Source organism: Oreochromis niloticus, linkage group LG20, assembly GCF_001858045.2.
Source record: "Oreochromis niloticus isolate F11D_XX linkage group LG20, O_niloticus_UMD_NMBU, whole genome shotgun sequence".
NCBI classification, from domain to species: domain Eukaryota; kingdom Metazoa; phylum Chordata; class Actinopteri; order Cichliformes; family Cichlidae; genus Oreochromis; species Oreochromis niloticus.
Window position 1 is genome coordinate 21,661,909 of NC_031984.2, and position 241,762 is coordinate 21,903,670.

Here is a 241,762-nt window from a genome sequence, read left to right on the forward strand (position 1 = left end):
CTCTATTGTCTTGAGTTTTATTTCAAGGGAGCAGCCTGTAGCCAAAGTCGTAGGAACTCTTTGTTCAATAAAGCGTGCCAGGTTCGGGTCCTTGTTGGCAGGAGAGAGACAATGTTAAGCTCACACGCTAGACTTCCAGGCTCCTCTTTATTGTGTTGTCATAAAACATGCAGCTGGCACAGACTTAACGTTCAGTGGGACTCGGGGCTGCTGCAGCGCACCGAGCCCCGGGTATTGCCCTTCCAGCCGTCCCCGTGCATGTTTCTTACTGTGGCATCTGCACACTGTCAGAGTCGCAGAGACATGACATTTCAGCTCCTTCAGAGCAAAGCATTACACTTCGCCATTCACCCAGTGGAAAACCTGGGAAAATAAGAGCACTGCCGAGACTGCAGTCTACCAAAAAACGTCCTCTGCTGTCATCTCAGACTAGTGGGACAGTGCAGGGGATATTGGTTCTTCTGGCAGTGCACTCTGTCAAATTTATTTTTCAGATGAAAATAAAGACTTCAGGCTGTGATCTGATTTACTTCTCCTCTGCTTAAAGGGCACAGAAACCCAGAGTGAATTTAAGACACAGCCTGCATACTGCCATGTGGCTAACCCGAACCCTTTTAATGGGTTTCAAACCCCAGAGCAACTGATTCGTTTTAGTGCAGCATTTGTAAATAAATTCTTTTAGTCCTTAAACCAGAAAGTGCATAATAAACCCTGAACTGCTTTGATTCTGTGCAGGAGCAGCAGGTTATTACATCAGTGCTTCTTTATGAACTGATTCTGCTGTTTTTGCCAGTCACAGGGTTTGTAACACGTCACTGCAGCCTCATCTTCGACATAAATACAGCAGTGTACTGTTACTATTCATAACACATTATTCACACAGTCTTTAATCTGAATGCACAACTACAGAAGTGTGAATGCCACATGGCAGACACACATTTATGCTACTAAGCAACAAACACAGAGAACAGCTGGGGGAGGACGACAAAGCTATCTTATATTCTTAGAGCACTGTGCAAAACTCATGAGCCACCCATTATTTTTTTATATTTCACTAGAAAAATTGGACATGCACTCATTTTTCGTACTGTTACTATGGAAGAACAGCAAATAAGGCAAAAACAAAGTCTTGACAATCCTAACTTTCTTGCACCGTCTCAATAATGTTGATGTCTGGGCTCTGGGGAGGCCAGTCTATGACTGATAATGTGATGTTGTGGATTTTTCTATCCAGGTATGCTTTTACGCATTTTGCTTGGGATCATTCTCATGCTAAAAAATGAAGCTGTTGCCGATCGTACTTTTCTGTGTTTAAAATTTCATCAAGTTGAACAAAATCCCCAACACCTCTGTCTGAAATGCATCCCCAAACCACAACAGAGCCTCCACTGTGTTTTATCGATGGCTGTAGAAGACATTTACACTTTAATAATGGCTTCTTGACTGCCACCCTTCCACTGAGATCATCTCTGATGAGGCTTCAGTGAACAGTAGATGGTCAACTGAAGGGTCAGATACATCTCTCAGGTCCTGTGTCAGGACTTTGATGGATTTTTTTCCCTCTTTCTTCCTCTCCCTTTCAGATACAGCTCATCTGCGGTTAAGCCTGCCACCTCTGCTTTTGTCCTCCATTTGTCCAGTTTCCTCAAATGTTTTTAACAACACATTATCTTTGATAACACACTGTGTTATCTTTGGCTTTGGCTTGTTACTTTGGAACAAAGTAACAAAGATACAGTTTAAAAGTTGTCTGCTATGTGCAGACACAGCACTGGTTCATCCCTTGAGTCAGGTGCCTTGTTATGCTTGAATGACTCATAGGTCAGTGTTGAGTAGTCCACAGGACTGGACTGAACATGAGTGAAAAAGCAGCCAGTGTCCAGAGAAAACCTTTGAAAGCCTGAAGAACTGTTGCTCAAGGCCACTTTAAAAATGACAACAAAGCGTGATTCTGTAAAAGCAAAACACAAAAAAATGAGGGGTGGTTTGAGATGTTTGCACAATACTGCACTGTATATCATCCATATCAGAGTAAAATCAGAGTTTGTAAATCAGAATTAACACCAGAATAAATCTCATAATCAGAAACAGGAAGCTAACAGCATGGTCAGATTGGGGTCACATTCAATCCTCTTTATCAGGTTTATTGACTCGATTCAACTTCCTGCCATCAGAGCGGATGTAGCCCAGAGAGTCAAAGTTTGTTAAACCTGATAACAAACTTTTTTTTAACCCAGTTTTCATGAGCACAGCCTTTACAGACATATCGCACTGTCCCATGAACTTCCTGTTTTTTTACATGGTGAACAACAGCCTGTCTCATATCTCAGGCAGCCAGCTACTGGTGAACTGTTTACATAACATCCAAATGTCCGTCTACAGCTAACATACCCTCGGATCTGTGGTACATATAATGTTTGGAAATACACAGATGTGAAACAAATTAAAGGAGAATGCAAGTCCAGCGACAAACAGTCCGGGGTGTACGCTACCTACCCTATGGCAGCTGGGATAAGCTTCAGCCCCCAGCAGCTCTGGACTGGATATGGATGGACCGACAGATGAATGGACTGATGGATGGAACGCCCAAACCAAAATGCTGAGGTTTGATTTTGTGTTTGGTGACTGTAGTTAAAATCTGGGAACTGTGAAGGCCATTATACTCGTTAGACCAATCAGTGCCTTGCGCTGTTCATCGTGAAAAGGACTACTCCTGTAAGGATGGAAATATTCCATCATAGGATACCGGTGACCACAAAGAACGACGCTGAATTTTCCTTTTTCCACACCTTTGAGGTGATGGTTGGACCCAAACCATGTCCCCCACATATCCCTGACAATCTGCCTCCATCTTTACACTCGAGCTCTTTGAATAATGTGTGAAGTAAAACTTCAAGCGTTCTCTGCCTTTGTCTTATTTCCGTGTTTTGCAGTCCATTAAAATTTAACACAGTGGTACATTAACCTCAAACCTTTACAGTCGTGCCCACTCTTTTACTCTAAATTTGTTGCCTTGACCTTCAAATGATAGCTTAACTGTACTAATAGGCAATCTTACCTCCTTCCTGCCCAGGGTTCAGCAGAGCTTTCCTTTGCACAGACTTAAGATGATGAAGGTCACAGCATCGCTTTACCAAGATGAGCTAAATGTCTTCTTTTTATATATAGATGCTGTAGTCTCGCTATCATTGAACATATAAAACAGAGAAGCTGCTTACAGGCAAACTGTGGATGGTGCTCCAGGAATGTGGCCAGCCCTGGGACTACAGTGGTAAATTAGCAGTTTTGCTATAATCTGGCTTGTTTGCATGTTATATTTTTCATATACTGATGTCTAAAGAAAGACATAATCTGAAAACAGAACAAAAACAGTAAAATTCATAGAAACAATCTGGTTTGCTGTGCATCTTTTCTAGACAATAATAGTCATACAAAAGCAGATTAGCTGCTCAAATGCACGAGATCATGATTGTGAGTTTAAGATAAATTAACAGTGTTTCCTGAAGGTGGATTCCTGCATTTGGACTTGCACATTTCTGTTAAGCAGCTACTGAAATATCTTCTCTGCAATATGAAGGTGCTTTACTAGCCAACACAGCCACAAAGCTTGTGCCTGTCTACATAAAAGGTGCTTATTGACAGCATTTTCTCCCTGTAGTCTGAGCAGGGGAACAGCACCACGCTCCCCTAAAGGAATGCTTATTATTGTCGTTACTGTCTGCTGTGCTGAGCTTGCTATATGATCCTCTCAGTCTAGATACATACTCCCTACTCCCATTAGGGCTGTAACCAACAATTATTATTAGCTTTTTTTTCTCTTCTAAGAATAAAAACTGTAAAATTTCAGTTTAGAGTGAAATAAGGAGCAAAGCTGCAAATCCTCACACAGACACTTTTCCAGATAAATCAAACCATAAATGTGTTTTATTTTGCACAACAGATGTGACTCGGGGGGGAATCAGGTGCCGCTATCATTAACCGACTGGCCTAACATGCTATAGAGCAGCTTCACAGAGTCTCCCATTATGCAGACAGCGCGTGTTCGACCCTGGCCTGTCATGCTTGCTGTGGTGGCTTTATAAAAGCCTCCCTGTCTATGGGTAGCAACAGTACCAAAGCTAAATAAATCACAGGCAGTAAATGGCTTCTACTCCTTAGCAATTTCCTCAGCTATCATCAGTCTGTGGGCCAGGACTGATAGTATGCTGTCAGTTGCCTGCTACCACGGAGAAGCCCGCTACTGGTTTTCCCTGTGGTGTGGCAACTGGTTAGCTTCACCTACTGCTGTGCTAAGGACTATAGCTAGAAGAAGAAGGGGGCCTTGGGGCCAAATAAGGGCTCTGGGGTGCAAGTGGGGCTACCACACTGCTGCTTGGGGACAAGGAGCACCCTGACCTTGTGTTTGTGCTGTAGCCGACCCCGTGATAGATGGCATTGCCAGTGCTTTCACCCGCTGCGCCGTGGGGCTGTCCACTTGCCCTGACACAGATGGATTGGCCTTTGTTTTTTCCCCTCACCTCTGCTGTGTAATTAATCTTCAGTTGGAGTCCATGGAAGAGTGCTCAGCCACTGTGCTGGCAGATAAACTCACCGGCGGGCGGGCAGCAGCAGCCTTCAAGGCCCCGAGGACAAGCACCACCTCGGAGATGGAGAAAGAAGAAAAAAAAAAGAAGATGTTTAAATGCATGCTGCCCCAGGCCTCCTCGCTCACCTTGGTTATCAAAAGAAGAGGAGGCGAGCACAATATTTGTCCCTGCTCCAGAATACAATTTATTCTGGATGAAAATAGCATCTCTGGGAAGATTCAGCAGTAATAGACCATCTCCAGCACCACTGTCATCATATATTTTACACCGAGGCCTGGTTTCTCTCTGCCTATTGCCTTACCCGCACCACACGTTTTCTGCTTCATTTCACAAGATAATAAGACTGTGGGCTGAAATGTCTTAAAGCAAATGGACATATCTGTGCTACTATTTTTTCACGCTCTGTTTGAATGTGTAAGTCAAGAGGCTGCAAAGAATCCACATTACACTGGTAAGGGTTTGTTTAATGAAGGCTGCGAGCATAAAGCGGCATTTTATGCCCAATTATAAAGGAAAGAAAATGTAAATCATCCATTTTTCTCCCTTACTGTTACATGAAGCATCTCCTAAAAGTGCAGTATTATAGATTTACTTATATATTTACAATATAGCTTAGTCCCTTGTTTGCTCTTACCACAGATTACTAGAGTTTAATATTTGATCTGATAACACTATAATAAGTATAACTGCGTGTAAATATTTATGCCATCAGTGTAATGGCAGAAACGGTTGATATCTCTATAATGACACGAATGAAAACGGCATCTTTTAAGCGTTGTGATCCAGGCGGTGTTTGTGATTTGAGTGTAAAATCCTCCTTTGGGTGAAGTAGTGGGCTGCTAATCACAGGATGTGGTTAATCCCTTGGCTGTGGAGCTTTTCACCAGCTGAGAGCAGCGAGGTTATGGACAAGCTGAAGCCCCCTCGAGATGGAGGTGTGAAGCAAATCCAGGCAAATCACTGAGCCTCGAAATGAGCCATACAGAGACAAAATAGAAGAGCTATACTGTCCCCCCCTTTTTATTTGTGCGCGCGTGAAAGGAAAGTCTTCATAAAGCCATTTTTAATACTGTGCAGAGGGACAGGTCAATTTAATGGGGTGATGTGAAGCCTGGAAATGAATAGTGTTGTGATATCCTGCAGCACAGCAAATAGAGGCACTGGGAGCCATTGAGCTCCGGAGCCTGAGGCACAGAACTGCAGAGCAAACAGGCAGTGTTAGTTCACTAAATGATGCGGAATGGATGCCGGATAATCACCACACTGCTCATAAATTCTCCTTTAAAGGCACCTCGTAGAGCAGCCTGAGTGCATCTTCTTTATATAGCTTTACTTTAGGTCACATGATCCAAGCATATGACAGCGACGATGCCGTAATAATCGGGATTAAAGTGAATCTAATGAACAGATATAGCACGTCAACGTGCAGCGCTCATCCCGATTATGTGTTCTCGTGTTGAACATTTCTGCGGAGCAGCCCCTGGGGTTACGGAGGAACAGTGCACGGCTTAGTCGAGCCCTCCTCCCTCCTTCCCTCCCTGCACGCCCTCCACTCCTGTGGCTGGCTGCAGATTTAATGGGCTTAGCAGCTGTTGAGGAAAAGCAGTGAGGGCTTGTGGCATATGCTCTGGTTAGAACAAAGAGCAGCGAGCTCGCCACATGAGCTGCAACTGCCTGAGCTGAACGCAGCGCTGGCACAGGGGCTGCAGTCGACCATTAAACCGTTTTACAGCTTGTGCTCGTTCGGTTTATTTGATTGACCTTTTTGTTTTTGTTTTGTTAAAGCACTGCTGTGAATATTTTTGATCATTTCTCCCCCATATGACAAAAATAGCTGGTTTTTAGATTTTTTCTCTTTTTTGTTAGGTGTTTGTGCGCGAGGCAGCGGTTAACCTTCTCTTTGCAGTGGGTGTGTAAGCCTGTTAATTCATGAAACGAGCAGAGCATGGTGTATTTCAAAGGTTCTTTAAAAGGCACTTGACAAGGCCGCCCTCTTCAGGGAGCGCTGTAACCCGTCCAGCACATCTGCTTTCAATGTGCATCATGATGTCATTCGGAGGGAAGGCGGTGCAGAGAGTCCTCTAGTGGAAATGCACATGTATGCCTCTGTGTGGAAAAGTTTTTCTCTTATTTAAAGTGTGGCTTTCTCCAGATGGCATGTGCACCAATTAATGGAAGATTATTAAAGTTTCACTTTGATTTTTCTTCTTTTTAAAGCAGGGAAAGTCATTATTTTTCCTTTTTCAGGCAGATGAACACTGAGCTAATTTTTTGCTCGGAGTCTTCTTTTTTTTTTTCATTTGATCTGGCAACATGTTCTACTGCTGGCTGCAAATATGGTCAGATTATTAGCTGAAAACTAATTAATTCTGGCAAACATGTGATCCTCAGCACTCACACACTGATTCTGTTGAGTGTTGAGCTGCAAAAAAAGGGGGAGAAACCAACTGCCTTGTATCTGTATTCAGATTCACATTCAGCATGCTCTGCACATGCAGATGGCATGAAGTGGCTTCTCTTCACACACACACACACGCACACACACACACACCCTGCCCATGCAGTTTGATTACTCACACAGCTAGCAGATGTAGTGGAAACAGGCCGATGTAAGTTTTATTGCAGCATGCACGCTGTGCATACACGAGCTTCAGCAGACAATATGTGTAAACACTGATAAGGTTGTGTTTGTGTAGTGTGTGTGTGTGTGCATTTTGCTGGGTTTCCTAACTGTTAGCAAACACGCTGCGGTGCCACGTTCTCCCACTCGCTGCTGACAGAAACAGCTCAGCGACTTTTGCGTGGGAGGGAAATGTGGCAGGTTCACTAACTGTCTGTGCTCATAACAGTACAGTGTAAGGTGTCTAAATCAAGAAGTCGCTTGCCGTGTGTTTGTGTGTGTCTCTAGGTGTGTATGAATAAAAGCAGGCAGTGAAAGATGTCTCTTGCATTGCCTGCTTGCCCTCATTAAAGAAAATATGTCCCTGCGCAAGCAGCGCTCCAGGGAGGCAGAAATGTTTGAACATACCAAATGGCTTTCAGTGAAGCAAACTAAAACGGTAAACACTTGACATTGTGGCAGAGAGATATGAGAAGGCTGGCTGTGAAGGGGAAGGGAGGGGAAAATGAGAGCGAGCGAAGAGGCCACTGGGCGAGCGGAGGCTTATCATGTGTAATCTCCACCAGTGCTGCTCGTCAGTCTCATCGCGGCTGACCTTGTCTCGAGCGCTGCTGTAGGCGTGACCCTCTATCCCGGCTCGGCTGAGCGGACCTGTCACACTCTGTTTGTCCGCGAGCCTCTCCGCCCGCCGCGCACACATAGGGACCACACCATGAAAAGGAGCTGAAGATAAAAAGGTTGCACAGAAAGAAAAAAAACCCTACAAGATCACATACACTGTTCTTTTTATTGTACTGCAATATTGCTTAAATCCAAAAAAGGCAGCTTAGATTTTAAGAGTACACAGAGTTGAGTGCACTGTGTGCTGTTTTTATGTGTGGGCGGGTTGGTGAGACAAGGTGGAACAACAGGAATTAAAAGCTAAATAAAATATAATGCATTCCCCTCACTAATTGTCCTTTTTATGACTCCAGATGGCTTGTGGTCATTTTTGTACACTATCTAAACCAAGTTCTTATTTGCCGCTAGCTTAAAGGTAAAAATTTTAAACCTTTTTAATGTCAATAAATTCTGCAAAGTCTGCCTTTCATTACTTTCTGATACCCTGTTTAAGCTACTCAACCCCAAGCCAGTTAATCCCCACCGAAGATGTAAATCTTAAAAAATGTTTAACTGTTTGTCTCTAAGCTGCACATGCACGTGTTGGGATGTATTCATAATCTCCAGGATTTATGGACAATAAGAAAAATATACTCCGCTGACTCATACTTGAAAAGATTAAAAGGTAGCAGGTGGTAAAAGGTTAATTAGGCATAAAGACATATATTTTATTTAATAAAAATAATATTTTGCACACCCCGTCGGTCATTATTAAGTGTAATATCGTGGATGTGTGCTGTGATCCCCTAACATTAATCTGTTGGAAGTTTATCCAGATCACAGTATGAGTTAATATTCACATTTTATAGCCTTAGTTTGGTTGTAACAAAAATAGTTGAAATGGCGACAAAACCTTTAGTCATGAAGTTGCATTCGGTTCATTCAGATCAGTCTTTTCTTTAAAAAAAACAAACATAATTATGATCAAAAACTTTGATACTTCGCAGCCTTACGGACTTATTTGTGTCACACAGTTCTGATAAACAAAAAAATTCAAACAATTTGCTTCACAAATTAGTTGCAGTCACCTTTTCTGGTGAGCCCCACTTTAAGAGGAACGTTTGTACCCGACAACCCACAATTCCTTTTAATCCTTAACAATAACCAATTCAAATGTAATTTTACCCAATCATATTCATTCAAAGTAGATTGATGTTTTTGCCGGATTTGTATGTGCCCCACCTGCAGTTGTTCTGTCATCACGGGAAGAGCAGTTATGCAAATAGTGGCTCTGCGGTGTAGTGGTTCACATATTTGCCTAACAAGTGAAAGATCTCCTGGGAGGAGACACCAGTCCCTGTGGAACAGCATTAGGAAGGACATCCAATGTAAAAATCTGCCGACTCAACCATGCAGAAACCTGCTGGCGACCCCTCGTGAATAAGTGAAAATCCAAAAATAGATTATGTATGTAAAAACATAGTGTTTGTGCTGTTACATGGGGATATGTCGGTATAGGTTCTCAATCTTCCAGGTCATAGCAGTCTTGAGCGCTTGAAAAGAAGGTGATTGGACTTCGCCTCTCATCCAAGAGACTTCTTCACTTCTAAAACGACTGGTGGAAAGTACCAGGTATTTAACCCTTAGAGAGGGCTGTCACCTTGGAGGTGGACCAGAAGGTCACTGACTCAATATTAAGTCATCACATGAGTCAAGATGTGAAAAGTTACAAACAAAATATTTATTTGTTCTTTTAAATAAAAAGTCTTCATGCCAAATTAATCTTTTTTTTCCCAAACACAAATTTTGGTAGTGGTTTTAAAGCTTTCAACTTCTGGTATTTTAGGATCATTTCAGTGTTCAGCAAAGATTCTTCCAAACTCCAAAACAATATTTAATTTTATAAACAATGGTTTACAACCAGTTTTAATGTTATTGTTGTCATTTTTATCGGTGGCTGACCAGAAGAGGGAGACAGAGTGCCAAGGTTGATTATATAAAACACATTTCAAAATATTTCACCTGGACAGAAATTCTAAAGAGGATTCATCTGTCTTTTGTCAAGCTTTTTTGTGGACTGTGGTTGATTTTAATGGGGGGCCTCTAAGGACTCTGGCAAAACTTTGGCTCCTCCGAGTAACATTTATCTGCAAAACCAGTTTGAACATGAAGACTCAATATGCAAAGACTATCTACAACATAAGTGTGCAATTGATGCAAGTCAGAGAATAATGACTCTGTTGAAACAAGGAATACCATTACTTTTAGGAGTTCTGCTGAATTTAAAAGACATTTAAGGATTTACTGTGTGCTATAATTTACTGATCTCATAAGGCCTTTTCTCTAACCCCCCCAGCCCAAAATCCACTAAATGCACTTCATCTAGCAATTTTACTACATAATTTGCTAAGAATCAACTTACCTAATAGTAGTACGTGGAGTTGCCAGTAGCATTGTTCACGCAGTTTTGTGCTTTTGTGATCAGAGAGTGTCCAAGGAAGTGAACTGTGCTGCAGTCAAAGGTGATGAGGAGGGGGCTTACAGGCTACCTATTAATAAGAAATAAGACATGCAGAGGAGGATTCTCTCGATTCCCTCAATTATTTTGTTGAAGCTGTTTCTGATCCAGATTTTGATTTGTGCATACACAGTCAACCTGATTCAAGAAAGATCTAAATATAAGAAGGTATTTATTTTGTCAGACGTCAACACTGGAGGTGGGCCAATTATTTGATTTCAGCCCAATTTACAGTTTTTTAGATTCTGACTAGACCTAGTTTTAAAATTGTTTTTGGATTGTGTTAGTGGACTTTTTAACGTAATTAGCGCTATGCTGTAAAATACTCTCTTTTTTCACAATAAAAGCCTGTAGTTTGCATATTTGATTTGTAGAAGAGGTAAGGTTCTTGCTTAACATATATTTTCTAGTGCAAAAAGCATTAGTTGAGTTTGTAATTCAATAATTTCCCCCCTAATTAAGCATACATATATCCCAAATAAGTATTTTACACTGAAAGTAACCGGATGTTGTTAAATTTGGTAGTAGGAAGTCAGCTGTTTTCCTGGCAGCATCCAATGAAAAACATAGTACCAAAGACAGCTCCCACTTTCTTTTATATACAGTCTCTATTTTAAACGGAAAAAACAGTGACCCGGTAAGTAATGATGACAGTCGCAGGCATTTAACGTAAAGTTAGTAATTATAATGTCCTCGTTAAAGAGAACTAATCTAGAAAGTATAAAATAACGTTAGTTAGTCACCAAATGCCAAAATGGCTTCTAGCAATTAAATATTGGATAGCTCTTAGCTAATGTTGCTAACAGTTAGCTGTCTAAAACGCAGCTGTTTTAATGTCTTTAGTATGACACTTTTTAGTTGGGTAATTTAATGCAGCTATGGTGTTTTCCCCTGTTAGTTAAACCATAAAATTATTGACATTACAACACATAAAATTAGCTTTTTAATTACTAATTGATACTTAAGTACCTAAATGTGAAGATTGCTTAACATGTTTTCAAGATTACAAAAAACATGTAATTTAAAATAATTCTTACCCTTTAATGAAGAGCTTTTATCTAGTTTTGTGCTTTCATATTATGATGCAGAGGTGATGTGCCCCCCCCCCTAAAGTCATACAAACACTGTGAAGGCTGCACACATACTCAAAGAGCTACACCCAGTTACTGTTTTCTCACTGATTGCTGTTTATTTATTTATTTTTTATTTATTTTTTTTCTCCCTGAAACAAAAACAGTTTCAATGGTGATCTATTGATCTTTACCAACAAGTAACGTACATAAAATAAAATGTAATTCATAAAGCTTTTTTTTTTTTTTTAGCTTAGAGCTATATTGGAGATATGCTTGCAAACGTAAAAGAGAGTAACCAAATGAATAGTAGTATTTTGCATAATGCGACTTTAAAGAAAAGAAAAGGGAGACATCATTGGGTTTCTGTGAGACCACAATAAAAGCTCTGGTCTGGTCATGCTTATGAAAGAACACAAATCACTCACTCCCAAGATGGTAATTGTGAGGCTTGCAGAAATGTGGTGAATTAAAGGAAATGATGGATTGTCTCAGATAAGACAGATACTACATGTTTTTGTTTGTTTTTTGTTGTTTTTTTTGCAGGGGATTAACTCTTGTATCCATTCCTCTGAACCTTAAAGTATTGATATTTTTTAGGTCAACTCTAATCCTGCTCTGGAATTTGTCACACAAGCCAAGGAATATCAGGTGGGACAGACTAAACATTATTGAAATTTGCAAATCTGATCTCTTTGCAATTAAAATTCAATGCAAAGCTGCCCTCAGTCATGAGAGCTGCACAGATAACAGGATTAATCAGGGTAGATCTCACAGGTCAGTAATACTAGGGTGTAAGAGTCTTGCAGCCCAAAACCAACCTGCACAACAATACAACAAAAGCTTTGACCTCTACAAATTATGATGTGCTGGCATGATTTGGATAACTATTCAGATTTTTGTATAATCACTATTTTAAGTTTTATTCTAGTTATTTTTCTGACAGTCAGCAACACTTGAATGCTAACGTCCACTCCATTTTGTGCTTGACCTAATCCAGGTCTGTATTCAGTGATGGATTAGCCATCTAGTAGCTAGAAAACATGAAAATCAACACAAAACCCCCCATGAAATTAAAGCTATTGATTAATCTCGTTTGGTTGTTTTCTTCTAGTATCGAGTATCAATCCAGGATTTCATGGATTTCATATTAGAATAATACTAGTTCACATAAGGTATGCTAATATGTATTACCATCTCCCATTATGTGTTATATCTAATATATTTATCATTGTAAAACTAGTGTAGATTTCCGTGTTTCAGTCCTCTGTAAATGTGGCCATACAAATATTGCAGTCAAAGAAAAGCTACATATTCTGTATCTGCCTGCTGGGAGTTGAGTTTTCTGCTTGTCTCCATAAGATGGCGCAGTAGGCACATATTTTGCAGTTGGGGTCTAGTTTGTGTCTCCGTTTTAGGTAGGGAGTGGACAGTAGATGGTGCTGGTGATTTAATATATTGGGGGGGAAAATGTCTAAATGAAGGATTAATAATTAAATGTCTGAAATGTTTGTGTTAATTGATCACAAATTGTCAGTTTAAATAGTTTTCATTATCAACTTTATCACTACTACTGAACAAAACCACTACAGAGCTCTAAATAGAAGTTTAGACATACTCTGATTTGACTTAACAGGCTTAATCTCAAACCTGGGCGCAGTCTGCACCCTAATCACCTTCAGCATTTTAACTCAGACAAGAGAATTCTGAAATCTTCATACATTGAAAAAAATAAAATGTGTTAAAAGTAAATAATCAAATGTACCTCGGTCACTTACCAACTGTAACAGACCTGCAATAGCTTGCTGAGGACAGCTTCAGCGTGGCCACAGAGAGAAGAACCACTATGCCCAAGGGAGGATTATAGTAATTTCAGCAAAGATTGGACTGTAGGAGAAGAGCTGGGTGGAATATATGCATGTGTGCATTTGCATGTGCATGTGCATGTGTGATGTGTGAATATGGGAGATTGGGGTCATCGCTGACATTCATTATAATGAAGTCTTCACCCTGTCACCTCTCCCACAGTTGCTAAAAGCATCACACCCAATCTGCACTGGTTTCGTGGGAGGAAAGACCATGCAGAAGTGCATCACACATGGCCTGAGAGATAAAGGGCTGTTATAAGGTACTGTTTGACACAGACAGTAGGTTGTGTTACCACTAACAGTTTTTTTTTTTTTTAACCGCTTTGACATTTGATAGATGGCCCTGATTATCCCAGTGCCTGTGTGTTTTACAAGAAAACTAAATGGATAATCCAGGTTTATTCTTAGTAAGCCTGATTATGTTAAGCTAGCTTGCAATGATCCCAGGTAAGATGGCTCAAACAGGTATTTCAGAGCTTAAAGAAAGAAACATTGTCTTAATTTTGTCTCCCTAAATGTGAATTGTAACTCTTTACCCCTTGAAAGCCTACTAGGAGAAACCACTGAAGCACTTTTGTGAACTTGGTTCTTACAGTCATATTTCAGGCCTGCTTATAGAACAAAATGAGTGACGTTAGTGAGGGTGGTCTCTGCATATGCAGCTACTGAGGTGGCAACACTGAGCATGAAGGAGAGGAGAGGGGATGCCGTCAAATTTCATCTTTATGGTGGAAAGGGTGAAGAAGAAGAAGGGGAAAGCTCAAGCTAATAGAAATGAGGTAATCGGTATCTACATTTGTTCAGATCAGCTCTCATTTTATATTTTATATTTATATTACATATAGACCTTTTTTTTCCATTACCACTAATTTTATCTCCCCAATTAATTAATTAAAACAAAAACAAAAAAAAACACAAGTGTTGATGCTAATCTTCATTTAGATCTGTCTCCTCAAGGCCTCTGAACTCTGAACGGTAATCTTGTATAAGAAATTAAGAAAGTTTGAGCCGTTGTTTTGTTGTCTTTGGCTCAGAAAATATCTGGAAATGCTTTCCTTTGCTCTAGTTGTGCGCTTGAGTAGAACTAAGTTTGCTTCTTTGTTGGGGACTACTGCCAAGCTCTTCCCTCACCTCTCCTGAGTGTAATTTTATTGGATGCCCACTGCTTCTCTGCCCTTTCCCAGACAACTTTGTCCATGAATTGCTTTAGACTTGAATGAGCTCAGTGTCTCCCTATACAAGACCTCACTAGCAACTAAAAAGTTTGAGGAAAAAGTACCACAAACTTGTACTAAGTCATGGTGGAATATACTCAAAAATTAGATCTGACTCCTGGTCCTTTTTTTTTCCTAGTAAATTGTATACAGTGCTTGTGATTGGGTCTACTTTAAACCATTGCTAAAAAGAGAAATGTTGCCTTCAGCCACCCAATATTCGAATTAACACCAGCAGAATAATAAACCTGGCAATAATATTGATCTCTTGTATTCTATCTTATTGTTACAGAGGGCTATTTTCTTTTACCTCGGGTTATCTGATGACTATTATTGTGTTGTAGCATTTCCCCAATTAGCCGTGTGGGGCTGAGGATAGGATGAGTAATTCCAACAAACGTTTTTATTTTTGTTTATATTTTCATCTGTGGAAATATTGGGTGTTTTTGTGTGTGTGGGTGTCTGTGTATGGGTGCAGCCATACATTGCAGAGAGCACTCTTCTGTGTGAGCAAGTGTGTACTTGTGTGTTGCGGGTGATGTTGACTTCCTGAGGCTGATCACCACCTTCTTTTCCAGCGTCTTGTTTTTGCCCATCTCTCCGCCTTTGTGGAAGTTGTGTGGGCACCCTCTGGATTGCCTCACCGCCGAAGCATGCCGGACCCTGTTATCCAGCTATCCATCTGTGTTATTGATTTTTTTTCTTTTCTTTTTTTCCCCCTCTTTGTAGAGTTTCATCTTTCCTCCACTTTTCTGTAGAGCGATGGAGAGGGAGGGAGTGTGAGAAAGGAGGGGCGAGCGAGGGGCAGAGCACAGATCTGAGAGCTTGGAGGGGGGGGGTGAGGTGGAGGGGTTGAGGGATGGAGCGTTGGAGGAGCGGAGCAGCGGTGGGGCTTCTGAGCATAGGGGTGTAAGAGGTTGGGGTGGGGGGCACTCAGCCTGGACTATGGATGAGCAGAGATGGAGAGAGAGAGAGCCTCTTGAAGTGTTGAAGCTTCTCCCTCTCTTTCTCTTTCTCTCCTCTTCGTTTCTCTCCATTCTCATGGGAGCACCCCCCCCCTCATCCTTCTCCTTCCTCCCTCCTCCATCCTGCTCCAAGGCGCCTCTGGTACACACGCTCCACTTGCCACCCCCCTCCTCCTCCTCCTCCTCCTCTTCTTCCTCCTGCCTCTCGCTCCGTCCGCCTGCCTGCCGTCTCTCCATCCCGGGGGGCTCGGGCAGTGCTGGCGGCGCAGCCGTGATTTGCAGGAGATTTGTCTAAGTGAGAAGCAATTAGTGCGCCTAAGCACCGCTAATGTATGCATGCTGGGGCCGCCCCTCCCGCTTGGCACTGCCAGGGCCAGGCCGAGCTAGGGCACGGTTTACCTTCTTTTTCATAGTCTGCACTTCTTCCTTTCATCTGGAGCCGTCTTCTTGCTCCAGCCATAACCCGGTGCTTGGTGATCTATGACCATAATGTGACTTAGCAGGCCACTTAGCTGTGCTACTGTTTACCACATCACTTTATAGCAAGTATTCAGAACTATGTATTCTCCGAAAGGTGGCAGTTTAGAGTGGGGTTGTGAACCTTCTCTCTTCTAATCTTCAGCGAGGTGCATGGAAGTCACTTCTGTCCTTCATCTTCTCCCACACAAGTTTCCACTGCAGGCTCGGCGGAGGCTTCAGTAAACCTGGAAAGTTAGGTCTGTGAATGATGGTGAGTGGTAGCATAATTTGAGTGTGGTTATCCATCCACACATTAGTGTACACACTCAAATGAACACACACACACATTATAAACACTTGCACAACAAAGTGGAACAGTGGTGGGTGGTAGGATTCCCTTTGAAACCTGCGGTGTAGAAAGGCTTGTTTGCGATCGAGCATGCATGAGGGACGTTTCTGCATGGTGTGACTCTCCAACTACTTGAAAATGAACTTTGCCCTTTTCTACATGTTCATGCTCTCTTACTCAGACAAAAACAAGATTAAGTCTGCTCATCCTTGCGCCGGCGCTGACTGCCTTCCAAGTGGGAGCCTACATGGACTGTGGGTGGTTTTGAAGCAAAGTGCTTGTTAATTAAAGATAGGCTAATTACTGGCGCTTCTTAGCCTGGCTTTTGCGGCGCTGATAAGAGGATAATCCCGGAGAGAAAGGCGTAGATCGAAGTGGTCCCGGGTAGACCAGGCCTCCTGCTCGACTGGGCCGGAAGAAAATAAACCCCCCATCCTTCCAACCCCCTCCTGTCCTCTCTCTTCTTCTTTAAAGAGCAGGCCTTGCAACCAGAGTATAGAATATTCAAGCAAGCTGCACTTCAGCTGGAGGAAGCCTACATAAAAGGCTCGGGGATATTAACCATTGCTTGTTAGGCTGAGGGTTTCCGAGTCTCATTTTTTACATCCACAAGTTTAGCGTTGGGATGTGTTTTAAAATGATCGACTGACTTTTATTAATTCCTGTGTGGAAATTCGTTTGTTGACTTTTCCCCATGTGAGAAAGTCGCATTAGCTTCAGAGTTACATGGGCTACACATGGTGTGATTTACTGGCTCTCTCACAGTCACATGAACAAGTTAGATGTCTGTAATTTGGTTGCTTGTTTGTGGTCAAATAACTATATCCATCCTCATTCCACATACATGAACACACAAGCGCGCGCGCGCACACACACACACACACACACACACACACACACACACACACAGTCATGTAAATAATCACATTTATAATCCACCTCACATTCACATGACTGAAAGGTTGCATGACCCAACTATCATTCACGTGCCTCTAACCCATATTTTGTCATGGTGAGCTAGCCATTAGCACTTGCTGGGCTGTTCCCATATGCTGGGCCTCCACAGATCTATAATTCAGAGGTGGCAGATGTCCCCATGCAATATTCATGAGTGCCGTTCCAAGCCGGGCTAGCAAGCGAGCTTGTGGTAGAACCGTCACAAGGTCCCTGAATATAGATGGCGTGTTCGATGTTGACCCGCGAGTGCACCTTTCCCGCGACTCCTTCATGCAAATGTGCCACAATGAGATTCTCATAGACGGGGTTTTAGCAAGTCACTCTCTCAGAGCACAGATAGCATCATGGGGTTTGGAAGGGACATAGGTGTTGTGGTGATGGTCTTTGGTTATGTATGAATAATTGTAGGAGTCACGAAACAGAGAGTCTTTTCTTAAAGGGGCACGCCATTGCTTTTACGTGTCATTTCAGTTGTGAAGAAGTTGTGCTGGGTTTTGAAACCAGTCCCATATAAGGTGTTGAGTCAGTCAACATATCAGTATTTTCTCTTAGCTCTTGTAGTGTCCACCCTATAGCTGCAGATAGTTTTGGTTTTATTCATCATGGTTTTGGAGCAACTTTTACTGAGACTTCTGATCTCACTCATTATCCAGAAAGTCATCAGAATTTTTCTTCAGTGTCACTTTGTTGTCGACTTGGTTCATGTATAGAAGCAAGAGTTAGAGACCATCTAAAGATGAAAATTGAAATCCCATTGCTTTAAAATGAATTAGTAAAAATTGAAGGTGCTTCTACAAAGGCAAAAGCAAAATCAGATATGAACATCTTCAAATATGACTCAAAGAAGCCTCCTTCTAAGTGAGAAAATGTAGCGCTTTATACTTTTGTTCCTCATTTATTCTTATTGCATGTGGGAATATAGAATACAGGTGCTGAGAAGGAGGCCGCATTTTGTGTGTACGTGCATGAGCACGAAGGGTCTATGTAAATCACACCTACATACCTGAAGAGACAGCAGCGCTGTGTGCTGATATCCTCAAAGAGTGGGAGATAAAACACACAGGCACCCAAGATCACAAGCCGCCGCCAGCTCCAAGCCTGGCCGGCGCTGAACCGGCAACTCGATACCTCCTCCGGAGCCCTGCGGAGGGGGAGTGGGTGTGGGAGAGAGGCTTCCATAAAGTCTGGTCGGCCGTAACCTGAGCTCCCAGCAGACAGCCACGGTGCCTCGCAGTCAGGCACGGAGGAGTGTGTGTGTGTGTGTGTGTGGGAGAGAGTGCGTGTGTTTTGAGATGGGATGGGTGACATGCTGCCACACGCTTATTACCACAGTTGGGATCAGGCCTGTGTGCGTTTGTACATTACAAATACTCCTAAACCACTCTGAAATTCCTGTTTCTGTGTCAATACATCGATTTCTTTTTAAAAATGTATTCATTTTCTTACAGCGACCCCTCTTCTCTCTGAAACTGATACAGACCACGAGATGACGGGACCTTTGTCACCGAGTCACTGAGCTTTTCTTTCCTTCAGGCTTCAGGCTTTTCTCCAATATCCTCCCTCTTTACCCTCAGTGAGCTTCCAACGTGACTGTCATCCAAAAGCATCTGAGATGTCAGTGAGCAGAAAACTACCGTCAGCTGCCATCTTGCTTGCTTTTGCTGCCAGAGTGCTGCCCTTTACAGATGTGAGCTCAGTGTTTGTGGTGCAGGAGCGTATTTGAGGTGAAGGAGAAGTAGTGCTTGGGGTGGGGGGAATAGAATGTGCTTGTCTCTGGGCTGGCAGAGGGACAGGAGCCTCTTGTGCTGTAGCGGTGGGTGAGGAGGTTAACTGAGCCACAGCAGAGCCAAGATGCTGCCTGGGATATTGACAGGTTGGAACCTGAGGGCTCCTGCAGGATAGGAACACACTGCCAGAGGCTTGGTTACCACCACTGCCTGCCTGCCTCGGAGGGAAGGAGGGGTGTTAGAAGGAGAGTGGGCTAAAAGGAGGAGCAGGAGGAGGGTAATTTGGAAACGTAGATATAAGACAAGAGTCTGAGATTTCTTCCTTCTACATGGATACAAAAAATTGGATTATAAGAAGGGTATGACTGGGTGATATTTTTGCAGTCATCATTGTATTGATGAGAATTTTGCGTTTGTAGAGTAAAAAATCACAAAAGCAAATGATAAACTGCATGTAAAACCATTAAATTGATGTTCCTTTAAGGGTTTAATGATTCATACAGGCAAAAGCCCTCATTTGTTACTTTTCAATTACATTTCAATTGGAATTATATGAATTTTAATACATCGTTTTGTGAATCAATAGCACAACCAGATCACATCTCTGCTGAAGTAGCACTATTTTTTTGAATACTCGCCAAGCCCCGGAGATCGGAAAACAGAGTAAAATCTGTATTAAAGATTTGTTGTGGTTCCACCATCTTTGCGTAGCTCCGCTTTGCTGCTTTCACTCGGTAAGGAGCCGAGTTTATGGTCTGTGTGGTTCAGGGTCATTTGCCATGGTAACAGTGGACCAGGTCAGAAGGTGATTGGCTTAGCTGAGAAGGGTGCTGGCGGCTGTTTGTTGATTCTCTGATAGGGGTGACCTACCCCTGACCTCCACACAAATCAATACTGCCTCCTTAAACTTTCATTTGTCCTCATTTGGTCATGCTCACCCGCGCTTGGGAGCAATTAAAGTGTGGCTTTTTAAATCTAGAAGAAGCACGGCTTTACCGCAAACTGAATTTAGATGGAGACATCTTTATGCGCTATTATTCATATATTGAAAGTTGCAATGTTATCGTACTCTTAAGAAGCTCTAAGAAAATATTGGTTTGCTTAGATTTGCTGTATGTCCGGGTTTTTACATCTGTAGTGTAATCTAAAATTGAAATGGAAACTGGCCTGGCTCTTTTTTTTTAAAGAGTAGGCGAACACGAGGTTAGTAAATTTCCAGTCACATGGTGATTTCACAGAATGATTTTGTGTTCTGTTTATAGAGAATTTGCGTGGTACAGGGAGTCCCTCCAACGCAGGAAAGCCTTTGAGAAGCTCCTTCCTGTTTCTTTACCTCCTCTTCATTGCACTTTTGTTTCTTTCTCTCCTCTCACCCCCTCATTCTCACTTTCACCACCCGTAATCCCCGGTGTAGCCCACGAGGTTACAATGTTCCTCTGCACAGCAGCAGGGCTGTGTGGGCTCCTTGTTGTTTTTTTTTTCTTTCTTTTGTTTTTTGTTTTTTTCTACCTCTCACATGTATTTCTCCATTCTGGGTTCACCCTTTTCCACTCCCCCACAAAGGGAATCACCTCACTGGAAGGCGTTTTTGTTAATTATGTGGGCAGTTACACTGAAACATTATAGTCATACACAGAGTGAGTGACATAACATGGTGTCATGACAGGTCAAAAATACAATCTGTGCCTCTGAGCTTGTTTGTGACCGTGTATCAGACTCAAAGCTTCGATACTTTATTGCTGCATCAGTGTAACTGGCAGGAAACTGCCTCGGTTCAGCTTAAGGTACGAAACATAAACAGCATTAGATGTTTGCTTTAGAGTGACGCACGCACCACTACTGCTGAGCAAATTCTCACTGTGGATTGGTTTCAAGAAAGTATTACTATGAGTTTCATATTGGGAACAAAAGGCTAAATAATTTCTTTTGTAAAGTCACTGTCCTGTTCTTCTAGCTCTTACTTCCATCATATTTGCTGTTTTAATATAGAACTGGCTGCTATTATTCATAGAGAAAGATACAGTGTTAGGTTTCATGAGATGAGTAATGTTTGCTTGTTATATAAATGTGTGATGGCATCAAAACATTTATTTGGAAATGCCACAGATTATTAATGTAACTCTTGCTATGATGTCATTACCCCTTCATTTCTGTAACAGACTGAAGCCAGAGTACAGCCTCAAGCACTCTTGGCTCGTTTGAACATAGAGTAGATGTATGTGTATGACCTACAGTGTATCATCTCAAGAGAGTTTTGCTGTCATGATTGTTGGGAGGGGTGTGTGCGTCGTGGCCGTGGCTGCGTGGAGCAGCAGCAACAGCAGCAGCACAGGAAACGCGTCAAAGCACTGAGAGCTAACTGGAACCAGATGTTTGAGGCTACCGACCGGGGGATTCTTGCTGTGGAACAAGAGCGTCAGCGGGGGAAGTTCACTTCCCCTTCACTGCCTCGCTATCTTCTCTGTCTTGTATCTGAAGCTTTTCTTTTGTAGTCGTTTCCTTATTTATCAAAATTGCTCTGTGTTTCTGCAGTTTGTGGTTGAAACAGCTAAAAGAGCGTAAGAGATGAGCAAGATGACCAAGAAATTGACTTTCTGAGTACCCCACATTTCGAGGGCAGCCACGTCTTCCAAAATTATGTGTAAACCTAAAATGAGATAAGGTTCAGAGAGGATAGAAACTAGGGTTTGCATCAACAGATACTTAATTTATTCACATATTTGTATCTGAGCTAGAGTATGTTGCAGTTATTGGGTTTGAACTGTAGATATCGCAGAACTCTACTGATGCAACCCAGTGCACTTTACTCGTTTTCTCTATGCTGCCCTGCCTTACAGTAGTGGAAGATAGAGCTGGCCTACTCTCTATGCCTGGGAGCATTGCCTGCTCTCCTCTGCTTCAGACTTTCACACATACGGTCCACCTGTGCATTTAACCACACATCCATAAAAACTTAGAAATATAAACTTTGTATTTACTCGAGTATAACAATCATACATAGTACTCAATGATGACCCATGCACTGCTGGTGCTTTACGAGCATGACTCCAGCTTCTTTCCTGGTGTTGGTGGATTCCCTGATCCAGGCCACTGGATAACAATGACAAACCAAATACACCCAAATACTGTCCTGTGGTGACAAGTGTTTGGTAATATTAACTGCCTATTGATAGAAGCCATAGCAATAACAGGCAAGATGCTGAAGCAGTCGCAGAAGATAAGGTAAGATGACTACTCTATCAGTTTTTGGTCAGAGTGATTTTCTTTGTTGGTCGCAGGTGAATGGGCCCAGCCTGAAGGTCCCATAGTTGTGGAGCGGCTTTCGGGAGGCTGTTAGTCTTATCATCACACACGTGCGCCCGCACACACACACACACACACACTCTCAGCGTCCCCTCTGACCCCGGCCGTTTCCTGCCCTTGGCTGATCTATTGGCTGATGCCTGCCCTGTGACTGTAGAGAAAAAGAGGAGGGGAGAGAAAGTGTGTGTGTGTGTATGTGTGTGCTCGTGGCCTGTCCCGGCGAATCGATATCCGTCTCGTATCCGTGAGCTGTGCCTGACCCCTGGCCGACCTTGCTCAGCATTGGCAGTTGGAGTTCGTGTTTTTTTTTTTTCTTTTTTCTTTTTTTCGGTGGGGTCTGAAAATGCGGGAGGCACATTGACTTTTACCCCGTCGCTAATAAAGGTCTGGGGCTGCACAAGAGTGTGAAAAGTCCTGAATTAAATGTGCTGGCCTGACGAGGCAGCAACGGCGTGCCTGAAAAACACTGAAATAACAGGAAATATTTGGTGTGGCTGCTGTTAATTTCACATTTGGTCAGCTTTTTATATTTTTATATGACCTTTCTTTAACTAGGAAATCCCTGCATTGTTAAAAGTAACATCCTAGGGATTAGTGAGATGTGATTATTACATGGAGACAATGAATAATATCTCATTTTCATGCATGACGTGGATGTTAAGGCTAGCCACTGAATCGTCCTTACCTGCATGCCATGGTCTCAGGAATAAAAGCAAAAAATGTAGTAAAAAGTTTTCAGTTTTTATTTAAAATTTTATGTGGATGACTCTGTGGTGCTCCTGGCTGAGATACTAAAAGCCTCTCGGATTGTACGATTGTGTGTGCGTACGTGTGCATGCCTATATGTGCGAGACCCACACAAAACTTGTCTTGACGTTAGTTTGCTCGTTGGACTCAGCCTTGCGTGCTGTTGGTGTGTGCTGATAGAGGCTCCAGCTCCCGGGCTAAGCGGGGCTGTGGGTGCTAGCCGCCGTCGGCACTAATTGAACCCTGCCGCTAAGGTAAGGGGGAGGAGGCTGTCAGTGAGAGAGAGGGAGAGAGAAAGAGAGAGCGAGAAAAGAAAAAAGAAGGCAGAAAAAAATAGCGAGGGCGAAGTGCCCCTGGGGGGTTGGGTCCCTGCCTGCCTGCCTGCCTGGCTGCCTTTCGTTCTCCAGCTCCTTCCCCCCTCCCCGTCTAAATAGCCGTGCCGGCGCTCCAGGGCTTCCTGTGCCTTATCTGCTGATAATTGGGCACTGGAGCTCCACAGCTCGCTTATGAAATATAGATTCCTGACGGAGGGGAAGGATTGGGGGGGTAGAGGAGGAGGTAAGGTGGTGGAGAGAGTGTGCAGGCAGAGAAAAGCCCCTGGACGTATCAGAGTGTGGAGCCTTGTGGGCTCCGCTGTGTTGCTCTGGCTCATTTAGCAAACACAGCCCCAATAGTTAGGGCGAAGGCCTCTGTGCTGAGCAGCCCACACTGTCACAGACAATTGAAAGACAATGCTTTGTTCCTATTGTTCGTTGCACCCGCAGGGTTCAAAGAGCTATAAATTGCGGGGGTGAATTTCATTTTTTTTTATTTTTTTTTTTGGTGTGTGTAGTTTGTCGCAGAGCATGTGAAATCTTCTAAGCAATTTCAAACATGTTGCAGAGAATTGCCCGATACGTAGCGCAGTGCTTGGTGTTTCACTCAATGTCTGCTGGAAATGGTTTGAATGAGTAGCCTGCCCAACTGCAGTTGCCATTTAACCATGTCCTGATGAGGGTATGTTATGAAACGCTATGTGTGCGAATGGGAAAGGATGTTATTTTCCTGCAGTGTAATCGGGATGCTATCTGCAGTCTCATGGGGGAATGTTATTAGATCACAACATGGAGATCAAATCCCAGAGAGAGAGAGAAAGGAGGGAATACTCTGCTGGGTGCTCGGCACAACATCCCATTTATCCAAGGCTGGTTTTGCTTTTGGCTTTGAGCAAGGTTGTTCATTTGGAGTTTCATTTTCTATGTGTTATCTAATCTTTTTTTTTTTTTTTTTTTGTGAAATATTTTGCTACCTCAATAGAAAAACAAATTATTCTTCTAATAAAAAGGCATTTTAATGCAGCAGATGAGGTGAGTAGTAGTGTTTTTACATTTCATTAGTGTAGTGGTTGACACATTAGCCTAACATGTGAAAAATCCCTAGTTTGAGATTGGTAGGAAACACAAATGCCTGGGAGGGTTGCGTCAGAAAGAACATCCAGCATAAAAGTCTGCCAAATCAAATGTGGGGATCCAGCTGCTGTGACAACTCTTTGTGAATAAGCTGAAAGACGCTTGGTTGTGAACTTCCAGAAATGTCCAGAAAGGGCTCATGAATACACGATCCCTGTGGACATCTTTAAGCATCAGCACAACACTGGTGTCTTCTCTTTATGTTGTTATTCATCTTCAGGTTCATTTAAAAGACACTCACACGCTGGCAGGTGTATGTTTGTCCCACTTAGATGATGTGCAGTTGGATTAATAAATAAAGGACGACGTGCCCTTTTCTGGAAGTGGACCAGAGTTTGGCATTTAAACATTTTCTGCATGAGTTTTGAAGCTTTGTGGCAAAATACAATCTTTATAACAACAAATACGTGAAGTTTTCTTGTACTCAGAGCTCTGAGTACAAGAAAACTTCGCAGTGACACGGACATTTTTGAAACAAGTTCTGTACCACTGTGAATATGAATGTATTATTACTTTAAAAACGGCCTCACTTCTGAACTGTGGCCCAGAGGCGGAGAACCCAGTAGGCTGAGTTAAGGCCTCCATCATCACATTGACCAAAGTTACCATGGGAACCAACACAGTGACTCACCTGTTACATGTTTTAGTCCCAAATCACCTTTATTTACGGGACACAAATATCCGCGCTGGGTTATGCATCGATCTTGGCATGGACATGCCCCGCTCCTTGTTCATTTCCCTTAGACCACTGGGGCCCTATTGGTCAATAGTAAATGCAACTCCCTACACTATGGGCCAGACAAATTCATTTCAATTACAATTAGCATGGAGGCCCAGCGGCTGATTTATAGCCTTGTTTTCCTTCCCGTGCATTCCCTCGCGCATTAATCACCCTCGCGCTGGCCCATGTGATCCTCACTTCATCTACCTGCCAAGGCAGCCGCCTTGCCGCGCATTCCTGGATCTCTTTCCCTCCTCCTTCCATCTTGATCTCTTGTCCTCCTTTGCTCTGACTGCAGGGAACAGTAGTTGTCCTTAACTTTCACCTGACACAGACCAAAGAGCGAACCAACGCTTAACTTAGACCCAGGATTTCTGATTGGCGATCATTTATCATGCACTATGGTTGTAAGGCAAAAGCAATTTAAAGTTGTGGTCTCCTTCATATTTAAAAAAAATAAAAAATTACAACAGAACACCGAAAAGAGTGTGGTGTACAGTACTGTGCAAAAGTCTTGAACCTCATTTCTTTATATTTTGCTAGCAAAATGGGAAATGTGCAAACATGCATACAAAAAGTTTTTTTTTTTACAATTCTAACAAGCTTGAAAGTCAATATTTTAATATTTGCCATGACCACCTTTAACCTTGAACATAACTCTTTTAGATGAGCTTTCTTGTAATTTCTTTTAATAGTTAAGGCATAATTCTCTAGGCTTATTAAAGGAAATCCAAAGCTGCTCTTGAATTTTGGCTGTACCAATGGTACTTTTCTGTGTTTATAATTCCATAACTTTTGATAAGATCCCAACACCACTGTCTGAAATGCAGCCACAAACCATGACAGGCTCTGCACCGTGTTTTAAAGATGGCTGTAGACACTCACTGTTGTACCTCTCTTCTGACCTCCTTGCATAACAATGACTAATTTGAAACCAAAATTTTAAATTTGGAGTCATCACTCCATAAGGCCTTTTTTTTAATCATCAATTTCAAGCCCAGTTCTTGTGTAATTTTTTTATACCTCAACCTTTTCTCTCAGTTTCCCTTCCTTAAGAATGGCTTGTTGACAGCCATCGCTCCACTGACACCATTTCTGATGAGGCTTCTGTGAACAATAGATGGGTCAACTACACTGTAAAATGTAATATTGTGTTTAATTAAAAATATTAAATAGGCTGAACTCAATTTTTATCAATTTGTTTTTAGAACTCAATTTAAATAAGTTACCAGTACTTTTTATGCAAAAACGCTGATAAACTCCATTTATTTGAGTTGTCTTAACTTAGAAAAACTAAGTAAGCTGGAAGTTTTGCTTCTCAGTGCGGAAGGATGAAAGATGTGTTTTGAAAATGCCACGTGACTACCGTCCTCCTCCCTCTCGGATCAGTCCACATGTTCACGGTGCATTTTTTATGGAATATGTTGAGCAAACCTGGAGAAGCGTCAGCTCAAGATATTATTGTTGTCATTGCTGTGGATCTTTACCTGATACACTGACTTGGTGAGTAAATGTTTACTCTTATTTAAACTGATTTGTGGCTTCTCTTAGTTTAGCACCAGGTTTAAAATCTTGCTAGCTAGTTAGTGTTAGCCTAGCGTTGCTGCTGCCGCTGGGCTCATGTTACTTAAAAATTAACACCACAGCCTTAAAACCCTTATATAAAACTATGTCTGTGAAATTTTCTGTTGATTGTTTGAAATAAATAAGTGAGATAAGAGCCCAGACAAAATTCTTCGGGAGGTGCAGCCGTTAGGGGTGGGGTAGGTGTGGGATGTGGGGGGTGGATAACAGAGCTCTCCGAAAACGTGGAAGCAGTTTTGCAAATATGTGATATTTTGATAAATTAAGTAGATATTTGAGCATTACACAGCTACATTGTCGCCTGAAAATATCTTAAAAGGTTTTTTTGTGACCCAGAAAAGGTAGTCTGGGGAAAAGGAGGATCGCATTTGTCGGCCACGGTTGTCGGAGCCTGTACGTACTTGTAAGCGCGGCAATGGCGGAGGAGCGCCGCTGAAAAACTTATTACTTTTTCTGGGTCACAAAATAAACTTTTAAGATATTTTCAGGCGAGAATGTAGCTGTGTAAATTTCAAATATCTGCTCGATTTATCAAGACATCACATATTTGCAAAAATGCTCCGACGTTTTCAGAGACGTCCATTTTTTTCATGCTTTGTGGCAGCTTTAGAACATCTGTGGCATCTATTAATGTCAAATCTAGCCTTTATTTAACAACATAAGCAAACTCTATGTTACAATGATTGCACAGCCATTAAGGATCAAATCAGTTTCTGAAAAATGTTCTGTTTTTTCTCCCTCTGCTTGCTTCTTACTGTCTTTGAGGCTCGGGACCAGCACTCCTGCTGTTGGACAGAAAGACATCAGTAAGTATTTTGGTTTTCCAATATATTAGCAACTGTCAGTGACATTTATATTAATCAGGCTGAACTTTAATCATACTTTAGATCAGCCTGTTTTACTTATTGTTTTATTTGTGCTTTGGTTTGGGGAAGTTGTTTCTTTACTGATCTTTTCCTGTCTTCTGTTATTAGACTTGAGATATGACTGCACTGTGCTGTTGCTGGTGACTCCAGTTAATTCTACAAGACATGCTGTGTAAGTAAACAAACAACAACAGTTTGGTCTGCATTTCTTGAAAGATCACATCCCCCAAACTTAGTTTAGAGGGTCTACACTATATATAGTGAAGTCTGCAAGTTTTCTAACAGCAAAATCTGTTTTGTGCCCAAAATCATTTTGCACATCATTAGAATGAAAGTTATTTGCCATGTTTGCATAGCCCTTTTTTAAAATGATGCTTTCATGACATTATTGTGTGTTGGGTGGTGGTCACAGCTATCCAGACTGACAATTGGGACATTGAATGTCACCTCTCCGGTGGGGGGGGGCTGAGATTGTCTAAATTGGAGTCTGTTCTATACCAAATGCAGAAAAAAATGTTTTAAGAAAGTTCATGTTCCAAAAATATGATTGTTTGCTTGCAGGACAACAGGAGAGATGAGTCCTCCGTCACAGATGGTGTGGTCAGTGAAGATGGTCGCCTGCAGGTTCAAGCTCATTGCATCTCCAACCCACATCCACTGCCACTGTACTTAAGGGAAGTTAAAGACTTTCTTCTGCACCTACATTTGGATCACCTCGATCCATGACAGTCATTCAGGCAGTAATGCCTGGACTGGAAACAAGCATCCTTAAAATAATACAACATTCCAGCTCATGTGTTGGAATGGAAAACAAATGTGTTGTTTAAATTAGAGACTGCACTTCTGACAGAACAATAAATATTTTATTTTGATTATATAAGTAATGTAAGTACAAAACAAACTGTGGTAGGCCTAAACTTATTTTCAGAATAATTACATCTGAGACTTTGTTTCATTGTAAGATTATAACAGTGATGGCAATATAATTGTTTGTTGTTCAGCAGAACAGTGTCCAGTATGTTGGCTGTTATACTTTGTTGTGTTTGAAAATAAAAGTTGGGGTCATTTTAACATCATTACAAAAAGTGTTGTTAATTATTTTTAATCATATTCAGGTTACCACAAATTGTTTTTTCATTTAGTTGAACTTAACATGTTTGTCAGTAGATAAACAATTAGTATTGTACAGTCAGAAATATCAAGTTATTGTTAATACTGCAGACTTGCAATGTATAAGTTGTCCTAACAGTCGTCTTAAGTAAGCTTTACTTAGTTTTTTTGCGGCAACGAGTTTCCATAATGTTTTTGAGTTCTGGGAACTAACACGGCTGTACAGTGTACTCAAAATGAGTAAGTTGCCCTAACTTGGTCATCTTACGTAAACTTGATCCAATTTTTTTGAGTTCTGGGAACAAATGAGCTTGTACAGAGTACTCAAAATAAATAAGTTGTCCTAACTTAGTCATTTTTAGCTAAGCTTTACTCAATTTTTTTGAGGCAACGAGTTTCCATAATTTTTTTGAGTTCTGGGAACTAATTAGATTTTACAGTGTAAAAGCATAGATTCTCTCTCTCTCTCTCTCTCTCTCTCTCTCTCTCTCTCTCCCCCCCCCTTTTTAGTTTTTACACCTGGCACTTCTTCTTCTGTCCTCCACTTGTCCAGTTACCCAGATTTTTTTTAAAGGATACACTGCACACTATGCTGTGACATGCCAACACTGGTTCATCCCTTGAGTTAGGTGGCTTAACAAATAACAACCAAAACAACATTCCCCTGAAAATGGCCAGCTAATGCCCAAATAAGTACTTTGGAGGATGTTCAGAAAGCCTGGAGAACCGTCACATAAGATAATTTTACATAATTATATAATATTAATAATAACAATTTGAAAGTCTGGGTTCTTGGTACCATGTTATAGAAAAATATAATATTTAAAAATCTCCAAACATGCAAACAGGATACACACCCAGCTAGATCAAATCCCAGGTATTTACCCAACCTGTGCTTAGAATGAACATGCCTATTACATATTTATGGCATACGAGTACTTCCTGCAGGCCAGAATCCAGGTTTGGAAGTTATCTGTCTTGACTGCGAAATGACGTGATAACCACAAAGCTCTCTCATCCTTCACTTGGCATTTGGTTACCATCAGGCTGGGATTAACAGGCCTGTTTTGAATAGTCTGGAAACTGTTTGGGACAGAGCAGCATTTCTCCAGTCTTTTTGTGCTGTGTGGAGGCTGAGTCATCCTTGCACAGACGTTTCCACTGGGATAATGTACCAATCCCTGGTGGCCATGCTCAGTTTTGTTTATACTGCACTGTCCGTGGCCCTGCGGATCTGGCCTCAGCTCGCTTGCTCCTAACCTGCGTCGCCTTCTCGCTTCCTAACTCTATGACATTGTACCTCATAGACTCGGCATATGTTTGTGTGGGTCAGGTTGGGGGTAGTGCTAGTGACCAAAGCTGTGGTTCCTCTGTGGAAAGCCAGCCTCAAAGTGCCAATAAAAACAGAAGATGGTGTGCTGTTCTGGGCAGACTAAACATCTGCTGGGACAACATCCTGTGTTGAGCTTCTGTGAAAGGTGGGTGGTGTTGTTTGAATTTGCGTGTACCTAGATAAAAATGGCTTCCACCTTCTCCAACAAAGTGGAAGTAAATGAAAAAAAAAAACACAAACCCCTCTGGATATTTGTTATGTTTGATTCTGTTCTTTGGTCTAGACTGGACAGCAAACACTGGGCATTGTTGAGGACAATATGGGACTTTTATTTACATTTTTAGTTTTTAGTTTTTTGCACCTTTTTCATGTAAATTGGATTAATTTAAAAAAAAAAAGGACTGCCTTTGTTTAAACTTGCAAGTTTGACCATATTAGTCTAAATCTTTAGCCTGTTAAGTTTAAAAAAAAGTTTCCATCACCTCAGATAAATGGAAATTGAGCCAAACTAGCATTTTGCTATTAATCCTGTATTAAGAATTACATTTTTGGTTTTTATAGTTTAAAAACTTTCCAAAGCTTTATTGAATACTTGGAAGCCGATGACTATCCCTGTTTAAAATATATGAGCAAAATAAAACAGAGTGGACTGAGTGAGAAACTTAAATGCGTGTACTCAGTGGGCCAAGCAATGCAGAAGCACACTATGAAGATAGAAGACTTTTTTGTTTTATTTATTTTATTTTTTTTGATAATTCATGTGACAGGATGACATCTGGGAATCTGTTGTGAAGTTCATAGATCAAACTAACACTTCCATCAATGTTCTTGATGTCGTAATACTAATTATTGCCCATAACAATGTCATTTTAAAGTAATCATGAATACTTGATGGCTTCATAGCAACTGATCACACTGTCTAAGAACAGTTACACTGTATAAATCTAAATCTTGATTTTTTTGGGGGGGGGCAGCTTTGAGTCCCTAAGCTGTAACCCTTCTACAAGATGACTGCAGAGGAACCAGACTAGGAACCTAAATGAGAGACTTGCATCCATTGTTTTGCTTGATGATTGTATTTTAGATTTTTTTACTCTACAGGAAACCATTGAGTAGTTAATATTTGTGTGATTTGCTCACTTTACAACAATCTACTGTGAACGCTACTCAGCATTAAAAAATTATTGTTGAACCAAATCCTCTGTGGAGTTCAGCAAAGGGTAGTGGGAGGGTTTTTCCTGTTTTTAAAATGTCACGCTAAAACTTCTTTGTGCCTTTTTGTTTTTTTCTAAATTTAAATATACAAGGCCATTTAAAGTGGGTAGCAATATACTGTGAGGTGAGGAACTTAAAAGCTAAGTGTCACTGGCACAGACTCACAAGCTCACAGGACACTTCATTAGTTACACCTTGCTAGTACCGAGTACACACAAAATTCTTTGTGGCATTTATTCAACATTCTCACAGATTTTGGTCCATATTGACACAGTGGCATCACACAGTTGCTGGAGAGCTGTCTGCAGTGCATCTATGATGTTGGATTGAGCTGCTGACTGTGGAAGTCATTTGAGTACACTGAACTCATGTTCAAAAAACCAGTTTGAGATGATCTGAGTTTTGTCACATGGTGCACTGTCCTGTTGGAAGCAGAAGATGTCGTGGATGTATATAGTCATAAAAGGGCGAATGTGGTCAGCAACAATATTTTGCTGAGTCTTCACATCCTGTGTCCCCAGTTTCCTGTTCTTATCTGACTGGAGTAGTACCCAATGTGGTCTTCTGCTGATGTAACCCGTCTGCTTCAAGACTGTGCATGTTGTGTGTTCAGAGATGCTCTTATGCTTAGGCAACAGTTACTCAGATAACCACTTGCTATCAACCAAAAGGAGTCTGGCCATTCTCTTTTGACACTGGACCATCCTCTGTAAACCCTATAGATAGCTGTGTGAAGGAACTCTCAATAGATCTGTAGCTTCTGAAAAACTCAGACCAACCTCTCTGGCACCAACAACCATGCTGCGTTCATTCTTCTTCATTCTAAACTTCATATCTTTATGCCTAAATGCATTGATTTTCTGCATTGTGATTGGCTTATTTGCATTAATAAGCAGTTGAATGTGGTTGATCAAGAACTCGTTTCACGTTTTCAACCAGAAACGCTTCGTTCTGTGTGAATATCTTTATGTTTGTTAGTAACACAAGTACATGGGTTTGTTAGGAACAAATACATTCCTTCATACAAAATGGTACACTTCTGAATGTGAATCCTTGGACTGAGTTCTTGCAGTATTATATGCATTCATGCCACACATAATGAAAATGCCTACAGACAGTTATTTTTGTTGATGTGAGCTATTCCCATGAAAGTTAGTTTTTAACGTTATTTTGTTACATATTGTGCAGTCTGTCCGCACAGTAATATAATGTTGGGGTTTAGAGTGGGGATCTTATTTTATAAAATAAATAGAAATGAATTTTATGAATATGACTGGTTACAAGACAAGTAAATTTTTCCTTTTGTTTAATTTGTATGAGTATGGTGACAATAACAGAGTGGAATAAGGATGGAGTTGAACTCACTGTTCAACTAAACATCATTTTCTTGTTTTCTCACATTCAGTTAAAAATGTGAAAGAAAAATCAGGTTCTTCAAGTTGCAGCTTATTTCTCAAATATCTGTCTTTGACTTTTTAATCTCCATTCAGGTTGGATACAGGTTTAGAGACTTTAAAATTCTAAACCCGTTACAGTTTGCTAGCCAATCACATGTGGTGTGTTTTTGTCCCCGGAGGTGGTGTTTTCACCTGACCTCTGTGTGACCTCGGCAGCTTCCCTTGTTTAACACATTGAAGTTGATTGAAGAGGTTCAGTCTTTCGCTGATTCACGCGGGAAGTTAGGCTTCACTGTCTATAAACAGGACCAGAATTTGTAGGATAAGCAGTGAAGAGAGCGGGGACAGCTGAGCGTCACAGTCTTTAAACAACACAGGTAGCTGCTGGATAAGCGGAGGAGAAGTTGGGGGAGGAATGAGTGCGCTTCTCGTGCTTTTGAAGTATTTATGAGTATCTTCCACTAAAATTGAACTTTTCTCTCAGAAATCTGAGTGTCAGCTCAGGTAGAAATAATTTCACCCAGGGAAGTTTGAAGGTATTCATACTTTAATAACATTAAGGTTAGCAAGAAACTGACCTATAAAAAGAGCATTGAGGATTTTCTCTGAGACAGGACACGCCATTCAAAAAGGGAAGAGCAAGTTTCATGTTGCACTGATCAGATGTTTTATTTGTTCCACTGGTGTGTAACATCTACTACAAATCTGTTTATGTGTTTTAGTCACGGGTCTTTCATACACTCAAACACCCTGTTATTATGGTCATCTTTTAGCTGATTTATCACATCGCTGGCCACTGCGCACAAAACCTTTCCTTCTCTGCTCCTACACCCACACATTCTCATTCACAAACACATGAACATTTAGACAACCATACATGAGCACGCACGCACACACACATACACACACACACACACACACTTTTACACACAGAGAGAATAAGCTACCCTGAGAAGGGAATGCTGTATTGGGTTTTCTTCAGGAAGCACAGCTCCTCCAAAGCTCTGGTCAGATGAAAGGCGAAGAGCTGTATCGATCGGCCCCGAGCGGGGGGTGGTGAAGCGAGCGGTGTGTGTGTGTGTGTGTGTGTGTGTGTGTGTGTGTGTTCTGGCAGGGGTTGGTGGGGGGCAGAGCCTGTGCCTGTGTCTGTGTGTGTCTGCCTGATGCAGGGCTGCCAGCCAGGCGAGGAGCAAAAGGCCAGAGGGGTACGGGGGACTGTGAGGGAGGGGGGCAGTGAGATGTCGCGGTGGCCCTGTGGCTCCAGCGTAACCCCCTGGCCCCTCAGTGGAGAATGTACAGCACGTACACACGCACAAACACGTATGCACACAAATACACACACACAATGCCAGCGCCAGTCTGCTGCTGTTGATGGGAGCTGTCAGAGAATGAAACAACATGGCTATGAGCGAGAGAGAGCAGGCTGCCAAACATACACAAAACATTTTTTTTCTTCCAGTTATCTAGTCTTACTTTTAGGAGTATTATTAAAAAAAAAAAAAATTTGTGTCATAGCAGATACTGACACCTTACTTTGAAAGGAAAAATGCATTCTTTTTTCTTTCTTGTACAAAAAATAAATAAAAAATTAACAAGTGTTGAATATCATAAATGTAATTTTTTTAGTTAAATCTGGAGCTATCTGGAGCAGAGATATGGCAAAAAATTATTAACTCGCTTAACAATTGTGAAAGTGGACCCCGTGTCAGTTTTCAGCATTCTTTACAGTCAGGAATATAAAGCACTGAGTCAGTCTGATGATAATAACTTTAGAACAGCTGAGGCATTGACTTTAATACAATGATCTGGCATCCCTCCCCTTACCCCAAACTTGGGGCAACAGATGGCTGCCCCTCCCTGAGCCTGGTTCTGCTGGAGGTTTCTTCCTGTTAAAAGGGAGTTTTTCATTACCACTGTCACCAAGTGCTTACTCATATGGGGTGATCTGATTGTTGGTGTTTTCTCTGTATTATTTTAGGGTATTTAGCTTACAGTATAAAGTGCCTTAAAGTCACTGTTGTTGTTGTGTGGCACCAAATAAATAAACCTAAATTGAATTGGCATTCATGTATTACTTTTCTAGTCTTGACTTGTTGTTGTTGATTTTCTCAGTGCTAAAAAAACAAACAATGAAATTGTCTCTTTTTCTGTCACTGTCTATTAAGAGTGAAGCTTGTTGGATATTCTAGTAAAGATAAATAGCTTTTTGACAGAATTCTTGTCTTTCTCTTAGCCCGTTTAGCAAAAAACAATTAAAGGTGCTACGTGTAAGCATTTTATTGTGAAATTTAATCTAAACCCAGCCTAAATCCTCATTTCCCAAGTGCAGGTTGGCCTCCTGACTTATGTGGCGGTCCTCTGTTATTCAGTGGACAGACTCCTACTTTGCTTTGGACTGCCGTTGCTAATGGTGGTCTCTGTCTCGCTAAATGATACAAAGGAGCAGTGTCCTCAACTCAAAATTTTAAATGCCATGTTGGGTTCTTGGTCTTGACAAATAGAAAACGATACAGAATATCGACACAGTCCAAGAGTTCGAGTCAGGACAAGACAGGAGACTTGCAGGAGAGGCAGCCCTGGATGACATTGAGGACTACCACTGCTGATAGGGAATCTTGAGACAGGACAGGCTGAGACTTTCAAAATAAAACACCCACATATACAGTAGCCCCTTTAAACTTGCCCAACACTTTTAATTTAAAAGAAACAACTGAACTGTGTTTGCATGGAGGAAAATTAAATTCAGTACTGCAAATGTGAAATCTACTTATACTCTTGTTTTTCCTAACACTATTCAAGGAGAAACAAAACTACAGCCTGAGATAAGTAGCTTACGCCGAAATCCGTACGGAAGATTAAGTTGTAAATCATCCTCTGGGTGTTAGGTACTGCTGCCACGGGCTCATTATTAATGAAAACAGGTTTTCTAGATAGGTAAATTAAAAGTTAAACACTGATGGGCTATAATTTCACTTCTTAAAATTATGTCATGTGAGCTGCTACCAGCTCACATTACATTGGCTGAATTCTTATCCCTGCATGCATCTTTTGACCGGAAGCCACCCGTGTCAAACAACCCAGACTCTTTAAAGGCCTTCAGAGACTGTAGTTGCTTTTAATTGCAGATGCATGCAGTTGTTTTTTGTTTTTTTTAGCTTACAATTTGCACCTAGTATTAGACAAATAGCTGTGGCATACATAAATTCCCGCTCACTGTCTTATCAGATTCGTTTAAGCCAATGCAGGACCATATGTTGACTTGGGCCCTCTGTGCTTTGTGCCCCAGGGGAGAGATCGGCCAGGGCGGCTCACTAATTGAAATGTGTTGGCGACTCATTGACGTCTCGGCTCCAGTTTCAGGGCTATTTTGAACCGCAGTGCTGATTGCTGGTTTCACATCACACACAGGAAAAAAATCAATAGTAGCTGGGAGAGCTAGGGTTTATTCTTTGCAAGCAGACATTAATGCTCTGCAGAGGAGGGTTTGATATTTATCATTTGTCATTTTCTCTCAGCAGATCAGGCTGAACTGTAAAACACGTCTAAACTGCTGAGACTGATAACCAGCACTGCTTGTGAAGAGTTTCCAGAAAATGTTCTGATTCAGAGCTGCGTTCACACAGCTGACCAGGTCAAGTCACTGCTCGACTTTTTCCACTTTCCCTTAAAACTTTTCTTGTGTTTCTTTTTGCATGATTTCATCCGAGAGAGAAACTCTTGACCCCAGAAGGGGCCTTGTTATGGAAAACAGGCTCCTGAGCCTTAAAAGTATTTCTCTTTTCAGAAGGTTGAATCTTTTGGTGTCTTCCAAAGGCATCAGCGTGATTATATACTGTCTTTTCAGTTTTATTTGGCAGCTCACCGGATAGAAGACGACTATTTCAACATATCTAATCGAGAGAATTTATTTACCCAACATTGTCCAATTTCCACCAGCAAAAAAAGCTATAATTTAGAAATTCTTTAAATCACTAGTTTGGACAAAGAGTCCATTTTTGGTCCACTGTTAAATCTTGTAGAAAATCTAGAAATGTTTATCATTCAAGGGCTTACCTCTTAGATCCACAGTTGCATTGCCATTCATTTAACTTAATAATCTCACAGTGCCTGCCTTTGTAGTGGTGGTAATGGTGACCGTTGTTTTGATCTTTTGTTGGAATCCAGAGGCCTAATTTGGTATTAAATTATGTTCATATATGGTACTGCCCATATCAATGAGTTCTGTTTTTATTGCATTGTTTGAAATCACGAAGTCGGATCTCTTGAAGGCTAATGTAGCCGACTATCTGGGCTTTGGCTGCCGGCGCTGCTACCCTTCAAACACAGAGTGAGCCCTTTGAAAAATGGATTGCGGAAGAGATAAGAAATAATTTATGTTCCTATCACTGCCTCGCACAAATATGGTGGGGAATACTGTGCCAATAACTCCCACAAACTCAGAGAGGCATGCTATCTTTTACTGCACGAATTATTAACGGCGCTTGGGAGGAAGGGGAGACGCTGTGCATTTTTTTTTTTTTTTCATTTTTTTTTTTTTTGCTAGATAGACCTGGCTCATTGCTCGTTGAGGCTTTCAGTTGAGTTCACCACACAGCATTACAATCAAAGATAAGGACTCCTGCTAAACTGCAAAAAAATGGCTTTAAATGCAAAACTGAATAAACAGTAATGCTGAATTTTTTTACATTTTATAATTTCAAACCACATCATAACGTAAGTGGAGGTTTTATTTAGACAAAACGAGAGGCTGTGAAATCATTATTGTGTGTGTGTGTGTGTGTGTGTGTGTGTGCATGCTCGGTGTCCGTGTGCTTTTTCTGTGTGTGAACAGGGAATAGAAGGAGGAGGAGGGGAGAGAGTCCAAAGGGGAGTGTTGAGGGAGGATACTCGGGGTCGGGTGTCCGCTCGCCTCTGTCGGCTGGCGTTGACAGCTACAGACGCTGGTCTAAAATGAGAATCCTCTTGGGCCGCCTGCCTGCCCATCCAGCAAGAAAATAAATCCCATGTGGAAGAGCCGCTGTGTGGGATCACAGACAGCCGCCTGACCCCCCAGATCCACTGGGGGAGGCCAAGGGCGCCGGCACGACAGCATAACCCCCCTCCCCTCCACTCCCCAGCCCTCCCCTCCCCCTGGGTTTAATGTTTCTCCGCCTGCTTGCCAACTCTGAAATTCTGGAGTTACAAGACTGTGTGTTGATCTCACACTAGTGCAGTTTTCAAACTTATTTTAGGCTAGTTTTTTGGACGACTGTTTGGTTAAAGATTTAGCTTTAGGCCCAGGTTACACCACAAAAATAGCAGAGTGGTCTCTTTGTGTTTACAGGCCAATGCAGTGTTAAAAATGTTTTAAAAAGCAAAATGAAGGGAAAACTTGACTTAGACAGCTTTGAAGAAGCTGCTGGTTTTCGTTGCGGGTGTTTAGCGACTGCAAACAGGGGCCAGAAAAGCTGCCGTTGTAGCACTCTGCACATATTGAAAATGCTGTAGATGAATTTTTAATTCGATGTGTTGTTTAGTAGACTGTAATCACAAGAATGCTTTGAATTGACAAATGTTGTGCTTTCCTTTCCAAAGACTTGTAAGTAGCTGGCACTTTTGATCTATAATTTTTTTTTTCCTCCCCCACCTTGTGATTTTTGATCATTTTCTGTGTCTGCTAACAGAGGTAGAGTCAAGGCCTCGGAGACTGTATCCTCTCTAAACGTTTGTGATATTAAATTCCGCAAATTCCAATTTAGAAGAGCCAAACTCCCTGCGGTCCCTTGAGAAGTTTCAGGTCTAGATAAAATGAAAATGAATCAGCAAAGGTAGCATCCTTTTACCGGAGCAAATAACACTGAACAGGAACAACTACAACAGAAGTTTGACCTGAACCAAGAGGTGCCATACTCTGTGAATGCCAAAAGAACCAAAGTGAGTCTGAAACGTGGAGAAAGATGAAATCGGTATCAAGTGCAGGTTAGGATTTTTAATTTTTATAATGGCCCAGATTTGTTTATAATTTGGTTTAGTCACCTCTTTTGTTTAAAAAACAAACAAACAAACTGATATACTTTGTGGAGATGGTAATCTCCATCTTGCTGATACTAGGGATTGTGTGTCCTTATGCAAGGGCTGTTTACCATTGTTACTCATTTTATTATATCACAGCTGTACAATGTTAAAAATGTGTTGAAATATAGAATAGAAATTTTAACACCAATGTGTTGTTGCTGTTTTGTGTTAATTTGGATAACCCAAAAGCCTTGTGTGCATCATTAATGAAACACCAAAGTGAGCTCCTGCTAACCTGTGCGTGGTGTGCTCTGAGGATTATGATGGAAGAATCATCAACTCTGTTTCATTAGTTCTGTTCCAGAAATCTGATTCATCCACAATGAGACAGGTTTATTATAAATGCACCTTTTCCCTCTAGCCTTTAGCTTGCACTTTAGCTGAGCAGCAGCAGCTCAAATCCATTTGCATCTGCCCTGAAAGTGTCCCGGCACAGTGTAGGGCTGTAGGTCATCTGTGAAAGTGTCCTATGTCCAGTGTGTGATTCCAGCACACATTTAATAGAGTTGGGTAGGTTAGGTTTGTACGCACTGTGTTGTTTCAGTAAGTGTATATCTGCCATGATCGGGACCCAAGAAGCTGACTTTGTTAAGCAGTGATGGATTGTTGGTGAACAGGAGACAAGGAATTGTAAGCAGGATCAACGTGGAATGGATTGCCGGAGCTCTAAATTGACATTGAGACAGAGCGTGGGTGGGTTTCTGGGTCGGCAGGTGAGTTTCCAGAGAAGAGAATGGGTGTAGAGGGGAAAAGCAGGCTGAGTGCAGGTAAGCAGCTCCTCTGGTTGCTGAGGTGGTGCCAAAAGGAAGCAGAATTGTTGGAGCTATCACCAGACTGCAGGTCAGTGGGTTCCCAAATAGACAGGGTTCAGATGAGGTTTCCAGGTAGGTTACTTTGGAGAGCACTGAGATATAAGGTAAGTACACTAGTCTTTATTTGAAAACGGGTTTAATACAAAGGCGGTCTAAGTGTCACCATGTTGATGGGGACAGTGCTGAGGAACTGTAGATTTACCTGCCGACTGATGACTCCATTACAAACAGGTGCGGGAGGAATGGCTCACAACAAGAGGTTCAAGCCCAGGACAGAAACCACCAACAGCCACAGTAGAACAATGAATATAGGAAGGAGGAAAAAAGGCAGAAAAACAAAACAAAACCTGCAGAATTATAACAATATTGTAGCATCTACAGACGGGTGGATTGATTAAAACAGTAGCTGTTGTGTCACACGACTCAAATGAAACTGCTTCTATGAAGACTGATTAAAATACAGTTTTTTCTCCTTTTAAAATGGAGCTTGTTGAGAAGAATGTGTAGGTCTACAGAGCAGAGGTGAGATGAGCTGTGTGACAGTAAAGTGAAGTACCAAAGAAATCTTAGTCTTCATGTGCTCTATCCTAGCCCATGCCAAAACAGTCACAGCCTATTATCTAATACAGGTCTGACATCTCTGGATACTGAAAGTCTTAATATTTCTCCATGTTTTGCTTAAAAGAGCCAAGACCAGCTGTGTGATCACGGTTACGCTAATACAGATTGTTTGGTTCTTCAAAGCCACAGAAGAACCAAACTAAATTCACTAATCTGGAAATTTGTACTCCGACTAGCATCACCAACTAGGGAAGAACATTGATACTAGTAATGATGACCATCAAGTATGTGATGAGAGGAATGATGAGTTGTAAGATGCAAAGTATTCACTGTAACAAGAGCTTCTGCTTGAATGTTAGTGGGAATTTACCGAGATGCAGTAAAAAAAAAAATCACTGTACAGAAAGCAACTGAGAAATGTACTCATTTTAGTTTAGTTATTAACTTATGTTTCCATCCTCTGACTTGATTATATCAGTTATGTTATTATCATTTAGTTATTCACATTTTGACTATCACAGAAAGAAGCTGAGGACAAAAAAAGAATAAATACAAAAAGTATTTTTCAAATATGGATGAGGACTTTTTCTTTCTACTAAGGTGCAACTTCACAGGTCGCGGAACATTTAACGTTAGCTGTCCTGTTAAAGCAATTATACAAAAGGCACAATTTGGGGGGGAAAAAAAACTTGAACCCAGCAAATGAGCCAAAATACTAATTCCCTTGTTTTTTTTTTTCAGAACAACTCATAGGATGTGGCAACAGCTTCTATTCGGGTAGTGTAAGCTCACTGAACCTGCTGTTTGCATCCTATCACGGGCCTTGCGTTATAACATCTTTATTTAGCTCACAACTGTTTAGGGGTGATGACGGGAATTCCCTTGTTTGACTCATATGTAAATGATCTCCTCCTGATTGAAGTGATGCATCTCTAAGACTAATGAGTCAGTGTACGCTAAAGGATCCTGATTATAATACCATATTCTCTATACTTAAAATGCTCGTGTTATTATCAGTGCACTACTCACAGCTGGTTCCTCTTGCAGGAAGGGGCAGAGCATCGTGGTTGGGTGATGGCCTATGAGTCAGACGTTTAGTCTTGTTTACGTTGAATAAACCTCCTTGTGGCTGTGACAACTGGTCCAACAGTTGCTTCTAATAACTGAAAAATCTGTGGTCCCCAATTTGTCACTACTTTGATCCATCTAAAACAGTCCATGTATACACAAATGGGGCGTAGTGCTACATCACATGTTTAGGTTAGGCCTATCCAATTGGTTGATGGCACCAACTGGAAATCTGAACTAAGTGACTTCACTCCATGTGGTATTTGTGCTCTTGCATGATATTACAGGCTACAGTTAAATAACTATTAATACTAATTTAGCTGGGCAGCATAATAGTGTGGTGGTTAACACAGCAAGAAGGTCCTGAGTTTGACTCCAACTGATTCCTTTCTGTGTGGAGTTTGTCAGATATTTGCACTTTAGGTTGATTGGTGATTTTAAACCATGTATGAGACTCCTTTAGGGTACACTGACTCATGCCAGCGTGAATGTGTTTTGTCACTGTGTTAGCTGTGCCATAGACTGGCAACCTGTCTAGGGTGTAGCCAACCTCTTGCACTGGGTCAACAGGGATAGGTTCCACCCCAAACCTGAATTGGATAAAAAGGAGACGATTGATTGATATATGTGTCAAGAGAACCCCCATAAACTACAGAATGAAATGGCTAAGGCTTAAAACCACAACTTTGGTTAGTTATCTGTCTGCAAAGTTTTTCATTTCACCTTAATGTTTTTAGCTGCTGACTAACAGTTTGCATATTGTTGATGCTGTGGTCTCGACAAAAAACTAGCAAAAGTAGAAACATTTTTAAAAGGGTGTTCTGAAATTTCTTCACTCCTTTCCACACGTACATGGGTGTTTTAGAAAATGTAGGTTTATCTATGTGTTTTGGCCTTTCGTACATACTTGCATGGCATTTTGGGTCACTGAAAACTGAGCTTTTGGAAACTTGATTTTAAGAAATTCATTTTCTCTGTTTACATGTGAGCAAGGAAAACAAAGATTTTTGTATTGCAACATCAAAAGTAGGCGTCTTTATCATCTTTTATGATGCAAGACTGTGATTCTTGTTATTGTTTGCACGAGGCTTGTGACTGGGACAACATTTCTGTAGAGTTAGGGTCATATCGCCACCTGGTACTTGAGTATGCTCTTCGTGGTGCTGGACGTTATTTTTTAGTGTATGTGTATTGGTATTGTTCAAAACACTGCTCATCTGGATGGCATAATTATTTCTGTTATTATTATTTTTTTTAGGATTTTAGGAACCTATTAAAGTAAACAAATGGTTGTGCATGGGTGGTGCATAGCTGTGCAGGAGTCTACATGATGTAGCTTTCTACTGTCACTCTGTAAAAAGTCGTGGGGTCAACAACTGGGCCGTGGGGTCCTCTTGATTTTTCTGTTGTTGGTCCTGCAGTCAGCTGTGTATAAAACCAAAGTTGTATAACATAAGAAGAGCTGAAGTGAAACCAAATGAAAGGTTCCACTGGGGCACTTTTTGAGCTGCTTGTGTTATTTTTAAAATCTTTGGTCTGTACTTGGTAAATTGCACTATTTCTCTCTTTCCTGTTCAGGCACAATTTTTAACAAATCAGCATTTAACCTAGAAAACCACATCAGTCTGATTGGGCTTTGCTGTTGGCATAGACGCTATAAAAGATGGGCGTAGCTGCTGTTTCTGAAGTCCTGTTTTGAAACCTTGAGATGAGCTTTTCTGGTTGCCAAAAAAAATGGATGTGGTAGAGATGGGTGGGTCTCTTTGTAAAGCTACACGCTTATTGGCAACAGTTTGTCAATCACAAAGCGTTAGCTAATGATTATATGGTTTCATGATCACAGATTATCCTTCATTTAGAGTTGTTTTTTAATCGCTATGACTCAAAATGACTGACTGAGCTCAAACTCAACATGAAAGTGTTGAGAGGTCAACACAGGAAGCTGTTTTCCCGTAAACTTCTAATGGACAGGAAATGTGTTTGAAACCACAGCTGTTGCTCTCTGGTGGTTTTCAGATGAAATGCAAGTTGAGCACACTTCAACATGGGCTTAATTTTTCCAGCTGGGAAGCTACCTGAGTGTTTTATACGGTCTGTGGCTGGTTTTCTGTTTTTAGAGGACTGCACAAATGCATGTCTGTAGGTTGCATGTCCATAATCCTTCACAGTACTGTTGCAATGCAATCGCACACAAAGGCGTTATCATAAAAACTAATGGGATAATATTGAAGGTTTGGGGTATAGGCACGAAAATATGCTCATTTTTAATCAAGGACATTCTTGAGATTGTGACTCTAAGGTCACCAATTAAAGTTAGCAAACAAGGCAGAACATTAGTGAACCTGTGGGTTAAATTCAGGCTAATTGAGTCATTTCCATGTCAAGCAAAACTTAAAATAGTTTAATCTTCCTGTAACTTCCTCTGACTTGTTTGTCGTCTCCTATTTTGCCGTAGTGGATTTGGACAGGGCGTACTTTGATGCTTTCAGAAAGAACTTTAAATAGTTAATTACTCTCGCCGTGTCTCCGGCGGTGTCTGGATGTGAATGCGGGGGGGAGAGACGGAGACGCTTCTGTCTTCTTCCTCTCCTTGTTTTTTCCAGTAGGGGCAGGCCTATATATTTTGCAGCTCATGTCTGAAAGGCTGGCTCCAAGCGCTAGGGGTGGGCTCTCGCTCTCTGATGGTTTTCCAGTGAGTATTTGTCAGGTCAGACTGTGCACCGCCCGGCGGTCTCCGCTCCTCTCCCCGGGTTATTTATTACCTCTCTCCCCCGCCGGCAGCGCTGCGGCTCCGGGCCGCTGCCAACAACGGCGCAGAGGCGGAGGCCGCTTTAGGGGGTTCCCGCCGGACGACACGGAGAGAGAATGGCTGTAAAATACGCTTTGAAGACTGACAAAAGTTGTGCTTCATTAGCCCACACGGCCAAATAAGCCGACCCCAACAGTTTGTGTAAACATCCTTTATGGTTTACAGGGGGAGGACTGATCTCTGACTGCGTTTTTGAAGTTTTGTAGACAGCTGTAGACGCTTATCCTCTGCATAATGTAGCGCTCATAGACAGAATTTTCAGAAAGCAACAGTGGAATTTATCAATATGAATGTTTAATTTATCATTTAAAAATCTTACAGTGATGAAATGTCAAAAGAAAATACACAAACAGTGCAGTGAAGTGGTGTCTGTATTACGTTCAGTGACCAACCTGAAGAGAAAAGAGGTCATCCTGAAATTCAGTAGTGTTAAAGTCTCTCTTGTTCCTTAGTGGGCGATTGGTTTCCTTTCTATGTATATTTTGGGGTTGTTAAATCAGCCAGTATCTCATTTCTAATCTAAGGGTTTGTACTGTAGGCTCAGCAGTTTACTCACATGTGAACAGGCGTTTAGCATGAGACTGAGAAACTCTAAGATGAGGCGATGCTAATATCTCCACCAGTGTTTTGCTGTGCAAGTGCAAGGCTTGACTCATGATCGCTTGACTAGAGTAAGTCATAGCTGAAAGATGCACAAGTGTGCGTCTGTGTAGGCTGCTCAGAGACATCTCAGGAAACACGGAAAGTCACAGAGTGAAGAAGTAGTTGGCAACAAAAAGTTAATTATATCAAAAGAACAAATGTTTATATCATCTTTGTGGGAGGTACTTTTTTTGTAGAATCTACCACACATTTTATTAAAGCTCCTACACAATTACAGCAAAACAGCCTGACTTTATGCCCTGTGGGTTATTTCTACTCTAAATAGGTTTCAAATGTAACAGAATTAACTTTTTTTTTCAGCTCAAAAGCAACACAAGCAGAGGTAATGCTCTGTTAACTAAAATAAGATACCATTTTACTGTAATATAGCCATTATACATTGATGCTGGGATTTTCTGTTTCACTGTAAATTTATGAGATGTACGAGCAGGTGTGGGTTTTTCTTTGGTATTTTCTTTTCTGTTGTACACGAGACTCTTCCACACTGCAAACTGCAAAAAGGAAGTAAAAAGGTTAGAGGTAGAAAGGTTGAGCAAGGTTTCCCCATCAAATCAAGAGTTTTTTAATTTTTTTTTTTATGTAAGACACACAGGATGCTGATGGAAAGTTGTACTCATTTAACACCAAACCAATTTTTTGAAGATGTGAAAGTTGAGGTGTCGTCACTGAAGTTCTGGGGAACCCCTTGAATGAGTCACATTCAAGGATGGGCAGTGGGTGTAAGTATTGGGTGTCCCCTTTATGACTAGTTTCATCAGGGCTCTCCCGATGGTGCAGCCTCTAGCGCCAACGCACTTATCAACAAGGTTTCCATCGAGACATTTTGCTGCGGTGAGGCCCGCTTTGATAAAGTATCAGAGCTTCTAATCTGAAATGCAGCGTTCCACTTCCTAGAAACGACTTTTTAAACATATGCCATAAATGTCAGCAGTTCATAATTAATGTCAGTGCTGCTTTTCGGCGAGCTCGCCGTCACATGGAAAGATATGTCGAAAAATGTTTGATTTTATTTATTTTTTTTTTTCTGTTTCAGACGAGGCTTTTCGGAGAAGTGATCTCGGGTCACTTTTTTCTTCCTTAGCTGTGAGTGTAACATCTGTTTTGGTCTCTTCCTAATCCACAAACCCACTAATTCCATTACTTTTCCCTTCAGACATCACAGCTTCACATATCCAAAGGGAAAAATGTCAATCTACAGCCTGTCATCATCTTCAGTGAGGTAGCTGGCATCTGTTTTTATACATGTCTGCTGTGTGTTTGCCTGCCTGGCCGTGGCTGGAGGCTTTTATACCAGTTTTGGCCCGGGCTGTGGACTCCGGCCTTCCCGTGCAGCGCTTCCGCCTGTGGTGTGGCGTGCCTCTTTCCTGTGTGTGTCAGAGGCAGTTTGGCCTGATTTATAAGCTCTTGACACACAGCGCTTTAGACCCCACCTCTGCTGCTGGAATGGCTATTCCATGTGTTGGTGGTGGTGGATCCACCTGGGTGGTTCTTCACTGATGGGGGTCAGATGTGGTCTTGCTCATAAGCTCCAGGAGCTCAGGGGAGCCTACCCTGCAGACAGCGTGGAGAGAAAGTGCTTTCAGAAAGTATGGTTCCAGGTTTTGGGTTATACTCCAGTTAAAGAAACAAAAGTCTGCAGCAGTGGTTACATATAAGACCAATTCCTTTTTAAATGTGCTATATGATGATTGAGTTTAGTTCCATTTTAACACTTTTACTCAAACAAACCGCCATTACTTATGACTGTGTTGAGGACAAAATAGTCTGTTAGACCGCAAAGATATATTTTTGGTCCATAGTTTGACTTTTGTTGCATGCCACACCAGTGTCTGTCTTTGTATTTCCTGTCTACATCATGACAGAAGCTATATAAAGGACAAAATAATAAAAGTTATTAAGCACACGTCTAATAGCTCACTATTTTGCTGTTTGAAATGGTACGGCCTGCCAAATTTTGTAATACCTGAAAATGATATCAATCTTGTTTTGCTTTGTTTTTTATTATAATAAATAGAAACACAAGGTTAACACCATCTGTAATGGTTAACACCAAAAATAGAACACACAGAGAGCTTAACAGGTGAAAATGTGTTCAGCTCTGAAAGCGGTGGCTCACATAAAGACACTGCAGCAGGTGTGGCGGGAGAGGGCAGAACGGGGTCATAGTAGGTGAAGTATAACAAATAAGATGGTTGAATTTAGACACCAAAACGGAACACAGCAGTGGCCATGTGTGGATCTGGTGGTCTCTGACGTCCGTCCAGCAGTCCATTTCTTTTGTATAGGCTAGGTTAATAGTAAAGGACTACTTTAGAGCTGTGAAATTATATGATGATGAAGTGATTACAAGTTGAACATGTGAATAAAACTGGCTTTTTTTTTGTTGTTGTTGGCTAAAAAAAAAATGGCCAAAGCAAAATTTGGAGCAGTTCTTCTAATAGTGAAGTTTAAAATGACACAACAAGCATATTTTAGGGTTGAATTTTTTTTCAGTTGTTAAATTGTATGAGTGCAATTTTGTGTCAGTGTTCCACTTAGTAATTATACGATTGTGAGCTTTTGGCTAAACAGAAGGAAAGAGCTGAAAAGAAGTTTAAGACTTAGTTAAATAGGTGGAGATAGTTTACTTCCTCGCGCTTCCTCGTGGTGGTTCCTCCATTTTACGCACTGAAGTGCCGTCCCTCGCAGTACCCCCCTCCCTCTGTGTGGGTCTCGCCTAGCCTCCGCTGTTTAAATGGGCCAAGTTGAGAAGCGGCGGAGAGTGCAAATCTTGTTTGGTCTGGGTCTGTGAACTTCAGCGTGACTTCAGCGACATACACAGGGGTTAAAAACTAACAACTCTTACCAAACTTTAAACCGCACCAACGTTTGCGCAGACACTCAGGATTATTAAGTCTTGTATTTTATTATTATTATTACTATTATTATTAATAATATTGGGGCGCGTTTCTGATCAATGGCACATATAACTGTGGTTTAATTGAAATAAAAACGCACTCTTATCGGCTTCTTATTATTGGCTGTAACATTTGGGCTCGTTACATCTCCCCCAAGTTTCCACAACAGAATCGCTTTTTTTTTTTTTTTTTTTTTTTTTTTTTGAAGATTGCACTGGCGATTGGTTTGCCTCTACTCGGTGGATATTAAAAAAAAAAGAAAGAAAGAAAAACTCCCACTTTTAAAATTCTCAAACGCTAAGAAGTGCGAGGTAAAACGTGGCCGCTACTGATTAGAGCAGGTAGGAGAGTGTGAGGGGCTCAGGGTTGCCCAGCATGTCAGGTATTAACAGAGCGAGTGTGATTAAATGTGGGAGGTAGGAGCTGTGAGGCTGGCGGAGAGCGCTGCTGCCGCTGCGAGCTGGAAACTACTGAATGGGAATCTATCCGGCAACTTCATCAGACCGCTGTCTCTCGGCGACACGGGACTGCGTAAAACCAAGCGGCGCGTCTCCAAGTCTGGGTCAGCCCAACTCGCAGACGAAGAGGACGCTCAAGTTGGATCGGGCGAGCAGCAGCTTTTCACTTGTTACCGGCGCTCGGCTCCCACTAACATGCCTGCCATCAAGAAGGAGAGGCTGGATGGAGACGACATGGCATTGACTGCGTTCAACCCCTCTGAATACTTGGCCCCTTTAAATGCCACCGCTATCCCCGTGGTGACCCCGCATCCGCCGCCCTACGACCACATTTTCGCCCATCATCGCGCGTACTTGGGGCTCCACGACTCGGCGCTGCATCACCAGCACCTCCACCATCACACGGACGACTTAATGGTAGAGAGGTTCTCCTCCATCCCCGACTTTCAGCCCTTCTTCGACAACGGGGAGCCTTGCATCGAGGTGGAGTGCGGGGAAAACAAGGCTTTGCTTTATATCAATAAACTGTGTCAAGGCAGTAAGGGACCCTCAATTAAATACAGGGGCGAGTGGCTCACCCCCAACGAGTTCCAGTTTGTCAGTGGACGTGAGACTGCCAAAGATTGGAAACGGAGTATCAGACACAAAGGTAAGAACTGTATCTTCACTTTTCTGAAGGTTCACGGGCAAAGGAGGACACGACACGGTGAATTAGGAGCTTTATAGACGCCGCATAGTGTGGCTACTAACTTGAATCCTGTGGTTCGGTACTGAGTTTTGGAGTGAAAGGGTTACAGCAGTCGGTGCGTAAGGAGACAGATGAGAAAGGGCGCATATCCTCCACATACCCTCCGAGCCTTTGACACAGAGTTTGGGCTGCGCTCACACACACCGAGCCGGGGCTGCACTAGGAGTTGGCTGCACTGGACCGAGGTGAAAAGTTAGACATAGTTTACTGAAATACGTGACAGTTCAGATATATTGTTTTCTTCCAGATTATGAGATAAATCATTCCGCTAGGTGCAGCTGCACTTGTGCATGGGTGTTCACTTTTACGCATTGCATGTTAGATTTGAGGAGACTTTATGAGCCGATATTTTGCGTCAATTTAGCATCACAGTTCATGTTTAATGCGACTTATTTGTATCCAGTGTTTCTCATTAAAGCTGTTGACTCATTTTGAATGTTTTTTTTTTCATTAAAAAAACCCCAACAAGAACAAAATAACATTAAACAAGAAACCGTTGCCAGTGATTTTTAGCTTGGCATTTACATCAAAGTATTCTTATGCAGTAACTACGCTTGGTGCGCGCCCTTTCGCCTGACACTCACGCGCATGCAGGGCTACTCAGGCAAAACTGACACGCATTAAGAAGTGTGTGGGTGGGGGGGTGGGGGTGTCGCCCACAGGTCAAAAATGATAGTCTTATAGTTTAATATAGCGATTCCTATAGACAGATGTCAGTAAGCTCCTGGCTGGCTCGCAGCCCTGAACAGTGGCTACAGCTGGACACAGTGATAAAATTAAACAGAGATTAGGCAAGTCTTTGGAGGTACCGACTCTTTCAGGTCTATGTTGTGTTAATTATCTGGTTATTATTATTTATTTTTGTTATTTAACATTATTTGTCTTTAAAATTCTGAGGTGAAGAGCTGAAGACAAGTGCCATGTTAGTGGGGAGCTTCTCCCATGCTACAGGAGATGAGTTTAGTTGATGGAGGATATGATAGCTGTTCCCTGAAAGTGTCTCTCCTGTTTGTTTCCAGGAAAAAGTCTCAAGACTCTTATGTCCAAAGGAATCTTACAGGTGCATCCACCCATCTGCGATTGTCCTGGTTGTCGAATTTCATCCCCAGTGGTAAGAATATTTCTTTCTTTTTTTTATATACTGGTGGCTGCTGTGGCTTTCTGTATGTTTTATGTCGGGTATAGGAACGCTACTTGCTGAGGTATAGCTTATTTGTCTTAAAGGTAACTTCTTTATTTTAGTGTGTAGGGTTACTGTAGTGGTGAAGAGTTATCTCATTGGTGGTGAAGGTTATAACTGGTCAAAGAGCACAGTCGTGGTATAAAAGAACCATTTGTGTCAAAGGTTTTGTCATTTTCTTTTCCAGATAGGCAATATAATCGTTTGTTTTTCTGCTCAGTTAAATCAAAGATGACTGTTTGCTCTTTCTTGGCTGGCACATCAGTTTATTTCTGTATTTCTTAATTCGCAAAATCTTGTTTAAGGGCTTTGGAGTCTGTACTCCCTTTTGTTTATTATATATTTTTTCCTCTTAGCCTATAGTTGAGTTTGGCGTGGGTCAGAGCTGGAAAAGACATACCAGTATTTATTGGTATTTTTGTTGTCAGCTTTTATTCTACCAGTGGGGGTAGTCTGTAAGAGTATATTGTGAAGCAGTCTTTGTAACCTTGATGGAAGAGACCCTACAGGCACACATGTCAGCTTTGATGGTAATTTTCCTCAGCATGAATATCAAATCCACGTTCAGCCTTTCACAGATGTGGCGTATCAAACAGCCTTTTATTCGGAGGCATTGAGCTGTCCAGGTCTAATGCCTGACGTTGGGTATCAGTGGTCAGGCTCTTCTGTCTCGCCGAGTCAGTTTCCTCACCTGGCTGTTGAACTTTTGTTTGCCTAGTGCCTCCCTCAGGGCTCGGCCAGGGGCACGGTGCCAAACCTTGAGGCCTTGCAGGTGTGTCACGATTATAGCATCACCACTCTGTGTGTGTGTGTGTCAGCTTTGAGCAAGCACACTGCGGGCTCGCTGCCGCCAAATCTGTTCACACAGGTGCAGTGGGTTTTGAGCGTGAGTGTGTGTCTTTGCGTGTGTGTCTGTGTTTTCTTTCTTTTTTTCTTTTTTTTTTTATCACCGCGGAGCGCATCTGTTGTCGCTCCCAAGCTCTAATCTTGAGGGAAGGGTGTAAGAGGCTTAGCGAGCTACTGAGCGTGGCTACTGCTGATTATTGTGTGCGAGGCACGCAAGGCAAAGGCGGGTTTGATAAGCCGGAGGTGTTTGAGTGATACAGGTAAACTGGTGACATTTTTTACAGCCAAGAATGAAGACCTGCACCCTGACACATTGAGTTCAGCCAAAATAAATTACCTGAGGGAGGTTGGGGGCAGGAAAAATACACGTCTTATTTTTTACAGAAGGATTTGAAAATGTGAGCGTTTGCTCGCGCTTAGGCTCATTACTGATATCATTGGCTCTTGGCTTGCTATGGCTTGTACAGTTCCACTTCAATTACAGCTGTGACGGAGAAAACTTTGTTATTGACGTAAGCAGAGATATGAGAGCCTTAAGGTTGTTGTTGTAGCCTTTTCTGCCTCTTTCCCCTTTCCTTGGGTTGGTGCTGAAGCCTAAAGTCAAACCCACCAAGTGAATACCTCTATGACACACGCACAAACACACACACACACACACACACACACACACACACGCATAGACACACAGGCGGAGTATGTTGGCAGTTCTATGTGGAGCAGTGAGGGTTAGGCGGAGGAGGGAAGGCAGCGGGACTTGTATGGCCTGTACTGGCGTCTCCCTTTCTCCCCACTGACTCCCCTCAGGGCATGGCAGCCAGCACTCCCTCACTGATGAGCTCTCGCTCTCTGCACTCTTACACACACACACACACACACTATATGCCTGCCTACTGACACAAATTACCTCATGCCGACATTTATTTTGAAAGTTTGACGGCTGAACTTTGAGTGATCTTGTTTCGCTATAGGCATGAGGCAAGCCATCATAAAAAAGTGCAGCAGCTGGTGGGAAGACGTCTCACCTGCCTGCACAGAAATCAGGGAGGGTAATTTGCTGCGTCTGCCTGGGCACGAGCTGTTTTAATAACACCACAACACAAATTGGTCCGTTACACTGGAAAGTTTATGGATTAAATATGTTGTTAATGTTGGTCTATGAAATTAATTCCTTTATGACTCGCTGTCGAGGTGTCTTACTTTTCTATTATGTAATAACGGCAAGTTGCTTAAAGGATTCCTCTTTCATATTAGCATTTGCTTTTGTTACGGTTATTCATTGAGGTTTTCAGATGCTGCTTATTGAGTGTCTGTATAATACTTTATGTTAGCTCTGTGTATTTGTCTTTTTGTCTTTGCGTATGTTTGTGTTGGTTTGTATTTGTGTTTGTCTTTGCCTGATACCGGCTGGCTTGTCAGCTTGCTGTGTGTGCACGTATGAGTGTGTGTGTGTGTGTGTGTGTGTGTGTCTTCCCGGGAGAGCTGGGCTTCCTCTGCTCTGTTATTTCAGCGGAACTGGCGGAGGCCGGGAGGAAATTACACTCCCCTCCTCCGGCTCGTAAAGACCTCCTCCAATCAAGGGCTTCTCTTGCAAAGTGGAATTAAACACGCAGCCGTGCATATCTGTACAAGCACATACACACACACACACACACACACACACTTTTTGCATATAACTTCTTTCTCATTATGTTCATAACACCCATTTTCAGTTGGGTAAGAATGGAGGAGATAATTAAATAATTAAAGTGCTCCATGTTGAGTGAAATATAGGAGGACGATGTGTTTGTGTGATGGCTAGACCGTATCCACTGCGTGACGTGTTCTGTGTTTGTGCACACGCACGCATGCATGTTGCTGATGCTACGTTGCTATGGTAACAATGGAATAGGTCATCAGCTCAGAAGTGTGCAGAAACTGCAGTTGTGCCAAGTGCATAACTTTGGTGCGCGTCTCTCTCTGTGTCTCTGCGACCAATTAGATATGGAGCCTCCAATATGTGCATCAGTCTTACTGATAGAGAGACATTAAAACCGTAATGTGGGTATGACATACAGAAATGCAATCCTAGTCATATACACACACTTAAAACCATTTTTGTGGCTCTTGTTGTCTTTCCATCTATGAATAATTCAGTTAAAATAAACTGTTTAATTTAGCAAATTACCCATTAGCTTCCGTTAGTGTTCTGTTCAGCAGAGATGCCAAAGACTGAGAGCTGAATGTGTCTGGCAGTTTGTATGAACGAGCTCTGTGCTGCACTGTGGTGGGTATACATATATGTTTGGGTGCGGACACTGTTAAGATGCCCCTAAAATAAGTTGGAACAGCTGTCTGTCAACCAAATGTGGTTTGTCACAGTGAAGATAATGGTGATATTTCTTGAAAAACCCTCCTCCTCGATATCTCTGTGTGTGTGTGGAGTAAAGTGTTTGTGCTTGCGTTCTGACGTGCGATTTCCTCTGATAATTGTAGGCCTGATCTGCCACATCAGACCTTTGTAGACACTATTGTGTTGCTATCATACATCTTTCAATACACTGAAAAGAACTCATACCTGTATTCAACCAAAGAACATTCACCAGTTTGTGATGGTCTAATGAGTTTCTGGTTATTAATATTGACTTTAATAATGAATTTGGTTGTTAGCTGTATACTTAATGTAAACACATAGAATGTATATGTATTTTTTAATGTTACAGATGTAACAAGGTTTAGCTGCATGTATATAGTTGACTTCTCTAAATGTTGTCACACGTGATTTTTATGCAATTGTCCATTGAATGGGCTTAATTCAGGTTAAACTCTTCACAGTATGAAAACAACAAAAAATATCAGCTGAATTTAGCCACAGCTCTATTCTCCCCTCTTCTTCCCCCCCATATTTGTCAGGGGAAGGAAAGCCACGGTCGTTACCTGTCTGTAAAGCTCCCCTGTGGCGACCTCAGTCGGCATACACAAACACAGAGAGTTAGAGAGAGAGGGCGATGGAAAGGCAGAGAGAGAGAGAGAGAGAATAAGTGAGGAAGGAGGAAAGAAAGGGGGGCGGGGGGTCGTGAGAGGCGCGCTTGCACGCCTGGCTGCACCGGCACTGACCTCCCAGCGCCAAGCCTGCAGCCTCCCCTCCACCTCGCCGCCTCTCGCCCTCTGTGCACCTCAGCCCCTCCTCCACTGTTCCCCCACCCATCCACCCCTCCCCTTTTGCCTTGTGCCGCTCCACTGGGCTGCAACTGCCCGCTTGGCTCAGCGCGTGGGGGCCGAGTGTGCAGGAGAGCATGTGTGCATGTGTGTAAATATATCTGTGTGTGTGTATGTCGGGAAGGCGTGGGTCTTGGTCGCATGCCTGTCTGTCCTACAGTGCTTTCTCACTTTTTTTTTTTCCTCTTTCTCTCACATGGCCTTGAACAACCAAGTGTTGCCTAAAGACTGCATATAAACCACAGACACACACTCGCACACACTGCCATCCACAATCAGATCTATTTTTCAAAGTGCATTTGAACTTATAAGGAGTTGGTGCTTTTGTGCATGATCTCATTGGAGATTTATAGTTCTTTTTGCTATTATCACACATTTTCAGTACAATATGTGAAGGAGTGAACACCACGAGGAGCACTCAAACAATATTTATTTATTTATTATTAACCAAAATATTGACCTTTAAAGAAACCCCATGCTAATACCTCTGTCAGCACAAGCATGTTCTTACCGAAATTATTCCAAAAGCTTGCAAGATGATGTAACAACCAAATCTTTAGTGAACCATCTCTAACACTATACCAGAATATGTTGGAAAATTCAAATCCCATATTTACTCGTGCTCTCCATACTTGCTTTTAGATCATTGCCTTTGTTCTGTCTGCAAGCCTGATGCTGCTGTGTTATGTATATAAGTATGTTTGTTATTTGGTATTATTTGATGTTATTTTGGTGCGATGGAAATCGGGTCTAAAACCATCTACAAATTTCAAATGGAACCTGTGACACTCATTTGCATCGGTTGCAACTGTACTAGACTACTATTGCGTGATTCACGTTTCCTTGATTCTGTGCCTCAGTTAATCCGCGCTCTGAAACCAAACAGTTTTAGCTTCCTTGCACCTTCCCTTGAAGCTAGCCTTCTTTTGGTTGGCTACTCTTCGTAAACGTCCGAACAGGAGCCGCGTAGGGCTTCTCTACTCACGGCAAAAAGCTGTGCACACGAGTTGAAACGCATCATTAATATCCCCACTCTCTGACATCATACAGAGACAAAATTAGAAAGGGGGAAAAAAAAACTATCTGAAACCGAGCTTGTTGCTACCAGTGATCACTAATGCGTATACTGACATCATTATTTGAAACTTCGTTAGCATCCACAGTTGTTGCAGTGTATAGACGGAAAATATAAAACGAGCACTTTAGACTCTAACCTGAACAGACTGGATAGGAGCTTCATCTACAAATAAAATTTTAAAGTATTGATAGGATTTGCTTTAAAAAGTAGGGTAATGGTTAGGCCGACAAACATGCTAAATGGTAGTATAGTTCTCAGGAACATGCAGCTAAGTCTTATGTTTTTACAGAAGAGCAGTAACAAGTTACTGTAACTGTTACTAGTAAAATATATGTATATAAAATAAAAGTGATGAAACTGTGTTGCTTTTGTGCACTTGTGTTAAGGCATAGCTATGTTTTTCTCCACTTGTGTAAAGCTGCGACTTTCAGCTGTCATTTTTTAAAATTTTTGCTGTCTGGTGTAGTCTGTTAAGTTTCTTAATGTGAAGCTCACACTAATCATGCGATTATAACCCCACGAGATTTTGTCATTGTCTCTGCACAGTATACTGTGCCTTTGTCTGATTTCTTTCAGTTTTGTTTCTAAACTTGCTGAAAGGTCACGAAGTACGAAATGTTTTTTTTTTTCTACAAACATATGGGGTGTGTTGAAGAACAAAAAAACACCGAAATAACGTGGGGACGACAGTTAAATATCTTTCATGGAACGAACATCATGAAAAGTGGCAGAGCCGGGTAATGAATGTTTTCCGTGAATTCACCAAAGCAAAAGCAGCTCCACCAACTCCGTTTTTTGATGACTTGTGGCTCCATTAAGAGATTTTACAGACCAGTAGAAATTCTTACAGACTTTATCCTGACTATCAAACAAATCATATAAACTTTATTATTAGGTTAGTGGGGGAAATCAGATTAACTGTGAACCATGTAAACACTTTAATCAAACCATTACCTTAATCTGATTATTCACAGTAGCTAGGTTATGCTGGTCGTGTTTGCACACTGAGCGACCTCAGGTTGACCAAAGCTGACAAATTTGTAGTTAATCACCTTTTTCATAGGTGCACCTGTGAAAATGTCATAACGGCCTTAGCGTCCACTGGAATCGGTGGTGAGGAGATGAGACTAAACAAAGTAGATTTTGCATTTTGTGACGAATTGTGTTTCAGTCTCGCGTAAACACACAACAGACAAATTGTTTGTTTTGGCCTTGTTTCAGAGCTCTTATGCTAGCGCGGTAATGACCGCTTCGCGCCCCCCCGCCAAACCCACCATCCTCACGCTCACCCCCCCTCCCCTCGCTGTCGTCTCCTCATTCCCCCTCCCCCTTTCCCCTAGTGCTCGCGCCAAGTCGGCCCGCCATCCCGCCTCCACACACACACACACACACACACACACACACACACACACACACACACACACACACATGCTGCGAGGTAACGGCAGACAGGCGCGTGACTCATTAGGCATTCGTCCCCCAGGGAGATCGCTGGGGGGGCGCGTGCGAGGGAGAGAGAGCGCCGCAGCTGCAGGAATGTCACGGGCGGCTTCTGCTCTGTGTGTGTGTGTGTGTGTGTGTGTGTGTGTGTGTGTGTGCTTGCTAATGCTGGTTGGAGCCAACGGCGGGGCACTGCACCTTTCAGGAAATAACGCATGGAGAAAGGGGAGGAAAAAAAGGGAAAAAAACATACTTATTAGTCCTCTTTTCCACCAAGTGCTTATTTAAAAGTCTAAAATGAATTTAGAGAGAAAACATTAGATTGCCTTATAATTTCTGCTTTAATTTGAATGCTTTTGCTGGCCAAGCTGTGCTTTAGCTGTAGATGTTAGCCTGCATTCTTTTTCACCAAGACAGCTTTTTGTTGCTTTTAAGCCATGCACTGGCCATGAATTTATGAGCATTTATGGCTGCAAATGCAACAGCATTACTCACTGAAATATTAAAAATGTATTATTCCTATATGTTAAAATAAACAAGAATGTAATGAGCTGATTTCCTGCCTCTTCATTAAATTTTAAATCATTTTAGTGAGCCCAGTAGCATATATTTCAGTACTTCAGTAAATCTCTGCCCACCACACTAAAGACCATATGAGACACAGGAAGTCAGTGCTGGCTTCATCAGTCTTTTAAAGTGACGGCATTATGTCATTTAGATGTAGGTCACTCTTAGGTTAATGCTCCTCACAACTTAATTCGGACAAGCCCCCAACAGTAACAGAGAAACTATGTGCTCTGTATTTGGCATATTTTGAGGAGGATCAGAAGTTTTTCTGAGAGTGCCCATCTTCTTCTTCTCCAGTGCAATTCACATGGCCCATTCCTCTCATATTTGTCTCTGTGTGAACACTGTCCTTATATTCCTTTTAGTCCTGAATGTGGAAAGCCTCTTTCATTAAAATCTCTATATGTAGTAAAGGAAAAAAGAAACTAAACAGTGCGGGTCTTCTAGACTTTTGTCTCTGGTTGTTGTATCGGTGGCTTTGTGCTTGTGCCTACCCATCAGTGAAACTACATAATGCATGCAGTTCAGTTCCATGTTGCAAGCCATATGTAAATGTTACCAGGTAGTAAAATTGTAGTCCCAATGTTTTCAGAATAGCAATCTGGTTGTGGATCCAAACTTGAAGCCTACACAGTATTGGCCGAAAGGATTGCAAGTGGGCTTAAGTGGCAGTTGGTGCTATTCATGTCTTTAAAATTTTGCCATGGAAATTGTGTTAGCATTCATAGAATTAAGAAAACGACTTACCGTTGAGAGTTTTACAGATGGGCGTAGCTTCTGGGTCTAAAAAGTGAAGGTAATGCAGAAATGCCTTGAATCTGCATTCTTTGTAAACACCACTAGGGGGGCGAAGCTGTGGTTACAAGACTTTCACGCATAGAAGTCTACACCACGCCAGTAAACACTTTCCTGCTCAGTGTATGACCTCAGTCACTCATTTCGGGTTACGCTCAATTAAAAAAACAAAACAACAAACAAACAAAAAAAGCATTTTGGTCATTCTAGTTGTCAAAGAGGAGAATTATCCAGGATATGGTCATTGGCTAGTTGATAGCCCATGAGTATGCAGTTTCACAGACAGAACCATCACCTGCAAGTCGCATCCGGTTTCAAAACACTAATATGTCGATGACGGAAATGCTACATGTTCGGCTTTAAGTTGGGACTTCAGAAAATGGATGACGTCACAAACGGAATGAACAAAGAAGACCGAAATAGTTAAAAATAAAACCTAAAGACACTAAAACTTTTAACGTCTCGCAAAAATTTGTTTTTAAAGCTAATAGATCTTTATTACAATACGTAATGCAAAAGTAACATGTTGTTTCACTGGCTAAAGCAGTTGTGGCCACCTTTAAATTAATATGTAATGGAATAATAAATTATTTTTCTATATATCAATCATTTGTTGAAAAAACTGGCCTGTAAATCATTGTAATCTTACTTAACCTAGATATTTAAGTTACCCCAATGCCTTAAATATGCGGGACTGCCCCAGTCATCTTACAGCTTTTATGATGTAATCCTAGCAGGGTTAACCGAAGAGATTCATTTAATTTGCTTAGTTTGAAAGAAGCTAACTCTTCATTTAAAAGCATTTTACAGCCGTTTCCCGACTGTTGACGCTTTTTAGATCCACACTTAATTCAAAGTTACTAGTTACTTCATTTTAAAATGTGTTTCAATGGCGGGGCTTGATTTAATCCTTCGTTTAATAAATAGCGCTAACTTAATTTAACATGTATGAAGAGCCTTTGGGCTAGAAAAACTCGCCGTGTTTTCTATTTTGAAAAATCTCTGAGAATAAAAACTTTATATTTTAACTTTGAAATGATTTGTGTAGATTAAGTTAAACCAGAAGATATTTATTAATGCCGAATATTTATAATTCCTTCAATGAATGGAAGTGAGTGCTTTTGTGTTATGTAGGCTTCAAAAAGTAAATACTATATATAGTAGATTCTGAAGGATGCTCTTGCATCAAACGTAGAGTTCATCTATTATTATCTCTGACCTGTAATAGCATAATGAACACCTGCACTGCTGTTTGCCCCCAAAGTATCAAACATGCAGCGATCTGTCTGAATCACTGAGAAATTTCAGTTCAGGTTCAGTTAGTGCTGGCTTCACTGCATATTGTGAGTGATTGGCAGAGTGTCTGTGTGTTCTGGATGTTTGTAGTCATTATAATTGTAATTGTCTATATTGTGCAATCAGTTCATCGGTATGTCCTTATGCGTGTGTGTGTGTGTAAATGTGAAGCCCAGATATATTTCTTGGCTGGCTGACTGTTAGACAGAAAGCGTGGGAGGTGATATTCATAGAGGTGCTTTTAGTGGGACTTTTATGAGAGACTTTTTTCCATGGCTGAAAGGAGGTTGACCACACACAGTAAGGTTGCCTCAGCTCTGCACACACGCATGTTTGTGCGTGCATGTACGAGCATGAGCGCTCAGGCGCCCTTCCTTTGAGCGCTCCTACGTGGGCTGCCAGGGGTGTGTTTGGCTTCATGTTTTGTTTCAGAGAGCCCTCCCCCGTCCTGCGGAAGTGTTGCCGGAAGCAGTGGGAGCTCACCCCCAGTTCTGCGTCAGTGCCACTAAAGAAAGGATTGGGGCTTTCCGGGAGGAGAGAAGAGGGAGGAAGGGAGGGGGGCTGTCAGGCTGGGTATGTCACGGCCATGTGGGTGGTTGTCACGCACACACACACACAGTCACAGTCACGACTGCTCTTAGACAAACTATTCTTGTGTACACTCTATTGCTGGCTTGCTCCAAGTAAAATCCCCCGCTTTGGAGGGGAATTCTAAGGAATATTAACAGGTGTGCCTGACTGTGAGAGCATGCATGCGTTTATGTGTGTCACGGTGCGAGTGTAGTGCACATGTGTTTTCCCTGACAATGTGAAGACAGCAATAAATAGACCTGGAGGTGGAGAATTTGTATTTGCCAGATGTGCGTGTGTAAGAGAGACAGATGGATGTGGTTGGATCCATAAAGGAGTGATTTATTTATTTTTATTCCTCTTTAAGGGGGGGGGGGTTCCACTCTTGGCCCCTCCACTCCTTTACAGCTCCAGCATTAATTTCTTTGACTTGGACCTGGAGTAGAAGAAGCAGAAGTACTAGAAAGTGATCAACTGTCCTGAAATGATGATGCACAACTTCTAGAAAGGTCCAGCAGGACAGGAAACAGATAAAAAATCTTTTTTTCCTTTTTTTTTTTTTTTTAAAGCAAGAAACAGAAAAGCAGAAAGGCGAGAAATTTTCAGAAATCTGTGGCCTGCTCATCCTGGGGGATGTTTTCATCTTTCTCTGTCCCCTCCCAACTCTTTTTAATGTGTGCCATTTGAGAGACTCCAGAGGGGCTGCACCTGTTTGCCTCTTGGCTAGGAGCCCCCAAATCCCTCCTTCTGCCCCCGCCTGCCACTCATGCTACAGCACCTCCTGGGATGGATGGAGCGAAGGAAGAAGGGAAATATAGGGAGGAGTGGTGGAGTGTGGGGTTGCATGTGGTGGAAGGGATAGCTGGAGGGCTTGAAGGAGTAAGAGCAGAGATGTAGGCACACACAGAGAGTAAGAGAGAGAGAGAGGGGAATATAGTTTCACATCCAAGTCCATTCTCCCACACTGGACAGACCTTCCCTCTGTGGAGCTTTCTCTCTTTCATGTTTTGACTCACCGCATTCTCTTTTATTTCTGTGTTTTCTCTCACCTTTTTCTCTCCTGTGCAAAACCCACATCTGCTCTTCCTCTCTTCCTTGTTAACTTTTCTCCTTTGCCCTATCGTTCCCTTGCTCGTTCTCCAATTTTCTTCCCTGACTTGGTCTCTTTTACTCTATGCATCTCTCAGTCCTCCTATCTAGGTTATTCCTCCCCTCCTCTTTCTCACCCTTCTCCCATTGCTCTGTGATAGGGTCGTGTTAATCTGCAGTGACCTCTTCAGGTCACATTAAAGGTCGCCCAGCTTCACTTCCCGATATCCCTACGGCCATACTCTTGTCTTAATCCCTACTTTGCTCTGCTAACTCCAGGAAGTTTTGGAACAAAATAAATACACGGTTCACCGACAGAGTTATTTTCTTCCCATAGATTTGCTTTTGAAATAAAAAGTCATGTAATAGGCAACATGTAACCTTTATCTTTTATTATGTTGTATACCCTGCCTTTCAACATATGACAGCTGGGATAGGCTTTAGGACACACACACACACACAGACACACACAGACACACACACACACACACACACACACACGCACACGCACGTTACATCTGGCTCACTGATATCTGTAAATGTCATCTCCCCAACATGCTTTTCACTCATGCAACCCCGTATCATCACGCTCCCACCTCCGTGCTTTACTGTGGCACTCCTCGCAGGCTGAACCCCGTCTGAGCCGAACACATTTATCTTGGTCTCATCTGACCAAAGCAGGTGTTCCCAGCATTTATTGGGTTTCTTTTCATGTCCTTTTTCCAAAGCCTAATCTTGCAGATTTGTGCCAAAGAGCAGGGAAGGGGTTTTTCTTGCACGTTGCCCACAGAGGCTAACGTTATGTAATGTCCTTTGCAGTATCTGAGATATAACAGAGAGTTGGATTTTCATTGATAACGCCTATTCCAAGTGGGAAGCCTTTACCTCTGTGTGCTAATCGTGCACTCTCTGCGGTGATTTTAGGGCAACAGCCAGAAAGGCTCTGATTAGCGGTACTACAGCTCGTTCTGATTACTGCAGTAACTGTTTCGGCTGATTTTTAGTCTATCATTTCCTGTCAGTGTGCAGTCTGACAATCAGACTTTCCCAAATTTCTGCCAATTCTTTTTCATATACAGCCAGACTTGCAGATAGAAACCCATGGATCCCAAACTGAAAGAAATCTGGTGTTCAGGTCTGGGGTTTTTTATTTATTTATTTTTTGGCTTTGATTTTCTACTTTGAGTATCTACTTGTATTTTCAGTGTTTTCATCTCAAAGAGTGGCAACTTTAAATAACTCACATTTTAGTACTTTGTCTGTCTGGAATTACTGAATCCTGTTTTTAAAGTCTCGCCTTTTCTGTGTTTTGCAGAACCGCGGGCGCTTGGCAGAGAAGCGCACCATCCCCCTGCCACCTAACCGGGTGCCCAAGAAGGAGCTGGCCTCCATTTTCAGCAGTGACGACAGTGAAGGCAGTGACCGGGCCAGTGGGGATCATGCTCACATCAAACAGGAGGATGAGCTGCATTACAGTATCATGAGAAAGAGGTCAGTCACCTTTGACTTGTAGCTATGACTTGAATGCAGTTGGTTGTTATGCTCTTTCACAAAATTAACAGGTAATTACCCAGAATTTTTATTTTTTTTATTGTTGTAAGTTATATATTTTTACGCAGGCTTTTATTGTGTCTTCAGAATAAAGTAGTTTAGTCGCCACATGAAGAAAACTTTAAACTAGTCTTTGTTTTCTTGTTTTTGTTTTTGCCTCTCAGATTGTGTTTAATGGCAGATGGATGTAGCTTTAATAAACTAATAGCACCTCAGGCGTCTGTAGTATTTGCATCAGAAGTGGCTTCAGGATAATTTTGCTGTTAAAGGCTCACTTTTAGACAAACAAAGAGCTGCATTTCAAAAATATATATGCAAGGTTTTTGCTTTGGGATGTCTAATGGAAGCTGTTGAGCTTTCACGGCATTAATTGGTTTGTTAGTTTGCGTTATCCTGCTCCTGCCAAGTCTCGGTGTGTCTGTCTTGAGTTGATATCGAATGACTGAATCACCTGAGTCACTGCTGCCTGTTTCATCCTATACTGTAGCAGGGAGCAGTTCACTCATAATAGAAAAGATAATTTTGCCGTCTTTATGGTGTTCAGCTGATCTAAAGATTGTTTCAAAACGCTTATGAAGTGTTTTTGAACAACTCGAGTTAGATTAAAGAAAGAAGTAGCATATGCTGCCTCAAAGACACGTTGGCAGTGGTAAAAACATGCAGTGCAGTGCATCTATAAAGCCTCCCTGGGTCCTCATCATTCACATGAGTAGTGTTTTATTTTTGTCAGATCTGGAAGGAAAGCAGGAGTTTTTTGAGTTGTGCCATTTTTATTTTTAAGAAGTAGCTGGTATCACATCATAATAATAATCCCCCTGGAGTATGTTTTAGGCATACATCTCAAATGCTTTCATAATGATTGGGGGTGTTGGTTTATTGTTAAATTACCAAAAATATTAAAGAGTTATTTTCAAAATGAAGATGATTCTAAAGTGGGAACTGCTCTGGATACAAGTGAATAATCACGTGTCCATTTTCATACATGCAAACAAAGACGTGCAAGGCTACAATGATGTCATACACTGTCACTGGTGGCGTATAGTCGATGGGGTTAGGAACACAAACTAAACTGAGATGGAATTATAATTTTTCATGTGTGTGTGTGTGTTTGTTTTTTGTTTTAATTGCCACCGTGGAATTTTGTGATTGCTCTGTATGTACGTAAACTGATTGTGATATTTAGAAATCGGACAGATTATTGATTTAAGGCAGAGCCTGTTCATTGATTAAACCCAGAAACTCCCCAGCTGCATTATAGGAGCTTGTGCAACCTCATTAAAGAAGGGGATGTTTTTCATGTCATGAGATTTACGCGTGACACGGCGGACAGCGCAGCAACTGTGAAGCTTTAAATGGATCCACTAACCTCATTTAAGAGGGCTTCCCCTCCCCCTGACACTTGTGCCGCTGGCGTGTTAAGATGATAATGAATTTAAAGAACACTTATGACTAATATGTCAGGCTTTTACCCTTTGAAAGGCGACGGACTCGCTGGAGCCGCAGCTCCGGTCTGTCGTGGGTATCCGTCTCAGCCTTGCTTTATCCCCCAATGTGGGTCTGGACGAACAGGATAATGGGATGTCCAATCATGGAAATGTGATTTCCATTGACCGCAGCTTCGTAAGTGAGTCGTAGAAGGGTCTTAACAAATTGGATTTGTCCGATGGATGTGAAAAATACAGGGCCTCTGTATACATGTGAGTGTATCTGTGCTGTCTCATCCTCACATCATCAGAGCTGGCGGCAGCACCGTCACACCCACTCGGTTGCAGCAACTTGCCTACTGTAACTGTACTTTAATCTAAAAGAGCACATCAGATGTGCCATGTGGTATTTAACCGTTTGATCCTTGCGTAATGCTTCATCCAGCAAATTAACTTCCAGAAGGATTACGTTGGGAGATTCTCTTTTTTTTGACTCAGTTCAAGTTTTTCACTGCAGAGTTGCATGGAACTTGTATAAAGTGTCAAATTTTTCACTAAAATGATTTTGCATACCGATGTCAGAAAGTTTCTGACCTTCTCATTTCCAGAATTCATTATCAGACACTCCACCTTAATCTGATTAATGGTAGCAGTCTCTGTCTTAACAGACAATTGGTTTTCTTGGCACTCTATAGATCTGCACTTGTCCTGCTGAATAAGCATAGACCAACTACAGACTGAAGTGCAGCCAAACCACAGAACTAACCCAATAATCGTTATCGCAATAGAACGCATATGGACGTTTCCTGGATATCAGAATGTATCCAAAGCTCTTATTGTGGTGTCTGCGCTACAGATTGTTAGGATTATTTACACACTGATTGATGAATTTCATCTTGGGGGGAAAAGATTATGACTTTTTGGTTGGAAAAAGGAGTGCAAATGGAGGTCAGCTCAGTGTTTTTTCAAACTATTCATCCTCTGCAGCATCCTACCTATGCAGGCTTTATGGCTCTGTAATTACGCCACCTCACTTCCTCGTCTGCTCCCGTCATAATTACTACTGCCGCCGTCGTGTTGTAATGTAGCTCCGGTTAAATAAGCTTTTTACACCATCAACCTATGGGGTCATTTTTCATAATTTTTTTTTTTCTTTTTTTTAATGCCAGGGAAGTTTTAAGATTTTAGCGTCTTACTCGAGGGCAAAACAAAGCCTATCTTAGCGTTTGTTTATCTTGGCTATAGATAACAAGGGTTGATTGAAAAGTGCTGACTGAGACTCTGGATAATTACTTGGCAGCCACCGTGGATTTTGTAAGTTACACCTGCTGACGTCTGCCTTCCAACCTGCAACCTCTGGAAGACAAACTTCTTCATACCCATTATTAGCCTTTGCCAAAACAAACACAAAAGACACTTGAACAGTTTCTCAGTCATCCACGGCAATTAATTGTATATGCAAAAGAGGCGCTAAAGTAATGAGAGGTCGGTGTTTGTAACAAAATCAGCAAACATACTTAATTAAAGGGTCATCTTTTCCTGTCCAGTGATATTACAGCTAATATCCTCCTCGTCATGGCGGCAAAATTATATTTTAAGTCAAAATGTAGAAGAGTTGGCATGAGTTTGAAGTACCTTGGTTACTGTTTGTTACAGGCTGTGAGCAGCAGGCAGATGCTTACATTTATGAAGATTAAAAAAATTTTCACATAACTTTATGGCCCCTTTTTGGGAAGCATCATTGGCTCATTTGTTAATAAGAGAGCTTTATTTAATCTGGCCAATGGAGAAAGACACTGATGCTGAGTTAGCTACTGTATGTCTGTTGCATTTGACATTTTGTCCTCTGGCTTTATTGAACAACCGTGTCATTGCCTTATGCCAGTAAGGGGTCAGAGACAGTGTGAAATTACTGGAAATGGCTCTCCCCTAAAGCACTAATTAATGAGCTTGGAGGTTTTATAGCTTTTTAGAGGAGCTTTCCGCCTCAAGAAAGGAAAAAAAATTGGCCTTGTTTACATGCCTTTGCCATGGCGACATAGTCGCAGCAATTTAGTAGTTGATTGGGCGTTGGCTAGCAGCAAGGCATTCATTGTTTCCACACAGAAGAGTGTTTTCTCTCTGTTAACTTGCTGTCATAACACAGGATGGACGGAAATATGGTCAGCAGTGTTTCAGCTGTTAGGCTCAGATGTGGCTCGAGATTTCCACGTGTAAAGATCAAAGTGATTGCCCTGTTATATCAGTGCCAATCAGGTGAAATTAATACACAGAATGAAAGTGTCCTCTGTTGAAGCACATGAGAATTACCACTCAAACTGCAAATATACATTTTATTTAGTCCAATTTTTCCTTAAAACTAAAAACAAAAATCTCTCTCCAAGTGAGGAGAGATTTGCATTACAGATGAGAAATCAAGAGTAAATAAAACCAGCAGTTTTCTCAAGGAAATGTAACATGGAAGACTTGCTGTATATTGTGTTTCCATTGTCTTCCCTCCTTTGGCTGCTTTATCGACCTCATGTCAGCGTGTACAGCGGGCGCACAACCAGGAGAAGTGAAGCTGGGCTACTCTGACTTATTCATGTATCTGTTTCTGTATTTATTCATTACCCCCGCCACTTGCAGGGTTCCCACTTGCATGTTACCTTTGGATTCAACTGTGGAAGCCTGACAATTGTGCTTCTGCTGCTCACAATAAACCAGCAAGAGTCCTCATTTAGACTTGATGGGTCTGAAAGGATGGCTGTTTTTATAAAGTCTTTTTAATTCCTTAATTTTTTCAGCATAATACTCATGTGCATGCCTTTCTTCTCTCTGGTTGTTGAATATTACATACTGTCTGGTAGTATTTGAATTTTGCTGTGGGGCCACCTGCGCAGGTTGGAGCAGGCTGTATGTTTGGGCTATTGTCTTGAGTAGATGAGGGTAGTAAACCTGTACGTACCAGATGTTTCATAGCACTTGCACCCTGTCTTTCTCTCCCATCTCTGTCTCTCTTGCTCTTTCTCCTCCTCCTACTCCTCCTCCTTCACATCCCTGCTGTCTGTCTGTCAGCACTTTCCCAGCGGTGGTGTGAGACATGGCGTCAGGGTGCCTGGGCCGCCAGCTTCTGCCAGCTCACACTGTGACCTCCAGCCCCGCCACCTCAGCTCCACGTGCCAATGCCACAGCAGGGCACTACTGGGCATTTATACTGAGTTGACTCCTGGTGCCAGCAGAAGCCTTTTCATGTTGTTTGGGTTATTTTGAATAATACTGAATTGGTAGAAGAGAGCACAAGCGTTTCTTAACAAAAGATCAACTTTTACTCTAATACAAATCATTTCTCTTGTTAAGCTATAAATACATATTTTAAATACTAAATTAAATACTACTACACATAGTATACATACATAGTATATAACGTAATGCACATACACAGTTATCTGCTAAATAATAATAATGCTAAATAATGCATTTTCCAATTTCTTATGTGTTGCACCACACAGCAGATCTTATTCGTCATATATTTCACACATTAAAAATGTTCCAAAAAGCACAAAAGGTATAAACAAGGTGGAGGGGTCCAGTTCAAACCCTTTCACCTAACTTTGAGCCTTACCAGCATCCATATTTATTTTTAATGAAAATGCATATGAAAAGGAAAACTATGGAGCCCAAAACTATTGAACATGGTTTAAATACTTCTTATTTAACAGTTTCAAATGGGAATAACTCACATTTGAAGCCAGCCTCAAGTGGTTACTCTTGGAACTGCAATGTTCTGCTTTATACGGCTAAAAAAAATTATGTATCATAGCTGGAGATGGACCAGTATTGAAATTTAAATCCAGCCTTTGTGGAAGTTTGATTATGACAGTTTTATGTCATCAGTAATGTTAGTAGCTAGTGGTATTTGATTAATAACACACACTGGCTAACCCAGTGTCTGGTTCACTGTGTCCAGTAACAAAGGAACAGTATTGACCAGTTTAGAGATAAGCAGGAGGTGATTGTCTCTGGTGCACATGGGTGATGAGAAGCCGGCTCATGTCCTTCTTAGCAATCGGTCTCAACAACCGCTATATAACCCCCTCCCTCCATCGTTTCCAAGGCCTCCGTCCTTCCCAGCTAACTCTGGCCCTAGGAGCTCCTTAGGGAGCGCTGACTCAGGTGACTGGGTTTTAAACAGCATCCCCAGCCCCCCTCTCCATCTTCCATGGCTTGAGTGTGACCTTGCCTCTGCTCACAGAATGAGCGGAGGAGGGGGCTGAGGGAGGGCATAGGTGGGTGGGGATAAGGCTAGGCCCTCATTAGCCCAAGCTGAGGCGGGACAGCTCAGGAGAAGTGCGCTAATTACCCAACTAACAATGTCCTTGCCGTTCACGGCTTTGAGCGGCCACTTCACCATGGGATAATAACCCCGTCACCTCTCTGAGAAGTTCACGATGGCATTATCACGATCACTTTAAATGATGGACAGAGGGTGGTGTTATAATGCAGCTAACTGATTGATGGATTTGGCTGCAGCTTCCCACAGTAGAGCATCTAACTGCAGTGTGCGCGGATGGCGTAGTTTGGAGTCAGTGGGTGACACAAACGCACGATAATGACCTTTAAAAAACCTTCTTTGGACCTCATTTTCGTTTTTGAAGAAAATCATTGCCCTCTCAGACGCTTAGAGCTACCAATTTTAGTAAGTTGCACTCTAAAAAAGAAGTCTGTCATTAGTGTAAAAAGTTTGCAGTCACAGACCAATCAAGCGTCTCCTTGCTTAGCAACCGATGGTGACTGTTTTGTCTGCGACTATTTTCTGAGTCATTGGTTCTCTGTGCCTGAGAGGTGACTGGTGAGGCCAGCACGGCCAGCATGAGGTCCTCAGCACTACCCTTCATCTTTTCTGTTAGCGTGTGGAAAACAGCTTGGCGACCGACAGCCTGACATTACAGAAGGAGCCTGTAATCATGGGACTGTAAAAACCCAAATCCAGCAGCCGCAAACAGTGTGGCCTCGTCATAGTGGTGGCAGCTAAGAACCATTCACCGCCTCTGTCCCATAAACTGTGCTTGCCGTGTCATACCAGACCCCCTTCATAGATGTTTCTGCTTTCAATAAAGTTGCCAGTTAAGGCTGTAAATGAGATTGCTGCTCACACGAGAGGTTGCTGATGCTGTGAAATTGACGTGTTAGGCTTACTGTGAAAACAACACAGCATGTATGTGCAAAAATCTCTAAATCCTCATGGGCTTTGGGACAGCTGTGTGTAGCAGGTATATCGCATAACTATGACAGAAGATATGTAGACTGTAACTAAAAAACACATTCAGCCCTGTACCTCTCCTGCCACACAAGCTGTTTGCCATTACACTGACTACACTCCACACACCGCGCGGCCATGCTACCCTCAAACGCTAAGCGCCTATTTCCCATCATTATGCCATTTAATGCGATCAGGATGGTAATCAGATTGCAAATGAAATGCCTCCATGACACAGTTGTGTGGGTCCGCTGGTGTGGGGAGTTTAGAAAGGCAGCTGGTGGAGAATTTGAAAGGACAGAGCGGCTCCAACCAAATCTGGGTCTAATCTGTTAACCCTCCTCCTGCTCCTCCTCTGGGTGCTGAAGGGCAGGACAGGGTGTTTGAGAAATTCTTGTGAATAATCATTTTCTTTCTTTCTATTTTTTTTTATCATGTGAGAAACTTAACATTAGTGTAGGCACAAGACTAGGGAAGACTTGCAGCTCCTTTTTTTAATTGTTAGCACAATCAATGGTGGCTTATATTGAGGACTTTACACATTCTTAATAAATAAAACCACTTCCCAGCGCGATCGAATCGTTTATTTATCTTAACCATTCTTTACCTGTCTTTGCATATTATTAGAGCGGGTTTTAAGCTGTTAACCTGCTTATGGGTTGTGAATATGTTCATTAATACATCTTAGTGTGGAAGATGAGTAGGGATGAGACCTGAAAGTGCTGGATGCGGTAGTCTGTCAGAGTGTATTACACACCTCAGAGCTAAGAGCCAGTTGACAGGACAGCCACTTGTTGCTTGCTCTGTGTGAAGATGTGCATTTTATAGAGCGCAGGTCTGTCTGTATGGAGGATTTCGGTGGTAAGTCTAATGTGAAACAGTATGAATTTATATGCTGCTGTTTACACACTGATTTGGGTTTACTACTAGTTCATTTCTTTTGTTCATTACTTTTAATTGTGTTCTCTTTCCTCTGTGTGTGTTTGTGTGTTGCAGTCGTGACACTGACCTCTCTACAATTATATCCAACCTGCACCACACCAGACAGCACGGCATGCCCGAAGGCCAGTCCGCCTCTGACCACGGCACCAGTACTGGACACACAGGTAGGATCATGATGATGCCTGTGTGTGTGTGTGTGTGTGTGTTTTAACGGTACGCATGTGTATGTATGCAAAATGTAAGGTGGCTTCTTTCTTTCTCTTTCTTACATTTGTCTTTCTCTTTCTTCCTTTGCATGTAGGCAGATGATACATGCCCCTTTACACCTCCTATAACACATGTAAACGTTCCATTAACCACTTAATTTACTGTAATTTATGTGATTGAGGGAATTTAACATAAGCGTATTAGTAATTCCTAAAGGTCGCTCATGTTGATTACTTAATGTTCTTCCCACATTCTCTGCCGCACTCCAGGATTTTTTATTTTTTTGGCTAAACCCCCTGTTTTAAATTACCTCTGAATAAATGGCTTTGTTTGCCATTAATCCAGTTTCATGTGAGCAGAGGAACCATGGTGTGCATGTGCTAAGCTAAGAGCTTTGCTTCCAGCTTAAACACAGAACACAGACCACATTTAATCACAGCTATTTGTCAAGTAGACTGTATGAGGATATTGTGCAGCCATCAAAGACATATGGCTGTTCAGAAAGCCTCTGTGTAAGTCACTGTTTAGAAACAAGTCCATTGTACTGTATGGTTCGTCCACATTTTGTAAGTTGCACTTAACATTAGTGGCGCACAAGTATGTTTATGTAGTTTTTGATGGTACACTTGCAAAATCTTCACATTATCACAGGAATATAAGAAGTTCACTAACTATAATTTTAGGGTTGTTGAAGACTTAAAACAGTTGGAAGGCGTTTCTCGTTGAAGTAATTAATCTCAAGAGTTTTTATTTTTTCTTATCTCTGCTAATTTTTTTTTTTTTTTTTTTTTTTTTTTTTTTGCCTGCAGGTGAAAATATTGATAATGACACATGAATAACCCTGGATTATACACTTCTATCAGATAATCCAAACACTTTGAAATAAATGCAGTTACCCTTAATTAAATAATTGGGTGCCTTTTTATCAGTAAAGACCGTACCTTTGCTTTGCTGTTGCCCGGAGTTCAACCCCTGTCCCTTCTTATCCCATTAGTAGGAGGCACAGCAAGTGGCATAATCACCCCAGACCCAACACTTCCCTACCCTCTCTCCTTGTGCTCATATACTCTGTCTGCCAGATTAATTGTCCATACGGTGCCTGCGATATCAGGTAGAGTGGGTGCAAGGTGGGGAGGGTATTAGATTGCTAAACAGCCAGCTCAGCCGGTGTCTTTGGGTCCCTGTTTGGGACAGATTTCCACCAATACACCAGCCTAATCAGCTGTTAAACTTAATGGAGAAATCAGAGCCATGAATGATTTTCCTAATGGGGGAAGACAAGAGGGGATGGAGGTGGGTGTGGGGCGGCAATGGGGGATGGTGCGAGCACAGTGTGGCCTACACGTAGGGGGTCCAAGACCCTAAAATCTGTCCGCTTGAGCATTAAAGGGAGATTTAACAGGCTGCCTAAGCAGCTCGCTTCGTGTCTGTAAACAAGTCCAATCCGATCAGCCACTGGCTCTAATTCTGTCTGCCAGTGAAATTAGACACACACTCGTTCCCAAACACACAATTACACACAAATAACATGTAGTTATACATCTGCGTGCCTACGCAATATCAACTCAAGTTCGAATTTGCGTCCACATACTTAGGTGGGTGAAACGTACATGAAGTTTTAAAGCAGTGGATTATTTGGCTTTGGGATTGACGCAGCATAAATGCTTGTGTTTATATGTTTATGCTGTTGCATCAGTCACCTCTGCTGTTCGACTCCTCCAGAGGTGTTTAATGTGTACCAGTGAACAGTGGAGGGAAAGAAGGGAGAAAGACAGCCAGGAGGAGGTGAAGAAAAAGTCTGCAGCAGCGAGAGACGGAGATGCTGTGATGGAGGAAACATTTGGAAATAGGGAGCCAGAAGAAAATGAGATGAATGAGTGCGGTAGTGGTATCAAGGGAGGGTAAGCAGCAACTATGGCGGCGGACTGCTCCGTGTGTGTGTGTGTGTGTGTGTGTGTGTGTGCGTGTGTGTGTGTGGGTCAGGAGGAAAGGGAAGCAGGCTTGCCGGGTCGTCTCTGTGCCGGAGTGGGCCGTTAATTAAATCTGAGAGACAGACAGGAAGGTTGCCTCCCTCCCTTCTCTTCCCATCTCCATCCGTCCCTCCCCTGCTTCGCTCTCTCAATCCCCAGCCACTGGCTATTCAGAGGCTCTGTTAGAGGCGGAGAGGAGGGTGGAGGGGAAGGAGGGGTAGGAGGCAGGAGGGGCAGGGGCGCCGATGCTGAGAGTCTGGCTGCCTGTGGAGACTGTAAACCGTGGCTCTGCGGTCAGACCGGAGACTCAAACAGGCAGATAAGGTGTTTTTGGGCCGCCGCTCTCTCTCTCTCCCTCTCTCTCTTTGCTCCCAACACTCAGGCTCTCAAAAGCAGTTACAGCCTGTCGGCGTGTGTGTGGTTGGGGGTTGCAGCAGCGGTTTGGGGCTTGAGCACATTTTTGTGTGTGTTTGTGCATGCGCACCTTTCCGTGTGCGGTTTCGAAAGGCCTGGTTTTAAATGTTTGCTTGCGTGTGAATCTGCAGCCCAGCGTGTTTGTGCAAGGCCTTTTTCTTTCAAACTGATTGTGAGCGAGGATTGCTTTTAAAGTATTACCAGCTAGTTATTACATGATTAGCATAGAAAGGCAATTCTGCCCCAAAGTAAACATTCCAGGATGTGTGCTTATATTAGCTCTGTCATACAGCGGCAAAAAAGGGGAAATGTGGATAGTAAATATTTTAAAACATCCCACAGCTTAACAGGGATGTAATTGCACTGCCATAACAAAACGCTTTCTCATGGTTTCTCAAATAGACATGCTGATGGTTCTGTCAAGATGTGAAATTCAAGATGACAAAATAAATAGTTGAATTAATAGTGGAAATGGTTTTTTCCTTCCTGTCTGGGCACTTAAGAGAAACCCTGTAGTTTCAGTTGTTCTTTGACATCTTAGATTTTTTATTATTTTTTTCTTTGCTGCTCGTACTTGTGCAAAGTTACACTTGAGCAGAATCAGCAGTCGGTCGAGTTGTGTGTCACAGAAATATTTCTTGGCACTTTTAAAACTTTAATTGCCTTTAATAACCTGTGAATTGCGCGTTGTTTGAATGGGAATATTAGCTTGCATATTTGGGCATGAACTGTTGCCTAGGAACAGTCTCTGTAAGCAGAAGAAGACGGATGAATGCTGGGAAGACGGAAAGATCTGACAAAGAAAGCAATACATTTAAGACTGACAGAAGATATTAGACATCAGTTTTGGATTCAGAACAACCTTATTGGAAAAGTTTCATTGAGAAATGTTCCATTTGCAGATTTTTTTTTCCCAGATATTTAATCTACTTATGCAATATTATATATAAATATTTCTTGATGGGTTTTTTTCCTTTTTATATGCTGTGTTTCCTGATTCAGAAAGGATGATGAAGGAAGCATTTTATTTATTAACCAAACGTATTTTTAATTCTAATTAGTTAGTTCTGTCATGTTTTTTTTCTTTTGGCTTTTTAAAAAGAAATCCAAATATAAATGGTATTTCCATAGAATTAGGACAGACAGTTATCAGATTAGTTTTGTAGCCGTTATTTTTGGAAATGGAGTAGACAACAAAGCACTCTGCAGTGGTCTTTTGCTATATGGGTTGCCTACTCAACCCAGTGAGGTATACCAATGCCTACATATTAGTAATTTTAAAAAACTTTTTTCTGGGTGACTGTCATAATAGTCACAGTGGTTGTCATAACCGACGTTATAAACAAACCACTGGTACTGCTGATGGAAACTTCACTTCTCGTGTAGCACCACCTGTTCGGAGGATTCCTGCTATAAGGGACTGACTGTATCCGGCTGAAGGCAGTGAGGATGACAAAGACAAAAGCTACTTTTGGTTTTATTCTGTTACATAATTATGATCTCTTGAAAATACCACACTCACAGATTTTCACTTTAAGGTCAGATGTATGTTTTTTTTTTGGTTCCGTTCCTTTCATGATTTTTTTTTTTTTTCTGGCTCTGTTTGTCCGTCTTTCAGTTTCTTCCATCATAAAAGAAAGACGAGCAGTTTTTGTGGCGGTTTTCCTATTGGCGAACATTTGCACATGTTGTTGTGGTGCATCCTCCACTCGCGCCAACTCCATCAACCACCCCCAACCCTCTCTCATACACCCCCACCCCCCCACCCCGCCCTTTCCCAGCTGCATCGGCCCGTAAGCCAATCAATGCCAGGGCTTTCAGGGCCGGCGGAGGCCCCGGCGCACGGAGGAGGGATCAATAAGTTATTAGCACCATTCTGTCAGCTGTAATGTGGAGATTGATCGGGGGGCTGCGGCTGGCGGCCCACCCCACGTCCCCGCCTGTCACCCCACCCCCCAAGCTGCTCCCTCCACTCAGCCTCCTCCCCCTCCCCTTCCTCGGCCTGATAAAGATGACAGATTAACGGAGTAAGAGAGGAATTAAGGAGTCTGGCTGTCTGAGCTGTCAACGCGCTCCACAGGATGGAGAGAAGAGAGGAGGAGGGCTAAAGTTTGAGGAAGAAGAGGGGTAAAAAAAAAAAAAAAAAAAAGAGTAGGAGAGGAAGGGGAACGTTCTCCTGGCTGACGATTCGCCCTGCTGGTGTCACATGAAAGAGAAGTCGTTTAGGTCCTGCTGTTTCCTCTTTCTCTTTCTATCCCTCAGTTCTCATCTATCTTTTCTCTCAGTGGGAGGAACAGCAGATAAGGAGGAGGTTAACTAGCAAGGAGGAACTGAGGCAGAGGCTGGAACATGGTGTGTTCACATACACGTCTGAAAAAAACAAAAAAAAGGCAAGACTGCAGATTGTCTGTTGACCAAAAAAAGCTAAAACATGGGGTTATATCATTAGAAGCAAACGCTGTCTGCGCTTAATAATTGCTGTATTTTGACAGTTAAAATAGCAGCCTTGAAGGCGGACTAAAACTCTTGACTCCACGACCACTAATTCCTTAGCAATATTAACAAGCAGGTGATAGGGAAAGGCCTAAGGTAGCAAACTTGACTGTAAGCTGTGTTAGTGGGAGTAAAAGGGTTAGTATAGATGCTAGCAGAGCTCAGGGTTTGGCATTAAAAGGGAGCGCCGGTGCTCTAAGAAGCCCCATTTAATTGGCTTTAAAAGCTTTCCGCCCTCAAATCTCGGGCCCTCGGGCACTCGCTCAGGAGACACAGTGTCTTGAGTGAGGTCGGCTCAAGAGACGACTCAAGTGTGTTTGATCATGAGAGGCTCTGGGTGTGGGTCTAAGCGCGTGTGTGTTTGGTAGAAGAGGGGCTTTAACTAATGGGGGTTCTCTCTCTCTTTGTTAATATTTCACTAATAGGATAGATGGAGACCTTCATTTTTTTTTTTCCCTGAAAGGACCAGTGAAAGAAAAGTACCAAGCGAGATTTGAAAACGAGAAAGAAAAACAGAAAGAGAGATCATAAAAGAGATTGGAGAAAAAGTAGAAATGGTAAAAAGCATTCAGTTTGTGTGTATGCATGCACTTGTCCATTAGCGTTACTCCCTGTGCCCCCCCGCCCCCTCCTGCTGTTTCTTTTGGATGGTATAGGGAGTGGATCTCCTCAGGACCTGAGAGGTAACATCAAACACCGGATCATTAGTGAACCTCCTCCCTCTCATCCTTTCCCGCTTGCTCGCTCGCCCTCTCATCAACACCGGCACTCCTTTAGCAGCACAGCAAAATCCTCCGAGTCCTGTCTAAATCCATGTTTTTTTCCCTCCTCTGTTTCCCCTTGCAGACAGGAACAGGCACAAGTTTGGCTAATAGGTTAAAGGTCAAAGCTCAGACACCATATCAGCTTTACTCTCACGTACCACCAGCAATATTAATGCTGGACACAGGAAAGAGGCGGAGCTAACTGTATTTGCGTGGGTATTGCGATGACGATGACGATGTGTTTTATTTCTACTCTGTGTTCGTTGTTTCTCCGCACTGTTTACACCTGCTGTGCAAATGATGAAAAATTGCTTTGCTGAAAAAGAGAAGCAGAGAGAGAGAGAGAGATGAACCATTCTCCTTGAGGGAGGGGGAAAAAAACTCGCCTCACCCTGAAAACTATGCATTGAGATGGGAAAGAGAGAAAGTGGAAAGAAGGGAAGAAGAAGTCACTGAGATGGGTTTGGCTGTCTGTGTGGAGGAAGAAACAGAGTTGGAAAAAAATCAGAGATGCATGAGGTGGAAATAAAGAGAGAGAGAGAGCGCAATGACAAACGCCTCTTTCCTTCCTGCCGGCGCTGCGTGCGATGTGCTCTGCATCTCCTCCTTCTCTGATAAGGCCTGTATTGATTTGAGGTGTGTTTGTAGGGGAGGTGGCGGGGGGTGGGAGGTGATGGGATGGGAAAGGAAGGAAGAGAGAGATGAGAGGGGAGGAGAGGTAAGGGAGGGGAAAGGGAAAAGGAGGCAGGGGGGGTTGTAATTGTACGCTCTAGTGGCAGGGGTGGGGACAACAGGGAGGAAGAAGAGGAGCCAGAGAGGTGTTAATGTGAGAGCGAGGTGCTCCTGAGAGGAGTAGGGTTCAAACACACCCAGATGAGACTAACGAGAGAAGGAAGGGGATGCAGAAATGAAGAGACATGAGGGTTTATGGGAGGACACCAAAAGTAGTTGTAGAGGTATAAAAACTAAAATTAAAATAAAAACACGTGAGGCAGACATGATGTCAGCTGAGCGGTATTTCTGAGAGGATCTTGTGCACTTTAGTTCAGAGGGTTTTGCTTCAACATCTGGAAAAAGGGAAGAAAGAGAGAGGAAGGATGGTGATAACAGTTGAGGACAGACTGTTGGAAAGAGATTATGGCACAGAGAGACCGAGCCCCCCTCCCTGCTTTAGATAGACAAACAAACACGTGACTAAGGGGGGAAGATCCGTCATCCACGGCAGTGCAGGGCCTCTCTTTTCTCTGACAGAACACGCACCTCTCCATACGCCCGTGCCTTGTTTCACTTGTTCTGTTTTTCATCTTTCTCTCCTCCTCTTTGGTTATTTTCACTCGCACTTCTCTCTCTTCTACCATTTCCAAAGCAGCCACCATGCACACAGGTATAGACAGAGGAGAGCGACAATATCGAGCCTTTACTCTGGTCTTTGTTTCTGATTGGTTTCCGTGTGTGTTTACAGATGACCTTCTAGGCAAGAGGAGAAGCTTCTCTCCCAACAGCAGCAGCGAGTGTCCCTCTGAAAGCAAGAAGTTACGCAGCGTATCCCCCAAAGGTAAGCAGTGTATTTGTGTGTGAAACTGGTGAGAGTTATGAGGGGGAAAAAGACAAGATGACTAAAAAGAAAAGATGGAAGTTGACTCGGCTGCTGGTGAATGTCAGAATGCTGACCCCAAATCATGTTTCTCCAAATATACATGCAAACATCCCTGCAGAGAAAGGTGTTATGGGTGACTACAGGTCACAGAGGCCCACAGAGCAAATGATGTGCCAGATCTCAGTGTGTCACATGCTCCTGGTTGAGATAGAGGAGTATGTAGAAGCGGCCATCTCTTTCCCCTTTCTTACTACATATGCAGACATTAGAGGATGTCACCAAAAATGAATAAATAGTTAAATAAAAAACAAAGTTCTTACAAAGTGATTTAATATTGATTGATAATTTCATTTTTAGCCCTGAAAAAGATCAAACATTGATCACCTCTATGTATGTGTGTGTTCCACAAAAAATGAATGAAAACTGTGATTTGAGGGCATGGGCGTCTGTCCCGTCTGTCGTCTTCCAAACAAACACATGTGTACAGTAATATCCTCAGGCAGACACACTCATATGAGCATAAGCTCTTTATTTGCTCTCTAGGTGAAATTAGCACAGCGTAAATGACGGACCTTGACAAGGCACACCTTGGTAAGACGGTGCTCCTCTGTAGTGCTGCAATCCGGGCGCTGTCCTCTATTATTCATATCTCCCTCGTGTGGTGTGAAACCAGGCGCCCGGCGTGGAGCCGGCACAGCCACCGAGTCTGTCCCTCTGGGCTCCTGACGAAGACTTCCTGACTGATGCATTATACAGCAGGCAAAACCCAAGAGCAGCTCACCACACATCTTATCTCTGCAGACTCACAAGCACTGTGCATACACTGCACTTCTTATTTGACAAACTAATAAAATCTTCTTTCTGAGGGTTAAAGTATGCATTAAAATTTAGATGAGTGAAAGAAGTTGTGTGTAATTCGGATGCCAGATTGAACTGTGTAGAGCTCGGCGTGATCCCTGTTTTGACCTTTGGCCACCAGGTGACCTTTGACCGACTGCAGTCCTGCCTGGAGCCTCTTTCCTCTTTCTCTGTGTACAGAAGCACTCATTCGTGGCCATTATCGTCTTACTTAGACACAACCCTGCCTCTGAAAGATGCATGGGTTTGTTATTGGTTGAGAACAGTGTGTGTTTGTGTACTCTGGCTCGGTTTCCTTTTAAGGCAAATGGAGGTTTGTGTGTTTTGAGTTTGTATTTTTGTGCCTCTCACAGTGTGTATGGTTAGGTTTCTGGCTTTAAAAACACAATCTCTGTATATGCTTTGCATATATACATACGTTCTTCCTCTGCTGTACATGCACAAACTGAAACTGAAACAAGAGAAACTGATAAAGCAGACTCTGTTTCTGTGTGTGTGTGTGTGTGTGTGTGTGCATGCAGCCAGCTGTCCAGAAAAGTGCATTTAAGCCTTGTCAAAACATTGCTGATCCTGTGTCTTAACCTTGAGCTCCGTCCACACCCAAAGCCTGACGCGGCACCTGTATGTGGGTTAGTATTTGTGTGTTATCTATGCTAAGTTACATCTTTTTGCCTCCAAGTGTGGTGACACAAGAGATCCTTTAATGACTAATGCAGGTGGAGAAACAGACTGAAAGAGACAGACTGTGAGGGTAGTGTGTGGATGGAGCCAGAGAGATTGGATACCACTGTGTAAATGATGTCTGTTTTTCTTTCAGTTGCAAAGTCGGCACCCCCTGCTGTGTTTAGAGAGCAGGAAAACTTTAGACAGGCACAGACTAGTTGCGCACGCACACACGGACGCACACACAAACACTCGAGGACCTTGGGTGGATTAGCTGGAGCTTGTCGGTGGAGACAGAGATGCTTGCGTGTTCGCTTCCTCCCTCACCACCTCCACCCCACCTCCGCTCCTCAGCGCCACTCCTGCTCGCCTGCCCGGGGCCAGACTCAGGTTTCAATAAGGAGGAGGGTGGTAAAAATAACCCCTGCTTCTTTCCTCTGCTTCTCCCTCCTCCACCTCATCCTCTGTCTCCCTTTTCTAACTCCCTAACCACCTTCCTATATCCCCCTCCGTTCTTACCTTAGATCATGTTACTATTGACAGGGAGGGGGAAGAGGGAGGTCAAAGGCAGGGAGATTAAGTATGAGGGACTGACGGCTAGATAGGCATCATACACCGCATTGTCTTCGCAACACCCTGAACACAACAGAGAGGTGTTACACACACACGTACCCACACTTACAGTGGTCGAAGCTGAGAGTTGTTTTGTACTGTTGAGTTTTCTGTAGTCTGCATTATATACAATAAGTTTCTTCACTGCAGTGTTAGCGGAGCTACTGCTGCGCTTTGTGTAAGAGAAATTGTGAGTTCATGATGGGGTCAGGCTCTGAACATTAACAATGCATGGCTATGCATGTAGCTTTATGTGAAGAGGCTTCCAGTCCACTGGACCTTCATGATCTTTGAAAGCACGTGTTCTGACTCATATTTAACAAATGCATAAAACTTATACTTGTTTTATTAGGTAAAATGAGAAAATATGACCAAAAAATGTTTAATATTTAGTTATTTCTCAAAGGGTCTAGTACTTTTAAGAACTGAAATCAAATTTTAACTAGAAAACCTTTCATGGAGAAAAGGTTTGAATCACTATTTCTTATCTGACAATAAAGTTCGCAGTAATGTTAAAGCACAGTGCTTCATGTGTCTGATGTTGAATCGGCTTTTTAGCTGTTGAGCTGCAAAATTTCACAAATCTGTGACCTCTGGTTACCATTTAGAGCCACTAATGCTTTGAGGCTGCTAACAGTATTACATTTCATGCAACCTCTTGCTTGTGGCGTGCTCTTCACATCGTGACATGCAAATGAATGTGGACTTTTCTTCCTATAAATACCTCGTGTGCCATTGAGGTGATAGAAATTTATGGGGAGAGCTTCAGAGCCTGGAGATCAAGTTAAAAGAAATTTCCCGATCAGTTTGCTACTGACAATCACTAATCCCTCCCCTCCTTTCTGCAGAAAACTCCCAGAGCCCAGGGGTGGAAGCAGGCGGCAGCCACGGCCACATGAGCCCTGAGGAACATTACAGGCGCATGATGTCAGCGCTCAGCGAGCAAGGGTCCTACGAGGAGCAGCAGCAACGCCTCTACCAGCTAGCAAGCAGCATGGGTCTGCCCGGTCACGGTCAGTACACAAAGCTCTGTCTTGCTACTTGATTCTAATCTTTCCCCACTTCACAGATTTTTAAATTCTTAATAGTAATATATGATTTAGAAATTCCTAAATAAAAGATCTAGAGGTTTCTTTTTGTTCACTTTAATTCAAGCATCTTTTAAAAAACAAAACAAAATAACCCTCCTCCATCACCTGTCGCCAAATCACTGAGGTGCAGTGCTACCTGGTAACCCTGGAGTACAGCTCTGTGTTCACACTACCATGTAGCACCGTGCCACACCGCTGCCATTGTGAAAGCCCGGCCACGGAGACGGCTGACATTTCTATTTGCGGTGCTTGCCCACCCAGTGTCAAAGTGTCACTCAGGGTGATTTCTGACCACCCCGACTCTCCGTTGTTAACAACACCCACAAGCCTTCACATGCATCAACGCCATGATTGATCCAGGAGCTCTCATTGGCTGCCTGCCAACCCTCTAAATCTCACCCAGGAAACCTCTAGTGTGTCACATATTCACTGAGTTTCTATAGACATAAAATTCCCCAGTTTTATCTTGAGGAAACTGGAGTTTGATGGGCGGGGAGGAGAGAAAATGAGAAAAGTTGTTACAGGTTGATAAGTTGGCTTTTTGTTCTTGTCGCTGAGCATAAAATGTTAATATTTTTCTCACATTTTTTCTATAGGATGGAACATTAACTCCTACCAAGGTCTTTTTTTTTTTCTTTTCTTTTTTTTATAAACGAGTCTTTCTTGCAGTAGTATAAATCCAATCAGTGCTTGGGCCAAAGTGTAGTTTGAGCAGCTTTTATTTTTATTTGATTAGTAATGATTTTTAATTGCTGGTTGCAAATCTAGGGGCGAAGCCTATAAAAGCTTTAATTGCACCCCCCCTCCTTGTTTTAGAGGAGTTTAGAGGGAAAATTCAGTGTATTGTGGGGGGTTTTATGGCCCTGGGCTAAGTCTGATCGCCGGCTTCCTTTCCCAGAAGCCTCGTCGGTTTTGAGGCAAGCGCTCTGGCGCGATGCTGACATACTCGCTTCCTTTTCTTCACTTCCACATTCCAAATCATTTGATAGTTTCCACATTATCCTTTATTCTGCAAATGTGCTTTCTTTATCCGACCAGCACTTGTGCAGAGAAGAAGAGGCAGGGGTAAAGAGGAAAAAAAATATATATCTAAGGAGAGGAAATGAAGAAGGAACACAGATGAGGGAAGAGCAAATAAATGACTTCTCCTCGAGGAAGAAATAAAAAACAAGTTACAGTTGCCACACACTAAATGAACCCATCACTTAAAGATAATTTCCTTGTGACATAGCACACTCCTGTTTATATGTGTTAGATGCTGTCAGTGGTTGAGGAGCCACGGGCAGTGCAGGCTTTGCTAGTGCTGACAGCCACCCTTCCATATTCCTCTATAAATCCACTGGCTGTTTACAAGTTTATTTGCCAAACACAACACTGCTTCCACATCCTCCCTTTCTCCAATTAACAGGTGCCGCTTGTTAGGAACCACACTGTGAACAGTTTGGGATGTAGGACAGAGGGATGGCTGTTTTGTCTCTTGAGAGGCCGATGTGAATCACTTCAGCGAGAGCGAGCCCCTTGACATTGACCTGGTCTCCATTGAGGCCCCCATGACCCTCTTCCTTAACCACCTACACCCCCCCACCCCCCGGGGCCCCTCATCTCTCCTATACATTTGCCTCTCATGCTTGCTTTTATACCACCTCCCCTCTTCCTCCTCCTTTTTCCTTACCGCCAACTCTCCCTTTAGCCTTGGTCCCCGCAGAGCATCCTTTCATGTGTTTGAAGTGTGGGGCACAGAAAATGAAAGTGTGCGTGCGTGGAGAGGTGGGGGTGAAGAGCAACTCTCCATGCATGCGTCTAGATGTGTGTGTGCAGGGAAATGTGTAGTTGCAACGTGTTGTGTGAGAGGCTCTCTCTCTGGACCTGATGGGCAAAAGAAGAGTACCGAAAGAAGTGATTGGGGGTGTGAGGGGTGGGTTGAAATTGGGGGTGGAGGTGGAGGGGAGGCAGGGATGTAGAAATGGCCAGGAGGGCTTTCCCTCCCTCTTCATATGATGAAAGGAGAGTAAAGAAGAGAGAAAAGAAAATGAGAGGTGGGGGTAGAGATCCAGATGAAAGTGAAAGGAGGGGTGGGATGGGGGGGCGTGTTCTCCTGTTTTGTCTCTTGGAGTTCAGTCAGCGTCGAAATGTGGAGCTGTGCGTAACACCTCTAGCATCATCCCAAAAAAGTGAAAAAATCAAGCAGTGTGATTGGTCAAAGGACGAGGACATTCAGCATGAGCACACATGCCGCATATTTACAGCTGCATAAGCCTATGATACCGGCTAAATGCTGATAAATGCTTCTTCCTGAAAAGATGCTTAATTTTCTGGTGTATGGTGCGCTTTAGCGGATAGATGCTGGCTTTTGTGTACCTGCCAGTCCACCAAATCCATCTCGGGGCCGGCCAAGCTGCATCAGCGCAGCGCTTCCCTGTATTCTCGTGCTGAGGAAAGCCCGGCTTAACTGAGGGGATTTAGGCCCAACTCCAGGAATGATGGTGGGGAGAAAAATGGGATGGCACAAAAGAGGGATAAGTGGAATGGGTCCGAACGACAAACTGGGACTTCCCAAAATAACTCATGCAAAGAAAGAGGTGTGTGTGTGTGTGTGTGTGTGTGTGTGTGTGTGTGTGTGTGTGTCCGTCCGCAATTAGGACTCTAATTTGTAGTCAGAGGGGCTCTCCTCTTGTGTGCCAGCAGCTGCAACATGAGACAAGAGTTTTAGAGGGGAACATTCCGAGTCCGAGCACCTAATCTGTCCGCGCGCGCGCACACACACACACACACACACACACACACACACACACACACACACACACACACACACACACACAGAGAGAGAAAGAGAGGGAGAGAGGGTTAGAGCCCCAGGTGACCATGCTGCTCTCAGTTCACATGAAAGAGAATTCAAGAGAGAGGGAGGGAGAGAGAAAATATGGACCCAATATTGAAGTGAGGCATCGCTTCCATGGAGTGGACATGTAGAGAATAACAGGAAGAAATAATAGACAGCGAAGCAAAGGTCATACAGCTTGTACTGTGTCGATTTAAAGGAGTATATCACCTGTTATACCTGTCAAATTCAAGGTCTTAGATACTTTTGGGAACTCATATTTGGGGTTTTTAAGATTGATTTTCATATTTTAAAAATAAATGTCTGGCTGGCTCCTATGGACTCCTTTAAAGGTCTAGTGAGAAGCATGATCTCAAAACACAAACATTGTGTCTGAAAATTTATTAATGTTAGGACGTATGTCACATTTGGAAATGAAGAAATCACAGTGAAACCAAAACACTGGTCTGCTGCTCATCGGTAAATAAATTATTAACAAATACTTAGAACATTAGTAATTTAATGAACTTTCATGGAAACGGCAAGTGTTTCCTGGCCTCTTAACTTTTCAGAATCCCCTGGAAACATTTATGGCTCAGTGTCATCTGCCTCAGCCAAACTGTTATTTTAAACATCCGTATCGACGCAAGACTTTCAGTGTATCTCTAAAAGTTGGTGTGTTTGCTCCTTGGTCTCCAGCATGGTTAGAGTGTTTGTCTCTGCAGCTTTTATTGTGACCGTTCTTTCTCAGTTGGGCGCTTGGTACTCCTAAAGACTAACAAAACTGCTAAAGTAAACCTGAACCAGACATACAAAATAATTGGTGGAGGTGGGACTGCGACCAAAGGAAACTTATAGAGGTCAACTATTCGACCCCGTCTTCGCTGCACCTTGTATGCAAGTGCTCAACAGAGTGTGTGCGCGCGTGTGTGTGTGTGTGTGTGTGTGTGTGTGTGTGTGTCTGCACGCGCTCTGGGGCTTCAGTTCCCTCTGATCCTTCCCTTATCTCTCACAACCCTCCCTATCCTCCTCCCCCCCCATTTTACACACACACACACACACACACACACACACACACACACCCTTGTCTGCCGCCAGCAGAGTCCCTCGCGGCCTGGCGCAGCAAACAGATCGATACACCGGAGCTAGGCCGCATTAATATCTGTCGCTTCACCCCCCCACCCCGGCGCCCGCTCAACTGCTTCAACACACGCAGACACACACGTATGTACATACACACACAGCCGGGCACATACACGTAAGCACCTAAATCACGCAGACACACAGAAACACACATCACACCCGTACCGGCGGCGGAAATGGCCCCTAGCTCCCGAGGGATCTGTCTAATTAAAAAAAAAAAAAAAAAAAAAGAAAGTTGGGGGAGGGGTGGAGGGTTGGGGGGATGGATAGATTGAGGCAGAGAGTGAGAGGGAGGAGAGAGAGAGAGAGCAGGATGGATTTTTCTCTCATTAGAAGCCATGTCTCCTGGTGTGGCCTGGCCTGGCTTGATAATGATGAGTCCTCTTCTCCTTCGAGGGCGAGAGAGAATCAGGGAGAGGGAGGAAAAGAAAGAGAGAGAGAGGGGGGGGGGGATAAGAGAAGAAAGAGATGGAATGAGGCAAGAGGTGGAGGGCATAAGGTGCAGGGGAGAGGGCAGGTAGAGATGGAGGGAGAAGGCACGGTGGTGGTGGTTGTGAGGGGTAAAAATACTCTGCACATACTCTGCTGCTTTTTGCACAGCAGACTTTTTTTTTAAATAAATATCAGAAAAAATAATAGCAGAAATGTTACTTTTCATGGCGTGTTTTTCCTGGATCCAAATCTTTTTCTCGTATTCATTTAAATCGGGTCAGCTCAGTTCCAAAGCAAGACACATGGCTTTAAACTCTGTGTGGATATCTGTATATGTAGATGAATGGATAAGAAAATCCATCATTTCAGTGTAAAGGTGGAATGAGGCCGAGTGGAGTTCTTAATGACTTATTGGGTGTTTTTATAAGCTGCCTGCATACTTGACCCTTAAATCCATCACTACAGGATAATAAATACCTTTTGAGAGCATGTGCCGCTTCTATTTTTTGTTCTAATAACTTGTATCACATATTAAAAGCCAAATATCAGCAGCTAAATGTATAATTAGTTGAATTATGTTTTTACAAATGTTCAGTAAATACAACTGGATGCTAAACTTCATCTCTCTTTCTCCCTTTCCATCCTCTTTCTTTTCTGATCCATCTTTTCTTTCATATTTATCCCATCTTTGTCACATCAACACTATCATCTCATTTCTTTTCCTCCTGCTGTGCTTTCCCCTGTTTTGCCCCTTTGCTCCGTAATGCAGACATGCTGCGAGCTCGCCAGGAAGCGCTGGCTGCGGCGGTGAGGAATCCAGTGGCCTTAGAAGCTCACCTGCCCTCGGCGGGAAGCTCTTCTTCATCCAGCCAGAGACGCAAGCAGGGCCTGCCGCAGCATCGGGACGCACATTATACCGACAGGTAAAAACAGATGCACGGCGTCAGTCTCTGCATCAGCGCTGCCGTAACCAGCTGTAGCTGTTGAAACAAATACCTGCATTATTCATTATTAGGAAAACAGAAACCCTAACACCTGCATCCACCTGGCCCGTGTATATAACTATGTACCATAAGAGTTGGAGTTAATCACCTGCCAGTTTGCATCAGCACAGCACTGTACAGCACCCCTACCCCCACCTTCCTCAGCGAGATCTGATCTCATATTTGGCTTTTCCTGTGTGCTGCAGAGTTCGTGTGAGCGTGTGCATTTCCACATACATGGCTAAACTGAGGATCCAATAACCTCTTGGCTACCACTGTGGAGTTGCACGCCTGCACGCCAGCTCTTCCTCCCTCCCCCCCAAAGCGCTGGCCCCTGCGCCTCCCAAACAAAGCCAGGGGCAGCGGGAGTGGGCGGGTAATTGCTTGTCGATTATTTATGTGGCGCGGGGAGAGGCGGGGGATCGATAATGGGCCGGCGGTGCGGCAGCAGGGTGTGTGCGCTTGTGTGTGCGCTTGTGTGTGCATGAGAGAGAGAGGCAGAGAGGGGTTGGTGAGGGGCAGGAGGGGGAAATAAGCAGGAAGCAGAGCGGCCAGGCGCTGTGTGGTGCAGCTCTGGGAGACTGTGGGGGTGTATATAGTGTGTGTGTGTTGTGGCAAGATTGGGGGGGGCCTTGAGTGTTCATGTGTTTGTTCCATTTTTCAAGCTGGCGGTCTGCATGTGTACTCATCTATGCGGATTGAATCTGGGTTTGTTTGTGTGAATATGTCTGCTAATTTGTGTGTGCGTGCGCGTGTGTGAGAGAGGCCAGTGGTGCAGTGTGAATGTACTCAGTGAGCCGCGGCTGTTCTCCGACAGCACACAGAGTAATTAGCCACACAGGACCGGGGAGAGTTAACTAGGCCTCACCCTACCTCCATCCATCCGTCCGTCCGTCTGTCTCTACCTCACTCTGCCCTGCTTGTGCGTTCTGTTTAACCCTCAGTGAAACAGTTTAATCTGTCTATCACTTGTGCTATTGTCCAAGCAATAGGATACAGGAAGAAAAGACAAACGGACCAATTCTAAAACCTAAAGGCCAGGTTGTACCAAATCCCCATATAATAACCAGAGGTAGTAAAAAGAAGAGAGAGGGAGAGAGAGAGAGAGAGAGGGAGGGGGGAAACAGAGTAGAATGAGTGCAAAAGTAAGGAGAAAATTAAAATGGAGATAATTGGTATATTTTAAAAAATAATAATAATAACAGCAGTAAAATGAAGAATGAAGGCTGAGGGAGTGAGTTAGAGATGGAAGCGCTCCCCTCTCTTCCTCCCTAACTCTCTCCGTGGCTCACCTTTCCATCGACCCCTCATCATTGATTACCTGGGGCCCATTAGGGCCCATTGTTAAAAACAAATCATTAGGGCCGCTCGATGGGCTTAGAGCCTGGCGTTCCATTTGTCTGGCCTTAAATGGCACTAAGCTCACCAAGCATCTGCAAGGCAAATAGGGGAGGGGTAGAGACAAGTAAAGAGAGTGCAGGGGGGGGAGTGGAAAACATTGGAGCATAAAGCGGGAATGAAGAAAGGGAAGCAAAAAGGGAAGAGAGGAGATGGCGAGATGACGAAGTAACAGAGAGAGCGAGAGAGAGAGATGAACAAAAATAGGGAGTGAGGAGATCGGGAGAGTGTGAGATAAGGGGAGGGAGTGAGATAGAGGGTGGGAGAGGGAGAGGGAGAGAGAGCGCGAGCGTGGAGGGAGCCTCATCCATTTTAATGAGCTTCCTGTGTAAATGTGTTCCTGCGGAGAAGGAGCCGAAGGCGGCCGCGCGGCGCTCCTAATCCCCCCACGCTCCAGTCATTAAGGGCAGCCCTGTCACACACACTTACACAGACGCACTTATGCACACACACACACTGCCTGGGCTGCTGTGGGACGGGGCCGCTGTCGCCACTCTGACAGGTCGCCACACACCAGTGAATTCCCCAGGAGCCCCTGGCCTCACTGCAGGCAGGAGACACACAGGCTGAAAGAGAGAATCCAGCGATACAGTTTTGCTTGATTATGAGTCCACCTTGCATTTGTGAGTCTGCCTATTTTCAGTCTCGGAGTGTTTTTGCCTCATCTTTTTATAGCATGTCAGTGGTTTGCCAACAAAATGCAAAGATGGTGCAAAAAAAAAAAAAAAGAGAAAATAAAACCACACAGAGAAAGACAGACAAGTACACACAAACACATGTAGGAGCACCCAACACACACACACACACACAGCCCCAGAGCAAAACGACTAATGTCTGCCACTCCTCCCTCAAAATTGCCTCCTATAAAAAGAGGAAGAGAGGGAGAGATGAAGGAAGGGAGTGGAGGGGAGTGTCAGACAAACACTCCTTCTCTTCTCTCTCTCTCCTCTTTCTCTCTCTCTCACTCCCCGTGATTAGGCCTAATTATGGTGGCGCAGACGCCTGGCAGCCCCAGTCATGCAGCTTTAATTGACCGTTATTCATTTGAGGGCTAACGCTAGGCAAGGGTAGGCGGTACAAGAAGAGGGAAGAAGAAAGGGGGAATATCAGAACGGGGGGGGCGGGGGGTGATGGGAATTTGGCATGCGGGAGCCATGGTCGGGCGGCGGGGGGGTTGCGGGCGCCTTAGCGTAGCCTAGTGGAACTGCGCGTCGGAAGGCTAATTGCTAGCCCTGAGGGATTAGGCCAGGTGATTACACACTGGGCGGTGTAATTACATAAGCAGCGGCTAGCGGGGCCCCGGCTCGCGGCTCCAGGGTCACGCGCCACAGCCCTCACCCAAGATTAATTGGAGCTGCCACTGGAGTGCGAGGCACCGCCGGAGAGAGCGGTTATACGATTAGCATTAACATTTCAGCGGCGGAGGCGATCGATGAATGCTGCCGCCCCCCCATTCCCTCCCCTCTCCAGCACACACACCCACCCACCCTCTCAGTGCTGCCTCTGCCACCCCACACCTCCCACACCACCCCATCTCATCCACCAGCTCTCGTAGATGTGCCCTCCCTCTTCACAGTTCCCCTCTCTCTCTTTCTCTCTTTTCCCTCACCATTTAGTGAGGCGGGAGACATGCAGGCGCTGGCTAATTTGAACACGGTTGCAAAACAATATTTGCGGTCGCATGTGTCCCAGTGTTGGTTTTGACTCTGTTGTTTTCCTCAGCTTGTTTCCCGTGTATGCTTTTGTGCGGCGGCAGTCGCGCACAGCTGAGCTCTGATTGGTGTGATTGCAGTAGCTCGGGGAGCAGAGAGAGGGGAGTGAAGTGGAGACGTGTGGGTAAAAGAAGCTGGAGCTGGAGCTCAGGAAAAGGCCTTGGAAAAGGCTCGAGAGAGGGTAGAGAGACGGAGCAGGCGGGCGGCATCATCATCCACTCAGGGATCAAAGCCTCGCACACTCTGACGCCTTCAGTGGGTCAAAGTGCACATGCCTCACTTTTCACACATTACGTGCTGCTTCAGAAACCATATTCCCGTGCCCCTGAGGATGCACGCCAAACTGAAAGAGGGACAGGATGACAGAAGGGTATTAGAGTAGGGAGGGGAAAAAAAGGAAGTGATGCACAAAGCAAAAACAGGATAAGATGAAGGGATGAGGAGAGATAAAAATACACAGGCAAAAGGAATAACAGTAGAGAGCGGACAGATTTTTCAGAGGTCATAGAGAAGGAGAGAGAAGGGAGTAAAGAACAGAAAAAAGGTGGGTAATACAGAGCGAGAGATGGAGAAAGAGGGAGAAAGGTGAGAGGCACCTTTCCCCCTCAAAGAGGACAAAAGACGAAGCCAATAATGGAGAGGCCTTTTCAGAAGCAGGGGTTGTAGGACGCTCCATCTTTTCACACTGGCTTCAATGCAGCCTGGAGAGAGGGAGGGAAGCAGGGAGAAGAGCGCACAGAAAAAAGGGGAGAGGAGGAGAAGAGAGGAGGGATGAGTGTTAATTAGAAGGTCCTTCAGCCCGTGGCCCCGGTCAAGACGCAGGGGCCGCCCCAGCTGTCGGAGCATGACACACTGGCATTGTGCATTCAGCCCTCATTATGTGTGTGGGTCTGGAGTTGTGGCGTGTATGTGTGAGGCGGCAGGGGAAGGAAAGGCTGCAGTCCAGGGTACAGCAATGGCCAGCGGCGCTTGCTGCGGCGTGACAAGACTGATGAGGCGCTGGGGCGACATGGGGGCCTCTGGAGCACCACTGATAAAAATACACTGCATACATTGGCAGTGTGGCACCATTCGCGCGCACACACACACACACACACACAGAGCAGCAGCTGAAATTTTCTGAGAAGAGAGGGGAAAAAATCAAAATGTGAAGTGAAAACTGTTCCATTGACGTAGGAAGTCTGCCGAACATTCGTGTTATTTCAACCTATTTAGTAAAATTAAAATTGAGATTGATGTTTTTGTTTAATTTGTGTCCACAGAGAAATGTCCCATCCTCCACCCCTACTGTCCCCTCCAACTGCTCCTCACATCGCCTTAGGACCTCACTTGCGGCCTCCTTTCCTTGGCATGCCCTCTGCTCTTTGCCAAGCCCCCGGTGAGTCATAAGTAATTCTAAGGCCAGATGGATACTTTTGCACAACACACAAAAAAAATCAAGTTTTCACCCTAGTATTTCTTTTTGGCACTTTGATTTAGTTTGTAACATGTTAACTCAAAGATTCCTCAAAAACTTGGGACATTGCATTGTTACATTTGTGCTGTTTTTGTCACAGGTTACGGTTTCCTCCAGCCAGCTCAAGCAGAGCTCTTTGCCCGACAACAGGAGCTCTTGAGAAAGCAGAACCTGGCCAGGTGTGTTTAATAAAGTGATTATGAAAGCCTACATCAAAAGTATTACAATATGGGTTTAGGAAGCTTTTGGACTGTGTGGTAAACCTCTCTGTGTTTCGCTGCCGCAGACTTGAGATGTCAGCCGAGCTACTGAGACAGAAAGAGCTGGAAAATCTCCACCAGCGACAGCAACAGCAACGTCTGCTGGGCTCTGACCCTCTGGGGGCTCTACCTCCTGGCATTCCTCCCGACCATCCAGCATTGCGGAGCCTCCATGACATCCCAGAGGGCCATCCTCTCCGCGAGGAACTGGCCCGCCGCACGAACGCAATGCTGGTGCTTCGACACGGGGCTACCACGCCCCTCCTAACACTCAACCACCAACAGCAACAACCGGGGGCGGCGTCCACACCCAAAGACACCCAGCCGCAGAGCTCCACTGCTGGCACAGATGCCGAATCCAGAAAGATGTCTCGCAGGGTCCCCCAGACGCAAATCCGTAGTGGAGATCACAGAGAAGGAAGAGAGGACAGAGGAAGGGAGGAAGACATGGAAGTGCACGAAGAGGAAATGAAGGACTCAGACAGCGAGACAGAGATGTGCGATGAGAGGCTGGAGAGAGTCGGTGCCAAGTCAAGCAGTAAACCCAAGGACAGGGGTAAAGACACTGGCAGCAAGGGAGTGTGTGACACTGCCAAGGAGACTGTAGAGAGCTCAGGCAGGCTGAGCGCCCCTTGTAGTTCTGCAGGTACAGAGTCCCCCAGTCGCCACCTTTTTACCCCTGGACTGGGCAAGACTGATCTCAAGTACCACCTGCCACCAGGGTTCCTGCCACCACTACCTGCTCTTCATGCCCAGTCATTTCCCTTCGGATTCCCCTACGCCAACCCTTATTTTCACACGGGTGAGAGACTCAGACGCACACACGACACACAGAGCTCAGAGCTGACACGTGAAATCCATTAGAATCACTCTCTGTGCGTGTCTCTAGTGTGGAGGCCTCTCCCTGTTAGGGCCTCTTCCTCTGACCCCAGGGTGACCCACATGCACGCCACCAACAGCACAGCCACGTGGGCAGAAGGGAGGGATTGAGGGCGTTGTTGGTTTGCAGGCATAAAGTGGGATGACATAGCAGCAAGCGGCACGTTTACTTTATGAAAGCACAAGAAAAGACTTGTAATCAGCACCTGAAGGAAACTGTAACAGTCATTTATTAAATGGGTTTAAGATATCTATTAGTTTACTTCATTTATTTATGTTAACAGAGCCAAAGACACTTAAAACCAAACAAAAAAAATACATATTTTAAAACAAATAGCACCTTTGTACCTGGTGTGTATATATTGACACATCATTTTCACCCACTGCTGCTTTTTCAGGCTCTTTGGGAGGTCTTTTCATGGATGGGGAGGACTCAGCCACAGCAAACCCTGCGGAGGACATCAGCAAGTGGAGTGTGGAGGATGTGTGCGGCTTCATAAGCAGCCTGGCAGGATGTGCTGAATACACACAGGTGAGAACGTAGAGAGCAGGAGGAAAGAGAGAGAGAAGGGGACAGAGGCCAGGGGCAGGCTGATTATTAACCATAGAGGAAAAACAGTGTACTAAGATATAATTCAAACCCCCAAACCACTGCAGTACTGTCAAAGGCGTCTCATTATGTTTAGGTAGAAGCAGTAAACCTGCAGTTTTTTTCAAGGGTTTTTTTTTGTGAATGTGTGTGGATGCATGAGAGCGCATGGTCATGTTTAATAGTTTGAGCCACGTTTGTGTGAATGACGGTGAGCTTAAAGTGCATGTAGGTGTAGCTTGTGTGAATGAAACGTGCATTTGTGTGTTAATCCAGTCTGTGCGATGTTCCAAAATGAACTATCCAGAGAAAGTTCTCATCATTGGAAAATGGAAACTAGTAAAATATTAGGACTAGGTATTCAATTCAACTTATTTTATATAGCGCCAAATTACAACAACAGTCACCTCAAGGCGCTTAATATTGTAAGGTAAAGACTCTACGATAACCCAGAGAAACCCCAACAATCAAATAACACCCTATGAGCAAGCACTTTGGCAACAGTGGAAAAGAAAAACTTCCTTTTAACAGGAAGATTCCTCCAGCAGAACCAGGCTCAGGGAAGAGCAGCATGTGCTGTGACCAGTTGGGGGTGATGGAAAGGAGACGAGACAAAATGCTGTGGAAGAGGGCCAGAGGAACATTTCTGGAGTCAGAGACGTGTATGGGGAGGGATTTGCTGCTGTCCTGACTCCAAGGGAACGGATAAGGAACAAAGTAGACACCATAATTAGGCTTCAGCTGTCTTAGAGTCGGAGATTTAGATGAACCTTTGGAGTCATTTCTGCACAATAAATGATAACCGTATATACATATGGCATAGAAAACATCCCAATCCCAACATTACGATGTTTAAAATGATAAAAGACTACAGTCTCTACAATTTGAATCATCCATATTGCAAAAATGTTTCCTGATAAACTTCAATTGCGTTCTCAAAATGAGTATGAAACATTTTGGAATAGAGCCCACTGTTCTGTAGTGTTCGTGTGAGCGAATGTGTAGGGTTGTGTGTGTTTCTGTGTGTGTGTGTGTGTGTGTGTGTGTGTGTGTGTGTGTGTGTGTGTGTGTGTGTGTGTGTGTGTGTGTGTCGGGGCTGTGGCTGAAGAGGCTGTGTCTCCGCCAGGTGTTTCGGGAGCAGGCCATTGATGGAGAGACATTGCCACTGCTCACTGAGGAGCACCTGCTCAACACCATGGGATTAAAGCTGGGGCCCGCACTCAAGATCCGCTCACAGGTACACCTCACAGACCTGCGTGTGTGAGAGTGTGTGTGTGTTTGTGTATGATCAAGTGGACCCGTGTTTGTCTGAGTGTGCGTTCCCGTCTGTAGGACCGAGACAAACTGCTAGAATAGTATAGCTGATTCCCTTAAACTAGCCTGCCCCACATTCTCCAGCCTCTCTTCTTCTCTCTCTAAATTCAGTATACATTAGTCCATAACCCGATGCTCAACAGGCTGTACTGACAGTCATGTGATCTCCTCTCGTCTCCTCAGGTGGCTCGCCGCGTTGGCAGGCTTTTCTACATGACAGGATTCCCACTGGCATTCCCGTTTCCACCTTCTGCTGCCCTGCGACCCCCAGAGCGCGATCGGGACCCCCTGACTACGCCATCTGACACACCCTTGCCGCTCTCTCTCTCTGTGCCACACCGACCCACTTCCACCAGCAGCAGTTCCTCCCCATACAGCGGCCCCACCCCAGGTTGCTCCTCCCCCAAGCAGGAAAACGGCAATGTGGTAGGACGATACGAGGCCAAAACCCCTTCATAGGAGCGTATGGGAAGGGGTGAGAAGGGAAGACTAGTCTCATGAATGGGGATGGGGGAGTGTAACTTGAAGCAGACTGACCTCTCAACACCTTCACCTTTTGAGCTGAAATTTACGGGAAAATAACAGACTTGAATTAAAAAAAAAGACAACTGGACAGTGTGGACCGTATCCGACAAACCAATCAGCTGAGTTCCTCTGCAGGGGCTGTAGCCGAGCAGAATCCAAAGAAACTGGGTTGGAAGGGAGAGACGTGAAGCGACAGAGAAAAAGGAGACAGCTGGTCACAGCAAGCCTGCCAAAAAAATGGAGCAAAGCCCTGCCACAAATGCGACATTCTTGCAAGTCAGACAGTCAGACGCTAGCGGAAACTCTTCCTTCCTTCCTGGGCTGGAGGAAGCTCTGCTCACTCGCTCACTCTCTTTCTCTAGTCTCTGCATCTCTGACTGCTCTCACCCAGAACCCTGCAAAGCCCAGGAATTAAAAAAGAGACATTTCTCCCTCCCTCCCTCCCCTCCTCCTCGCCCCTTTCCCCGAGGCCAAACAGCAGCGTGGTGCTGTATGTGTTTTGTTTTTTTTTTTGGTTGTGTTTTTTTTCTTCTTCTTGTAGAGGCTGGAGTTGAAACATATGCTGAGCAGCATTAGATCTGACCAGCTTCCTCTCTTATCACTGCAACTATGCATTCCGCTGTCCCGATACCAAAGATGACCGGATATGTGGAATTGAAACCATGTTTCACAACGTGTCTGCGCTTCTTTTTGCATTAACGGTCAAACAGGGGAATGCTAGGCTTAGTGCCTCACTCAGTGGGACTCTTATTTGAGATGACACAGGTAGAGCTGTCGTTTACTGACAAACAAAGGATTAAAAATGCTAAGAAATGGAGAAGCCTCAATAGCAGCTGTGGTTTGTATCCCTTATGTCATTGTACGCTTGTGTTGACTACTGTGGGAGGTAGGAAAAACATGCAAAATTGTACAGAATCATGCTTAAGATGAAAATATCCTGAAGATTACATACGTGGTACTTTTACTTTTTGTTAAATGTAGTTGCACGATTAAGGTTTTCTTTACTGAAAAAAAATGTGACTTGCTGAACTTTGGTGGTACTTTTTGTTCATCAGTTTTTGTTTTGCCCTTTTTTTAAAAAAGTGTAATATTAAAAAAACAAAAAAACAAAAAACAAAAACGTATGCTCCAATCTCGAATGCTACTTCAGCATATAAATATGAGGACAAAATATTTATAGGACTTTTAATGTAGTAGATAAAACAGATGATGATATGTATTAAAATTAGCCCTCAAGATGGAATTCCAAAGATACTTTTACTTTCTCTCTTGGTTGCAGGGAAAAGAAAGGCACAAGTTCTTAATGCAAATGTTTTGAATTTGTTATGTTTTTTTTTGTTTTGGGTTTTTTTTACTACGCAAACAAATTAAAAATGGTCTCTAGATTTCCCTTCAAAAGTTTGTCTTCATCCTATTTTTCTATTCACCACACAGGTGAAATAAATGCTAAAGAAAGCCTCTCTTCTTTCTCTCGTGTTTGCTTCAAATATCAGAAATGCTCTTTCCTCCTCAGGTGTTTGTGGTACTTTCGTTAAAAAAGAACATGCAGGAGGCGGGGTGTGTGTGTGTTTTATAAAGGGGAGGTGACCCATGGGGGGCACAGTTCGGGTCAACACCAGCTGTCAGGGTGTGAGGTTCAGCCGCAGGCCAAGGCCTCCCTGCCTGTGGGGGTAAACCTGACCCTCCTCATATACCCACACACGCACACAGCAACAGAACCAGGAGCAGCCCTCGCTCACACTCGCCTTCCTCCTTCAAAGCAGTGCGCTCTTCACACTCTGCTGGGACTTCCCCCTCGCTTTAGGCGGGCCTCTGCACCAGGAGGTTCAGAATTCACTGAAAACCACCGCAGAGGAAACGTGACGACACACAAGAGTTGCTCAAATCAGATCTGCAGTTAAGGATTTCACACCACGTCTCGTAGTTCACCTGTCTCCTTCCTACACCGGTGAATACGTGCCGTAAATGTGCCTCGTGATAAAGGTCAGAATCGCCATCGGTTTAGCTGTGAATTCTGGCGTGAAGATCATCGAAGGCCAGGAAGAAAAGCGGGGGGGAGAAGTTGGGAGTAGGACAGCCGTGTTTGAGCATGTGCGATAGACAGACAGAAAAGACAGCGGTGCGGGCAGGGGGTGGGTGAGGAGTTGGCACGGAAACAGACCAGCCTGTGTTGCTGCTCTACCACCTGGGCAGAGAGTCTTGGCGCAGCATCAGACACCACCCTGCCAGCCTGGCACCGCACTGCTGCCTCGGGGCTGAACACCCGCCTCTCTGTACCCGCTCCTCTTGGCCGGCCCTGCCTGGCTGGGCCCGGCTCAGCCAGCCTCATAGCTCCTTCCAAATAGCCCGTTCTTACAAAGCCTGGGGGTGCCTACAGGTGTGCACATGTACACAAATTACTCGTTTCAGGTGCACTTGTGCATTAACATGCACATACACGCTTCAATTAGCATCTTAAAAAAAAAATAATTCAAGGACACACAGGAATTTTTTTTTTGTATCAGGCTCAGTGTTTAATAAAATTAAACTTCTCTGTACTGTACATATGAGGAGACAGAAAATTAAAACAACAATAGCAAAGAGGAAATACTGGAAATATTGACCGCTCCTATAGACCCTCAGTCGTCATCAGACAGTTCCAGGTCTTCAAGTACATCCTCCTCTCCCTCAGCCAGCTTTATCAGAGCAGAGGAGGACAGCGGCTGAGGAGTCTTGGAAGCCTTTTTATCTCCTTCCTCTTCCTCCTCATCATCATCTGGAATATAGACAAGAAGTACTTAAACTTCACGCTCAGCCACATCAGAAACCTCGCAGGTATCGAGTGGTTTATATGTGCACACGTTAGAGTAGAACAGCATTTTTAACAAACCTCTTCTAATCTGACATATTTCACATTTTTACAATGTTGTTTACTCTCCAGGCTCAGCTAATGAGTGGCCACAGGAGTTGCTACCAGCTGTGAGACCACCATGTTAAAATGTGATGTAAACCATTTCTCAAAAGTTACACACGGATGATAAATGCATAACTGAAAAGCATAAATTTAGAGTAGCGCTCCTTAAATTCCATTTCTGTTCATTTATACATAATAAATTCATTTAAGAGACTGAATTAATTTAACTATTTCAGTGCAAATGCTTAGTCTAAATTCTAAAATTGCTCTTCCCTCCGAACCAGCAGCCGAACCCAGAGATGTTTAAACTTAAAAGTTCAGACTGTCGAGACCCAAATCTGGCATCATGTGGCAGTTTATGCCTGAAAACCTGCTACAAAAACAACTAAATATTTATTAAAATTTAATTTTTTGTACTTGACTATATTTGCATTATCTAGAGCAGGGATATCAAACTTAAGGCCCGGGGGCCACACGCAGCCCGACAAAGACTCCAATCCGGCCGCTGGACTGTTTTGGAAAATATGAAGAACAGAAATTTCACAGCTTCTCTTACTGATAAAGAGCTTTTCCACGACCACACTACACTAAAGTAATGAATTCATAGATGATATCTATGAATAAACTGTGTCCACAGTGAAAAAACTAAACATTTGCTGTTAATGAACAAAAACTTTCCAGTCTGTCTTTCATTTGCTACAGCAGCATTTCTATATCGTGCAGAAAAACATATTGTTACAATTCTTCTTATGTTAATATACAACCAGGATTAAATGTGCAGATAAACTTCAGGAAGTGCTGTTTCACTGGGTTGGCCCACTTAAGATTAAAGTGGACTGTATGTGGCCCACAGTGTAAAACGAGTCTGACATCCCTGCTCTAGAGGCAAACAGTAATTTTAAGTTTTACCCTTGGTACCAGCCAGCCTCCATATTACTGACCCTGCACTGATAGAAATGGGTAACGCAGACGCCTCTGCACAGCAAATTAGCCAAAACAGACAAATTGGGACCTTAAAATGTGTCAAAACTGTTAATTGTGAATACCGACCTGAGTCTTCTCCCTCTATGCCCTCATCATCGCTCAGGTCAGACAGGTCTTCAAAATCATCGTCATCCTCGTCATCTGACGCACGGCTGCTCTTCTTACCTGAGGGGAGACAGTGGAAAAACATTACAGCGCGCTGAAATTTGTCTAGTCTTACTTTCTTCAGACGTTCCTAAGTTTGCACCGGTGCATCGCTGACGTCTGACGACTTTGGAGACGTGGATATGTGGGCCAGGTATCAGAGGCAGCTGGAAGTGTCTATTTCCTCCTGAGATGGAACTGAGAGTCGATTACAGGCGCCGCCGCCGCTGCTGCTGCTGGTGCACAAACACCCATGACAGTTTACTACCGGCAATTTCAGACATCTTATGCTCACGGCCTAAATATAGCAAATGGAGATAGCAGGCAGGTTCCACAGCTTCCACGATAATGGCAGAGTTGGTGTGTGTGTCTGTGTTTGTGTGTTGGAGAGAAGTTGGGTTTTTTTCTTTTTGAAATTTAAGGTGTGCTACTCTCAGAGTGCTGTGTGTGTGTGTGTGTGTGTGTGTGTGTGTTGTCTAGCCAAAGGGACAACTGAGGTCCACATGCTTTGAAGTTGAGGTGTGATGAGAAGCTGACGGCGTAGGGGAGAGAGAAGGAAAACAGAGCTGTTTCCTTTATGACACGCGCGCGCACACACACACACACACGCACGCACACACATAAACAACGTCTATTAAAACATCAGGTACTTCCCATCTGAATTTAAGATCGCAAACGCGCTCTTGCCCTCTCCCACTCTTTGTTGCTCACATGGTGCTCGCAGATTTCAGTTGTACCTTTGAGGTTGCCCCCAAATGACCTGGATGACTTATTACCACCACGCACACACAAATACACACACGCACACACACCAATCTTAATCATCAGCCCCTTCTCGCACTCCCCCTCTTTCCGGGAGTGTGTGAGACCGCAGAGAGCTTTGGTGAGCTGCCTGAAAGCTTTTGGCTCTTCGAGACTGGACGGCGAGGCGGTGGGTGTGCATTTGTGTGCTATCATCGAGATGTGTCTGTGTGTGTGTGTCTGCGCACGTGTTGCGAGGACATGCGGGGGCAGCTGGTTGGAGTCTACAGAGCCAGAAAAAGAGAGAGAGAGGGAGAAAAAAAAGGGAGAGAGGCCACCGCTGGCTGTTCCAGTGGGCTGGTTTGAATTAGGAACCCCCGCTGGGATCCAAGCCTGTACTTCCTGTTGGGGTGGAGGTGGGGAGGGCAAGTTCGTGAGTGTGGAGGGGTTGAGGAAGGATGAACGAAAGAGGGGTGAGGGAGGAGGGGAGGGGAGGGGATGCTTGCCGGCAGCTGCCCATCCGTTTGTGGGGACTCTCCCCACAATGAAGACCAGATGCATTAAAAAAAAAAATAAAAACCCTGCCGCCTGCTCTGTTCCTCAGTGACCTTGTGGAGGGTTTTTTTTCTGTTTGGAGCGTGTCCGAGTGTAAAGCTATAAAATCGAGGTTGACCTGTGGATGACCCGCAGAGGATGAGAGACAAACGGGGGATGGGGGGGGGTGTTAAAGGATGAATGAGCTGACGGCTCCTTTTGGCGGAGAGAGCAAGAGAGAACCAAACTCTCTGATAAGCGAGAGATTTTCTCTTCAGTTTGATTTGGGATTTAATTTTAATTTCCACGGAAACGGCCTCTGTGGATGCTTTTATATCTCGGAGCCTTACGGCAAACCGCTCTGCAGGTGATCTGCTTCGTGTAGTCAAATCTTAGAGACGTCACACAAACGGATAACGGCAGGAAAAAAACATAAAATCACAGTGAACTGTCATCACCTCTCAAGCTTTTACACTGCTGTAACAAAATGCAGCCCCCTAGAGGCCAAGTTGGGAAATACACCATGACCTGCACCAGTCCACAAATTGCATCGTTTGCAGGGTCGGATTCAGATAAATGGGGGAAACCAGATATGAGGGGGGTTAGCTCACCTTTGATTTTGAGTCCTGCATCGTCATCTTCATCGGAGTCGCTGTCAGACTGGAACAGACCCTTGAACTCCTTTTTGTCCTTGGCCTTCTCTTCAATCTTCTTCCGTTTGATCTCAGGAAGGTTCAGATCCTCCATCTTTATGTGACACAAACACAAAAAACAAACTGCAGTGCTTGTACACACGCTTGCATTTTAACAGCCTTAATCGTGATCACAAAACTGTTTTTATGTAACAGAGTAATTCTTCTGGGTAACGTGAACATTCATGAATGAAAAACAGTAGAAGTGACTCATAATGACTGAGTAAGGCGACTGCTGGCAGGTTTCTTTGGTTTGATAATTACCCTTTCCTTGCCAGAAATCTCCAGCTGGATCTCCTTCTCTCTCAGCTTCTTCCACTGGCTGTAATATTTGCTCAGGGGGGTCCCCTCCTCCTGGATCTGCTTCTCCCAAGCCGCCTGACAGAGAACAGATATTTAGATGGAGAATGCACACAGGTGTGGACAGGACAGGTATGTGTATGTGAAAGGAAATGCAAATCTCCATCCTAATAAGCATAAATACACAAGTGGGTTCTCTCCCTTTCTTTTCCAGGATCTGTTTAGACAAGCCTTTCAGCAGGTTCATATTACACCTCCACCTCCAGCTGACCGGGAGAAAGAGACAGACGAGAGTGATCAAAGTCAGAGAAAACAGACGGGTTGAAGATGCCTGAAAGAGGAGATCTTCTTCGGCCCCTAAAGGTCTTTCTGGACAATATTGATTAGGCCCAATCACATTATCTGACCGACAAATCCAATAGTGCGAACAGACCGTGGCCTCTTGTACCCGTTGGCCTAACACATTTACCACAATTTTCAGTGTCGCTATTAAGACAGAGTGACACGTGTGCACCGGAAGACGGGATGAGAGAAGAAAACGTTACTTCTGAATTCGGTCAGACAAACAAAACTAAATATTTTCAGATGAGAGAAAGACGAGCGATGGCAGAGTGTGCAGGGCGTCGTTAATTAGGCTAGCTCTCAGTTTGGGTGACATGTCAGCAGGGGGGCTGGTGGCCGGAGGGGGGCCGTGGCCTTTCCACGGTGACAGCAGCAGGGCTGTCCCCTCTCCTTCGCCCGCGGTGACACCTCTACCCCTGCCTCCGTGCCAGGGAGTCAATGCCATGGCGACAGCCTCCGCTGAGCACAGAGCCGTGGCGACAGGCGCTGGCACCGTGCCGCGTCATCTGCCATACTATGTAAACACACACACACACACACACACACACACACACACACACACACACCGTTTCATCAGCTAAATTACAGACGAAGACCATCCGCTTCCATTTCATCTTTAAACGCTCTTAAATATTCATCAGTTCACACCTGTTCAAAAGTACAGGTGACACAACTAAAGAGCAACTGAACGAACACACGCGCAGCAGAGGTTGTTTCAAATTTTTAAATGTGTTTTTTGTCACTTTGACGACATTTATAAAAACATCACAATAACAGAAAAGATGATGCATTTCTGAGGGTGTGGACATGCAGCCACTTCCCATGAGAACATAAGAAACAGAAGTGATTTTGTTTTTCCTCCTTCGGTTATAGCAGAAGCGCTAACACACCACAAACATGAACTTAGTCGACTTAAGCTCTGAATCTCCTTGGGTATAATTAAACGCATCCACACAGAGGCAATCTTGCCCCCGCCTGAACCCTGCCTCTGCTGACACACTGGACATTTCAGCCATGGCTTTCTAGGCTGGAGGATGTTTGTCCCATGAAGTGATTAGACGTTACTGTGAAGCTTTCCAATCATGCGAGCGCTCACTTTACTGACAGCAAACCTTGCAATACGTGTCTGCGTAGGTTCTCAGTCATCCAGGTCATGGTAATCTAAGGAGCTTGAAGATGTTTCACCTCTCATCCAAGAAGCTTCTTCAGCTCTGAATCAGAATGAAACGTCTTCAAGAAACTTAAAGAACTCCAGACGCTTTTCTTTCCAAACTTCCAAGCATCAGAGTGTGCAGATGCACCTATGACCCTGCAGCGGTCCCAGACACACCTTCAGACTGGCGAACTCCAGATTTAGTGTTTAATAATATGGTGAAAGAAAGAGACAGCAAATTATTTTGCATACGGAGCACTAATGCGACAGCTTTGCAAGCCACTTTGTTTTTTTTGTGAAACCATGCTACATCACAATGCTACAGAGTAGTTGTAATCTGCTGTGATAACAAATTTTTATCGTATCAATGCGACAACAATTCCCACAATTCCTTTGTGTTTGTCGCCAGTCCATTGGTAGACGGTATGCACAGGCGGCTCAGAGAATTTAATGGAAATTGGAAGCAGTATTTTCGCTGAATAAATGGAGCGATGTTTTAAACGTTTAAAAGAAAATCGGAGAAATCGAGCCATCAGGATGAAACAAACAACCTGCAGGAACTGAAGGAACGTCTGACAATAAAGGGAAAGTTTGGAAGTACAACAGCGAGTGGGAAAAGGACTTTCCGTGGCCGAATTATGAAGCTAAGGCGCAACTTTTTGTCAGCACTGCTCAGAAGCAGTGAAAAAGAGTAAACCAGACAATCGTTACGTCGTGGAAAACAAGATATTTAAAAGAGACGATGTTAAGAAGAAAACAAACAAACAAAAAAAGGTAATACAATAAAAAAAGGGAAATGCTTGCTTCAAGTTGCTCCTTTTCTAACAATTCTGTGTTCCATAAAATTATGCCATTTGCCGCAAATCTAAATTGCTGGCTGATGTTTTCACGGAAGTTGAGATGTAAGCCAGGAGGAATGTTAGAGAAGTTCCCGAGCATGCAGTCTGAGGGAGAGAGCGTTTCACGTGTCGTATCAAGAAAATATTTCCTGAATACGTTCTTCAGTTACCGTACTGGTGTTTACTTTGTTGTTAATATGATTTTAAGGGCACAGAGCTGAAAGGGCAAGTTGTTACTGTGGATGTCACCTAGACATCCACCACTTTGACACACCTGACACCTGTAATTATAGAGGTGTTACATACAGACACATTCAAATGTCACACATAGATATATATATGTATATATATATATATATGTATATACACACATACATACATGCAGTACGTATACTTGTACCCCTAGGTGTTATACACACAGACACACTAATCCAAGTTATTGTGTTTGCATTTTTACTGACAAACACGTTTGTCTGAAAAGATTTCTAGTTATTGTGTGTTCATATTACACATTACTGTCAGTGTGTTTAAGTATGAACTGCACTGCTTTTGGTTATTAGGGATTTTAACAGACATTTCATGCTTGTGCTACAAAACTAGCAACCTTTGTAGCACCAGTACTACAAGCTAACAAAGTCAACGTTCTTTGCCCTGGAAAAACTACATCTGTTAGCCCTGGACAGCCCACTATGTTGCCAGCACTGCTCTTTGTGATGCAAATTCTTTAATCTTACAGCAGATCCACCATCGTCATCGCATAGTAGTGCATTGGTGATCTACAGATGCTGCATAGAGCTCTAAAGAGACTGTGTCTGCATGTTCTAGAGCAATATCAGAGATTTGTGGAACAACCAGTATTGCAGCCAATACTGCAATAAGTATTTCAAGTCCAAAGATATGCATGTTGAGTTATAGAAAAAGGCCTTCATGAGTCAAGTAGACTGCAGAGGTGGGAACTAATAAAGTACTTAAGTAGTACTACTGTACCTAAGTAGGATTTTCAGGTATCTGTACTTTACTTGGGTATTTATTTCTCTGGCAACTTTTTACTTTTACTTCTTACATTTTCACACAGATGCTTCTACTTTCTACTCCTCACGTTTACAAAACAGGCTCGTTACTTTAAGTTTGACAAGTCTGGGAGATTCAAACATCAAACTGATTTGAGCCTAAATGGAGGGAACAGTAACACATAAAAGATAATCCTATTGGTTTATCCTTTAAGGGGGCTTATCGCACACAAAGAGATGAAAGGGGCAAAAACATGTAATTGATTGAAGCGCTACACTTTGGGGGTAAGTTATACTTCAGTATAATAACTTTGCATTATCCAGGGTTTGTATGAAAATACTTGGCAGTTAAGTTCAGGATAAACAGGTTAGCTTGCAGTAAGGTGGTAAATTTACAGTAAAGCGCTGTGTTGGACCGGTGCACAGTGGCTGTGGTGCTCATTGTCAGTGTTAGGTTACATACAGCAGAGATGAATTTAAATTTAAGCTGATGATGCTGAGATTTATTCATTGATTTCAACCTTTATACCAGCTGTATACTTTCTAGTATACAGACAGTATAAACAGGGTACTGGCAGTGTAGAGGATGGAAATCAAGACAGTCTGTGAAGCATCTGCTTACATCTAGTTGAATTCTGTAAATGTAGAAAGAGCAGTAAAGCTCAGAGCATCACCATCAGGTCAGCTGACTATAACATGTAAACAAAGAAAAATCCACTGTCTCAGTAGAAAAGATTACTGTAACTGATCTCAGAGTTCCCTCCATTAAAATCCCATTAAAACTCTTTTTAGCTGTGAAGGTAAATTCTAAAATAAAGTTTATATTCCAATGTACTAATATAATTTCATTATTATGTTAATACAGCGTGAGGTTCAGATAGTGTTGCAAATAAACTGCTGGTAGAAATGTCCTTAAAAGGCCTAATTTGTAGTTTCTTACTTATTTTTCAGAGCTTACGTTTTCCCTTTTGAACCTTTACTGGAGTAAAGAAAGAAAAGGCTGCACTGCAATTGTTACCGTCCCTCTGTTTACACAGCCAAGGACCTGCATCAGGCACCACCCTCAGTTCAAACCTTATAGCTATTAATGAGTCTATTTAAAAAAAAAACTGTCCATAATGAATATGGGAGATACAGTTCATCAGGTTGAAAACTGGCCTTTATTCCCATTTAGGAGAGGACACAGACAGTAACTCAGTGAAGGACTACAGGTAACTGCATCTGTGTATAACTGGCCCTTTGAGACCTCCTGGGGTCTACACCTTGGAGTAAGCACAGGGTCATTCTTAGCTGAGTTTAAGGTTTATATAGAGAGGTGTTCTCCATTACCAGCTTCTGCCTGTGGCGTTAGATGGTCAGTTGTTAGATGGCCTGCAGCACGTAGCTCAACTGGAAACTATCCCAAAGTAAAAAGCTATTTTTCCCTGCAACGGGATTTCTCTGGTGCTCTTATTAGAAATACTGGAATATGATTGTTAAACATATAGTTACACGAACCAATAATTATTATCCATAACGGCTGTAATTTATTTTCAGATGACTGTAAATACTCACTGTTGTACCTCTCTCCAGACGTCCTTGATGTTGATTTGAAAATTTCAAATTTGGATCTATCGCTCCATCATATGTGCTGCTACTGATTTTCAGTCTAGTTCTTGTGTAATTTGGCCTTTTCTTTATGTTTCCCTTCCATAAGAACAGCTTTTTGACAACCAGCCTTCCACTGAGACAGTGTGTGATGAGGCTTCAGGGAACAGTACGGATCAGCTAAGGAGTCAAATACATCTCTCACGTCCCGTGTCAGGTGTTTGCAGGATGTTTTCCCATATTTTTCCAGGACATGACTTTCAGATACTGTTTGCCCTCAACACACAGTACACCATTTCAAGGAATGCCAATTTTTTTAATCTAATACCTCTTTGGGAAATCACCTTGTTGGTGCAAATATAGTATTTTATGCCTGTCAAACTGTTATCTTTGGCAGTTATTTATAGATTCGACTAAAGAAATGGGAACTGTTTTTGTGACAGGCTACTAGTAGCAAAGTGGCAAACGGTATGTTACATGTAGATGAGTCATGTGTAGACACAACACTGGCTAACACAACAAAAGGCATTGAGTTACATGCCTTTTCATGCTTGAATGATTCATGGATCAATATTAAGTGGTTCAGCAAAGGATGTCCAAAGAAACATTTGAAAAGATGTGCATAAAGTCTGGAGAACTGTTGCTCAAGACTGCTTTTAAAATGAAATCAAGTCTAGCTTGGAAGCAAAAATTACAGTAAAATGTTTTTTTTTCTGTTGCCCATGTTGCATTTTGTTGATGACCTTTATGTTTAGTTAGCCTTTAGTAGTTTTAAAATTTAAACCTATTTAGTGCCATTTTCAACATATTATTTATTTGACCTTATTATGTGGATCAATGGAAGAACATTGCTCTGTATTTGCAACTTGTTTTCTAAGTTAAAGGTTTGCAAAAGCTTAATGCCAGCGAACAGAAGGGCCAAACAGTCATCGCACAAACCAGACCCACTCACCACAGCGGTGGCATCGGCCACTCCAAATGTGGCCTTCTGTCTCCGTCCTGTGATGTGGCTGCTGTTCTCCTGTATCTTCTCCAACAGCTGGCGCACCGGCTTGGAGTAATTGGCCACTTTGCATTCCTTCAGGAACGCTTTCAGCTGCAGGGACATGGAGGAGGTGCATGAGAAGGTAAGAACAAGCACAAAGGTTGATTATTGTTTCCCCTAAAGGAAGCTGATTCAGTTCAGCAGATCCTGAATCATATATTGGGGTGAAAAACTTTGGGAATAATTAATCTTTTTTAGACAATTGCTAAGTTTAAAAAAAATAAAATAAAATAAATTCTTGTCCGCTTTAAGATCGCTTTGAAGTATGCCTCACCTGAATGATGGTGGGCAGGGCGAGCTCAGGGAACCCGATGGAGCTGGCCTGAGTGTGGAAGTAATCTAGTATCAGGTCGTACAGCTGGTCAATCATCCCATCCTAAAACACAACAGGACAGCAACGATTACAAACAATGTTCAAAATTTACAAAATGACATCATTTTCCTATTTCATGTGCAACTAACACGAGTGGATCTATAGAAGCATCTTACTGGCTACAAATTAATCATGGCAATAGCTTTTCCCAGCCTGGTATTAACATTTAAATGTTTACTAACCAAGAATCAATAATGCATTACAAGCTGTTTTAATTGATCCGTGTCTCTATCCAGATCTATTTTGGGAAGATTTAATGTTGAACTTCTAATATGCAGTGTTTGTTTTCATGGATATTGGCATTTCTGGGACAGACAATGTAATTCCTGCTTATTGGTCGGGGCTAACTTAAAATAAGTCTCCAAACCAATCACATCTCGCTTAGCATGAACTCACTAAATCACTCAAACAGTGTGAGCTGATGTGACTGTACTTTCACTGAAAAGCAGAAAGGACTCTATATGAACGACAAACTGCACAAGTCTACACTGGCAACAATAAGCAAGCAAAATGCAATTACTGCCCAGTACCTTATCACAATGTTGTGCTAATCAATATACTCTGTTTGCAATGTATAGTGCTAGCACACAGATCCATCACAGCTGTGGATGTCGGTGTCACTGAGACATGAAGTCACCTCCGGCTTATAAATAGGAGATCAAATGGTTACCATTTAGGTAATATACCAAAAAGTAACATGACTAGCCGAGATGCCGCCCCAGGAAAACCAAACGCACTGAAAATAATTACATTGTAGCATCAACAGCTTGAAGGCTGAAGAGCAGCCAGCAGCTGCATCTACATCCCAGCAAAGACTGGGAAAGGCACTGGGTACCAGTACACTAGCTTGACCCCTGAGGCAGGATTTGGTTCTCCTCTTGGTCTTGAACCGGCAATCTTTTTGCACATAATGCTAACTTTGTTAACCGCTACACCACAGAGCCACTATGTGACGGTAACAGTGTACAAACTTTAGCACTTCATAACAGCTATATTCTCTATCAACATAGACTAAAAACAAATGGGAAACCACAGAAAAGCAACCTGAGATTACCATTTGTGTTACTCAGAGTTCCATGTAGCACCTAAACCTATTAAAGGTTCAGGGCAAATGAGGACCTACTTTATACCATAATAATAATAATAATAATAATAATAATAATAATAATAATAATAATAATAATAATAATACTAGTTATTATTATTCAGCCTCTAGTAAAAGCTGAATACGTAAAGATGCCATCTACAGGGCTAGACGTTAAGCTGCCTTTCTGTGAAATAAAACATCTGAAGCCTGTGTGGACTGAGAGGTGAGACTGAGAGATCTGTTTGTTTGGTCAGGTCTGCTGTGTGTTTACGAGACGGGGGTTCACGGCAGTTGCCCGGGTGACAGCGGTGAGAACAGTCCTAGCGAGCGGAGTGCGGGGGATAATCCCACAGAGCTGCAATCCTCTTGGCTGCAGCACTGAGCGAGGCGACTCAGGGTCAGTCTGAGAGCTCTGACTTTCAGCGCTGTCCTCAATCCACACGCACTCTGTCACAGAGTAGCACTAAAATAACTAAGACTCCATGAGCTGCGCCATCTCAGCACACTAAAGGCAGAATCAGCAGGAACTGCTGTATACCAGCTATAAAGAAGTACCTGGTCTAACACTCTTAACACCAGCGGTCACAGTAACACTTACCTTGTAGGCTTTCTCGATTAGGTTGACCTTGTTAAGCTTCAGGATGACTGCAAAGTTGATGGGCTTCTTACTTATTCGTCCGGGTTTCTTGTTGAAATCAACTTGCTGGAAGATCTGTAAGAGGAGACAAACAGTAAACTCTGACCTACATTACTCATACAACAGTGCAGTGCATACCATCTCAAATATAAAACATGGTCTTTTTAATGAGTCTGTGATTCTTTTTGTTTGCATTTTTTAAAAAGGATGCAGATTTTGGTATGAGTAACATCCACCTGTTTTCTCAACTATCCAATCCAGACACATCCCTTAATGAAGGAATCAATAATGCAGGTTGGGCCTACAAATTTCATAATTAACATCACTATTAATTAAACCAAGTAGCTAATAAATCTGTTTTATCTGTGAGAAACCAAGCCCACAGTTACTGCTTGCATAGGACTTAAGAGGGTAAGTAGCAGCCAGGTGCTGCTAATCAAATGCACTTGAATTATTGATCATCAGCGAGTGTGAGCACCTCTCTAAAAGCAGAAGCTTCGCTGGTCCGCAGCATTCAGACGTGTGTTAACATAATCCCAAGAATAAAAGACATCAACAGTGATCTTAGAGAAGCAATTGTTGCTGCCCATCAAACTGGGATGTGTTATCAGGCCATTGTGAAGTCCATCATTCTACTGTTAAGTGAAAAACAAGACCGTTGCCAATCTTCCCAGGACTGGATGTTCCAGTAAAGTCACCCCAGGATCAGACCGTGCAATGTTCTGCAGGCCATAGTTAGCATGTTAAATGTCAAATTTAATGACAGTACAGATAGAAAAAGACTGAACAAGTGTGGTGCTTGTTGACAAGAGGTGGTGTCTTCTCTCTTAAAAGAACATGGCAGCACGGCTTAAGTTTGCAAAGCTGCATTTGAACAAACCACAAGATTTCTGGAACAATGTGCTTTGGACAGATGAGACCAAAGTGAAGATGTTTGGCTGCAATGATGCCCAGTGCCATGTATGAAAAAGAAAAAGAAATCCAGCATATCAGCTCAAACACTTCAGACTAACTGTCATGCACGGTAGTGGAGGAGTGATGATCTGGGTTGTTTTGCAGCCACAGGACTTTGCAGTCATTGAGTCAAACATGAACCCCCACTGTGAACCAAATGCTCGAGTCAAATGTGAGGCCATCTGTCTGACAGCTGACTGAAACTGGGTAATTTAACGTGACAATCATCCCAAGCACTGCAGCAGATCTACAGCAGAATGCCTAAAAAGAAAACGATGGTGCTGCAAAGGTCAAGTAAAAGTCCAGACCTCAACCAAACTGAAATGCAGTGGCAGGACCTTAAGAGAAAGTCATAAAGAAAACAATTGCTTCAAGTTAAAAGTGGTTCTACAAGCAACTGAATGGTACGGTGTGCTTAGCTTTTCAAGTCCAGTGGAAACTTTATCTCCTGACTGTAGGTTGATATTTGGAACTGCTTCTGCACGTTAATAAAAGTCGCGACCGTCTCTATCTTGAGTAAATCCGCATTCGACTTGCTATTCTTCAAAGACAACACAGCTAAAGAAAACATTTATTCTGCGGGATGCTGAAAGTGTTTTGACAATTATCAGTCAGCGCAGCTCATTTTAAATACTGCAGTGTTACTGAGATGACACATTTCTATCTTAGTCTGTGAAAGTACATTCTAGCCAACGTGTGGGCTATTTGTCTACAAGCTTTAGCTTTCACATCTGCCCACAGTGCGCAAGTGAATTTCTGTCTTGTATTTGTGTATCAAGCTATTTCTGACTCCCTGTATCTCTGTGCATGTGCGTTTGTGTGTGTGTGTGTATGTATGTGTGTGTGTGTGTGTGTGGTCGTTAATGCTCGCTGTGTGCGAAGCAGAGCAACGCTCCTGGCCGGTGCTGTCTGTACAAACATAGGATGTGGTGGCGGTCTGCGGGGGAGCCAGGGGAAGTGGGAAGGCATGGGCCAACCCTGGTGCACTCTCTCTCCCTCTCTCTCTCTCACACACGCATGCACACGCATACACACAGCTACACAAGCAGGAAGCTCCAAATCATACACCCCCCTCGGAGATACGAGAACACACACACAGGCACAGACACACAGGAGGAAGGGGCTGCTTTTGCTGCTCTAATTAAAACAGTAGCAGCGTACCTCAGCCTGACTTTAACAAGGGGAACAGTAAAGGAGAAAAAACACAGGAAGCATTGTGCGTCACAAATAAACACAGCTTGCTGTTGGGGGTTAGATGGAGCGAGGGAGGCGGGGGTCGGAGTGTATCTGTGTGTATGACGGGGAGAGAAGTGGGGAGTGGGCCATAGGCAGAGAGGATGTGGTCTGCACAGCATGTTAGGACCAGAGTGTAAACCACAACCGTGTCTTTATCGCTTCGGTCAAACTGCTGCATGCACACACAAACACATACAGACATGTGCTGACCACTCCCAGCGGGCCGAGCCAGTCGCCAGCACATGTCTCTCCTCCAGCAAACCACAACAAAGCCGCACAGCGTGCATAAAAACTTGCGCACAAAGGCACACTACGCGGTCACGTGACTAGCACCTGATCCAGACAAAATGTTGTCAGTTGGTGACCCGTGATTGGTCTGATAACAAAGGTGTCTCTCACAGCTCTACCCTTTGAATGTTTCCTCCTGAGCTCCTACAGTTGTGGCCGTTGAGACCAAAGTGCATTTCGTATGCCACTGATGTTTTTCCGCAGCAAACCACCGACGGAACATTTCATCACTTCTACCTTTTCATTGTTTCCATTTCACCAAAGTCAGCCAACAGGCTGTTTATTGTAGATTATCTCAAACTATCTGAGGGCCTCAAGTTGTGTGTCGGTGCGAGAGACTCGGGCCACTGGAAACCTGACCCCTCACTGATACGCTGTTAGATCTGCACGGTGGTTACTGGAGATGACGTGAAGCCTTACCTCCAAGAGGAAAGGCAGAACGGGCACAAACGTGTTGGTGCTGCCAGACAGCAGAGTGAGCGCTCTGCAACAGTGCATCCTCAGAGGGTAATATCTCGCTGTGGGAACCAGTCTGAAAGAGAAAGCAGTGATCAATGTCTCCACCTGCTGTTGGCAACATGTACAAAAAAAAAAACAAAAAAAATCTCTGTCACGATTTTGAAAGCAACACTTTATGAGTTACAAAAATTTTGGGTGAAGGAACCAAAAATATCTTTAAAAAAATGCAGATTGGAGGAGTACAAACAATGGTTCATCTCATTAGGTAAACCTGTTCATGCAAAGATCTAATCAGCCAACCCAAAGGCATATACGTGCCTTCTGACAGACCAGCCTGAGTATTTCAGAAACTGTTAATCTACTGCGATATTCCTGCGCAATCATTCTAAGGTTTACAGAGAACGTTCCCAAAAAAAGAAAATATCCTACGCGAGGCATCTCTGTGGGCAGAAATCACTTGCTGCTTTCAAGGATCAGAGGAGCTTGAATGCTTTAAGGAAGACAACAGTAAGTCAAATCACAGTAAGTCATTATAGCCAAGGTATGCAGAAGTGCATCTCTGAAGACCACTCCCATCCCAACAGGAAGCTGAGGCTACAATTCACACAGACTGACAAAAAATTAAAAAATATTTCCTGGTCCGAGGAGTCTCAGTTTCTGCTGCAACATTCAGATGTTAAGGTCAGAATCTGGTGTAAACTACATGAAAGCTTGGATCAACCCTGCCTTCAATCAACAGTTCAGGCTAGTGCTGGATATTTTCTTGGCTCACTTTGGGCCCCTCAGTACCAACTGAGCATCATTTAAACGCCACTTCTACTTGAATACTGAATCACATCCATCTCAGAGTGTACCCATCTTCTGATGGGCGCTTCCAGCAAGACAACGCACCATGTCACAAAGCTCAGATCTCAAACTGGTTCCTCGAACATGACGATGTACCCAAACGTTCACCAGATTTCAATCCAACACAGCATCTTTGGGATGTGGTGGAACGAGAAAGTGACATCATGGATTTACACCCAACAAATTGGCAGCAACTGTGTGATGTCATCATGTCAATATGGACCAAAGCAGGAACGTTTCCATTAAGCTAGTTCTGAAAGCAAATGGAGGTGCTACCGAGGTGTAACATAAGTGTATGATATAATATAAGTGGCTGTTTAGTGTGTATTTGAGGCCAAGTCGTGGCTTTATTTATACATCAGACTCTGGGGTTGAGTTTTTAATCTTTTAAAAGCTTTTTTTTCTTAACATATTTATGTATACTTACTTGATGGTGCCAATTATGACTTGGCAGAGTGGATAGATCAGAGGCTGCAGTACCTCACTGGGGTGCAGTGTGCTCAGGACCCGACACCACAGGAACAGACAGTGAATATACTGCCAGTTATAAACTGATTGATACGTTTCCTATTAAAGAAAAAAAAAAAGGGGGGTCAAATGTGAATGAGAGTGAGCATCCATATATCAGAGAATAGCTCTGTGTCACTGTGTGTGGTTGCTCAGTCAGCTTTAAATCACTTTTGTAAACTGGACTAAGCTCCAATCATCATGTCCATGAACGTTTCTAAAGCAAATATATATTTGAATTTTATATAATTACAAAAACGATCCTTAAATTGAAGCCCTAAATGACTCAGATGTATACTAGTCAGTCTCTATAAATACTGTTTTATGTGAGCACAAACAGCAAAAAGAAGCCAAAACAAAACAAACAACCTTCTTCTTCATGGTCATGGCGTTTCTGAGGTGAATGGCCAGCTGTCGGATATAGATGAAGGCCTGCTGGTAAGTGACCTGCGTGTCCAGGGCATACATCTCTGTCAGAGTTCTCTGCATGAAGTTGATCATGGGCAGCACGTTGGGAGACGTGAACTTGCAGTTTTGTACATAAGAAATGTACATTTGCTGCAAAGAGGAAGACAATTATTCTTAAGAAAAAAAAAATGGCTGCCCAGGCTGGATTTGCTTTTTCCCCCCCCTTTTGCCTCAGTAAAGATCCAGGTTTGCTGTGAACACCTCAATTCCTGAAGCTCACCTTGAGAATAGGGTTGAGGTACGTTTCCTGTTTCTGGCGGCAGATTTTATTGAGGGCCAGGAAGGCAAGAACCCGACTCGTCTCTTCCCCCGTGCTCCACTGCTTCATTAGTTGCTAGAGTCAGAAACAGGAAAAGGAAACAACAACAAAGACACATTAAGGCATCATTCGTCAATAAATACTGACATATTTTACTCCATGTCATCCAGCTACGGTGCAGGTTTCACCTTAATCAGGTGGCGACACTGTTTGGGTAGACACAGGTAATACGGTACGAGCTGGTTTGTGTGCTTCAGGACCGCGCAGATGACCGTAGCCTCCGTTAGGCTGGATAACAGCTGCAGGTGGGAAACAACAGAACAAGAAATGATCTCAAAGCAGATATTCAGAACTTACTCTGCTTCACAAAAATGAATCCCTGTATTCTGTATTTCTGCCTCACAGGAAAACATAGGCATGAAATCTAAGTGGTGAAAAACAAAGAGACACACGAAGTAAAGAGCAAACCTGAACCACTCCACTGAGATACATCTTTATGTCCATCTGATTCTTTTGCCATCTCGGACTAGACGAAGGAAGCACTGACCTGCGAACAAACCGCAAAACAAACAAAGAAATGAGTAAACAGGGTTTTTTCTCCCCTCTTCTCAGCTACACCGAGACAATCGATGAGAAATGAGACGAGTGTGAATATTGTGGATTTTGTACTTTTTTTGGTCTTTATCTGGCTTCAGGTTAAGCATCCTCTGCAGAGCTCCGTGGATATCTTTGATGCAGAACAGGACCAAAGCATTGAACACTGCAGACAGAAAAAGAACATCATGCATGCTTAAGTGTTGCATCTTTCATAAATAGCACAAGGACTGAATATAAATGTGCTTATGTCATCACAATAAGACAATTCTAGAAACAATCAATCTTTAAAGAAAAGATCCGAGAACTGCCAGAGGACTTTTGTAACTGATAAACTGTGTTTTCAGTTTCTTCTCTGTGACAGAGATTGGCATGTTTGTGTCTAAATAAGCTGCATTTCTTTTATTTATATAATGTGTATTGTTAAACCGTGGCGGGTTAACATAAATAACATTTCTAGCTTCTGTGTGGGGTAACCAGATCGTGAGTTGATGTTTTGGGTGACGTTCATTCAAGGGGGAAAATGTCTGCTTTACAATGTATTCACAAAATACATGGCTGTTTGGAATAACAACAAAAACCTTTATTTGATTGCAAACAACCAAGTTAAATTTATTGTTTCAGCCCCAAAACACATGGTGTGTATCCTTAAGGCCAATCAAACTTGTTTCCTGTCCCGTTTATGGTACTAAATGTATATTGGGCATCAAAATGGGCAGCAGGTGTTTAACCTTACTCATTTTTTGGTGTTTGTGAATCTTATGAGCTTCCTACAGAGTGCTTAAAACGGCTTTAAATAGATCAATGTTTAAATTAACATTAAATCTGCGCTTTAGATACATCGTAACATAAACCCTCTGAAACACTACAATGTAACCTGATGTGCAAATGTAACTGTACATTTGCAGTTACATTTGTAACTACAACTATAACTGCTACTGTGATTGGCCTGTTTGGTACTCTCAATTCCTCCTGTGCATTTACCACATTTTTTTTTAATTTGTTGCCTACACGTTTTTTAATTTATCAGTCAGTGAATAAAAATCACCACCTCAACATGAGGACTCAGAGATGTCAGCAAATTTCTAACTGTAGATTCCCAGAAGTATCAGAATGGAGACGAAAGAATGTACAAAAAAGTGAAAAACAAAAGTGCCCCCCCCCACCAAAAAACAAAAACAAAAATAAAATAAAACCCCACCTGACAACAATAACAACAAGTCCAGGCATTTTATATATTTCTATTGCGGCTGGCACTGCATAAACAACTGTAGGGACACAACTACAAGCTAATTAATGAGTAAAATATCACACTAAAGCATGAATGCTTGCAACAGCGTGTGACAAGTCATTAAGGGCTGACAACAAATTATTGTTAAATTATTAAATTCGCTAGGTATTCCCTTACTGGTTGGTGATTGGTTGCCGGTTGCAAGCAGATCACAGCAGTCGACAGCAGTTTGTATGGAAGATGCTGAACTGTCTCCATTGCATCACTGTATACCTCTTTTAGCCTTTTCCATCAGTACATACTTGGATCCACTCATTTTCCCAGTCGTCCTATCTATTGTGTATAAGGTCGTGATAGCAGTGGGTCCAAATGTCCCGTGGACGTTACAGCGATGGTATCTGCTGCTCGGTGTATGGCTTTTTATCAGACTTGGGGACCACTGTTTTTCCTTGTTGCCTGGTTTCAAAACTGGCTGTTTTGATTTTAATGAAGGAGATGCTCTCATGACCAATGACTAGCCAACCAGTGGGATGCAGTCTGTTGTCGTCACATTTTCAGATCGCTTGAAACCCCGGCTGAGTAGGTACTACAAAAGTACGTGGTACCAGGTACTACCACATAATCAAAAACTCTAAAAACCAAGTCGATCTGATCCAAGGAGGTGCTAATGGAAAAGGGCTATTTAAGACCAACTACTCACCGACCAGTCACAGAATTAACACTTTCACATAGCAATCAATGGTTGCCAGGGGTCACTGACCCCCCTCTCTAGGACTGCATGAATGGTGCTTTCAACAATCACTTGCTTACTCGTTGGAGAACACACATTTTTCCTTTGTGACTGTTGGATGGTAAATGGTTGCTGACTGGCCTGTGTGACTGGTGTTTTAATTTCAAATTAAACTGTTATATACCCATATATATATATATATGAATACAGATATGAGGACCCACCTGAGCTGTCAGCTACTTTGTAGCGGCATTCACCGCCTTCTTCACCCTTCGTTGTGGCGACAGCAGCCTTGAAGGCCTGCGTGACTTCTCTGAAGAGATGAGCTGTGGGTTCTTTCTTCATGGCCGCTTTCCAGTCATCTATCATTTTGTCTGTGACTTTGATAGTATCTGCTCCCTTCTTGGCTTTCTTTGAACTTTTTGCAGCATATTCATCGTCATCATCTTCTTCATCCCCAGAGCTGGCCTCCTACAAACACGTAAAACGGCAGCATGAGAATCTGCTAATTTCCAAAAGAACTCACACCAGAAAGTAAGCATCCCTCTTACCTCCAGTTTAGATGGTAGTTTGTGGTACCCTCTCTCGTCTTCATCGTCTGAGCTGTCAGTGTCGTCAAAATTCAAAAGCGCCTGGTCGTTGTCCTGCAGAAACTTGAAGAACTCGGGATCTTTGCTCTTTAATCTGGACAGCTGCTCCTTGTGCTGAGAGGCCTTACCTTTAGACTTTTGATCTCTACAAATACAGAGTATGTACAAAACGAGTTACAGAGCTTTGAGACATTTTCTTGCATTTGCACATTTCTAACAGTACATCATACACAAAAGATCATTTGAAGTGTTCCTTCCTGATTTCTTTCTCTTTTTTTTTGCATATTTGTTGCACTTACAAGTTTCAGATCAGCAAAAAAAATGCTAGACAAAGATAACCCAAGTAAACACAAAATGCAGTTTTTAAATGATAATTTCATTTTTTTAAAGGCTAAAAGCTTTCCAGGCCTACCTGGGTCTATGTGAATAAGTAATTGCCCCCTAAACCTAATAACTCGTTGTGCCACCCTTGGCAGCAAGAAATGCTACCAGGCACTTAAGGTCACGCCAAAGCACATCGGCGTAACTTTGTGCTGAACATTGGGGGGGGGGTCAAGATCTCTGTCTAAATAAATAAATCGGTGTCAATTACCAGATGACTAAAAATGCAACTATTATGCAAGATAATTCATAATTTTATTGGGGGGGGTTACACCCCTGCCAAAGCATCTCAATCGGGTTAGGACTTTGGCTTTGGTTAGGCCAGGTAGCACATATAGCAGAATAGTACCATAGCTAAAGGGGTGTGAAGTCAGTTGGTGAGTCTGAAAAGTAAATGGATATGACCCCAATAGAATAGAATAGAATACAATATCCAGACATTTTACACTGGAAAAGGCTGCACGTTTGTATACCCGTATCAGAGAGTGCCCACATTTAAGATTCTTTTTCAACCCCTAAAGGTCTCTAAATATAAGGACTCACTTCTTAGGGCTTGGAGAGTTCTGATCTGTCTTTTTCTTGAGCCCATTCTGTTTGGGAGTCTCTTCGTCAGATTCAAAGCCTGTCAGCAGGAACTCATCCACACTCAAGTCTTCTAATTTCCTACAAGAAAGAAAACAATCCATAAGAAGCAAGTCGATCAAAATGTGTGTGGTCTAACTGTTCTACAGTTTTTAAGTTCACTTGTAAGCATTTTGTTGTTTAGCGGTTCACTTGTCAGTGAGATGCAAATATCACCCTAAAACACTCAGGAACCTTTTATTATTATTATTATTATTATTTATTATTATTATTATTATTAATATTTTTCATGAAGAGAAACCACACTTAGAATACAGCAGTCGTATTCGAGTTAGCATGACCACTTTATGCTAGCACTTTAGTTACTAACATAAAGCCGTAAAGAGTTAGAATGACTTTCACGACTAATTGGCCAGGCTTTAACTTTCAACATCAACATAAAATACAGGATGAATCTCACTGTATTCATAGCATAATACAGAAAATATTAACAAACCTTTTCTGTTTCGCTGCCATGCTGGATCTAAAAAACGTGACGCCAAACCTCAATACCCACAATCCTCTGGTGCAAAGCGATGGAATTGGTTTTATGTTTCGCAGATACTGATCGTATGACGGTACTTGCGTTTATAATTACACCGACTAACCGAAACATTATTATTTTTGATAAAATGCTAACGAACTTTATTTGTTTAGTTTTTGATGAAAGTAAGGTCGGCACAAATACAGTGAAAAAATAATCAACTGATTATTTAAAACAAATATCCGGTAATGCGTTCACGGAAACCTCGAAATTTTCTTGCGCGTGCAAGATGGGACACTGTTTTGATGCAACACGTGAGGTTTAAATAAAATGTTCAGCTGCATTTACCAGACACAGGAAGCCCAATATCCAGAGAGGAGTACAGTATTTTTTAAACGTTACTTTGCACGGCCTCAAAGCTGGGCAAGCTGACAAATCGAAGGAAGTCACTGCTGTCATCGCATCGACACCGACGACGGCTGGTCGTGAGTACCGTGTGCTTTAATTTTTTTCAGGTTAGCTAACGTTTGCTTAGCGGCTAGCTTTATAGACAGTTTATTTAGAATCACTGGCTATCTCACGCAGAGATAATAAAGACAGGGTGCTTATTTTACGTCAGTGGTAGGGTGATAAGTGTACAATTTGCACGTAAATAATGAGAAAAAAGATGACAGAAGTATGGAAGAAATATAGTCAGAAGCTGTGCATTATTGAACATGGAGTTTCACGTTTGTAGTTATGTTTCATTTTGTTTTCCGGGCTAACCAAAACGGGGTATGTTTCATATTGTGGCCAATCACAGCGCGTCACTGAAAACTCCGCCTTTCGCAGTAGCACAGACGGATACGCCGAACACACTTCCGTGTTCCGACAAGACAAAAGTGGGGGCTTAAGGTCGTGTGTGTCTGTCGGCTCGTAAACTGAACATTCACTGCATTAGTTTGCTGGTTGTTCATTTGAAATGACTTACCGGCGTTTTTCAACCATGTCTTCCTTTTTAACGTATTAAGATTTAACAGCATGAGCAAGCCTTGCGACATTCGGCTTCGACAATTAGCGCCACCTTAACGGACCGATGTCAGCTTTCAGGCAGCTCTTTTTTTGCATTGACGTCAAGCACATACAGCACAAAACAGAGGCTTTCTTCATATTTCCTATGCTCGAGTCACAATATGGACCGATAAGTAGACGGTGATAGGATTTTAAAGCCTTCTGACTGCGACAGCTCTTCATTCATCTCCCCTCACCTCCTGGAACACATTGTCTTCAAGGATAACTGCAAAACAACCACCGGTAAAGCCATTATACATTCATTTTCTTTCCTATTGCCGCTGCTGCAGCTGACATATGCTCTTATTCAGAGCTGATGGAGTGGGGGTTGGGGTTTCCGTAGATCACATAGTGATATTTGGATAGGAACATCCCTGTGTCCCCCAATGAAATTGTGCATTCAGCAGGATTGTGCAGGCACTATTTATCAAGGAGCAACTCAGCCTCTGTGTGGATACCAGCCAAGGTTTGGGGGTAGAGACGATAAAGGGAGAAACAAGCCTCAGATGAACAGGACAAGTGTTTCAGTTTGTTAGTTTAACTGTGACAGTTGTGTTTTCACATCTACCACAACATCCCATGTTTCCATGTCTCATTTTCCAGCATTGTCTCTTACTATTCCCTTGGGCATGAGAGCAGATTGTTCCCTCATAGAGGAACATGGCTGGTGTGCGTGTTTTTGTTTTTTTTAATGGGCTATTGTGTTTTGGAAAATGGGACCCAGGGGTAGTCGCCAGGCAGCTGTGATGACATTTGAGATGGTGCTCGGTGGGATGGGGGAGAGTGTTGAATTGAGAGACTCGGAGCTATTGACAGCACTGTTGGGATGTACTGATCATAACGGGGAACTGCTTATTTGACAGTCATGTGAAACTTAACTTAATCAGGAAAAATGGTACAATGGGTTTCAGCATTGAGCATTGCACTTCTTGGACTTCAAACTGGTCAATATTCTCTCCTGATGAGATTCTGCTTGTTGCATAATTGCTCTGATTAACTCAAGATTATAAACCTCTTGTCATATGTCTAAACAAAGCATACAGAGGCTGTTTGTATGTGGTGGTTCAAAGGGAGTGTTCCAGCTTGGTGTATTAAATAGATATCCTAAAGTATGTGTGATTTTTATTTTTATTTTTATTTTTTTTTATTTGTTTAATGTGTGTGGCTGTAAGGTCCTGCAGGCAATGACCACACTTATCAGGGGTCCTGTAGTTTAAGAATCCTTCTTTATCATTAAAGTTTAAACATATATCACAGTTTTCCTTTGTTTTCAATCATATAAGTTCTTCTACACCTGTGGATGCTCACATTAAATAACAGCAAAGTTTAAAATAGTGACATCAGTGTAAGTACAACTAATACATTTAAGCAAAAAAAAAGTCTAAATGTGTGGTTACTGTGATTTCTTTTTCACTTTTGGCTGTGTTTGACTTATTGAGAGGGGATATCCTAAGTATTCTCATCTCTGATACAGCACCTCTGGTTGTGAGAAGAGCAGCCCCACCAAACCGGCTGTTCAGACCGTATATTTTGCGAGGAGCAGTCAATTAGAAGGCCAATCAGATCGATTGACTTAAAAGAAGAGGATGTAAAATAGTGTTTCGGTGTTTATCTGGGGCTGGGTCATAGGGGCAGCAGTCTAAGCCGAGAAGTTGGTCTCCCAAGCCACATCCTCGAGCTTATCCAGGGGAACATTGAAGGGTTCCCAGGCAAGGAAGGGAGCTTGAGGGAGAGCCCCTTGTAGCCACATTTTAATTATTTGTCAGAATGGAGGGTGAACCAACGTCTGCTCAGTGGCTAAATACTTGCAAATCACTTGCCAGCAAGAATTCAGTATTCCTCTGTTTCACACTCACATCCACTCCTCGCTTGTCAGGTCAGGTTTCAAATGAAAAAGATGGTAGTGATGTCATGCTGGCTGTGTCCATCTTTCATATACAGTTTATGGGATGAACTGTGGGGCTTCAGGGTCCTGTTCATCCCAGATAAATAATCCTTTTTTAGCTGCATTAGATAAATAAGAATTATTTGAAAGCTATTCTTCAAAGGTTACTAACGTGGAGCTGCAAATTAGTATGAGGGTTATATTTTTGAGAGCGTGGCCTCCCCAACCCCATAGTCAGCTTCTGCTTATATCCCTTTCACGCTTTCAAGGTATCAGTGCATCAGAGTTAGTACATTATATTTTGGTTTTTTTAAGAATCAGTCTGTTCTTGGCCTGTGGTTTTCGAGTCTTGCTTCAATCTGGTTTCCTCATCTGGTCACTACATATTCATCAGACAACAACTTCTAAGATGCTGCGTGATGACAGTTATGCAACATGCAGAAGTGTGTTCTTCCATTCAAGAGCAGAGTGGGGGAGTTCACAGCTAAATGTGGTCCAATTAAATTGCAAGTCAGGATGGATCACACTGATTTGATGGCAGGTTCATGCATAATGTCCATCTTTTGAAACTCTCTGGTGTGTCATAGTGAGATCTAATCATTCCGGAGACTGAATGTGAAATAATCAGGTCATCCATCCTACTACACTTTGTGATTGTACTCAGATTTCTGTCATGCTGGCAGGACTTCCTGTCATAGCCGACAGGATGGGTGCTATAACTGTAATGATAGGTACAATGATTGCTCAGGACACCTGTCATAACAGCTCACTCCCTATAGATGAGCACAGCCAAGACTTTAGTCTATCCCCCCCAAAAAAAGGATTTTATTATGATGATATTAGTATTGGCTGACATTAAAAAGCTTTTCTTGACGTTTCAGTTGCCAAGAGTGCGGCCCAGGCACGAGCCCACGACCGCAACGTCAGGCACCATGATGGAGGGGGGCATGCAGCTGCTTAACCGTGATGGCCACAGCATCTCGCACAACTCAAAGCGCCACTACCACGACTCCTTCGTGTCCATGAACCGGATGCGACAGCGTGGCTTGCTATGCGACATCGTCCTTCATGTCTCCAACAAAGAAATCAAGGCGCACAAAGTGGTGCTGGCGTCCTGCAGTCCATACTTCCACGCTATGTTTACCAGTAAGTTCAGTCTGTGTTATGGACCTTGATGATGCGCATACTGTATACTGTCCCTGAAGTTAACAAAGATGTGGCATGACAAACTCAAACTGGAAACTATTTTTCTCTGTTGTTGGAGTTTGTTTACATTAGAACTTGTGTTTTTGTGTGGGCGTGTGCAGTTATGGCCGTTCCATCCTTTCAGCATCATCACTTCCTTCCACCTATTCCTGTTTGGGGCACAGGTGGTCATGTGAGGTGTGTGAAAGTCAGATTTCCTCCCAAACACTAGCCCTTTGTGAGGATGCTGTGTGTCTCCAGACAGTCATTTGCCTGGAGACTCAGCTGCTAGACTTCCTGTCATCTGACAGAGTCCCTAATTAAACTATTTTTAACAGAAAACCTCAGCAGAGGTGTTTGTGAGGTTGTCTAACTATGAGTCGATGAAGCTCGTGACTGTTACTGTAGAAGCTCCTGGCTTAGTTCTGTGGGAGAGAGAGTGTTTATATCCAGGAATTTCAAAAAATCTCACAAACTTGAAACGCCTGATTTAATAAACGGTAACAAATGAGCTGTGCTGACATTTTGCAGCAGTGCTGTAAGTGTTATGAGATGCCATGTGTCAGTATGATTGAGGAGGGAGGAGTTTTGCTATCAGCTGGAGCTTTACTCGGTGTAATTTGTTAAAATTAATCTGATCTCATTCTGTGCGGCCACGCAGATGAGATGTCTGAGAGTCGTCAGACCCACGTGACCCTTCACGACATTGACCCTCAGGCTTTGGAGCAGCTGGTCCAGTATGCCTACACAGCAGAGATTGTGGTCGGGGAAGGAAATGTGCAGGTAGGGTTGAAGTTTTAAGATTCACATACACAACTGCTAAACCACTTTTTTTTTTCTTTTCTGTTTTTTTTAATCATATGGCACAAAAAAATTAACAGACTTTTTGTTTCCACCTGTCATAGACACTGCTTCCAGCAGCGAGCCTGTTGCAGCTCAATGGGGTGCGGGACGCCTGCTGTAAGTTCCTCCTCAGCCAGCTGGACCCCTCAAACTGCCTGGGCATTCGAGGCTTCGCTGACACACACTCCTGCAGCGACCTGCTCAAGTCAGCGCACAAGTATGTCCTGCAGCACTTTGTGGAGGTGTCCAAGACTGAGGAGTTCATGCTGCTGCCACTGAAACAGGTAGGGGTGATGATTAATCTATCATGAATAATGCCAAAGCACAAAGGACACGCAGCAATGCTTGCATCTATAATTTTTCCCCAGCATAATGTATACACAAGCACAGCTTTTTCCTTTTTAAACCACATCAACGTGCCACAGGGAAGTTGTGTGCTTTTGACGTTCACTAGAGGAACTTTTTCTCCTGCCTGTTTTTATTGTCTTCTGTGGTTTTGTCATCTGGCACGTCGGCTAAGCCAAACTATCACTTATTCATTAGCAGGGCTCAGCGGTGGCAGCACTCTGGTTCCTGTCTGGGAAGTGGTAATTAGGCAAAGCCAGTGACATTTCCACAGCTGCTGTGCTGTTTAGAGAGCTAACAGCACTGTTTGCTCCTCTGACATAACAATAATGGTTTCTATTTTGGTTCAAATAATTTGCTTTTGCTTGTTTTAACCAAGGTTTTGGGGGAAATGCATCTTGTAGGTGTACCCATTTATTATTTCAGAGCGAGGAATGCTGGGCCTTAGGAAAGAATAAAACCCTGGTCAAATGAGCTGTGCAGCAGCCAAACACTGCTATCAGTTACCTGTGTAGAAGGCAGTGTTTGGCTAACAAGCACTGCAAAGTCCTTTTTGGAGTAGATCCCAAAGGAGTGAAAATATTTAAAAATTCAAGTTGTTGGCCACAATTGTAGCAGAAAAGGCAGAAACATACACTAGCTTCTTACTGCAAAGTGATACATAATCCAGCGGGACATCCTGGCATACTGTATTTGACATTTATGTGTTGGTATTAGTCTGTTCCTGGCATGCTGAAGAATAAAGTAGTGCTGCTGTTGGGTTATTTAAACTTCCTGTTTCCTGCAGTTTAAACACACCTACCTGAGTACAGAGTACAAAGTTGACATGTTTTTATTTTTAAACTTCAAGTGCACTTCCTGTTTTTTTTTGTTTTGTTTTTTTAAATTGGTGTTCATGATATCACACAGCTTCTAAAAGCCCACAGAGGCACATCATGTTTTTGTTTCAGGCAGGGGCTCACTGCAACGTCTAAATAAATGAGAAAATATATATTCTTTTAGATGAAATGTTTAACAAGGTAACAGCAAATTAAAAGGAAGATGAAGAAAAGTAACAAACTGCCACTACCATCCCTTTCCCGTTTTCTTCTCGCTCTTCATACAATAATTCCCACAGTCCTAAAGTGATGTTGTTCCACCAGAGTAACACACTAAGCTTCCCTCTGTATCTGGCCTTCAAAGCCCCGAGACTGAATCTGCAGTGTGTGGGCACAGTCCATTAAAACACTGAAACTTAAGCTGCATAAAAGCAGATTAAAAATAGGCCATTTTCTTCATTTCTGTTCTTCCGTCTCTCTCTTTCTCTTGGCTTACCCCACTGTCGTGTCTGCAGCTGTTCTGTGGCTGTCATAAATCTGCACCAGATCAGGATTTATGTACTGGCTGCTCTACAGGACTCCAAGCTCACAGAGCTGTGAAATATGCCCCATATTTCTTCTGATGTTCTCTGGAGGAAGTGGCAAGGCATGACAGGATTGTGACTAGCCAAATTTGGTGATGTAGAGTCATATGCGTGACATTTTGAAGACAACAGTCGACGGATTCCTTCTAATTACTGCGTGTAGCGTATGAAGACATGAGTACTTTGACACAGCAGCACTCTTGTCATTCATATGTCCCTCAATTGTGCCACCATACTATGAAAAGGCAGTAAAGGCATTTTTTCTCTTTATGCACCCACACATTCTGGAGTTAATTTGATGCACTATGTGCATGCAGTGGTAGGAGGGACTGCAGGGTGGGGCAGTGGCATCAGCAGTATTTCTGTGTGTGACTGTGGATTAGAGGAGGCTGTTCCTGGGAGGGTTTTGCTCTGATCTGGCCAGGCAAGACAGCAGCAGCAGCAGCAGCTGGCTTCCTTGGTCCCATCCAGCCCTGCCAGCTTAGGCTTGGGCTGGGAACACTGCCAGCCAGCCACTCAGAGTCCAGCATTCGTTGTGCCACAGATGCACAATTGAAGAAGTGGTAGCTTAAACTATTACTTAAAACGCATCACGGCACACATGCACACACACAGGCTGTAATATAATGCACAAGCGAAGTGTGCACGATGTCAGAGTCGTGCTTTATTGAATCATCCTTTCTTTCAGTTTGATTTAAGACAAATCAAGCAAAACAAAAGGAGATGCAAGACTTCAGCTGAAGTCACTATATACAGGAACTAACACGGTCTGTGACCCATGTAAATTACTTCCTGTGTGTCGATTTCTACAACCACAAGAAAATCTTCTGCAAATGCTTTTCAGTGATCAAAGTTGATACACTATGATTTTAAAAAAAAAAGGAAAAAAAAAGAATAATATAAAGTTATAAGCGATAGTATAATTTGACTCTTCCTTTATGCTTTGTCTTCTCCATCCAGGTCCTAGATTTGATCTCCAGTGACAATCTCAATGTGCCATCTGAGGAAGAAGTGTACCGAGCCGTGTTGAGTTGGGTGAAACATGATATAGATGGACGCAGGCAACATGTACCCTGGGTAAGTCGTTTGTTTTCCATGTCACCCACCCCATTCCCCTTTTTGTTGTTTAATTCTGTGTAGCACCACCCGCTCATCACCCACTCTCCCACTGTCTTCGCTAGCTGATGAAGTGCGTGCGGCTGCCATTGTTGAGGCGAGACTTTCTGATGAGCAACGTAGACACGGAGCTGCTGGTGCGTCACCACTCAGAGTGCAAAGACCTGCTAATCGAGGCCCTAAAGTATCACCTGATGCCGGAGCAGAGGGGTGTCCTAAGCAACAGCCGGACGCGTCCACGACGCTGTGAAGGCGCCAGCCCTGTGCTCTTCGCCGTTGGTCAGTGTGCATCTGAAGGTACCCATTAGGGTACACTTGGACCACACACATCATCTCTAGCTCACCAGTCACTCATTATTTTTACAAATGCCAGTATTTTGTATTCTGTGTGAACTGCATGTTGGAACTTGAATAGTGCGCCTGTGTATACACACACACGTCAGATGTGTCTCCATCGACTGTTTCCAAAATGCACAATCTGACCTTTACACCCGCTATGATTGGCGGCTGTGAGGCTCTAATACTTCTCCTCCCTCATTTTTAACTTCTAGCGTCGCTCTTTGGAATGACTGTAAACACATTTCATTTTCACTCCTTTTAAAAACCCAAAGTTGAAGTCCTCATTTTCTGACGTCACCATCCTCCTGATGACATTTGAGTTTTTGCTCAAAGCATTTTTCCTCATTTTTTTTTGTGTATGTTTGTTTCTGTTTCCCAGGTGGTGGCAGCTTGTTTGCTATCCACGGAGACTGCGAGGCGTACGACACCAGAACAGACCGTTGGCACATGGTGGCGTCCATGTCCACTCGGCGGGCACGGGTGGGCGTGGCAGCAATTGGGAACAGACTATACGCTGTTGGAGGGTGAGTGATAATAATCGCAGAGTTTGACCCTAAACAGTTATTTGTTACTCAAACATTACATCGTGTGATTTGAGGGGAAGCTTTGGCAAGCAGAATTTGTGGATAATTTGCATTTGCTCGATAAGCTGGTGAGAGCTTTCCTCCATGCAAAGCGACTTTTTATCTGACTTGTATGTTCGCCGTTTGTTCATTTATATCCGTGTCGCTCTCTTTAGCTATGACGGCACCTCTGACCTTGCAACCGTGGAGTCCTACGACCCTATCACTAACTCCTGGCAACCTGAGGTTTCCATGGGAACACGACGGAGCTGTCTAGGCGTAGCTGTCCTGCATGGCCTGCTGTACGCTGCGGGAGGTTACGATGGAGCTTCCTGTCTCAACAGGTATGCACAGCCTGTTGTTATGCTGATGAATACTGATCATTTTAAGCTGAATTAAATGCACGTGAGCGTCGGTCTTTTTCCCCTCTTCTTTTAGTGCAGAGAGGTACGACCCTCTGACCAGCACATGGACCTCAATCGCTGCTATGAGCACTCGTAGGAGATACGTTCGAGTAGCAACTCTGGGTAGGTACTGGCAAAAAATATACATATATATATTCTTAACAAGCTGTGCTCCTGTATTTACTTCTCACTGTTTGTATTTTAATAACTCACATCAAGAGGGAGTTGCCATCTCGGTATGCGACCGCTAATATTTACATTCTCAGTATTTACTCCCTTTTCCCCTCCAGATGGCAGCTTGTATGCGGTGGGAGGTTATGACAGCTCCTCACATCTCGCAACAGTGGAGAAATATGACCCCCAGGTATACAGCTGTTAAATTTATCATTAGAATAACTCGTCTGTTGCCAGGTTTACCTGGACTGGATGCTGTAGACAGAGTGAAATGGTACAGATGAATCTGGTGTGTGAATATGTGACAAGTGCTTGGTCTCTTGATTGGCTGAACAGAGCAACACGTGGACCCCCATCGCCAACATGTTAAGTCGACGCAGCAGTGCCGGGGTGGCCGTGCTCGACGGCATGCTCTACGTCGCAGGAGGCAATGATGGCACCAGCTGCCTCAACTCAGTGGAGCGCTTCAACCCCAAGACCAACACCTGGGAAGGAGTTGCCGCCATGAATATACGCAGGTTAGCCACATTTACAAAGAGAACAGAGAGGTTATCGTTTGTTTTTTACATTATGCTGCACCCGTAAGAGGCAGAGAGAGAAGAGAGGAGAAAAAAATCTGGGATGGATTCAAGGTAATGAATTAAACGAGACACCTTTACCCAACTGAGCCAGCAGGATGACCCAGTTCTCCCTTTACGCCTGCATAACTTCAGCTGGGAGTAAAGAATGCAGAAACGACCTCAGTGGGTTTTTTTTGTTGTTGTTTTTTTTTTAGCGCTGTCTAGCTTTTATCCTTATTTTTGTGCTTCCTAACAAGCACGACACCTTGCTGAAAGGATTTGAGAAGCACCACAGGCCAAGCCTCAGTTTTGGTCTAACCTAAATAAAGAGATAAAACCATCTTCTTTGAAAAGCTGAAAAAAATATCTGTAGTTCTGTCTGTATGTAGCTTGTCAGAATAGTATCTCAGCTGCAATTACTTCACTGCGTGCAAAAGGCGCGGGTGTCGGGGCATTTGGAAGATTTTTTTTTTTTTTTCTCGTTTTACTGCCAAAACCTTCTTAAGGCATAAACATCATGTGGCCTATTTTTCACAACAGAGTTTTTTATTTTTTTATTTTCTTAGAAGATGAAAGCTGAAACTCATCTTGCAAGTGATTATCAACAAAGGCATACGTGCACGCACGCTCGCAGCATTGTATTGTCACAGGATCTGCAGCAGGGAGGAAGATTTGGAGATGTAGCTGTCGAGGATTTGTGATAGCATCGGCAGATTTGCTCTTTCCCAGGGCAGCTAGACACACACTTATGCATCCGCACACACGCGCACTCGGTTATGTATGAGTCAGTGTATTGTAGGAGCAGAAAAACCTGACAACAGTTGACTGTGCAGCTCCATGAATAACCCATGGCATTAATCAGCTGTGTGCCTTGGAGTTCTTTTCTTATCCAGTTGCTGAGAGGCTCCATTTCCACAGTCCAAAACAATCACACTGTACTGGCTACTAATGTGTCACACGCTATAGCCACTTCACACATGTGCCAGTGTGGGAGACATTGTAGAATAACAGTCTTGTCCAAAATCATCTCATTGTGTTACAATCACAATGAGTATATTTGAAATGAACATTAAAACTAATTTTGTTCCAAGTGCTCTTTAAGGGCAAAAAAATCTGTTGTGTTTTTTTTTTTATTTAGTTTTTACACCAATCATTTGCTTTGATTAGGAATTAATTATAGACATTCAAAAAGCACTGCTTTTTAAAGGTCTATACCATGTCAGGTCTGCTTTAATCCCCAAAGCTAAATATTAAACATAGAGTTGTGTTACCCAAGCACTGCAACAGGCTCATATACACATTATGTTACGTTAAGGTTTTTGGTAGCGACAGTCCTGTGTGATTCTTTTGAAGCCCTCCTGTTGTAGTTTTTTTGTAGAAGTTCATGTTTGACTCAATAACTGAAAGGTGTCCAGGTCCTGTGGCTGCAAAACGAGCCCCAATCACCACCCCTCCACTGCCATGCTTGACTGTGGTATGAGATGTTTGATTATACTGTGTTTACGGCAGTAATTTTGTCTGTCCAAAGTTCATTGTTCCTGAAGTCATGTAGTTTGTTTAGGTTCATCTTTGCAAACCAAAGCCATGTCACCTCGTTCGTTTTAGAGAAAAGACATTTTCTCCTTTTGATTGTTCCAAACAAGCCGTACATGTTCACATTGAATTTTACTGTCATAAACTTTAACATTTAACATGCTGAGGCCTGCAGCATCTGAGACAAAGTTCTTGTATTTTATTTTTATTTTTTTCACGGCCTGACTTTTATGTGAATTTGCTGGGACATCTTCACTTGGACAATTGTAGCATTGTATTAATAAACAGCTGAATGCTTCAGGCAGCAAACTGCCAAAAGTTGATGCTTTTATAGAGCAAACTTGCTGATGATCAAAGTGCAATTCGTCATCAGCACCTGGCTGCTGCTTAGCTTATTTCCTGTGGAAGCAGTAAGGGTGTGCTTAACCTTTCATAGGACTGCAAAGAGTCGTGTGAAAAGGTCTATAAACAGCTTGTGTATATAATTATATAAAATCTATAGGTAAGAGACAGCAGAAACCTTCTGGTTTCCACTTGTATCTTAAAATTTGAGTGGCATTGACTAATGGCTTTGGAGGAGGCTTTGGTTGCATGTCTGTGTGGAGAGCAAATGAGAAATACTAGATGCCAATTTCATCTGATAACTATTGGATATTGTCTGACGCTGATTCATTTTCATTGTCCTTCTATTTTACTTTTAAAAAGAAACGATGGAGAGAAAATTGGCAACACAACAAGTCCCCAAAATTGACTGTTTTATCCAAAGGCTAAGCCAGTACACTGGTCTTTGGGTGTCCTGATTGCTTCTCTTCTCTTTGAACACTGCAGCTTTTAGCTATGGTTTCAGACCACATGAATTTGCCATGTGTTTCTTTGTCAGTTTCTGGAGTTGCCACTTGCATCCCACAATCCCTTTTTTCCTTTTAATTTTCAGTGTGCCTAAATCTAGGATTGGTTACATTTAACAGAATGCATACAGACCTTTATTTGTCCCACATTAGGTTTAGAAAACTCGAACATATCATATTAAATATATGTGAGAACTTACACATTTAAATATTCTTTTTCTCTTCCAGGAGCACTCATGACCTGGTGGCTATGGATGGCTGGTTATACGCAGTGGGAGGTAATGATGGCAGCTCCAGTCTCAACTCCATTGAAAAGTACAACCCACGCAGCAATAAATGGGTCGCAGCCTCCTGCATGTTCACACGGCGCAGCAGCGTGGGTGTGGCTGTGCTGGAGCTCCTGAACTTCCCGCCACCTTCCTCGCCCACCCTCTCGGTTTCTTCCACCAGCCTTTGACACGGGGTCATTGTTTGGCTGACCTCAGCCTCTGCTGCTACAGCCCAGACTGGCTCTGGGAAAAGACGCAACTGCTCGGTTTGAAACAAAGAGGATGAGGAGGAAGAACGCAGGTGGTTGGACAGGTAAATGTGTGGAGGCGAGGGGAACAGATGGGCTGAGGCCTTGGTGTAGTGTGCTTCAGAATTAGTGGCAGTGTTGGTGAAGATTAGTGCACCATATTTAAAAAAAGACATGCTGGTAATGAATTTAAAGATCTATATGTTGTTTTCACTGATTATAGGATACTGTAATGTACAGTATTTCACAAGTTAATTTTTTGTTATATCAACAAAAAGTCCTTTAAAAAAACAACAAAAAAAAACAACTTTAAGTTTTGTGCATTTGCAGCCTCAGATACATTCTTAGCCTCATTAATTATATTAATTTGAGGTTGAATGAACAAAAACTGGGCTTACTGCATTGCATATTCTAAAATTCCTCTAACAATCCGACTTTTTTCAATATTCCCCTTAATTCTGGACTACACTATATCTAGCCTTGGTACCTCCACTGTGTAGCCATAGAGATACCGGCTGCCTCCCATGTGTGAACATTGACCAATCGTTCTTCAAAGCCCCACTTTTAAAAAAAAAAAATTAATTTTTTCCCACCGCTCTGGTGTTTGACACACTGAAAAACACGGTGGTCCCTTAATTCTGTCGTGTGTGATGTAAATGTATTTGGTTTGATGTTACAAGGTTTTTCTTTGACACCCAGAGTTTTTGCAATAATGTATTTAAAAAAACAAAAGAGAGAGAGCGACAGATAAGCTGAATGATTTATTTTGGAATGTAGATTTTTACTGGTTGTACCATGCATGTTTATGTACTGGCACCAACAAGATAGGGGAAAAAAATATATATATATATATTGTAGTGCTGCTTTGCCACACTAGGTGGCAGTAACAGGCAATGTTGTAAACCCTCACTGCAAGAGCGCATGGACACCAACAGCATAGAAAAGCTAGGCCCTCAAAACTGTAAATGAGTTTGGATCCTTTTTCTTTTTCTTCTTTTTTTTTTTTTTTTTTTAAAGATATAAAACAGAGATGATAAAGTATATGTATTTATAAAAATGTATAAATGCTAATATATATTCTGTTTTAAATATGCTTAGAGAGGAAAGGAGATCCGACCTATGCCTACTTCAGAGTGTTTTTAATATATTTATTTAGATGTGTGATGTGCATATCGTCAGTGGACATGACAAAGAATGTCTAAAGCGTGAGAGGGGTAGATGTCGAGTTTCTCCTGTTGCATCTCAAAATGCGGCCTTCGTTTTGCATTTCTTAATAGTTCTTCACTGCCGTAAGCATGATCGCATTTGACACTGCATTTGTGACAAAGGCTTTAGTCGCTCGCAAACCTGCTGACCACTCAATGAAAGGAATCTATACTGTTTTTAATCCTGCTTCTTGATCAGTTTTTCCCAAAAATGTGGAAGTGGATATCATCCTGGAATTCAGTCAAAGCAGAAAGGTCCAGTTTAGCTTCAGTATGCCAACACTTGACACTAATCAGTAATGTTGTTGACACTTGGTGCTGTCATATTCCCTTTTTTATTACCTCATCGTATAACAGCAGTATGATTAACCACAAATATAATGTCACTGAACCTGTTGTGGGTGATTTGGGAATCTCACCTGCATGTCTGAAGTAAATGGGACCTGGGTTCAGTTCACGTGTTGTGCAGTGTTAACCTTTCCAAACTTCTGAGAAGTTGCCTTTTCTCCTTATTTTGAAGGATTTTTGTTAACCTTTTCTGTTTATCTAAAACAACCTTGCGTTTTAATTTCTGTGTAAGTGCGGACACTCGTAGAGTTGGAGTCGCGATGGCCTTATAGAGAAGCTGTGATGAAGTCGATACGAGTCAGGGACAGACTTTAAAGACAAAAGGTGCACAAAACCACACAAGACTTTAGCCTCCATTCTGTGGATCCAAATGTACATAGAAAGATTGCTTACGATATCTTACATCTATTTGTGCAATTTTAATGTGACTGTAGCTTCTTTTTTTTAAAAGTTTGTGTTAAATGTGGTGATATTTATTTATGGTATGTTTCTTATTTATGATGGACTTTAAAATGTTGGATTTTGCACTATTGCCAAATGGAGCAATACTATACACTTTAAAAAATGAATAAACATGTTTTCAAAGGTGAAAATTGTCCTGATGATTTCGAACACACACAGAAACGACTGGTTGCATCCAAAGTGACATACAAAATGAAAAGTTGTAACTGAAGAGCAAAGGTTTATCCGTCCATGTATAAATTGTCACTACAGGTGTGTCCATAAATTATTGGATAGTTCACCACTGTGCATTTTTAATTAAAAATGTGACTGATGCTCAGCTTTAATTCAAGGGGTTTAAAGCTTAAAGGCCTGGGAGACCATCATGCATGTGGTGATATCCATGGGTCTTAGACTTCAGGCTTTCAGTGACTGCAAAGCATTATTAAAAAGGAGTATTTAAAAACGATCCTTATATTTAAATAATAAATATTTATTTATATTAAAATGATGTTAGTTTGTTGAAAATGTCTGTAATTCCTAAACAGGTAATCATATTTGATACAGGAGTTTTTGAGATTTCTATATCATCAAAAATAAAATAATGTAGCAAATATGATACAAATTAAAACTTGTATATACAGCTCGTGTATATATAAAGTTATCAGAAGATTCAATAAAGACTCTTTAAACATTTAAATTAAAGCTCAAGGTCTGCACTAATTAAGACCACTGTGGTGGTGTGCAGAAGCAGAAATGCAAAAATTGTCTTTATGAAACCGAACTGCATGCACATATTTATTCTTTAGCAATGGTGTACTCAGTACCATCACATGTAAACAATGCAGCTCTCCATTTATCAAAGACAAACGACAACAAAAAAAAAGGCATGACGTAATAATTTATGGCGCTGGGAGCACCGTGACACTCGGAATAGTAGGTGTATGTTGTTTCCTAATAAAAACTGACTCACACACACACACACACACACACACACACACACACACACACACACACACACACACACACACACACACACACAACCCCGTTCAGCTATCTTAGTGAGGACCCTCATTGACATAATGGTTTCCCTAGCCCCTTACCCTAACCCTAACCATTAAAAATGAATGCCTAACCCTAACCCTTACCCTAAACCTAACCATAACCTAATTGTAACCCTGACACTAAAACCACGTTTTGAGCCTCAAAAATGCCTTTAAATGCCTTCAAAAGTGTGAGGACCGGGTTGTGTGTCCTCACAAGTGACTGCTGGTTCTCACAAGTATAGTAGAATGCAGATTTCAGTCCTCACAAAGATAGCTAGACAAGAACACGAACACACACACACACACACACACACACACACACACACACACACACACACACACACACACACACAGAGTAACAGTTGTGTTTCTAACAGTTTGTTGCTAGGATCACTATACACAGTTCTCTGGTTCATTCCCAACATACTGCTCTTTCACAGTGATCTACGTGGACAGCTGAACACTCTCACTTTACCCGTCTTGACCTCAGTCACATGGCATTAACACCTGTGACTGCGTCTGCACACACACGGCCCCATAAATTTGTACTCTTCCAAAACACATTCAGAATAAGATGTAAAAAGCTTACGGCTGTCTTATAACCACAGCAGGATGAGATGGAGCTCTCTGTGCATGCTTGATGATATATAACATAACCTTGTGTATGTTCACTATAATAACCTTTTTCTGAAAATAACAAAGTCTGCCTATCAGAAATGACTAAATTAAGCACATAAATTTGAAAATGTAGGTGATGCTGCAGGCTGCAGGCTGCTTTTTGTTAGTGATGACTGTTGAATAGAGACATTTGTAATTGTACATATTGATACTGATATTAAAAGGACATTTCACCTCAATCAAACACCTGGACATTAGAAAGGTAGCTTTAAAAATATGTTTTTTTTGTTTTTTTTGTTCCTGTCTTTGCAAAAAACAGTATCAAATCACATTGATTATATATTATGGGTTGTTGTTGTTTTTTAAAAAAAAAAATAAAACAATTTTTATTCGTTGGACAGTACGCATTAGCCAGGTAACCAAGCAAATCTGAATTGTGGTGTACTGCTTTCCGTACCAGGGTGCACTTCTGAGGAAGTACATGCGAAGATGAAGATTGTGGAAGGAGACATGAGAAGCATGACCTGAAAAGTTTGTTGTCAGTCTAAACTCAGTCATATCTGAACAGGCAATGCATATTTTTTATTCAGTGTAATGACTGATCTCTAATACATAAATTCCCACAAAGAAACCTAAAAACCATCAGAGATGGTCGTTGCTCGTTTTAAGTCTACAACTTGCTTCATGTTTGTCTTTAATTTCAACATGATCTGCTGATGGTTGTCACCTTCTTTCTAACAGTGACAATTTACCAAGAAATAAGCAAACACAAGCTAAAAAATGTGGGCCCATTTTGTAACATACATGCTCACTGCGTGGCACCATTATATGAATCCTCCAATTAAACTGAATGAAGCCCAGAATTAAAGTGCTTATACGCAACATTACTAATACTGGTGGGTATTGTTGGGGGGGGGTTGCAAACCTCAGCTATACTGTTAACATTATTTTAATATGTTAATATTTAAAAAGACCAACAGAAGATTGTGGTTCAGTAATGTTGAGTTTAACTTGTAGTTCAGAAGTCAACGGTAGATGGAAAGTTCTGTCAGCTCTGCTGCTATCAGGACATTAACGAGTTTACAGCCTGTCTGGTCGAATGTGCTCACTCTGGAAGAGCTGCTACAGCTGATCTGGGGGGCCGTCTGTCCTCCCAGCATTCCTACCACTGCAGCATCTCCTTTTCCCCTGGTGTCAGCCTCTGCACAGCCTTTAACAAGCCACAGAGATGCTGTCACCTTCTCTGAAAGGGCTGTGGTGTCAACTTGGATTACTGCACCTACTGTGAAGGGGCCGATACACTTTCTGACTCTTTCAGCTGCATCAAAGACTGACTTACAGCCCATGGCAATGCAAAGAAATGATGTGGAAGGTCTTAAATCCTTAAATCCAAGAACAAATTATGTGCTCAGTTGGAGAATGCAGTTCACTGTAAAAAACTCTTCTTTTCTTTCAGCACTGAGAGTAAGGCCGTTTGAGTTAGGTAGCATTTAACTGCTACCTAAATAATCATTTAAGCTGGAGAACTAAACCATAGAACAACTCTATAAGGCTTTCTGTTATCTGGAAGTAACTTTTATATATATTTTTAAAATCATATGAAATCCATATTGATCCTTCAATGTCATCAGTTTTTTTTTTAAAATCACTTTTATTAGATTCAAATGCTGATTGTTCATGGGGAAAAATTCTGTTTGAATAACAGGCTGACAAGACTGGTGAGTTACCAGAATTACATCTTTTGTGTCTGTTTTAAACACAAAATGTTCTTAAATTAAGCAAGTGAGTTAAATCTGAGAAATTTACCATAACAAACTGCGACTTTTGCTTTGTGTAGCTAGTTGCTGGCTGATCTTTTTTTTTTCAGCTTTTGAAGTCAAGCGCTGTCATGTGAAGCTGCCATATATCACAATTCAAACAACAGGAACTCATGGCACAAATCAACTAATAATATTTACAGTATTTTTACGATAAATCAAAGTCAAGGACAAAGATGTCAGATAGCAAAACAGGAAAATTATTGTGTGCGAAGGCCTGAAAGCAAAACTAATGAAGACGTAGATTTTAACGATTTGAAAGAGAAACAGGAGAGTAAGATAAAGCTGCAGTTCATGTCGTAAATGCAAATGCTTTAGATTTCCTTTTAGATTCACGGGCCACTTTTTTAGGTACACGCACCAGTACTAGGACCTCTGTTTTCCTCAGAAACACCTTAATTATTCATTGGGTAGATTCAACAAGGTGCTGGAAACATTCCTCACTCACATTTTGGTCCAAATTGATGCAATAGCTTCACACGGGTGCTGCAAATTTATCGGCTGCACATGCATGATGACAATCTCTTGTTCCACCACATCCCAAAGGTGCTCTTCTGGATTAAGATCTGGTAACTGTGGAGGTCATCTGAGCACAGTGAACAAATCGTTCTGTTCAACAAACCAGTTTGAGATGATCGGAGATTTTTTACACGGTCCATCCTGCTGGAAGACGGATGGATTGTGCCCATAAAGGGATGAATATGTTCAGCAACAATGCTCAGGTAACCTACAGTGTGTAAATGATGACGCGCAAGTGTCACAATGTGTGTCAAAGTCCTGCCTTGTACCTGTTGATATGAGGCAGGATGGATTCTTTTATTTAATTTTCATTGTCATTTTTTGCTGTGCCTACAGGAAAACTTGATTTACAGACAAGCTTTCAAGAAATCATCCACGTAAACAATATAAAAAATAATAAAAACAATCCAAAATCATAAGAGATAATCCTCCATAATCATTTTACTGCCCATTTGTGGAGTACTGTGCCAATAGCCTCAGTTTCCTGTTCTTATCTGACAGCAGCAGCCGGTGTGGTCTTCTGCGGCTGTATGTTTCTTGTGCATTCAGAGGTGCTCTCTGCAAACCTTGGTTGTAAGGTGTGGTTATTTATTTACTGTTACAATCTAATCAGCTGGTAAAAATCTGGGGATTCCCCTCTGAATGCTCACAAGGAAAAAGTCTGTTTTTCTAGGATATTTTCGTTAATTTCTTTTAGTATCATTCTCTGTAAATCCTAGAGGTGGTTGTGTGGGAAAATCCCAATAGATCAGCAGTTTCTGAAATGCCTGTTGTGCATTAAAATAAAAACAACAACAAAACAAATACTAAAATTTGTGAGTTAAGGGCTTTGGTAGATATGACACAGATGATGGGATAATGATACTATAGCAGTTTCACTCAGATTTTTTTTTCCCCACTTCATTTTTCGCAGTTACCAGAGCCAGCAGTTCCAAGGAAATGATACAACCTGTCTAACACGCTGGCACAATACGTCCCTTTGACTCAATTGTTTTCCAGAGAAGTGAAAGTATGTAAATCATAAAAGATCACATCAAAAGGTGTTGTCAGGTTTCCATACTGGATGTATGTAGGTCTGTGTGCACATTTTAGAGTGCAGAGTGAAAGCACTCTTCTGTTTTATCACCTAACTTTTATAACCCGGTCACATGAATGTGGAGTGTGTGACTTAAAGACAGGAACCTACTGAAGTAAGACACTATTAATCTGACTATGACAGATCTTCCCTTCAAAGGAGGCCACAGTCTAATTAAGATTCCTCGATGGTCGCCTTGTGTGAGAACTTTGGCACGTCTGATTCTCTGTTGGACACCTGACGTTGGGGGCCTCACATCCAGGCTCCGTTTTAGTGGCCTGAGGTGTGACTTTAGCACTGCTGCTCTCACCCGCTGAGACTGGGTAAACACCAACGAGTGACTTCTGTGGGAGAAACACAGTTCAACCTACCACAGATGGAGGGAGCGTGATATACAGTGTTGTGAAAAAGTATTTGCTCCCTTCCTGGGTTTTATTTTGGCGTATTTGTCACACTTATATGTTTCAGATCACTGAACAAATTTAAAAATCAAAAACCCAAGTAAATGCTTATTTAAAATGATGACTTCATTCATTTTGAAATTCACGTGTAAAAAAGTTATTTCCCCCTAAAACCTAATAACAGGTTGCGCCAAATTTGGCAGCAAGAACTACAATCAAGCGTTTGTCATAACGTTGTATATAGCATTTGTATTCTATATTTATCCTATTGTATATTTTATTCTACTGTATATAGTATTTTATTTTTATTTTATTCTATTCTGTACAGTTGTGTACTGTATTTATTCTTATTGTATTCTAATTTTTGCTTCAGAACTTTTGCACTGTCCACTTCTTGCTGTGACAAAACAAATTTCCCACGTGTGGGACTAATAAAGGTTATCTTATCTTATCTTATCTTAACTGCCAGTGAATCTTTCACATCACCGTGGAAGAATTCTGGCTCACTCCTCTTTGCAGAATTGTTTTAATTCAGCCACAATGGAGGGTGTTGGAGCATGAACGGCCTGTTTAAGATCCTGTCAAACAATCTCAGTCTGATATAAGTCCGGCCATTGAATAGGCTACTCCAAAACCGCCTTATTTATTTTATTTATTTATTTTTTGTGTAGGTAGGCTTGCTGCTGTTTTGGATCATTGCACTTCTGCATAACTCAAATGAGATTGAGCTTCGAGGCATGAACTGATGGTCGGACATCCTCCTTCAGGATTTTCTGGTAGAGAGCAGAATTCATGGCTCCATCAATTACAGCAGGTCAAGCACCAAAGCAACCCCAGACTATCACACTGCCACCACCATGTTTGACCATCTGTATGATGGTCTTTTTATGAAATGCTGTGTTAGTTTTATGTCACATGTAACAGAAGTCAAACCTTCCAAAAAGTTTGAAGTCTTGGATATTTTCATCAAGATATTTTTTAGGTAAATCTGAGACGAGCCTTTGTGTTCTTCTTAGGCAGCAGTGGTTTTCTCCATGGATGCCATTTTTGCCTGGTCTCCTTCTCATTTTCTTATAATGTTCTTATTATGAACTCTTAATTGAGGCAAATGAGGCTGCAGTTCTTTTGTCACTCCATTGGATGTGTTGTCGATGTGTTTGTGGAATCATTTTGGTAGGCTGACTACTGCTGGGAAGCTTCATCATTGTGCCATGTTTTCTCCATTTGTGGCTAATGGCTCTCACTGTGGTTTGCTGGAGTCCCAAAGCCTTAGAAATGGCTCTGTAACCCTTTCTGGACTGAGAGACATCAGTGACTTTGTCTCTCAGCTGTTTCTTTAGATCATGCTGTTATTTGTTGCTTTTTGAGGTCTTTTAGGGTACTTTATTTTGTCAGACAACTTCTATTTAAGTGATTTCTTGATTCGATAACTCTGGCAGTAATCAGGCCTGAGTGTGTTTAGTGAAATTAAACTCAGCTTTCCAAAAAATGTGACTTATTTAGAGCTAACCCGTGATTTAACTTTTTAAAATCATGATTAAACTTTTCACACATGGCTGGGTAGGTTTGGATAACTTTTCCCTCTTAATAAATGAAATTGTAATTTCATATTTTTTTGTGTTTACTCAGGTTTTTTTGTTTCGTTTGATGACTGGAAACATGTAAGTGTGACAAATATGCATAAAGAAAGAAATCAGGAAAGAGTGCTGTCAAATAGCTTTTGACTGCACTATATTTGGAAAATGGAAACAAAGTCGTTAATTTCAATAGAAACTGTTTGGAAATTGCCGTGTATAGCGGACTTGTTTGGAAAATGTGATCCATGAGTCAGAATAAAGAAACTGACTTCCAGATAGGTCTTGTTTTTGACATAGTTCCAAGTATTTCCTCTTCCTATTGAGTAATGTTAAATTACCTGTAGGAGAGTTATAATGCTTCTGTAGTCTCTGTGCTGTAGGCTCAGGAAAGTCCTGTGTTACTACAAGCTTCCTGGTCACATACGTTGTTCAAGGATAACACAGGAGTTTAAAACGCCACCTTTACAGAGACAATAAGCATTACAATGAATATAACAGCGCACATTTTGGAACAGCAGTTGCTTAAAGGTATTCATGATGTCACACAAAGGAAAGTAGCGGTGTATAACGCCTGACCAAACGATGCATAATGAGCCGTTCTTGGATCGCTGGTGTCTGTTGCAAACATGATGAGATGCGGCTCGCCCATTCCTGTTGTTGAAAAGGTGTAGGTACTTTTAGTGACCACACAGGATTGCAAAACACGCCAGGAACAGAAATTTTCACTCCAGCTAATGTGTGGCTTGTTTGTTCTGTGTTCGCTTTATCGCTAATGGGGGGGGAAGTCTGGCCACAGCTTTGATCCAAGGCAGAACATTAGGCATCTTTAAAAGGTGGCCTAACTACATGAGTTAAACTGTAAATATGGATATTTACATATTTGACTTTTGTGCTTCCAGCCTATCCAAAAACTTGTATATTTAGTAACTATATTCAGGCTTCCACAGTTAAGGATCAATTTTGCCAGTACTTCGGGAGCCCAAGATTGGGAAGCTTGAATATCTTTTTACCACCATTTTTCCAGAAAAGTCATGGTGAGATTTAGAAATACTACAAACAGCATTTATGCCATAAAATGTAGGTTCGACCTGAATTATCAGTGTGTGTTTGGGGCAGATTTAGAGCACTTGTCTATCATCTCTGGGTTCTGTCTCATACAACCTGTTTCTGTACTAGATGGTGAAATATCTGGGAAAACTTATTATTGATAAAAAGCATGCGTGATGAGGCACCTGACTGACCAAAGCAACTTAAAGTGGATTTATCTCACAGGGAAAATTCCCTGTTTCATTTTTCCTTTGTAATATTATGACTATGAGTGTGAGTCACTTCTGGCTGCGTGTGTGAATTATCAAATTCATCTTCCTGCTTTTTCCATGATGATCCACAGCCAGACCTGAAAAGTAAAAATAAATGTTAAAACTCCAGTCTGCTTGATTACTGAGTAAAATATCTGTGACATCTTCAGACCCTGTCTTTGGTGATCTTTTGTTTTGGTTGAACTGAAGGTAAAAATGTAGCAACACATGAAAGGTCTCCGGTGCTGAAACCAGGAGGAGACACAAATCACAGAGATTTGTCAGGAAGGGGATCCGGAGTAAAAACAAAATATAATAAGTGGGTCCATGTGCTGTGTTGTCACCTTGTGAATAAGGGAGCAGCTGAAATAAGTTTTTAAATGTGGGTAAAAACAACAAAAAGTAAATAACACTGCTAATAAATACATACTGCTACCGGTACATTATCATTTGCTCACTAGCATTATTTTAAATTTAAAAAGTTAGATATATTCTAAAAGGAATCACATGTTTATTATAAACCTTACATATCATTATAGTATAAGTTATTATTATTATTTCATGATACTCTTAAGAAAAATTTGCCTGGCAACAGCCACATTCAGCCTTTCTTCCTCTCTTTTTGCTTGGGTTTTTGCTTATCTCGATCCCCCCTCTTATCTGGTCTCAATTCTGTCGTCTGCCGCTTACCGAGACGCTTTATATTCACTTCCACTGCTGATTAAATTACTCGAGCCCTCAAACGGGGTTTCAGAGAACATTATAACGCAGTGAGAAAGATGGCATAGTTTGGAGGCTGATGACTGTTAGCGCCTCAGGTGTATCCGTTTAAACAACTGGTTGAACAGGCTGGGATCAACTGACAGACCGCAGCGTGCGCTTAAAATTTATGACACTAGTGCAGCAGCTCAGCACAGACAATGATCTAATCAATGAGCAAACAGAGCGTGATCATGAGTTTTGGGCTCCGTTGTCTGACTGATAAGGCCGCTTGTTCAGGAAGTTGGAAACCTGGGAATTGACATGACACCTTTAACCAGATATGGGTGTTCAGACCTATTAATCCCGAATAACTTCTTAGAGTGACTCTTACTTTTAGGTAGTGGATATTTAATTTGGGAACATCCTCCTAAAACGCAAACAAGATGTGTTTGCATACACCTCTTGCCTTATATGAAAATTTCGGTGGTTGAATTCACAAGCATCCTGTTTCCTCTGCTTGTATCGCAGGATAAGAAAATATCATATTTCATATATCCGTGCTCTGAAAACAATGTGACGCCAGACATTTTCCCCTCTTTGGGGTTAACAGTGATGTTTTGACCCTTTTTAAACTCTGTGCTGTGTTTTATATACAATCTACTAACCAAAAGCTCACAGATACTTACCTTGCAGTAATAAATAGAATACTTAAGTGTGGAGGCATTTTCATGTCTGGACATGCCAGCAGAAGTTCCCATCTTCCCCTGTGATTGACACACACCATCCAGTGTGTTTAGTGGCCAGTTATTGCAGCGGTGAGCCAACAATGAGCTCCATTTGGCTCCAGGAAGGTGTGAAATGGCACACTTCTCCTTGAACCCCCTCCTGTTGGCTTTGTTGTTGGGATTGATTTAGCAGACAGGGCAAGTCGGGGGAGTCTGTGTCCTTATTCACCGAGCACACACACACACACACACACACACACACACACACACACAGCCTGTTGTGACACAGCCCCAAACTCCACCCCCTTTTACTCACACACAGTAGTGACTCTTCACCCTGCCTCCTTCTGCCTCAGTACAAGTCTGACTTCAGCAGTGAGCGCAGCACTCGTCTGGATTAGACTCATCCATCACAGAGGGACTTTACAGCGTATCTACACAGAGGCGCAGACCCCGACACAGGAAAGCAGCATGGGGAGCAGTATGTCATGTGTCCCCCAGCACAACTTCAGATTCTCCAGCAAGAGTTTCATACGCAGAAACAGGTAAGAACTATTCAGTCTCTCCGGGTGCTCATACTGTACTTGTGTCGGTGTGCAAACAGAGCACATGTCATGCCCTTGACAGCAGATTGTTATTTTAGACACTGGCTTTCAACCGGAAGGTATTCTTGGTATTTCTTGAGGGTTTGAGAAGTGGGGTTACACAGAGGTTGTGCATTTTGTGGGGCCAGGTTCAGGATCATAATACAGAATAGTCCCGGAGTCGTGCCTGAGCAGCCTATCTGTCTGGCCAACGGTGTCAATGATCCAGTTACCATTTGCCTCCTCTTTGCATCTCTGTGAAGATGATCTGCCAGCTGTCGATTACTCTGTTTTCCCTCCAAAAGAGGGAACAATCCAAAAAACAATCCAGACTTGAGTATTAACATGATTGATTTTGAGCTGTTATTCTTAAATGATAAGGTTTAGTCTGCTAAGTTAGTACATGACTACGTGACTATGGAGATGGCTGGCTTACACTTGGTTTTCTACCTGGTTTTCTTTTAATCCCCCAGGATTATATGCCTGGGCATGTTACCCTTGATTCAGCCTTGCTAGACCATCACATCTGGTTCTAATTCACCTCTGCTTCTATTCTTCATCTTCTGACTAACGATTCAGGATGTAGTTTGGTTAAACATCTCATGTAGCTTTAAAGTTTTTTAAATAAAAGGATGAGCAGTGCGACCCTAAAAAGACAGTTGGTTTCAAAAGCTCAGCGGCTCAAACTTGGACAGTGATACACCTTCCAGGCAGGATCATTGGATCAGGACGAACAATACAGTCAGTGTTTCTGTTTTCTGTTACCGTACAACCTCTTTGTGTTGGAGAATCAGGCCAGGCTCAGGTATTCCCTGAAGAAAAGGGGAGTGAGTGGTGCTGAATGCCACAGCAGTGACTTGGAGAATGTTGGGTGTGCGAGTCCACTACCTGTCTATTATCTACAACACATTCCCCTGTCACCTTGCAGTTGCAGATTACATCACAATGCAGGACCATTATATTTTTTCACTGTGCATAAATGCATTTTACAAAATTTTATTATTTTATTGTTCAATAGGCACTAATAAATAATTAATTCTGCTCATGGACTTCCTGGACGGACAACCCTTGATTCCCAGCATAAAAACAAAAGCCGGCGTTGTTAAACTGAGGACACTGGCACACATATGTACAGATAAGCAGATAAACTACTAGCGGAAGCTGTAAAAGCAGTCTCTAAAGCCTTATCTTTGCAGTGAGGGAGCTTCCTCGTGAAGATGTGACACAAATGGTAATAGATGAGGGTCATGCAAAACAAAGAGAGACATTGAATGCTGATTTTTCCCTGTGGATATCCTCGCTATCACAAACACAAGACTCAGTTGTTCTTATCATTTAAAGGACTGGCACTGATAGAGTGGGAGCCAGGCATAGGGATGCTGATTGATTTAGGAGGCAGACAACGTGATTTAAACTAAAGTGGGACTTTGGAATGAAAAGCTTTGCTATAACAAACATTAGATTTAGGTTATTTCACTAACTATACATAGGAGACAATATTGGAATCTCTATAGGCGTGAAGTTAGATTGGGAAATAAACCAAACAGCTAAACATGGATTAGGTGGTAAACACTGGAGAGTGAGTATTAACACATAGCTTTCCTTTCTCATGACAGCAGTCGCTTGTTTCGCAAGTATAATCCCCAAGAGGGACAGGAGAAGTCCAACAGCATCATAAATATCCTCTGCACTGTCACCCCGAGGAAGGTACGTACCTCCATCAGCTCCGAAAACATAACGTCATTCATCTACATGCCAAGCAGAACTGCTCGGCTGTGGTTTTCAACCCCTGTGCCAAACTTTCTGACTTTAAATTCAGGTCTGACTGCTTTACTACTGACATGCCCGAACTAATATTGTGACTTGGTGGTTGCAGGAAATGTCCCCTAAAGATCTGCAGACGATAGAAAACATCAAATGGGATCCTCCGTTTGCTTACGACCCGATCAGTGGCTGGAAGAAGAGCAGCATCAATGTGAAGAATTATGGACGGATGATTCACAGCTCCAAAGTTCGTTTCCGCTTCCTCCACTGCCAGGTGAGCGCAGCAAAGCACCTTTTTTTTTTTTTTAAATGACCGTGTGTCGCAATGTCAGGAACACAGCTGTAAAAGAAAACAAAGATCACACTACAAAATCCCCGTTGCGGCTAAAGTCATCTCCAACAATGGCCAAGCCTATGGTGACACACCATGCCAGTCATCCCTGTGGGAACCCAGTGAGTGTCAGAAGCCGAAAAAACAAAAAAACAAAACAGGTGGAGAGTAACAGGATGTGGCTCTGCAGCCACCAAACACAATGAAACTCGCTGCTGGCTTTGACGCACTGGTTGGCTGCGAATGATCCAATCCGTTTTCCAAAAAGAGAACCGCAGCCTGTGTTTGGACATGCTTGCATAGGCTGTGGTTGTGAAACAGCTTCATGAGAAAACCTCAGGGTACAGAGAGAGTGTGTCTGATTCCAGGCACAGATAGAGGCTGGCTCCTCACGGTGGGAACTGCAGTTTGTCAAAGTTGTGACACAACAGCTCTGTCAATAAGCGTAAAAGATTCACTGAAGGAATGACGTCACGGTGGGAAAAGAACATACTGTACAATAAAGAGCAAAAATAATACTGTAACAAGACGGTGGGCACTCAGTGAATCAGAGGAAGACGCTTGAGTAAGATGGTGTGATCCAAAATAAACAGTAATAACGTGCGCCTCCGCATGGGCCTTTATGCATACACAGCTTCATTTACCTGCAACCGGAGATTGCAGTTTTAATGCAAAACAGTAATCCTCACAGATGGGATAGATTTTACTACACGGCACATTTGGCTCATCTTCTCTTACTGTCTCTTCAGGATATACACGACTGCTACCTGGATCTGTTCCAGACACACCTTCATTTCGTTTCCAACAACACAACCGGACTGACATACCAGGTGAGTTTTCAAAATCCAAGCAACATTATCAACAATCCCTTCCTTTAAATCCTCATGATTTCAGGATAGATTAAAAAAAAAGATTGTCATGTCATCATACGCTCTGACATAGATCCCCCTGTCAACCAGCACTTTGTTGGTAAACAGAAGGTATGATTGCACGTCTTCACCTGTCTCATAAAACGTGAGCAGCCATTAATCATCAGTAGCTGCCGCCAATTAAACGCCTTCTCTAAAAGAGACAGCTAAGCACCTGTGTGCAGTGTTAGTCAGGCTTATAGATGACGGAAAATGGAAGTCAGACATGAATACTTCATTGACTTCCAACACTGACCTCACCGTCATGGTGAATACTTTTTGGTTAAGAACTAGAGCTGAACAGATGGCTCAAACAGATCATATAGCAGCTCTGATGATGATGCAGTGAACAGTTTGTAGTTTATGAATGAACGAATGTTTGTGTGCAAGTGAAGAGAATAGAATAGAATAGCCCTTTATTGTCATTGTGCATGCACAACGAAATTGTGGGTCAATATCAATAGTACACAGCAGGAATAAATACAAAACAAAAGCAATATATGCAATAAAAATAAGAGAAAGGCACACATTAGAGAACAAGTTGCAAAGTGAAATGAGTGAAAAGTGCCATGACTGAAGTTGTTTTACTGTTTATGTGCAGGGGACTCTTCCGTTGAAAGAACTCACTATCAGCAGCCTGCAGCAGAACTGCAATCACAGCCAACCCCAGGAATTCGCCTTTCAAATAAACGGTATGTTTGACTTGAGTAGAAAGGACACAAGCGGTTGCTGGCATTGTGCCGTGGTATCCAATAATGCTGTTTTGTTTCTTTGGCTTTGTGGAATTTAGGCAATTGATCACTTAGACTGAAAATGTATGACGTAGAGCTGTGGATGGCTCTTTTTGATGATGAGACAGACTGACATAATTTTTATTTATTGTTTTAATCTTCTGTTGTGTGGTCAGCTGTGTCGAACTGCCTCATCAGTTCATCAAAGTAAAAATTCTCCTCTCTTTAGAAAAAACCCCACCACAAAAAAAACACACTATTTCTAGACTGCAGCGTTTCCACTGTTATCACATTCTGGGGATTCAAAGGTCCCGCAATCCCTCTCACCTCTTCACCTCCTCTCAAAACCGAGATGAACCAGAGCTGGGCCCCTTCGCCTTCGGTCAGGGAGGGCCAAACTGGCCTTAAAGACCCCGCTTGTTAGACAACAGGTGCACTTCAGTCGGCCCAGCTGTCGAGCAGAAAAGCCCAGCTACCGCTCTTAACCTTGTCACCGCCTATAATCTATGGTGCCACTTTCCAAAAACTGCTCAGGTTAATGCTTGCTGAAATGCCACTTAGCTTTTGAACTTTGAATGAAAAAAAAGCATCCGAAAGTTTTTAAATTAAAATCACAAAAAAGCTGTTGTGGCTACACAGCTTTTGTAATAGCACAGGAAATAAAAACGAGAGAAGTGGAATGGACTTTTATATCTGCTGCCGGAATATTGACATTCTCCGGCGTTGCTCTTTCACGCAGTTGGTTTCGCAATTTCCCAGATCAAGCCTGTTATTCAACACTATTGTGTTTTTATTGGTCGGTTTTAAACTTCATTAACCTTCCCCAGGGCACAGCTGCCCGGAAACATTTGGAGGAAGCGTGAGGAAGTTCTGAGTCAAAAAGGGAGAGCTGATGTACATCGGTTCTCTGAGGGAGGCCGCCGTCTTCCCCTCACTGAGTCGAAAATGCGCTGTCGATGACTTAGAAGGGTGACTGTGCAAAAGCAACACGAGAGGATGTGTAAAAATTCCTGGAAGCTTTTACACATGTAGCTGTGAAAACAAGATGTTTATTGTGGCACATTTTCACAGTCAATGACCTGACTGACTGAAAGCCGGGAGAGACGTTTTCGTAATGTTCGGCATGCTTGAACTTAAAAAAAAAAAGGAAAGATTTGAGGGAGTGAAAAAGATAACTTTAAGTTTTAGGGAGAGCTGTGGTCAAGGTCGAAAATTAAGACCTGCAGTGAAAAGAAAGTCAACACAAGACTCCAGACGAGCTGCTTATTAAGGGAGCAGTCAACAGGTTCACGGTTCCAGACGATTACAGTAAAAAGCCAGTGGACGGGAATGAAATAGACTATCTGACTATCTGTGCTGGTTATCTGTGGTATGTGTGGGACTGATAGGTAGAGGGAGATTCCAGATCTATTCATTCCAGGTCCTGTTCATTCCTTCTGGATAAGCACTGTGTGGGAAGGAAAATCTCCTACAATCCTTAAATACCAAACACAGCAGGTCAGAGGGGTTTTTCCAACATAGGTCTTACATGTGGTTGACTGTCCTGAACATGTGTTCACATTTATGGCCCTTATTACATAACGCCCTCAAAACATCAAAGCAGGCAGACTGTGGACATGAATGATCTGCCAATGTGAGATTAAAAAAAAAGGGCTTAGAAAGAGGAAGCGGTTTACATTTTTGACCTGTGACCTTTTACATCCTGCAGGCGTCAGCTTGAATCCCATCATCGTCTACTTCGCCAACCAAGAAGAAATGGACATGTGGTTTGGGCTGCTCAGAGAAAACATTGAAGCTAATGGAGGAACTGCAATGTCACCAGAAAACTACACTAGAGTGAGAGTAAGTTCATCAGCCTCGCCTGTGGTTTTTTTCATTACATTTGGCCTCTGTATGTGTGTGTGTGTGTGTGTGTGTGTGTTCTTAAGTCACACGTTGAATTAGCCAGAAAAATGCTTTGGCTTCAGTCCTGGCTCATAAAACAGGATGGGTGCGTGCGTGTAGATGTAGGTGAGTCAAGTGGGTCACTCACTGCTGGCTCTCCCTGAGGCTTCGATACTAGGGAGTGGCCTTGACCGCATCATGGCCTACATCAAACTAACCCTCACATCTGTGCAGGGGTAAAGTGCTGACTCTTCACCCACAGGTGGGGAATTAGTTGATAAAACACGTGAATTTGGATGTGTCACGAAAAAAAAGAGAAAAGAAACAGAGCTGTGAGTTCTTTAAAACGGCGTTGGCGTACAAGCTGGGGAAGGAAAGCAGACGAACATGATTATATTTCAGGAAAAGCAGAGCTTTTCTTATATTTACTCAGGTGATGATCTGACTCACTTAACTCCTCTCTTGTGTACTCACTCGTGTAGCTCAACAAGGACAACTCTCTCGAGGGAAGAGAGGAGCTGAGAAATTCCATCAACAGAGATCCCATCCACGAGTGGGAAGGCTCACAGCGAGACAGCCTGGGCACCATCATCTATGTCACTAAGGTGCGACTGCAGCACCTGCCCTGCCAGGTACGTCACCTCTGCTTCTTATCAAGACTGAATCACTGTTATGGGTCACTTGGCTATTACTGTACAGACTGTAACAAATGATACATTCATGTTTTCAAACTCTGAGAATTTTTCCCATGATTATAGGCAGGATAACATCAGCCCTTAATCTAGGTGACTCACATAGTTTTCACATTGTGCAACACAAACATCAGCTCAACAAAATGCAAGGAGGGAATGAAAAGGGTGGAGTCTATATGTGTATATAATGTCCTGCAGCTCCTTTTTGTTTCCTGTCATGCTGCACCACCAGTGTGAGACACCTGCAACCTGGTTGCTCCTGAAAAATATATAAGAAGACAAAAAAAAGTACTGCAAACAGGGCTTCATTTAGCAGCCAATAAAAAAAAAAACAGTAGTCATGACACAACTTGCATGGATCTCTGCAGTTTATTTTCTGTGGGAAAAAATCGGCAGTCCCATTGAAGTGCTTGAGATTTAGGGCCTGGGTGTGTGAGAGGCATTTGCTGGGCTCACGCAGTGACTCGACTCACCTCGCAGCTGGAATGTCAGCTGTCTATCCAGACACGCCCTCCGAGAGAGAGAGAGAGAGAGAGAGAGTGGAAACATAAACCGTCCCTCTGCCGCACCTTTAAATCCCCCCACTAACTGGTTCTGAGTGGAGATCCTACTGAGATTTAAAGTGTACCTCTCACAGCAAGATAATGCCGCTGGTTTTGTTAACGCTTGGACCGGAGGTTATTCGTATCTTATCGCTGCTTGACTTATCAGGGCTTGCCTTCTTACCTTCAGAAGTACTTGGTGCCTGTTTGTCCTCTAATTAAAAAATAAGTTCTGGCTCAAACATGTTTCTCCAATTCAATTCAGTTTTATATATATATGTATATATATAGCACCAAATCACAACATCAGTTGCCCCAAGGAGTTTAGTATAGTAAGGTAAAAGACCCGAGAATAATACAGAGAAAACCCAAAAATCAAGTGCAGGAATAAAATGTAAATAGTAAGACACCAGGAATAAACAGTAAACAGGGAAAATATATACAAACAGGAGGCATACATACAAATCAAGTGAAAGGCACACAGTAGAGGACATGGTAAAATATGTAAACAAGATATACAAAAATGGGAAACTGTATGCATGTATGCTTCTGGTTGAAAAAGAATATAAAATCTCAGCAAAAGAAAACCACACGCTTCATAAATCTCTCTGTCCTCAGGAACAGAATGACAGGCTGCTGGTGATGTACCCATCGACCCTGATCATCCTATCAGAGGAGAACGACGGGCTCTTCTATAAGGTAAGGTTGACCCCTTTCTGATGTTCCAATGAGTCACAGCCCAGGCTCAGTGCATCCAGCATATTCAGAGTGTGCACGAGGAAGTTGTGTTAACCTGTTGTTATACAATTGCAGGGAAAACTTCCGCTCAACATGATTACAGTGACCACGCCCTGTCAAGACGTCAAGCCCAACACCTTCATGATTGAAGGTAAACACCGTGAATCAGTGCACTGCTCTTTAGTCATATCCATGTTAAAGAGATTTTAATGAGCCTGCATTCTTATGCATGTTTCTGTGCTAAGTGCCCTTTTCCATGAATCTGCTAGCGTCACAGAGTGTAACCCCCCCCCCCCATTTTATCCCTGCTGAATGACAATCTTGCTATAGCACATTCCAGTGAGCAAGTGGACCGAATGACAGGCTTTGTCCTCCCCTCCTCTCTTCCCAGGCAAGATGATCAACCCCATAGTGGTGTCCTGTCTGGACAGGACCGAGTTCTGCGACTGGATCCAGCAGTTCAAAGCTGCTGACGTGCCTGTTCTCAGCCCCCCGCCTCCCGTCTATGACATCATCTACACCCCGACGAAGACGGAGGTGAGGCCTGCTTCTTGCTTTCAGGGGACAAACATAATTAAACTGACCACAGCTGCTATTAAGAGAGCTATCTCTTGTGAAAATATGGGTGGAGTGAATTAAAGTATGAGTCTGGCCTTGCCTCTTTTGTAAACTAACACTCAGCATGATTATATACTTGACTTCCTCTATTTTTGCTGCTGTGTTACCAATTTAACAGTTTACCGTAGGTCTAGACATGACCAAAGTCTGAAAGATTTATTCACAGTCGCTTGCTTTACATATTTAATGCGTGCTTTGTGCCCTTTAATCTCCAGGCTCCTCAGTTTGACAGGTGGAGTGGACACAGCCAAGGAAGAATGGAGTCTGTTAAGTCTAGCCAGCCACCGAGTGGACGAGGATCCCGAAACCTTCAGTTCCCAATTCATGACGAAAACCCTCTCACCCCTGGGTACTCTGAGCCCCGTTGTGTAAGTCGGCTGTGTGCTACTTCTCAATCATGAGTGTTCAAGTGATCTAATGAACTTAATCGCACGCACCAATATTTGCACAGATATAAATATGGTCAGAGTTGTGAAAAAAAAGCCTGTGTTTGTTTTGTTGGAGCTGAGCAACCAGATGCTTTCTTTCACAAAGTTAATTATTAAGCAAGGTCTAGAGACCAAAGTGCTCCTGTTACAAAGGCTCGGGTGCTGATCCTCAGGCCTTCCAGTAAAGAAAAGGAAAAACAGAACAAAGTAATTTTCACTCAAATGATGCCTATCTGTGAAAACTCTAGATTTGGAGTCATAAGAGACCCTTAGCTTCTGCTTCAGCAGTTTCCTAATCATTCTGCATTATCAGGACATTTGAACAGACCCCTCCAGGAAAGGGGGGAGGGGTCTGTAAGCTGCCTGCCTATCCAATTAGCTAAAGTAGAGCGTGCTGCATGCCCAGATGTTAGTATTCAGCTTCAGATCTAAGGCACAAATTAAACAGATAGAGACATTTTTCTTTCACACTCACATGACTCTGTTTGCTAAAAACATGAGCAAACAGAAGCTAAAGAGACAGCCTGTGCTGGCACATGTGCTCTAAAGCTCCAGTTCTTGGCTGACTTTTGTCCTTTGGGTGTGTTGTCCTTACAGTACAGTTCCAGCCGTCCTTCTTCGACCGAGACTGCCCAGCTAGGCAGCAGAAGCAATAGCATGTCTTCCCACACCAGGCCCGAGCGTGACCTACGACCTTTGTCGGTGCGCTACTCATCCCCTCAGCACAGCTCCTACCTCCAGCCTGCAGAGAGCTCCAAGCTGTCTCAGCTCTACAGCATACCCTACTCTGCCCAGAGCCGGGCCAGCCCACAGCGGTTGGAGAAAGCTCCACTTGTCAAGGTAATTCAGTCTGGCGTCTAACTCGATAACCGAATATTCCCTTTGAGACCGCTGACGTATTTTACGTGTCATGTGTGCGGTAACTTAAATAGACACCAGGCAATAGGCTGAGACAGGCGATCATGCATATGGTGTTAACAAATGGAGTAACACTGGCACTTAGGCTGGTTGAAAGATCAATTTAATCAAAGATGCAAGGAATGAAATCTCTCTTAGAGTTTATAAACAGAGCTTAAGCCAGTCTGGTGCACTCAGAGGGATTCTCTACTGCTCCACTGGTGCAGATCTGGAATTAGTCCCAAACACACAATCACAGCAATCACACTGTAACACTCACAACTAATTGTGGATTAGTTGATTTTTCTAGTTCCTGTGTCTATCGTTACAAATGCAAGGAAACTGGTGAGTGACGCTTCTTTTTCTCCTTAATGTAAAGCTAACTCCTGCCTCTGTTTGAATCCTCTCCAGTCTAACAGCTGGAGCACTCCTCAGACATCCCTGAAGTACTCCCTTGACATCTCCCAGCGCCACTCGGACATGTGTGCCCCACGACAACCCTTGTCGCCTCTCTACGATGAGCCCTGCACCCCCGAAATCTACTCCTTGGAAGAGGCCAGGCCAGTGGTAAGTGGGCCAATGATACTGGATCCACAGGTTCAATTTACACCTGCACAGCCTGTCTGATATCAAGCAGTGCAAACACTCGTAAACACATGAGTATTTGGTCATATGATAACTCTTTTTTTTTAGAACATGCCAAATCTTCTATAGAAGTTTTAAAAGTTTTAAATTGTGATTTAGCCAACCAATCATTTAATTATTTTAGTTTGGCTTAATTTTATTTTTAAGTGCAGTAAAATATTCAGTTTTACTGCACTATTCCTCTTTATGAAGCCATCATTTATTTTATTGGATACATTTATTGTTTTGTCCACTGTAACTGAGGAATGTTGCAACATTTGGGCTAAAAATGCATATCTTATTTCTTTGTTTCTTAGCCGCGGCTCTGGCAAGAGCTGAATCAACAGCAGTACCACCACCAGGAACCCCAGATGCTGCCCTCCTCCTTCCAGCTCCACGACCCTCCTATGGGTGGACGCGGCAGGAGAAGCCTGGTCCTGACCAACTCCCAGGCCCACGCTCTGGACCTGGAGATGGACACACCTGAGAACCAAGCGCAGCAGAGAGCAGAGGCTGTGTCAAGGCTAAAGCTGCTGCCTGTGCCAGGTCAAATGCAAGAGCAGGTGAGAGGCACAGAGATACTCATCTCCCAGGACACTCCGGTTTCTGGAATGCAGTAGTGCAGAGTGAAATGATAAACTGTATGGTAGCACAGCAAGTGTGCTGCAGGTGATATTTAAACAGGTTCAGAAGAAACACACATTTTTAAGAACCCATGAGGATGTTTGTTGTAACTGATCACAGGAAGTAACTGTCTCTGTTTTCACATCTGCTGACAGATACTTCACCCGTCGAGCTCTGCCAGAAAGCAGCCTCAGATGCATTATGGTTACTCACCAGGTAAGAATTAAAGGCATGCAATCACAAGCCAAATAAAACATTCCTTTTATGTTTAGAACGCCTGTGTGTCATTTTGTGCTCCTAGCCCATTTTTCATCCTGTGAACAAAGACACAGAGACCTATTTTTTTTCTTTGTGGAGAAACAATGGGCACTCTTTGAAATCTCTAATCTCAAAGTTTGAGCTATGAGTCCACACTTTGAGCCCGTGTGCCTAAAAGGACACACCACACTGGCCACGCTCCACCACACTGTAAATCCAACACTGTGCACACTTTGGTGTGATTAAACTCCCGGGTCTGTCAGCAGGTAGACGGAAGGTTAAAGGTTGCAGATTTGAAGGTGTAGGAAATGTGCAAATGTGTCAGTGAATTAGAGCTTAGTGTCGCTCTAAATACGCTGGTGCAGTTGTCCCAGCAGGGTGAAGCTCAGTGTAAGAGAACACTGCTCAACAGATTGGATTTATCACTCCACTGTGACTGACAGCACACAACTGCTCACACAGGCTCTGCTATCATTGATGAAACAAGACTAGGATTTCTCTGGTCAGTCCAGATTATCCGATTATCAAGATGAACTAGTAAACATGATTTTACAGGGTGATTTTATTTGACAGGCTGCACGTTTTTTACTATTGACCTTAAATAAAAAGTAAGGGTGGTGCAGCAGTGATATGCAGCTCTACTGGTTTATACAGTGAGACCATATTTTGGGACAATGCACACAACACCATAATTACTTTGGGACTGTTTCCAAGTTTACTTAAACAGGGTGAGGTTTGCTTTTTGCTGCGTGAAACTACAAGTATGTTAATTGTCTTCCATTCTTATAGGTCGCAATTCATACCTCGAACCCGCAGAACCAGATGACCAGGAAGTAGACTATGACAACATTTGGGAGTTCGACTGTGATACAGGAATGATCCAGCCAATGGCTGGAATTTCAACAGACTGGACAGGATTAGACTTTGGGGCCAGAGGGCTTGGTGCCATGGCAACACCACAGAGATGGTCATAAAACAAAAAGGATGGCCCGGCGCTCGTCTGGACGTGTGCAAACAACAGATCTCTATCAGGGGGATAATAAAAGCCGGCAAGCACAGCAAGCATCGTGCTGGTCCCACTGTGTACAGTAGGAACCAACAAATCCCAGGAACTGCTTTGTTAGACGCCGGGCAGTTGAGCAGAGGAATGACGGGATGAAGCAAAACGTTATGGAAGTGGCAAACAAAGGATTCAGTTGTCTGTTTAATATGTAGCATTTGTGGAAGGAGACAGTAGAGGATGCTGTATATACTGTGTAGCTTGAATAATATTTTCTAAATCTGCTATATGCTGTAAGTGCACTGTCATTGGTTTTATCTGTAGTAAACCCAGTTTTTTAAAATATTTATAGGTTTTTCAAACAGGCTGTTCATTTCATATTATACTGTAATGTGTAATGTTATTGAAGCATTCCATCAGGGCTTGTTATAGTAAAGAATATATGTATATTTTTGTAAATCTTGCACACTTCTTATTTTATTGTGCTATACTGTCAAGGAAAATAGATGTGGCTGTAACTGACTAATATTGAATTAATAATAATAATAATAATATCAAAAGTGCACAGTACTGATACCTCTGTGGCTTTTTTTTTTTTCATTTTTGTTTGAGGTGCTTATTTATATTTGGAAATAAAAGTGTTCAAAGTTTCAGTATATTGTGTCTGTTTTGTCCTCTTCTCCATATAGTAATAGGAACACTTTAAAGGTAATAAAAGTGTCTTGGCTTTAAATAAAATAAAAAGTGAGTGGTGAAGGATTGGTTTGTATTAAAACGTGAGAAAATAACAGCAATAATGTAAGAATAAAACAAGTCTTTTCACGCAAAACTTATGTTGTAAAACAGGTTTTCTGCAGTCTACACACACTAGCTCACCAGGCGCCTCTTTCAAAGTCTAGTAATACTTAGTTTCCATGTAGGCAAATAATAAACAACAGTTTACCTGTGATTAATAGATTGTACAGTGCGTTGGAAAAATCATGTGACCTCTCTAATTTCTTTACATCTTGTAGGAAAATGTAGTGCAATTGACTGAAACATGCAGGCATACATAGAAATACAGTAAATGATTTAAAAACAAGAGTTTCAGGGTTAGAGTTGAGAGTTGTACAATTCTAACCAGTTTTAAAAGTCAGTATTTTGTATGACCATCCACTTTAGTTGGTGCAAAAATACTATTTTATATCTGTCTTTTCTTTAGTATTTTTCCTAGATTCAATGAATAAAATGATTGTAAGCTATGAGAAACTAGATTTCTGCTAGTAACAAAGTGCCTGAAGATACAATTTAAAGTTATTTGCTAAGTTGTCTGTCACATGCAGACACAACAGTGATTCATCACTGTTAGCCACCTTTTTCATGCTCAAATGATTCATAAGTCAGTGTTAACTGGCTTAACAAACAACAACAACAAAAAGATTTCTTTGAAAATAGTCAGGTACAAGGACTGAACTGAAAATGAGTGAAAAAGCAGCCAATGTCCAGAAAGAACTCTGAAAGATCCACAGAAAGCCTGAAGAACTGTTACTCGAGATCGTGTTAAAAATTACAACAAGTGTTAGGGTTACTTTGTACGGATATTTTTACATGCACATTTGTGTTCATCCATTTGTAGTGTTACACAGTAAAATGCTGTTTGTGGCTGCATGTATGTGACCTTTTTAAAAGGATGTTTTTCATTCTGATTAGAGACACGCTGAGCTGTTTGTGTATGAAATAGTTCAGAAATGGTGCATTTGTAATTTTATTTAGCAAATCAAGAGAACTTTGAAACACCTATGGTCCAGTGTTGCCACCTGCTGGAGACAACGTCTTGACAGAGTGTTCTTTGAATACCAACAATACTGAACTTTAAACTCTTTAAATTTAAACATTATATTAAAATATATTCTTCCATATAAGCTTAGTCTCATATTTCTGTACTGACTTATCTGCAATATTTTGTTCATTCAAGGGAAAAAGACATTGTAAATCACACAGCTGGGTCCAGTAACATGAGTTTATGTCGCCATCTAGTGTTTAGAAAGGTTTGAGTGCACGTCTGCTTTTTCAATAACACACACAGCACACAGCCTTAAATACACTGTTTACTTTAGTTCAACTGAAAAGCATCATTGCCATTATCATCAACATACACAGCTCAGTGCAACCTATATGACAACAGTATACAGATCTCTGTCATTAACATAAAATACTATTAACATAATATATAATATACATATAACTGATACTGGCACAGAATGCTGTCCCCCTTAAATAAATTATGCCTCTGAATGGGAGCGGTTACAGTAGCAAATCTGTAAAATACAATAACTGTGAGTAAGAATATTTTAAAGATTGGTTGATTTAAATAGAAGCATCTGCTACAAAAAGTCATGTAATGGAAACAAGTTTCTGTAAATTTCTCCTGAATCTCTACAGTAATCCACTTATCACTTATCAGCTCCAAGCTTGCTTCGCACATACTTATGCATCTGATTTTTCTGAAGCCTTCTTTCAGTCAGATGAACTTGCCTCATCTTGCCTTTGGTCGTTTCATTTTTTTTTCTGAACACTTTCGGATGTTAAAGTTTCACTCAAGTCAAATAACTGCTATTAAAATAAACACTTTCTCTGGAAAGCTCAGTGAGACGTAAGATCAGTAATCACAGTGCAAACGTGTTACAACAATCCGCCACTGACTTTTTGGAAAAAAATGGATCACTTCAGCCTCGACGTATTTAGAGGCTGAGAGTTGAAGGAGCAGGCAGCGCCCTGTGGTGCAGTTTCGTCTCACTGCCGGCCGCCTCCGCTTTGACGTACTTACGCAAATATCGAATGGCTGACAGGGCACTTACATTGGCCAGCAGAACTGTGTGGAAAATATAAGGGAAAAAGTGAGTAATCCTGTTGCTAAAGTTCAAGTTTCAATGTGTCATGACTTTAAGAGCAATCACTTAATAAGAATTGTTTTGTAATTTCAGTCTTTAAAGAGGAAATTTTCTGTAGTATTAAACACGCTGATGCTGCACACGTACCAGCCTTCCAAGCATCTCCGACTTGTGGATTTGCAGTCTTCAGCACCCACGAGGCAAACGCAATGCAAACCAGACACATGTCTGACTGTTTGAGCGGCAGGAACGGGGCATCCAACCCTTCAAAGACAGAAATGTCTTGAGTGGGTAAGCTGTTCATGGAAATGCAATACACAAGAAGGGAACAACCATGTACAGAGAAATCCATTTGTGTTTGGCAGCTGTAAATAAACTCCCACCAAGTTTGGCCTTTCTCTGCTGTCACACAGTGCCCCGGTAAACCCCTAAACACCTGCAGACAGTTTACTTCTAGGAGTATATAAGGCTGCTTGATGCAACTGGTTTGTGAGTATTTGTGACCTTGAAGATAACCCTCATGCGTAAGCAAAAGAGCTCAGATATCATATCAGTAGCATATTAATTAAATGCATTGGAGAGATTTACACATAAAGACTCATAAATAAATATGAGGTAATTTAATTTCCTTCACAACCAAACACAATTACAGCCGGCTTAGAGCTCAGATATGACGCTCATTGAGTGAAGTCAACTTATCACGTACTACCATTCCCCTTGGGTTCACTCCCGCATGCCTGCAGTCCAGTACGGATCATGTGACAGCTGAGGAAAGAGAATCTGTCCCAGTCAGGACTGTAACAGCTGACCGAGCAGTGGACATGTCCAACATTACAGTCATCCACATGTGAGGAAAACAAAAAAAGAGCTTAACTAAACCTGATTTAATGCAAAATATTACAGCAATCAATAAATACAAGTCTATTAGTTTTGGCTTTTTGTCTGGAGGCCTCACAGAGATGCAATCTGTTGCACAGGTTCATACAGTTAGAGCAGTCTTCATCTTGCTCTTAGAATCATCTCATTTAAATTATGGCTGAGTTTAAGCGTGCCACTCCAAGATAATGTAACACAGAATGTTTTTCACTTTTCCATTGAGGCTGGAGTGGAGAACAATATCTGGTCCAGCATACTGTAGTTGATGTGTTCAGAAGACAACTAGGCTCCTTTCACCTCCTCTGGGCTGTGTTTTCTGCGCCGTTCAGGAGATTTTGGCTGATCATTTCAATTCAGACCCCTATCTGATATGTGGATATTTTTAAAATCAGATGGGTTCCTTGGCTTAAGCTTGGAGAACATAAATGATGAATGAGGGGAAAAAAGGCATCTTGTGTGTGGACTTGGGACTTTTAGTGATGATGCTACTGAGATCTCGTCTCTTTACTTTTTTCAATCAAACCAATCAAAACTGTTACGTCTGAAATCCAGGATACATACTGATTCGACCACTGCACATTGCAATCTTATAGCCTAACGCATTTCCACGGTTACTGTGTGCATCGTTGCGTTAAAGTGGACTTACTTGGATTTGAAACGGCCGTCTGCAGGTCTTTGTATCTGAAAGGCTGCTGTGCTAGTTGGCTGAATACCCTGTCCTCAAAGTGGTAGAGCAGTGGATCAGGAAACATCACGTCTTCATTTCCCAGTGCATTTAGAGAAGAAACTGTCCTTGCATGAGAACTGCCCCTTTGCCTCGCAGGTACGAGAGAAAGAGAGTTCGACGCCTGGTTTTGGACTGTAGATGCTAAAAAATTTATGTTCCTAAAGGAGAATGTTGTTTTCCAGAAGAAGTTTTGTCTGAAGTCTTTCTCTGCAAAGAAATCATCATACATGTCTTTAGAAATATGAGACGAGCTCGCCTTGCGGCTGAACCTGGTCACCACCCTGACAGGACCGGTGTTATCCTCTTCATCGGATTCTGCACATGACTCGTCAGATGAGGAGGATGAGGCAAAGAAATAATCATAAGCTTCCGGGAACTGGAAGTTTCTGTTAGATGAGCGAGAGCTGGAAAAGATAGGAACCGGCTTGTCTTTGGTCTCATCTTCAGTTGCGATGAGCGGATAGAAGAAGCTTTCTGTGTCGAACTCAGAGAAAAAATGATCATACGTTTCAGGGACTGAATTCCCGTCATTGTAGAAGGTGGTTAAGTTATCTGCAGCTGGTTGGCTGGGAGCAGTTTGTTTCCCTCCCAAGAAGTACTGAAATATATCTATGAGAGAGATGCTGTAACTGTCTGTCAGAGAGGAAGGCGGAGGATCTGTGCCTTTGTCTTGCTTAGGCAAAACATAGTCTGCTTTCTGAGATTCTCCTTCATCTACTGTTTGTAAAGTTTTACATTTCTGCGTGTGGCTGAATGACTCAGACTCGAGTGCGCGCAAGTTGTGCACGCTGATATTTTTGGAAATCTTTCGGAGGCACTTTTCAGCCTTTTCTGAGAGGAAAGGTCGAGAAGTGTCACTCACAGATGTCAGCATCACATTTTCCGGGTAAATATCAGCACTTTGGCTCACGTGGGCTGATTCACTCTCCCATAAAACACTTCGTGAAGGGGAAAAATTGGCCGCGCTATTAGGATTGAAACATGATTCTACAGCATCGGGGAAACCGGAGGCGTCCTCGGCCGTTTGCTCGGGTGTGGACTTGTCTATTTGAGTAAAAAAGCCCGAATCTGCCATCTCCTCGTTTTCCTGTAACGGTGGGAGGGAGCTGGGTGGAGCAGCTTTGCTGATCATTCTCAAACCCAGAATGTCATTTATTGTCAGCTTCTCCATCTCACTCCAAAAGGAAGACATAGCAAACACTGGATTCAGCACCCGTTCAGGTTTACATTCAGCTTCAGGTACCAAGATGGCATCTTCTGCTTTTCCCAACAAATCGCACACTGAGTCTGGGCTGCTTTTGAGTCCACATTTCTCATCCCCCTTTTTTCCTCCTTGACCTCCAGACTCTTGCTCACTGACAGATGAACAGAAACTTAGCGACATGTCTGTGATATTTCCATTCGACAGTGACTCTGTGTTCAGAGTACAGCAGGATGATACATTTGTGATATCTGAAAGACTTGTTGGTACATCTTCAGACACGGCTGATTTGGTTTCTGCCCGACTCTTGCTTGTTATCTGTGATGCATCTAGTGCTTCTGTGCTTTTCTCTGAAATATCTAATTCGGGTGAGGTGTGAACCTCAAGAAGACGCTCTGTTTGCTGTGCTACAGTATTCACACCTATACAGGGTGAACTTTTAGACAGAAAGCTTTCATCGGGCGAGGGATTAAAACTATCAGATGTAAATTGAGCGCTGATAACTTTGCAGGCAGAAGCTTTTAATTGCAGAGGTTTTGTGAGCAAACCTTTTAAAGTTGAGGCTGCTGGTGGAGAATAGTCGGTGTTTGCCGTTGTGGCGCTATATTGGTCTGTGTTGTGAAACTCCATTTCCAGCTGTTGTTGGGGCTCAGCCTCACTGTGACACAGTGTGGGCTCGTCCCCGCCAGAATTTCCAGCCTCCACAGCCAGGACTGACTTAGCGGCGGGTCGTCTGTCATTTTGGCCGACTTCCACAGAAGTAGCATTTGACTCTGAGCTCGATAAAACACTATGAGTTACTGCTTTGACCTCTACAGCAGATGTTAGATTCTGTTCATTTTCAGGTGAAGTGACGGAGTGAAGCCCCTCAGCTTTTATGTCCCGGCTCTGACTTTCCATTCCCATGTCTTGTTTACCAGTTTCACCTACTGTCATTAAAACTGGCAGTTTAGGATACATTTTCAGTCCAGCTGATTTTTCTTCCTGCGACTTGCTGCAAACCTCAGCGTTTGTTGGCACAGTAGCACTGCTGATTGGTGCAGACGTTACACTGTCATCAGTTTGACTCAGTGTGGTCGCTGAGCTATTGTTTACTAAATTATTGTCGGATGTATCTGTACTCCTCCTCTGCCTGACCACGCTCTCTGACAAATATTGGTGCTGACTATCACATGGAGGATTAGAGGATATAATCACCGGGAAACTGCTGCTGGTCATTGAATATGGCGTTAAAAGAGATGCGAGATTTTTCTGTGGTTCGTTTAAATAAAACGACTTGATATCCTCAGAAAAACAGAGACCTGTTTCTGCTTTTGACGCGCACTGCTCCTCCTCCGAGTCACTCGGCTTGACTAAAACCTGCTTCTCGTATCCGTGCCCACCTTCGCCTTGCTCCACACTGAGCCGTCTCTTCTTTCTCCTCTTCCTCTTCATGGAAGCAGACGGAGATTCTTGGATCACTGCTTTGTTTGAACATCCTGTGTCTGACTGTGAAACAATAGGGGTTTGCTCTTCCTGCCATTTAATATTTGCCATGTCCAAATCACTGGCTAAATCAGTGGCACACTTTTTACAGAGGTGTTTCAACAATTCTTCCTGTTTAAAGTCATGTAGAAGTGCGCATGTTTGCACCTTATAGCTGTTTGGTGTCGTCACCGAGCAGACGGCCGTGCCCAGTGAGTCACGATTCCACTGCTGTACCTCGCTGACTCTGGGTTCTTTGCAGGCTTCCTCCCTGATGAATAACTCAGTTTCAGTTGATTTGTTGGTGTTGAATACTGAGTTACTGGCTGCATGTTGCAAGGAAATGCTGGGCTCAGAGTGCACTTTTCTCAGTGTGTTTGTCTTTCTGATGGTGTCGACAGGCCTCTCGGTCTCTTTGCCAACTGCGGTTTCACCCCTGGCAGGCAGAAAGTTTAACTTTTGGATGTTTTTTGGCAGTGCACCTCTACTGGCCTGCTGCCCATCGCTGCACCGCTCCTTCTCTTGTATTGCCTCACTGTTTTTTCCAAAGTTCACTCGCCTTGGCTCAGGCTCTGTCAGACTTTTCAGCCTTTCAAAAAACATATTGACAGACTGCAGGTGGATATCCTCCTCGCTGCCCGAGAGGACGCTCTCCATCCCTCCTATGCCGTGTTTGCTGAGGTAGTGTTCCACAGGAGAGCCCTCACAGAGTGGGGGCCCATCGATGGGGCGGTCAGTCTCAGAAAACCCTGTGGTTAGATCGACTCTCTGAGCCCTCATGGCCAGAACAGACCCTGTGTCATCAATGTCACTCATCCCCGAATCTTCGAGACCTGCTAGCGATGGAGGAAGCAGATTACACTCCTCGCACTCAGCAAAGAAGCACTCCCAGTCACGGTCACAGATTTCCACACTATATTCAAATTCTTCCATTTTGCTTCAACTTCCAACAAAACCTGCAAAATCAAATAAAAGAGCTGTCAGGTAAAACCCATTAAAAGCAAACACATTTGTTATCAGGTAATATTAGCACTTAGAGATCTTCTCAGGATGACTAGCAAACTCTCAAATCAACTCAATAATAAAGCTGCTCATAAAAATACAAGGATATGAATTTTAAGTGCGCATCATTTTTAATTCACAATTTAAATTGCAATAAAAATCATATAACTAAAATGCCACAACTTACATCTCTAGCAATGTAATATAAGTAGCATATAATGTAGCGTAATATAATCTTTTAATTTCATAATTCCGTGAAATTAAAATGAAAGCAAATAGAATTCAAATGTTTATGTATTTTAGCTGTTTTGTTGCACTTTTACATCCAAACATGGTTCCTACCTGTCCTGCTTCAAGCTGTCCTGCTCTACAGGAGATGAAGGTCAAGGAAGTCTCTGCAGCACCATGCTGTACGTCCTCTGGTAGGTGTTCTTGCATGTGAGCATGCGACAAGGCAAGCCCCATGATCTGATATATATAGAGCGGTGCTTCTGATCACGTAATACACGCAGTGTTCTCACAGCCGCCATCTCTAACAGAGGTATAACATTTCTGAACTTTAAATAGATTCTGCCCTGGCAAACTGCTAATCTGCTTTTAGAGTAGCCTTAATGTTACTGTTGTTTAATTAGCTGAAAAACTCTTGGCATATTTAATTAAAGCTACGTATGTTTTATAATTCAATCCTGACATTTGATCAAATAAGTGTGCTTAAACCTCAGCAAGTAGCCACAGAGGCTAGCAGCTCTAAAAGAGGTCCCTCAGCAGATATGGGTGTCATGGGAGGTGTGTGTCAGTCAGCTGATACCTCACTGTTGTGACATCATGGGGTGACAGCGGATATGAAACTTTCCCATGCAATGTTTCCAGCTAAGGCAGGAGAGCCAGATAGACAGACGGAAGAAAGTGGGGCAACTTGTACGTCATTTGTGACTCTTCTGAGGCTGAAAATCAGAAATATAAAGAAGAAAATAAGATTGCTTCATCTTAGGGAATTAAAACATATATAAAGATGTTTAAGAAAATAAATAAAGGTGCTTTATTGTTTTTAAAAACAATGCCAAAGGATAAAAATTAAATTTAGTGAAAAAATATACAGACCAATCCATACACTGATTAATTTCAATTTAAATAGTCTTAATAAATAATTAGGTGTTACATACAAGCACATGTGTGTGTTCAGGTCATTTATTGTCCGTCACGTTATGGCATATTAATATAAACTGTTCATCTGATCATTGATGTAAATATCTAATCAGCCAATCACATGGCAGCATCTAAATGCATTTAAACATGTAGACATAACAACAGCAACAGCAGCAACATGCAAACACAGCATACACAGAAGAGCATCTCTGAATCAAACTTTGAAGCAGATGAGCTACAGCAGCAGAAGACCACACCAGGTGTCACTCCTCCCAACTAAGAACAGGAACTTGAGAGTACAACTCACACAGGTTCACCAAAATTGGAGAAGATTGGACAAATGTTGTCTGCTCTCACGAGTCTCGATTTCTGCCGCAACACTCAGATGGTGGTTTCAGAGCTCGGCATAAACAACATGAAAGCATGGATGCATCATGCATCGTGTTAACAGTTTAGACTGGCAGCAGTGATGTGATAGTGTGGGGGAAACTTTCATGCTTTAAACTCAACATCCTGTCTGAGTATTATTGTTGATCATGTCCATCCTTTTGTGACTGCAGTGTACTCATCTTCTGACATCTCATAAAGCTCAGATCATCTCAAACTGGTTTCTTGAACATGACAGAGAGTTCACTGTATTCAAATGGCCTCCACAGTCACCACATCTCAATCCAATAGCGCACTTTTGGGATGTGCTGGGCTGTATGATGCTGGTACATCAATATAACCCAAAGTCTGTGAGGAATGTTAGCGGGACATTAAGTAACCAGATACTTCCTGTTTCCTTCTGATAAGAGAATTTTTAATTATGAGACCTCAATTAGCTTATTGAAATTTAGCAATACAGTTAAATTAGAGACTGTAAGCAGTCCTTATGTCATTAAATAATTTACACTTCAATCTTTGTTTTAACCTCACCTGTCTAATAGTGATGACATGTTCTGTTTCCTTTGTCGCGATTTTTTGTGTGTTCCTCGTTCTGTTGCCATATGAAAGCAAAAGGAAAGTCCAACACAAAGCCTATTTCTTCTTTGCAGTGTTTTAGATGGGTTTATTTGCATCGTGTAATCATTTGGTTTGGAGGGCGTCTTTAGGGTGATTAACTTTGAGTGAATGTTAATTGTCAGTAAGAGTTTGCCTAATTCTGCTCAACAGGCATTTGCTGGTGTCTTATGCTTTACTACCATACAACACAGGGCAGGACGACACTATGAAATATTTTAAGTGAAATTTTTATTGGAATTTTAGCGAATGAACATTTTCTCAGACTTTATTTAGAGCTCTTAGAGTGTTTTCTTAGTGCTCATATTAAACTTAAGTCACGCAGACTGGGCAGCGCATAAATCTAACTTAAGACTGTAAGAGTGTGAGAGCTGATTTTTCCATTTAAATTTCCAATAAAATGGTTGGATTTCAGATTTTTTACTTATGTGTGATGATGGAATCTTTCTGTATACCTACCTGCTTGTATTTTTCAGTAATTCATTCATTAACCCTCGAAGGTCTAAGATGTCATCTGTGACCCTAGGTAACTGAAATATTTGATTTAATTTGATATTTCTTAACCAAAGAAGTCTGTTCTGACAAAAATTAAAAAAAAGTCTGTCCCTCTTTTCGCCAGTATGTTAGTCTACACCAGGGCTGTCAAACTCATTTTACATTGTGGGCCACATACAATTCACTTTGATCTTAAGAATGTGGGACCAGTGAAAATCCCCTTTCTGTCAGTGTAAAGAAGTTAAACTAAACATTTAATCCCTCAAATTTTTTAATATAATATTTTTTTTCTTACATTTTCAGTTTTTCTACATAATAAAGAAACGTTGCTGTAACAAAAAGAAGAAATCTGTCAGCATGACTCTTTGGGCTTAAGGTGTAAGAAATAAATGTCTAAAATTACAGAAAATTTTTGCAACTCATTGCTCAGACTCTCCTGTAATTAAAAAACATTTGATTTAATTCACAGAATTCTGAAATCTACTACTGTAAAAAACAAACACATAAACAAAAACAGAATTACTTTGGTACAGTAACTTTTCTCTAATTTAACTGTTTATCTGTTACTTAATTACATTAGTGTAGCATGAATGGCCGTGGGGGAGGCCTTCATCGGTAGAAAGGTTGTAAAACTTTAGAAAATAAGGTTAAAGTCTAAAGTCTATGCCCTCTCCCACATTTACAAAACAGTCCCGCGATTCTGGCCCTCGGGCCTTATGTTTTACACCCCTGCTTTATACGATCAGCCTCTTCAGACAGCTTTCCAGTTCGCACTCCTTGTGTTTTCTTTCCTAGTTTGCATTCCAAATATCTTTTCCAGGTTTGTATTTTCTTGTGTTGTCTTTTATTGTTCCCTTGTGCTTTTTGATCATTCTCCTCATGAATCTTTATCTGACTGTCTGCATGTGTACATCGATTCCTGGATCAAACATTTGCTTTTTGAACTCTTTATCTGACTTCTGTGTCCAGTGTTTGAATCCTCTCCTTCTGCGAAATCACCTTTTGGTTCATATTAAAGTCCTAGTATTAGCATTCCATTAACAAAGGCTTCTTCCACAACAAAGGGGCTTTACAACTGGAACTATAAATATTTAGGTCATTAATGGGAAGAGACAGGGGGAAATGGCAGAGAAAGAAGGAAGGGGGGGGGGGGGGGGGGGGATGAGGAAGGCTAAATAAGTAAAAGATTAGGGCAGGGAGGGAGTGGGAGAAAAAAAGGATGTAAGTGACTTCATTGATGGTGTTGATTTACAGTACCTTACTAATTAATGTAAGGCACTGTAAAGTTTATGTTTCAGTAATTCCACCAAGCTTTCTAACTGAAATTATATTTTTAACACTAAAATATAATTATTTCTGTTATCCATGAATTTTTAAATATACTGTTTTAGAAAAATCCAAAAATTGCAAAGCACATTAGTATTTTTCGATTATGATGCCAAATTACAGTTATTTATTTGGTTGTAGTGGTTGAATGGTGTGCTTGATTAAAATCTCAGAGCGCCAGCTCAAATTTGGGTATGAAAACAAAAATAAGAGCACCGTTTTTAGTTTTACACACATCACTGACAGATTTCTAAAATATTTGTGTTTGGTTGTTGCCAAACTGCTAAAAAGGCGAGGATGTCTTATCTGAGGACGCCCTGAGCCTTTGTTTACAGCTATCAGCAGGACTCAGTAATAACAATGTGATTACGGGAACATCCTTGCTGTCAAAATATTCCCAGCACTAAAAGATACCAAGATAACCGATCAGGTCCGATCTCATTATCTGCTGTTAATCTCAGATTAACAGATGTTGAATGTAACCTTATTGCAGCTGAATGTACTGACTAATGATGACAAGTCTTTACTGATAATTTAGAAAAAGAACAACTCCCAAATGATTTTTCTCTCCCTGTCAGTATCGCTAGGAATAAACAAGCCGTCACAATACACCCAGGCATAACATTATGACCACCTGTCTAATATTGTGTTGGTTCCTCTTTTGCTGCCAAAATAGTCCTGACCCGTGGAGGCATGGACTCCACTAGACCCCTAGGTCTGGGGTGTGCTGGGGTCTGTGGCCCCAAGATATTAGCAACAGATCCTTTAAGTCCTGTAAGATGTGAGGTGGGGCCTCTGTGGATCGGACTTGTTTGTCCAGCACATTCCACAGAATCTCGATTGGATTGAAATCTGAGGAATTTGGAGGCCAAGCCAAAGCCTCAAACTCATTGTTGTGCTCCACAAACTATTTGTGGCATTATCCTGGGTGCATTATCCTGCTGAAAGACGCCATCAGGGAATACTGTTACTATGAAACAGGTCTTAAGAAAGGTAGGTGGTTTATTTCAAAGTAACATCCATATAGATGGCAGGACCAAAAGTGTCCCAGCAGAGCACTGTCCAAAGCATCACACTCATCCTTTAGTGCATTCTGGTGCCAGGTGTTCCCCAGGTAAATGACCCACACAAATGCCCATGTGCCCATTGTTGGTGCTTTCAGTGATGTACAGGGGTCAGCATGGACACCCTGACTGGTCTGCAGCTATTCAGTCCCGTATACAAAAACTGTGATGCTCTGTGTATTCTGACACCTTTCTTTGAGAACCAGTATAAACTTTTTTCATCAGTTTGAGCTACAGTAGTTCATCTGTTGGATTGGAAACACAGGCCAGCCTTCAGTCCCCACGTGCATCATTGAGCCTTGGCCTCCAATGACCTTGTCGCTACTTTACTACTTTTCTTTCCTTGGATCACTTTTGATAGATGCTGAACACTGCAGACTGGGAACACCACACAACAGCTGCAGTTTTGGAAATGTTTTGATCCAGTTGTTTAGCTATTCCAATGTGTTCCTTGTCAAACCCATTCAAATCCTTACACTTTTTTCTGCTTCTAACACATTAACTTTGAGGACAAACTGTTCAATAGCTCCCTGATATAGTCCACTGACTAACAGGTGCCATGATGAAGAGATAATCAGTGTTATTCACTTCACCTGCCAGTGGTCGTAATGTTATACCTGATCATTTTATTTGTATATGTAGCAATCAGAATTGATGTCCGAAGGCCAAAAAATGCCAAACAGATTTACTTTCACAAGTGGACCATTATAGCGAAGGCTATAATGGTCCACTTGATAGTCAAAATCTATTAGAACTTTATTGGGATTTTTTATTTTGGATTATTACAACCGTAACGGACGAGGCTGGTGGACAGAGAAGAAAAAACAGAAAGAAAGACAGTGAAGTTGGGGGAAAGGTTAACAGAAAGAGAGGGAGAGAAAAATAGAGGAGAAGAAGAGGGACAGAGGGAGAGGGGAAAAAAACCCACTGGGAAACCACAGTAACAACCAATATATGCATGCAACAGCACATAGTACTAATAATACAAGATATTTTTGGATCAGCAGCAGCCCAAGATACTGTGTGTCTGTGTGACCTAGACAAAAATTTACACACAGACATAAGCATGCATTCCCATCCTCATGCACACAAACACTCACACACACACACCCCCAACTTAGAGATGCACAGAAATGGATGCTATGCACACACTCACACTCCCCATACACACTCTATACTACCAGGTCCAGGCACCAATAAACCTCATTGGGGCACAGGCACCAGAGGTGAGGCTGCCCCAATCAGGTTGTGGTTGCACAGCTCAATTGCAGGTTAAGCTGTCATTATATGCTCGAAGAAGTAAAAATTTAGAACAGTTATTTCTCTTGTAAAAGCACACATCTGCCAGGTTTCCCTCACAGTGTCACTCTCCACTGAGATGTTTTTACCTCACACTTTCACAGGGTGGAACTGCAGCCTTTATTTACCTAATTTTCATTGCTATAGATATTTATGAGAAAACAGAGCCTCTAATTAGCCAAACCACAGCCTGGGCTGCATGCCCAAGAGGCTCCTCTCAATTCATCAGCCTCAATAAAGGGAGACAAGCTTGGGCCTGAGTGGCTACTGCACCTGGGGCAGCGGGGCTGCCACGGGTGGGATTCTGTTTCCATCAACAGGATTAAGCTCTTATGAGTCCGTTTATGGAGCTGAGACTGGGATCCGCTCGGGCTGTTTCACAGCTACTAATGTGACAGAATTTCACCCTAATTGTTTACCATGTCAGGCTCGGCAATTCAGCATTAATTAAACAAAGCCCAGTAAAAAACACATTCATCACCAGCTCAGTGACATGGTGTTTAAACAGAGAGCAGTTTCTGTATGGTCCTGTTACCAAGCATCCTTGGCTGGGGGCACCTTTTGTGTCAAAAAGGGGTGCAAAGTCTTAATTATAGCAAAGGGTAGAAGACAGAAAATAGCAGACAAAGACTTGTATTTTGCATCACTGGAGACTCTTTAGGAAGTGTACAGACTGTTTGTACCACACAGGTTGATGTAGAGTCCGATTAAAACCAATATGAAACTACAGACTGTTTACGCTATGTGGGCATAAAAGAATCAATTACCAACAAGCAGATGGTGCTTGTAATTGTAAAAAAACAAGGCACCCCTTACTTCTTTATATTCTGCTATTAAAATAGGAAATAGGCGCATGGGCAGACATCCATATTTGGTATAACAGTCTGATTAAACAGGCTGTTTTCATTCCTGGAAAAAAAAGAACACAGATACGTTTTGAATGTGCAGAAAGTGTTGAACAACAGAAGAATTCTTGCAGAAAGCATATCGGCCATCATGGCCCAGGGGGCAGATACATGAAAATAAGATCATTTGTCATTGATTTGAACAGACACATGCTGGTTTAAAGAGATTACTCACATGAAACACAGAAGTAGCCTGAAAGCTGCTAACTGAAAGATCTGCCTCTCACGCCTCACAGAAAAGTAAACCACACCTGTGCTTGCGCTCACTCAGCATGACAGGATGAAAGGAGAAAAGCATCACAGAACAGCAGGCAGCCTCAATGCATTCTGTGCTGAACAGTTACCTTACAGAAACAAAGACGTTTCCACAATGTGTCGATACAGAAGTATAAGCTGGCATATCCCCACTCACTTCCACTGCTCAACATCTGGAATGTGTAATCCCCACCCCACCCTAAAAAGGTTCCCCTCCCCACACCCCACATTCATGTTTTTAAAAAAAGGCAGATTGCTTGATAAATAACACAGGCACCACTTTAGGCTTGAATCTACATTTTCTATTGGAACTCTTATCTTTTTTCTTTTTTTTCTTTTATTTTTAACGTTTTATACTTTTACTTTGAATTTAGTTTATTTCAGCTAGTTGGGTTTGTTCATTTCTGTTTTTTTTTTATGTCTAAAAATGTTCAGTTTAGAGTAGTTATCAAAATATAAGCACCTGTCTCTTGCTGTCATGGATATCTCATGGTCTCAGTAAACATTTACATCAACGGCCTCCTCAGGCGGAACTTGCTGACACATTAGTTCAAAGTTACCAGTTAAGATTTCTTTCTTTCTTGCTTACTTTCTTTTTTTGAGGTCTAGTTTTTAAATTTTATGTCCGCTAATTAAACTTAATAAACTAAGCTTTTCAAGTCTAATTTGAACTAATTGTAAATGAACCGTAGTTTTCTGAGGAAAAGGAGCAGAGCGTTTGCGTGTTTATCCATAAACAGGAGCCTACTGTAAATAAGGTAATGGACCGTTTCAAAGCACCAGGGGTTAGTCTAGTCCAGCTGTTAGGCTAAAGAGGCCATTGCTACCTGTATCCTCCTGCTGCTGCTGCTGGATGTAGGACTGCCTGCAGGTACTCAGGAGGATTATCATTCGTCCTGACAATGGTGGGATTTGATCAGGAGCACTAACAACACATTACTGGCTCACCTGAAGCGTGAACGGCCGTGTCAGCGCACTGGGGATCATCAAGACTCCTCCGCAGAACCTATGCTCCCCAGGTTAGCCAGATTATATCCATTAATTAATTAGGGTGATTGAAATGACTTTTGTTTGTTTGTTTGTTTTTTAAAGCTGCTGCTTTTCTTTTGACAAGAAACACAAATGTGTTCACGAGCACACGCTTCGTCGTGTACCTGCTTTTTAGGTATGGGCCGACCCTGATGACCTCGACTCAACATGTAGTGCGCCATGTTCACCACAAGATGGCGATTAACAACCACCGTTTGACACCAGAGCTGAAGCACAAAGGAGTTTAAGACCTGTTAACATTGCAGTTAAGTAACAGTTGCAAAAAAACAAAACAAACAAAACTGTGAGACTTTCAACCAAAGGCGTTGATTTATAGAAGCATTGGCAGAGAGTAAACCGCCAAATATGTGGATTCAGCAGAGAGACAGCTCTCTGTACTTAACTGTAACTTCTGTTGTTAGCCACTACACAACCATGAAATTAAGAGACCTTTTCAATTAATTTCCAAGTTAGGCCTCTGCTAATAAATGTGAGGATGAGTATGGACTGTATACTTGTACCGTCTCGTAGCCCTGGCTTACATTTGGAGGCACGATGCAAGTGTAGAGTCCATCCTTAGTCCAAAGCTGACAAAACAGTCACTTGTGCAGATCTAACCAATTTAAGCATCCATAGTAGTTTTAACTTCACTGATGCATATAGGAGAATCTGTGTCTTCACTGGGTTTACACTGGGTCATTTATTATTACTTATTATTTTTATTATTATTATCTGTTATCTATCTGTCTATCCGTCCCTTGTAATGTTGTTTATATTAGCAGTACTGATATTAAAAGACTTACTAACTTTATTTTCTAAATCTTTGAATAGAATTATAAGGCGACAGCCTAATTTGTTTGTTCACAAGTAAAAAACATAACAAAAAACAAACAAACAAACAAAAACATTTCTCTCCATAAAATAACATCCAAAACTAAAAATGTTAAAATGTATGTGGGCCAATAATTGTTCTCCATGTTGTACTTTTGCCAGGAAACTAAGCAGACTTGCTGAAAGCTGTCTGCCATGGCTAAACTTGCAGCTTCACAAATGGTTCTTTCATAGGTTGGAAAGCTATCTTGGCTGTGAAACACAGTGATGAAACCTTTAGGTTTCATGCTGATTGCTCGCTCCTCCCTTCTACATTGAGTGTGTAACCACATCATCACGCATTAGCTGGTGTCAAGGTATTTTTAGACCTCAGACAGTGGGTTTAATTCTCCTTTCAGTTTCCAGGCTTAAGGCAGTCTGACTTCTTGCACATGAAATTTGGTTAACTTTTGCCATTTTTTCACTTCAAGTGAAACAGCTGAAGTGATTGTAAAGCAGGCCGAGTGAGAGCAGCACATTGGCGCAGATAAACAGTGAACAATTAAGGCAGCAGACACATGACATCAGCTCAATGCCTGAGGTGTGAAGTTACCTCATCTGACTCTGGTCTCTGTCCTGACAGCATGAGAGTCCCACAGGCCTCATCAGCTGAGTTAATCAGTGAAGCAGATTACACTGTTTACCTAAGAGCTACAGCTTTTGATAAGAACAATATTACCAACATTTAGCAGAGATGGCTTCAATATGGCTTCATTTTTACTGTCCATACTGTTCATCATAGATGTTCAGGTTATTTTAAATGCCTTTTGATAAGTTTCCGCTAAACTTTCCACACAACCTGTTTGCAGGTCCATTTTCTTGTTGCGTATGTGTGTAAATGAGAGCAAAGTGCTCTAAAGTCATTTAAAAACATGCATTGATCATTATTTATAACTGATGATTTAAAATGAAAGGGTAGAAGGAAATGAATCTGTTCCCTCCTGACAGGCTTGTGCTCAATCCTCTTGGAGGATATCACATCTCAGAGATGCCTGAAAGGCTGTTTACTCTTAGTTAACCATACAGCGAGTCATGTGAGGATTCATTCTTCTCTCAGAGGACTCTTTAAGTTAATAAGTTATCGGTGGACAAAGAGCTGACAAGCCCACCGCCACAAAATAAGCGACGGCCTTCCTTCCTTTGGCCCGAGTCACAGAGGTTATCAGTGACAAGGGAACAATAGGAAGTGGTGCGACCAGTCACACTGCAGCACATCACTCACCACATGAAAGTCTCCACACGGCTCAGCAAAGCTACGGAGCTGTTGGTCTGCCACTTGCATCACATGCGATGTGACGAGGCTCCTTTGCTGTCACCGTGAAACAACCCTTTGACCTCAGATATATTATTACTTTGCACTGCCTGAAGTTTCCCAGCAGCCGTGACGTGGCGTGACTCTCTCTTCACGGCATCTGCACAGAACACATGACCCACCAACAAGCATGCATAACTACTGGAAGTGTCGACTTTTAGGTGTAAACAGGAGAACTGTGACTTGCAGACATGTCAGAGCTGCTGCACAAACAGGTCCATAAAAGTCCAAAAAATCAGAGTAAAGAAAGAAATGTCAAACTCTGTCCCTCATTTTTTACGTCGTATGTGCAAAGAAGAGAAGCTGTGTGAAGTGGCTAAACTCAAACTGCTGATTTGACACAGGAGATATAAGCAGATCGTAAGAATAATAACATAAAAAAGAACCGGTGTTAAGCAGTAGCTCAAATTAAGTTCATTATAAAGCAACAGCAAAATTATATGCAATAGATAACTGTTTGCCACCAGATTTGCTAAGGTTATGTCTACCTGCTCACAACATGTTTTTGTTGCCCTCAAGTGGTTGAGAAAATAGTTATTATGGATTTAAAACTTTCATCAATGTCTTTATTTTAATGAGGGATATAAAGTGTCTGTTCACAAACCCAAAGAGGGGTTTTTAACAAGTTTTTAGTTTCCCTCCAGCTCTTCTGAGCACTTTAATATCGATAAGTTTAATTAATTTAAGTTTAATGATATTTAATAAGCCAATTTCATAAAGAGTAGCTTTGCATGATTTGCTGTTCACAATAATCTTCTAACAATCCATCCATCCATCCATCCATCCATCCAGCCAACCAGCTAGCTAGCTTCTTCTGCTTATCCAGTTTAGGGTTGCACTGGGGCTGGACCCTATCCCACCTGGGCAAGGGCATAGGGAGAGAAGTAGACAACTTAGATAGGTCCCTAGTCTGTTAAAGAGACAGACAACCATTCACACCTATGATCAACTTGGAATCACCATTGATGTCTTTGGACTGTGCACAGGGACTCAGACAACCAATAGTAGAAAAAAACTGCCTGAAACACAACGTTTAGTGCAATCTTTGACTCACAGAGATTGTTTGCTCATATGCTGATCTCATTACTGACATGATGAATGGGAACATCCACCAATATTACAGTTTATATATGATGGAAAATAAGGAAAAGCATTAAAAGTCTGCAGTGATCTGATTTTCAAAGAGCCAGTTTAGAGAGAGTGTGTAAAAATGAATTAATGGGCTCATAGGTGGCACCTTGCCCTCTGTGGCTGTATTATCTTTAGATGTGGGCTCTAGTATGAGCATGAAACCAGTTTTCAGGGTGTCTCTCCCCTGTAAGGAAAAGGCGTGTGATACCGGTTGCATGCGTCCTTGCCAAAACCAGCCAGTAAATCAAAGCTTGGCTGCAAAGCATTTCAGTGCAACGCCTCAGGCCAGGAGTGCACATAACTAAGTCTGAGTCAAATGTCTGTCAGTGTGCAGTGCCCTGTCTGCCCTCAGTATCTGAGTCAGCCCGCTGGTCAGAGTGGGTGTTGGCGTGCTGAGGGCATGGGCCATCCCCCGAGTAACCTCAGTCTGAGCTGCCACGCAGCTTTATCACTGGGAAGAATGACAGAGAGTGGGCACAGTTTTTCCCTCTAGTATCAAAAACTGTCTCACCACAGCTCTTTTGTGGTTCAACAGTTTAGCAGAGTTCCTCCTCCAGCTTGATTGTTTCCTGTTAATCTGGATCACCCACCGTGCAGGTTATCAATGTGCAGCGAGGTAAAGTGTAGCGCTTACCTCCCTGGTTTGTTTAACTATCGCTGTTTGTTTGTTGCCCGACATTTGTTAATGATGTGTTGCTTCGGGGTGAGTGGCACATTCTTGCTCTGACACTTCAGATGTTTTTTAGCTCCTTTGCCATTGAGGCCCAGAAGCCTGTAGACTGAAAGGCAGCTAAATTAACACAACCAGTCAGTCAATGCTGGCCTTTGCCGACTGAGAGCGTGTAAGAATTTGTACTGAGGCCTCGCCATTCATTCTGCTATACAACAGGTCTCTGACAAGTGCTCCCTGAGCTCGTCTGGGTCTGCTGGGAGAGCAGCTCTCCAAGGAAAGAGACTCTTGTACGAGGCCAAATAGAAAGCTTAGGTAACAAGAGGTAAGTTGGAGCTTCTTGGCTTGGTGCTGCCATAACAGAAAGGGTAATAAGAAGCAGTGGCTAATGTGTTCCTCTACTTAAGGAAAGGGCAACAAAAGCAAATGGTCAGGGGTCAGCTATACTAATGCCATCAGCTCCTAAAACCTCTCAGAGTTACAACCCTTTTACACTAGAGAATTATCAGCTGTATAGTGTGTATTCTCAAATGTCCATAGTCTTTGCATTCAAACACTGTCAGCAGAATGGGAAGAAGAGGAAACCCCTCATTATATTGGAGTCCCAGTACTGTTAGCTCTCGGGTCACTTCAGATAATTAGCCTGATTTTAGCAGTTGTTAGGTTTTGTTATGTGGCGGTTCCTGAAACCTGGTCGAATCACTGGATAAATCATTATTTTGTTTTATTCAGCTCCATCATCACATATCAGTATCTCTATGCGGGGACTAAAACTTAGAGATTCTCTTCAAATTAAGAAAAAGAAAATAATACATTTGTCATATAGCAAGAATCAATCATTTTGTGTAATCTGGGCATCTTACATCATACACTGAACAGCATCATCACACAGCACCATGCAGCTAAAACGTTTTATTTCTTTGGCTTTAAAGCAGGTAAAGCATGCCATAAAAATAAAGCTGAGCCCTATTGATCTGAAGAAGAAGCAAGTTGTGGCATTGCCACTGCTAATGGTCATGCCATTACTCTTCCTGGGTTCACTGCAAGTTCTCCTCTTATGTGACTGTAATGCTGGTAGATGCTTATGCAAACATGTTCTGGGCTGCCGCTTTTCAGACATGTGTAATCATACATTTATTGTCAGCTTCAGATAACTTTATGTTACAAAATTGGGGCTTTGTGTTTCCTTTCTCTCCTCCTTTTTTTTAATCGCTGCCTTATTTCATCATGGAATAATCACCTTTAATTTCCGTGGGTTTGACGGTGCAGTGTGGTTTATCACCACACACAGTTCTGCTCTGAATTGTTTACACGCTTCTTTGAATATAACACTGGGAAAACCCACACAGGGTCTCAAGGGTCAAAATGCATATTTTTTGGGCACTTCTGACTCATGGACTGGGGGTGATGGGTAATTGGAAGAAATGTGCCAACAGAAACAGCATACATGAGAAACTCTGTCTACTTCAGTTTTAATCAAACTGCACAGAGCATGGCATGCTGGGAGAAAGCCTACCCCCACCATAGCCTGGGAACACGCCAGCTTGTCTTGAGAACTTCCAAATAATCATCGCTTCCCGTCCTCTACTCTCTCAGAGCTCCCACTGTGTTGTAATATAACCTTAGAAGGGGGTAGCAGGGCTGTGCGAGGCCAGTGCTGTCAGTTGGTACATTATAGTAGACGCTGCCGGACCGCTGCGTGATATTACTAAATACTCGCCATCGCTTTGAGGTTGCTGAGGTGAACTGCTCGGTTCTGGCAGGTGGGGAGCCGGGCGGGGCTCGGGCTTTCACAGTAGGCTGTGGTTGATTAAAAGTGTTTCAACACAGTGGTGACCGGTGCTACCCAACTGCTTGCCATGAGGAAACTAACAGCATCATATATTACAACGATCGGCTGGGGATGGGAAGTGTTCCCACATCAGTCACAGCACGAGAAGCTGATTTAAAAGGGTGAGGCATTTTTAATATTGTCCCAGTGAAAGGAAAGAATCGGTCTCTGTCAGCTTTAAGTGAGTTTATGTGCTCAAAGCTTGGTTACTGCAACATTTCAATCAAAGCATTAAGTTTTATAGTAGGCAGGCCATAGTGAGATATAGTCGAGCTGATGTCTGGCGGTATGTTTTGATCTGTTTGATCCAAGAAATGGAAGAACAGCAGGTAAGAAGATGTAATGCGCCGCTGGGGTTCATTATTTTTCCAATTTTACAACATGATGCAATTCCCCATTAAAGGACAAAGTTCAAGATTATAATGAGATATCATCCAAACCCACTGTCCATTTCATTCATTATTCTTTATGTCACGAATCATGAACTGTCAGATGATTATGGTAATTTTTTATGTGGTGCTTTTCTAGACTAACTTATCACTTAATGTTAGACTTTAGAATAGAATACACATTTATCCATGTATTCATGCAGCTCTGTATTTTTTATTCTCGACCTCAGACCTATATCCATCTATAACATGCATGTCTGTGAGAGACTGCGAGAGGAGGTTGGAGAAAGCAGAGGAAATCCCCTCAGACACAGGCAAAATGTGCAACCTCCACAAAGAAAGGCAGCTGACCAAAAGGACGAAACCCAGAATATTACAATACAAATCACAATATTATTCGTATATGTATGTATGGATAACATTCTTGTAGTGGTTATCCATCCATCCATCCATCCATCCATCGATACATGAGTTAAAGCTTTATGTTTCATGTTAGCAGCCACTGCATTGTTCTTTCTCGGCTTCCGTGCATTCATCATACTGCAGTTTACAGTGTGCTTTCAAGTGGTTGAAGAAGTTAGTTGGCTTGCTTTGTGACAGATACAGCTCTTCAGCCCTCTTCCTATCATTTATTAGCATCACTTGCTCTAAAGCCAAAGTATTTCCAACCATCTCCTTCAAGCGACAAGCTCTTCGCCTTCTGCTGTGGTTGATATTTGAATTTTATAGTATAAATCTGTCTTTTTATCTAATGTTACTGCTACAGGGAAATTCAAGCTGCATGGTGCAGGGAACAGCTTTGATTTGCACATGTAGGCATGTGGTCAGGTAATGATTTGCTTTTGGTTTGCGTTCTGTTGGTGAAGCTTTTTCATGTTTATTTAATTGTGGAAAGGCAAACTTATAAAATGTAAATTATTTGAACAGCCTTAAAATGTAGCCTTGGTATATTGAATTATGGAACGATTTCGGACTCAGCTAAAAGTTTTTATTCGAAGTGTATGTGTCTATGCCACTTGTATTTTTGCCTTTTTATCCATGTGGTTCATGACATACAAATATAACTAAACATAACAGGGGTAAGTCCATTTTGTGTTTAAAACACTGGTATGCTCAACTACATATAAATGACAGCAACTTAAAAAAAATAAAAAAAATAAGATGGTTTAAGATAACAAATGATGGCAGTAATGTTTAAAAAAAATCTTTGCTCACTGCCAGCAGGAAACATCTGGCTGAACAGTCATAATCAGACAGATATTAGTAATACATAAAATACAGACCCCTTATTCATTTCAGGGAATACAAAGTACCAGTAGATGATTTGGTAATGATTTGGTAATTTCAGTGGCGTGAGCTACACTTTATCTGGTCACATAAGGACAAAAATGTGAAGGTGTGGTTCGTGAATGGATGGCTGGGTAATCATAATTTATCGCCTCAGTGGCCTTGCTCTTTGGTAGAAGTAAACTAGAATTTCTGCCAGCACACAGTTTGTGTAGGTTGAAGCCTTTTGGAAGACTTCTACCTTCACTTGTCCCCTCAGCTCAACTGATTTCACCCGAGGCTAAAATGTCCCCTTTACTCCTGCTGTTTCACCTTCCCTTATATGACCATCCCCTGCTCCCCCTGCAGTGGGCCAGCCTGCCACGTAAAGAACCTTCCCCGTGGAGAAAGAGGCTCCACAGGTAAGAGCGGCCTGAGGACGAGCTCTCCTGCTGGGCGGCGACACAAGCTCCCACACTCTGCCCTTTCTCTGGTGACAGCTAAAGTCCTCCTTTTACAGTCACCCACCCACCCACCCACACACACACACACACACACACACTTGAAAGAAGAATCCAAACTGCTGATTGCCATGTTTATGAATGTCTCAAATGTTTTTTTGTTAGCTCTCTCTGCGTGAGCTCTTGGGTCACGACACCTGCTGCCATAAGGCTTGTTATCATGGCTGAATGAATGAAAGAATTCACAGAAGTCAAAAATGCCCAAAACACAGTATATTTTTATAGAGTATCCTTGTTCTTCTCTCTTCAGTCGCCTTGGGTAAAGCGCAGCACAGGCATACATGGCCACGCACTCAGGGGCTTCCCGCTGTGTCTTGCTTTCAGTCCGAAGCTATTTCAAATGTTATTGATGTGTCTGCCAACTGTGAGCTTTCTAAACAACTACCCTGCTGCAACAGGTTACAAGTCCAGCTTCCCTCTCATTAGGCTCTAATTGATTGTAATCTGCCCTTTGAGAAGTACTGGCCCGCTATGGGGTTGTTCTGCACATGTGAGCGCCCCCACTGTCCCTTGTACTTGTCCACCTCACTCACCAGCAGGGTCTGGAGTACAGACACAATTGGTCCTCTCAGATGGAATCATTAAAGCGGGCAGGATAGCATGAGCTCTTTCATACAACAGGCCTAAGCGGACCAGCTTGAGACCAGGGACAGTGGCCACTCTGCCTGCCCAGTGGGAGAGCCCCATCCTGGGTAGGCTATTGTTGGCCTCACCCCTCGACTGACTGCCTGCAGTTCTGACTGCATTGGCTTGATTTGTATGCCAAGGTCCTGGACTAAAGACAGCCATGCAGGGGAGCTGGGTCAATATTGGTTTTGAGAGCTGGAGGAAAAATGTCAAAATGTTAAATTCTATTGACTTCCCCCCACTGCTATTTGTTTCTGTGGCAAAAGGCCTAGTGGGCCATTAGTGTAAACAGGGCTTTGTCTTAGGGCTCAGCTTCCAGCAGGAGGTTTGTAGAACAAAACCCAGAGACAGAGGGTCTAGTCTGAGTCGAAAATGGTTGAGCTGTGGGGCTGAAGAGAGACCTTAAAATGACTGTGATACTGAAAGCAAGTGTTTTGATCTCACCTGACACTGTTAAAGTCGGACTGCTCTCTCTGAAAGTCATGCCACTGGAATGATGTGAAACCACGAGAGAGAGCTTAAAACTGACTGCGACCACTCTTGGTTTGTGTTTTCAAAGGGTAAATATCAGGAGTAACATAATGAATATTTAAGAGTAATCAATGTTTTCCCTTGTCACTTTCTTTTAGTGTGTAATATGCTTTCTTGACATCTTTTTATGCATTGATCTTTCAACATGCAAATTTCGTGCCTGTCTTTATCCAAAGGTTGATGGGGTAACAGTGAAGAACAGCTGTTTTACAGCAGTGCACCCTCGTTTCTTTTGCTCAGGGGTCCCTTGTCACTTTCAAGCCTCCTTCCGGGAATATGGGATTCTTTTTTTAAATCACTTCAATTAACATGGAGCCGTAAACCTGTTCTCCTTCACTATTTTCTCACGCTTGTCCTCTGTGCTTTCTCTGTGGTTTCTTTTATTAGGTAACAGACTTTTGTTCTGCTGTGACACTGCATCACTTCCTCTGTGGGCATACAGCGATGCGAGGATGCAAGCACAGAGGAAAAGGTACTGAAAGAAGGGATACCTTTTTGCCAAAAATTGCCGTTGTTTTTTTGTGTTTTTTTGTGTTTTTTTAAATCTGTAAATGGCTGATTCAGCCTTATGTGCACCTTTATGTTGTGCTTGGTAAATGATACTTAGTTTTACCACTGCTAATGGATTACTTAGCAGGCAGTCATACTGAAAAAACATTTGTGGGAAATCACACATTGCTGCAAAGTGGCATGCTTCACTAATTGTGCACCAAAGGATCAGCAAAGCTTGCAAAAGCATGCAATGTACCTACTTACTGACACTTCTTCCTAAATTGTGCCGTAAAGTAGTCTGACAAGATTCACTCAGCCCCCTTACTTTTTAGGCAAACAACATTTTTACAGTCCGTGTGAATAGGTGCACCTTTAATGGATCACAAAGGTCACAGAAAGGTGAATAAAAGTCCTCATATACCCAAGCGTTGACCGATTAAATGAAATTAAATGTTATTAAGGGTAGGTGTGATGGAAAAACAGGGGTAAAAACTGAATGAATGAACAAGTCAAGCATATACTGTGTGTTTTATTCAGTCTTTGGAACCCTACATAACCTAAGAGTGGCAGACCTACTCAGCTGGTGCAAAAGACAATGAAACCAGTCAGACTGTCCCATCCAGTCTAGCTGTCAAAAACCAGCTGGGTTAGAAATGATGCATAAGTCAGGGTCAGATGAAAACAAACCTTTTTATCAAGTGCAAGTGTTTTTTTCACACACACGATTGATTATCTTCTTCGTTTTCTTCCGGCTGCCTCCCCGAAGTGCATAATCTGCCTCCATTTCTTGCCCTTGACACAACATGTGATATCAGAGTTACTACAGTGGGCTAGACATACACAACACATCAGTATCTCTTTCAGCACAGTAGTGAAAACAGGCCCAGGGAGGAAAATCCACGAGCAGCATTTCACTGCAAATCCACTTGTTTCATGGCTGCTTTGGTTACATTTGCAGTGACTCTCATGTTTATGTGACATAAATTCATCAGCTTGTGATTAAAAAAAAAAAAATGGCATTCATCCTGCCACCAAAAAAAGAAGCTGCACATACTCATGTTGTTGCACTGATGCATGGGCACAGCTTTTCTATTATCATGGAAAAGGTTTAAGCAGAACGAGCCAGGGACGTGGACAATGCCAGCCTTCTGCTCTGAGCCGTAGACGACATCATGATGATTTAAGCCTTTGCAAGTTTGAGTAAAAAAATAAATATTTAAAAACAAAAGTAAGCTTTATGTGGACCAAATTTTTTAAAGCTTTTTGAGCCTGATCCAATTTTATATACTCACGAACACTGAAATAAGAAAGTTATGGAAAAATAAAGTTTGGGTTTAGCTGCAGTTTTATAATATTAACTCCATGTTATCAGGTTACTTTAGGTGCCCTACATGATGGGGACTGCTTTCTGTTTGCCACTGCACCTTCTGGCCTGCATTTAGGTGGGAGGGCTCCTATACAGGCCACAGGTATGGGAGTGTTTACAGCTGATAAAGGCCACTCAATGAGATGATAACATTGAATGTGGATTTTTTCAGTCTAGACGAGGAGCAAGTGGGGACCTTTGGAAACAATGACACAGTTGCTCATGTTTACTTCTTGACTGGGTCTTATCAGTCACCATTCAAGGCAAAATCATTGAATCCTACTGATTAATTCAACACGGGTATGGAAATACAGGAATTTGTGACCTTGTTGTCTATGCTTGCAACTACTGTGTTGTTAAATTGCATTTCACTCTGATCCATGTGTGTGTGTGTGTGACTGGTCTTGTGTTTGTAGGCAGGATATTTTCACCTTAACTAAATGATTTTGCTTTACAGTTAGTGAGCCTCTAAAGATATGCGCTTTGAGCAGACCATCTCTCTTCGAGTAACTCAATAGACTCTATAGAAAAAAAAAAGTTACGATACAAGTAACGAGAAAAGGCATCTGCCGCCTTGGCAAGTAAAGAAATGCAATAGTTGTAAAAAGGCAGGCACCTGTGGTCACAGCATGGCCTCCTAATCCCCATCTCTACTCCAGCAAACAACCCACAATTCCCTTCAGTCGGGCTGACTTTGCATGAATATATTTGCTCATTGTGATTGCCAGCTTTCTGCCGGCCCCTTCTGCTGAGAGAATGAGCAAACATGTCCCTCTCCCCTGTGGACCTGCTGTAAACCAACGACTGAAAGACATGGAACAAAAGGAGGGGAAAAGAGCAGTCAGAAAGGTAAAGAAAAGTCAGTTGAAATCTGAAAGGCACTGGAGCTGAAACAGAAAGGATAAGAAGAGCGTGTTTGTCTCCGACTGCTACTGAAACCAGTGGCAGAGTTCAAGGGAAGTGAAAAAAAAAACCCTAAAGCAAAACAGAAAAAAGTAACTTTCTCAAACATGCATTTACCAATAAGTATCCCTTCTCTCTAAAGGAGCGAATACTCATCAGTCACTGAAGTATGAAAGGGATGAAGTGGCCCTCTGTGGCTGTTGCTCCAGGGAATAGTTGTCCCATACCTGACACCTCATTGTGAACGATCATCTAAAGAGTGCACATCCTCCCCACCCAGGCTAAATCAACTCAGACATTTATGCACTCGACTCAGAGACGGTTCGAAGGTTTTTGCTGTCCCTGTGAGCAGCATTTTTGGTTTTACTCTTTCAGTTATTAAAATGCAGCTTAATACCTGCTTGGGTTTACGATTAAAGTCGCACAGGACTGTTGAAAGGTCCTATGATTATAAGTTGTTTAGAGTTTAGAAAACATGAAAAAAACTAAAAATAGAATAAAAATAGAGCCACGCTACTGAATTTAGTTTGACACGTGAAGAAAAAAGAAAATTCTGGATGTGACATTAGTCATTAGTCACCTGGAAACTCAAGCTGCATTACCTACACTACAAAGTGACATCATGAGAAAACACCTGCTTGTAGGATGCAAACACACTGCTTGCCCAGGAAACAGCTGCCCATCTATTGTTGTCTGGAGTTTTGCTTTATGGACAACATGAACCTCTCAACAAAGACAAGTCCCTGTGGATGACAATGGCCTAAGTAGGAGGCAGTGTGAAGGGCATGCAGTGTTAAATGAAGTGCAATGTCAGCCTTTTACTTGTTTTTATTGGGCAGTCAAGTCGATGGCGCAGCTCTGTTGGGGGCAGCAATAAAAGAGGAGGGAAGATTCCTTCACACTTAGGTGTCTATCCTGCTATCAGATCCTCACATTAGCACACAGACAAACACCAGCTAGATCTTTACTTTGAGTGCACAGTACTGGGTGTAATGTAACTTTATTTTTTTGTTATTCTGGAGGAGCTTCATGAGTTACTAATATGTTTTTCAGAAGGATGTAAGAACTGCCATGATGCAAATGCAGACTTGTCTTGACACAATAAGTGACAAAGCTGATAAAACAGGTGAAGGAAAAACCCGAACCTTTCCTATGATTTCAATCTGACTTTCAGTATTACTCCATCATAAGGGCACAAGGGGTCATCAAATTAGTGTGAACCACGAATCTACTTTCACAGGTTGTTTCTAGTCGAAATGCAAACTAGTTCATAACAATTTTAACCTGATATGGGGTAAATGTGCGGTGTAACAGGCTCTTTCGTTTAGTTTTTGATAATATGTCATGTGTCATTTACATGTCATTACATTTGTCATAAACATGGGGAAGAACATGGGGCTCTTATGGACTCCTTACTAAACTAAACCAAACCTAGCTAAGTTAAGCTAAGCTAAGCTAGGATTGTGAAATGTTCACACAATCTATTGATTTATTTTGTTTACATGATCACATCTTTTAAGTAGCCTTGTTTCATGTCTATGCCATAATTCACTGAAATCTTCATGCGGCTGCAAAGTCAATCTGCTGTTTTCCTGCTGAGGGTACAGGATCTTCATCGCATCAAGGGGCCAAGACTTGGTTTGTTAAAAGGGAGTTTTTCCTTACCACTATCACCAACTGCACCACTACTCATAGGGGTGAGGTTGCTGGGGTTTTACAGTATTAGGGTCTTTACCTTACACTATAAAGTGCCTTGAGGCAACTGTTGTTGTGATTTGGCAATATGTAAATTCAACTGAACTGAATTGAATTGAAAGGATGGGACCATGTGCCATAAAATCTTGGATGAGAATCTCCTTCCCTCAGCCAGAACACTGAAAATGGGTGGTGGATGCGTCTTCCAGCATGACAGTGACGCAAAACATACCACCAAGGTAACAAAGGAGTGGCTAAAGAAGAAGCACATTCAGGTCATGGAGTGGCCTAGCCAGTCTCCAGACCTCAGTCCTATAGAAAATCTATGCAGGGAGCTGGAGCTTCGACTTGGCAAGCAGCAAAATGAAGAGGATTTAGAGAGTTTCTGTAAAAAGAGTGGGCCAAAATCCCTCCTGACATGTGTGCAAACCTGGCAACCAACTACAAGAAACATCTTACACCTGTACTTACCAGCAAGGGTTTCTCCATTAAGTATTAAAGTCATATTTTGCTTGTGGATCAAATACCGATTTCACTCAATGACTTGCAAATCAATTTATAACTTTTATATAATGTGTTTTTTCTGGATTTTTGGTTGATGTTGTGTCTCTGTCCACTATAATGAAACTGCCGTAAAAACTGTTCATTTATTTGTGAGCAAACTTACAAATTCAACAGGGGATCAAATAATTATTCCCGCCAATGTTATAGCAAAAAGCCCACATTTGGAATTGCTTTTGTATTGTCTGTACAGTTAAGCTGTGTTTTAGCTGTTGTTTGGTTTGGTTTAGCCAATAAACGTACTGGGTTAGTATTACCAAAATTTTAAGATTACTAAGGCTGTTTAGGAATCTCATAAACACACATGGTGCAAGCAAAACATATACTTCCTATTAAAATACATTCACTTCTATGGTGATTGTTGCACACTCCCACATAGACCACTGCAAACACCAGAGAATATAAGTTTTCTTATTACTGCTTTATTGTCCCGGCTGCATGCACGGCTGCTGACCTTGCACTTTAGTGGTTATCAGTAAGCACAACAACTTGAAGGACACACATGCATCCACACACCCTCTGATGAACACATTTCCATCACTCAGGCCTGAGCCCAATTTTAGGACTAAGCAAAAACTTTGCATAAGAACTTTTTTTGACGAGAGATAAATTAGTTAGAGATGCAATTACAGACCATTTTCATATTTCTGCAAAGAAACCAGACTTGACTTGAAATTCTTACATAATACTTCATCTGCCAGCACACCAAACACATTAAATATGGTGTACAGGATTAAAATGCACCTATAAACATGCATGAATGCAACAATAACATAATATCCTTGATTTAAACTCAATAACACAGAAACTACATAGCAGAGTAAGGGAGGGAGAGGGAGCTGCTGCACCAACTGGCAGATTGTAAACTGAATAAATAAACAGATCTAACCGGCTGTTAAAATATCACAGCATACAGTGCACTCATTGTGTAACCAGGATGATCCTCACCAAGAAGTTTTCCCGTCTTTATTGTTGGGATTGTCTCACTAAGATCACCCAGACAATCCTTTGTGTGTCTCAGCTTAAGTTGTGTATGCAGAGGAAAGCCTGTAGTTGCCTCCACCTATCTAGCTTCTTAACAATGAAATCTATGAGAAGGACTCCTGTTTAGTTTCGGTGCACTCAGATATGTGAATTTCTGCTCTGCTGGTGCCATTTAAATATTTTGGACCTAAAAGATCATTTGATAACTTGTTGACAGGTTGCAGGTTATTATAATTAAGATAGTGTCTTTTCTTTTAGTTATATACACAGACTGTATACAAAAGATGAATGATGACATGCCTCTTCAGTCTGTGGACTCCACATTAGCATTTTGGAACTTAACACTAGCATTTAGGTCAGTGTTATATTGTTGTTGAAGCCACAAGTGAACATATTTGGATGAGCCGGTGGGCTGAGATGAGGCTAAGCTTAGACACAAAGATGATATATGATTAGTGGAATGATTTGTATCTAGGGTTCTTTTAGTTTAACCGAATTCGTAACACTTAACTCTATCCATCCATGCTCTTCCACTTATCCTTATCAGGGTTACGAGGGGGCGGGAGCCTATCCCAGCTAACACAGAGCAAGAAGCGGGGTACACCGTGGACAGGTTGCCAGTCTGAAGCAGGGATAACACATAGAGACAGACAATTATTCACTCTTATGGGAAATTTAGAATGACCAATTAACCTAACCCCACTAACTGCATGTTATTGGACTGTGGGAGGAAGCTGGAGTACCTGGGGAAAACCCACATAAGCACTGGGAGAACAAGCGAAGGCCCCACAGATAAACCCGAGTCAAGTGGTAGATTCAAACTTGAACCCGTCTTGCTGTGGGGTGATAGTGTAGACCACTGCACCACTACTAAATAACACTTGAATAAAACCTGAAAACAGGGATGTCAACTGACTTCAAGGGACGTCATACAGCCCACTTTGATCTTAGGTGAAATTGTCCTTTGTGTCAATGAAAAGAAATAGAACTATATATTTAATACCTTACTATAAAAAATAAATGTAATTTCAGCAGCGTTTCTTTATTCACATAGTAAAGAAATGGTCCAGAAAAGGTCCAGAAAAGGTTCTGGTAGCTCGTTGCCCAGACTATCCTGTAAATATAAAAACAGAAGATTTTAATTCATTCACAGAAAACGTCCAGCTTTTTTTCCTTCACTTCAAACACTTGACTCACAAAAAGAGGTAGACAAACCCTGACCTTCAGATGGTCTGTACCAACAGCCACTGATGTTATTTGCCAAACGATCTAATTAAAATATGCAGTTCAGTGACGTGAATTACTGGAGATGAGGCCTAGCAGAGAGTTATAGGTTGGCACACCTGTCAATCAAAGCGGCCACGCCTCAACTTTGAGCCTCCAAAAAATCCAGATGGGTGAGTTTTTGAAAAATCGAATCCCTGTGCAGTTGTTATGAAAGGGACAAACTGTCCATAGAGTTCAATGTGATTCATTGTGCCATGCTCTAAATATATTTAATATTATGTTTTAAGTGGGCCATTTTAACACGTGTTGGCCTAATTTGTCACACCCAGAGGTTGTTGACTGGAAGAGATTCAGATCAGTGGCAAAAAAGAATCTTTTTTCAGCCGTTCAAACTACAGTTAAGGGTAAAATCAGAGAGATATATAACTATGCACTTACAATAAATAAGAACTATAAAAGATCTGCACCAGCAGTAAAAGTGAAACAAGCCATAGTTTTCTTTTTAAAAAAATGAAACCCCCCCCAGCTCTTACAGCTGCTCAGTGAAGGATTAAGCGTGTTTTCAGGCAGAATCCTGGAATTTAAAAAAAAAGTAATTCACAGTGCTTATTTTGAAACACAATGAAGAAGCTGATCCACTAATTCAGTGCCACAGGTGCACAAATACCTGTGTAAGCAGAGTTAATACTGATAAAAGCTCCTGGAAGAAGAAAAAAGGAAGGAGAAAAAGTTCCCACACTTTGACTGTTTTGTTTCTCTGTGTCCTTTTTTTCAGTGCTGCCAAAATGTAAAGCAGCGTGCCAGCCATGAATGAAAAACAAAATGATGGGGGAGGGGAGAAAGAAAAAAAAAAAGAGAATAGAGCAGAGAAAAACCAACAGTGACTCGTGTAACTCACCTGTTGGTGAGAGTTTTTGTTTGGTGTTCATTCAGACAGTAGTCGGCCGGGCGGCCCCTCCCCGAGGCTGCTTTGGTTCCCAGGTAGGGAGAAGAGTAATGGGAGGAGAGTTCCCACCACACTCCCTAACCGTTCTCACCACAGCTCATTGGTCAGAAGTTGCCTCATCGTTGGAACACGACACCCTTCCAGCAGTGCGGGCAGGTGTATGGATCTGCAGGCCAGAAGTTGCTGATAAGTGTGTGTGTGTGTGTGTGCGTCAGACACGAGGACAAAGAGACGTGCAAGAAGAACGGGGGGGGGAGGGGGGGAGGGTGATGAGCAAGTTTCCCTCAGCTTTGTCATACAAGTGTCATGCATGTGAGGTGTCGCGTAGCGCCTTATGCGTACGTGCTTTCTTAATCTTTTTGCATTCAGCAGCTGTTCCAACAGCATGAAGTCATGTTTACACAAACAGCGGGTATTTTGCCAATATATAGGCAAATCAGTTGATTTAATCAAATGATGGTGGTTGCGGCACAGTTCATCACAAAGGAAGCAGGGATTTTTTTCTCTTTTCCTGTGTACAGCTTTTCTCTCGTCCCTTTACGTTCACTCTGTGCACACAACAGAAAACAGTTACAGGCTTTTGACATTTAATGTACACGTTTCCAAATGATATGAAAATGTCAGTGTGGTTGGAAACATTTATGATGAATGCTGCATATGTAGCCGCACACAACATGTTCACATGTTTGGAAGCCTTCCTGCACGCGCGCGTACACCTTTACCTTTCTTTGTAGTTGACACAGATCGCTCACATGCTCTTCATTCGTTCTGCTCAGCTGCGATGCTTGACGCATGTTGTGTCCGCACTCTGTATAGAAATTGCAGTTTGCGGCATGCATTTTGTTGCCAACCTTGACAAATATAACAGGAGGCGTCACGTTTATCACATCCTTTTCACATACCTTCAACTTATTTGCTTGTTTTGTTTTGTTTTTTATAAGAGACTGTACCGCAGTCATGATAAGATCTGAACACTGTCTTTTGTTATATAACAAAACTTTTTTTTTTTTTTTTTGCTATTTGACAAAGTGCTGAGAAAATGATAAGATTAACATCTCCAGCCTGGTTTGTTGACACTGTGCTGACTGTTATTGGAGCCATAGCACAGTTAGTGATAATCACACAAACTAGTGTAAATAAAAACGCATGCATATGCAGGCTATGGTCTTTATCGTGCTATTTGTCATGTTAATTCGGTTCGTTTTTGTCATCTTAACACCAAATGAGGGTTTCATCCCCAACCTAAAGTATCATAATATAAGGAGAATATCTCTGATATATATATTTGATATAAAATATATCTTTAAGAATTCCTTTGATAATGATATACCCCCAAAACGACATGTAAATTTGACGTGATAGCAGTAATATACCTTATTATTTAGCATCTATTTGTAGCACTCGTTAGGTTAACTGCTGTCTAATCACACCTTGATTTGGCTTTGGCTGTTCTTGTTTCTGTTTCTTTAGTGGTTTGAGTGACTCATTCCAGTGTCTGGAGGGACAAGTTGGCAGGCCTGAGAACAAGAAGCAGAGCTAACACAGGAAGTGACACATCCAGCAGTACCAAGAGCTCGCCATGCTATGGTGAAAATAAGATTTTTACTTCAAATGTTTGTATTTGTTTTAGTTTTTTTTTTAATATTTTGCTTATTAGATTTATAATCAGACGATTGCTCCGTTTAGTCTGCAGGTTTTTTTGTTGTTTTTGTTGTTTGCTGTAAATATGATGCGATCAGTGTTTATATGCTGATCGCACACTCTCCTGTGCTTTCCTTTGTTTTAGTTATCTCACATCTTCAGTTTAGCCATGACCTGTTTCATGGCTCCACAACTTTATCATACATTATGTTAATTGATAAGAGAAAAACTCTCCTCTCTGCTTTTGCGTGATTCACAAAATGTGTCACAAAACACATCAAATTTGGTGCAGTTTGTCCACCTTTCAGCACCACCTCTGTTCATCAGAATGCTTATAAGATGCTGACTTGCGGAGACGAACGAGGTCTCTTTAAGTTTTCAACAGCAAATAATGTGAATTTTACCCTTTGTCAATCTGTGTGAGGCTCAGTAAGTCAGTCGTGAATTATCTCTGGTGTTTGTACTTGGAAATAGAGAACAGGTCTACCTAGATATGAGGGAACTTGCTCTGCACCCAGGAACGTCATGAACTGCTGAGTAGCTTCCTGAGTTTAGCTCTTATCACAGGATATGGCTTCAACAGTGCACGGTGACTTCCTACTAGTGGAAGTTTCAGCTGAGCTCGGCTGTCATGTTTGGCACTGGCACCTGGATACGTGTTTACTGTCACCTCCGTCTGACTGACACGGGGCAAAAACAGGTGGACTGTAGACGTTCAGTCTCTGCTTCCCTCATTCAGGCAAATAAAAGAACTTTTTAACAAAAGACCGGCATTTTTCACACGAGGAATATGCACAAGTACGTGCATACATACTCTAGTAGTATGAAATTATGATTTTAATGGCAGAGAACACACAAAAACAGTAAGTACTGTGTATAAAAGTAGCTTAACAAACACCTGGCATTTTTTTCTCCCCATGTCTCTTCTCAGCAATCTATTTCTGGTTCACTGCTTAGGCTTTGAGGTGGATGGTTTAGATCATTTTTGTTTTTCCCTGAAACTTATAACATGACACAACATGAGTAAAACTTAAGCTCACATGGGCATGTGCTGGTAGACAATATATTTGTGGAATCAAAAGCTAAACTCAAAGCAGTTTTGAAGTCTACTGTTTATCTTTCAAAAGGCTAAAAGAATTAAGTGTTTGTGTGTGTGTGTGTGAGACTGTGTGTGTGTGGGTGTGTGAATGAACAATTAAATGTGTCTGAGGGTGTGTGTGCGTGCATATGCGTGTGCGTATGTGGTAAGGCGTGTGGCTCTGGCTTCTGCCTCTGTGTTTTAATGTGTGTCAGTCTGCAAGCGAGGCAATGAGCCCGGCTGTGTGCCTGCTGGAACTGCACGTGTGTGTGTGTGTTTCTGTCTGTGTGTATGGCTGTACGTGTGCTCGCGGCTGCTGACGGGACCTGTCACTATCAGGCCCACACATCTCTGGCACCGTCTGCGTTGACACTCTGCCCGAGGGGGAACGAGCCTGCAGAGGTTGAGGAGAGCAGCGGTTTCCCACGGCTGCTGCTCTCAGTCCCGGCCCTGCCTCTGCATTCCACGGCTGCCAGCGCTCTGTAAATGTTTGGACAGCCTTGAACAAATAACACACCTTGAAAGGCACAAGCACAGGCCCTCTCTGCCTCTCTCTGCACAGCCCGTCTCTTCACCCACCTCCTTGAGCTCACATAACTAGCACCCCCACCCACCCAAACCACAAATCTACCTCCCTCGCAGCCACCCGCGTGGCTACTGCCTCTCTCAAACTTTCCCAGCTTCACTCTCGTGCACAAATAAACAGCAGCCCGTACTCTGTTACTATTGTACACTTGCATATACAAACATGCAGACACACACCTGTGTACATGTAAATAAATACACCACCGAGACTGTTTTAACTTTTCAGGAATATGTCCACAAACACTGAGTTTGAGGACAAGTACGTTTTTCTAAAGATTTTTTTTTTTAACAGAACATGCAAATAATGGGCTGCAGATGCATTTTGATCTGTCCTGAAAGTTGTTTTTACTTTAGCGCCACTGTTGATTGCACCTTTCATTCTGGCACCACGATCTGTGGAAAAATGAAACAATCCCAGTAGTTTTTAGCCAATTTGTGTGACTGTCCATATTTGTGTATATTCAGTAGCTACAGTCAGTTAAAGTAAAGCTCTTCAATGCCAAGATGTAGGGAAAATGGTCTCTGCCCACATCCACAGTGGTTTATTCCCAGGAAACAGCTCCCGACACATCTAACCCCATTTGACATTTTTCGTGGGTGGGAACCGAGTGATGGACTCAGCTCAGTATCCTAGGAAATATGTACTCACTGGATTATTCCACACCCAACAATTTATGTTCAAATGCTGTCCAAATGCAGGAAGCAGTCTGACCTTTAAATGGACGTGCATGAAAAACTCTGACTTTTTTAGGCTAGAATTTGTACTTGATGATGGATCCGTGGTTGGCGCTTGCAACCAAACAGTAGGAGTCCTTAATTCCTGTACTTGCAGCAGGAGTCATTTGCGATTAAGATATGTCCTTAAACTAGCCACACGTGAACCATCCACAGCCTTCCTGTCCTTATTTGTTATAACCATAACAAGATACTACAGAATGTAAGAGTTTTATCAGTCCTGTCCTCGAGAGAGAAAAAGAAAACAAGCTGAATTTTCCACTGAAAACAAAGAATACAAAAAGTCTACATGAAACCAGTTTATTCTTCTCATATGAGGTACAAAATTGCAAGACTCTCCACTGTATCCAGTGACAGTTTGGGCATTGTTTAAGCGTGCAAAACTTTAATACTGCAATAAAAAAGCACTACTGAAGCTCATACTGAGGACAAAGTGTGGTGCAGGAGAAAAATGCATGTACGTTTCATGCCATGAGAATATTAGTGAGGTTTGCGGTGTTTGATGTGATAAAGAAGCTCGACGTGTATGCTTTGATAGACACGCACCCCACCCCCCACAATCCCCCCCCATCACATGCATTTAGTTTACATGGCTTCCTAACCACACAAACACTTCCTGCCAAAGATGAGTTGCAAGCATGATGATAGGTCTCAGGTTTGGGTAAATGACTTTGCTTTACCTCAGTTTAACAGAGCTACGCTACAATAACACAATTACTACTCTCGGTTCGGTTCGATTCAATTCAGTTTTGCTTATAGTGCTAAATCACAACAACAATCTCAAGGCGCCTCAAGGCTCTTTATATTGAAAGGTAAAGACTCTACAATAGTTCAGAAAATAAAAACCTTGTGAGCAAAGACTCTGTGACAGTGGAAAGGAAAAAGTCACTTTTAACAGGAAGAAACCCCTGGCAGAAGATGGCTCAGGCAGGGGCAGCCATCTGCTGCAATTGCTTTGGGGTGAGGGGAAGACAGGACAAAGGGCACACTGTGGAAGAGACCCAGAGATTAATAATAACTAATGATTAAACGCAGAGTGGTGTATAAACACTCAGAGACTGAAAAGAGGTGAGTGAAGAGGAAACACTCATCATGGGAAGCCCCCAGAAGCCTAGACATACTGCAGCGTAACTAAGGGAGGATCAGGCCGAACTATTCTATAAGTTCTATCAAAAAGGAAAGTTTTGAGGCTAATCTTAAAAGCAGAGAGGGTGTCTGCCTCTCTAATCCAAACAAAACACTCTGGTGACCAAGACAGCCGAGCTACTGTGATTCAAAACATGGCTATCAGCGTGATCCTCTCATACACAGTGCATTCCTTGGGCACTAGGCTTCATGCACAATAACATGGCACAATAATAATGAGGCTGAAGCAGTGTGAATTCCCACACAGCCACCGACGCTGCACTGTGATGTCTGCCAGCAGCTGTGGAATCTGGAGTTTCTTGCTCATGGTAAATCCCACGAAACATAATGCAGGACAACTTCCACTGCAGCAGCCACTCAAATGTGCCTCTGTTTTCATTGTCGAGAGGCCTCGGGGTACATATTTCTGTAATTTGGCTTCTATGCTCAGCAGTTTTGCAGCTGTGATGACATTTGGGTGTCGCCCCCCTGTTTCTCACGATCTCGCTGCCAACGCTGCTCCGGCCACTGGTCGCCAGCCAAGACTGAGGTCTGTGTGTCAGCCCCCACTTCTTATGTACACATGAACACTGAGAGAAGGTGCTTTTGAAAAAACAAACAAAAAAAAAAACACTCCAGGCAAATGAGTTCAACTGTGGACTTTTTTCTTTTTGTCAGGGTCGGTTTTCTAAAGTTTGTGTCAGTGGATTCAGGGCGGAAGAAGAGTGTCAGAAGTACAGCAGAGTGAAATGGTAGGTGACTCTGGAGATTTTACTCTTTTGTATTGGGGATTAAACAGTTTTTTGTCATTTGAGTTTCTGTCAGGGCGTCATTGTTGATTTTTGCAGCCTTTAATAGAAAGAAAAAAGAAAGGTGGAGCTACATATTGTGGTTAGCTTTACCAAATACTGTTATAACAGAAAACCAGAGCTAAATTTTCTCTGGGAGGCATAACTGCTACCCTTTTGTGACCTGTAGTAATCTAAATGATCAATTTTCTTTTTTTTGCATTTCTCTACTGCAAAGAGCAATCTGAAATGATTTCCTGGTTGGGAGGAACTAATGAATAGGGCCGAGGACAGGGTTGAAGGAGTGATGAGCGTGGGAGCTCCCCGTGGTATTCCCCGCCTGCTTGTTCTCAGCTGTCCTCCTGGAAACCTCGGTCCAGCTGCTGCCCATTACACCAGGAATGTAAGTTTGGGTCAGATGCCAGGAGTGTGGTGGCACCTTAATGACAGGGTGACCATGGGCCCAGGCCACTTGTGAGTTATTAACATGGCACACTTAAATCCTTCCCATGCCCCTCGGCTACCCCTCCTTTAACCACCCAGCCTGACAGCAGCTGCCGGACTCTCAGTTTCCCAGAGTCAGGAAACAGGGAGTGTGTCAGCATGTATGCATGTGTGTGCGTATATGTCTCGGGGTGGGGAGTTTATGGGGTCATGGTATCTGATTAATTGGTCAGATATGCATACCAGTGGTTCTTGTTTTGTCTGTCAGGGTTTAGGCTGATTTGTGTAATCGCTTGAGACAGCAAAGGCTTTACATCTGAGGAAAACTTGGGAAATATGTATAAATCAAACAAACAACATATGATTGAATTGCAGACTTTTAGCTTTAAATCAAGGGGTTTAACAAACTCACTGCACTCCTGTTTCGGAATTGCAGCCAATTTTATACAAAGTCCCCCATTTTCAGAGGCCCAAAACTATTGAACAGTCCCCTTTTCATGGTCAGGTGAGACCTGCCCCTTGGTATTTCATGACAAAAGAAGATGATAAAAGATCTGGAGGTTATTCCAAGAATTAAACTTGCATTTAGAATTCACTAGTTACTGGAACTTTTCAGTAGAGATGCCGATGCAAGTGAAGGAGGCCATCATTAGGCCAAGAATCCAAAATAAAACTTTAAGAGTGGCTAAAATATAATTCTCAAAAAAGAGTTAATGCATTGTTCAACTAATTTACCAAGTATATTAGTGCATAATTATATCTTTCATGAAGAAAAAAGCCCTTAAAACATCTGACAAGTCAAGAATACCCTTGAGGAGGTAGGAGTATCATTGTCAACATCTGCTATCCAGAGACACCTTCATGATTTTAAATAAGGAGAATTTACAACAAGTTGCAAACTTAAGAACCTAAAGGCTAGATTAGACTCTCAGTAAACATCTAAAGCAGCCCCTGGACAGTTATAACCATGATGAACTTGTAACAGAATGATGGGAAGAGAAAAGGATGGAGAAGGAGAGAAAAAGCTGATGATCTGAAGCATATTGCATTATCCATCAAGCATGTCAGAGCATGGCTACCAGTGGAACGCCCATTCCACTGGTTCCACCAATAAACTTGTGTTTATTGATGATTTGACTGCTGATATAATTAGCAGGTTGAACTGTTAAGTGTACAGGGCTATACTCTGCTCAGATTCAGCCAGATGCTATAAAACTCATTGGACAACACTTCACAGTTGAAATGGATAATGTCCCAAATCTTACAGCAAACACCCCCCAAGAGTTTCTGAATGCAGACACTGCAGTAAAGGCCCAGCAGAGCATCTCAGGGGAGGAAACATAGCATTTGGTGATGTCCATGGGTTTTAGACTTCAGGCAGTCATTGACAGGATTTTCATCCAAGTAATAAAAGCAGCTCTTCAATTTAAAAATTTGTTAGTTTGTCAAACTACATCTCAGCTTCTGAAAATGGGGATTATTTAGGAACCTCTTGAATTTCAATCACATCTTAATGACTTGATTTTGAAGTCAATGTAGTGGTGTACAGAAACAAAATTACAAAAACTTATTAGCCTAACTGAATGTTTATTACCCCTTTATTAATATTATTTATAGACATTTGGTCCATAAGAGAGAACCAAGGAATTATGAGATGAATGAATATTTTAGACAAATGTTTCATTGAAGAAGAATTGTGGAAAATATGAACTGTGAAGGTTTTCGGTGGAGAAGGAAAAACTTTAATTGACTGGATGTGGTTGTGAATGAACCTATATACTTAAAACCACTGCATGTGACTCACTTCCTGGCTCTGCACCATCAAAGGTAACTGAGTCTCTGAAGTGCTTTTGAAATGACCAAGGAAGGAAAATAACCACTCTCATTTTCAGGACTTTTTGGAATTCCCCTGAGTGTACATCAAGTCCATTTATTTTCTCGGATGGTCTGAATGTAAAACATGTTTGTCATTGTTTGAACTGGCTTGATTGACAGAATTTAAGGACTCCACTCATGCCACTATGTGTGAGCCAGGGAGTGTTACAAGCACCAAAATCTTGTGGTTGGCAGTTTTTCTTTACATCGTCTCTCAACATATTCAGGCAGTGAGCACCTGGGCGGATCATTTTGGTCCTAATGATATAGCCAACAAAACAACCCAAATGGTACTTGAGGAAGTTTTTTAGAGCCTGGGCCTAATTACAACACAGGACAAAAAAATCAAACCACCCCTCACTTAATTGGCTTCTTTTCTTTCATGCTCCTATACATGGCCATTCAATCATGAGATGGAGGCAAACAAAACCCTTGCTTTCTCCTTGACCCAAAACACTCCTCTAATTGCCACTGCATGGTGAGCTATAGCTGTAGATGGACAACTAGTTAGTATAGCATCCCAACAGTCTGCCAGGGCACTATAAGATAAACACACAATGGTAAATTCAGGGTGACAAAACCAAAGAATGTAATTATTTTTACACTTTAGTATTACATGCATATTACCTAGAGCTTTGCAAATGTTAGGTATGTGAAATGGTGAAGAGTCTGATGGCAGGAAATTGGTTGGTATGCTTTCAAGTGAGTCAGACCACTTCCTTGATTTGACTCACGTGAGATTGCAAGCAGTATTTTTTGCATTTGCTTTATTTTGAAAGATCCACACTCTGTAAAATCTAAAGCGACAAAGTCGCTGCAGTGCTCACGCTGAAGAAAAATCTGTGCTTACTGACATAGTAACACTAGTTTCCCTCCATGCTTGGAGTCAGAAATGCATGTTGTGGGGTTAAGTGTTGCTCTGCTTCATGCGTCTGCTGTCGAGGTCATGACCCAACACATTCACACATGTGGCATCTGCACAGTGAGTGCATGCCAGAGCACTGCGCCTGCAAGACGACTGAGAGCACATTTGCAAACAAACAACATGACAAAATGCATCAAGTGCCTCACCACATTAAGATAGCATTTTTAGCAACTTTTATCACAAGCTGGATAAAAGATGTAACATATGCAAAAAAACAGGAGAATCTTTATTAGAGGACATGTAGCGCCCAATCGCTCATTCATCACAGATGAATACGATTCACAGATGGACAAGTGGAAGAGCTGTTAGCGGCTATTTGTCTGTGTGTCTGAGCCACATTGAGGCCACCGTGTGGGACCCTCTTTTCACTCTCTTCCCCTCGCACGGCTGCTTCTAATCTCTGACCCCCATCAATAAGATGCATTCAGAGTCCATCAAACAGACGAGCGGCTGCACAGGCAGCCGCAAACCGCTGGGGGGAGAAGCATGGGAAACACTCTCTTAATTGTTCCCCAAACCCTTTTAAAGAATATTAAGCTGCATTAGCTGACCATGAGCCATTCTCCTTGGTGCTTTTCTTCTAGAGTGGGCTACAGCAGCCCACTCAGCCAACTGGCCATTAAACGTGACAGGTCTTTGTGAAGAACATAGAGACAAACTCAGAGGAAAGTACAGCTAGCAAACCCCTGTTTAAATAGCAGGAAAGCTAAGAGGTTAGTTAGCCTCGCATCTGGTTTGTATCAAGCTCTCCGTGCAGTCTGCCTCACTCCACCAGTCTCACATCTATTAAGGGCTATTAAGTATCCCAGTGAAGTGAGTCTATCCATAACTCTGGCAGGGCCTGAACAGAAACAATACAGGAGGCTCATTATAGGTGCATTTTTCTTCCTTTGGTGATATCATTGATTCAGTCATACACCCCGATGGCACTGTAAGAAGAAGCTAGAAAACTACAGTTAAAAAAAAACACGCCTTGAGTAACAAGTTTTTGAATTGGGTATAAATAGGCCAGTCCTTCTCAGTTCCTATAAGCCTCTTTACTTACTTACTTTCAGCGGTAATGAAGAATTGCAGTGCACTAGTGTGCAACTACTGATAAATGATATTTTTGATGCATAAACAGACAAACATGATGTTAATGCACATAATATAGATGTAATATTCAATACAGCCATTAAATATTAATCAACCCATAGATAGTTCTAATTAAAAATAGATGTAAAAACATATCTTTTTATGTAAGCATTCATAGCACTCCTCCTACATTTGTACCGCTCACTAGATGTCCAGTTCTGACCTTTCCTTGCAACACACTGGATGCCTGATTTCACCATGTCAAAGTGGTGACCATGCATTTTCATTCTGGAAAAGTGGATGATGTCCTAGGGACTTGGCAAGGTTAGGTGGATCGTGTGTTCTGTTGTGGCCAAAAAAAACATTTTTCCTTTTTAATGCACTGTGTGATAGCAATTTCACAACTGAGGTAAATGGGTGTAAAAGAAAAGAAAACACAGCTAGGACACTAGTACTAGCACGTTAGACTACTAAGGTTAAAATTTTTATTATCTTATTCCAAAACATGCAATCATGTGTTGGTGTCTGCACACGACATGCCAAGCAATTAAAAATGGCATTAAAAGTAAGACAATAGTGCCACAATATTTTCGTATACAATATTGTAACAATACTGCTCGTATTCTGCACAGACTCTGCACATTCATACAAGTTTATATTTGTATTTACATTTTAGATTTAATTTATGTTAACTAGCAACTTCAAATAAATTAAAAGTAACCAGTTGAGGTTCAAGTATCTGAGTAGAATGCCTCGTGGGTGTGTTGGTCTGGGCATGTCCCACCTGGAGTAGGCACTGGGGTAGACCCAGGACACGCTGGAGAGATTACACCTGGGAATGCCTCAATAGGCTGTTTTCCACTAGCATCTACTTCGCTCAACTCGACTGTACTCTATATAGTTTCGGCCATTTTCCATTATTATTTCATAATTGAGTACCACCCCAATGTGGGTGGGATTGTTATAGCAAAGTGAACTTACCTGTATGTGAGACAAACACAACACAACAATTAAGGACAACGAGTCGATGGTATACCATATTGGGATATGGATTTTTGCCAGAGGGTAAAAAAAAGGAGAGCCAGCGAAGGCGGCGGGCAGCATGTGTGGCCATTTTCTTCGTTGCCAGGTTTCTAAAATAGCAGGTTTCATTCTTGTGAAGGAGTCTCTCTCTCTCATGACTCATTCAGTGATGTCTCTCCCTGGCTAATCAGTGGTATTCAGTTTTTAAAAACCGGCCGAGTAGGTTCTTAAACAGTACCTGATACCAAGAACTAGCACCTAATGGAAAACCCTAAAAACCTAGTTTATTCGAGTAGGTGCTAGTGGAAAAAAAACAAAAAAAATGCTAGAGGGGATGGCTAGACAGAGGGATGTCTGGACTTCTGACAGATGGATGGATGGATGGATAGAGCGTGTTCATAAAGCACTTTGAGTGCTCAGGTAGAGTAGAAAAGCACCATTTAAGAACCAGTCTGTTTACAAAATAGCAATGACATCCAAATGAATGAAACTTGCTTTTTCTACCTGAAGAAACCAAGACTATGAGTAGAACCTGGGCAGTGAAGACCAGTATCAGTATAATTAGTATTAATACTTAGCAGTACGAGGAAGCTAGAGAAGCTTAATGGTTTTGGATGTACACATACCTAAGGCTGTTGACATTTTATGACATCTCCTTCTGAATTCAGTCAAAGAAAATGCATCTCCATAATTGCCTTCGAATTCAAATCATGCATGAAGTGACTTTTTTAAGGCTTCTCCTGTGTAAGTTTAGGTCAAAAGATGTTTCTTGATTTGTCCAAAGTGAGTTGCATTATTCCAAGTTGCTGACCCGGTCTTTCTCTATTGTTCTTCACATTAGCCACATTAAGAAGACTTTATGAGCTTGGAAGGAGTGAGTCATGTGTTAAGGTTAGTGTTAAGCTGCTGTGCCCTTTCTGTGCTCAGGCCTGAACTCGCCTTGTAGCTCTGAGTGACACCAGGGGATTTAGAGGTAATGGCGAAGCATTCAGGAAGGGTTCCGTCTAATTTGAGGGATCAAGTCTTCTGTTAGGCAAAGGATTTATATTTTTAGCAGACTGATACAAGGAACATCACAGTCATTCATTGACTTCTTTCACTCATTCATGAGTGGAGGCAAAACATTCAGTATTTTCTTAGTACAATCATGCTCATCTAACTCTTTAAGCACACAATCAGTGACTTTAGCACATTTACTTGCCACCATATGTTGGACGTTTTTTTAACAAATGGAAAAGCTCAGTTTCTTCCTTCATTTCACTCATTCTGTGTCTGAACTGCTCGCTGTGACCTTATGACATCATTACTCAAACATTTTGCCTATGCGGTCCCCTCTGTGGGCCCCGAAAACAACATACGTTACATAGAATGGGCCGTCCATTAATCAAAAGCAGTTAAGTGCTAAATAGGCAGATCCTAAGGAGCCAGGATGAGAGATCCACCCCTCCCCAAACTAACCACCGCCGCTCGTATCAGTCGACGGAAAGGGGATTCATCACCTTGTCATTCTTAGATAATAAAAAGCTATGAGACTGTGTGGGCTGAGGGGATCGGGAAGAATGTGCGAAACTGTGATGCGCAGGGAATGAGGGCCGATGTTCAGGAATGGGCAGGGTCTTCTTATTGCGACACAAAGGCGTTGCTGTGCAATCAGCTCGGTGTAAAATCGCCACTCTGTGGCCCTCACAAAGGCTCACAAAGGCAGGGGGCTGGTGGCTGGGGCGGGAGTGCAGCGACACAGCTGTGTGCAGAGCCTACACATCCCGGCTCAATATGGGCTCTCCTCACATCTGTAGCAGCCTGGCCCCTGCTTCCGCTGGGTCCCGGGACAATGAAGGCCCTCGGCCGACCCCTTTGTTGCAAAGTTTTTCAGAGTCCCTTTTTAGCCTAAATCTTAAATATTTCATTAGGCCTCCCTCACCCCTTCTCCCTTTTCACTAGCGTTTTGAAGAGGATCGCCAGGACCTCTAGACTTTACTCCCCTTCGCTGTAGTAACACCCTGAAGACAACAAAGGGTTTCTTCTAAAACTGCTGGGGACCTGCTGTTACTCGAAAACAGGCGCTGTTTAAAATTAAACAGATAACGGTTCACACGAAGAGTCTTTTTTGAACTGCTTCCTGATGGGATAGACTGCTGGAAATGAGTAAGCTGGTGTCTGGCTTTAAAAACACAACTGCTATTGTTAATTTTGACATTTGTTCATCAGAATCAGAATATTACACGTAATTAGAGGAAATTATGTGGTCACAGTTGCTCTAAGACAGTAAGGACAGTAGGATATACAAATATCCCTGATATATTACACAGAAGAAATGTAAAATTGAAATTGAGGTGCCCCTTTTGTTATACTGATAGATATTAAGGGTGTATAACAATTGCAACAAGCATGTTTATGTGTTTATATCCCCAGATCTTTAATTGAAATATGTAATTCAGTTTAATTTTGATTGGCGATCTCTCCCAAAAGCTCCCTAATCTCCCAAATGCAACACTGTACACTTATACATCAGTCTGTTCGTCTGATGGCTTATTTCTTACAAAGCTTATTGTCATGTATCCACTGGAGAAAAAAAAGGATGTAATGCAAAGTCAGTTATAATCTAAGTGTAGCAGTTAAAAAGTTAGCAGCAGCTGGAAGAGCAGTCAATATTTGGTGTGGAGTGAATCAACCTTTTTAAAGGTTGCTTAATAACAGTGAACCTGATGATAAAAGCTGAATGAAACTTTATTGAAACTCAAATATATTCACAGCATATGAACACATTAGCAACACAGAGCGTCATTATTAAGTGTTGAGTCGCAAGCTGCCCCATAATATATACGGGCCGCACAGAAATGGCATGTATAGAAGAGGTGACCAAACACTCCCATCCAAATATTAAACACTTGTTAATAACTTTTCCGGCCCTGCAGCAGAACGTCTGTCACGAAGCACTAAAAGGACTGAAAAGGATTTGTCTTTATGCTAAGCCTTAAACTGGCGTGATTGGACTGAGGGACAAAGAGATGCTTTTGTCAAAAAGAGAAGAGAGGGGTGTTGATTTATCCAGCACTTTAAGGGACCCTAATGAATAATTCAGTGTTATCATTCAACTCGATGCTCAATTATTATGTTTTTCTTCTTTCTTCACACGTGAGGGACCCCGGCAGACAGGGGGTATCATACAGGGGCACCTTGGGGGAAGTAATGCGCACACAAGGACAAAACAAGAAAGGCCACAGTGCAGTCACTCTGCTGTCAGCTTGATAAATATAATGTGTCACCAATTAAAAACTCATTGCCATTCTTTAATTCAGCCAAGGCCTTGTTAACCGCTCCCTGGCAGGGAGGCTGCCAGAGTAGCCACAGCCTCTGCGACCAACACCACCATAATGGAGGCCCCTGCTTTCCCATCCTTTTAAAACCACGGCCCTTTCCTTTGGCATGTAAATAAGACATTCATTCGGCAGCACTTTTCCAATAGAAAAAAATGACCATCGATGTCTTTGATTTTCATCTTTTTCCCTGGGAAAACAATGAATTCTATAGTTTCAGATTTTTATTCAAAAAACCCTTTTTGGGCTTTTCTTAGGGACCTTTCTCATGGTAATCATGTTGACTCAACTTTGTGCAATGTGGCTATACAACACATATGAACCCTAGCAGGAGTCCATTACAGAAATACCATTTAGCAAGCTGTTTCTGTGAGAAAGTCAAACGTTTGAGAGGCTGTTTTGTGCCAGTCGGGGACAAGGGTCTCAGCAGAGCAGCAGGAGTCCTTGGAAACTTCAGTGAAACTAAAAGCCTCTCAGGTCTGAGATAGTTCCCAGCTGAAGTCAAAAGTGCCGAAAATGCAGAAAAGCAGGTTTCCTTGAGCAACGTATGACTCCTTGTCAACCGTGACTGTTACGCTATTTAGCAACTTTTCTCTCTGGCGCTGGATAAGTGGATGTCATCGAGCCTTTGAAATACACCTACTCTCACACAAGTTTTCAGTTTACAATAAAACGAGACAGACGTTCTTTGTGCTGTCCGGAATTATAGTTCCCAAAATAAAACAATAAATTATATGGTTTTCCCTTTTCCTCAAGCCTAATGCATGAATCTGGAAACGACGTTGTGTCTCTGTGACTGAGTTTTCTGCTATGGTTCAGTTTTATTAGGTTTGGCAAAAACGTTGTGGTTGTACTTATGGGGAGAACAGTGGTTGTAGTGAAATTGCCACTTTGTTGAAGTCAGGGAACATTTGTCGTGATTAAAATAAAAACCACATATGGTTATGTGGTTAAAATAAACCAGTGTTGAGTGTCAAGGGGAGGCGTAGCTGTATCCCATCTTAAAGCACAATTGAATTGTGGTCGTTGCTCTATAAGCTTGTTAAGTGATGACACATTGAACCTGTTTCTGTTTCTCCAAGCCTCTACTGCCTTGGCTCTAAACTCTTGCCATTTTTGTTTCTCTTCAATAATGCTAATTATTATATAATGGTACTCACTAGTCATTTTATCTCTGTACAATTTTTTTATTAGTACTATTCGTGTGCTAGATTAGCGCATGGCTAAGCTTATTCTAGTGATTCAGAAATATCGCTCTCAGGCCGACTAAGCACAAGATTGTATAGCATGCTCTCTGACAACTCCTTTACGGTTTTAATAAAACCACACATTAAATATAAGTATACTTATGCTTCCAACATGTATACTTTCAGCATACAGACACACAGTCAAATGTAAGGTCGCGCATTTGTTTAAAAATACACATCGCTGTACAAATCAGATATAAACTATCACCAAAAATAAAAAGACAAAGATTGCAGAAAATCTGCTGCATTATAGTTCAGTTACAGACTCGCTGAGGAGGACTGAGAGATACATGTGAAAAGTGACTTAGTGCACTAAAGCGTGCACTAAAATCTCCAAATTATTGGATGATAGAAAATGTTTGATTTTTTTTATGTTTCTCAGATGAAAACAGCAAGATTGGATAATCTTTGAGAAGTGAGATTCAAATTGTAAATGCTGGTCTAAATATGACAAGCAAATATGATATTTGTTACTGTGACGTAACTACCTTAGAGGAGTTTTCAGTGCCAAACTCAAGGACCTCAGTTTTGTCCATTGTTGATGTATTTTATAAAGCACACATTGCTCGACAGTTGTCTATCATATTGGAGGTGATACAGCCACGAGTAGTAAAGGAAAAATGTGTATTCCCTAACTTCCTAAGCCTAATGATATCCCTGTAGCTAACCAGGAGGTGGCAAATTATATGTCAATTTTGACATATTTAATTTTCTTTATCTAAAGTTCATTAGATGTCTAAGGTTAATAGCAGTTCTGTGACATATCATTTCTAGACGTCAGCTAGCAAGCTAGCTTCCTGCTAACTTCTAATGCTGGGTTCCCAACACCTTGGAACTCAGGAGTGATGTAGCTACTGAGCTAGCGCGTTCCAGAAAAGGTGAGGAAAACCAGGATTTGCACTGGTTCTTAAGCTAAGCAGAGCCATTTTGTAACACTAGCAACACAACAGAATACCTGCAGCACATTCGTGGATAGAGCCCGATCAGTGCTCTGTGAATGCCTTATTTAGTAAATCACAAATACACAACTGTGGCAGTGCAGATAAAAGTTTTACAGTCTTACTACTTTTTACGTTCAATCTTAGATCACTAACTCCTCATTGCGAAGGCTGCCCTGACTTCCCAAGTGGGAAATCTGAGTTGAGGGGGTGTTCAAGATTCAAATACTAACTGAGAACTTGGAAATTCCAACTTCCGACTTATTCAGGATGTCCTGAATCCTCTACCTTGCCAATCCTCAGCTGCTTTTGTTTTCAGTGAGTTAACTATTTTGGCAACAGTAGGTGGAAACTGAATGACTTTATGTACTTAATCTTAAAGTAATTAATCATGGAAAAGTACCGACAAAGGTAAAATATATACAAGTATTAGTTAAAGACTGAAAGGATAAATGGCTTAGCGATCACAGAGGGAGCGTTGGCCTCTTTGTAAGGTGTCTAACTGTTTGTTGAGTCACTCATTGAGTCAGATTGTTAAGTTTCCTTCTCCCGCACATCTTTCGTGTGACACTGTCCTCAGCAGTGGGGAAAGAATCCAGATTTAGAGACGTTTCTAAGTGATGAATTGTAGGAATTCAGAGGTCACACTATTTATAATTCCCAGCCTCTCAGTGTCCTTCATCAAGCCTATTTGCACATTAATGCTGGAATGCAAAATATTCCATTCAGCACTAAATGAGCGGGGTCATCTTGGAAACATTAAAGCCCGGAGCAGATAATAAAAAGAATGAAGTATGAATGTCTGAATGAGCGTAGGCTCGATCTTCAATCCAACACCAGTCCCCCTCCTCCTCCTCCTCCTCCTCCTCTCTGCCCGCTCATTATCCCTGTCACACGGGACCAGGGCCCACTTGGCACAGCCTTGTGGACTTAATTGAATTAGACATACCCGCTTGTTTAGGCATTGTGCGCTGGCATGAGAATCTCCCAGCCATCTCCATGAAGGCAGAAGAAAAGAGAGGGATCGGCAACACTTGTCGGTAGATCTGAGGGTTGTAGATGCTCAGGAATGGAAGGGCCGCCGTAAACCGGAGGACCACCAATCTCCCGTGGTGCCCCAGCTCGCTGCCAAGTGTAGAGTGGGATTGGTACAGGGAGGGTCACTCCACTTAACCCTGCAGTTTTCCTGGCATTCAGCAAATTATGAAACCCTTTTTATTTTTTGTTTACATTTTTTGGAAAAGCTACCAGCAACATATTATTCTGTAACATTAGAATCTTATCACATATGTAAATAACTACATACACTCCGTATGTAGTTATAAAAATAGTTGCATTTTGTGGCCAATTTTACTTTGTCCAAAACAGAATTTTGCTTTCCTACTTTTCACTAAACCATTCAGTAGTGTTTGTAGTGCATCTGCTGGTTACCATAGTCTCTATCTGCCATATTTTCTGGTGCCTGTAGTCTCTGCTAAAATCATTTGATGCAGTTCTTGACACAAATGTGAGCGCGTACTGTGCTTAAGCTTAACCCTCCTGACTTATGCCTTTTCCAACTATCGTCTTAGAGGTGGTTTTAAAGTCAAGAGTCACTCACTTTGTCATTAGAGATTTCTTTCTATCGTTCTTTCTTTGCTTTAAAATGGAAAGAAACCTCTTCTAATGTGATTGCCCTTTTCCATTTATCCAAACGGCTTCTAAATGGAAGCGCTACAAGTGGATGCCTTGGCACTGTGACTGCATAACGTCACCTCCCTAACCCCAGGGGTCAGGGCCAGATTGACACCATAACCCACATCCCTGATCCTCCTTCAGCCTCTTTAGAGATGCACCCGCCCGGCAGTAATACGTACCGCACTTTATTCATTGGGAAATCAGCCAAGCTGAAAAGATAAGCTCTGAATAATTGGAGCCTATGGACCACGGAGAATCTGATGGGATCTTCCAGTCTTTAACTTTTTTCTTCTCCCTCTCCTCCTCTTTTTTATGCAGTCTTATAACTGGAGGGCACCCCTTGTTAGATTCAGGCAGCCAGATGGGCAAGAGAGGAGTGGGATGATCTTTGGTGCTTTAGAGAGCTGGCTGAAGAGACCTGTCACTCACGTGCAGGGGGAGTGACTGTGGTGTCTAATGAATCCTCCACAGCCACCAGTGGACATGGCAGAGTTCTGTGTGGACACCAGACAGCCAGACAGTACACCATTCTGCCTCCTTTTCAGTCTTTCTCTCTTTACTTCTCTCATGGCTTCACGGTCTCTTCCCTTCTGGCGAAATCCAAGAGAATCTATTTTAACATTTCGAATTTCAAGTGATTTACTCCCTTTACTCGCTGCTTTAAAACTGAATATAACATGAAATGTATATATCCCACTTTTTCTGTCTAGTTGGATCAAACCCTTAAAACATAAATCGTTCATGCAGCAAATACAAAATCAAGATCTATTACAAACCAGAAATCTCTCTTTCCACCACTGTCAGGTCAGCTTTACCTCTACTTTCTTTACTTTGACACAAAGTGATTAGCAAGTTATATATTTACTGGAACTTGTGTAGCGCTTCTTTTACTCTAACTGAGCACTCAAAGCACTTTTTACTATACGCCTTGTTATCCAAGTCACACACAAATAAATGCACCTAGTATTCACACATACTCAAACAATGATGGATGCACTAGGGTTAACTTGGGGTTCAGTACTGAGCCCAAAGATACCACCAAATTACTAACCTTCCGGCTTACTCAAACTACAGCTGCTATATGTCCATATGTAAAATGCATGGAATTTAGACCCTATGCACACTTTTTAACCCTCATTCAAAGGTGAAGAATGAAAAGAAACATGCACTGAGCGAACTTGTTCTTAAAGATGTCCTGTCTATTCAGAAGCTTCTAACACCCTAAAATCCTTTATCAGCATCCAGTTTAACATGACACACTTACTATAGCATTACTATACTGATACTTATATAGCGCTTTTTATGGCAAGCCTCATTCACCAATCAGTTTTTTCTCTACCTAAGAGCTTTGCCTAACGTTCACACATACACTCACCCTCAGCTCAGGTTTTGGTATTTTGTCCAAGAATAACTTGGCATGCCGACTGGAGAAGCCAGGGAGAAAACCACCGACCTTCCAAGCGTTAGACAATCTGGGTCTTCCCCCGGCTGGTGGCAGCTTAGGCTAAGGCAACAGCAAGACAGTGACTCACACAAAATGTAAATATGGAAATTTTTATCACGTGTTGGCTTGGGTGGTAATGATCAGCTGCTGTAGTGTTGTAACACTCAACAACTGAAGACATAAATGTTGGCTTTAGCTAGCAAATGGAAGTTAATAATATATTTGCCACACTATTTTTTTAAAGAAATAATTTACATTTTGTAGATTTAGTTACATAGTTTTACAGTTTTTAGTTACAGTGTAACCAAAGGACATTTTTAGAAAATGCAAAAAATAGTAACATACAAGGAGTCGACAAAGTATTGAGCTAAGCCCTCAACACACATAAGTTAATAGAGCAGTCAAATCTCTGGGAGGTGGGACACTGGAGACAACAAGACATGAAAATGAGGCAGTTTGTTACCGTGCTGCTGTAGTTAATCATCCCTTTGTCAAATTAGCATTCCCCCTGCTCTGCATGGAAGAGACCACAGTAGACAGACAGGCCATCGTTAGCTGCGCCGTGCAACAATAGGCTAGCAATGGGGAGGCTGCAGCTATACTGGTAAAGTCAGCTCCCAGGTCAGCTTGGTCCGGAGCCAGTGGAAGCCCATGCTGTGCTCTGACTGTCCAGTGTTGTCAAACAGAGCAGCTGTACTGTATGAGGCGAGAGTGAAGACAAGAGTGGCGACAGCGTCCTGAAAACAGGCACAATAACAGGACCACACACTCATTTCTCATTAATATCAGAGCTAGTCATGGTTTTTCTCTCTTTTTTCCCCCTTTCTCGTGTTCTGACATGGAAACACTCGGAGTAGCAACAATGGGTCTTAATCACAAACAGCGAAAAGCGTTTCGTATAAAACCGGCATTTATCAGTTTCTTCTTACATAACTTTGTTAATACTGTCTGAACCACTGCAGTTCATGTATACACACAAATGATATCTCAGAAAATGCAAAATGCTTTACATATAAATCAATTAATTAACAATATTTACATTTTTTAGATTGGCTAAATGTATAAAATAACTGTGAAGGTGATGGTCTTACATTCATTCATTTGATGCTCTAATTTTCATCCTCATTTATTGGTATAGGCTGACCCACTGATGGATGCTTATAGGCTTTGTAGGCTTTGTTTTTCATCTGGTCTGATATTTACGTTTTTCATCAGCGTTGAGCTTTCTTCATGATACACCTATAGGCAAACATATTTCATAATACAGAAAAAGATGGACACTGCAGCACGCTGATTACAGATTCGAGACATAGACTGTTTGTATGCACACTAGGAACATTTCTGAACACACATCAGTGAATAAGGTCAGTAAATGTGTAGCTTTGATGAAGTTACTTCCAAATTATAAGATGGTTTCCCCTTCCTGAACCTGGTTCTGCCAGAGGTTTCTTCCTGTCAATAGGGGGTTTTTCCTTCCCACTGTCACTCACCAAAGCGCTTGCTCAAAAGGAGTCATATGATTTGGGGGCAGTATATGTAAACAAAACTGAATTGAAACTGAATTAAGTTGCTAATGTTTACTTTTTTTAAACCAATGAATCCATCTCAGTTATTTTTTATCATATTAAATCCTGTTGTTTCACAGTGATTACTGGGTAACGATATGGGTTGTTACCCTTTCTTTGGCTGGATAAGTTTAATGCAAGTAGCATTATCCAGGATTTTTTTGCTCTTAACAAGTAATGATGATTAATAAAAAGCAATTTTTGTGTCAACGACCTGTGCAACCTCTCTTTGCTGACTTGTTCTTTGACAAAAGCCAGGCACTGTGGAACATAATAATCCTAATTGCTACAATAACATCAGACACTGCGTGTGCCATTGAACGGAGCTGCATGGCATGACAAATCTGTAGCCACCAAGTCAAGCAAAATATTTTCTCTGCCCAATCACAAGGGCACAAAGCTTCCTGTCCTGGAGACAGTGTCATCCAGTTGCCCTTTGTTTTCCATTAAAACTTGTTTCCTGTGTTACAGGACATTTTCGTGAAAAAGAATAATAATATGAAGCACTAACTAAAGTTTAACAGTATGTGAAACAGAAACTATTTTCAACAACACTTTTCAGTTTTGGATGTTTTTTCGACAACTCAGCTGAAAAAAGGGTGGAGTGTGAAGATTTATTGCTTAGATTGATTTGTAATAAATATTAGGAAAAATTGTATTGATAATATGTCAATGATGAAGAAAGCAAAGACAGAAAATTAATGAAACCGTGCATTACTGTTTGATTAAGGGTTTGATTATCTTGTAAAGTTGCCAGTATTTTTCTTTCGGCTCCAATTTATCACTTCACAAGCTTTAAAACATGCTTTGTACCTTTTTATTATCTGGCTTGGAATGAGTTATGAATAGATCATGTGCAGACAACTGAAGTGGCCCAGTATTACAAATCAATGGCAGTTTGTAATTCTCTCCATTTAAACAAAGGGGAAACGAATAAAAACTCATTAAGATGACATGTGAATTGGCAAACAAACTGTTTAATTTGTGTCTTGCGTGTGAAGGGGGCTTTCCCTCAGAGGGGCTGAGGGCAGCCCAAATTTACATCTGATTGGAGTTTAATGGCCCATGATCGCTTTTACTGCACAGTTACTATGGTGACCAAGCTTTTCTCAAGATTTCCAGCAGACTAAAATGTCCTTTTTTGTCCATTTGAAATGTGTCATGCTCGCCAAATGGGGCTGGCGCTTGTATGTATCAATTTGTTTCTGTTGCGGGGCCCATGCCAGCTCTGCAATGAATATATGGGCCATTGAATCCTCTCACACAATGGTCGCAGCTGATGCCGTTGCCACAGAGACACGCCCACACAAAGGGTAGGAATGATGACATATGGTCCAAACCTGCCCAGTCGGTGGACCCCCAATAGGTCGACTGCATTGACAGACAAAACCCCACGTTAGCCATTTATCCTTGCCTACTCATTTCATGGTAAGATAAACTTTTTATAAAGTTTCCCCAACTCAGGCACAAGAAGTAAACGGATGGTGAAAAAGCCACCATGTAAAGTGGGGGGAATTCATCATTAAGTGATTAACAAAGGCTTCTTTACCACCTGCTTCTAAATTAATACGGACATTAAAGCCCCCTCTTTTTGTTTAAGGTGAAAGAGAAGAGATGGAGGCAAAAAGCATTAACTTAAAGAAGGGGCAGAATGAAGCATATGTGGGTAGTTTAACAATTCTTCAATAGAGTATTGTTTCCCAGTTACCATCTTATCATGGACCACTGACTTACAAGCTCATATATACCCATACATATATATATATATATATGTATATAGCTAAACCGCAATTATTTTTTCAGAGGAAGGCCTCAGAGAACAGGCGTGTGCATAAAAGATGTCTGCTGATTTTAAGAATGATAAGCAGTGTGTGAACGAGACATTTAAGTTCCTGCCAGTTTCATTTCCCATCACTGAAACATGATGATGTCATTCTAGGCTTTGCATTGGTGAGTTGGTGGTGGTGGTGTTTTCTTCTATACGGGGCACAGCAATTATTTAAGGCTGTGCATGTGCATGCTTTTAAATATCATCTATGTGTTTATTTGAGGATTTAAGGTGATAAAATGTCATTAGATTGAGGTGACGTTATGAGATGTTCATATTTGCTGGATATAGAAGCAACAGATAAGGTTGATAGTTCAAGCTTTGTATTTATGAATGCTTAAAATTTGAAATGCTATTCGTTGTCTTTAGTCCTGACTCAAATACCTGATCAACAACTGCACTATTTTCATAGCCATGGCTCCCTGCTGATGGGAGTGTTTTTTTGTTTTTGTAGTGAGACATTTAAGCTCCTGCCAGTTTCATTTCCCATCACTGAAACATGATGATGTCATTCTAGGCTTGGCATTGGTCCGCAAAACATAAAAACTGTAGTATTTAACTCAAAGCACCTGACATGGTGTTAGCCTGACATCAGGCAGCCAATCATTGGTTCCAGTGGACTCAAGCAACTTGTGTTATGGTCTTTTGTGAATGGTAAATGGCCTGTATTTGTATAGCACTTTACTAGTACCTAAGGACCCCAAAGCGCTTTACACAACCAGTCATCCGACCATTGACACACACATTCACACACTGGTGATGGCAAGCTACATTGTAGCCACAGCCACCCTGGGGCACACTGACAGAGGCGAGGCTGCCGGACACTGGCGCCACCAGGCCCTCTGACCACCACCAGTAGGCAACGGGTGAAGTGTCTTGCCCAAGGACACAACGACCGAGACTGTCCAAGCTGGGGCTCGAACCGGCAACCTTCCTCCCTTTGATTGAATTCATTTTCAGAGCAGCATTGTGGGAATTAACCAGTAGAGAGGCTGTCTTGACACATTTGCATACAGAACTTCAAAAAAGCCAGCGGTGTGTTGTCTTGGGTTGGAGATGGAACCGCAGAGTTCTATCTATGAAGAGGAAAAAAATCAAATATAAAAAATTTAAGGAAAATCAAAACCACAAACATGAGAAAACAAGCTCCCATTAGTAGCACCTATCAACTAGCAGCACACTATTTTGGGACGTTGAGTAGCACCTTTTCACCTTTAATACTACAAAAATCCAATCACAGATTATTCGTGAACACTTATAAACAATCATCCAATCATGCTTCTTACGACCACATGTGCACCCAGCATAAGGCAGGTCAGGCCAAAGTGTCACTTGATGTCAGCTAAGTTGATGGGGGGAGTGAGACCCGGAAGGAGACCTCACTTGGTTTGATTTAGAGGTGACAGGTCCTTCTGGATATGACCCGTTCATTCCCTGATTTCACCCCGACCATCCACCCTGGCTGTCCTCTGCATGGACGCTTCCATTGACCACTCTCAAAGAGAAGGACCTGGAGGAGAGCATTACCCGGGGAGGTCATAGACCCCCAGGTGACCTGCCGAAGCCTCCTTAAAACACTTCAGTGAACAAGCAGTGTCCAAACCAGAGTGCCAATCTGGAGCTGTCAAACAGGAAACAGTGGGTAAATACACTGTGAAATTTCAAATGAAAAACAGGCCAAGTAGCATCCGTCTCAATCAGCGAGGCCTTTTACGTGATGCTATATCACTGTGTAGTTCTCTTAGCTTTGTGTATGATTATGTGCAAAAAATGTACCAGTGCACATCCACGTACATCCTTTTCTTTCTTTTTTTATATAAGCAGACATCCATATTCCCACACATGTGCATGAATTTACAGGCCCCACCCTTAGACCGCACACTGCTCAGCATTATGCAGAGCTCCCATGAATTCACACAGAGATCTAAAAATACCCACGAGGGAGGAAATCCCCACATTCCGCAGCAATGGACCTGGACTACAAAGACATCCAAACAATAAGCCTCTCCCAACTCGGAATCATCCCAGACAATATAGGAAGACTGAGGCATCAGAGAGCTGTTTTTTCCCGGATGGACTGTTGTGTCTAGGAGTGGAAACCTCTGACCACCGCTGCTGACTCATGGCAGCTGGCCATATGTGAAAGAAGAGGTACACATATACAGATGAGGACAAAATCGTTATCCCACCAGTGAAATTTAAACTTTTGGTTAAAATTTTCCCAAATGCTTTTTTTTAATAGAGCAAGGGATTTTTAACATAGCACCTCTCAACAAACTAGATTTCTTTAGTAGGCATAAATAAATATTACTATTTGCACATAATAACAGAATTATTTCAGAAAATAACAAAATTGATCAGGGTAATTAATATTAGCCCCCTGAAAAACTGAGCTTTTTATTGAGCCATAGCACCGACCACTGCTGTGCAATGATGCGCTTTGACTTTGTAGCTTTTAAAGTTAAGTTCAAACTGTGTGTAAATCAAATTTCAGCAAGGTTTGAGCTGTCACCTGCAAAAACACCACGCCATAAACAAAAGAAATCACTTTAGACTTAAGAAAAAGAATTGTTGATGCTCACAATGTCATGAAATGGACTCAAATAGAGCTATTACAGGCTAATAATTTAGACCCTCGTAGTTTGTGTTAGTAGAATAATGTAAGCATCCAAAATACAACTATGAAGAAGCTGTGTTATAAATTTCTCACCCTGTTTAAAAGCACTTGGGAAATACTTTTTTAAATGCAATTTTCATAAGAGGGCTAGTAATTCTGTCCTCATTTGTAAGAATACCAATTTGCATCCAACATGTGAGCAAAAACTGTCAATGAACTTGACAGAGTTAGATGCACTGATAAGTTTCACTTTAAGTCAAACCTATTGACAAGCTCTTGCTTACAGTAATAAACAGAAAGTGCGTCATCATTAAGCACCTTGTTGTATGATTGTGTTGGTTTGGATAGTGAAAACGCCACGACTTATCTGATACTTGCCACAGTTTAGCGTAGGTGTCAGACCCAGCCGTGGGCTTGCAAAAAAACATCTCTCCACATACATTTTTACCATAAAAAGAATCTAGCAGGTCAGTCAGACTGACTCACTTATGCCCTGTGAATCGACGGTGCTTAGCAGGGTGCAGCTGTGAGTGGGTGAAAGCTTTAGATTAGATCTTTCTCTGAATCTGTGGCTTACGTCATCCGCATCGTCTGGGTGTTCAATGGTGCTCAGGTCACATTCTCAGGAACAGAGATCCCTCATTTAGACAAAGGGGTTTAATGATGCGCAATACTTTTATTTCCTGACAAGACGAGGATGCTGCCATGTCCGACTCAAAGGATGGCGGTAATAAGATGAGCCGTTACTTTGCAGTTAGCCTTTTTTTAAGGAAATTGGTTATTTTAGGATAGGACATGAAAGGCGTGGACTTTTGCAAACTGTCATAAAACATACCATAATTTATGTAATTTAATTCAAGACATGTAGAAATCTAACTTACTATAATATAGATTTTTCATAATATAGATTTTAGGGGTTTTTTTCAAAATATATACACATTTTTATTATTAGAAGCAAGTTGCAATCATCATGTTCAGACACTTTGTCTTATTTTGAGCTGATTGCTCTCTTCCCACTGAGTGAGTATCAGATACAGCAACACCTTCTGCTTGATTGACAGCTTAACAAAGGCAATGGGACAGAGTGATTTGTCAATGGGTAAAAATCAACACAAAGAGCTATTGATCGGCAGGAGAGAAAGAGGAAGAGGACAATGAGTGCGGCTGTGAGATCTCACATAAGTGATCAATACAGGAGTTCTGCATGAGGGAACCATCCCACTTTGTGTTTATACAGTGAGACAGAGAGCAAAGAGCAGCCATTGTACAGCCAGGCTGGTGCTGTCAGTCATCACAGAGTAACACAGCAGGAGGTGGCCAGGCATCTCTCTCAGTCACACACACACGCACACACGCACGCGCAAACACACACAAACTTTACCGCTAATGCTCACGTTGGGCTCTTCCCAGACTGCGCCGTGGTTAGGGTTACCAGAAACAGGTTGCCTTTTTATCCCACAGAACTTAATAATAATCACTTCATCTGATGTGGTTGGTTTGGTCTTTTCAAGCATCACTTTAAAGGGTTGGTTCACTCAAACCTGCAAAAAGAAAAAGGACCACATTTTCCTCACAGCTGCAGAAGTATGTCTCTGAAACATTTGTCACATTATGGATAAAGAGAATTTTGCACGTGGTGCACAAAATCACATTTCAAGCCTAAACTGATTAATACTGACTACCAACACAGATGTGCAATTTCACGCTTTCATCCATGGATCTCTTTAACTAGCTGCATATTTCATATCTTTAATCTTGGAGGGGATTGCCAGTCTAGACTTTGAGGGAAGTCCAAGAACTCAAGCCAAAGAGTACGCTCAAGATCCCGAGCTCCTGTCTGGGACCTGTTCTCCCAATCCTGCCGGGCTTGTTGCGCTAATACAAAATATTAAAACTGGAATTAGGGATTGAAAAGATAGAAGGAGAGAAAATGAGAACTAGAAAACGGCTGGCCCGTTTCATGTGCATGATATCATCCTGCATGTCTTGCAAGATATTTTTTCAAAGTTTTTGCCAAATTGTGAGTTTATTTTAGACCTCTGAAAAATTCCTCTTTAATTAGAACCTGGTCCTAAACTCAAGCCAGACAAAACATGTGAATTTCACATACCTGGACAGGAGAAAATAATATTTGTGTGCCTGAAATCCCTCTCTCTGTATTATTGACTGTGGTTCAATCTACCTCATTGTTCCTAACTTTGTGACTTTAGATTTGATAACTTTTTCTGCCCGTCTTGTGAGCTATACCATTTCCAAAAAAATGAGACACCTTCACAGAAAAATGAATCTAAAATGAAGCTTGTTGGCAAAAAAGGGTATTTAGGAGAGTCCTAATTTCATAAGATGAAATTCGCTCTTATATGACACTTTGCTAATAGGGATTCAAGTAATATTTTTAATTAATAAATAATATATAGAGAATATCTGTAAATCCATATAAATAGAAAAGATGCTGATTTGGGTTTAAAGCTCTCCTTCACAATATTAAAACTCCACAGTGAAGAAGGGCGAGTACACAGTGAGTTAAAATGTGATACCAAATGTGACCAAGTGTCATAAACGATGAGCTGGAAGTGAAACTGGTCTCACTGTTGCCACAGGTGGTGTGTCACAAGAGTATCACCGCTGAACCTCTTGACATCTCTGAAACCCAAAGAGTGAGGATGGATTTATTAATAAAGTTTGTCAACATAAACAGAATATCCTTAAAGACCCATCAGCTCATGAAAAATGAAATAAAATGCATTTTTTTAATTTGATTTGTTGTTCTCACCTATGTCTTCCTCTACATCTGCCTACACTGCTAAAATACATACAATCTTTTGCTGAAGCCAAAACTAATATCCCAAACATCAGAGATCCTAACTTTCAGTTACTTACAGTACTGTGCAAAAGTTTTGAGGCGCCCCTCTTTTCTTTATGTTTTCCTTCCAAACAGCCAGGTCTTCTTGTAATTTTTAAAGTGGCCTTGAGCAGTGGTTCGTCAGTCCTCTCAAAGATTTTCTTGGACATTGGCTGCTTTTTCACCTATTCTCAGTTGACTTCTTTGATTTTTTTTTTGCCTTAAAACTTAATACTGATCTATGACTCAGTCAACTATAACGTAAAGCAAATAAGAAGCTATTTGAAATTGTGACTTGAGGCACTAGCAACCTGTCAATGAACAAAAACAAAAACGTGAAAAAAAACCATACAAAACATACTTTGCTCTCATTGCTTTAGTTGAACTTACAAAAAATACCAATGATACCACAGTTTGACCGACTGAAAGTAATATTTTTTCAAGATGATTCACAAAGATTTACTAGCTGAAAAATTGGCATATCTCAGCATGGTGTGCAGTGTGCCCTTAAAACATTTGAGGAAATTGGACGAGTGCAGGAAAAAAGAAGAAGTGTCAGGGTAAGAAACCACAAAAGATAATAATGGACAGTAACTGAAAGTCATGTCATTAAGAAAAAGGGTTAAAAAAAATCCAGCAAAAACCTGAAACAGATCACCTACCTTTTACTGAAGCCTCGTCAGAAATAGTTAAGCTGTTCCTAAGGTAGGGAAACCTTAGATGGGATAAGCTGGAGAACGTGGGGGAAAGACCCCGGGACCCAGGAGCTTCTTGCTGTGAGGCAACAGTACTAATCACTGCTCCACCGTGCCTCGTAATTGCAGTTTCATTAACAATAAAATTAAACACAAGTTACATTTTATATAAAAAATGAAACAGCAAACTTTCCTATGTAAAGCTGTCTTATATACTGATTCAGCACACCTGTTTATGAAGTTATTGCATCTATAACTTATGAACTTTACAACTTACAACTTTATTACAACTTTATCACCACAAAAATAGACATATCTTTCACATACTCCATTCCCTTTATACCTACTGAGGCTATTTTAATGATAAAAGGTAGAAGGTCCTTGGTTTGAACCTGCTGGACAGGTGCTACCTGTCTGTGTGGAGTATGTCTGCATGTCTTTCTTCTCTCCATGTGCGGTTGGCTGATTGTAAATTGGCCATATAGGTGCAAATGTAATGTAATGGATGGTTGTCTGTCTCTTTGTGTTAGCTTTGCAGTGGCCTGGAGACCTGCAGACCTGTTCACTGAGCAACCTCTTGACCTCTTGGTCGCATGCGTGCCTGCACGCAGCCCGAGACCCTCGAGTGCAGGATTTTTATCGGTTCACGGAGCAAGGCTTTAAAACTAGAGGTGACAAAGCATTCGCAGCAGAGCCCTGAGGTGATGCAAGAAGCTGCTGCTTTGCTGTTTTTAGTTGCTTCTTGTCCTGTGCAGTCATTTTCAACTTAATTATTAAAGTTACTTGCTTTGTTACTCGTGTAAATGAGGATAGCTGCATACATACAAACACTAGCTGAAGAAATTCACCAAGATTCTGCAGCCTGTATCACGGTCTACACTCATATAGGTGAATGTGGAAAAATAGGTGACTAAAATGGCAAAACCTAAGTCTCAAGTAAACATCCCAAGTAAAGAAGAAGGCAGGGAGGCATGAAAGGAGGGGGAGATGCATGGCCAGACATTCACGGAGGGAGGGACTCCTTCATGAATGGCTATGACTAAGAATAACATGCTAAACAGTGCCTCGTGTGTGTGTGCGTGTGCTTGCCCTGTGGTAATCTTATCACGGGTGTAGTCATCATGAGGCGCGGTCTCTTCAGCTCTGGAGAGGAGTGGTCAGGCTGGACGGGTGATCCATCTAAGAGCAATCACCATCAGCAGACAGAAAGACACAAGACGGCTGCAAAGGCACTGTTTACCTTCTGTCAGTCCGTTGTTAAGTACCACTAAAAAGCTGTTTGCTATATCAGCAGAGATAAGAGCATGACAGTGGGGTAACTGATGTCTGCAGGGGAGTTTCAAAGTGATGAAAGATTAGGTGGTTTAAAATGTCCATTTATATCAGTCACTTTTTTTCCCTTTAACCTGATTTCAAACTCTCCGTGTGCCCTGCTGTTGTGTTATATTAGGTTGGCGTAATTCTGTATTCTGTGTCCACTTTTTACTTTTAAAGTGTGTTTATATGGACATGCATACTTTGTACAGCGCTTTGTTCAATGAAAACTGTGTTTAAACATGCTTCACAAATACATTTTACTTATTTTTATACTTACTGTGTTAAAATAGTCAACAGACATGATTTTACTGCTCTCCTAACATGAATACTTTGTCCACTGTTTATATTAAAAAAAACTGATATATACTTTTAAAAAAACAAAAACTACTCAAAATTGGTGAGCTGTAAGTTTGCTTATGTACCCAGAGCCAGAACGCTCAGAACGATTTACTCCCTTAAATGATTAAAAAGGAACCTGAGAGGTTGCAGAACACCTTGAAGTCTTAAGCTGGTTTTATTTCAAACAAATCCAGCCAAATATAACCTGTGTACAAATGGTAATTAAAACTGCTTCAATTGCAGTTATCATGTCTCTTTAATGATTTTTGTCTTCTTTGGGTTTTATGATTTTGAAATCATTTCTTTTGTGTGCATGTGTTACTTGTGTTGTGACCATACAAACATGTTTAAGCCCTCACATTGTGTGAAAAGTAAGTCTTGAAAACTTAAATCATCATATTGTAATAAAGTGAATCCGTTTCCTATGAAGATTTAAGGTTTGGTTAAGTCTCCAGGAAACGAACATGAGTCAAGGCAGCCTTCTGTGATGTGATAGAACCACGATTCTGCATGTGTGTGTGTGTGTGTGTGTGTACTCAGCTGTATTCTCTGCTCTCTTTGCCATTCTTTCAGTGCATTTGTTTGCAGTGAGCCCATCCACTTATTGACACTTGTCTCCCCTGCCTCTTGCATGACAATCCGGGCAATAAAACCACGAGTGGAGCACACACTGTTCAACAGTTACCATAAGAACAACAAGAGCAAGGAGGATGAGTGTTTACCTTCCCAGGGCATGAAAAGAGGAGGAGAGGAAAGAAGAAGAAGAAAAAGACTATGGGCTCGTCTTGTAACTCTAACCCCATACCACATGCGGCAGAAAGACACAAAGCCACAAAAAACCTATACACTCAAGAGCTACACTGCAATATTAGTATCTGCTAGACATTTTCATTAAAATCTATCAGGTAAAACTTAACTGCAAAGAAAGGTGAGGTTGGGAGGAACAAGTGGACGTACTGGCACAATAAAAGATCAAAGTGATTTTTAAAAAGTAAGATGAACTTTTTAAAACCTGGTGACATCTGCTTAGAGGATTTGGCCCAATATCCACAGACACAGACGTACACGAACACAAAGGATAGCCCACATGAGATGGGACCAGACACCAGGACATCCTGTTTAGGGGACAATGCCCGCCCTTCTCCCACTCTACAGTGCTAAAGTGATAATACTCTTGCAACAGTGCGGCTGTCACCACCTAGCTTAACCAGGCTCTAGAGAAGACCGCAGGTCTTGGCACAGTGGGATAGCCAGTCAGGAAAGGAAACTTTTCAACACATCCCAGAGTAGAATATCCTTTTGTCAAGCATGCTTGTATTCCACTTGCTAAATATAAACCAGGAAGTGAGAGTTTCCTTGATCTTCTGGTAATTCTCCAGTAGGAAAATATGCTGTAGGATGCTAACCTTGCATTTTCAGTAACATAAAGAGACACTGAGTAACTCGGAGAGCTAAACAGTAAAAATAAACTTTCAAGTTTTAATCCTGCAGTATAAAAATCTTTTTTTTAAATAATGAAATTGCTAAAAATCCCACTGACGCAAAATGTGCAATTCCCAAGGTTTGTTATTAACGGATGGAAAATTGGGGAAAGTGATCCCCTTGAAAGAAGATGTCAGCGCTCTCAAGTTAAGGATAAACACTGTTTTTCTTTATATTCTCATTCATTTTCTCAATATTACGGCAATGCAGTCAGATCAATTTGAACCTAAAAGGACACATTTATGTTTTAGGAAGGTGCACAACTAAAAAGGCCGTGGCAAAAAGATAAATATATCTTAGCGCATGATCAGTAAATCCTGTCACTTTGTGAAAAAGACTGACCAGTGAGAGAGTAATAAAACACTCACAGAGGCGTGCAAACTGATAACATCAGTGTGTCTTGTCTCTTACAAGTAATCGGCACCATTGACCAACATCAGTGACCAACAGTGTCTGTAAACATATATGTGTTGCATTTATCTTGCATGAGCCTCGAGTAAAATAGGTCAAAGGCTGTTTCTCACAGTCATTGAACCCCACAAAGCAAATGCATATGCTTAAACACTGCTGTCACCCACTGCCACACACTCGCACACACACACACACAAAAGGAAAGGAAGAGGACAAATTGTGCTCCCACACAAACAACAGAGGCAGACAGAGGTATCCTCTACAGACATATGAGTCAGACCTGTGCAGGCTCTTCTCAGGTGTTAAACTGGGTACAAGTCGGGGCATGCAGTGAGCCACGTGGTGAGTCACACACAGCTGTGCATCACTGACTTGAGAGGACATTTAGTTAGTTTGCATTTGTTTCCTGGAGACTTAATCTAACCGTAACCAGAACTACAACTTGCCTAATCCTAACCTTAGCCTAACCCTGAAGCATTTCTTCACCCTAAAATGCAATGACATGCTTTTACTCTACACATGAGAAGAAGCTTCCCATTATGTTACAGTGTAACCAGTTTTCAGTCCCCACAACTGAGCAATGTCTGGACCACACACACACACACACACACACACACACACACTTCTATCCAGGTTTCAAACACTAGGTGGCGATATTGAGTTATCATCTTCTATTGATTCTTAATAGAATAGTATAGAAATAGAATAGTATAGAATGGAATTCATCTATTAAATTAACCACAGATATAAACACAAAATACACAGCTTATCTTGCAAGGTCTCCATCATGAAATATTCATCTGCATCATCATAAATGGACTGCAACATAATATTTCGGTTTTCGTTACAAAATAAAAGGTTTTGTTGTCTAAAAAAACAAAATAAAGTCAAATTTTTATTTATTAAATAGACAAGCGAGTCAATTAAAATTCTAATTGTCATGTTCAACTTGGACAATTGTAGCGTTCATATTTCTTTATCTTTAAATTAAGCTGTGTTAAACTGAGATGGGCCCGTATAGTTTAGTTACCACACATCATTAGACTCTGTGTTAGTCAAGAAAACGAGCTCTTGATGGGAACTGCTCTGGAGTTCCTTAACATGATTGCATCTTCAAACTGTTTCATTTTCATATCTCATACATTACTTGATCATCTCTGAGATTAGTGTTTCTGAACCCGAGCAAAAATAGAGCAACAGCTGTCAAAGCTACAGAGCAAAGACAAGGATGACCCCGCCTCAGCAGATTAAAAAAAAAAAACATAAATAAAATTTGTCCATATTTGAAGACGGGGCTTCTTCAAGGCCACCTAGGAGTCTGCGGGGTGACCTCTAACCCTGTCAAGAGGACCCTTTACTTTCTCTTGTGGAATTTGCACCAGTGGCAAAGGCTGTAAGCCAAAGGCCTCATGCTGTGAAACTGAAGAAGCTGCTGAAAAGCCAAACCTGGCTTCAGAAATACGTTCTGTAGACAAGCGGTGAGGATCAACGGAGCCCGCGCGGCACCCGGAGCCTGTGATATTTGAGCAGGCTGGACATGTCCCGTTGCGTCTGCACACCCTGCCTCACCTTCTCTGTCTGCTCGCACCCAACACCTCACACCCAGTCCCAGGGATAAGTGGTCCCTTACTATAAATACATGGACAGGATGGAAGCTTGAGGGAGCCAAAAAAGACCAGGCAGGGGGGAGGAGGTAGGCAAGTATGGATAAAACTTAAAAGACTGAACACCTGATAAAGTGCTAAGTAATTAAATTTGAGGCCACACTTTAAAACACACACATTCTATCAGCTTAACTCAGAGCTGCTTCATGCATCATCTGCACTGAAATAAAACACCTGCAAGTGTGTCCATTTTGTACTTTCACAGTTTCAGTGTCTTTTTTTCAACATCCCCACCCCTCTAAATCTGTCGTTCTCCTCTCCCTGTACAACCCTCTCTGATTCTCAAGAAAACAGGTGCAAAGAGGAGTGTCCGCACACACACACAGACAAACATACACTTACACATACACACAGTTCATGCCTGATACAGCCCCTCCTTTCAAAACCTGTGACCAAAGCATGCAGAACATTTCCTTATGTCCTCCTTGCAGCAGTGTCTTCAGCTGAAGGAGCAAATATAGCCTGTCATCTATCTATCTATCTATCTATCTATCTATCTATCTATCTATCTATCTATCTATCTATCTATCTATCTATCTATCTATCTATGGGTGCTTTCCTAGCTCTTTATTATTATAAAGTAAGTGCGGAGAGAAGAATTTAAGGTAAGCTGAGTGCTGCATCCCTGTACGGAGGCTAAGGCTGCAATTGCATACAAAAACAACAACCTAAACAGCCCAAACAATTGGATTTGGAGGGAAAGGTGCTGGTAAAAAAAATTTGGCGCCAACTTGTGCGCACGTTATCCACCATTCAGTCGCTAATGAGAATGATAATTTGTGAGCTCCTCTGATGACCCCCTACCCCCTCTTCAATAGTGACTTCTCCCTGGGGACTTGATTGCTCAGGTCCCCGAGGGACATCCAGCCCTCTGTAGGAATCCTTTTCTCGACGGATTCCCTCCTGTTTCGTTTTGTACACAGACGATGATCCAAACTCAACAGTATGGGACTTGTAGATTTGTTAGGCAATAAACCATGTATGCACTTTTAAGCAGCTCATATCTGGATGCAGACCAATAACAGCATAGGTGGGCTACTTCTTTCTGTGCACACCTCTGCGTCAGCTGTTCATATTTTTTTTCAGTTGTTTTAAGAAACATTTACATTTTGCCACCATCTCTATAAGCCTATTGTGTTTACTTTAAAGCAGCTGCTGTTGAGTAATTCAGTGCAAACAGTGAATATAGGATTTCTTTATCTTCCTTCCTAGGTCTCTGCAGAGCTGACGCGGCAGCTTTAACCTGATTTGCAAACAGTTTTAAAAAATGTTGCCATGAAAATAGGACGGACTCAGTTAACTTCTCTTGGGAGTATGTAGCCTTACAGCTGGATCCGAGTTCCCTCCCTTTAATCCCTCATGTTTACACCGGACCAGGCGCCCCTTCTTGGCGGCCACGCGTGTGTGTATGTTCGCCTCCTCACCTCCGCAGAGCGGCTGCACGACCCGGCCTGCCAGCGGGGATTTACTGACTGGCGCTGTGCCCGGCCGCAGGCAGACTAGTTCGCTCGGTTCTCACGACCTCAGCTACACAAAGGCATCTCTGAACTATTAACTCAGACACGAAGGCAGTAGGAACAACCACAGAACCCACACATGCTGCCAACTGGTGTTTCAGTATGCCTCCTCGCAGAAAGAAGCTGCTTGAGCATCACAGGCAGTGGGGTTTCAGTATGCCATTTACTGACGGTGTCATCTGCAGGGCACTGCCACTTCAGGGGGGGTGAAAGTGAGAACGCAAGTACACGAATCGACAAAGCAGTCCAACTGTAAAGGGAAGATTAAAACCAGGAGTTGTGACTACAAGGTATCACTGAAAAACACCCGTTAGAGGTCACGTAGGCAGTGCCAGGGAACTGTGAAGAGATTCTATAAACAACTTATCACTTTTTTTCAATTTCTTCACATGTTTTTAGTCTCGGAGCCTAAAACAGCTGCTTTTGGTTGGCACTAAAAGTTTAAATAACCCATTACGCGAAAAACTTTATGAACATGGATATTTTTCTATATTTGCGCACGCGTCTTAACTGAATGAAGCACTAAAAATGTTTATCTTGCATGTGCTGGCGGCCAGGGCAAATAAAACACTTTAAACCCGTCTTTTTCCCTGTGCCAGTCATGCACAGCCAAGGCGCGCCCGTGGAGTATTAAATGTTGAGGGGTTTTGACCGGGCTGTAACCTAATCCCAAGTACAGGGGCCCGCTGACTGCAAGTGGCTGACACACGGCTTGCACCATGCCGGTCGACACAGAAACACTGCCCTCAGTTCCGGACCCCACTAACTGGAGGAAGATATGTTTACACCCAGGGGTAAACATAAAGTGGGAAAAGGAAAGGGAGACCACTGTTACGCAGAATCTTCGCAGGGCGCTGTGCTGAAAAGTCACCTAAGCAGATGTAGGCCGCAGACTGGAAATAAAAACAAGACAGTTTAAATGATTGTGTGTCAGCGCGCGGGATGGGGAGTCGTAATCAGGTTACAATATTCCACAACCTGCAGTTTTATTTGTCTTCCAGTGCCACGACTTCCGCCAAGGTCCCCTGCCCTGAAAGCGAAGTCTAACCAAGTTCCCTCCATTCCGCTTGGAGTGGAATCGAACAATTGATCCACAAAAGAAAGCGAGGATCCTTCCATATTCCCCTTTCACTGAAGCAATCTGTTAGTGACATTAACCCCTGAGCGCATTTCCCAGGCTCTTGAATAGGGTTTGAGACTTTTTAAAGCTCCCGCTGCATACAGGATGAGGCCCTTTTCAAACTTTTAATTACCTTTGTAGCAGCAGAAAAATACACCCCTATTGTCCCCGGGACCATTCTCTATTGGGCCAGATGTAAGGAGCTCCCGCCAAACTGGTGACAAGGTAGCCACTTTCAACCTGTGGTAGATTAACTGATGCAGGGGTTTACACTGTGAACATGAGTATTAAAATATATTGTTTCCTCCCTGATTTATCCTTAACTCTGACCACAGTTTGTTCCTTGATATGACTTTTACGCGTTAAATAGAAGTTTTACGCACGGCGTGTGACATAATAGAGGCGCATACGGATACTTAATAAAATTAATTAATGACGTGATAGAAGCAGGCTGAAGACAAGACATAATTTCTGAAACCTCATTTATTAAAACAGTGGGTCAACACCCAACTTCTTTCCAAACACAAAACAACAAAGAATATAAAACACAGCTTTGGTATAACAATCAATGACACCGCTATACAAAACTAAACCTTTTCATAAAAAGTACTTCATCATAACAAAAAAACAAAGAAAGAAAGAAAATCCTATAAATCTTCCATCTGCATGTTTACCACGGACATCCAAATGTTGGAATCAACAATAAATTATATATATAGATATATTTATAAAAACATGCGCCATTTGAGGCAGCACCTGTTCCATAAAACGAAACAACATGAACTAGTGGGAGGGGGTATTAAGTGGTTAGAGTTACCATCCCATAGCGGAAAAGTCACAGGTTCAACCCCCGTAACGTTGTGTGCAGTCACTTAAAAGTCTAAATTGAAAAAGTAATGCGAACTGGTTTGAAGTGCAGTCTCTGGTCCCTTTAAGCTACCACGGCCGCCACACAGGCTCGCTGCTCTCGGAGCCGGTGCTGACCCCCACAGGGCTGACCGCCTGGGACCCTCCGGAGAAGGACGTCATGCCATGAACAGGAGATGCTGCAGTGGGTGCTGAGCTGCCGTGCACCGGGCTGGCGTTAACCGCAACAGGCACTCCTGCGTTTGCGTAAAGGGGGATGACAGGGGCAGTGGTGGAGGTAAAGGCCGGGTTGGGGATCAAAAAAGCAAACTGTCCATCTGTTGCGGGCACCAGCTGGAACCCACCAAAGACCTTGGGGGACACGGCCTCAGCGGGACTGAGCTTGGGGCCCATTGCGGCCCCGCTGATGGGCAGAGTGGATGGAAGTTGCACATGCAGGGGCTGGGCCAGGTGTGCCTGCTGAGACGGGGACTGCTGCGGGTAGTTCATAGACATCATCTGGCTCAAGCAGTTGGATAAATGGTTGAGGAGCCTCGACCTCACCTCAGAGTTCACCCCCTCTGAGGTGGAGAGAAAGCGGGTGACCTCGTTCATGCATTCGTTGAATCCGGCTCTGTATTTGCTCAGGACCGTGGCGTCAGCTGAGAGCGCTGCTGGTCGGAAGAGGGAGGACGCGATATTAGTAACTTATAAGCAGCTTTGCGACTCTTTCCGAAAGTCGTGGCTTTAACACCCACTTCTGTTATTATATCAACTTACCGCTCATCTGTACGCGCTGCAGGTTCCTCAAGTGCTTCACTGTCATCTCCAGGATGTCTGCTTTTTCCAGCTTGGAGTGTCTGGAGCTCTGTGGAAAGGAATAGGAAAGGTTAAGTTTATATTTATGGCATATTTAAAACCAATCCATTATCTATGAATAAGAATAATACAAATATTTCATTGCAAAAAAGTTTCCAGGATTATTTTGAACTTACATCTTTTTTAAGCGCGTCCAGGATGAGTGTCTTGAGCTGTCCCAGGCTTTCGTTAATTCTTGCTCTCCTGCGTTTTTCCATGATCGGCTTCGAAGACTGCAAATAATAAAAAGGAAATTCTTAAGTAAATATTTTTATTTACTAATCGCACATACGAATTTGCACGACTGCACGGTGATGTCATATCTCTAACTTCTCGTAACTAAATGACAAACTTGTACAAATATTCCTCACTTGAGGAGAATCCCCTCAAAAACATTAAATCACTTACTTTTCTGTGCTCGCTGGCATTTTTTGGCTTGTCCGGTGTGTGTGATCCGTTTGCAGGTGCGCCGGCAATAGGGGATGCCGTCTGCTTTTCCATAGTGTCAGCTGGCATTGTTGATTAAACCAGGTAAAACAAAAAGGCGTGAAAAAGTAAATCCTTACTGCGAGCTCACGGATAAAAGGAGAGAAAAAAGTCACTCGGGGCCACTGCAGGATATAAAATAAGATATATGCCTGACAGCCGAGTACCACGGACGACTCTGCCTTGTGCCGCTTGTTATCACTGAACTGTCTTGTGAGTACGGGTGCGTGCGGTGCGCCGCTCAGAGCCACTTTCCACTTCTGTCGCTGACACACGCCGCAGCGCTACTTATACCCGGCTCGCGTGCTCCCAGTTCGTGTGAAACCCTCTCTGCATTCTTTCCCACACTCGCTTCAGCCAATAGCAGAGAGGACTCACCCATTGGGCGCGGGGCAGACCGCTGATTGGACAACACCCGCGCGGGCCGTCTGTCACGCGCTGCTCAATCAGCCCTGCAGAGACAAACAACAAAGCGGGGCGAGCGGCAGCGGCCCGGCCGGCCTGTGAAGTGATAAGGGAGGCAGGGAGGGAGGAGGTGGGGGTATTTGCTTCCAACTTTACTCCGTCAAAAAATGTTGTAGTGCTTGTGTGTAGCTATGTGTGTGCTTATGTGTGTTTGTGTGAGCGATATGAATGGAGAGTCTATACACAAAGTCTTTACTGGGCAGACCTTCCTTTGACGTGTTTTTTCCCCCGGCAGCGATAACAATCAGTGCGGGTTATTAAAATATTTGACGCTACATTGTTTTCATGCTGTGAATGAATTCATGCTTGTTTTAGAGGAATATAGTCTGCTTGGTGGTGACTGTAAATGCAGAGCAGAATACTTTTTTCTAACCCCCCAACCCCCCAACACACACTTTAAACTTCAGAACAAATTTACACTCTTATTTTAAAACTCCTCTTGGCCTCCGAGGAGGAGAAGACGTCTGTAACGACACGCGAAGCGGTTTGCAGCAGCACGCACCAAGCCAATGGCGTGCGGTCACTTTATGCAAATAACGCGGAGGGCTCTCTGATTGGCTGCCTGAACAGCTTCACGTCAATCATGCCGGCGCGGGAGCCAGCTCAAAGAGGTGGCGGTGGTGGAGGAAGAGAAGGAGGGGGGTTCCACATCTGTCCGCGTGCCATGCGCGCACGGTCTCTTCCCGTCTTCACGGAGCACGTGCCGAAACTCGCAGATTACAGCTTGCAGACCAAGGAGCGTATAATGTCAGGATTGGCAATCTGAAAACGTTATATTTAACACGAATAGAACAAAATAGAATAGAGTAGTTTCGGATGTTATTGAAACTACAATAATAAATACACGTGCTTGCAGCTCTGATTTTTCGGTGGAGCCTCTAATAATTGCACCAATAATCATATATTCAGTTTAAAGTACATACGTAGTTCTACTGGACAAATCACAGATAGTCACAGTTTCTTTTAAAATACAATAAAGTGCAAATAAAGTCGCTCCAGCCAGACGTTTATATCTACACAGAATAAGAAAACCTGGGAATCTGTGCGGATCTATTCAGTTTGTGAGGCCATTAAAACACACGAACACCTTTCGTGTACATTTGTGTATGGACACGCACGTCCTCTCTTAAAGCTGCTTGGACTGTGTGCAGGAGAAGGGCGCCATCTAGCGATTCATTTGTAAAAGTTAACAGAATTTACTTTAAAAAAATAAAATAAAGTAGACCAAAGTTTAGGTTTTGTAAAGAATCGAGACATAAAGGCTTAACTATATTTACAGTGTAGTGTAAGCATCGGTTGTTACATGATTGTGGTTCTGGTGCATCCCTTACATGAGATGCAGCCACTGTAGTTTTCACGTGGCCATGCTCTGCAGTGACGTCCTTTTTTAAATTGCATTTCCTTTTTCTAAGAGTCCTCAGAAAACCTAAGAGTTTCTGATATGTGTGTGTTTTTAAATTTAAACTCTGTATGAGAACAAGTTTATGCAGTAAGGCAAGAGTCACAGTCTTGAGATGACCACAAGGTGGCACAGCTCTGTTTAAACTTGCACCAAATATAAGGCCATTAGTCACTTAATTTTAAATAAATAAAGAGAGTAATAGATTTAAAGGAAACATATTATTTATGCCTAGAAAATATATTTATTGTATTAATATAAGATATACACACATTCATATTTGAGACATCTAAAATATTTAAATTTAATTCATGTTCAAGTTTGTTTCTGTACTTGTTCTTGTTGCCAGGAATAGATGAGAAATGGGTGCTACACAATAGAGGAGAAAAAAAAACAACTTTTGTTGGAGTGTTTCCACGTAGTGTAAAACAAAGGTTTTTACAGCTTTGGACCTTCATATGATTAAAAAAATACAAGTAAGATAAGTGTTTAAATCTCAGGAAATAAAATCAGCGTAAGTTATCAGTAAATATTTGAGACTTACACAAAGCATGTGCAAGTCATCCTTTGATAAATGAATATATTAACTTTATATATGCTAAAAGTATGTATTTTTTTCTTTTTACATAATAACAAGTAAGATTTGAAACCGATCAAATTCAAAACCCACACAGACAAAGCAACAGTTTTTGGTTACCTCACATGGATCTGCAGCCGGGACACAAATTAAAACTCAAACTAGCAGATTTCCATGTTAAGCCAGTGGGCGCGCTGCAACAAAAGGAGCATTACCAGCTCTAAGGAGGCGAAGATGTCATAGTAATCTTAAAACTGACGACAAAGTCTGGGGTCCTCTTTTGGCCGGCAGTGTATTGAAACAGGCCAAATGTAATAAAACTTTGCTAAGCCGCGCATCAGTTCAGTGTATCAGCCATTGTTCAGGGGCTCATGGCCCCCTCACCCATGGATGAGCTGTGCTGAGGCATGCTGGACGTTTGTTTGCCCAGGATACTGAGTCTCAAGGGCCAGCTGTGTGTGCTTGGGTTCACGTTGGCTTTATTTGCTTTCGGATCGGCCCAAATGAAGCAGATCTAATTCTGCTCAGCTCCACAGAGGTTACTTTGACTACTCCCTGCTTCAGAGGAGTTAATGGGATTTTGCTTTCATAATTCTGTACAGGTGAAATAGCACCTGTTGAACCTGATCTGGAGTCAGAAAAGACCTCATAATTTTGATCCATCAATAATTCCCTCTCTTCATTCCTGCATTTCAAAGATCTGGACCCAGACAACAAAGAGAACAAAAATTCCCCTTCAACTCAAAGAAACTTTTCGAGTGACTTCATCACGAGAGCATTGTTAAAAGCTCATGCCAACATCGCAGGCCTGAGGAATGCAGAGAAGAGAAACGGCAGCCTTTAATAGATGATCAACATTCGTCAGACGAGAGAGTACTTGCTTTTTGACTTAGCTTTATGAGGCAGCGGTCTGCAAGAGGAGATGTCGGGGGAGATGAAAGGGCCCAGAAGGAGGGAGAAGCTGTGTTTGCAGATTTAGCAGAGTTCAGTAGTCTGTTGTCCAGTCTCGCTGAATGCTCAGCAGCTCCTTTTGACCACTGCCTGCTTAATTTGTTGTTGTACAATAGGTCTGTGCACTTCTCCAAATCCATGTGCAGAATGCAGAAGGAGAGTCAATTATATCTGTATTAGCTGCTGTCGGCTGGGCAATCCCTTTATACACACTTCCCAATCAAGTGCTGGTAGATGTGTTTACCACAGTGACTCCCCAACACTGAGCAGCTACAATGGCTTTTTGGGTGGCTGTGTTTTGTTTCAGATGCAGTGACCGATTTGGAGCAGAAAAAGCAACAACACGGGATTCCACTAAACACGTGGAATCATTACTTTGGTTTATGACTATATCACAGAAATCATCGCAGTCATCAAAGCTGGTTTGAAATCTTTGCCATTTGAGTTTGTCCACAAGACCACATTTGAGGGACTTTATAGATCTCTAAAGCTAAGAGGGAAGTATACTTTCTGCTGTAATCTTCTATATTATAGTTAATTGTTAAAGATTAAGAGTATAAATATTCAAATTAGTATATTCACTAATTGTGGACAGAAAGTAATGAACAAAATGTTCAAGCAACCCTCCATTTCTTTATATTTTGCTTCCAAGGAGCCAGACTATCGTGTAATTTTTAAAGTGGTCTTGAGCAACAGTTCTCCAGGCTTTTTGAAGGTCTTCTAAAGTTTTTCTTTGGATGCTGGCTGCTTTTTCCACTCATTTTCAGTCGGGTCTTTGCACCTGACCATTTTCAGAGGAATCTTCTTTGTTTGTTAAGCCTCTTAACGCTGACCTATGAATTATTCAAGCATTAAAAGTCACCTAACTCAAGAGATGAAACAGTTTTGTTTCTGCACATTACAGATAACTTAGCAAAGAGCAAACTTTACATTCTATCTTTAGGTATCTATGTAAAATGCTAAAGATAAAACAGTTTGACAGGCATAAAATAATATTTTTTGCACCAAGAAGGTAATTACCAAAGCGCTTTTAGTCAAAGACCTTTGTGTGCAGCATGTTCTTAAAAAGCAATAAGGAAACAGGACAAGTGGATGGTTAAAAGAAGAAGTAGCAGATATGAAAACCGGTCTGCAGCAGATTAACAGTATCCAAAACTCATGTCCTGAGAAAGAGGGAAAAAGTCCAGCAAAGACCTGAAACTGTGGCTGTCAAGAAGACGTTCTTAAGGAAGAAAAAGAGCACAGGTATACCAAATTACATAAGAACTGGACTGAAAATCAGTGGTCTTGGCTAATGTGTACAGTCACCTGTAAAACACTGTGGATGTGTTGTCATTTAAAAAAAAAAAAAAAGCAGCCAACATCCAAACAAGAGCTTTAAACCGCCTTCAAGAAGCCTGGGAATGATCCCTGAAGACCAGAAGGCTTGGGAAGAGAGTTCAGGCTGTGCTGAAGAATAAAGGCGATCATACCAAATATTGACTTTCAAGCTATTATAATTGTTATAATTAATATGTTCATGTATAGTCTAGTTTTGTACATATTTTCTACTTATGCATTTGCTAATCTTTTCCCCTCTATTATTAATTAATTGCACATCCAGTATCATTATGTGTTTCATGATAAAGTTCTTAATCCTATTTGAAAGAATCCATTTCTTTCAAATAGGATTAGAGCAGCAAATCATATATTTTGTCATGAAATCAAAACTAATAATGAAATTATCATAAACCATCATAAATATCACCTAAAACTTCAGATGGCCACAGCCCGTTCGAAATCTCAGAATCTTCTTAAGCTCACCCAAACCTTTAGTCACTACTTTGATCGTCACAAAAGCCCAAGAAGAATCACTGTAAACTCATTCTGATCATTGGATATCTAAATGTAACTATTCAATAGCAATTTTAAGGTAAGTTACAAAATCATCCGTATTTTAAGCTAAACGACCAGATGAAGAATGTCTCATTGCCTTCAGTTCATGATAACAGTTGAATACTCAAATGGGTCATTCAGCATGATAACACTTAGTCTTTCACTTCAGTCATAAAGCAGAACTAAAACTCGAAATGCAGCATTTTATTTATTTAGTGCGATATTAACCTGAATACTTCTTCCAGCACTGATTGATAAAAGTGAGGACAAACTCATCTGAAGGTGTGTTTCCAAATCTGAGATGACAGCAGGACTTCAGTGGTGCTAGTTAGTGGTGTGAGGTTTCTGAAACAAGTGAAGCCAGAATCCCGACCAAAGCAGATCTAAGCTTGTGGCTGAAAGGACACCTGCAGCTGCTGCATTCACCTCTCGCTTCGGGGAGGCGGATTTACAGAGTACTGAAAACACTGGGTGGATAGTTTATTATGGAATGTGATTAAAGCAAATATTAAAGAAGGAAGGTGTGTAAAAATATGGACCTGTGTCCTCTCAGATACTGCCAAGCGATGTTTAGGGACTTGCCAAGTTGAGATATTTCATACGTATTGTTGCTGGGGATTTCTCCAGTCTGGGAGCGGCCAGATGTTTTTCTTTAACACCAACTAATTGTGTTGGTATTAAATCAGCTATTTCCCTCTTCAGCTATTCTGTGTTTGATGTATTACCACGACCGCAGGGTGCCTTATAAGAAGTCAGTATTTGAATAAATTAATATGAATCTGGAAATATTTCTCATGGCATTTCAGGCATGGGTGCATTTAGTCAAAGGCTTCAAAGCTGCATGTTTGCACCACAAATGTGAGGGAAAAGTGGTATTTTCATTTTATTCTTCCTTAATCTCATTACTCCCTTAGCTGTTTTCATACCTGCAGAAAGGGGAAGAAAACCCAGAGATCAATTATATTTGCCTCACTTTTCAAGCGGCTTGTTGTCATTTTGCCATCTGCAGACCAGCATGTCCAGTACAATGTGGTGTATTCACTGAGCCTCTGTGGCTTTCTGAACAGAGAGAGAGAGACCCTTTTCTCTTGCTTCTCGCCCCAATTCAAGGCTTTCTTCTCCCTTTTAAGTGGGCTGTTGATGAGGTTAGTCTAATCAGATTAAGTCAACTCACATTGGTCTCCGCAGTTTGTTTTCCTTCCAAAGGCGTCCTGACATCTCCTATACTTTTTCTTTATCCTCCTCTTTGCACTTTTCATCCAGGCTTCCACCCCAAAAAAACCCTTTCAGCGGAGGGCCCAATGGACTCTTTTATAAACAGCAGTTCCCCAATGATATAGGTTATTTAGAATGGGTCACTAGGCTGGAATACATGGGAAAGGCCTTTAAAGTTGTGCAGTGACGCATTTGGACATTTCCACCGGTGTCTGTGTGAATGCCAGAGATTAGGTAAACACAAAGCACCAAATCAAATTTTGGAAATCGCTGGAACCTTTAATTTGATTCCCGAATAAATGTTCGAGGGATGTTTTGTAAACTACAAGGCTAATGCAATCTCCACTTTTATCCTGACGCTCGGACTTTAGCAGCAGTTTCATGGCCAACTTGTTAAATGGTTTTTAAGTGAAATAAATAAGATGTGATTGTTTACATAGTTCCAGACGTGATAGTTGTACTCAGTGGATTTTAACAAGTGATTAAATTACGATGCCCGATTCACTGTTTCTAAAGCAGAAAACACAGCCAACCTTTGTGATTTGTAAGAAAAGCGTTTGCTTTGTTCAGGATCATTTAGATGATAAAATAATGCACTAATAATACTGATGTGAATTCACAGTCATATGTTAATTATTGTTAAAGTCCCTAAATAATTCATTAAGAGATTAGGAATTGGAAGAGATCACTAAACTAAAAATTAGTGCTTCATATCTACGAGGGCAAGGAATGATTTTTTGAGTGTGTAAAATCTCTGAAGTTTTGTCAGCAAAGGGCCGTAACTTGATTCCCCTCACTAATAACAGGCTTACAAAGACAATGAGCACAATGAGTACAGAGGAGGTCTTTTCAGATGACTTCAGAAGCCCCCCTGCCAACACCCCACCCCTTAGAAAAGACGTGGTTGCCCACTGACTGAATGAGGAGGGGGCGTGGGGCTGTAGCACCATTTCAAGCTAATGGATCTGAGAGACTGTCCACATAATTACATTACAGCATTTCAGCAGGCCTTTGAGCTCTCCACACTTGCAGCTCCGGCACACCACGGCACTCCACTCACGGTCCCACAGTGGAATGCGCCATGACAGATATGGTCGTCCTGGGCGCTCTGGAACAAGGCTGCGCTCCATGGGACGGGCAACCCCCACCTCCCCTCCTCATCCCTCTGTATACAAGTTGTTGGATTTGAAACAGAGGGTGGCTAGTGGAAGACAAAGGATCAAATGTGGGGGGCAAAGAAAATGTAAAAAGTTGACTTGGTGTCTGCTTGAGTGCTACAGTGAGCACATTTTCCCGTTAACCTTTATTATTCTTACTTCATGTCTTTGCACACGACTAAAAAGAGAGAGTTTCTGATAAATACTGCGATACATAAAGACTTTTTCACTGTTTTACTCTGGTTTTAGTTCACACTTTACCATCGCGTCTGTCTTTTATGGTTTGCTCTTGATTCACTTGGATTCCTTTCATACTGATTGTAAGACACAAACATTTTTACTTCATGCAGTTATCAAAACTCCAGGTAAAAAATGAAGCTTTATGCACTTTATTAAAAATTCCTTTAAAAAAATGCTAGTTCCATCACAAACAACCAACACAAACACAGATGAATCAGGCATAAAATTAGCCTTTTTCACTCTTTAGGCTTAAATTGAGCTTGTGTCCAATCCATTCCAGCCAAACCAAACACAGCTACAAGGAGAACAGGATTTTTTTCACAGGCCGCGGTGAATGCAGCTGAATGAGTCGAACACACACAAACACAATGTGGAAAAGAGAACATTTGTTTGCCGCATTAACATACTGACTCTTCAGTCGGTTTTTGATTTATAAAGAACCTTTTTTTAACCTTCACAGGCCAAATTATTCAAATTTAGACTGATGTTTTCTTAATTTGTGACCGAGAGCGTAATTTCCACACAAAAGTCAACGTCTATCTGTGACTGCAGACCAAGTGGAAAATCCCCCAAACTAATAAAACACAAAAGCACCAATTTTGAGATTTCTCTTCCCATATTAGAATGTGCTATTGATCTTTTTGTTCGGCCTTGTTGGATAAGGAAAAAGCTTTGCTTTCTGGTTCATCTTGGAAAAAAAAAATTACTCCTTTTATGGTGGATCGAAATCAATGCAAATTAATCCTTTATTCATTTCCCTGTGAATAATTCGAGTCTTTGCACTTTTGTTTGGGGCCCGTGAGCTAAACAAAATCATAAGAAAGGTGCAGAATGCGAACGTTTATTGGGCAGTGGGAAAGAGAGATGACCCTGCTCATGGGTGACAAAGAATCCTTTATGGCGTTGGTGTGAACCCATGAAACAGGGGTATTCCACTCTGACTGACCAGCACCGCAGGAGTTCCAACATGTGCTGAAACGGTGCCCCCGTAAAACCAACTCTTTTTACGCACGCATAAAGGAGGAGACGCCTCAAAAAAAGCAATAATCTTTGCCCATTCTTGAGTGCACGCTCTGAGGGACAGGGGCTGTGTGGCAGCTTGACACTGACATATTCATTACGAATTACTTTAGGACTTTTTTTTTAAATGGAGAATCTTAGACATGCTTTATATATCCTCTTGGATTACTGAAATCCACTAACAACTTACCTTAAAGTGTGTCTGCAAAAATCCAAAGGTTGGTTAAAAAAATCTGGAGATGCAGAGTTAGAAGGAAGTATGAAGCATAAGGCCTGATTTTCTGTGGGGAATCTTTTTTAGAGCCTGTGATGTAACCTACATAAGTGGCTGATGTCACTGCCGACATTCGTATCCAGGTCCAGGTGTTTTATATGGGGTCTCTGAATGACAGACTGCCCTCAAGTTTTTCCACTTAGATGTCGTGCTTTACCTCATCTCCAATGCCTCATATGGACACATATGCTTAAGTTGCAGTGTCAGAAGGGGGAGATGGTATATTTAAAGCCAACAAGTTGCTAGTGACCAAGTAAAGTATGAAGTACATCCAGACTCCTTCTATGCCAAGAACGATTAAGCTCGGTGGCTGATATGTATTTACACGTAAATGTGTTAGTAAAGTCTCTTTGGATGTTTTCCCATTACTATTTTCATGTTGGCTTAAAATAAAATATACCCTTAGCAGGTATTGCAGCTTACTGCAAGTTACATTTCTGGGGAGGTGCACATTGTGCGCAAGTTACGCCGTAGGGTTTCAGAGAGGTTTGCGGTCATGACGAAAGCACAAATCCCCACCTGGGTTTCTGACCAAACTGTCACTAGCTAAGCCACACTGTGAGTAATGGATGCAGATACAGCTACAGGTTTTGCCAAGAAAGAAAGAAAAACATCTCTGTTATAAAAGATGATATCTGTGCTTCTGCTGAGCTGGTTTTCATTCTCTTTGTTTTAAAACTGTATGTAACGCTATGAAGTGAAATCTACAGCTCAGCAGCCAGACCACCGACCGCAAGCACCAAAAGTATTCCCCTTACATCATTACATCAGTCTCGGTGTCTTTGTTGTTGTACAAAAGACGAGATGCTGACAAACTTCACTTTCGCTCTCTTTCCAGCAGTTTGAGAGCAGAAGATGCTGAATTTACAACGCTGGTTGATTTTGATGACAGATTTTATGTTGAGGCTATAAGGTCAGCACATTCCTGCACAAGGCCAGAGTTTAAACACAGAACGCACACCATTAAGGACAATCTGACGAGATATTATTCTTCCAGACTGAAATGGCACAGGGAGCTATTGTGTGGGCTGTTCATTGTTGAAGTCATCTGAATGCACCGCTGACTAGCATTCACAACGGCTGAAGCGGGGGCAGAGGGATTATCGCATCTCCATGTTTGTGGTCACCTCAAACATCATCCCATCATCAAAGTCCCCTTTACACCCCAAACATCGCCGCCCTTCTTTTTTCCCTGTGATGTGGAGACACCAACAGCACGTACGCTCCCTTTAAGCTTTATTTTGGGCCAAACACTGCAGAGGAGACGATTTGTGTCTTTGAAAGCACACGTTTCAATCACATCAAAAGCCCGGGAAACAAAAGTGGAGGCTGGCAGCATCAGACAAACACTCTCATTAGTCACTGCTTTCTCTTGTATCTCGTCGAGGATGAAGGAGGGGTTGTTTACTCTGGAATATCTCATACTGTAAAGGCAAAGGGAACCTACCGCCTGGCCCATTCAGCCGGCATGCAAACAAGTGGAACAGTGTGTGGTCAGTCACAATAAACACAGATCAAAGAGCACAAAATGCACTTCTGTTTCATAATGCACCCTGTGGCACAACCTTTTTCCTTGCACGGCCCTCACACTCGATCTTCCCACACTCATGTGCAAACTCACCATTAATAAGGGCTGAAAAGTGTGATTTTCAGCTCTCACTCTGGTGTTCCTCATCCTTGTCCCATCCTCAGCCCCCTGCCTGGTGCTGACCCTGCCAGCAGACTCTTTCTGCCCCCCCCCCCCCCGCAGCCCCCTCCAACCCTGGGAAGAAGAGGCCCACACCAGAGCTAGAGCTGGGGCTCATTAGCAGCGCCCACCTGGAGGCTGGCTGGGGGCTGACAGAGGAGCAAGGCCTTGATCTGCTGGCTGTGAGCAGTGCTGTGGCACTCAGTAAGGACAGGACCGCGTGCAGCGTGGTATACAAGCACAGGGAGCCATCAAATATATCCAGCGCTTCAACAGTCCTGAGCTGATCACATTTAATCTGTTTAATTGTTCAATCAGACAAAAAGGCACAGCGCTCTCTGTCAGCCCAGGAGGAGCACCGTTTCATAAGTTCCCTCACAGACATAGACAGAAAACGAAGAGCTCGTTGTGTAGATTATAAAATTGTTTGTAAAACAAGAATGGAAATGGATACCCTTTGTGTATGTGTTCTTTGAACTCTAACCATCTTATCTTATCTGCCCTTCCTTCTTCATTCTTATTTACAAATCTGTTTGTTTGGGGAAGTTGTTTGCTATGGATGATGACAGCTGTTGGGGTTAGAGGGAGTGATGCTGAGGTATGCTAGTGTATAATCAACTGGTGTAAAACGAAGGTATGGAGCCCCTGCGGGTCAGCTGTCCCTGCTCTGGGAGGGGGGACACAAAAGGATCCCACTGAAGGAACAGCAAGCCTCCCGAGTCATGCGGCTCCGGTCACACAGACTGGATTCATTCATGTCGCTGTCTGACAGCACAGCATCTAAACGACAGCATTTTAAAGGGATTGTTTGTGGTTAGAAACATACAGGACTGTGCAAAGTGATGATCCTGTCAAAAATTATGCCATTACTAGCTTTTTTTCTTTATGTGACCGCTGTCTCACTTTCTCATATTGAGATCGGGGCTCTAACTGGACAATGCCAGTTGTTGGGATCCTCGTTCTTTGTGTTGCTGAAGATATTTCTTAATGACTCTGGCTGCATATTTATATATGGGGTTATTATCATGCTGGGAAAAATAATTTAACACCATTTAAATATCTGTATCCATGATATATATATATATAAAAAACATATACACACAGACATACATGAGTTTAGTTAGTGATGCTTTGTCTTGCTTCACAGTACTGTGCAAAAGTCTTGAACCCCCCCACTCATTCCTTTGTGAGAAGTGACTGTTATCTCTGAACAAGTGGACAACAAAAATAAGAGATGTCAGGCCTGAAAAAGCTGTTATTTTTTGGTATGACAATGATCCCAAACACACTGCCAATTAACTAAAAGTATACCTAGAAATAGAAAGAAAAAACAGAGTGGAACACTGTCAGTCATGGATTGGTCTCCCCAGCTCAGACCTCAACATTATTGAAGCAAAAAAAGATCTTTGAATGTCCCTCAAGAAATTTGGAGAACTATTCCTGAAGACTACTTAAATAAATTACAAGAAATCTCCCTCAGAAAGTTTAGGCTGTGTTGAAAAATAAAGACAGTCGTACCAAATATTGACTTTCAATCACCTTAAAATCCTACAAACTCAATTTTTGCATTATTTACTTTCTATATATGTTTGCACGTTTTTCAACAAATCACTGCACGTATTTTCCATTTTATTAGCAAAAAGTTAGAAAAGGACAGGTGACTCAAGACTTTGAGTCGCACTACAAATGTTATTTGTTAGAGGACTCTTATTGTTTGGTGAATGATGTCCTCAAACTGTTTTTTCCATGTTAATATGATTTTTTCCTTTAAATATCAAAGATTTTTGACACATTTGTTATCATCAGCCAACCAAGATTTTTAAGTGTATCTGTAAGTGTTGAGCTGAACTAAATAGTAAAGTGGACATTGTGGTTTTGATTGGCCAGTAAATGGAAGCTGTGGCTCTCAGGCTCCCCCCAACCCTACTTTATATAAACACTGTAACTGACTGACTGCCTTTAGACTCTTCCTAGACTTAAATTTTTTTGTGACTGCAAAATTTTGGTCTTCAGTTACAGTGAGTTTTTGGTTTGTCAGATCAAAGAGGAATCTGAGGACTCTGGGTCGCTTCTGATGAACATGAACAGTGGGTTGGTCATGATGACTGGTAAATCTCAGTCACGGACCACC

At 42.2% G+C, this 241,762-nt stretch overlaps 6 protein-coding genes and 2 long non-coding RNA genes across 22 annotated transcripts; 4 read left to right on the forward strand and 4 right to left on the reverse strand.

The window, feature by feature from the left end:
• Nucleotides 1-7,194: 7,194 nt before the first annotated feature.
• On the reverse strand, nucleotides 7,195-11,493 carry LOC109196183 (uncharacterized). The gene is made up of 3 exons (XR_002057657.2): nucleotides 11,362-11,493; nucleotides 10,229-10,316; nucleotides 7,195-7,929 (listed from the first exon to the last, which is right to left on the reverse strand). It is a non-coding gene; the product is annotated as an uncharacterized LOC109196183 (long non-coding RNA).
• Nucleotides 10,864-95,577, forward strand: samd11 (sterile alpha motif domain containing 11). Of its 8 annotated transcripts, XM_005478191.4 has the most exons (16): nucleotides 10,864-10,961; nucleotides 11,995-12,045; nucleotides 12,509-12,569; nucleotides 13,423-13,522; nucleotides 49,747-49,838; nucleotides 62,099-62,274; nucleotides 69,994-70,103; nucleotides 77,250-77,342; nucleotides 80,366-80,530; nucleotides 85,771-85,924; nucleotides 90,357-90,472; nucleotides 90,651-90,729; nucleotides 90,837-91,612; nucleotides 92,088-92,221; nucleotides 93,405-93,515; nucleotides 93,776-95,577. In XM_005478191.4, the coding sequence occupies exons 5-16, from the start codon at nucleotides 49,767-49,769 to the stop codon at nucleotides 94,049-94,051; spliced, it is 2,262 nt and encodes a 753-aa protein (XP_005478248.1). In that variant the 5' UTR covers nucleotides 10,864-10,961; nucleotides 11,995-12,045; nucleotides 12,509-12,569; nucleotides 13,423-13,522; nucleotides 49,747-49,766; the 3' UTR covers nucleotides 94,052-95,577. The 8 variants fall into 8 exon arrangements, with proteins under 8 accessions (XP_005478248.1, XP_005478249.1, XP_005478246.1 ...); XM_005478192.4 differs by lacking the exon at nucleotides 12,509-12,569 and having other exon boundaries at nucleotides 10,866-10,961; XM_005478189.4 differs by lacking the exons at nucleotides 10,864-10,961; nucleotides 11,995-12,045; nucleotides 12,509-12,569; nucleotides 13,423-13,522 and adding an exon at nucleotides 47,717-48,628.
• Nucleotides 95,578-96,604: 1,027 nt separating this feature from the next.
• noc2l (NOC2-like nucleolar associated transcriptional repressor) lies at nucleotides 96,605-118,213 on the reverse strand. The gene is made up of 18 exons (XM_003444808.5): nucleotides 118,100-118,213; nucleotides 117,565-117,684; nucleotides 116,602-116,785; nucleotides 116,275-116,521; nucleotides 114,165-114,255; nucleotides 113,964-114,042; nucleotides 113,684-113,794; nucleotides 113,457-113,570; nucleotides 113,138-113,326; nucleotides 112,689-112,828; nucleotides 111,377-111,488; nucleotides 108,440-108,553; nucleotides 106,656-106,757; nucleotides 106,289-106,432; nucleotides 100,370-100,483; nucleotides 100,025-100,160; nucleotides 98,061-98,159; nucleotides 96,605-96,872 (listed from the first exon to the last, which is right to left on the reverse strand). The coding sequence occupies exons 1-18, from the start codon at nucleotides 118,117-118,119 to the stop codon at nucleotides 96,736-96,738; spliced, it is 2,253 nt and encodes a 750-aa protein (XP_003444856.1). The 5' UTR covers nucleotides 118,120-118,213; the 3' UTR covers nucleotides 96,605-96,735.
• A 137-nt stretch (nucleotides 118,214-118,350) lies between these two features.
• klhl17 (kelch-like family member 17) lies at nucleotides 118,351-133,036 on the forward strand. Of its 3 annotated transcripts, none has more exons than XM_005478196.4 (12): nucleotides 118,351-118,611; nucleotides 121,943-122,207; nucleotides 122,908-123,029; nucleotides 123,152-123,373; nucleotides 125,797-125,913; nucleotides 126,018-126,249; nucleotides 126,671-126,815; nucleotides 127,031-127,198; nucleotides 127,293-127,381; nucleotides 127,549-127,622; nucleotides 127,769-127,950; nucleotides 130,602-133,036. In XM_005478196.4, the coding sequence occupies exons 2-12, from the start codon at nucleotides 121,994-121,996 to the stop codon at nucleotides 130,828-130,830; spliced, it is 1,794 nt and encodes a 597-aa protein (XP_005478253.1). In that variant the 5' UTR covers nucleotides 118,351-118,611; nucleotides 121,943-121,993; the 3' UTR covers nucleotides 130,831-133,036. The 3 variants fall into 3 exon arrangements, with proteins under 3 accessions (XP_005478253.1, XP_005478252.1, XP_025757342.1); XM_005478195.4 differs by lacking the exon at nucleotides 118,351-118,611 and adding an exon at nucleotides 118,634-119,419; XM_025901557.1 differs by lacking the exon at nucleotides 118,351-118,611 and adding an exon at nucleotides 118,637-119,419 and having other exon boundaries at nucleotides 126,018-126,231.
• A 9,706-nt stretch (nucleotides 133,037-142,742) lies between these two features.
• Nucleotides 142,743-155,941, forward strand: plekhn1 (pleckstrin homology domain containing, family N member 1). The gene is made up of 17 exons (XM_005478197.4): nucleotides 142,743-142,752; nucleotides 143,019-143,207; nucleotides 144,863-144,953; nucleotides 145,123-145,284; nucleotides 146,091-146,171; nucleotides 146,851-146,941; nucleotides 148,689-148,822; nucleotides 149,347-149,496; nucleotides 150,717-150,797; nucleotides 150,912-150,987; nucleotides 151,228-151,373; nucleotides 151,670-151,822; nucleotides 152,480-152,722; nucleotides 153,191-153,346; nucleotides 153,721-153,966; nucleotides 154,183-154,243; nucleotides 155,075-155,941. Exons 2-17 carry the CDS (start codon nucleotides 143,134-143,136, stop codon nucleotides 155,257-155,259), a joined length of 2,130 nt encoding a protein of 709 aa, XP_005478254.1. The 5' UTR covers nucleotides 142,743-142,752; nucleotides 143,019-143,133; the 3' UTR covers nucleotides 155,260-155,941.
• Nucleotides 155,942-157,359: 1,418 nt separating this feature from the next.
• perm1a (PPARGC1 and ESRR induced regulator, muscle 1a) lies at nucleotides 157,360-210,069 on the reverse strand. 5 transcript variants are annotated; one of them, XM_025901939.1, is made up of 7 exons: nucleotides 209,648-210,069; nucleotides 209,116-209,244; nucleotides 164,234-164,369; nucleotides 163,768-163,957; nucleotides 159,678-163,379; nucleotides 158,303-158,419; nucleotides 157,360-158,136 (listed from the first exon to the last, which is right to left on the reverse strand). In XM_025901939.1, exons 5-7 carry the CDS (start codon nucleotides 163,354-163,356, stop codon nucleotides 158,006-158,008), a joined length of 3,927 nt encoding a protein of 1,308 aa, XP_025757724.1. In that variant the 5' UTR covers nucleotides 163,357-163,379; nucleotides 163,768-163,957; nucleotides 164,234-164,369; nucleotides 209,116-209,244; nucleotides 209,648-210,069; the 3' UTR covers nucleotides 157,360-158,005. The 5 variants fall into 5 exon arrangements, 4 of the variants coding, with proteins under 4 accessions (XP_025757724.1, XP_019205805.1, XP_025757723.1 ...); XM_019350260.2 differs by lacking the exons at nucleotides 209,116-209,244; nucleotides 209,648-210,069 and adding an exon at nucleotides 171,866-171,978; XM_025901938.1 differs by lacking the exons at nucleotides 209,116-209,244; nucleotides 209,648-210,069 and adding an exon at nucleotides 171,745-171,873 and having other exon boundaries at nucleotides 163,768-163,893.
• LOC109196278 (uncharacterized) lies at nucleotides 171,799-220,613 on the forward strand. Its single transcript, XR_002057820.2, has 7 exons — nucleotides 171,799-171,936; nucleotides 172,083-172,211; nucleotides 181,482-181,566; nucleotides 190,739-190,855; nucleotides 195,111-195,184; nucleotides 195,459-195,623; nucleotides 219,262-220,613. It is a non-coding gene; the product is annotated as an uncharacterized LOC109196278 (long non-coding RNA).
• Nucleotides 220,614-227,046: 6,433 nt separating this feature from the next.
• Nucleotides 227,047-229,053, reverse strand: her9 (hairy-related 9). 2 transcript variants are annotated; one of them, XM_005478200.4, is made up of 4 exons: nucleotides 228,694-229,053; nucleotides 228,423-228,518; nucleotides 228,208-228,295; nucleotides 227,047-228,098 (listed from the first exon to the last, which is right to left on the reverse strand). In XM_005478200.4, exons 1-4 carry the CDS (start codon nucleotides 228,799-228,801, stop codon nucleotides 227,518-227,520), a joined length of 873 nt encoding a protein of 290 aa, XP_005478257.1. In that variant the 5' UTR covers nucleotides 228,802-229,053; the 3' UTR covers nucleotides 227,047-227,517. The 2 variants fall into 2 exon arrangements, with proteins under 2 accessions (XP_005478257.1, XP_003444854.1); XM_003444806.5 differs by having other exon boundaries at nucleotides 227,047-228,101.
• Nucleotides 229,054-241,762: the final 12,709 nt, after the last annotated feature.

What these genes read in the sequence shown, in the direction of transcription:
- noc2l (XM_003444808.5), bottom strand. Translation starts at nt 118,119, where the DNA reads ATGGCAGCGAAACAGAAAAG. An exon ending in ATCTCAGTGGAGTGGTTCAG is followed by an intron (nt 113,795 to 113,963) that starts GTTTGCTCTTTA and finishes TCCCACCTGCAG; the next exon opens with CTGTTATCCAGCCTAACGGA. An exon ending in AGTGTCGCCACCTGATTAAG is followed by an intron (nt 113,571 to 113,683) that starts GTGAAACCTGCA and finishes TTCTGACTCTAG; the next exon opens with CAACTAATGAAGCAGTGGAG.
- perm1a (XM_025901939.1), bottom strand. Translation starts at nt 163,356, where the DNA reads ATGGAAGAATTTGAATATAGTGTGGAAATCTGTGACCGTGACTGGGAG. An exon ending in GACGGCCGTTTCAAATCCAA is followed by an intron (nt 158,420 to 159,677) that starts GTAAGTCCACTT and finishes CTGTCTTTGAAG; the next exon opens with GGTTGGATGCCCCGTTCCTG. An exon ending in CGGAGATGCTTGGAAGGCTG is followed by an intron (nt 158,137 to 158,302) that starts GTACGTGTGCAG and finishes TTTTCCACACAG; the next exon opens with TTCTGCTGGCCAATGTAAGT.
- her9 (XM_003444806.5), bottom strand. Translation starts at nt 228,801, where the DNA reads ATGCCAGCTGACACTATGGAAAAGCAGACGGCATCCCCTATTGCCGGC. An exon ending in ATGCCAGCGAGCACAGAAAA is followed by an intron (nt 228,519 to 228,693) that starts GTAAGTGATTTA and finishes TATTATTTGCAG; the next exon opens with TCTTCGAAGCCGATCATGGA. An exon ending in GCAGCGCGTACAGATGAGCG is followed by an intron (nt 228,102 to 228,207) that starts GTAAGTTGATAT and finishes TCTTCCGACCAG; the next exon opens with CAGCGCTCTCAGCTGACGCC.
- plekhn1 (XM_005478197.4), top strand. Translation starts at nt 143,134, where the DNA reads ATGGGGAGCAGTATGTCATGTGTCCCCCAGCACAACTTCAGATTCTCC. An exon ending in TCCGCTTCCTCCACTGCCAG is followed by an intron (nt 145,285 to 146,090) that starts GTGAGCGCAGCA and finishes CTGTCTCTTCAG; the next exon opens with GATATACACGACTGCTACCT. An exon ending in ACGACGGGCTCTTCTATAAG is followed by an intron (nt 150,798 to 150,911) that starts GTAAGGTTGACC and finishes ATACAATTGCAG; the next exon opens with GGAAAACTTCCGCTCAACAT.
- samd11 (XM_005478189.4), top strand. Translation starts at nt 47,929, where the DNA reads ATGTGGGAGGTAGGAGCTGTGAGGCTGGCGGAGAGCGCTGCTGCCGCT. An exon ending in AGAAAGCAGAACCTGGCCAG is followed by an intron (nt 90,730 to 90,836) that starts GTGTGTTTAATA and finishes TCGCTGCCGCAG; the next exon opens with ACTTGAGATGTCAGCCGAGC. An exon ending in GATGTGCTGAATACACACAG is followed by an intron (nt 92,222 to 93,404) that starts GTGAGAACGTAG and finishes TGTCTCCGCCAG; the next exon opens with GTGTTTCGGGAGCAGGCCAT.
- klhl17 (XM_005478196.4), top strand. Translation starts at nt 121,994, where the DNA reads ATGATGGAGGGGGGCATGCAGCTGCTTAACCGTGATGGCCACAGCATC. An exon ending in TGCTGCTGCCACTGAAACAG is followed by an intron (nt 123,374 to 125,796) that starts GTAGGGGTGATG and finishes TTCTCCATCCAG; the next exon opens with GTCCTAGATTTGATCTCCAG. An exon ending in CGTTCGAGTAGCAACTCTGG is followed by an intron (nt 127,382 to 127,548) that starts GTAGGTACTGGC and finishes TTTCCCCTCCAG; the next exon opens with ATGGCAGCTTGTATGCGGTG.